Source organism: Sus scrofa, chromosome 5 (genome assembly GCF_000003025.6).
Source record: "Sus scrofa isolate TJ Tabasco breed Duroc chromosome 5, Sscrofa11.1, whole genome shotgun sequence".
Classification (NCBI taxonomy): domain Eukaryota; kingdom Metazoa; phylum Chordata; class Mammalia; order Artiodactyla; family Suidae; genus Sus; species Sus scrofa.
Window position 1 is genome coordinate 29,681,187 of NC_010447.5, and position 288,358 is coordinate 29,969,544.

At 39.3% G+C, this 288,358-nt stretch overlaps 1 protein-coding gene across 3 annotated transcripts; it reads left to right on the plus strand.

The window, feature by feature from the left end:
- On the plus strand, positions 14,638-182,415 carry MSRB3 (methionine sulfoxide reductase B3). 3 transcript variants are annotated; one of them, XM_021091957.1, is made up of 7 exons: positions 14,880-15,055; positions 50,837-50,963; positions 70,015-70,123; positions 71,758-71,835; positions 109,763-109,791; positions 170,150-170,247; positions 179,236-182,415. In XM_021091957.1, the coding sequence occupies exons 2-7, from the start codon at positions 50,888-50,890 to the stop codon at positions 179,395-179,397; spliced, it is 552 nt and encodes a 183-aa protein (XP_020947616.1). In that variant the 5' UTR covers positions 14,880-15,055; positions 50,837-50,887; the 3' UTR covers positions 179,398-182,415. The 3 variants fall into 3 exon arrangements, with proteins under 3 accessions (XP_020947614.1, XP_020947616.1, XP_020947615.1); XM_021091956.1 differs by lacking the exon at positions 14,880-15,055 and adding an exon at positions 15,600-15,697; XM_021091955.1 differs by lacking the exon at positions 50,837-50,963 and having other exon boundaries at positions 14,638-15,055.

The following is a 288,358-nucleotide window of genomic DNA, read 5'->3' on the forward strand; positions in this document are numbered from 1 at the left end:
TTTTACCTTTGTTCTACTGATAATGTATTAACTTTCAAATGCTAAACCAACTTTGCTTTCCTGGCACAAGCTGTTATCATAGTGTCTAATCCTTTTTATATGTTGAATTTGGTGTATTAGTATTGAAGATTTTTGTGTCTATATTCATAAGATATATTTGGTCTATAGTTTTTTTGTGAGGTCCGATTTTTTCCTTCACAGTAATACTGGTCTCAGAATGAGGTGGGACGTGATCCCTCCTATTTTATGGAAAAGTTAGTGAGTATTTGGTAGAATTCAACATTGAAGTCATCAGACTTAGGACTTAGAGGTAGTTTTTTGATTACTCTATCAGTCTTTTCACTTGTTATAGGACTATTCAAATTTCCTATTTCTTCTTGAGTCAGTTTCAGTAGTTTGTGTCTGAGGAATTTTTACTTTTCTTTTTTTTTTTTTTTAATGGCTACATCTGTGGCATATGTAAGTTCCTGGGCTAAATGTTGAATTGGAGCTGCAGCTGAGGCCTACATCATAGCTACACCACCACCAGATCTGAGCCACATCTGCTACCTACACTACAGCTCACAGCTATACCAGATCCTAACCCACTGAATGAGGCCAGTGATCAAATCCTCATCCTCAGAGAGTCTAAGTCATGTCCTTAATCCACTGAGCCACAATGGGAACTCCTACATTTCATCTGTTATATAATCTGTTAGTATATAGTTGTTCATAGTATTCCCTTATAATCCTCTTTATTTCTGTAATGTCAGTAGTAATGTCCCTTCTTTTGTCACAAATTTTAGTAATTTGAGTCTTCTTTTTTTTTTGATCAGTCAAGCTACAAGTTTATCAATTTTGTCGATATTTTCAAAGAATCAGCTGTTGGCTTTGATGATGTTGTCTATTGTTTTTCCTTTTCATTCATCTCTTTTTTGAGCCATTGGTTATTTAGAAGTTTGTTATTTCATTTCTACATATTTGTGAATTCCCCGTATTTCCTTCTTTTATTTCTCATTTCATTCCATGTGGTTAGATAACATACTTGGTTTAATTTCATTTTCTTTAAACTTCTGAAGCTTTTTTTATGGCCTAGTTTATCCTGAAGATTGTTCCATATAAACATAAGAAAAATAGGAGTTCCTGTCATGGCTCAGCGGTAACAAACCTGACTAGGATCCATGAGGATCCTGCCCTCACTCAATGGGTTAAGGATCCAGCGTTGCCATGAGCTGTGGTGTAGTTCACAGACGCAGCTCAGATCCCACGTTACTGTTGCTGTGGCTGTGGTATAGGCTGACAGCTACAGCTTCAGCTCTGATTCGACCCCCAGCCAGGTGCAACCCTAAAAAGCAAAACACACACACACGTACACCTTAAGAAGCATATATATATATATTGCTATTAAAAACTAAGTCACCAGGGATCAGCAGGTGCTTTTGGGTCATCACTGGCACCCACACCTGATTATATCTTTTCATTTTCTGCTTTTCGTTTCATTTTTGGCCTTAAGAATTTCTCTTCCTTGTATTGCCAGATAAGTAGTTCACTTCAGAAGATGTTTTTCATATTTAATCCAGTATAAAAGATTTATATTGGGAGGTTTATTCAGGATGTCATATTCCATCATATTGCTGGCAATAAATTCTGTTACACCACTCATTATTGCCCTCATCTTTGAAAATCATTCATGTATTTTACAAAAAACAATCCTTGTGTTGGATTGCTGCCTGAAAGTTCAATAGGGATATTCTGTTTTAGATGCTGATTTGATAGATAGATGTTATCACCTGTGAATATGCTCAAGACACTGGCTCAACAGACATTAACATAGATGATACTGTGAAGCAGTGAAGAATGTTGGAGGGATTGACTTTTTAAGAGCACTTTTTGTAAGAATATTTTATGATTCATAATATAGTGTCCTCATAACTCAAGTATCTATCAGCCATGCACCATGTTATGTCTTGCAGATTGTCATTCAAATATACAAGTTCAGTTGTCTTCTTGGAGTTCAGTCTCTTCTGTTTACCAAGCAAGCTCCAGGACAAAAGGGGAAGGAGGATGGTTTCCTGATGCTTACTTTGTTCAGTGCTCTCTTTTTATTTGACAGTCACAGTCTCTCTATCACTACCAGCCTCTGATTTATAGACCCTACTAACATATACTTGGAGAAGAGATCCTATTAAAGGAACATGATAACTGACACAACTATTCAGAATAGAGCTTCCCAACTGGTGTGTCACAAATGGTTACCCATATGTAGCCATTTAGATGTGGCCTTTAGAATAACAGCAGGACTTGGAGAGGTGGAGCTCAAGGCCTCGTTAACTTCCAGCAGATTGTTAAATAGCCTCTTCTATTTAACCAGGGCACTGTATAATGATTATCCTTTTCTTTCAGTGCCATGAAGTAAAAAAAAGTTTGGAGAGCACTGTTTTAAGCAATTAACTGGAAACAATGAGATAATGAATGATATTATGCAAACATAGAGTTGTTGGGTTTAGGGTGAGAATAGTAGATTTTAGCAGATAATGGCTAAGGCGGCAGATTATACTTTTTTCTGACTCTGAATTCATGTTTTCATGTTAGATTTTATATCATCAATATGATATCTACGTTAGATGAGCTTTCTGTGTTTTTCACTTGTCAATAGCCCTCTACACATACCCAGATAAATTCCAGGAGGAATAGCCTTGAGGAATAGTCACAAAATAACTAATAAAAAAATCAGAGGAGGAGTTCCCTTGTGGCATAGCAGGTTAAGGATCTGGTATTGTCACCGCAGTGGCTCAGATTACTGCTCTGGCATGGATTCAGTCCCTGGCCTGGGAACTTCGTCTGTCAAGGGCATGGGAAAAATTTTTTTGAGGAAAACATTTGATAGAGAGTTAAGCACAGAAACAAAGATAGAAACCATAAAGAAACATGTTTGTGGAGTTCCCGTCATGGTGCAATGGTAAGTGAACCTGACGAGGTAACATGAGGTTGTGGGTTCGATCCCTGGCCTTGCTCAGTGGGTTAAGGATCCGGCATTGCAGTGAGCTATGGTTTAGGTCGAAGACGCAGGTAGGATCCTGTGTTACTGTGGTCATTAGAGTGATATGGGCCTGACTGGAAAAGATCAGTTGTGATTCACCAATGGAAGGCATTAAATCTTGAAAATGACTATCTACAATCAGTCTCATGTTATTAAAATGCTCCTTAATATGACTCTAAATATATAGGCTGGTATAATCTTTTAACTGTAAGCGTCTTGGAACTTACTTTTATATGCTATATATCTGGTATCATTGAGGCTCTGTTATATGGTATACATTCCTGGAAGGTAGCAGGAGCAATAGGAATGAGTGAGAAGCAGACAGTGAGCAAGAGAGACTGGTTATTAGTAGTCATGTGGGTTGTTGAATCCTGTCTTTACATTCAAAGGGCCATGTTGATTGGTCACTCATTCTGCTATTCATCATTATGAATTATATACATAGTTTTACATTTAAATAAGACACATTTCAATGTATCTCATTTAAATAGACATTTTCAAAAATTACCATGTTTCATATCTAAATAAAATTCAGTCTAATTATATAAATTATTTTCATTTCCTACTATGCTTTAATAACATAGTAAATCACTTTTCTTGCTTTTCCCCAAGGACAGCTGAATATACTTAAAACACTACTTGGTTATAAAATGGAACCTGATATTTGGAGATTGGTGGAATAAATATTGCCATTATGTAATTTAAACATTTGGAAAAGTATGCTATTTTCATTATGGTTAGAAAAATATATATACTATAATAAAGTACACTTGACCCTTAATATGGATTTGAACTGCATGAGTCCACTTATGCTCGGATTTTTTTCAACAGTAAATACTACAGTACAATCTGTGATTGGTTGGATAAGTGGAGGCAAAAACGGTAGATTTTTGGTACTGAGGAACCAAGTATAGGAAGGGCTGACAATAAATTATACTCGGATTTTTGACTGTGCAGAGGATTGCGCCCTTAACCCCTGCATTATTCAAGGGTCAACTATATATCATAAAGTATATCACATTCTAGTATTAGGTTAGTACATAAAATTCATGTTCATGTGAAGTAATTTTTAAAGATATGTCTTGAAAAATACAATATTCCACTTTACCTAGGAGTTATAACCTGATTCAAAAAGAACCAATTTTCAAGGAATACAGTAAAATATTCATAGCACTAAAACTATGAGGAGATTAACCATTGATGATTCAAGAAGCAATTCAATCTTGTATTGCCTCATTTCAAAACTTATTATAAACCAAAAATTCTAGTTATTGGAGTTTCCTGTAAAGGTCACGAAAGCTGTGTTATGTATGTACGCATGTATTTCCCTGTAATGCTTTCCACCCCTCTTATGGGCATTATAGAGAGGAGAGGTCAAAACTTATCCTCAATTGGAAAGCAGACATGAAAATTACTCCGGTTACTCTAAACCAGAGTTTCTCAAAGAAAGATATGTGGAACAGCTGTCTTAGAATCATTTGGGGATACTTGTTAGAAATACAAGTTCCTAAATCCCTCACCAGACCTGCTGAATCACTGTCTGGGAGAAATCCCGTGATAGTAACAAGTTCTCCAGGTATTCTGATATTTAAGACCCATTGCGACATGACTTCTTGATCTGAGATATCAACCTAGGGAGAATTATCCGGACAGCATGAAAATAATTCCCCATGAACGTTGATACAGGAAAGAAGTGTCAAAGATGAAAATGGGTGTGCTGCTTCCCAGAGAGTACACAGGAAAGAATAATTCTGCCATCAGGCCAAAGGAATTTTCGAGGCAAAGTTGGAAATAGTTCAGATTTATTTCATTCATGTTTATAACATCATTGCTTACTTAATGTATAAATTTTCCAATGTATTTTTTCATACTGATGTGAAGTGATATGAAATTAGCTGAGCATCATTTGATTCCTTTGGAAAATGTTTTGTTTTAATGTTGTTGTGCTTTTATTTCAAACACTCTTCTAAATGTCTCTTTAGGGTTTCTTTCCACTAAGTATCTTGAATTTTCAGAGTTTTGGTTGTGATATAGTTACATTTTTTTTCATTAATGCTAGCCAATTTACTTGTAGTTTCTAGTTGTGTTGTCTTTTATTCCCAGGAACAGAATATAATGGTTTTCAGAAGGAACTAACTTTTTATTTCATTTTACACAGCTGTGGAAAGTTAAGTGGTTGATAGTTTTACTGGATCTATTTGTTTTCTCTATGAGAGTTGAACATATATAAACTCTTCCTTAACCATCTCCCACCTTCCTCTTCAAACCCCCCAACCCCAGTTCCGGTTTAAAAGAGTCAGTCAAGAGCATTTACTGAGCACTCATCACAATGTGGGGAGGCTCAAAAGAAGAATCTAGACTCCTTTTCGAAGTTCTCTATTACTGTTGAGAAGTCAGTCAGTATCCAAGTCCTCCCAAGTCTGCTCCATATCTTTACTATCCCCAAATTGGCAAAACTCGCTTTTTGTTCAGGGGCAACCTCCACTGAGTCACAGACCAATCATGAGACCTGGCCTTACTTTCTCCTCCACCTGTCTTCTCCAAAATGCTCTCCAAAAGTGTGGGCTGTGGGCTTTTTGTGGTCTCCAGCTTCACCGTGGGCTCATCTTGGGTACTGTTGACCATCAGTTGTGCATCCTATATCTACGAGAGAAGTAGTCTGAAACCAGACACCTTTCTCCTTACTGTCATGACCTTTCAGCCTCCACAAAGTGGGACACTAGGGCCTGGTGAAAGTAATTTCAGAACAGAATTACAAAGTAGAAGAGATAAGGGTTAAAGTTTTGCATCTCTGTTTTGGATTTTCACTTGCATTACCCAGGAGATAAGACCTAAAAGGTCTTAAGCTTTTAAATGGAGAAAGTCACTTTGAATGCTCCTGCCTATCCTGCCTTTGGGTTTGTCATACCATCTCAAATGGATTTCCTTCTTTGAATCTTTCAACTGTTCCTTCGTTGAAAGGGACCTTGTTGTCGGAACTTCCTTCCCACTCCTACATACACTGTCCAATCAAGTAAGGCCACAGTCTTGGGCTGCACAGGGAAAAAATTTCCCTGCCTGTTCTCACTTGTGCACTTGGGGTGGGGGTGTGTGTGGGTGTAGGTGGGGGATGACGGATGGTATATTGGTCCTCCAGTTCATGTTTCTTACTCACTTTTCTTTCCAGGGCAACCATAAGCTGGGGTACTTTTGCTGATTAGTCCATACATTAAACACACACATGTGTGCACACATGTTCACAGAGATTGAACTGGGTGGTACAAACTCATAAACTGAGAACAGGATATAGCCACATTATTAGTAACACTCATTCCTGGCTGGGAAATAAATAGGTCTGTAAAGAACTATTTGACATCTTTATTGATCTCTTCAGGATCCAAAAAAGAGCTGCACTAGCTCTTAATGACTCTCTCCATTTCATGGTGGTCATGTTGCACACATTGTTTCGTTTGCTGTTTCAGAATCTGCCTCAGAAACTTGGGGATGATGGTAGAAATAAACTCACCAGTTTCTCTCTAGGGTTGCCAGACTTAGCAAATACAAATACAGGCTGCCCAGTTAAACTGGAATTTCAGATAAACCATGAATGGTGTTTTAGTGTAAGTATGCCCCATGCAATATTTAGGACATACTAAAAATTATTTGATATTTATCTAGAATTCATCTGTGTGTCCTGCATTTTATCTGGCAACACTTTTCCTTCCATGACTGCTAATTCATCTCTAGTCTCACTGCTACCATCTTAGACTAAGGGCTCTCATTATCTCAACCTTGGGTTTCTGCATCTGCCTAGGCTGCCTTCCTAACACTGCTGTCCTTTTCTGAGCTACCCCGTAGCCTGCCTCACACTAAAGTTTGTTTGTTTTGTTTTGTTTTGTTTTGATGCGACTTTCATTAGGTTCTCTTCCACACAAGAAATTACAATGACTCCTATTACTTTCCATAGTGATTTTCAATTAGTATGTGATTGTGTTCCAAATTTTGCGGGTTTGTGTACATATGCATTTTCCTTAGGAAATTCTCTTTTTAAAGCAGGATATCAAAGGAGATATTTTCAAGATATGTAAAGAACTGTGGCTTATGCAAAGAAACAAGAATGCGTGAATCTAGAAAAATGTATCTCATCTCAAATCTCGTCTCAATCATGACTTTTGTTTTAGACAGTAGTACTTTGAAAGCCTCCTCATTATATCATTCGACTTCCACCAACATCTTGCAGAAAAGGCAGAGTAGGTATTGTTTCATTTTGAAGATAAGGTAACTAAATCCCAGAGATGTGAACTGTAAAATCATGCAAAACTGTCACGTGGCATAGCCAGAGTTTGAACAGATATCTGCCAACTGCAAGTTTCTCTCTCCACTTTTATGACCACCAGCTTTAAAAACTGCACAAGCAACATTTTTACAATACTTTACAAACAACAGTTTTAAAGCCACTTTGTTTGTATTTGAGACTTACAAAGATTCCTCTCCATCTCTGAAGAGATGTCCTTATTCCCATCTGTCTGGTAGACCTTGTCACTTCGCTATCCTTCACAAACCACAAATATTGAGTATTTGGCCATTTAACCTATAGGAATAGCTTTTCAGTGTGGTCACAATATTCAAATATACCTGTGTTCCAGTGCTGCTATTCCTCATTAATCCAGAGACTATCTTTTAGGGGAAGTCTCAGAGTCAATTTATAAGTCACAAGACAAAACATTTTTAACATTTTATGTTTACTCATTTAAAGCATAAAAAATATAACTTTGGTTATTCATCTATTTTGGTTCTAATTAATTTTTGTCTTTTTTCACAAATCAAATATATTCTAAGTAAATAAATTGAAGAGGATTCCCATCGTGGGTCAGTGGAAACAAATCTGACTAGTATCCATGAGGACGCAGGTTTGATCCCTGGCCTCACTCAGCAGGTTAAGGATCCAACATTGTTGTGGGCTGTGGTGTAGGTCACAGACCCAGCTCGGATCTGGTGTTGCTGTAGCTGCGGTGTAGGCTGGCGGCTACAGTTTTGATTCCACCCCTAACCTGGGAACTTCCATATGGTGCCCTAAAAAAAAGAGGGAAAAAAAACCCATAAATTGAAGAAAGGAAAAAAGTTTCATTTGCCTTCTAGGCCTCCATACTAGAGCTATTTTCCTACTATCTCTTTAGCCTCACCAGTTTAGTGGCCCTGCTGGCGCTCTCTCTCTCTCTCTTTTTTTTTTTTTTTCAGTCAATCCAGGGACTTTCTGTCATTTAAGTATCATCTCTATGCAATCTGCAGACATTCCCTCAACATGCAGTTTTCATATTTCATGGTCTACATGAACATTATCTTGTGTGTCTGTCTAAAAGCCATTTCAAACTTAACATGTCCCACACTGAGCTTCTAATATATGACCTCATCACCAACTTGTAAGTTTTCCATGGCTTAGGAAATGATAATTCTGTAGTGCTCAGCCAAAGGGGTGGTGGAGGGGGGAAAGAAAAAGGAAAAAAAAAAAAAGCATAGAGACATTAACTTTTCCTTTTTTCACACCTGTCATTTGGTCTGTCAGCAAATCTTGTAGGCCCCTCCTTCCAAATTTCTCTGCAATTTGATCACTTTTCACCACCTCCACTGATTCCTCTTTATTCCTTTTTTGGCAGGGGTGGGGTTGGGGGGGCGGGTCTTTTTAGGTCCGCACCCTCGGCATATGGAGGTTCCCAGGCTAAGGGTCTAATTGAAGCTACAGCTGCCGGTCTACACCACAGCCACAGCAAAGCAGGATCTGAACTGTGTCTGTGATCTACACAGCTCACAGCAAGGCCAGATCCTTAAGCCACTGAGCAAGGCCAGGGATCGAACCTCATGGTTCCTAGTCGGATTCGTTTCCTCTGCGCCACGATGGGAACTCCTTCCTCTTTATTCCAAAATGACTATTAGCTCTCTGGATTACTTCAAAAATCTCCTCACTGCTCTCCCCTTCTGACTCTGCACTTTTTAACAGAACATGATCCCTTTTCACCCTCTTCTCCCATCAGGCCTCCAGGAAGGCCCTCCTACAGGGGAGGCCTGATTCTGCCTTCACTTGCCCTTTTCACTTGCTGTTCCTCCTTTCCCAGATACCCGCATGGCTTCCTTCTTTCTCTTATGTCTTTAATGTTACTCCCCCAATACTTTCAGCAGCCTTCCCTGCTTTATTTCTCTTATTGACAGTTTATCATTCTAACATATTAAATATTTTACTGGTTTATTTTGCTTGTTGTCTATCCAGCATATAGAAAGCATTCAATAAATATTTGTTGAATGGATGAATGCATGCAAAGAAAAAATTTTCCTATGTTGAAGATATTTTTCAAATGCACCGTGTATGTTGATGGCAGTTCTAAAACTGGTTTTCACAAGATAGTTTAAATACTCATATAAGTGTGTAGCCTTCTAATCTGGTTACTTTGAGGGAGTTAAATCTTAAAAATATATTTGGAAACAGTTATTATTAGCAATCTTGGGTATAAGTATAAAAAGGAAATTTGAAGAAAACATGTGTTGAAAGGATTACTAAATCTGAACAGACTTCCTTAAGAGGTGATTATGAATACAAATGTAGGACTTTGAGCTGTGAAGAGAAACTATGAGTCATTTCAGACAGAGGAAATCACATCAGATAACGCTTAAAGGCAAAGAGTGGCATTGTGGTGATTGAAAGTAAGCAAAGATAAAAGTTAAGACTATGAGTACTATGTTGATTTTTATAGAAAATTTAGCATTTTCTAGCATGGGGCTAAATGGTAAGCATCATGAGCGGTAGGTACCTTTATTTTTCCAATAGTCAGAGAAAAAAGAATATCAAGGCTTTAGAGTGATTAAGTAACTTACCAATTGTCCCAGCAGCAAAGGTAAAACTACTTCGGGAAATCCTGTAATGCAGCATCATTTTGGAGGACAACATACAGTTTCCTAGGAAGCCAAACACAGCTAGGGTTTTCTCTGCCTCCCCACTGAAGCCTCTTTGGATGAACAACACCTGAAGGAGCTGGTTGGGGACTCCAAACAACACACCTTTAAACACTGGATACACACACACCATGGGGTCAGATGCCCTCGATATAAGCAGCACTCAGGAACAGAAACTGAGTCAGAGTAGAATCAAGCCTCTTATCAGGGAGTCCCCACTGTGGGTCAACAGGTTGAGAACCCATGTAGTGTCCGTGAGGATGAGGATGGGGGTTCAATCCTTGGCCTCAATCAGTGGGTTAAGGATCCGGTGCTGCTGCAAACTGTGGTATAGGCTGGCAGCTGCAGCTTTGATTCGATCCTTAGCCTGAGAACTTCCATATGCCACAGATGTGGCTATTTAAAAAAAAACAAACCAAAAAAACTCTCATCAGAATCTAACTACACCAACTGAAAAGTTCATTCCTGGAGTTCCCACTATGGTGCAGTGGGTTAAGAATCCAACTGCAGCAACTTGGGTCACTGCAGAGGTTCGGGTTCTGTCCCTGACCTGAGAATACACATAGGCTGTAAGTGTGGCCATTTAACAAAAAGTTCATTCTTATCTCTCTCCCCCAGCTCCCATATCCTCTGTGCAGTTGATTTTGCATATTCTACTTTATGTAATACAGTCTTGCCAAGAGCCAAGCAGTTTTGCTGGTCAAGAGGGGATTACCTCTCTACAATATTGAAAGTCTTGTTAAATATGTATTCCTTGTTGTAGCTTATCCATAGCCAAAGCTGGTAGAATAAGGCAGCACATAAATCATGGGAATACATCCTTAAAAGCTCTCCAGAATTGATCAACAAAAGGGATGGCCTCAACTGTGTAAAATTGAGGGGCAGGGAAATCATTTTACCATGAAAAGAAGGAAAATACTCATTTTAATTCAGTCGTCCATCTTTGAGAGTCCTTGTCATTTTAGTGGGTTTGGAGATGGCGGCTGGAAGGGTGTCATGGAGGTGGAACTCCTTTTTCAGAATCTGAGAGAAAATCCTTAAAAAAAAAAAAGGAAGAATCTGAGAGAAAATGTCCGGGGTCTCCTTCAGCCGATCAGCATTAACTCTGTGGCCCTGAGAAGAGTTCTCAACTCTCTCCCGACTCCAGCACCTTGAAGCATGGGGACAGGTGTCCAGCAGCATAAACCGTGTTCTCAGCAGGGGAGAGTGAGCGTGACAACCTTCTACCTCCCAGGATAGGAAAATGAATCTTGGGAGTTTGAATTGAGTGTCATTAGAAAAACTTTCTTCTGGAGGGCCTGTTACATCCTCTTAAGAAATAATTCCTGGAGTTCCCATCATGACTCAGTGGTTAACGAATCCAACTAGGAAACATGAGGTTGCAGGTTCGGTCCCTGGTCTCGCTCAGTGGGTTAAGGATCCAGTGTTGCCATGAGCTGTGGTGTAGGTCGCAGACGTGGCTTGGATTCAGCATTGCTGTGGCTCTGGCGTTAGCCTGGGAACCTCCATATGCTGCAGGTATGGCTCTAGAAAAGACCAAAAAAAAAAAAAAAAAAAAAAAAAAAAAGAAAGAATTCCCTTACCAACTGATTGTTATTGGTTTAGAACGATGGCATTTGGATAAATGTTCATTGAATTTAAGTATTAACTTAGACTTTCTCTCCCTGACTGAGGCCTTGTGAATAATATGTAGGTGGAATATGAACATTCTCCTGTTTGTAGTTGTTGGCATCCACCCAAGATGTTCTTTGGGTACGTGGAGTCGGGGTTCATCTCGAAGCTTTGTGTAATGGCTAAGGGATTTAATTAAAGAATTGAGACTATTAGAGAGATTGTAGCTTGAATGCCTGCCATGCTTACGGACTCCTTTTGAAAGAGACTGTTCTACCTGGAACCCCATACAAGGGGGCAACACAGTCAGGTTGTTTGGCATAGGCGATCATGTTGTGCAGCATGTGAGCATCCCATCTTAGCCACAGCTGTAGGAGTCAGAGAGGACACCTGGCTTAGAAGTAGACAACCCAAAGTCTGCTCAATGGCTTATGAGGCAGCTTCATATGAGAACTTTCCCCAGGACAGACAATGGCATTGGAATCAAATTCTCCTGTATGGGGCATTTCATCATGAGCTATAGAGGAGCCTTGGCACCTGGAAGCGGGAACAGGAGTGGAAAGACTGTGGTTGTGCAATTTATTTTACTGCTATGTTCTGAAGACACTGTATGAGGAGTTGGGGCAGCGGTGTCCTGGAGCTGGTTCATAATGGGCCCCAAGAGCTGGCTGGGTGCATCTCTTCCCAACTTTGCCTCCAGAGACTCAGGTTGGGTGGGAGTATTGGCACCCACATAAACTGTTTTTTGTTACCATTCAGGCCTCCCTCCTCTAGATCTGTTAGACACTGACTGGCACGCCCCTGAGTTGGGGGAGGAATGGTATAAAGGAAGCAGTTAACCTCTGAGCCCTTTGTCTTAAAAGCAAACATTGTTTAAGGTAATATGTTAACAAGATTGTTTTTAAGATGGTAGTAGACATTAGAGAAAACATTGTGAAATATATGATTTAAACTACAAAACTCCTAGGAATGTGGTCAGAGGGTAGTGGCTTTCTGGTTCCTGGTGCCCATCAAAGGCACAGGCCCCCACCCCAGGCCCACAAAAGATCCCCTGACAAGCTAGTTAAGTCTCTGGTCTAATTTCCACATGAATTCTTTACCCCTATCACTAGAGGTAACCTGAGTGCACACCAGTTACTTAAAACCACAAGAGCCCAAAGAATACAGTTTTTGAATACCTTTCCTTTTTTTTTTTTTAAGAGAAAGTGGGACAGATTAGATTAGTACCGTAAAAAGAGTAGGTGTGGGCTTTGGAATGAGGTTTTAATTCCTACTGCTTCATCCCTTCCTGGTGGCATAATTTACTTACCTATGCTTCAGTCCCCTTAGGCTGTAAAACAGGAATAAAAAATACTAAGGGCAAAGATATTTGGAAGAACTCAACGAAATACCATGTGTAAAACAACTAGCACAGCGTCTAACTTTGTACTCAGTAACTTGTTCTTTTCTCTCCTAACATATTTATTTAAGCCTTTAGAGCAGCTGCTGGTATTGCTCTCAAGCCAGCAGTTGATGCAATTAATTAACCCTCCACTCTTATTAACATGCAGTAGTGATAGTGCACTCTGTGTAATTTTATGTTTTTGTTCATAAGGTCAACTAAAATATTTTAAACAAGGCCCAAACTAGGGCAATCCTTTGCAATAATCCTTTTCTGTACACTTTATGGAGCTCCTATAAATCTGTTTACAAGTGACTGTGCTCATTTTACTTTTGTTAAACAAATATTTAAACTATGGGAAAGAATTATGCTATGTATTGTGGAGGAAGTAAGAAAAAATGATGCTTATGTACTACAAAATATACAAAAAAGAGGGAAGGGAGGGGATCCTTGAGTTTCCCGAGAATTCTCTTTCAGATACCCAGCATTGTTACTGAATATAATGTAACCTGTCTTTTAAATTCCTACTTTACTGTATTACAGGTTATTTACTGTTAGTTTGCTTAGGTCATCTGCCCTTTCTCCTATCATCACTGCTAGTACATTGAGGGTGAAATCTGCCCATGTGCCAGGAGTAATTCATGGTGTTTCCAGCACCAGATGATTTAAGGGGAACCCCTTGCAAATGGACTGGTTTTTGGCATTTGGGCTTTAATACTTTGCCAGAATTGAATTTGTTTTAAAATAAAGTCCCTGATTTTCAAGAATAGCATTTTCAAACAAATAGTGTGATGTACAAATTACCATACTTTAGTTCATGTTAGAATAATCCACACTCTAAATCTGTTTGACTTTTACCCCTTAAGTATTTTGCATCAATAAATCATTCCTGTAGCATCTTAAAATGGTCATAAATAATTACAGAACATCCTACATCTCCAGGGCCTGTCCCATTACTGTGAGGAAAAAAAAAAAAGTAATTAGACATAATTATGTCCTCTTGAAAAGCTAAGGGTCTTTTGGACTTGATTACTGGAGGAGTTATCAGTGCCAAAGAAAAGTCAAAGAACTATTGGCTGAGGCCTGTAATTAAACATCTGGTACAGACATTTTTGATCATCAGAGGTAGTGCTTTTTGAATACATTTTAACACTCCCCTTCAGGCAAGCCACAATAAATACAAAGTTAGCATAAGGGGGATGAAGAGAGGTTGGAGGTGAAAAGAACGACTGACCTAGATAAAACATCAGCGTTTAGCTAGTGTGAGAAACTGTCACTCAGCGTGCCTCAACTCCATATATGGTGTTCACTTCTAAGTTTGGGTAGAGCCTCTTTATAACTCTGGCTAAGAACTCACACACCCACACAAACACACGTGGTGTAGAGAGCCTACTTACCTGGAATGCAGGAGGGTGGTTTTCTGTATTATGCCTGTTCGTTTTGTACAGGTTAGCTCCCCTGAGTGTGTGCGTAAGTGCCAGTGCAGCTCCAACCTCACCCTCCCACACTCAGAGAAGCACTTGCCAGATCTTTTTATCCCCTTACTCCTAGAGCTCTCAACCTATTAGGGGCATCGCAAGAATCTCCTCAAACCCCTTAATTTGACTTCCCGCGGGTCCCTGGCTCGCTGTCGGATCTCCTCTCTTTTCTGCCCCTTCGGGGTCTTAGGTGGGACCTGTGGGTGGGATGCTCGGCTCTGCTTTTGGGCCCCAACACTGGAATGGGATGCCCTCAGGCAGAGGGATTCCGTCTCCTGGTCACCTTGGCGGCCGGCGCCCTTGGGGCGGCAGCGGAGGAGGAGGATTCGGAGGAGGAGGGAGTTGGCTGCCGCCGAGGCCCGGGCAGCGGGCCCCGTCCGCGGCGGGCGCTCTCCGCGGTCCTCCCTCGCTCGTCTCCTATGCTCATATTTGGACTCGGCTGCCCGTGCCCAGGAATTTCCCGTCATGCCTCCCGCCGCCCCGTCCGTCGCCCGGAGCCGGGGAGGAAGGGAGGGAGGTTCGGACAGCGGCGGCGGCGGCTCTCTGGCCCTTCCATGAGCCCGCCGCGAACCCTCCCGCGCTCTCTCTCGCTCTGCCTCTGCCTCTGCCTGGCCGCGGCCGCGGCCCGGGCAGCCGCTCAGTCGGGTGAGTTGGGGCTCCCTCCACGCCTCGCTTCAGCCCTCCTGCCCGACCCTGCCGAGTTGAGGTGTGACCCCGACCCTGTCTGCCTCCGAGCGCTCTCTGCGCCCCCTTCAGTCCCCCGCGAGGAGTCCCTCTTTCCTGAGCCGAGGAGGGGCGCGGGCGTGGAGGGGCGGATGGAAGGAGGTCAGCGCTGCCTTCGCCCCCGCCGACGGGAGGCGTCTGGCCGCCTCGCTGACACCTTATCCCGTCCCGCGAGCGAACCTGAGCCCGAGGGAGGCTCGCGCGCCCGACGCGGGCCCCGGAGGGAGGGGCCTGGCGGGACCGCTGGGGAGGAGAAGCCGCTCCCGGCTCTTAACGCGGAGGCGCGGGGCCCGAGGCGGGGGCCAGCTGGGGCCCCTGCCCCGCGAGGGTCGGCCCTGCCTCCGCGGCCGCTCAGATAACGGGCTTGGGCGCGTGGGAACAGCCAGCCAGGCCCGCGCCTCCTGCCGCGCTTCGGGGAGGGGCGTGGGGCGCTGGGCGGCGGGGGGCAGCGGCGGGCGTGCAGCGACGAGGGGCGCACCCAGAGGCGCACAGCCGCCCGCACCGCGGGGTCAGGCGGCCGCGGGCCCGATAGGCCAAAAACGAACAAAACCCCCAGGTTGCCAGGTATCAGTTTTGTGGTGTTTTTTTTTTTTTTTTTTTTTTTTTTTTTTTTTTTTAAGGGGGTTAAAAAAGCATTGGAGTCTGGTTTATAAGTTTCACCTTGGACTATTTCCAGCTATATGATCGAAAGGTGTAAGCCCTGCCTGATTTGGTTTAGGACTATAAGCTGTCAAGTGGGGTGATTTTACAGTCTTAACAGGATGATTTTAAAGATAGTTTGGAAAATATCAGTGAGGAAAATTTTTTAACATAAGATTATTATGAAAACTAATTATTTGAAAGTACAAAGTAGAGTTTAAGGTAAATGTGAAATTGCATGAACTTCCATATTTGTGATGAATGTCTAATCATCAGAGCTTCTCAGTTCTTAATTTTATCTGGGATGGAAGAAAATATAATTCCTCAGAGTTGAGATTTCTTAGCAAATTTGAGTTTGTTTTTGTTTTTTGCCAGCGATAGACTATATACTGTGAAGATATGGCTAATAACTAGAACTTACGAATTAGTTGAACGCTGACTATTAAGCATAGATTATATTCAGCACTCTCTGGTCTATGGCTTCATATTTCCATTTGCAGCGTTTGTGGCAAAATATATTTTAAGAGATAGTTTTGATTATAAAATAATCTTCAGGATTCATATAATTTATGAAATTGTCGATTCAGATTGATGAAAGATTTAAAAAATATTAAGTATGTGCAGTTTATCAATATTAGTTTAAGTAAGGATATCAATTTCATATTTGCTTCTGGTTAGTATTATTTTTCACAAAGACTTACTTTTTATGGATTCATATTTTAAGAGTAACTTTAATAGCATTTCTTGGGGAACACAACAGGCTCTAATTTCATATTTTAGAACAGTCTTCTAAAAAAATACTGTGCTTCACGATAAAGGGTAGATTGTACTGCCAGAGATTATATGTTTTTTTTTCCCCCCTCAGTGATGTATTGGCTTACCTAATATTTGTGGTAAAGCAGCCGTTGAAGACCAAAATCCACCGCACTATGACTCCTTGCCAGCAATTTTGAAAACCAAGTTTATATTTGGACCATTTAAACATTTATTCTTTTAATTTTGGTCCCAGCTGACATATAAGTCTAATTTCTGGTGACTTTTATTAGGGTCCTGTGTGAATGTCTGGAATTTTTTTACATTAAAATAAGCGGTTCTCTGCCATTTAGAATTTTGTCACAGTGCCTAAATTTCCTGTCTGCCAAGGCTGCGAGCATACAACATCATTTAGGTTTTGAACCAACACAGTTTTTTGGCTTTTAGAGGTGCTTGGTCTAATGTCTTAACTAAAATATTAATCCATTTGGTCAGAAATCTCTACTGTTTTGCTAAACTTAAGTAACAAGAATATCCAAAAAATATTCCAACAGTAGTTTTCATAAATTTTTCAAATACAGTTTTTCTCCTTTTTTAAAAAATTTTTTACTTTTTTTGCTTTTTAGGGCCGCACCCGCAGCATATGGAAGTTCCCAGGTTAGGGGTTGAACCACAGCTGCTAGCCTACACCACAGCCACGGCAATATGGGATCCAAGCCGCATCTGTGACCTACACCACACACAGCTTAGGGCAATGCCAGATCCTTAACCCACTGATCGAGGTCAGGGATCGAACCCTCAGCCTCATGGTTCCTAGTCGAATTCGTTTCCGCTGCACCACAATGGCAACTCCTAGTTTTTCTCTTATAATTAAAAATATATTGTCAAATATTAGAGCAACTTCAGGAAATAAATGCTTTTTGATCCTGTCATAATCCTATCACAGTCCCTTTGATTTGTATCTTACTTGTGTTACTATAGTTAAGGATTTGGTTGATGAATTTGGCTAGAATGTGTAGCTTTCTTCTCTGTTTGATAAAGTTGGACATAGTCTTCGAGTCCCTTCAAACTCCAGGATCCTATAATATTATTTTTGTTTATATAATCCTGCAGAGCCACCCACTACACTGGTTCAAACTTTGATTGTCAACTCTGACTTGCTATACATGTTAAACTGGTCTGCTTGTAGTCATATCTGATGGGTGCGGACCCAGCTTTGGAGAGCCTGGATCTACCTCAGGAAAGCCTTGATACCTGGCACTTCACACCAAAGCACACATCTGGATAGACTTCCATGGTTTTAAGCTTCTGTTACTTTCTTCCGCTTTTCCAAGAGCAGCAGAAAGTGCTGGTTGTGTCATAGGGTAAATGCCTGCCTGCTCTTCCAGGATAGTTAGGCCAGACCCTAAGATCATTTGGTATTCAGATTTGGAATTTGGGTCTGGGCTAAGGATACCACTGGAGAGCGCCCAAACCTTGGTGGAGTTGGGAGACCTGTGGTTAGTTACCGGGGACATTTCAGATGAAATCCTCTATATTGGGCTATGACCTTTTCATCAGGCCTTAGAGGAGACTAAATTGGAGCTACCCATCTGGTTTATTCAGAATTAATTTGGTTTGGGGAAGGAGGATAGTGAGAGAGCTATTTAATTTACTAGTTGTTAAACATCTCTGATTGCTGAATAGATATCCCAGGGCTTTTCCTTGAGTATTCCTATTTTCTCCTTCCTGGGGATGATGGGTTTTCTTTTTAAAATGCTTAGCACAATCCTGGATCCCTGTCCACATATTTGTCTCTATAGCATACCAAAGTCATTTTTATGGCTTTGAAGGAAATACAAACGAAAAGAAAGTATAGAAAAGTAGATAAATAATAAATCAGCCAATTGACCTTATGGAGGATTTTGTTTATTGACTTATTTAAGCTTCTGTTGCAAGTAATAGACAGGAACTTGAAATAGTTTTAGGAAAAAGAAAGAAAGACAGGAATTTGATGGAAGCCATATGCACAGACTTTATTAGGGACTGGGAACTGGAAAACCTGGAACTTTCTCTGTCTCTAGCCTTTGCCTTTCTTTGCTTTATTGTTCTCTATTTTCTGACCATTCCCCCACCCCGCCCCCGACCCCAACACCCCGTGTTCACAGTTGTATGTGGCTTCTAAGCAGCTCCTGAGTATTTAGGTGTCCCTCAGTTCCAAGCATGGGGAGATATTAATCAATGGGCCTTGATCCTGAATTCCCAAGAGAAGGATCCTGGTAGATATAGTTTGGGGTCACGTGGTTGATCTGGATTTTCCTTAAGGTCTCTTCTAATTCTAGACTTCTGTGTACTCTGTAATGCAGATATTTGTTTTTGTTTTTGTTTTGCTTTTTAGGGCTACACCCACAGCATATGGATGTTCCCAGGCTAGGGTCAAATTGGAACTACAGCTGCCAGCCAGAGCCACAGCCCCAGCAACGCAGGATCCAAGCTGCACCTGCGACTTAACACCACAGCTCACAGCAATGCTGGATCCCTGGCCCACTGAGTGAGGCCAAGTATCAAACCTGCATCCTCATGGATGCTAGTCGGATTCTTTTTTGCTACACCACAGTAGATACTCCCTTGTAGTACACATATTTAGATGATTTGATTTTGCATTTTTACATTTTATATTATGAGGTTGTTAGTCCTTGGGATGGATAATTTTCTCTTGATTGAAATGTGTGTGTAGAATAATGGTTCACCGATACTAGAGCTGTTCATTCACACTGCTGCAGGAGTGCTGAAGGGCAGGCCTCTGGGAGTAAACTGTGTAGCACCACATTCAGGAATTATAACACAGCTCAGGATCCAACAGAGTTGTGAAAATCCTGTTTAATAACAACTAATCCATCCTGCAGATTTTCTGGAATTCATTGAAGTAAAATGCTGCACTCAGGAAGTTCTTAAGGGTAAATTCACTAAAACTATGTAAGTGATCATTAGAGACATTAAAAATCATAATACTTTATGGGCTAAGAGTTTATCAGTTTTTGTTTGTTTGTTTGTTTTCCTGTTTCTCACACTTCTAGCATTTTCCATCCCTACCTTTCCTTTAGACTGTTTCTGCTGCCTGGAATACCTTTCTCTCATGACTTAGTGAAGTCCTTAAGCCCTCCACTGGTATTTTGTGATGCTTTCATCTCTTAGATTTTATGATTTCCTTATGCTTCTAAGACATTTTGAACCTTGACTGCAGCATGATTTTACCATCTTGCATTTGAAAGTCCATCTATATTTATCTTCATCACCAGACTAAGTTCTCTGAGACCAATGAATAATCTAGAAGAACTCTGATTGGCATCCACTGTTAGCATCCATTGTCCCGGGTATAATGCTTCCAACTTTTTCACATGTTCCGGAGCTTTTATGGCATCCTGCTGGTTACTACATTCTTTTTTTTTTTGACATTGGAGCTCAGTCACACTGCTCTTCTTTGTCAAGGGTCTTGTCTGTTTCCTAGGTTTTACAGGATTTTTCATGCTAATTTCCTGTGTGAGGATCAATTAGATAGGATGATAGGATGTTTTCCTGTAAACTGAGATGGTGAGGGGAAGGAGAATATGGCAAACTCATGTCAACAGAAACCAACTTTTGTTGAGCACCCAGTATTCACCAGATCAGATTGGGCAGGTGTAGAAAAAAATTGGAGCAAATATGAAGGGGAGTAGTGGGAAAATAAAGTATAAAGATGGAAAATTACACTTGGCCTAGAACTTGAATCTCTTCTTGTTTAAGTTTTATATCTTGTATCTCTTTGCTCAGTGTTTCCTGTAAATTATCCATCTTTGCCTCCAATTTATTTCCAATGTCTTGCATCATCTTCAGCATCAACAATCTAAATAAAGTCTTCTTTCTGGAGGCTGAGAATCTCCTCATTACTTAGCTGTTTTCTGGGGTTTTTTCTTTCTCCCTCATCTGAGTTATAGTTCTCTGCCTTTTCATTTTTATAGGTTTTTGGTGTGGTGACTTTTTTACAGACAATAGAGTTGTAGCCTCTCTTACTTCTGGTGCCTTTCTTCCCCCCCCCCCACCCCCATGTGGCTGAAGTTAGTATGGGGGCTTGCTGTAGGCTTCCTGATGGGAGGGACTGATGCCTGCCCACTGGTAGGTGGAGCTGATTCCTGTCCCTCTGGTGGGTGGGGCTTTGTCTCTGGATGGGATTAGAGGTGGCTGTGTGCCTGGGGGGGTCTTTAGGCAGCCTGTTTACTGAGGGGCAGGGGTTGCGATTCCACCTAGATTGTTGTTTGGCCTGGGACTTCTCAGAGCTGATGGGTGGGGCCAGATTTTCCCAAAATGGCCACCTCCAAAGAAAGGCACGCTGCTGAATATTCCCCAAGAGCTTTGCTTCCAATGTCCTTCCCCCACACCAAGTCACATTCACCCCTGTTTTCCCAGGAGGTCATCTAAGAACTGCAGTCAGATTTGATCCAGATTCCTATGGAGACTTTGCTTTGCCCTGGGACCCAGTGCATGTGAAAGTCTGTGTGTGCCTTTTAAGAATGGGGTCTCCATTTCCCCTAGTCCTGTGGAGCTCCTGTGCACAAGCCTCACTGGCCTTCAATGCCAGATGCTCCAGGAGCTCCTACTCCCAGTGCAAGATCCCCACACGTGGGAGTTTGATGTGGGGCTCAGAACTCTCACTCCAGTAGGTGAGTTTCTGTGAACCAGTTACTTTCCAGTCTGTGGGGCTTCCCACCCGGGAGGTATGGGGTTGTTTATATTGTGTAATTGCCCCTCCTACCCCTTGATGTGGCCTCCTCTTTGTCTTCTGTAGTAGGATATCTTTTTGACAGCTTCTGGTCCATTTAGTTGAAGATTGCTCAGTATTTGGTTGTAAATTTTGGTGTTTTTAGGAGAGAAGTTGAGCTCCAGTCCTTCTATTCCGCCATCTTAATCCCATCTGGCCTAGAACTTGGGAGCCTTTTTTTTTTTTTTTGTGGCCGCATCCATGGAATATGGAGGTTCCCAGGCCTGGGGTCAAATTGGAGCTGTGGCCTTTGGCTAATGCCACAGCAGCAGCAATGCCAGATCCCCGCCGCGTCTGCGACCTACACCACAGCTCATGGCAATGCTGGATCCTTAACCTAAAGAGCCAGGCCAGGGATCAAACCTGCATCCTGACTTGTGGATACTAATCAGATTCATTTCTGCTGGGCCACGATGGGAACTCCTGGAACTTTTTTAAAGAAACGCTGGACTAGGAAATTTGGACTGGGTTAGTAAACTCTGAGATTGAAGATTTTTTGGTTCTAGAAATGTCCTAATAAGAGTTGAATTATAGGATATACTATCTAATAATTTAGAGAATGAATTGAATCGAGAAAGAAACCATTAGCCCAATAAAGAAGGGTTGTAAAAGTTTTCATTAGAGAATGAAGACCTGAACTAGGGTAGTGGCAGTAGGGTTGGAACCTGTTGCTGAGGTAGATTGGACAGAAAGAAACAATTAATTGGATATGGAGAAAGAGAAGGATGAATAAAGGATGGTGCTGAGATGTTAGGCCTGGGCAATTAAGAGAATGTGAACTATTTTTATGGCTGAGTAATAGTCCATTGTGTATTTGTACCACATATTCTTAATCCATTCATCTGTTGATGGACATTGAGTTTGTTTCCATGTCTTGGCTATTGCAAGCAGTGCTACAGTGAACACTGAGGTGTATCTTTTTGAATTATATTTTTTTCTGGATAGATGCCCAGGAGTGGGATTGCTGGATCATAGGGTAGTTCTTAGTTTTTGATGGAATATTACTCAGCCATAAAAAAGAATGACATAATGCCATTTGCAGCAACGTGGATGGACCTAGAAACTATCATACTAAGTGAAGTTAGAAAGTGAAGGACAAACATCATGTGATATTACTGATATGTGGGATCTAAAAAAAAGGGGGAGGATACAATTGAACTTATTTGCAGAACAGAAACAGACTCCCAGACTTTGAAAAACTTACGGTTACCAAAGGTTGGGGGAGGTGGGAGGGATGGATTCAGGATTTGGATTGGATATACACACCGAGGTATATGGAACAATTGGCCATTGGAGACCTGCTGCATAGCACAGGGAACCCTACCCAGTGTTCTGTGACAATCTATGTGGGAAAAGAATCATAGAGAATGGATACGTGTGTATATATGTATGACTGGCTCACTTCATTGTACAGCAGAAATTATCACAGCCTTGTAAATTAATTATACTTCAATAAAAGTTAAAAAAAAAAGGAGAATGTGAACTCTGACTTGGTTTGTAGGTGGGGGTTAAAAATAAGTTGTGTTTTAGATCTGTTGCATTTGAGGTACTAAAGGAACATTCATGTGGAGATGCGTAGCAGATTTCAAAATATGAGACTATAACTTGGAGAGATTAGAGCTGGAGATAAAACATGTATTAGCAAGAGACAAAACATGTCTGAGTAAGGGAGGTTAAAAATAAAGGGGAGGAGAAACACTTGTGGAGTGGAGTAAGAGGAAGGGCACAGGAAAAGCACCGGAGGAGTTCCCGTCGAGGTGCAATGGTTAATGAATCCGACTAGGAACCATGAGGTTTCGGGTTCGATCCCTGGCCTTGCTCAGTGGGTTAAGGATCCGGAGTTGCCGTGAGCTGTGGTGTAGGTCGCAGATGTGGCTCGGATCCTGCGTTGCTGTGACTCTGGCATAGGCCTCCAATTAGACCCTTAGTCTGGGAACCTCCATATGCCACCAGAAGCGGCCCCAGAAAAGGCAAAAAGACAACAAAACAAAACAAAAAAACAGGAAAAGCACTGTAAAGAAGATATAGTTTGATCTTGCCTTGAAAGATCCCAGTGGGTATATGGCATTCTGTCCATGAGCTTTCCTTGCTTAGGGGGCACCACATTTCTGTGCTCCACAATTAGGACGTGGAAAACAGTGAACAAAGGATACTGCAGCCACAGTGACCTTCCCAATGTGCAAAATTGTTGCTACTCCCTCTTTGTTCAACCGCCTTCTGTGGCTTCTTACCTTTTGTAAGATAAAGGATTAACTCCTTAAAAGTCTTCATCTTTCCCAAGCCTTTTTCCTCCGTACTCTGGGCTTCCTACAAGTTGTTGAGTTACTTTGAACACAAGTTCTTGCCCAGTCTCCTCCCTGTTCCTCCTCTACCTTTCCCAAGAATGTGAAGCGGATGTGATTCCCAGCAGAAGGTGGATTCTCTGGCTTTTCTTTTTTTCGGTCCTTTATGGGCACTTTTTATTGCCAGGGTCAGGGTCTTAACCATAAAGTAATTATTGATGATTTCCTACTCTAAAATAAAATAATTTATAATAAATCACATCCCTCCACCTTTCTTACAGAATGCCTTGCATCTCCTGGCTGCAGTCCCCTGACTCTGATGCTTGGCTGTGGTAGCTTGGAGTGGCATTGTTGCTTAGCATTTGTATAATCGGGTTGCCAGCTGTGTGCTGATTGATAAACCCCAAGACAACGTCTTGCTACCTGACTTCCTAAAGGAAAGTGGAGGGAATTTAGTTCAATGAGAGGACTTTACACAGACTGTAGGAGTTTGTAAAGTATAGAGACAAATGCAGGTGAAAAAGAAAAAAAGTGCTGGTATAGGAAGTGTGTTCTCAGGGCTTAGCTTCCTGACCAACTGTCTATCCTTATTCTGAGTTTCTAAAAATAGCACATTGTTCTGAACATTTGTCTAAAGTCACATGCTTATGTTCAGTACACAGGATTGAGACTAATTTCTCAGTTAAAAAAAAAGAGACCCTCCTATATGCTTAGCTAGTAGTTGTGCTTTTAATAGCTGTTGACTGAGAAAAATATGTAATAACAAAAAACCACTATAAAAATTAGAGGGTTTTTTTTTTTTTGGTTTGGTTTGGTTTGGTTTTTAAATATGAAGCGTTCTCTTATGTTTGGAAAGTATTCATGTGTGGGATGACGACTCACAGGGTCTATAGACAACACTTGATCTCCTGCTTGTGTGGAAACCCTCAGGGAGGTTCCAGTCTCAACTTTCAACGACTCACTGTCATCTCACTTTAGAATGTGGGGAGGCTTTTGTTTGAAAATTTAAGCCATAGCTGAACTTTTGCAATGAAAGGAAAACTCCTTCTCAACATCTTTCAACAGCAATTGCCTGTTTTAAAGGCAATGTACTTTAGGCTAAGACTGGGCTGTTAGATAGTCTCAAGGATCAGTACATGAACACTTTTTAAAAATTATATTTTCAGGGAGATGAGCATCATTCTTAGGGCTGTTGTGCTATTTTAAAGGTCAGAATCAGTAGATGGTTTGCATGCAAGTAGATATCTATTGCAGTCTCTGTTATGGCCATGGCATAACTGTCTTCTATTACTATAACGTATACAATTAATTTTTATGGGTTTATTGGGTCAGTTATTTTATTTAAATGCCAAAAAAAAGAAAAAAAATCCAAACAAAACAAAGCCAACCAGTAAGCCCATGCCACATGTTAGAGTTCTTAAAAAAATATCAGAACAGCCCTTCTATAACTCTGAGAGCCCTGAATTTTATATTATTATTTCATTTCTCTTGCTTCTGTTGTGTTTACTTGGAATTGGGAGGGACCCATATGACTATTATAAGTGGATACTTCTTTTATCTTAGATTAGTAGTATGTAAGTAAGGAAAGGTGGGGCTATGTCTCCTTCTCCACAGTACAAGATAACAGATAGGACAATGGGTGAGGGACCACCAGTGGTCTATGAGCCCTGGTCTCAGAGTAATTGAGAGTGAAAAAGACAAAGTGCATGCACAGTTGTCCTTGTTCCTCATTTCTTGGTGTGTGAATATGCTTTCTGGGCAGACCAAGCTAAGGGGCAGGGAAGAGGATGGGTTGAAGGCAGAGGGTGTTACCTGTGTGCAGAGTTAGTTAAAAAAAATGCAGACTCTTTAGCATATCCGCATCTTTTGCATATGTTCATGTCACGAGGGAGTCAGCGTAGTCACTGGATAGTGACTTGGAAGACTAGATTTCCTAGACATTTTAGCTTCCTGTGCCTCAGTTTTCACATCTAATCAATAAACGAATTGGGACGAATAATACCTGATGTTGCTTTTGCATTAAGATTCTCTAATCAGATACTCATGTTGCAACAGAAGAAAGGGTGGGGGAAAAACTGTAATTGCAATGTATACATGTAAGGATAACCTGACCCCCTGGCTGTACAGTGGGAAAATAAAAAAAAAAAAAAAAAAAGATTCTCTAATCAGTTGGTTATCTAAAAGTCTTCAAGTAGCTTTCATAATTTTTAAAGGAAATGACATGATTAATAAATTATACAAAATTATGTATTCTCTTGTTATGTTAGGTTTAAGCTGTCCATTTTGTGGAACTAAATACAAGGGTTATTCTGAGACTAAGATCTTATGTTTGACCCTTATAGCCTAGGGTGCCCAGTAATTTGATGCATAAGCAAAGTTACATAACCCTTTTAAATATTTATTATTTGTTTAGAGGATAGGTTACATCCTCTCCTTTGTAGGATAGAAGCACCATATTTATCATCCCATCTAAAGTAATGGCATTATTAAGTAAGAGAAATAATGTTGGTTGTTCTAAATGTACAAGTAAGAATTGCTTATTTAGGCTTGGGATATATCAAATGGGAAAAGTCCTCCTTTATCAAGGTATACTGCCAGTGGAATTTGCCTTTGACCATCCTGGAAATATATTTCACTCTTAAAACTAGCTCATATGGTCTTATCATTAACGAAGAAAATCTCTTCCACTCTTATTTAAAGAAAAAAAAATTTACTAATCTGAGAGGTTAAAAGTATCTTCTCTTGCCTTTAAAATGTATTAGCAAATTTTCACCCTTTTTATTATATTTCACACAAAATAATATGTAACATCTATACAAGGCATAAAGAATTTTTCAATGTCTGTGTACCCCTCCCCCGCCCCCCAGGTTCAGAAACAGAATGTTGAAGCTGCCCGTGTGACCTTCACCAGTTACTTGGTGGTACTCACAGTCATGCATTTTGTGATTATCACTGAACACAAATGATAACTGATAAACTCTTGCTTTCTTAATAGGTTTACTCTAGGTATATTATTACGTATTTTATTGTTTAGTTTTGCATGTTTTAAATGCCATATAAATGGTATTTATTGCCTGTCTAACTTCCATAACTTACTTTTTTCCCCCATGACATTATATTAGTGTTATGCATATCGGTGTATATAATTCATTTTTTAGGGATCAGTATTTTTAAAAAATTATCTCTATGTTTTTCTGTTTGTTTTTTTTTCATTTATTTCTGCTACTTGCATATTTATCCATCAGGGTTCTTGTGTTTTTCTGTGGAGTCAGATCTTTGTATTTTCTCCTGTTGCTTTTATGCTTCATCATCCACATATCAAATGATAATGATAGTAATAATAGCAAATACATACAAACATTACTATGTGCCAGGCACTAGTTTAAGTATTTACTATTTAAATATATTAACTCATTTAATGCTCGTGGAAACTTTATCAAGGAGTACAATATTATGAGAAACTTTATTAAGATTAGGGCTTGAGGCATAGAGGCATTCAGTCATTTGAATCCTGGCAGTCTGGCTCCAGAGACCATGCTCTTCATATTACACTGTTCTGACTCCTTATGTAGTCTTTTCTTTTAGCTACATTTTTTTCCCATTTAACCTTTCAGGGTATTAAAATATTTCTGTGACATTAAAAAAAAAAAAAAGAATGACCATCATTTGATGTTAAGAGTGGTTCTCCTGTACATACCAGTTGCTTAAAGTCATGCCAGTTTAATTTTCTTCATGGTTAAACCATGACTTCTTTATGTAGATATGGGGTTTTTTCCCCCAATTTTTTGGGATTTATTATTGCTTTTTCTTTTGAATCAAAGAAAAAAGTAATGCCTTCTTCATTATCCTTCAGATTTTTACTTTCTTTTGGCTGTGCCCATGGCATCTGGAAGTTCCATGGCCAAGGATTAAACCCACGCCACAGCAGCAACCCAAGCCACTGCAGTGACAATGCCAGGTCTTAACCCACTGAGCCACAAGGGAACTCTTGAGTTTTTTACTTTTTGTGTATGGTTTGGAATTTATTCCATTGGTTCCATGTGCTAATTTGGACCAGTTTCTTCTTATTTAGACAGTGACATCCTCTTTTAAAAAACATGTGAGTGACCTAATATGAATCACTTAATCTTCCTGCACTTTGGATTTCCCAACTAAGCTGTTTTGTTAAGTGTAATTATCAGACATGTGTAATTGCTAATCAGAACTTCATGTGGGTGTGATATAACCAAGTGTGAAATAACCAAGAGATATATGAGGGAAAATAATTAAATAAAGGGAAGTTCTTGATAGTGGTTGGAAATCACTGACTTCCTCCAACCTCTCAAAGCAAAAAAAGTTTGGATTTGAGAGATAACATCACTTTGTATTCTTACTTTTTTTGTATAGCTGTAATTTTTCCTAAATTGATTAATTTGCTAATTAATTTTTCTCTTATATTCTGTGACTTTATGATGCCTTCAGGTTTTCCCAAGCTCTTAGATATCTCTTTTTTTTTCTCATCTTTTTTTTAGGGCCGCACCTGTGGGATATGGAGGTTCCCAGGCTAGGGGTCCAATCACAGCTGTAGCAGCTGGCCTACACCACAGCCAAAGCAACACAGGATCCGAGCTGTGGCTGCGACCTACACAGCTCTGAGCAAGGTCAGGAATCCAACCTGCATCCTCATGGATACTAGTCGGGTTCGTTAACCACTGAGCCATGACAGGAACTCCTTTTGGATAATCTCTTAATAATACCCCTTACTTAAACATGCTCAGTTTTCTCTCATCTTGAAAAACAAACAAAAAGCCTACTCAACCTGCCATCCTCTGTGACCAAGTGGATTTACAAGTTGTTTATGTCTTTGTTCTTTTTCTGCCATCCATCCAAAAACATGTATTGGAGCCCATGTTACATGTCAGGCACTAACTCATCTAATCTCTGGTGATGCAGTATGAATCAGAGAGACTAGGGAATTTCACTTTTAGTTTAGAACCAGCATGGCTTGGTGTTGGGAAAGAGGAAGAAGACTGCTTGGTGTGGGAGCAAAAGGGAGAATGGTTAGAGTTGAGGTTACAGCACTATGAGGAGTTTAGATATTTTTCTGGGTGATGGAAGTCATTAGGTGGTTTTAGGCTGGCAATGACAAGATCTGATATGTATTTAAAAATAATCATCCTGGCTGCTATATGGAGAATGGATTGTAGGGGACAAATGTGGAAGCAGGTGAACCGGTTAAGATTAGTTCAGTGGTTCAGGTAAGAGTTGATAATAGTTTGGACCAGGGTGCTGGTAGCAGAATTGATGGGTTGCTGATAGATGGATATGGGTCTAATAAAACAAGCAGAACCATCCAAGCTATTGCTCTGAAACTGTTTTGATTGAAGCCACTGCTGGTGTCCATATTGTTAAACCCAATGGATTGAGTTTGGTCCCTATCGCCCTGACTTCAGGGCATTTGATACACTGTCCACTCACTCCTAGAAGTAGTCTTTTCTCTTAGCCTTTAACACTGTTGTTGTAGATACACGATCCTGGATTAAGGTATCTCTGCCTCAGTTTCTTCCCTTGTAGAACGGGGATAGTAGTGTTCCTACCATGTGGGCTATTGGAATCAATAAATGAGGTAACATATGTGAGTTACTTAGCACAACGTCTTCCACAGAGTTAATTCACAGGAAACACAGTAAATGCTAGCCAGCAACATCATCATCACTGTCCTAGTCTCTCATCATTGTTGTTCTGGAACCACACTCTCCTTGACCTCTGCCTTCAGAGGCCACTGCTCCTTCATAATCTTCTTTGCTAGTTCCTTCTTCTCCAGCTCACCTTTAAATGTTGAGGTTCCTCAGGGATGTGACATTTTCTTTTCTCATTTTATGCATTTTCTTAGGCAATCTTATTTTACTCCATGGCCTCAGTCCCGCATGATAGATTAACTCCCCCCAGATTTATCCATAAACCTCGTTCTGTACCTAAACCACAGTCCTGTGTCCACTTGCTTCTTTGGCGTCTCCATGTGGTTGGCTGCATCTTAGGGACCTGAAGGTTAGGGTTAAACATGTTAAAAACTGTTGTTTGTTTTGTTTTGTTTTTTCGTGTGCGTGTGTTTTTTTGCCCAAGCTTAAGCCTCCCACCTTATTTTGTAGCTTAGTGAATGATCTGTCCAGTTGCTTGAGCCAGAATTGGAGTCCTCCTAAATTACTTTCCCTCTCTCATGCCCTCTATTCATCTTTGGCCCAGATTTCTGCAGTAGCTTCCTAATTAGTCTCACTATCTCTGTCCTGGTGCCACATGTATATAGCCATTTTCCACCGTTCAGATATGGTAGTCTTTTAAATTCCAAGATCTGATCATGTTACCCTTTCTCTTTAAGATAAAGTTGCACATTCTAAAATAGCTTCAAGATTTGCTTCTGCCTACCTTGTCAGCCTCGTCATCTCCCCCGTCTGTTCCTCATTTACACCTTCCAGCCGCATTGCTCTTCTTTCACAGTATTCAGTGGACTGCACTCACTCTTAGGGCTCCTGCTCATCTTTTTCATTGTGTGGAATACTTCTTTCCTCATTCTCAATCTGAGCAACACAGTCTTATCCTTTATTCTTAGTGTAAATATTACTACCTGCTGGAAGGCTTTCTATGCCTCCCAAACTAGACTGCTTTCCTCTGTTACATAAGATCTTTCTTCTCTCTTTGCCTCTCTGTGATCCTTGTTGCACTTGCTAATAATACCTTTCTTATTAATATGTAAGACTCATGGTGGCAGGGACCATGGCATCTTATTTCTCACTTTGTCCCCAGCATCTGTTTGTTAAATAGAGTCAGGAATGACTGGGGTTGCCCACTTTGGAAAGTGAGAGGCCTTCTGGCCGAGTTTTGTGTGTGTCTTTCTTTTTAAATTTTTTTGGTCTCTTTGTCTTCTTAGGGCTGTACCTGCAGCATATGGAGGTTCCCAGGCTAGGGGTCCAATTGGAGCTGTAGCTGCTGGCCTATGCCAGAGCCACAGTGGTGCTGGATCCGAGCCACGTCTATGACCTACACCACAGCTCACGGAAATGCCTGATTATTAGCTCACTGAGCAAGGTCAGCGATCGAACCCGCGTCCTCATGGATGCTAGTCAGGTTCTCTAACTGATGAGCCACGACAGGAACTTCTGTGTGTGTGTTTTTCTCAATCTTTCAGTGTCATAAAAGGGAGAAGAGAAGTTTAGGTTTACTTTAACGTTCAGGCTCCGGGGCCTCAGGTGGAGAGGAGGGAAGCAGCATCAGAATTTGAGGTGGCTCTAGCAAGAAGTTGCCATAGTGCTGAAGTTCCTTTTTCCTGATTGAAGTGACCTCAGAATTTCCGGGCGGTGCCCCAAGTATTTCCCAAGTTTGACCGTCTTTTCCAAAAGTCAGCCTTGGCAGCGTTTCCCAAATCCTTGGTACATTAGGCTTGAGCACAGCCACAACACCCCTGCTAAATGTGGCTTCCAATGTCAGAAGTGCTTGTTGCAATTACCTGTTGGATCTAGATATACCCTGTGCTGGTTATCAGGCTCTCCATACCTTCAAATACCTTTGACCTACCTGTTCTCTGGCCTCGGCTCCTCCTATTTAGAATCCCAGATTATTTTTCATTAACTTGCAAGAATGATGTTTGTGCATGAGATGAATTGGGAGTTGGCCTTTTCTTCAACACATCCTCTCTCTACTTTATCTTGCACAAGTTTCTCAAAGTGGCCTTATTTTAGTTTCCAGTGCTGTTGTGGCTTTTCCTTTTTTTAAATATTGTATTTACCATTTCAGTGGAACTGGTGGGAATCTGATTGAGGGAGAACATGAGTGAGTTCTCTTTTAAAAAGATATTTGTGTTACCACTTTTGTCTTTGTGTGCATGTGTGTAATGGGGTGTGCAATTTCTCTTTTTCTTTCTGCTTCTTTTTTTATTTCACTATACCATTTCTTTGTTTTGTAACTTATGAAACTCATTTTTTAGTAGGTGCATTTAAATCATTTTTATTTTATGTTATTGTAGACATATTTGATGACATTCCTTGTCCTGTGGTTTTATCCTCTTTTTATGATCTCGCCCCCCCTTTTCAATCTTTGGTCATATGGTTTTTATGTTTTATTTGCCTTTATATTTCATAGGGATTTGAAAGGGTGACATCATGTTTTAGGTTCTAGGACCTTGAACAAGTGTTTAAAAACATCATTGAGCCTGAACTAATCTAATCATTAAATTTTTTAAAAAAAGTAAGATGCAATAGCATTTGGTGCTTCTCTGTAGGAAGAATTTTGGATTCTTTTATTTTTTCCCTCTCTGCCTGTGTGAACTAAACTGGGACCTGTAGATCTACATGATTATTGCCATATTATTACTTTTGTTTCACTCTTTTAAGGGTTATTTTCGTCTTTTTCATTTAGTTGTGTAATAACGTCTGCATTTAGTGATTATGACTATACCTCCTATACCTTAACATCACGTTCTTAAAGATACTTTGATTTATGTGTCATTTGGCTAGAGTTTATCCACTAGTTGATGTGTTTTTTTTTTTTTTTCCTTTTTTCCTTTTTGGTAGGGGAAAAATATATGCATGCACATTTCCTGAGCCCTCCAGTTATCTGAGGGGATTACAGAGTGTTGTATGACATGGTAACCCTTTCTTGCAAAACAACATTTAAATGAGAAGAGGAATCCAAAAAAATCATACTTGGGAGGCTGTAAAATGCTTGTAGAATAATCTGAATGCAAGTAGTAATGTAATGTGGAATATAAAAAGTTGCTAGCATTCCCTATGGAAGAAGAACCTAGGAACGATGGAATTTACTGGCATTTGGATAACAAATCACTATCAGTCACAAGGTTACCACTGAGAATTCAGTACCTCTAATGTAGATAATTCTCAGGGCCATGATGCAAAATTAGTTTTATGTCTTAGAAGAGTTTTATCTTTGAATAAGAGTGAGTGATATTGGCAATTTTAATTGAATTGCAACAGTATTTTATAACTGCTATTGATGTGTTCAAATTAGAGTGGACCAAAGTTTACCATGTTGAATTCCTGTCATAGTAATACATTTGTCTCATGTATGCATAAAGTTGTATCATTTTATATACCTGAAACAGTTGATCACAAAACTTGAAATTTTTCTTTTTTATCAAAGATAATGATTTTTGACAATCACTAAAATGTAATTGCTGAAATGCATACTGGGGAACTAGGACATTATGCACAGAGATGGGGGAAAACAGAGGGAAGTGACATTTGCGTTCAATTCCATGAAAACATTTATTGAGCCTATATTTCACAGAGGTGAATACTGCTGACTACTCTCAAGGAGTTTATGGGAGATATATATACCTAAAATTCTAACATGCAATAATATATTAATAGAGGTACTGAAGCAGGAAGTAGTATAGAGGGAGAATTTATTTTTGTTTTGTTTTGTTTTGTTTTGTCTTTTAGGTGGTCTTTGTGTGGTCTTTTAGGGCCACACCTGTGGCACAAGGAGGTTCCCAGGCCAGGGGTTGAATTGGAGCTGCAGCCTCCGGCCTAGCCACAGCTACAGCAAGGTGGGATCTGAGCCATGTCTGCGACCTGCATCACAGCTCAAGGCAACGCCGGGTCCTTAACCTACTGAGTGAGGCCAGGGATCGAACCCACATCCTCATGGACACCAGTCGGGTTCGTTAACGACTGAGCCACAATTGGAACTCCTGATTCATTTTTTAAAAGGAAGGGCTGGGGAGAAGGGTGAGAGGAGCAACTGAAAAAAAAAAGTTTCTCAGAGGAAATGATCTCTAAACTGGATCTTGAAGCTTAAAAAGAAAGACTTCATTATATACTGTGGAATATGTGGATGGTATGGTGAGGGTAGAAAAGTGTATGGGAAATAGTAAATAGCTATCATCAAAAGGGAATCCTTTCTTTCTTCCTCCTTCCCTCCCCCTTCCTTCCTCTCTCCCTCCTTTCCTCCCTCCCTTCCTTCCTTGCTTTCTTCCTTCCGTAAATACTTATTGAATGCTTATCAGAGGTCAGGCACTGGTGAGGTACTAGAGATTTAAGTAAAGGACAGGAAGTTAATGGATTGTGTACTTTACCCGGGTGTGTTGGGGACTGAAGTCAAATTAGGAAAAAAACAAATCTGATAGGTCTTGAATTCTAGAACAGATTGGTTGAATTTTGCCCTGTAGATGTTAATAAGCCATGGAAGCCCACAAAGCAGGGTTCCTACATGGTCAGAGCTAGTATACAGCACTTTTGCAGCAGTATGGAGTCTGGAGGCGAGGGGAGTCAGGGTAGAAGCGGGAAAACCAGTAAGAGGCCATTACTTATTCTAGATGAGAGATGAAAAGAAAAGGATGTATTGGAGCAAGATCTTGGACATACAGTTGACAGCATTTGGTGTTGATTTAGTAAGCAAGGTTAAAATAGAAAATGATTGAGGGTAACTCCCAGGTTTGAAGTTTAGTAGTTGTATGGATGAGAGTACTTTTTAACAGGATTAGGAATAAATACAGAATAATAAATTGATGAAGAGTGAAATTAAATTTTGGATATTATAGTTTGTAGTGCACAAGGAATATCTAAAATCTTTTTTTTTTTTAATGGTCCAAACGGTGGCATTTGAAAGTTCCTGGGACAGGGATCGAATCCGAGCTGCCGCTGTTACCTACACCACAGCCGTGGCAGTGCTGGATCCTTAACCCACTGTGCCATAGCAGGAACTCCACTCAACAACTTTCGATAGGCTACATGCCAAACTATTGTGACAAAGAGATTCCAAGTAGAGGGACTGACATAAGTAGAAGTTTTTCTCCCTCATAATAGCCAAAGGTGGGTGATAGCCCAAGTTTGGGTTCGTAAGTAGCTTGCTTCATGACCTTTTAAGTCTGCCTTTCTCATTAAGTAGCTTCCATGCCAGAGTCCAAGTGTGTTGCTGCAGTTTTTGCCATTTCCCAGGAGGAAGAGGAAGTGTAAAGCAAGGGACTTTGTCTTTAAAGGAGATGACATCAAAGATCATACATCATTCCTTTGGCTAGAACTTAGTTTCACATTTTCACAGCTAGCTGCAAAGGAGGCAGAGAAATGTAGCTTTATGTTCAGCTAAAATTTCAGAGGGTTTTATTACTAACAAGAAGGAAGAATGGATTCTAAGGGTCCAGTTAGCATTTTGTAGTCTAATTAGTATCTCTTCACTCTCTACTTTATAAGATGAGGGTCCTGACATTCTTTTTTTTTTTTTTTTTTTTTTTTTTTTTTTTTTTTTGTCTTTTTGACATTTCTTGGGCTGCTCCTGCAGCATATGGAGGTTCCCAGGCTAGGGGTCTAATAGGAGCTGTAGCCACCAGCCTACACCAGAGCCACAGCAACGAGGGATCTGAGCCACATCTGCGACCTATACCACAGCTCGCGGCAACGCCAGATTGTTAACCCACTGAGCAAGGCCAGGGATCAAACCCACAACCTCATGGTTCCTAGTTGGATTCGTTAACCACTGCGCCACAACAGGAACTCCAGGTCCTGACATTCTTAACCTTTATTCTGCCTTTCTTTCTTGGTGTTCTTTATATTTTGTTAGATATATACGTTTTCTTTTTGTTTTAAAATATGAAGTTACTAACGTCTACATTTTGTTCTGAAACTACAGCCAAATCTTTGTATACAGGTTATTTCTTAAAGCTGGGGAAAAAAAAGAGAGAGAGTAAAGCTGATATTGGAAGTTCCCATTGTGGCTCAGTGGGTTAGGAGCCCAACTAGTGTCCATGAGGATGTGGGTTCAACCCGTGACTTCTCTCAGTGGTTTGAGGATCCGGCATTGCCACAGGCTATGGTGTGAGCCAAGCATGCGGTTCAGATCTGGCTTTGCTGTGGCTGTGATGTGGGCCAGCAACTGTGGCTCTGATTTGACCCCTAGACTGGGAACTTCCATGTGTTGCAGCTATGGCCCTTAAAAAAAAAAAAATGCTTATATTGTTATACATATTGTTTACTTCCAGGTCAAAAAAGTGAGCCATTACAGTTGGTCCAGGGTCATGATCTCTGGGCCACTGGAGAGGACAAATTTTTTTTTTAGCATCATAGCCAATGAGTTGTTTTTTCTTACATTTATAGATTGACTAAAAGCAGGACACTATAATATGTTAAAAATAATTACAATCTGAACTATAAATCCTAGATGATTCTAATATGAATGCTGGCAGAGTTGGTATGGGTAGGGTAGAAAGGACGTGAAGTGAAGCTAAGATTTTTTTTTTTTTTGTCTTGATGGGGGTGAAAAAAGATCTTAATGTAATTTATTTTTAATTTTCTTGATTAAAAGGAAAAAATTAGGAGTTCCTGCTGTGGCACAGTGGGTTTAGCAGTGTCTCTGAAGTGCTGGGCCACAGGTTTGATCCCCAGCCCAGCACAGGAGGATAAGGTTACAGTGTTGCTGCAGCTGTGGTGTAGGTTGCAACTGCCACTCAGATCTGATCCCTACCCTGGGAATTCCATATGCTGTTGGGTGGCCAAAAGAGAAAAAAAATTAAATTAAAAATAATTGGATTGATAATATTCTGTGTTAGTACACTTTTTAGAATTATTCAATGACTTTATTACATTTGTAGTTTTACAGTGATCATCACAATCCAATTTTATAGGATTTCCATCCCACAACCTCAGCACATCCCCCCTACCCCCCAAACCGTCACCTCCAGAGACCATAAGTTTTTCAAAGTCTGTGAGTCAGTATCTGTTCTGCAAAGAAGTTCAGTCTGACCTTTTTTCAGATTCCACATGTCAGTGGAAGCATTTGATGTTTGCGTCTCATTGTATGGCTGACTTCACTCAGCATGGTAATTTCTAGGTCCATCCATGTTGCTAAAAATGCTGGTATTTTGTTCCTTTTAATGGCTGAGTAATATTCCATTGTGTATATGTACCACATCTTCTGGATCCACTGTCTGTCAATGGACATTTAGGTTGTTTCCATGTCTTGGCTATTGCAACTAGTGCTGCAATGAACATCGGAGTACATGTGTCTTTGTGAGTCATGGTTTTCTCTGGATAGATGCCCAGGAGTGGGATTGCTGGATCAAATGGTAGTTCTATTTTTAGTTTTCTGAGGAATCTCCACACAGTTTTCCACGGTGGTTGCACCAGTTTACAATCCCACCAACAGTGTAATAGGGTTCCTTTTTCTCCACACCCTCTCCAGCACTTATTGTTTGTAGACTTTTTGATGATGGCCCTTCTGGCTGGTGTAAGGTGGTATCTCATAGTGGTTTTGATTTGCATTTCTCTAATAATGAGTGATGTTGAACACCTTTTCATGTGTTTTTTGGTCATCTGTATGTCTTCATTGGAGAATTGTCTGTTCACATCTTCTGCCCATTTTTGGATGGGGTTGTTTGTTTTTTTGGTATTGAGCTGCAGAAGGTGTGTGTTTGTACACTTTGAAAGAGAGTCTCATGTGCTGTTGGAGGGTATGTATATTGTTTAGATCTTTTAGAGGACAATTTGGTAGTTTTTTTCATATCTTAAAGTAAATATATACTTGCCTTAAATATTTCACCTTTAAGACTTTTTTTTTCTTTTTTTTTTTTTTTTTGCTATTTAGGGCTGCACATGTGGCATGTGGAGGTTCCCAGGCTAGGGGTCCAATCAGACCTGTAGCCACTGGCCTACGCCAGAGCCACAGCAACGCGGGATCCGAGCCGCGTCTGCAACCTACACCACAGCTCTCGGCAACGCCGGATCGTTAACCCACTGAGCAAGGGCAGGGATCGAACCTGCAACCTCATGGTTCCTAGTCTGATTCATTTCCACTGCGTCACTACGGGAACTCCCTACATAACAGTTTAAAATTTCAAAGAAGAGGAGTTCCCGTCGTGGCGCAGTGGTTAACGAATCCGACTAGGAACCATGAGGTTGCGGGTTCGGTCCCTGCCCTTGCTTAGTGGGTTAACGATCCGGCGTTGCCGTGAGCTGTGGTGTAGGTTGCAGACGCGGCTCGGATCCCGCGTTGCTGTGGCTCTGGCGTAGGCCGGTGGCTACAGCTCCGATTCAACCCCTAGCCTGGGAACCTCCATATGCCGCGGGAGTGGCCCAAGAAATAGCAACAACAACAACAACAACAAAAAAAAGACAAAAAAAAAAAAAAATACTTTAAAATTTCAAAGAAGAAAATGGCAAAAATCTTTGAAATTCCACACTGAAGGACAATTACCGTGCATGTATCCAGATCACTTATTATACATACAAACATGCAGATATGTTTAATTTTCCATAAATGGAAGCATATACACATAATGTGGTTTTTTTTTTCACGGCCACACCTGCAGCATATGGAAGTTCCTGGGCTAGGGGTCAAACACCAGATCTGAGCCACATCTGGGACCTACACCACAGCTTGTGGCAACACCAGATCCTTAGCCCACTGAGCAAGGCCAGAGATAGAACCCACATCCTCACAGAAACAGTGTTGGGTCCTTAACCCACTGAGCCACAGCAGGAACTCCCATTTAGGTCAATTTTTAATTAAACTTTTTTTATTTGACATAATTGTAAGTTCATGTGCAGTTGTGAGAAATACTGCAGAGAGATCTCATGTTGATCAACACTATGTTGATTATCCCAATGGTAACATATTGTAAATCTGTACAATATCACATCCATGATACTGACATCGCCGATAGGAACATTCGCATCTCCTCAAGGATATTGCCCTTATGTAGTCACACACACCTTCCACACTCCATTTCCCGTCTAACCCCTAGCAACTGCTAATGTGTTCCTCATTTCTTAATTTTGTTACTTTAAGAATGTTCCATAAATGGAATCACATAGTATATAAAGTTTTGACATTGGCTTTTTCACTCAGAATAATTTTCTAATAAGAGATTTATTCAGATTGTTGCCTGTATCGATAGTTCATTCCTTTTTATTGCTAGGTAATACTTCACAGTATGGATATAACCATTTGTTTAATCAATCACTTATGGAAGGATGTCTGGATTGTTTCCAGTTTCTTACTATTACAAATAAAGCTGTCACAAACAACAACAAAAAAAATCAGGGCACTATATTTCTAAGATCTGCATCTGGGCAGTGACTTTTTAGATTAGTAGGTGAAGCTGAAGGTGACCTGGTTAGTGCCTGGGGAGCTTTCAGTCACTTTAGAAAATGAAATCTTCATATTTAGTAATTTTATGGTGACCAGCAGCTACTCAGTCAGCTTTGCAGCTGACTGAAACCTTTAGTTCTTGAAGAGTTGGGGCTAATTCTTTAGCTCTAGGTGATCCAGGATGAAATAGCTCTCTCCTAGACTTAATGTCCGAATGTGAGAGAACAGCCATATCTTCTGACCATGGTAAGAATCTCTTTGGAATATTTAGGAATAGAAGGGATGGCTAATGAAAGACCCTGGGCTTTTTAAGGTGGTCTCATTGTCTTTGGCATTGGACTTCTCATCTTTCCAGACCCTGTTGCTTTCCCAAACAAGGACACCAATCTGGGGCATAAGAGTCCCTGCCCTTGAGAATTTTTTTAATGTAGTAGAAGAGAATAAAGTAGGCTCCAGTTCAAATTCTGGCTCCAGTACTGGCCATATGACCTCAAGCAAGTTATTCTCTGAACCTTAGTTTCTGTTGGAACACATAATCCCTAAATCCCAATGGCTTAAACTACTGAAGGTTTATTTCTTGCTTGCATTGCATGTTCATTGTCTGTCAGATGGGAACTCTGCTCCATGTCCCCTACTCTAGGATCGTGGAGCAGCCATCATCTAATTATAGAACATTGCTCATCTCTGTTGGAGAGAGAAAGTTTTGGAGAACCTCATACTAACAGTTAAGTGCTTTGTCTTAGACATGGCACACATTATCATTTCTCTTTACAACTTATTGCCCACAACTAATGACACAGTCTCACCCAAGCCTAGGGGGCCAGGAAGCGCATTTTTACCAAGTCCCTGAAAAATGGAGAGCCAAGAATGGATAGCACTAAAGACTACCACATATGGGAATGCCTATCTCAGGGTTGCTGTGAGGAGTAAGTGATATTAGATACGTATGTATTTAGTCACCTGGTGCAGGAGCTCAAAAATGATTATTAGTAATAATATCATCATAATAAAATGCATACTTGCAAAATATTTGAATAACCATATGACATGGGACTAAAGATTCTTATAAGCTATATAAGGCCATTTCACAATGTATATAAAAGTGACTTGTAAATTAGAACATACCATGCAAATGGAAGTTGATATTATTATTATCTAATAGATATTAGAAGATAGAGCATTAGAGATTGTTTCAGCGTTGGAGATATATTTTCAGTTGTTTCAGTGTTGGAGATATCTTTACAGTTATCTATCAAGAAAAGACGGTTGAAGTTGGAATAGGCAAGATCTGTAAGAGATTAAGCAGTGAGAAATACAGAGAGTACCGAAGGGGTATCTCTGAAGCATAACAACACTTCGGAAATCAGAAGGAAATATCCCAAGATAGAGTGAAGCAATTTCTGGAAAGGGAGGAAGAAAATAATACTGTGTAAGTGTCATAGAAAAGTCAAGTGAAGAAAGTTTTCAGTGGGAAAAATCTGCTGTATAATATGTCACTCAGAGGCATTGAGCTTCAGTTCTGTGAGTTTCGCTGGGAACAAATCGTCAACAGGAAATGTTACTTAAGGAAGGAATCATAGTATTAAGTTAGAAGTGTTCTTCTAGTAACAGTCTTGCCAGAAAGCTGTTATAAACCCCAGACTTACAGACAGGACTTCCAAAGCTCAGGTAAAACTTGTCAAATGAAACTTAACTAGCCAGTGAGGAGGTTAAATTTCTACTCAAATACCAGGAAAGCAAGACTGTATTGTTTAAACACACCCAAATGAAACAGTTGAAAAGACTGAAACATTCTGAAGGCATTTTTTAATTGTACTAAAAACTGATTTGTTTATGTGGGTTTTGCTTTCTTGTTGGCACTTTTTAAATATTAAGGAAAACTTTTTAGATGAAACACACGTGTAATGTAGATGCTATGGACTGTGAAAGCAATGTGTATTTTATTATTTTATTTTATTTTATTTATTTTTTGTCTTTTTAGGGCTGCCCCTGTGGCATATGGAAGTTCCTAGGCTAGGGCTCAAATTGGACCTGTAGCTGCCAGCCTACACCACAGCCACAGCAATGCGGGATCTGAGCTGTGTCTGCGACCTACATCACAGCTCGACCTACGTCACAGCTCGTGGCAACACTGGATACTTAACACTGAGCTAGACCAGGGTTTGAATCCATGTCCTCATGGATCCTCTTTGGGTTCGTTACCACTGAGCCACAACAGGAACTCTCTCAATGTGTATTTTAGAAGAAAAAGAGATTTATGTTCTATATTAGTGGTAGAAGTTTTAATATATTAATGTGAGAATGAATTAATTTCTGTATGTATTTGACTAGATGCTTTGCAAAACAGGAATCCTAAAAAAAGATAGCATTTAATAGAGTTATAATTAACATCAGAAGAATATGCACTTATGTCTATATTCTATTTTAATTATACTGTTGGTGTACCTTCTTAATGGATACAGTGTTAAGCTTGTGTTGTCAATATTAGGTACGATTCTTTATGTCCTTATCTTACTTTTTATGTGAACTGAATAATAAAGAAAATGTAGATGCTGTTACAATGTAGACAAAAGGAATTTTAGCCTAATGTTTTCTCCAAATAGCTGTCTGACTTTCCATAGGTTTCTTTATCTTTGTTTGGCTATTGACAGAATAAGAGATTTGGATCAGTTCATTGTTCCTCCAATTTTTTTTCCACTGAGATACACATGATGGGTGGTATTTCATGAGCACCATCCTCGCATAGTCATACACAGATGATGATTATTGACTGAGGAACAGATGGTCCAAGCTGCACATTCCTGGTGCTAGTTCTACCTCTACCATTTTCTCTCCCACTCAAGAAAACATTTCAGAAAACAAGTGAAGAAAGGTGACATTATTAAAGAGATAGCTCTAAATATAATCCTAGTTGTTTTCTTAAAATCCTTATCCTCAAACTTTAGCACCTAAAGACCGTTTTAAACAAATTACTTATGACACACCTTTCAACTAATATTTTACCTGTTGTTGGGTGATCACTTTATGTTCAAAACCCCAGGTCTTCGCCAATATTTTTTTTAGTTCTAAACTTATTTAATGATACAATTCTCTTATCCTCAAACATTTCCAAAAGTTCTGATTCCTTGGCTATTCTACTAGCAGTATGTGAATATACAGGGTATGGGCTCAGTGAATGTTGTGGGCATTTATCAATAAATTAAGTTTCCTTTTCTGGAGATAACTAATTCACAGTTTGTTTTCTTATCCCTTAGCAGGACGTATAGTTTTGTGGTTTTCTTTTTTTTTTTTTAATGATTTTTATTTTTTCCATCATAGTGTTCTGACAATTTTCTACTGTACAGCAAGGTGATCCAGTCACATAGTTTTGTGATTTTCAAAGAGTGGTGCTGAGAAAATTGTGTTGTAGCATTCTCATTGTTAACTTTCAGAAATCTGCCATAACTATCCTTCTCACTTTGATAAAATAATTCAAAATTTGACATTTGTGCAGTCTAAATGAAGTAGGAAATATACTAATTACCTCTAGAAAGAGTAAGAAATGTAAAGACTAGTGATATTATTTTCTAACCACTTGTTGTTTGCTAAACAACATGGATACATTATAAATGTATTCCTCTGTTCATTGTTCACCTATTCAGGAAATAGTTATTAAACATTTATTGTGCCAACCATGGTGCCAGACCAGCAGTTCTCAAAGTGTTGGACTAAATACCCCTGGAGTCTGAGAGTCTTTCACGGGATTCACAAAGGCAAATCTATTTTCATACTAATGCTTAAGACATTGTTTTCCTTTTTTCACTGTGTTGACATTTGCGTTGATGTTGCAGAGCAAAAGCAAGTGAAGCTGCTGCTATCTTATTATGAAGCAAGGCAGTGGCAATAAACTGTATTAGTAGTCGTTCTATTCTTCACTAATATCCACACGGGGGGAAAGGCCATTTCACTTAAGAATGTCCTTGATGAAGTAGTAAAATTTATATTAATTTTACTAAATCCAGATCTTAGTTAAATGGATATCTTTTTAATATTCTGTGTGAAGAAACAAGAAATACACTTTTATAAAGTGCTTCCACCTATCAAAGTGCAGTGGTTGTTTCTAGGAAGAGCACTCGTGTGATTGTTTGAAACACCATTTCACATGACAGAACGACCAACAGACAACTATGGTTATTTTTAATTTTTTTGTGTGTGTATCTTTTTGCTATTTCTTGGGCCGCTCCCACGGCATATGGAGGTTCCCAGGCTAGGGGTTGAATCGGAGCTGTAGCCACTGGCCTACACCAGAGCCATAGCAACTCAGGATCCTAGCCACGTCTGCGACCTACACCACAGCTCACGACAACGCCAGATCATTAACCCACTGAGCAAGGCCAGGGATCGAACCTGCAACCTCATCGTTCTTAGTCAGATTCATTAACCACTGTGCCACGACGGGAACTCCAACTATGGTTATTTAAACTTGGATACTTGGCAAACATTTTCTCAAAAATGAGCAAAGTGATGCTGTCACTTGAAGGGAGACAATGGACTGTATTTGTTGTGAAAGATGAAATTCAAGCTTTCAAGTTAAAAAATCAAATTTCCGAAAACTTGTACTACTGCTATGAACTTGACAGCTTCTCAACATTAAATACTTATCTGGTGAAATCAGTGGTAATATAAATGAATATGATTTTTGATATTGATAGTAAAACATGTCAGCATATGAAAGATCTGCACAACTGAATGAACCAGTATTTTCTAAACAAACAGTGCATAGTGTTACAAAATCATGCAAGGTTAAAAAGCCATTCAAAATGCAAGATAGACCAATGAATTTTAATGTAATAGTATGAAAAGTTAATTGACAATATGTAGTTTCAGGCTTCCATTGTTGAGTTTTGGGGTAATAACAAAGAAGAATATTTACAATTATCTGAAAAAGTTTATTCCTCCCTTTTCCATCTACTTATCTGAGTGAGGTGAGATTTCATTCATATATATACTTAAACAAAACAACATATCACAACAGATTGAATCCAGAAATGAGAATCCAGCTGCTTTTTGTTAAGCCAGATATTGAGATTCTTCCATTTTATATATATATATATTCATAACTTATATAATATATATACAAGTATATATATAATTTATATATACATATAATATATATATTTATATATATATGGCTAGAATTTCCTGTTGTGGCTCAGCAGGTTAAGAACCCGAAATAGCGTGAGGATGGGGGTTCAACCCCTGGCTTTGCTCAGTGCATTAAGGATCCAGCATTGCTACAAGCTATGGTGTAGGTTGCAGATGCAGCTCAGATCCTGTGTTGCCCTGGCTGTGATATAGGCCAATAGCTGCAGCTCAGATTCAACCCCTAGCCTGGAAACTTCCATATGCTCTAGGTGCAGCTGTAAAAAGATAAGTATATTTGTTTGAGATAATATAGTTATTTTTAAAATAACTATGAAAGAAAGAAAGGACGGAAGGAAGGAAAAAGAGAATTATGGAAAGAAAAGAAACAATAGAATCCTGGATATTCAGAATCCTCAATCTTCCAAACCATTTAGAGGTAACACTTTTTTTTTCCCTTTTTAAGGTCATACCTGCAGCATATGGAAGTTCTTGGGCTAGGGGTCAAGTTGGAGCTGCAGCTGCAGGCCTACACCACTGCCATGGCAATATCAAATCTGAGCCACATCTGTGATGTAAGCCTCAACTTGCAGCCAACACTGGATCCTGAACCCACTGAGCGAGGCCAGGGATTGAATCCACATCAACATGGACACTGTGTCAGGTTCTTAACCCACTGAGCCACAAAGGTAACTCTTATTGTTTCTTACAACAAGTGCAATAAGATCTCTGCTTAACAAAAGGGATGCCTATTCTAGATAATTAAAATATTAGCCTATTGATATTAAGAAGTAAATAATTAAATGATCAGTTCATTCAGCAAACATTAGTTGAGCATAATCTGGGTGCCAGGCAGTGTGCTCATAAGAACAATATTTTCATAGAATTTTTTCATAGGCATTTAGATTAGTGGTTTCCAAATGCTGGTCCATAACGAAGTTTCTTCTTTTCATAATGAAATGAGAACAATAGCAACAATGAAATTTTTTCCACAAAACTTAGATATATTCTGTTCAAAAAAATGTTCTCTTTCTTGAGATTGCTTTCCTAGTTCTTAGTGTTAACATAATCTTTCTTTTCTGATATTATGATGGGATTAGGGTTTGTGGCTTTTTATTTTTATTTTGTCTTTATTTAACAAAATTCAAATTTGTCAACTCTCTGTTGGCCCTTGCAGTTTTCAGGGGACATTTTACTAGCTTGTGAAGATCCACTGATGCAGACATTCTTTTGGCATTTATAGGAAAAGGATTTGACCTTTAGGTTTGATGCTTTAAATCCACTAGCGCAATCAGCTCATTTATTCTGGAGCTAATTATCAACTTTGTGAGTTCCCTGCTTCCCTGTTTATATCATCTCTCTCTGGCAGTTTACTGTTTAACTGCAAGGGGGGAAAAAAGTAAAGGGAAATAAAAATAAACCCAAACCAAAAAACTAACAAACTAACTTTAGTCAAAATTTTGGATGTCAGAATTCTAGGGGTAAAAAAAGATGGGGAAGTGAAAATTTTTGACCAAAACAGGGCGTTTGAATTGTTTTTGCATCTCAAGTCGGGCTGCACTTTCAACTTCCTACCTCTTCACAGAAACTGCTAAGTTCTATGAAGGAACCAACTGGTTTTAATTTAGATTCTTACTTTCAACAGTTGAGATGGCAGAGATAGCAGGGTGGGAAATGGTGATGCAGAACAATCAATTCTGTAGAATCAGTTCTTTACATAGTCATTCTTTCACTCAATAACTGAATGGTTGTTAGGTGCCAGGTACTGGGATACAATGATGAAAAAGACACTTATCTCAGTGCTTAAATGATCAAGAAGAGGGAGACAGAGATGTAAGCAAATCAGTATCCTGAAAATTGTTATGGGGGTGTGAGAGGGGCTGCTTAGTGCCTCACTGGGGACCCAAGTAGGAGAAGTTAGGAATGTTGGGAGTTGAGAGTGGTGAAAGGAGAGTAAGGTACGGAAAAGAAGAAAGATGTGGAGGTGCAAGTGGGAAACAGCAGACCTATTTGGGGGAAATTATGAGTACATCAGGATGGCAGGAGCGTTGGGTGGGGTGGGATGTGGAGATATGGCAAGAGAAAAGGCTGAAGAATTAGGTAGCAGCTTGGTGTAGAATTTTAAATGCCTTATTTAGGAATTTGGACATTATCCAGAGTATTTACCAGAATGTGTTCTGTGGGATGGTGATTGGAAAGAAAGGGGTTTTGTAAGATCAAAACCATCTGAGAGGCAACGCTTGAGACAAAGTTAAACAGGTACATTAAAGCCTTTCAAACTCTTTATATTGGGTAGCATTTCCACTGCTAGATTTGTTTGAAGGGTTATTGCCTATTTCTCAGAACATTGTTTGGGAACCCCAGCAGTATGCAATGGGGAAATCATTAAAAGTTTTAAGCAGAATGTTATAGACAATTGCGTAGTTTTGTTTTGTTTTTGTTTTTGTTTTAGAGCCGCACCAGCGGCATATGGAGATTCCCAGACTAAGCGTCTAATCAGAGCTGCAACTGCCGGCCTGCACCACAGCCACAGCAATGCCAGATCCGAGCCACATCTGTGACCTACACCACAGCTCACGGTAACGCCGGATCCTTAACCCACCGTGTGAGGCCAGGGATCAAACCTGCAACCTCATGGTTCCTAGTCAGATTCGCTTCCACTGAGTCACGACAGGAACTCTGGACAATTATGTAATTTAATTCTATGCTCAACACATAGTGTGATACTGCTCATTAAGTATTGTTCAATGTGTGCTTTTTAACACCAATTAATTTCAAAGTGATGTACTAGATATTCTGGGAGATTAGAAAGCTGTGTAAATTGTGTCTGGCATTTTAAAAAGTATCACATGGGTTATCTATAACTGTTATTTGTGCAGTTATTTGAGTCAAAAGCAATACAAAAGTGAGGAAGCTGAGGATAAACTTGGGGAACTATAGATTTTCTAGGTGGTCTTTGCTCAGTGCTGATTTCTACAGGGTGTTTAATGCTAATTCTTTTCTCGAAGATTTTTACCACTCAGAAGCATAGGCTTACTTTGCCTCTTTTTGGACTAGGGATTGTTTCTGGCTTGGGTCCTCATCCTGGCAGCTCAGGCGGCTCAATGGGAAAAAACCTGCCTGATTGAAACTTAAATTTTTTTGAGGGGGCCTTGCAGGGAGTAGCTATTCATTTCTTTGACCTTCAAAATTAGTATCATATTGAAGCTTTCGTAGATTCAAGTAGACTCAATCCTAGGGATCTTTAGGATATATATCCTAAAAATGTATCCAAGGAGTTTACAGAAAAAAATTGAAGGTGAAAGGGAAAGTGAAGTTGCATGTGATGGAACAGAAAGATTAAATCTAAACTCAGACTTTTTACTTTCTTAAAACCCTCTCTTTTTTTATTTTGTCTGCACCCATGCTATATGGAAGTTCCTGGGCCAAGGGTTGAATCCCAGCCACAGTTGTGGCAACACTGGATCCTTGACCTGCTGCCCCACAGCAGGAACTCCATCTTAATGCTCTACTTTTTTCAGTCAGTGTCAAGAGAGAGAATCATCAAATCATCTTCTTGAGTTAAGTAAATCCTTATTAAATATTTATTATCAGCCACATTGTCTATTAGGAGAGCATAGAATCAGATTATCTCTAGTGGATTGGTAATAACCTCAGGCTTTTCATTTGCCAGTTACGTAGTGGTCAAGAGCATGGGCCCTGGAACTTGGCTTGGATTGAAATCTGTTAAGTCATTCAGTCCAATTAGTTAAGGGCTCTGCTTCTTACCAGCCATAAAATCTTAGACAAATTACCATAAAATCTTAGGTCAGTCACTTAATGTCCCTATGCCTCAGTCTCTACATCTAAAAATGGAAAAAATGATAACATGTACCTCTGAGGATTAAAAGGCCTAATGAATGGGAAGTGCCCAGAATAGTGCCTGCCACATGGCAAGGGTTTCATCACCTGTTATCCTTAGGATATCTTTTTCCTACCATGGAAATCAATCCAAGAGTTGTAAGTTTTCTGGCCTAAATAGGATTCTATGTTTGGAGAATGACCTGCTGACTCTAAATAGGTATAAGTAGATTGGGTGTAAGTAGACTGTTAGAAATTTCTAATATAATTTTAAAATAAAGCAAATGTTTGCACATTTAAGAAGAGCTAATGTTTAGGAGCATATATTATGTGCCAGGAGTTGTTCCAAGTGCCTTTGACTAGTTGAACTTAGTTAATTAATTTCTTTCTTTCTTTTTTTTTGATTTTTAGGGCCATACCTGCAGCATATGGTGGTTCCCAGGCTAGGTAGGAGTCTAATCAGAGGTACAACTGCTGGCCTACGCCACAGCCACAGCAATGCCAGATCCAAGCCATGTCTGTGACCTACACCGCAGCTCACAGCAATGCCGGATCCTTAACCCACTGAGTGAGGCCAGGGATCAAACCCGCAACCTCATGGTTCCTAGTCAGATTCATTTCCGCTGTGCCATGACAGGAGCTTCTAACTGTTACTTTAGAGTTGAGGAAACTGAGGCCATGAGAGGGCAAGCAACTTTGCCAAAGTAACACAACTCCTTAGGGGCAGGGGCAAGTTTCAAACCCAGGCAGTCTGATCTCATAGATTACACACATCCATTGGATGTCCTATCTTTCATCCACATGCATTTTGCATTTTAGATTAGTTTGTCAAAGTATTTTATTTCATTTACTGCAACCATAAACCAAGCGGAAAATGTTAAGTTAAAAATTAAATTCGTTAAATCATTTCAACATAAAACTATTCCTTTTTCTGTTCTAGAGAAGAGTTGCTCCTAGTGTCACATGTTAGAATCATATTAACTATGATCCTTTTGTAAGAGTATAATATTATGAGTTTGATTTCACCAAGGCATTCAGATGCATGTGTTCCATTCTTTAGAACGGTTTTTCACTTTCCATCTCAGCTGCGTATTTTCAGGGTAGCATGTAAGTAATGTTATAAAATGTTACATTATGCATGTAACAATTTTGCAAAATTAGCTGCTTTTTCTGCAAGCATTAAAATAATTAGGAGTATGTCAAATCCTAACCTATGAAATGCATGCTTTGTGAGATTTGGCAATGGAGAACACTGTGACAAATCATACTTTTTGCATTCTTCAGTGTAAAAAGGCTAAATGCTCTAAAGTAGTCACTTTATTACTCTACTTTGTTGGTGCTAATGTAGCTGAGTGCATTTAAAGAAAACTGGGCAAAACTAATTTGCCACTAGATGGAGCCCTGGCTATTTGGGTAGAAATAAATGCACTACAGTTGGAACATTAAATCATGCCGTCTTATCATGCTGGAGGGCCCCTGGTATTTGAGGCCCTCAGCTTTTAATTGTAGAATGCAGCTTTGTTCTTTGCCTGACCTGCAGAGTGACATCACTCCCTTTCTTCCTGTGCGCTGGCTTTGACACAAGCCAGATGGCCTTGGCCATTGGTAGGCGCACAGGCCGCCTGGTACAGCAGTTGATGAAACAGAATAGGAAGACATTTTATGGTCAGCTGCGGGAGCACAATGAGGCTGCAGCTTTGCTAAGTAATTACATTTACCGTGCACACTTTATTCCTCATAGAGAAGGTCACAAGGAAAAAAATACATTTTTATTTATAGTGTTGTGAGGTATAGACCTTTGATCTTTTATTAGTCAGTAGTCTGCTCCAAAGGAATGCTCTCTTTTCTCTGCTCTGCAGTCACTCGTGAAAATGACATGTTTATTTATGTTTAATGGTTCTTTCAGGCTGTGCATTATGATACTTACCTTCCCTCTTCCTCCCTTTTGTCTCCAGTTGGTAACAGAAAAATGTTTTAGTTTTGTAGTGAGTTTAGTTTGGAGAAGTCAGTGTTTAGGCATGTTAGTACAAGCAGATTTCTGTCAGATACACTGCAGAGTGATTTGGTAAAATATATTACTGTTGATTATGTGTTTGTTCTTTGTGGAGGTCAGAAGAGACTAGGAACAGACTTTTATTTGGGGGGAGGCAAGTGGGATGAGGGTCAGGAAATGAATGAGACATTAATTTTATATCCATTTTTGGACATTTAGTGGTTAAGGTCACTTATAAGGCTAATTTTAAATAAAGTATTGGAGGTGAATAATAACCTAGTATTTTCCACCTTCATTTGAAGTTAATCTTTACCAACTGAAAGATTGTCCAAAACTTAAAAAAAAAAAATTCTAACTGAACTTTTCTTTAAAGTTTAACATTTACACAATTTTGAAATTCTTCCACATGATTCATTTCCAAAAGCTTTAAAAAATACTTTTACCATTTTTTAAGGCTGGGATGTGTGGGTTGTTTTCAGATTGATGTAGAAATTATAAGGAATAAGATCAAATGAAAATGCATAGTCGATATGCCTTCTTTAAACTTATCACTGTTTCTAAAGCGAAGCCTCCTAGTTGTCCTTAGGTTATTTGGCTCTTTATTTTTTTAAAACGTGAAACTCTAATAAAAGAAATCTCTTCATCTTACAATATGTTGCAGTCTTCTCCAGGGAGGGAGATGTGCAAATAATTGCTGGAAGAAGGCCGCGTGTTGGGAGGAGAGAGCGTAGCTTCATAGTGAGATAGAAGAAGGTTGTCTAACCCTTCTTTCACTAGCTATTCGCTCTGTGTCCTTGGACCTTTGAGATTTGGCTTCTTCACACATGGATAGGGAGATAAAACCTATCTCCTCAGTTTATTGTAAGAATTAAATGACATAATATCTGTATATTTGGCCCCAGACAGTTCTTGTCACTTTGTACAAACCCAGTAAATGCTAATTCCTTTCAACTGTTTTAAACTTTGTCTCTTTTCTCAACCTCTTGCAAACTGTGTTCACAGATTACACTGCTATTGTATAGTGTGTATTTTATTTTTATTCATAAGATATAAATAAGTTTGGGTTGAAAGGAAACTTACCATCTGAAAAATAGGCATTTGAAATTTATTAGCACTGTGTGCGTGTGTTCAGTTCCAGATAAAACCGTAACCATCAATTGTGCAATGAATGTGTTTAACATTTGTGATGTTTTAATTTGTTTTTGTTTTCTTTTTTTTTTCCTACTCAGCTCTTGCCCCTGTTCTTTGCCTCTCGTTTTGTTGGTGAAGATATCACAGTGATGTCTGCATTCAACCTGCTGCATTTGGTGACAAAGAGCCAGCCAGTAGCCCTGCGAGCCTGTGGGCTTCCCTCAGGTTGCTGCTTCTTGTACTGTACTTAGTGAGGGCACTGGTCTGGGGTGGGGGGTGTTTCTGCTGCAGGAAATGATACACCATAATGCTTTGCTAAATTTCGTTTTCTTTTACTTGGGCCCTAATTTGAAGACGGAAATTGGTTATAAATCACCACTCTACTTTGAATAACATTCATTTCCACAGTCCTTACAACCCCTGGAAACATTGTCCAGTTTCTTTGCTCAGTATATAATTGTCACTAATATTTCATGATATCTTCTTGTTCTTTAATGCACAGTACACATATGAAAATCAAAATGTTCATAAGAGGCTGGCAGTCTTGATAAGAAACTGCCCCAAATCACATAAAAAAGGACATTCATCTTGTTATAGGATAATGAAAATGCTTTTCATTCCACATGTGGTCCTATCTTTAGGAAAGAAAAAATGAAAATGAGCAACTTTAGTATGATAAAGTTAGTAATTGTGCTTACGAAGAAAAGATATTCTGTTTAACAATGACCAAATAAAGAGAACTAATATAGCATGTGTTAACTGGTTCCTAAACTAGAACCACCATTCTTTTAAAGATGTGATTTTAAGCATTTAAACAAGTGAGACATGAAAGTCTAAAATTTTTTTATGTGCTGATATCATGTTTAATATTTTAATCTTATTATAAAAATCACAGTGGCCAGATATTTTCTGTGAACATTGCTGTCAATATTATTTATATTTTATTTTAGTACACATATCTCTATTACTATATTGTATAGAGAATTTAATTCTAACTTGTTAAATATTCATTAAATATTAATTCTGAGTGCCAGGTATTGTGTGAAGCAGTGAGGATACGATGATAAACAAGATCAAGCCAATTTCTTTAACAAGCACAAGGTGGAGATGAGGTATGTGAGGACATATGATGATAAGAATAGATTAAAAATGCCCTTGATGTTGGGGGAATCAGAGGATGGTCCTAGCTCTTTGCTTCAAAGAAGAGATTTTGGAAAGGAGGGAGGGTCTCTGAAGCTTAAGGAGGACCTCATGGAGAATATAGTACTTGAGCTGAATCTCAAACTATGAGCAAGAGTGAGCAGATGTCCAAGCAGGGGAAGGACATTTCTACTATATGAAGTTGTGTGGGTAAAACTTGAAGGCCTAAGAGCAAGATGTGTTCAGAGAAGTGTGGGTTATTTAATATGGCTAGCTTGGGTGAGGAAGGCAAGTGGAAGAGGGGGGGAAGGAAGGTAGCCAAATCATAGAGTGCCTTCTATGATGTTTAAAAAATGTTAAATCTTGAGGAAAGGGATAAAGGGGGTGTAACATGACTTGTTTTGTATTTCTTAAGGATTATTGACTTAGTATGATGGAAGGTCAATGCTGGTTCCAGATATTTCTATGAGAGGGTTGCTTTGGCAGCTTAATTAGAAGGGAGGATAAGGCTTTTGTCTTGAAGCTGGACTTGAGCAGTAAACATGCAGTTTTTAGAATCAATTTTAGTAGTTCCTGCTGTGGCACAGTGGGTTGAAATCCAACTGCAGTGGCTCAGGTTGCTGCGGAGGTGAGGGGTCGATCCCTGGCCCAGCTCACTGGGTCAAAGGATCCGGCATTGCGCAGCTATGGTGTAGGTTACTGCTGTGGCTAGGATTCAGTCCCTGGCTGGGAAACTTCCATATACCATGGGTGTGGCCCTTAAAAAAATCGATTTTATGTCTATTTGTGGTGACTTGAGAGACCAGTGAAGCTTAATGTATGGAGTCCTCAACCACTTTTCCCAACACCTTCCTTTCCCCTACCCTACCATGCCCCTGCACTGCCACCACTGAATGTGCTGGAGGAGCTTCAGGCTGGAGGGACTCACAAAGTGCTGAGAGCTTTAACAATGATACTTATAGTAGGTTTGGAAAGAAGAGGAATGGATAAAAGAGAAATTCAGATTGTAGAACAGACAGTTCGTCGAATTGTATGTAAGCTTGAGGGAGAACATCAACCAATGTAGTTCCTTATGCCATGTGGAACTTTTCCATAACTATGTATTGCATATAACAATTGGAGTCTGAAAATTATTTAATTGATATATAACCACGTTTTCCACTGGGTGGGAGGAAACCCAAGGTATGAGAGCACTACCATCGTTCTTGTAATATGAGTTTGTCATACACCAAGGGGGCTAAGTATTTACGGAAGCTTATTAACATAGCATTCCTCGAAATATGACAGTTGTGGGATTAAGGAGTTTCATAATAAAATTGTTTAATCAAAATATAAGTGACTAAATTTTGATATCAAAATGATTCAAAGATAATTCAACAAAACTGATAGTTTTTAAGAAGGAACCATTATAGTACAATGCATATGTATATAAATTCCAAAATTTGACTGGATCTGAATTCTGGCTTTGCCACTTAACTAGCTGTGTACCTTGGCTTCCTTGTTTGTAAAATGGGACTCATAATAGTGCTCACCTGAAAGGGTTGCTGTGAGAATGAAATAGCTTATGATGTGAAAAGTACTTAGAACAAGTGGCTGGCATGTAGTAAACACTATGTACAAATGTTTGCTATAGACATCTGTATCACTGTAGATAGACATTTTTTGTACTTTTTTAGTACAATAGACTTTTAAAAACATCTAAACATGTCTCATCTTCCATTTAACTATTTTTACTTTATTTTATTTATTTATTTATTTATTTATTTTTACTTTTTTTTTTGCTATTTCTTTGGGCCGCTCCCGTGGCATATGGAGGTTCCCAGGCTAGGGGTCGAATCGGAGCTGTAGCCACCGGCCTACGCCAGAGCCTCAGCAACGTGGGATCCGAGCCGCGTCTGCGACCTACGCCACAGCTCACAGCAATGCCAGATCCTTAACCCACTGAGCAAGGGCAGGGACTGAACCCGCAACCTCATGGTTCCTAGTCGGATTGGTTAACCACTGGTCCACAATGGGAACTCCTATTTTTACTTTAATAGGAACCACAAATGCAGCTTATGCTTGAGAAATAACCATCTCAATCTGTGGTTTTGCTCTCTCTGCTTTACGTATACATTTTGTTGAACCAGAATTCAAGTCCTGTAAAACATAAACACATTCTTTTATTCTTACCATCCAGTACTGATGGACGCTCAGAGAGACTTGGTTTTTCTTACTTAGAGCTTGTAAACCCATTTTATTTTGATAAATGATTTGGCTAGAATACTATTCCATTATTCCTTAGCCATTCAAGCACCACTTACTTTTTAGAGTGTTATGCATCTCAGTCTTCCCATGTCCACATATTTTTTATAACTTCAATATTAGCAGAACCTTTGTTACCATCCATTTCTCTAACAGAATTTAACCTTAGAAATAATATGTTGAAGAAATTAAGGTCAACAATAATGTGAAGCTATTGAAATTTTGAAAAACAAAAATGAAATTGAAATGGGAATTCTAGTCTGTCTTACTTTGTCCAAGTAGAGAGGGAAGAGGCCAAAATTGGAGATATAGGAAATTAAGGTAAAGTTTGACGTATGCTTTAATTTACTGTTCCCTGGTCAAAACCCATTACAACAAAAATCTCTGTAAATCAAAAAGATTTCTGCTCCCTAGCCAGTACCCTACTAATTTTAGGTATTATTTAATAGGAAATAATTCCAGAACTGAAAAATAATTGGAACAGGCTCTTAAAGTTGATTATAACTGGATTGACCTGTATGAAGGCCATATCCCAGAAGGCTGATCTATCATTCTTCAGCTTTGGCTTCCTTTTCTTCTTATTTTTAAATAAGGCATAATTTCAATTTAGAGCTTATTAAGTGCATCTGAGTTATAGTTTGCTCATGTTTGTAATTAAAGGTAATTTTTTTTCCTCTCAGAGCTCTTCTTAATTTCCCGTAACAGTTTCTTTTATGTATTTAGAAGAGCACTGGAATAGGAGTCAGAAAAACTAACCACAGCTCTGTCATTTACTTGTTTGACCTTGAATGTATCAGTAAACCTCTTCAGATCTCAGTCGCTTTATTTAACTTGAATTCCTCATTTTAAAAATAATCTATTCACTTCTGAAATTCTGTGATTTTATTAACTGTCATTGTTTTTACTTTGGCTTTGGGTTAATCAAATTTTAAAACTCAGTACTAAAGAATGGCTGGGAATTTACAGAAAAATCTGCTCGGTTGTGATGGGAGGATAGAAATATTTTCCATGTTTTAACATTAGAATTCCTTGCTTCAGAATCAAGACCTCAGCATTATCTGAGGAGGGATTAGGAAGCACAATTTTATACATAGTTTCAATGCTTGATAAAAAATTAAGTCTAATTGTAGCTTAGTCTAGATATCATGGTAGCATTCAACCAAGTGAGAGTATTTGTCTGAATAGTACTAATTATAGTGATAAATTGTGCTTTTCTCTAACATCATACACATAACATGCAGCTGTTACTCTTACTTGACTTTTCCATGAAGTGAAGAGCCATATGGCTATCTATGCAGCTTATAAAGATATTATGTCATAGTATTCTAACGTAAAAATTAGAAGTCTTAAAGATGAATATTTTGCAAATGGTATTTGTAAGTCATAGACTATCATCTCTGTGAGTAGAGCTCTCTAAGAATCAGGGGCTTGAGGCTCCAGAGCTTAGCACAGTGCCTGGCACTTAATAAATATTTGTTAAATGAATGAATAAACATTTGGAAAGTTTACATGTAGGTGAAATGATAGCTATAACAGAGAGTACAAATTTATTTGAGACTCCTTTTGGTCTCAAATAAATCTAATGGGAAGGTTAAATTAAAGTTCATAGTTTGGTTGCCTTTTGAATACACTGTGAAACACAATTTCTCTTTTCTTGCTTTATTGTATTAATACAATATGGTAGATTTCTCAGGTATAAATCACAATGTAATTAAACAAATGAAAAAATGGTAACACAGATTCAATGTTATTTTATCGAAACTCCTTTTTACTTTTTCTCTCAAGCAGTTTGAGTTTTGATGGTAAACTATCTGAGGAAGGGAATAAGTGCATATTATACTTACTGTGAGAACTAAGAACTCGGGTTCCTTTAATCACTTTTCTCTGGAGCAAAGTAATATTGTTTGTTGTGCTTTAAGTTCTGCATTTGTAAGGAGTTCTTGCTGTGGTGCAGTGTGTTAAGAATACAAGACTGCAGCAGCTCTGGTCGCTGCAGAGGTGTGGTTCCATCCCTGGCTCCGTGTAGTGAGTTAAGGGAGCTGGTATTGCTGCAGTTGCAGCATAGATTCAGTCCCTGGCCCAGGAATTTCCATATGCCCTAGTGCAGCCATTAAAAAAAAAAGGGAGGAAATACTACAGATATGCACCAAAATAAACAACATCCATAAGAACTACTACTATTTAAGTTTGAGTTGGTGATATTTCATTAATAGCATCTGATGTCCTGTTTACCTTAAAAAAAAAAATTGAAGTGGTCCATGCGCTGCTCACCTACTGAATAGATTGGCTTTCTATATTAGTTTTATTTTTAAACCATTTTGGGTCATGAAAACATGAACCTTCTCTGTAGTTTTTTGATGAAAGCAATGGCTTTGATCCTCCAGAAAATACATATATGCACCTATACAATTTTTCATATAGTTTCAAGATATTTTGTTAGATATTCTGATACTCAGAACAGAGGACTCATTGACCACATGTTCAGACCTGCCTTCTAAAAGATAAACATGAAACCCATATGAAAACTCTAATAAGAATGTGTTATTTTAGATTTCTGTATTGATATCACAAATGGAATTTTCTTCCACGTGTTCTCCAACTTTACTATTTTTACACGTTCATCTTACCTAACTTCTTTGAAAGTTATTCAAACTTCACCAACTTCATTCTTCTTACATATTCATCTTACCTAACTTGTTTGACTATATCAAAAATGCTTTAGGGGAAGTTTCACTTTTTTAAAAAAGAAACAAACAGTTAAAATTTATAAACGGTTATAAATTTTCACTGCCCTAATTCACAAAACAATTTGCAATTAATTGATTGAATGATATCCATTTTTTCCCAGTAGATGGCACTAGATTTACATTCTTTCACAGCATGGAAGCGTATTGATATCATTAGCACATAGGTGCATGGTGAAAATTTAAACAAAAGTAAGTAAAAAATATCCAGTTCAGAACACATGGATTTACAAACCACAAATTTTTCTGCTTATATTATGTTCAAACAATATTTGTAGAGTGCCAAACCTTTTTCCATTTTCGATAGGATTCCAGCTCCCTTAGGCTTGGACAACTCATCGAAGTTGTCTTTCATGTGTAGACTTTCTATAAACTAAAACATGTTTTCATAAATTAACTTATCTTGTATCCAAATAGCTGATTTAACAGTAATTTATAGTTTTATATGTAGCTAAATTTTCTTCAGCAGACCACCCAAGAGTTAAAGAAAATGTCGCATTTTGTTTTGCTATGATTTGAATTTTTATAGAATCTTGAAAATGTTATTAGTTTAAAATGTTGATTGTTAAGCATGAGTCCTTTTTTGCATGAATGAAAATATTTTTAGAAGCTAAGAAAAATTATGTTTAAAATGTTGATTAATGAGTACTCTGATACAGCTATATTCTTTTCTAAAACAAAATGTGTTAGTAGCTCTGTGATATAATAAAGTTTTAGTTAATGTTGAAAAGTTGCTGTACAGCATCTAATTATTAAATGAGTTTTAAAAATCATTTGTGTGCAAGACTAAACTGCTCTGGAACAGTATATCTGTATGAATAAGGTGTTGGGCATATGGTTTGTTAAATGTGGATTTTGTTAATTTTTTGTTAAAAATGGAAGAAACTTCATATTATATATTAATAATAAAATACATAGTAAAATCTAGTAGCAGCAGATAAAAAGGGCATGAACAAAAAATAAATTTTAACTTTGTTTGAAATTTATTAGAGAATTTCTTATTTCTTCAAGGACTAAGAAATATAAGACATTATCAGTTTTTAAAACTAGTGATAATTCAACAGAATTAATTTGTCTAGACAGTATGGGCTTTCTGGGAATCATGTAGCTAGAGTTATTAGATATTTACTTATCTGAACATGTTTGCAATAATTTACCTAACAGATCATTTGGTCTCAACAAACATGTGTTTAATGAAGGAATGAGCTGTGAATGACGGTTTACAAATAGTCACTAAGACTGAATCTATTTACTTGATAAATTTTCATTGTCATTCTATTTTCTAGTTTATAGCTTCATTCTAAACATTTTATTTATAGATTGAATTTCTCATAATTGCTTTTACTGGATACATTTTAATTTAAAAATGCTTTAAATGTATTTCATTGAGATGCAGTGGCAAATTATCTCTATTTTTCATGCCTTTGCATTTGAAATCAACCATTTATTTGAAAATTTAAAACCCCCGTTTTATTTTAATTCCCTAGTTTTTTTCCCCTCTTGCTTTACGTTTAGTATATTGGCACTTGTATTAGTCACTTAAAAATGCATGTTACAAGAAATGTGCCATGAAATGACACGGATATCAGTTATTTAGGTGATTTTTAAGAGATACACATTTATAGAATTTAAATTTACTCAATTACTACTATGGTAAGCATTTCCTCCAACACTAGATATGTTTATTGTATTCAATCATGTAATCGTAAATGAAAAAGGCACTGCTAATCTAACTCACTAGATTATTTAAATTTTAAGCAAGCAAAGAAAACCCCAAATTCTCTAACTCTAGTTTTTAAGATTTTGTTTTGTTGCAAAAATGCATGTTGGCTCACAGAACGGTGCAGCTGTTCATCGTATATTCTACTTTGATTAATAGTTTAATATTTCTTGTGCAAATTTTAGATAACATCACAGAAAATTGCTGTCCTCTTATTGGTATTGATGAAGAAAGAGATTGGACACAAATTAGTAAATACACAGTCTGTATTTACTAGTTTGTTTTTACCACCAACTTGCTTTCTGACCCCAGAATCTGTTTTGTACCTTTTATTCCTATCCTCATCTATAAACTTAGAATGAAATATATTCTTGTCAAATTGTTCACAGTTAGATACTACTTTCAAGTGTTAGCATGATCTGACATTTCCCAGAAATTTATTCTGTGCAACTTTAATCCCTGGCCATGAGGACAAATAAACTAGAAAAATAAAAAAAGACAGTGTGGGATATCACATAAGTTTGGTAAAGTTGATAGGTTTGGTTATCAAAATCTATTTCTATTGCAGGGAAACCTTTAGTTCCTGCAAAGTAAGCTCCAGAAAAGTAGAGATATTTTTGTCTGTTTAGTTCACTACGCCATCTTAGCAACTAGAATTGTGTCTATCACCTTTGAATAGGTATTCAATAAATATTTACTGAATGAATGGTGATGAATGAGTAGCATCAGGTTATGTTTCAGAATAATGACACACAGTAAGTCATATGATATCCATTTTTAAGGAATGTACATTCTGAGAAATGTCCACGTTTGGTTATCTATAGAATGGAGTACATACTTTGTGTTTTTTATGATTCTGTAAAAGCAGTTCTTCCTTTGCTTTACTGCTGAAGGAAAGAATAGAAGTGAGAAGCATTGTGCTTTTCTCCACCCAGAATGGCTGACTAGCTTCTTGGATTAGGATTTAAAGCAGTGACAGTTCTTCTGGAGGCTATTGAAGGAATGAGTAGATGTAATTCTAATTAGCAGGAGGTAGTAGGAGGGGAGGATGGTGGCCTGGGGCTGGGAACAGACTGTGGGCACATGGGTTAGTGAAAGATGCGCATGTCAAAGTGCAACAAAGGATGGGTTCAAGAGGGAGATGTAATGAATGAATAAATAAGGAAAGCTGCAAACTCCATGAGCTGGCTCTCATTAACCAGGTGTGTGATCATGTCAAGTAACTTCTTTGGGCCTTGGTTTCCTCATGAGGGCTCTGGACTAGAAGTTTATCATTTCCCAAATTTTGTAGGGTATTTCTACTAATACCCTACAAAATGGATCCCATCATCAAATTGAGAAACTGCATACTACCATATTCTATAAATCCTAAAATGCACTGTTTTTACATTTTATCATCTTGGTAATCAGGATGCAGCTTAAAAATCATTGCAATAAGAAAGTATTGTGTCATGATTTGAGTGACAGGTCTTTTTTACTTTTCTAGTGGAGCATAAAATAATGGTGCTTCAAAATACCACATTTTTAGTAATGCACATCAGCATAAGAAGATCTGTGAGAAGTCTCCGTTAAGAAATCCATGTAACCTCGATTTTCCTGATCTGGTTTGACTAGGGAAACTTCTCTGCCTCACCCCCCCAAGAGGAAAAACCTGTAAGCATTTTTTCACAGCCAGAGTTTTATAGGATATGTTTTGGGGCATGCTGGATTAGGAAATCACCTAATCTTAAATCCAGAGAATTAGTGGACTATTAGAATAAAAGATTTGAAAGTGGAACTCTAGAGATGTAATAACAGATTCAGAGTAGTATTAAAGGAAGAATATTCAATCCATCATTTATTTTTTAAAATTTCACTGGTTTATTAAGCAACTTTTGTTGAAGTTTCTTAAATCATAAATTAACAACTTTAATTTTATACAGCAAATATTTTAAAGTTTTATTGAATTGTTGATTTACAGTGTTGTGATTATTGTTGCAGTTTTTAAACTAAGTTCTAAGAAACATAGCATAGGCATCATTTAGAAATCTTTTAGGAAGAAATTTTAAATAGCAGTAATTAAAATGGAGAGTTGAATAAATATTTAAATACAGCATATACTTATTTAGTGCTTCCTCTTGCCTGGGCACACTGCTGGGTGGTGAGGATGCAGAGATGACCAAAATCAATATGTGTACTGTCCCTCAAGGAGATAGGGAAAAATTCAGAAGTCTAGTAACGCCTGTTCTTTAGTTATCTGGATGATAAATAAAACTAATTTATTTTTTTCTCCAGAAGCTCTTAGATTTTTCTATAAGGCACGGATTTAGATTTGCTGTCCATTGAGTGGCAATTGCAGATTTATTTTCTGCCCACTGAGCTTCAAAAATTTAAATTTTAAATTTGATTTGGGCGATAGCATAATTTTAGAAATTTACAAAGCTGAGCTCTTAGACATTATAAATTTTATTTTCTTTCTAACACAGTATACTTAATGTTACGTGGAAATAAAACTCTGCATGGTAATCTAAGAAAGGGCTCCTTCCCTTCCTTTTTGTGGGTGGTTATGTCTCATCTTCCCCCTTTTCAGTCTGTGCTCCTAAGACAGTGAGGGAGGATGGGAGAGAGAACTATTTTTTGCAAGTCTTTTTGATTGCATGTGAAATGTAGAATGGAAATGAGCCTGTCTGTTTTTAATTTTTTTTTTTCTATACGGGCTATGATGTTCTAGTGAAGACCCATACTGGAAAAAATATTAAAAACAGGGAACTCCAACTTTTCAGACATTTCACATGCAATCAGATAGAATTGAAGTTAAGTAACTTTCTCCTTCACTATTGTCACTTGATGATGGCAGTGCCTTTAAAAATTCTCTTTTTACTTATATGCTTTGCAAGTAAGAAAATGCTTTTTGGATCACGACATGTTTTAAATATTTCCCTATTAATACAAAAATCATTGCTCTCAGTATTTGCATTACATTTTGAAGAATTGATAATGTACTCTTTAGTTCTTTTTTGATACACTTAGAGAATGCTGATAAAATGACTACCACACATGAATTCAAAAACTAAAAACTTGTTAACCCACAAGTAAAAGGTAGAAATGTCAAATGTGGTTTCTGTATTACAGAGTCATTCAGGTGAATGTATCATCAGGATGAATGTAGTGGTAAAGCTCTCCATTGTCTCTTCTCAAGAGAACCACACAGCCTTGCAGGGTACTTAGGATTAAAGCCAGAATTTAGATTCATAGTAATGGAACTTAGATTCATCTTATTACTTTAGATGTGGGAAATACATTTAACTCCCATTGACTTACAGTGAGAAAATGTTGGCGTATTTTCTCCCTTCATTTAAAAACTACCTTATTTCTCAACTGCTCAATTTTTCTTCTTCCAAATCAGAATCAGTGTTGTATCCTGGCTGTTTTTGCTTTGTTAAATTAGCTAATCTCACTGACATGAAAGACTGTTTGGTTACCTCCTTGACATTGTACACATTTGATCACACTACATCTATTAGCTTGTCTAGATGGAGTTCTCTTTCCTGTTTTAATCTTCTCTGGCTCTCTGACCCTGTAGATGCTGCTTCTGCAAATTACGTGAGGTTTCCATATCCTAATTATAACTGGACCTGGTCAGTGTAGGTGGGCAAAGTTTAAGAGTGTTAAGGTCATCTTTGCTAACTCTCTTTACGTAAAACTTTGCATATATTTTTACCATAAAACTGTACATTGTATTGCTTGTTTTTCTTACCTTTTCTGCTCCCCTAAAGCAGGAACCTTGACTTATTCATTTTTAATTTTCCAGTCCTCATCCCAATATTAATTCCCTGTTGATGTTTAATAAATAATTGTAGAAAGTATGAATAATATTAGGCCCAATCTTGGAAAATAAAACAGAGACAAGTGAAGACACTTGAGAATAATTGCAAAATATTATACTAGCTCATGTAATTAGTACCCTGCAGAATAATTACACTGGTGCTAAGGCTATTCAGATGAAAGATCAGCATAGGGGTGAGTTTATCAGGATATGTAGACTTGGGAGGAAAACTTCCTTGAAAACATTTTCTCAGTTTATCTATTCAAATCTTCATTATGGAAACCAGAAGACCAATTTTATCATTCAGCTATGCACCATCAAAACATACGGGCTTGTTTAATTTAAGACGTTTAAAATGGTGTGTTGCCTGAGCAGACTTGTAATGTCCATTGATGTTAATTAGAACTCTGTGCATACGTCAGTAGAGTATAACTGAAACTGATCCCTAAAACTGTCTTATGTGAAGTAACAGAAAAACAGCAAGAAAGCATGGAATGTGATTATTACTACTGACAAATAAAGATATAATTTTCTCTTACATATGCAAAAGAAAGCTACCTTAGAAAGAAACAGTGGTCTTGTTTCTGATTTCTAAGAGGTAGGGTCATTTTCTTTTTTTTTTTTTTCTTAGTGTCATATGTAGGACTTGGAGGGCAGATGAAATCAAACTGAACCTAAGCATAAAAATTAAGAATGTTTTTAAAAAATGGAAACTAAGTTAAGGTACTGACTTTATACTCTCTTTAGTTATGGATGTTCCCTGCCACCACCTATAAGATTACTCTGAAGGAGGGAGTTATTGAACTATTTCCAAAGGGTAAAAACATGGTTTGGCCAAAGGATTTTTCTCTCTCGGCCTTTCAAAAAAATTCATCACCAGGAGTCCCCACGGTGGTACAGTGGATTAAGAGTTTGACCACAGTGGTTGCTGAGGAGATGCAGGTTCAATCCCTGGCCCAGAGCAGTGGGTTAAAGGATGTGTTGCCATAGGTGCCGTGTAGGTTGCAGCTGCAGCTCAGATTCAGTTCCTGGCCAGAAAACTTCCATATGTTGTGGGTGCAGCCATAAAATTAAAAAAAAAAAAAAAAAAAAGAAAATCCTCACCAAAGAATGTCTATTAAGTATCCTCTAACATATGACTCCAGGTTGGGAATGATGACCTATAGTCTGAAAGGGGTGACATTAGACATACAGAGCAAATTAGCAGAGAGTGCACTCTGATTAAGTATTGAAGGTTCAGCCAGATAAAAACTCTCTGAGAACTATTTTGAGTATATAGCACTTGGCCAAAAGGATTTCCCTTGGATGAAGGAAAGGTAATGTCAGACCATGTCTATACTAAGATAGATAGTTGTAAATTTTCAGATATAGAAGCATATTCTTTTTTTGTCATTTACCTATTCCATTCATATTCAGGTTTTAGTTATTGTGTTGCAGTTACTTCACTCTTTCTCTACCACTGGAGAATGAAATTTTGAGTGTATTTGTCTCTTGCACTGGCAATTTCCACTGACTGTTCAGAAAGCTCTTCCTTCTGATATCTGCACAGCCAACTTCCTCTCCTCCTTCAGGAGGTGTGCTCCAAGGTCACCTCTGGGAACCCTGCTGACTATTTAAGATTCCAGCCCTACTTCTAGCACTCCCAGTCCTCTTTGCCCTGCTCAGTTTTGCTTTCTTTCCATCCTGTATACTTATCACCATCTCAGAGGCTATATAATTTCCTTACTTTCATTGCGTTTTATCTGTCTTTCCCTACCCCTGCTGGAATGGGAGCTCCATGAAAGCAGGATCTTTATTTTGTTCACAGATATATGTCTTAAGTACTTAGAATAATGCCAGCATATAGTAGGCGCTCAGTAAGTAATTATTAATGACTAAGTATTTTACTTAGCACAGTGCCTGGCACTCTGTAACAACATTTCAATGACTTAAAAGAATAGTACGAAACATATCAGATCAGTGGTCCTCAAAGTAAACCCTGCAGCACTGGTTTCATGGAACCTAGAGGACTGAAGCCACACGGTCATGAAGTCTTAGATTGTATGTTAATCTCAGGACTGTTTTTCCTGTATAGGTCTATGTTGAGAGGAAAAAAATCAGAAAAATTGGGTATGCTTCTACAAGCATGGAGCTTTTCTTCCCTGTGCTTTGCATTTTTTTCTTAAAGCCTTTATTAAATTACTAGAATGCAAAACAAACAAAACACAAGAAAAATGGTTCATGGTATGATTTTATATTCTACTGTAAAAATGGACTAGATTCGGCTTTTATAAATGCCACTTATTTAGAAATTCCTAACACTACTACATCTGGGATGAAAGTTCGTTTAACTTCCCCATGTGACAGACCAGTAACCAACTGAAAATTATAATTTATAGTGAAAATTAAAGTATACCATTTTAAAATATAGTAGCAAGATATTTCAATGTGAACTTTACTGTTTTAACCTAGTAAACTCGAAGCAAGACAAGATAGTCTTATCATCTCTTATTCATTTATTGTCTTGGGAAGATATTTAATGGCTTCATTTTTTCTGACCCTAGAACCAAAATTAAAGTTATGGGATCTTTAGATTTTGTTTTGTTTTGATTTTTTTTTCACATTGAAATGTAAGATTTATGACTTAAAAGTGTCTAAGATTTAAGTAACAGATTTGATTTACTTCTTAACAGGAATTTAAAAAGCCTTTCAACGTTTTATAGACTTTGTGAGAATCCAGTTTGAACCTTGTCACTGACCCTATGCTGAAGGAATGAACACAGGGAAAACAGACATTGGCCAATAGACAAATGTATTAACTTTTTTGGATGTACTGTAGTGATTACTACTTTTCTCTTTATTAAGTTGTTAGTGGTAGTTTTCAAGCTGAACGTTATTGCTTAATTTAAGAAGAAAAAGAAATTTGTAGCATAATTTTCCTCACAGAAAACATAATGACCATGGGCTTTGCAGTCAGACAGCCCATGGTTTGAGTCAGCCCACTATTTGCTGTTTGACCCCAGTAAGTTTTATGTTATACCCTCTCCGAGCCTCAGTTTCTGTGTCTGTAAAATGGACATGATAGCTACCTCCTAGGATTATTGAGAAGATTAAGTGTAGCTATGTGAAAGTGCCTAGAACTATGCCTGACATATAGTCGGCACTCAAATTTTGGTTTTCTTTAAATTCTTGTTTTAATCAGTTTTAAAGATAACGTGTGAGGAAAATACTGTTCTAAGGGAATTATTAGAAAAATGATTACAAATGAAATATTGCAGCACACTGAAATACCTGATCTAGTTACCTTTTAAAATACAGTTTTGAGTTCACTGTAATCAAAATGATAATATAATACTGCATTTATTTAAATAGTGTTCGCTAAATGCTAATTGCTATGGTCCTTACGGCAGACTTCTGAAGGTGGTGGTACTTAGAGAGACCCATCTGTCTACGGTCACATGACTAGGAAGCAGGCAGAGGAAGAAAATGAAATCTAATTCAAGACAATACTGGCTTTGGGCAACAATATGAAACAAACTATGATATAAAAAGAGACTTTGGCATATTTTAGTAAATAAATACCCTTGGATTGGGGATTTGATCTATGTCAAAGTTACTCTGTAGGGAATGGTATTTTGATTAGATACCAAAGTGGCAGTATTACCCCCTCAAATATGCTTTGTGTTGCGTGTGGATATACACACACACACTTGTGGCTTCAGAATTCTCTATTAAGCATTTAAATAAAGGGAAAAATCTTTCCGACATACTTCTAAGTCAATTTAGAGGTCATTGAACAGATGTCATATAATACTAATGTTAAATTACCTTGTGTAATAAGAAAATTACAGCCCCTAAGTGAAGATAGAAAAGGGAAGCCATCCAATGAATTATTCTAGAACTTCAAAATGAGATGATTTCTTTGAAATTAACAGCGGCACCATATGACTTTAGGAAAGTGAGTCTGATAGGGAGAAGGGAAATCAGAGACAAGAGGGAAGCCTCTTTATGTTTATATGTGCCAATTTTTGGTTGGCACATATAATGCTAGGGGAGTTAAAGTAATAGTATAGCTTTCAATTGTCCAGGAAATGTGTTCTTACTAAACTATATGGCAAGAAATTCATTAGAATCTGACTAACATCTCATTGCATTGTTTAATATTAAATCACAATAGTTGTTTCTAGTCCACATACACTTCCTTTTGCTATTAAGTATACTTTAAAAGCCTAATTATTTTGAGAACATAGTATGGCCAAAGAATAAAAATGTACAAAGTTTGACAACTTTAAATAAACACTAGCATTTCTTAAAGAACAAACCTCACTTACAGTTAGGAAACAATATTTATATTTAAGGTTGAAAAGCCAGGATGTAGGAAAATTTTGCTAATTTGGAAGATGACCTTTAAGTGCACCAAAACCAAATAATTTGTAGGCTATGACATAGGGCACATTCCTACAAAATTTGTGTGAATACTGCTTTAGTGGTTCTTGAAAGACAAACAAAGAAAGCTGGAATGAAATCTTTATCCCCCTCCCAAATAAGTCGGAGACCAACAAAAGAGTACAGCAGCACTCTTTCAAAGCTTGCCATTAAAATGAGGTCTCTGTAGCACAGCTAATGAGATGGTTCATAGTGGAAAACAATCTGTTTTTAAGAATGTTTAGATCAAAAGTAATTTCTAATCTATGAAATAAAGTCTTTTCAATACCCTTCATTCACCAGTAAAGCTTTTATGTTTGTATTATTTACTTCAATCAAATGTTTTCAATTTTACCTTTTCTCCTTGTACAAATACTTGACATGGTTCGTCAATACTGACCAACAGTTTTATTCTTTTTCTTCAGAAAAAAAAGAGGTTTTTGAGAGGGAGAATGAAAAAGAGAGAAACATCTTTACCTAAATGATTTGCAAGCATCTGTGCTTTAAGCTACTTTTTATGAACACTCCTTAGTAAATGACTCAAGGTAAAAAAGCAGAAAAGCATCCAATGTTAGGAAATTGCAATCCAATACCATGTAATTTAAACCTGCAGTTGCTTCTCTTGTACTAAATGACATACAGATGGGTAGCTTAGTTCTCTCAATTTTGGGAACACAATTGGTCTTTTTGTATGAATGAACATATATTAACAAAAATATTTTGGGCAGAATTGTTTAATTGTACAGATTTTAACTCTCTATGCCATTGGAGAGAATAATTTTAACCAAGGTATTTTATTCTATTGGATTTGTGATTAATGATTTTTTTGGAAAAATCAACAAAGATACAACCCTTTTAACATGTAAAGAAATAAAAAGATACATTTTACGATGTCTATAGTGAATTGAGCAGAGACTCGCCTATCATAGCCAGTTCTGCATTCAGGCTATGGAGAAGTTTGTTCTGACAGGACAGATATTTCTCAGGGAAACATTTCTATCTACTCCTTAAAAAAGTTTTAAAGTGTAAGTAGTAGGTATTTGGATAAACCTTAGTGTAATATGGGGTCCAGTGAGATGAGAAACCAACCTGCCATTAGTGGTATGCCAAATGTTTCTGCAGATCTTTCCAGGCCGGAGCAGGGCCAATGTGCTTTGTGGAAGGTCAGGAGAGGCGCTGTTTGACAACCCATAGGCTTTCTCAAAGGTGTGCTTTTCTGTTTGGCTCTGGTTTGCTCTTTTCCTGCCTCCATATATTCTCATAGAGAATCAACCCCTCTATCCTGGTGGCACCGATTCTGGAAGCTGATCCTTCTTCAACCCCACAGTCAGGATCACAAGTTAGTTAAGTTTCTCCTATTTTAATTTTGGTGATTCCATAAACTATAACATTAGGAGACTTAAAAGAAATAGAAAGCATGTCTATTTCTAAATCATACTTCTTTTATGTTTCAGAAGAAATTGAGTTTAATATTCAGGAGACTAAACAAGCTTTCTTTTAGTAATCTCAAAACATGGTAAGATATTTTTGCATGTCAGGCGATCAGTAAGCTTCTTTTGCACTGTGATAGAAAAGCAAAGAATGGCAATTTTACTGCAGTGAGTAAGGGCTGCCATGTTTGGAATTACAGGTCATCCCTCAGTGTCCAAGGGGGATTGATTCCCCTACAGATACCAAAATCCAAGGATGCTCAGGTCCCTTGTATAAACTGTTGTAGTATTTGCATGTAACCTATGCACATCCTCCTGTATATGTTAAATCATCTCTAGATTTCTTACAATACCAAATATAATGTAAATGCTCTTCAGATAGTTGTAAATACAATATAAATGCTATGTAAATAGTTACCTTAGCATGGCAAATTCAAGTTCTGCTTTTTGGAACTTTCTGGAATTTTTTTCTGGGGGGGATATTTTCTGTTGTGTTTGGTTGGATCTGCAGAAGCAGAACCTGCGGGTATAGAGAGTCCAGTGTATTTCTCCATGTCATTTGCCTAGTTAAAACAAAATACTATATACAAGCAGGCACTGTCAACATTTTACCTCAGTCTGTATGAGTTGAAATAAAAGCTAATGTTGTTATTAGAATCACATTAAAATTATTTTACCATTCAAATACATTTAATCAGTGAAGAGTCTCCATAGGTATATCTTTGCAAAAAAAAGTAGGTCTCCAAATAAAATCACCGTCAAGTTTTCTTTTCTCTTTGTCTTTCCCATTCCCTATTTTTCTCACTCTTTCTTTGGAACTTCTTTTTTTTTTTTGTCTTTTGTCCTTTTTTTAGGGCAGCACCTGTGGCTCATGGAGGTTCCCAGGCTAGGGGTCGAATCGGAGCTGTAGCTGCCGGCCTATGCCAGAACCACAGCAACAGGGAGATCTGAGCCGCGCCTGCGACCTATACCACAGCTCACGGCAACACCGGATCCTTAACCCACTGAGCAAGGCTAGGGATCGAACCCACAACCTCATGGTTCATAGATGGATTTGTTTCCACTGCACCACAATGGGAACTCCTTCTTTGGAACTTCTTGAATCTGCATTAGTGTAAATGCCTCTGGCATCTATTAAAAGTTTCTTGCTGCCTGTTCAACATGGTAAGATAGTCTTTCAAAAGATACTTGTTTTTTAGGACTCTGTAGAACCAGTGAAGCCTCTGACAAAATCACTGAGAATAGCAGTTCCTAGTTGTAGAAAAAAAATTACATGTTTAGGATTCAATAAGTATTAAAAAAAAATAAAAAGGATGATATTTAAAATCACTCAGGATGGAAATTGAATGAGGAAGGCTATTCTACTAAGTTGCAAAATTACTGAATGGAGAGTTGTTTAATGTAATATGCCCATCATCTTATATATACAAGAGAAATAAAGTTATGCTTTTTGAATTCATTTGAAAAAGAGGAAACTCAAAGTACTGGGAGACATAAAGGATGTACTCCCATCTTGTAAATATTCATTGAGTTTTTACGGTTCCATGCTGGCAGCTTTGACTCTAGCATGTTATCAGTACGCCAGTGGAACCACCTGAACCCTGAGTAAGGTTGTTTTTAAATGAAGAGAAATAATCAACTGCAGTTAAGGTAAGTTTGTCTAGTGTGTTAGGGACTGGTCTGGTCATTGACGAGTGACTGCAGAAGCCGTGCTGTGGCGGCCAGCCAAAGCAATTATTTAGGATTCAAGCTAAAAAGCTGCCTTCTCCCATATCCTCTCTCTTTCCAGGGTCATGTAGGGATAAAAAGAACTGTAAGGTGGTCTTTTCCCAGCAGGAACTGAGGAAGCGGCTCACACCCCTGCAGTACCATGTCACTCAGGAGAAAGGGACCGAAAGGTAAGGCGAGCTTCACAAAAAAGTCGTGGAGCAAGAGCTAGTTTTCTTCATCCTCCGTCTGCCCCCACCCCCCAACCGCTGAATCCGCTTCCTTGCCATTTAATTTGAAGGATTCTACACTTATTTGCTAAAGTCTGCAAATTGGTATCTTTGAAAAGGTTGAAAATGGTATTGTTTAGGTTAAGACTAAATTTTATTTATTCTTTTCCTCATTTAATGAACACTCTATCTTTTGTAAAGTCACAAGGCTTTTGTTAAGGGCCTGTTTTTAGTTTACTACAAAATGTGTGGAAGTAATAGCGATTTAGGTACATTTTTTGGGAAGACATCACAGTAAGCAAAACCATGAGGGACATGGCACTTTGCCAGGATGCTGAAAATTTGAAGGTGGCCATTGTAAGTATAGACGTTTTGGCTGCAAAAAGAAGGTAGCATAATTTAGTTCCTTTCTACCCCACTCCAATTTCTTTTTGAAGCACATGTGGAGAAAGTATTTATTGGCTCATTTGTGGTTGGAATGTCAAAAATTTTCAATAACTGCCCTCACATGGCTTTGGTCCTTGGAAGTTCGCCCTAAGTCCTGAAAAAAGAGTTTGTTCACTTCCAAGACTGTTTTTAGTGAATAAAGTCTCTCTCAGCTGATTCCAGCTCAAAGGTAACTTGCCAAGGTCCAGCCATTTTGTTGTCTAATTTATACCATGGAGCTTGGCATAAGGCTGTAACTTACCTCTGATCCAAATTTATTAATGATGTAACTTCTTGTTTTCATTCATGAACTGAAAGAGCTCTTTACCACACATGGGGTCCTTGTTAATAGGCAACACTCTCTTCCTGTCACAGTATATACTGTTTACCGAATTTACCAAATGTTGAATCTCTGACAAAGTCCACCCTCACTGTGCAGTGAGCTAGCGATGGACGTCAGTGTCAGCCCGAGACGTCTACTCGTCCTGTTGTGTACATGACTAGCAAAATGATTTAATGCACACAAACAACTAGAGATTAGGTCATTCTTAAAAATTCTGTTTATAAAAAAATTGGACCTCATAAAGAGGGTGAAAGGATAATAAAAACAAGCTGCAGAGCACATAGACTTTTTGTTGGGCTAGCACAGCTGATTTGTATTAGCTGAATGACCTCCTAGCCTTTAAGATTGTTAACTTAGAAAAATATTCCCTTAAAGCTGCAATATTCCTTTTCAAACCAAAAAATAAGACTCCTTCCACTTGATGTGTTGCACCCTTCTGCATTTTCTGGTATATATACTCTTGGACACCATAGAGTAGCAGAAATCTTATGTAATAATGTGGTTTTTTTTCTGTGAATCTGAACTATAGGCTTTATTTTTTTTTTTAATAGGAACTTTTTTTTCTAAGCATTACATAACTAGAGGGCCTGATTTTTTTTTTTTTTTATTTAACCTGCACTAGTTTGGAGTAGTTATATGCACATTTTATTATATAGATTTGAAATATATTAGTAATGTTCAGATTTCCATATGTTTGGTCTGTTCTCATTTTAGGACAAAAAGCCCTTGAAAGATTTATTGGAGAAATATATTTTAAGCAAATATGTTATATAAGAAATAATGCTAACTCTGTTTAATTTTTTATGCTCCATTTATTATGTTTCAGTGCCTTCGAAGGAGAATATACACATCACAAAGATCCTGGAATATATAAATGTGTTGTTTGTGGAACTCCGTTGTTCAAGTAAGTATGTTAAAAACCTGTGGATATGGACAAATCATAGATGGCAGCAAACTTGGTATTGCTCATTCACATTAGACTCTTCCATTATTAAATTTTCTTATTTCTAATTTTTCTGTTCCTCCCCGGCCCAAACAAAAGTAGCTATTGACTTTCCTGATTTAATTCCAGTTTGGCAAATGGGCTGACCTCACATTATTTGGATCTTTAAAATATCCAACATTATCTTGTTCATTGCAGTAACCATGGTGCTTAAGCAGAGCTATGAAAGAGATTTTGGTGAACATGGAAACATGGAAATGTCTGTTTTTATTGATTTTTCTATCATCAAGTGATGGCCCTAAATTTATTCATTGGACCATAATGAAAGTTCTCTATGTGCATCCTTTAGATTGGATAATATCCACTCTGTTGATTATGTGTACTTCTGCAATGGATAATGCTTGTACTGAAAGTGAAGTGAGAATTATAACAGCTATTTATACATACCATGAGTTTAACAATTTTTGCATTAATCCAAAATCTTAATTTTAAAGACCTTGATAGTTTACAATAAAACAGGCAGTACATAGATTTTTTTCAACAAAATAGTTAATTTAGACAATGTATTCTGAATTGATTATGGATCTTATTCAAGAAAGAAAAAATGTTACTAAAAATTTATTTATTTAGGTAGAGAAAATCCTAGAAGCCCTGTATTTCCCATGGGGATGCTGATTTGGGGGAATAAAAAGACAGAAACTTTAACTGATTTGGGGGAATAAAAAGACAGAAACTTTAATGCCATTTACTTAAAACAGAATTACAAATTTCTTGGGGAAATGAACGAATAAGAATCTGATGTGTGTAGCATGTAAAACATATTTAATATCTCTCCACAAATGTTTCCTTTTGAAAACACTAGCATTTACAGATTTTCCAGAAATAACAGGAAACAGTAGTTTCCTTAAAAAATTTTTTAAAAACTTTAAAGCCTTTCTTAACTTCCATAAACCTTATTGCACATTAATGTTGGTTGAGAATCTGTTCCGAATTCTTATGTATTTATTCTTTCTGTTAAAAAAACCAGCCCTTCAAATTGTCACCCATTTCCGCTTAGAAAACACACATCTTTATATTTCAACACCTTTAGTTTTTGTCATAATAGTTGATATAACACTTAAGATAGTTGCTGAGCCATGTTAAACTTGTTAATATCCCAAATGGTAAAAATTCGCCACATCTCCTTTGCTTTTTGTTGAAGATTCTTCATTTCTTTCCCTATTATGTGATTCAGTAAAGTAGTGGATCTAAGGAAAACTTACTGTTTTAAATAAGAAACAGAACCACTGTAAATGAAGGATTTAACCCATGTGACGTCTTGAGTCACAAATAGTAAAAGCAAGACCCTTATTCAAACACAGGTACTGGTGGGATTCAGGGAGTTTCATATTTGATGTGATATGGACTGTAAAGGAAACTTTAGCATTCTTGTAAGGAAAGCTCTTATTTTATACTTTTTTAGGGAGTATAGTGTAATATTTTTATTCTACATTTTAAAAAAGTTGTGTGCTTCTCTATACTTGGTTTCTTGTCAGGTTTAGGGGGAGCAGTATCCCTGCTTTGACCTTGATTGTAGAATATGGGTCATTCTTCCATCTGGCGCTCCTGTCTTCTTTTTTTCTTTTTTTCTGTCTTTTTGAGGGCCGTACCTGCGGCATATGGAGGTTCCCAGGCTAGGAGTCTAATCGGAGCTGTAGCTGCCTGCCTATGCCAGAGCCACAGCAACACCAAATCCAAGCCGCATCTGCAACCTACACCACAGCTCACGGCAATGCCAGATCCTTATCCCATGGAGTGAGGCCAGGGATCACACCTGAAACCTCATGGTTCCTAGTTGGATTTGTTTCCGCTGTGCCATGATGGGAACTCTGCTCCTGTCTTCTTAATGGAGAACTTGTACCCTGATGTCCACAAGGTGTGGGGCCACAGGGCATGGACGGTTTTGAGGGAAGTGATTTTCTTGTCTTCAGCCTCTATGTGTACACTCTTCTGAAACTGCTGTCTGTGTCCGAGAGAGTCTGTAGGCGGCCACCTCTTCATTCCTACCTCCTCTGCCATAGCTGCCCTCCTCCCACTTCACAAAAGGTATCATACCTTCCACTCATCCCAAATCTTACTATGATTTACTGTCAGAGTAAAATCTCTAGGGCACCAAGCAAAACTACAGTTCAGGAATGTGTTACTTCTGAAGGAGAGAACCACGAAAGCAAGGCCAAAAAGTGTTAAGAAATATTGAACTGGTAAAAGAGTACTGAAATAGTATTTCACTTTGGAAAGGCTCAGTCTGCCCACCGGCCGTCTGCTTATCTGTTTCACCATTGTTGTCCCTTTGTCCCTCTATCCATTTCCTAATAATCTGATTAAGTGAGATGTTTGTCATGAAAACAAGTGTCAATATATCTACTCAAAAATTTTAAATGAAAATGTGTGTGTGTGTGCGCACGCGTGTACAGAAGAAAAGACTGAGCTACTTGATAGACAGGACAGTGAGGACTGCCTTTGCAAATAAGGTTACATGGTGGACTTCAAGTGCCAGGGGAGGCCGCTGGCCACCAGGTTCTGCTCGCTTCTGATCTATATATGTCACGCTAAGGCTTTGACAAAAATATATTTTAAGCAAGTAATGTATATACAGAATACCAGATAATTTATCTTTTCAATTATTTCAATTTTCAATAAGAAATTTTAGCTGTCGCTTAAAAAAAATGTAAAGATGTGCATATTAGTCAGCATCCAATCTGGATATAGAAGCCACACAGTAATTTGAATAGGAAAATTTAATATAGAGAATTACTACATGTAACAGAAGATTGTGGTGACAAGGGATTGGCTATTAAGAAGTAAATAGAAATTGTAAAGAATACAGAGATAGAAAATATAGGAAGCTATCATGACCCCTAAGGCTGAGATAGAGCCCAAGGAAAAGCTTCTCCTGAATCCCGCCCCCAACCCTTTGGCTGATGGCACAGTAGTCATTGTGGAGCCGTGATGGTATAACTTTCCAGAAATGCGCTTTCTGGAATTTGTTGGCGATTTCCCCTCTTGGGGAAAGCTGTTTGCAGGAAAGCGTCTCCCTGGGGGTGCTTCACTGCAAAAATACCTGAGCGAAGTACCAGGGGAGGCTGCCGGCCACCAGGTTCTGCTCACTCCTGTGCCCACCTCGCTTAGGAGAAGCTGCCAATGCTACAGGAGCCTGTCACCAGAGAGGCAGTCTGCCTACACTCCAAGGCCCGGGCGCTGGAGAGGCTGTGCACACTGAGGGGTTAGGTGCTGGGGAAGCCCCACAATTTGTAAGGGCGGGCAGCAGAGGATCCACAGACACTGTGTGCGAGAGCAGGTGCTAAAGAAGCTGCAAGCTCTTCTTGGAGCCTGTGTGGAGTCAGGTACTGAAAACAGGTGGAAAAACTGTTTTTCTCCTGCAGTCCTTCTCCTGTGAACTCTACTGACAAAGTTTGATATCAGATTAGCTGACAAAGAAAAAAATGTTTAAAGGTTTCAGATCCATTTTAGCAGAGCAGGCAAGGAAGATGGATTTAGAAGTGAGAAGCAAGGAGTTCCTGTTGTGGTTCAGTGGTAATGAACCCAACTAGTATATGTGAGGATGCAGGATTGATCCCTGGCCCACTCAGTGGGTCAAGGAGCCAGCATTGCCACAAGCTGCTTTGTAGATGCAGCTCAAAAGTGAGAGGCAATAACTTGATAACTGGCACAAAATCTGTTTTTTCAAAATTCTTTTAGGAGTGAGCAAAAGTTTGAAAATCACTCACTAGTTTAGTAAAATAATGGCATCACTATTAGACACCCTCTTGAGATAGCTGGCTTTGTACTTTGTACACAAGTGTAGGAAACAATTGAGGTGTGTTGTGTGTGTGAATGAGAAAGTGTGTTGAGTTTTTATTTTTTAGAGTGGAGAGAGTGAAGGGAGAAAATTCAGCAGAAAAGATTAAATAGAGGAACAGTATGAGAACTAGCAGTGGAAGGGAAGCAGATAAGAAATAAAAAGAAGTAAGAAAGAAATGCTGAGGTTCAAAATGCCTTACCATTAGTAGTATGCAAAGGTTGTAAAGGTTGTTTTCCCAGCTGCCACTTCTGTTTCTTATTCACACTCATTGTGTGTGTGTGTGCGCGCGCACATGCGTGCATGTGCACAAACATTCACAAATATGTATAATCCTCTTCATTTACCTAACTGATATATATATATGTATAATACTTCCTTATAAAAAAGGCCATTCAAACTTGTACTCTACCCTAAATACATTCCCTCTCAACAATACGCTGCTTTTTTACTGCTTACCAAGTACAAGAACCTTATTCACGGGCTGCTTATAAACCAAATGTGTAATTTATTCCATGGTTCACGTTTTCTTCACATTCACAAATTCTCCCAGCCTAGTTTATTTCTCATAGGGTACTACTGACTTTCAGTTAGTAAATTAACTGACAAGAGTAAGAATGTTCTCTCCTCTGGTTATTTGAACTTCTAAACTTTCATAAAATAAATTTATTGCACATCAGATAAACCAGAGAGGGCATTGCTGAAATAATTTAATTCAGACAGTATTTTTGAAATCTTGTATTTTGTTTTGGCTAACACTCTGCCAGGTGTTGTGAAACAAAATAAATTTATGAACTATTTTTTTCCTTAAAGTATTTAAAGTTTTGTTGGAATGATAAGAAAAACACAATAAACAATTACAGAGTATGAAAAAATAATATTAACATCCATCTGAATGTGCGAGTTTGAAATGCTTTCATGTGTCATCGGAGGGTGTATGAATGCACAAAGTAGGGTCCATTTTCCTGTGTCATCGGAGGGTGTATGAATGCACAAAGTAGGGTCCATTTTCCTGGAGGAGATGAGAACACACTTTACCAGGCAGAGAACACCTGATAGAGAATGCCATGTGAGAAGAGGAATTAGACACGGGATCAAAAATGGATTTTTCAAGGAAATAGTTATGAGGCTGGTCCAATAGGAGTGGGGAGGTGAATTACGTTGGGAGTAAAGGAAAAATGGCTAGAGGATTAAAAATGACCAATTAAGGGAGTTCCTGTCATGGTTCAGTGGTTAACGAATCTGACTAGGAACCTTGAGGTTGAGGGTTCGATCCCTGGCCCCGCTCAGCGGGTTAAGGATCCAGCATAGCTGAGCTGTGGTGTAGGTCGCAGACGTGGCTTGGATCCCGCATTGCTGTGGCTCTGGTGAAGGCCAGCAGCTACAGCTCCGATTTGACCCCTAGCCTGGGAATCTCCACATGCTGCATGTGCAGCCTTAGGAAATACAAAAAGACCAAAAAAAAAAAAAAAAAAAGACCAATTCAGGGAGCCCTAGAATCCAGACAAGACATTTAAGTTTCTGCTTAAAATCCTTTAAGCCTTGGCATCCTTTCCTCCAGGAAGCCTTATCTGAGCCTTCCAGGGTGAACTCCGGGTGTCCTTCGCCTCTGCTCCCACAGCACCTTGTATGCACTTCCATCACTGCAAGCCCTACTCTGCTTTATAATTATCTGTTTATGTGCTGTCTGCCCACTAGGAAGTGAACTCCACAGCTGCAAGGCAATGCCTTAGTCATATTTATACCTTTAGTCCCTGGCATGTACTAATCCCTAAATATTTGTTTGTTGATCAGATGCTTGTCTGAACCTTGTGAGATAGATTGTGGAGAGACTTTGAATAAGACAATAGCATGATGAAAATGGGAATTAAGCCATACAGTGCACAAGATAGATTTCTGAGACTGAAAAGAGAAGAAAATAGGGGTTTAACAGCTGCAGAGGGAACTTTTTTTGCCTAGTTAGTTGATAAACCTCAATGTTATCCATGTGTAATCAGCTCCTGATGATTTTAAGACTTTGAAGTGCATCTACTAATCAGGCCTTGAATTAAGAGCTCATCTTACCCAGGTTCACTAATTATGACAACGATAATAATAATAGTAATACTAAATAAGGGCTACACTTACATAGCATTTACCATATGTGAGGCACGGTTTTAAGTGCTTTATATATATTAAGTCCTTTATTCTTCACAGCAACGTATTTTATAGATGCAGAAACTGAGAGAATAAGTATCTTGTGAAGCTCATACAGACAGTACAAATGGGTTTAAAATAGTAATACTCAGAGTTCCCATCGTGGCTCAGCGGAAACGAGCCCCACTAGGAACCATGAGAATGCGGGTTCGACCCCTGGCCTCGCTCAATGGGTTGAGGATCGAGCATTGCCATGCGTTTTGTGTGTAGGTCACAGATGTGGCTCAGATCTGGTGTTTTGCTGTGGCTCTGGTGTAGGCCAGCAGCTGCAGCTCTGATTTGACCCCTAGCCTGGGAACTTAACATATGCTTGAAACTGCAGCCCTAAAATAAATAAATAAATAAATAAATAAAAGAGTAATACTCCAACTCTTAGAAAAGAAGAAAGTTAAATAATTACAGGAAAATAAGGTTTTTAATGTTTTGTTTTGGTCACTCAAATCTGGTTATTTCTCAACTTAATTGGAAGAAATGGAACACATACACATGCACACACAGACACACAGACTTACAGTTCCTTGAAAAATCTGTCTTTGTCATAGTATGTAAGTTGAAAATTGAAGAAAATTCCCATCTAGAGAGGACAGAACCAAAAGTAAATAGATCCATCATGGCTAGTCATTAAGGAGAACTCGGCTTCAGGCTGGTTGTTACCCTTGGGGAAGCCCCTTGGAATCCTGACAGGAAGATGGAGCCAGTGTTCAGGAAGCCATCAGGCCATTTGACATCTGCGAAGTAGGGCAGCAGCTGGATTCATGGGCTGGATTCTAGTCATTAAAGCTAGGAAGTTATTTTATTTTCACTACTAACCCCCTATTAACATTTTCTCAAGCAGCTGTGTTCGAAATTTTCACTTTTTTTTTGAATTCTCTCCCTACATTTCTGGGGAGATTGAGGCCAATGAATATGAGCTGTCATTTAAATATCTTTCCTTTTATTTTGAAATTTCTTTGTATCTTCATTTTTATCAAACAGAACAAGCACAGGCTAAAAACAACTGGTGGAACCAATTGAATATTAGCCCAGATGTGTGACCTTAAATTCATCACCTATGAAGTGGAGAAAATAAAACCAAACAGGTGTAAGAACTAAATGCAGAAAAATGCCTGTATATGGCAGGTATTCAACAATGTTAAATTCAAGTGGCCTGACCAAGTTTGGGGAACGTATCATACTATCACTCCTTAAGAAACTCCTTAATGTGAGAAAGGGCAGCTTTATTAGTGAGTCTGTCTGTTAACAGTAGATGTTAGTGTGATGAGTCACTGCTCCAGCTGTGTTGCTGCATTTCAAATGGGACTCTGCTGCAAAACTGTTCACACATGCTGCATTTCACATGAGCCTCCTGTGCAGTTTTATTCCAGGCTACTAGAAAATTTAAGCCCTTTTTCAGCTCTTTAAGAACATAAGCCCTTTCACTGAAGAAATTCCAGTTCAATGCCACACACAATTTACTCAACTATACTATTCTATTTACCACTAAAGGAGAATTTCAACGTAAACTTTTCCCCTTCTGATACAGTGGTGTGTGTGTGTGTGTGTGTGTGTGTGTGTGTTGGGGGTGGGGAGATGTAAAAATGGGGTGGGGGGAGGAAAAGGAGAAGGGAGAGAAAGAGTTTTCCATTCATATTCTCATTCAAATTCCATTTTCCCAACCCCTTTAAACACTATCCATATAATATTTGCTCATAAACCATTTCAGTTACTGTGGAATTCTACTAGGGAGAGTAACTTGAACTTCAAGCTTTCCTTCTATGGAACTCTAGCTGGATATTACTCATAATTCTAGCAAATGTTTCTTATCTTTAACAGAGTGCATTTAACTTGAGTTGAAAAGATCTGAATTGCCCTTCACCTCATTCCAAATCTTTTAACAAAGTAAGCTTTCTAGTACAATGAAACCATTATGAAAGGAATTGGATTTTTGAGTAGTGACTTTTGTTATATCTAAATAACTCATATTGTTTTGAAGAGAATGCAAAATTGACTTCTCTTATTCTGTTGACCCTTCCTATCTTGTCCCCACATAAAGCGATTTACAGGAAAAGAATCTGTTAACTTAGGGGGTCACTTTTCTATCTTCATTTCGTCTGAAATCTTAGGGCAAGATCACAGCTAGATGGAAAGAAAAGTACCTCCTGGAGCTACTGGCAAAGATAGGGAGCAAAAAAACATTACTAGTGACTGACCCATTAAGCCATCAGAAAAAAAAAAAAAAAAAAAAGAAAAGCATAAATAGCATAAGAGTGTAGCATAAAATAAAGAACAGCTCTATTTTGAGAAATTGGAAAATTATAGTAAGGCAGGATTCAAAATTTAACAATATGCAAAGATAATTATAATCGCGTTTCTCTAATTAAAAACTCTCTCTATATAGAAAAATTGAAGCAATAACTACACATAAAATCCCTAGATAGTTGGAAGTGAGTATATGAGTGTGTGTGGTGTGTGTGTATTGGTGTGATTTGGGGGAAGAAAAGTGGAGGAAGAACAATCTTGCCTTGTATTTCCTAAACCACAATACTAGTTCTCTAGTTAATTTTCCAAATATAAGCAGAAATAGATTCTTCTTGGTGCATTAGAATGGATAGTTAGAATAAACTGGGAAACATAATAGGCAAAAATTTTAACTGTAATTCATGTACGTTTACCATGTTTATATAAACATGTATCAGAAAATTAGTGAACATTTGTTATTCTAGTTCACAGGCTTTGAATTTAAAGGCAGTGTATAAAAATAATGTACAACTTTCAGCCAGTACTTCTGAGGCAATCCACAAAGCTGCACTTGTAAATGAATAATACTTTTTTCACAATATGGTCATGAATTTAATGAAAATTGCATACATTTTCAGTCAGGTACATGTCTTCAATGTGTCTTACATATGGACAAGAGTCCCACCACATAACATTATCAAAGAAAAGTACAGAAACCATCCATCCATCCAAGCAGAAACACAGCTTTGAAAAATTCCCACATGGACTTGCTGCATAACCATAAGCAAGTTACTTAAATATTCCATTTCATTTTTCTCATCTGTAAAACAGTGAGAATAACATCGACCCTTTCTGACTCATAGCACTACTGTACCAAATGAAATAACTATGCAACATGCTATAAAATAAAGAACAAACAGCTAATACATCTTAATATTAAAAAGAGCCCAATCAAAAAATCGACAGAAGACCTAAATAGACATTTCTCCCAAGAAGGCATACAAATGGCCAACAGGCACAAGAAAAGATGCTCAATAGGGCTGATAATTAGAGAAATGCAAATCAAAACTACAATGAAGTATCACCTCACACCGGTCAGAATGGTCATTAAAAAGTCTACAAATAATGAATGCTGGAGGGAGGGTAGAGAAAAGGGAACCTTCCTAAACTGTTGGTGGGAATGTAAATTGGTGCAGCCACTATAGAGAACAGTATGGAGATTCCTTCAAAAACTGAAAACAGAGTTACCATATGATCCTGCAATCCCACTCCTGGGCATGTATCCAGACAAAGCTACAGTTCAAAAAGATACATGCATCCCAATGTTCGTAGCAGCAGTAATTAAAATAGTCAAGACAATAATCTGAATGACCATTGACAGGTGAATGGATAAAGAAGAGGTGGTGTGTGTGTATGTATGTATAATGAAATATTATTTGGCCATAAAAAGAATGAAATAATGCCATTTGCAGCAACATAGGTACACCTAGAGAGTATCGTATTAAGTGAAGTAAGTTAGACAAAGACAAAAATCATATGATGTCACATATATGGAATCTAAAAAAATGATACAAATGAATTTGTTTACAAAACAGAAATAGACTCATAGACAAATTTGTCATTACCAAAAGAGATACCGAGGGAGAGGGGGATAGATAAATTAGGAGATTGAGGTTAACATATACACACTCCTATATATAGAATAAACAACAAGGACCTATTTTATAGCACAGGGAACTATATTCAGTATCTTGTTATAACCTATAATGGAAAAGAATCTGAAAAGAATATATGTATATTCTTATATATTTACACATATGTGTATATAACTGAATCATTTTATATTCTTATATATACATATATATTCTTGTATATACATACATGTATATATATATATAACTAGATCATTTTTCTGTACACGTGAAACTAAGACCACATTGTAAATTAACAATACTTCAATTTTATTTTATTTATTTTTTTTTATTTTTTTATTTATTTTTTTGTCTTTTTGCCATTTCTTGGGCCGCTCTCGCGGCATATGGAGGTTCCCAGGCTAGGGGTCGAATCGGAGCTGTAGCCACTGGCCTAGGCCAGAACCACAGCAACGCGGGATCCGAGCCGTGTCTGCAACCTACACCACAGCTCATGGCAACGCCGGATCGTTAACCCACTGAGCAAGGGCAGGGACCGAACCTGCAACCTCAAGGTTCCTAGTCGGATTCGTTAACCATTGCGCCACGACGGGAACTCCACAATACTTCAATTTTAAAAAGTGGTTAAAAAAGATATAAAGATCTAAGTATAAAGTAAGGTTTGTAAAAATGGTGCTACTTTAAATAAGTAAATTTACATGGTATACTATAAACAGCATGCAAATCTAAAGTCAGCTTCTGTCAAATAATTTTTTTTTTTTTTTTTTTTTGGTCTTTTGTCTTTTTGCTATTTCTTGGGCCGCTCCCGCGGCATATGGAGGTTCCCAGGCTAGGGGTCCAATCGAGCTGCAGTCTCCGGCCTACGCCAGAGCCACAGCAACGAGGGATCCAAGCCGTGTCTGCAACCTACACCACAGCTCATGGCAATGCAGTATCGTTAACCCACTGAGCAAGGGTAGGGACCGAACCCGCAACCTCATGGTTCCTAGTCGGATTCGTTAACCACTGAGCCAAGACGGGAACTCCCTCAAATAATTTTTTAAAGGATTAGGTCTAGATTCTAAATTCCCCAACTAATGTAACATAGATGAGTAACTGAGAATTTTAATACATTAGTCATTTACAAATCTCTCCCTAACAAATCTAGAAACTTCTTGAAAGAATAGGTCGTGACTTAGGATTTTTGTAACCCACATCTGCACCCAGTGCAGGAGCATATGACTTTGCATATCCTTGCTACTTAATTATTTGTTAAATAAAGGGTTTAATTCCAGTAAATTAAGCATAACCACTGAGTTAAATGACTCAAACTGATACTGAAATGGTGGAAGTATAAATAAATACTTGGTTACAGATTCTCTAAATTATAATCCCCTATCACACTTTCCAAAGTGTTTTCTAAAGACCACTCACAGAATGTGCTTTCACTGGATGGTTATTTCAACAATAGCATTGCTTGCAACTGCAAATGCAAAGATACACCTAACTCCAACTAAGGGAGTTTATGTCTATGGCTGGGATCTTTTACAAAGAAACATTGAAAAGAGGAGTTTCTGTTGTGGGCCAGTGGTAAGGAACCTGACTAGTATCCATGAGGACTTGGGTTTGATCCCTGGCTTTGCTCAGTGGTTTAAGTATCCGGCATTCCCATGAGCTGTGGTCACAGATGAGGCTTGGATTTGGATGTGGTGTAGGCCGGCGGCAGCTACAGCTCCAATTCAACCCCTAGCCTGGGAACTTCCAGATGTAGCACTTGCAGCCCTAAAAAGCAAAAACAAGCAAACAAACAAACAAAAAGCTCAGGGTCAGCTACCCAAAGCTGTATCAAGAGTTCATGTTCAAATGACTTGATTAGAAATAACTGGGAGTTCCCATAAGGGCTCAGTGGAAACGAATCTGACTAGTATCCATGAGGATTTGGGTTCAATCCCTGGCCTCGCTTAGTGGGTTGGGGATCTGGTGTTGCCATGAGCTGTGGTATAGGTTGCAGACATGGCTCAGATTCTGTGTTGCTGTTGCTGTGGCTGTGGTGTAGGCCTGCAGCTGTAGCTCTGATTCCCCTAGCCTGGGAACCTCCATATGCTGTGGGTGCAGCCCTAAAAAGACAATAAATAAATAAACATAAAAATAACTGAACTAAAATTGGGTTGTGATGATTGTTGTACAACTCTAAATGTAATAAAATTCGTTGAGAAAAAAAATAACTGAACTAGATAGTGCTCAAAATGCCAGAAAATGACAGCAAACACACAAAAATAAACTGGGATAAAATGCCCGCTTTTTTCCTCAAAACATCTGCCAATTCTAGTCATGGGAAGAGAGGTGAAGATTCCAGATGTTCAGAAGCAGAAATGCCAGTAGACAGAATTTCTCAACTTCAGCACTGTTGACATTTGGGTTGGATAATACTTTGTCGTTTGGGGCTGCCCTACACACTGTAGGATGTCCAGTAGCATCCTAACCTCTATCTGCTAGATCCCTCTAGCACCCGTTCCCCCCACTCCCCACCCCCTGTTATGACAAACGAAAGTTTTTCCAGGCATTATCGAATACCCTGGGGTGGGGGTGGGAAGCAGAATCACCTTCAGTTGAGAACAACAGATCTAGACAATCAACAAAACAGTCAGTCCAACTCTGATTTGTAGTGTTAGCTGATTTCTTTGGAGCAGATATTTCCGCCATACACTATTTCAAGCTACAAATGTGATGTTTCTGAATGTGGAATTGGGAAGAGATATGTGGTAACACCATTATATAGTATTTCTGTAATACCGATACAACAGGTGTAAATAACATAGGTAACAGTTAAATTTAGTTAAAAAATTAGAAGTTGTGAATTCTGAGTATTTATTCAGGTTTTTTTTTTTTTTTTGGACCACACCCATAGCCTGTGTAAATTCATGGGCCAGGGATTGAATCTGAGTGGCAGCTGCGGCAACACCAGATACTTTAGCCCACTGGTCAGGGATTGAATCTGCACCTTCGCAGCAACCTGAGTGAGCTATTTCAGTCAGTTTATTGACCCACTGCTCCATAGCGGGAATTCCTATTATGTTTGTTTTCAATATAATTTATTTAATTATAAGTCTATATAATTTTTAAAATAACATCTATGTTTAGCAGCTGGCTCCCAAAATTCCCCAAATTTTAACAATAGGCTTTCTTGAGCTTTAGCACACATAATGGGGAAAAATCAAGGGTAGACTAAATTTATCAAAAACTGCAACCCAACCCCAAATGAGTTCAGTCTCTGATTAGATTAAGGTAATCTTTCCCCCTCTCCTGCGCACTCCACCTGGCTATCAGAGGATAGGATAAACCCTCTGTAGAAGATTACATCATCATCATTCAGAGTACAGTTTTTCATACACAATGTCTGGCATTCATCAAAAATTACCAGGATACCAAAGTAAAGGACCAAGGGAAATAAACTGACAAAAGGCAACAGGTGTATAGATGGCCCGGATATCCATGTATTTAGGTCATCAGGCACAGACTTTAAAATAACTGTGATTAACATATTCAAGAAAATAGATGACAAGTTGGAGAATTTCACCAGAGAACAGGAATCTGTTGTAAAGAATAAAATAGCTCTAGGACTGAAATGCAGTAACTGAAATATAAACACATGAGATGGATTTAATAGCATACTGGACATAGAAAAAGGCAGGATTATTGAACATGAAGCAGGTGAGTAGAATATATTCAGACTGAAGCTGAGAGATTAAAAAAAAAAAGGAAAGTTATTGAGAAAATAATATAAGATACAGTTTCAGATTTAACATATTAGAGCCACAGAAAGGGAAGAAAAAGATAACGGGAAAGAAGTAATATTTGAAGAGATAATAGTCAAGGGACAAGAATTTTCCCAAACAGGAAAGAACTCTAGTCACAGATTCAAAAAGTGCTACAAATCTGAAACAGGATGAATGCAAAGAAAACCACATCTAGGCATATCACAGGAAGTCTGATGAAAATCAAAGGCGGAGAGAAAATATTAAAAGCACTCAGATAAATTAACATGAAAAATAAAAAAATTAGAACTGTTAAGTAAATCCAAAAGGTCAATTTTCAAAAAGACTGATAAAGTGGACCATGTCTGTCAAGTCTAATCAAGAAAGAGAGGAAGAAAAGCACACAGGTTCAAAACACTAGGAATGAATGAAAATGGAATAACACCAAAGGTATGGAAAAATTATTTTAATGTAAGAGAATACTATGTATAACCCTATTCTAATAAATTTAAAATAGCAGCATAATTTTCTAAAAATAGAATAAAATATAAAATTTGACTAAAGGAGTTCCCGTCGTGGCGCAGTGGTTAACGAATCCGACTAGGAACCATGAGGTTGTGGGTTCGGTCCCTGCCCTTGCTCAGTGGGTTAACGATCCGACGTTGCCGTGAGCTGTGGTGTAGGTTGCAGACGTGGCTCGGATCCCGCGTTGCTGTGGCTCTGGCGTAGGCTGGTGGCTACAGCTCTGATTCAACCCCTAGCCTGGGAACCTCCATATGCCACGGGGAGCAGCCCAAGAAATAGCAACAGCAACAACAACAACAAAAAAGACAAAAGACCAAAAAAAAAAAAAAAAAAATTTGACTAAAGAAGAACACTTGACCAGTAACCCTAGAAAAAACTGTTATCACAAACCAGCCTAGACTTTTACAGAAAAAAAAGAAAAAGCATTATTCCTATGCTATTACAAACTGTGTCAATCACAGAAGATAGAAAGGAGCTTATTAACTTGACAAGTGTAACGTACCTCTAAAACAAAGAGATGACAAAGACATAAACAAGGAAGAATTATTGACCAATCTGATTTATGAAAGTAGATGTAAGGATCTTAATAAAATATTATTAAAAGGAATATAACAATATGTTGAATGAGTAATATGCCATGGCAAGGTAAGGTTTATTTCAGGAATGTACACTTAGTTCAATACTACAACATCTCAGGAAAAATATGATCATTTTAATATATTCCCAGAAGAGATATTATAAAAATTCAAAGTGTATTCTTTAATTAAAAAGAAAACTCTTAATGAAGTAGGATTAGATGTAAATACTGTGTTTCATCAAATGCAAAATGCCATTAATCAAAGGCTTTATTATTACTTCAAGTAACATTAAGAAAAGAAAAAAAAACTGCCAATAAATTGTGAAACATCATTTATTTATCACAGACACGTCTAGGTTTCAGAGATGTTAAATGTTTGAAATAAAAAGTGCTCAGTAGAATCAGTGAAATAGATACTATTGGGGCAACCAGCTAAATATTTAAAAATTAAATTTAGATCCCATTATCAATATCTTACAAGGCGCGGTCTCATACTCCAATAAAGAGCAGATTAAATAAAAATTTTAAATAGTAACAGTAAGACCATACAAGTCCTAAGGGAAAATATAAGTGGGAAATTTATGTAACATGGGGGTGAGGTAAGGCTTTTTAAATAAGATTCCTAAATCAAAAAGAAAAAAATATGTTAGATTGGACTAAACTAAATATTTTATATTTCTATAGATCAAAACATTTTAAAAACTGGCAAATAAACCAACAGAGAAAAATATGTATGCAATCCATGTGACAGAAAATTAATATTCAAATCAACTGAGAAAGACAAACATTGGAAAAATGACCAGAAGATATAAAGAAATACTTTTCAAAATAAGAAATGTAGATAATAAGCATGGGAGAAATTATCTGCCACTTGGTAATAAAAAAATGAAGTAAAAGGAATATTTTTTAAAATGTGAACATTTTGCAAATTTGCTTCGTATTTTTTGTTTTTTTTTAATTTTTTTCTTATTTAAGTCTAGTTGATTTACAATGTTCTGTCAATTTCTGCTGTACAGCAAAGTGACCCAGTCATACATTATATATGTTTACATTATATATATGCATATATACACATTCTTTTTCTCATACTATCTTCCATGATGTTTTATCAAGTGATTGGATATAGTTCCGTGTGCTATACAGCAGGACCTCATTGCTTATCCAATCTAAATGTAATAGTTTGCATCTACCAACCCAAACTCCATCCCACTCCCTTCCCCTCCTCCTTAGCAACCACCAGTCTGTTCTTCATATCTGTAAGTCTATTTCTCAGGAATAGTTTTTTACCTGTCAACTTAGTGATCATTTCCAATGTCATCAAATCCAGTGTTGATCAAGGTCTGGGAAACTAGCACTTTAAAGCACTGCTGGATAGAGTGAATTGGTAGTAACTTTCTGGATAGTTTAATGACTTGTATGTTAGAAGTCTTAGAATTCTGCATGCCATCAATCTTCCAAATACATGTCTAGGAATTTATGCTAAAAGTCATGTCTGTGCATAAAGAGATAAAACTACAAGGATGTTGTAAATCATTCTTTTTATGATATCAAAAATATAATTTAAATATTAAAAATTGGGATCTAATGAATGATCTAGTGAAATATATGGCATTTTTATAATGTATTTTATTTTTTTGTCTTTTTGCGTTTTTTTTTTTTTTTAGGGCCACACCCACAGCATGTGGACGTTCCCAGGCTAGGGATCTAATTGGAGCTGTTGCTGCTGGCCTATGCTGGAGCTACAGCAATGCCAGATCCAAGCCGCATCTGCAGCCTACACCACAGCTCACAGCAACCCTGGATCCTTAACCCACTGAGCGAGGCCAGGGATCGAGCCCACAACCTCATAGTTCCTAGTTGGATTTGTTTCCGCTGCTCCACGACGGGAACTCCTATGGCATTTTAAATACTCTTGCAGAAGAATATATAGTGATCTGGAAAGAAATTTAAAACAAATTTAAAAGTTTACAAAACAATAATTACGTATGACCCTACTTTTATAATACATATATACATATGTATATACATATGAGTAGAAAACAATTTAGAAGGTTATGTATCAAATGTTATCTCTGGGTGGTTGGATTGCAGATGATTTTTTTTTTTTTTTTTTTTTGCTTATCCTTTTAATTTTTTAAAAAAGATGAACATGTATTTTGGGGGATAATATGAAAAATATTAAACACTAATATTGCCTTTACTCAGTGTTATACTGAACAATTTATTTTTTATTTTTAAAACTTTAAAAACATCTCAGGAACTATAATGGAAGAAATAAAAATCATTAAAAAATAAAATAAATAAAATATAAATGAGAAAAAAAAATTTCAGGAGTTCCCATTGTGGCTTAGCGGGTTAAGGATCTGACATTGTCTCCATGAGGATGCAGGTTTGATCCCTGGCCTTGTTCAGTGGGTTAAGGACTCGGGATTGCTGCAAGCTGCAGAGTAGGCTGAAAATGTGGCTTGGATCCAGTGTTGCCGTGGCTGTGGCATAGGCCTCAACTGCAGCTCCAATTCCACCCCTAGCCCAGAATCTTCCACTAGTGTGGCCATAAAACGAAACAAAACAAAACAAAAAAAACCTCATACCTCCCCAAATTTATCTTTTCACAGTGATAATTTGAAAGAATGAAAATGGAATGTAATTTCATTCCATTTTATGTAATTCTGCCCATTTAATAATTTATTCACATATCAAACATATACTTTACCCACTGCCTTCTCTTCAAAGTTGTTGCTTTTGTTTCTCTCTGTCTCTTATCCCTAAGTGACTAGTAATGGTGATGATAGCCAGGAAAGGCAGCCACTGAGAGCTCAGACTTTGCTCTAATCTTCTGTTCCCCTACCTTCCACTTTAAGCAACATTTCAAATTTTCTCCCTCTTCATGACTATCTTCCATCTTCCTCGTGTCCTTACATAACTCTATTTCCAAGCATCTGGAGGTAATTGGTAAAGGATGGGACACCAAAGTCAGAAGATTTGTATTTATTGCCAAACAAACCTATTACAATAAACTGTTTATCATGTTTGAATTATGGGTTTAAAAAAACACACATTGGAGTTCCCATCATGGCTCAGTGGTTAAGGAATCTGACTAGGAACCATGAGGTTGCGGGATCGATCCCTGGCCTTGCTCAGTGGGTTAAGGATTTGGCATTGCCGTGAGCTGTGGTGTAGGTTGCAGACGCGGCTCGGATCCTGAGTTGCTGTGGCTCTGGCGTAGGCTGGTGGCTACAGCTCTGATTCAACCCCCAGCCTGGGAAACTCCCTATGTCGCGGGAGTGGCCCAAGAAATGGCAAACAACAACAACAACAACAACAAACAAACAAACAAAACCCCCACACATTGAATAAAGACTTACCGAGCACCAAGCTTTATGCTAAGCACTTTAAAGAAAATGTCTCCTTTATTCTTTGTAATTTAAATAGAAAATAAAAGCTCACAAAGGGTATGTAATTTACTGAAGGTAACCATGGCAGGCAGAGATGGAAGTAGGACCCAAATTTAGGGCCTCATGACCTCAATGGCAGCACTCCTTAGCTCCCATGTTATGTTAAAATGCCTCTACTTGATTGTTCTTTTTACTTAGTAATTTACCATCTGGTAGCTATCACACTTTGGTGTTAATTGGTGCTAATTTTCTGATGATGGCCAAGTGACTATGCTTGGATTTTAAAGTGGAGAAAGCTATGATTAAGGTGCCAGACATGTGAGGTTAGAGTCACAACTTTCCCCACTTACTATGTGTGACTTTGAATAAGCTACTTAACCTCTAGGAGCCTTAATTTCCTCATTTGTAAGATGAGGATAATACCCACATCATGAGAACTTTTGAGGGGTTTAAGTAAATAACGCTGAAATGTTTTGCAAGTGGAAAAAACACTATAAATGTGGAGCATTGATTCTGAAACATTGATTCTGGCATAAATTTTAGCTTTCACAACTAAAGTTCAGTAGAGAAAGGGAGGCACGACACTTACTTAGAATAGTAAGGTCCTTTAGGGAAGTAATGCTTTATAATTCTGTTTGTTGGGTGATTCACATTCTAGTGGTTATTGCACATTGGTATTGATCATAATAAGTAGTAATTTGCTGCAGGGTCTGGAAGAGGAAGGAGATGATTTTCTTGTCCAGCACAAAGGCGGGTGTAGAAAAACCCAGGAGACAATAGATAAATTCATAGTCCTACTGTTTTAGAAATTGGCCAGCCTATATCCAGAGAGCTCTGTGGTTTATAGACAAAATGGACCCCATTCAGAGAAGAGCAGCTGCTGGTTAGGAGACTCACAATCACGTCACTTGAAGAGAGGCGGGAAGAGAACTGAAAATGCTTAGTTTAGGCAGAGGAGAAGAGTCATGGAGACCTCATGGTCTACTTTAGCAGTTTGTAAATCTGACTGTTCATTAGAATCACAGATTCCAAGCTTTACCCTCCCCCCACTTCCTCCTTCCCTAATTCTGATTTAGTAAAGTTGTAGTGGAGCCTAGAAATTTTTTTTTTTTTTTTTTTTTTTTTAAAGCTCTCCTCTAATTCTTTTGCTTGGTTACCATGAGTCTAGATGAAGTTTAAGGAAGATTTACCTTAGGGGTGATGTCAATAGGATGATGTAAGAGAGGAAAAAACACTACAAATAACAGACAGTAAGAGCTGAAAAGATTTATCAACCGTCTGAATATGGGATTGGCAAAAAAGCTGATACTAAAGATTACTTTGATGTTTAATACCTAGCTTGGGAGGAAGGATGATGAATTCTGTTTTGGAAGCCTAATAGATTCCAGATTTTAACCTAAAATTTCAGGTTTATCAGTATTCCCAGAGGTATATTCTACCAAGTATTTGTTTCGTCAGAATACTACTCCTACATTTTATTAGTTCCGTGACATGTTAATATATGTTCATGAAAAAATTTAAAGAGTTCTGTGTACGAGTGAAAGAGGATTAGAGGATTGCTTATCAGGAAACACGAGTAAAAATAAATGGTTGCTTTATCATGAAAACCAAGCTGTGCACACAGTTCACTAGTGGTCATTGTAGAGCTCCAAGAGTAGAATGTTATTATGTAGCATTTTCAAAATTTTTGACCATAAAGTCTTTTCTTAATTGAGGAGCATACTGTGAGGTGAACATTACTGATAACATACATTGGGAAACACCTGAGTACACAAGGAAGATATTTAAGTTTAAGTATGAAGGCTACGTTGGGTGTGTAGACATCATGGAAGGGATGAACTAGGCTATGAAATGATTTTGAGATTTGGAAGACTAAGAACCAGTCATTGAGTTTGGCAGTGTTAGAGAGTGAGTTTGGTAGAAGAAGTAGTGAGAACAAGATTGTGAAGATTTTAGGATTCAGTCTCGTGTTTTCAAACCACACGCTGAAGTGGAGATAATGTGGTAAAATATTGGAAATTGGAATAATCTCAGAAAACCAGTCATCGTAGTTATTTCAATAGTTAAAGCATGAGTACTGAGGCTAACCTCTTACGACTAGAGGGAAAGCAAACTCAAGGGAACTTTTTATTTTTTTTGATAAGTTGAAGAAAGCTTTAAAGTGGGATATAGTTAATGCATTAGAAATGAGATTTAAGGAACAGGTAGAATAAATTTTAGAAAAGATGAACTTTTCTCCCTATCTTTCTGGTAGATAGATAAAAATAAAATTTCTTAGATTAGTAATTGTCCATCTATAAGACGAGTTTTTAATATTCAGGATTTTGGATTCGCCAGGCTCTTTTGCTTATGTGCATTAAGTATTCTTGCCATGGAATACAAGTTCTACACATGGCAGCTCTTATGAGTGTTGCTGTTGTTGCCACCCTTTGAACGTTTACTGCATTGTGCCTCCACCAAGTGAGTAGACAAAGGAAAGGAGAGTCAAAATCAAAACAGATAATCCTATTTGATTTATCATTCCTGTGTTTCATGAACGTGGATTAGCTAGCTATAACCCATGATTCTTTCTGCTCTTTATAGTTTGTCTGTACTTACTTGCATTGTACTTGGAACAAGCTATGCTTTTTGTTCGTTTGTGGCTTGATTTGTTTTTCAGTGGTCGTTATAGTTGCAGTTTTTTTGCCCTAAGAAAAATTGGCCTTATGCTGCTGGAGATTTGCACATTTTACTTCTATGTACTCACTTAAGTATATAGTGTTAATGGCTATTGCATGACTCATAGTCTACATAAGCATAAATTAACTCCAGTACCTCTGTGGTGTGCCCCTCTTTGAGATTGCTCTGGAAGACCACCCAGAAGGTGGAATTTACACACACTGCAAAGGCCTATTCAACTTCAGCTGAGCAGCACTGACCAAATTACACCTGACTCCTTCAGTATGAACCAGCTACCCATTTGCTCCTGATTGAGGTTCAAACTGTTGATCTTTAACTATAAAGGGCTTTATGGGCTGAATTATGGCTACTTTAAACAAGACCTCTTCCTTCAAATAGAGTGCTTTGCACATAGTGAGCACTCCATAAATGCTCTTGACTATGACTTAATGAAAGTTCACATCTTCTTTTGAACTTCTGCTCATGGTTTTCAGATTTAAGGAAAGGCTTCTTGATATTGAATCTCTGCCTTTCATATTATTTTTGCTTGGTGATTTGACAGAGTATAAATTTGCTGACCACATGAGACACATCTTTTAGGTGAAGAATCCTTTTAGGTGATTTAGCCTAGTCTGAGCAAACCATGAATTCTAAGGTTTTGTCATTTGATTCATGTGGCCAGAAACAATAGCTGTAAAATCAAATGTTTTTAATAAGTTTACCAAGAAAGTGACAAATGTATCATTTTTTGCTCTGGAACTGGATCTTCTCTAACAGATTTTTCACTTGTTTTGTGCTTAGCTCAGTGTTTCCCACAAAAATGACTTTACAGTAGTGATCCACAACAATCTGTGAATGTGGAAGTTACACAGTATGATGGGAATTACTTTACTTCCTTATTGGGAACAGAGTTGTTTTGGAAATAACTAGTATAAAGACATTTAAATAATTAGAAAGGAGGGTACTTTGTTATTTTAAATAGAAGAAATTTTCTTTGTTTTAAAGGAATGGCATCCAGGATAGTGGTTCTCATGGTCATCTGGAGAACCTAAGAGGACAGATTTCCAAATTAATCTGTGCTTTTTAAAAGCTTGGTGTAACCATACATCTTCCAGACTCATTAATTTGGGCCTAGGAAACCAGCAATTGAATACGAATTTTTGTCCCCATATTAGGTCAGGAAACATTTTGTATCATCTCTTTTTAAGGCAATTGTGTGCTTTTTTGTTGTAAAGTATGTTTTCACTATCTTTAAGAATAAAAAAATACAGCCAAATTATACTAGTATGAGATCCTATGTGGGACTATACATATTAATTTTTTTTATTGATCCTACCAGCTCCCAAGAGTAAATCAGGAATTAGCAAAAATGGAGGCAGCAAAATGACTCAGAAGCAGCAAAATCTACTCCTCTCTCATCCCCTCCCCCCATATATTAAGTAAAGGTGCTCTTAATTATCCAGTTACTTGAGCAAAAACCCAGGAGTCCTTCCAGATTATTCTTTTTCCCTCACCCTCCATTTCTAATCTACCAACATATTTTGTGCTACGCACTTTCAAAATATGTTCTGAATCCGATTCCTCACCATAGCCACTGCTTCATCATCATCTTTATCATCTTTCACCAGAACTAACGTGATGGCCTCTCTGTTCTGGCTCTTTTTTGCCTCTTTTTTTTGGGGGGGGGTGGGGGGAGGGGGAAGCAAAGCTGTGGCATATGGAAGTTCCTAGGCTAGGAGTCTAATTGGGACTGCAGCTGCTGGCCTATGCCACAGCCACAGCAACGTGGGATCCAAGCTGCATCTGCAGCACCAGAGCTCACAGCAATGCCAGATCCTTAAACCACTGAGCAGGGCAGGGATTGAAGCTGCATCCTCATGGATACTAGTCAGGTTTGATTCTGCTGAGCCACAGCGGGAATTCCTGGCTTTTTTTTCTTAATAAACTTTATTTTTTAACAGCTTTAGATTTGCAGAAAAATTGAGATTGTACCGAGTTCCCCTACTACTCTTTTACATTTGTATAGTATATTCATTATAATTTATAAACTAATATTGATACATTTTTATTAACTAGAGTCCACACTTCATTCAGATTTCCTTAGTTTTCCCTTAAAGTCCTTTATCTGTTTCAAGATCCTATCGAGGTACATTACGTTTAGTCATCATGTCTCCTTAGGCTTCCCTTGACTGATAGTTTCTCAGACTTTCCTTATTTTTGATGACCTTTACAGTTTTAACGACTATCGATCAGGTTTCCGTAGATGCCTCTCTTTCAAGATTTGTCTGATGTTTTTCTCATGATTATACTGAGTTTAGATCACCGAGTAAAGAGATAGTTTCATCACATCATTTCAAAGGTACATACTGTCAGTATGTATATCACTTTTGATATTGACCTTGGTCACATGGCTGAGGCAGTATTTATTTGGGTCCCCCACTCCCCATGCAGTTATTCTTTTTTCCAGTCTTCTTACTGTACTCTTTGGAAGGAAGGCATTATGTACAGCCCACATGTAGGAGTACAGAGTTATGCTTCCCATCTTTTTTTTTTTTGCTTTGCGTGAGGCCAGGGATTGAACCCGTGTCCTCATGGGTACTAGCGGAGTTTGTTACCATTGAGCCAGAAATGAGAACTCCTAAGCTTCCCATCTTGAGGGCAGAGTAGCTACATAAATTATTTGGAATTCTTCTGCAAGGGAGATTTGTGTGTTTTTTCTCTTTTATTTATTTACTTATTTATTGATATTAGTATGGACTCATTGATGTTTATTTGATACTTTGGCTTATAATCCTATACTGCTTTATTTTGTTGCACTTACTTTATTTATTTTGTTGTTTCAGCTTTGGCTCTTGAGAGCCTCTCAGCTGGCTCCTATGTCCCTTTAACATATCTCCATCAATATAGGGTTGTTTGCTTGTTTTTGAGCCTTTTCTTACTTTCTGGCACTACTTGAAGGTCCAAGCTTATATATTTCCTGCCCCAGTCCTAGATCAGTCATTTCTCCAAGGGGCTCTGTTCCTTTTGTTAGAGAATGGTGTTAAAAACCAAGTTCTGGCTGCTAGGTGGGTTCTCCACTTTGGCTGCTGTTTCATTGTAGCAGGGTGAAGGTTTAAATAATTTAAATTATAGTTTGTTTTTTTAAACCAATGAGGATATATCTTTGTATCTTTGAAAATCACAACTATTTATAATGGCCTTGCTGGACCAGTAATCAAACCCATAGCACAGCAGCAACCCAAGCCACTGCAGTGACAATGCCAGATCCTTAAGCCACTGTGCCACAAATGAACTCCACAATGACTTTTAAAATTATAATCTGGCCCTTGTCTACTTCTCTGACTTCCTCTTTACTGTTCTGTCTTTCATTCACTTCTTTCTAGATCCCTTCTTCTTCTCCTCTTCCCCTTTCTCTTCCCCTGCTTTTCCTTCTTCTTCGTCTTTGTGCCAAGCTTGGGTTCTTGCATTGGCCCCTTTGGAATCTTTACCAAAGATTCCCTTTGCATCCACCCTGCATGTGAGCTCCTTGTCATTCTTTAGGTGTCAGCTAAAACGTTGTCACCTATCTCTGGCCACTTTATTTAAAATAGCTTCCCAATCTGCACCCTTGAACTCTATCCCTCTGCTCCCTAGATTTTGTTGTAGAAGGCACTCTATTTCAGCCTCTATGGGAAATAATCTAACTTGTGTAGTTCTTTGCTATTTGACTCTTCTTACCAGAATATGAGTTCCATGATAACAAGAACTTTGTCTTGCTCTCTGCTGTGTCCCAGAGCCTAGAATAGTACCTGTACCTGTCAATGCTGAATAAATATGTTTAGTGGATGAATGGAAAAAAGCATCAATGACTTTCTTATTCATTTTGTGCTTTAAAGTTTTCCTTAGGGTGGGTTTTAATTGCTTCTACTAGAAATAGTGAGATAGTGAATGAATTTAAGATTCTTATGAAAATTAGTTCCTATATTCAGTTTAGTTACTGAGTTGTGTAATCCTAAAATTTTCAAGGAAAACTCATTCCTATAATATTTTCCTGTGCTTCAAATCTTATTCATTTTGTTTTTTAAAAAAACTGTATGGAATAGTAGATATTATTATTATTATGATTTTATTTTATTTTATTTTATTTTTTGCTCTTTAGGGCCTTATGTATGGCATATGGAAATTCCCAGGCTAGGGGTTGAATTGGAGCTGCAGCTGCTGGCCTACATTACAGCCACAGCAACGTGGGATCCAAGTGGCATCTGTGACCTACACCACAGCTCATGGCAATGCCAGATCCTTAACCCACTGACCAAGGCCAGGGATCGAACCCACATCCTCATGGATACTAGTTGGGCTTGTTACTGCTGAGCCATGATGGAAACTTCCTAGATATTATTACTTTAAAAAATTTTATACAATTGTTTAAGGTTACACTCCATTTATAGTTATTACAAAATACTGGCTATATTCCCTGTATTGTACAGTATATCCTTGAAGCCTATTTTGCACCCAGTAATTGAGTAGTAGATGTTATTATCTTTACAAATGAAAACATAACTGACTTTTTAAGATCTAAATGACTTTTATTTCAGAGCTCTGTAGAAATAGGGAGTAAACCTGAGATTGGAAATTAGGTCTTTTCTCCATGGTCTCTTTATTCTTAACTTGTATTTTTCTCTTCCTAATTTTGTGTTTCTTCTTCTTTTTGTGTAAAGTGATATCTGGGACATAAAGGACTTTGGATAAAATATATTCTCCAGACAACCAAAACAACCTATTTTAAACCTATAATTTTTAAGTAGTGATTTTTAAAATATAATCCTGTCAAATAATATACTTCCATGTCTTACTGAACAGCATAATTAAATGATTATTTTTATGATTAAAAATAATCATTTAATTAGCTATCATTTAATATTATTTGAATTAAAAACATGAGTTAAGGAGTTCCCATTGTGGTGCAGCGGAAATGCATCCGACTAGGAACAATGAGGTTGTGGGTTCGATCCCTGGCCTCGCTCAATGGATTAAGGATCCGGTGTTGTCGTGAGCTGTGGTATAGGTTGCAGATGTGGCTCGGATCTGGTGTTGCTGTGGCTCTGGCGTAGGCTGGTGGTTATAGCTCTGATTCGCCCCCTAGTGTTGGAACCTCCAAATGCCATGGGTGTGGCCCTAAAAAGCAAAATAATAATAATAATGATAAATATATATATATGAGTTAATAACTATAATGCTGTTATAAATCAGTGGTGCAGTTGGGTTCTGACGAAATACATGTGGAGTTTTATAAAGTGTAGAGGATGATCCTGTTTTATCTTTTTACCCACCATTGACATTATCAGAGGCTGTTGATGTGTCTAGTCTTTGCCTCTATACTAGTCAACCCTGGATTTCCCTTATTTGAATTCATTTTGCTGTTTCTGTAAAATTTTAGGATCTGCCAATTTTTACGTTTAGTACTAATCTGCTAGCCACAACTTCTGTTGTTCTTTTTCTGCTTACAACCTAGCGTAGAAAAGAAAATTTCCAGGGAAAATAAAAAAAACAAATACTATGTATCAAATTGATGTAGGGCAGGATATTTTACTACCTCCCTGGTCTGTCTCATCCCCCAGAGAGCACATGACAAGTATGTATACAGCTTCGGTGTTAAAGGACCAGGCAAAACCATTGCAAACATTCTCTCACAGCGATATGAAGAGACAAAGAGCCCGTTGATCAGAATCTTATGGTGTGCCTACTTGTGGTCTCTGCTCATTTGCAGAAACAGCTGCCCCATGGTCAAAATGAAGGTAAAGCACTTTGTTAGAATATGTTTGAAAATACTGAGAGAGGATAGCACACTCAAATATTATTTGTACCTAAAATGGGTTAAAGTGTATAAAAGTTGTAGACATTTTTAGTTTCAGCTAATTTCTAGGTTTTTGGCTTTCATTGGAGGTCTGAGGCTAAATATCTGATTGAAGAAGAAATGAAGTATAGTAGTTTGCTTGGGGCTGCCATAACAGTACCACAGACTGTAGTTTAAACAACAGAAATTTGGCATCTCACAGTTCTGAGACTAGGAGTCTGAGATCAAGGGTTAGGGCTAGGGGTTAGGGGTTAGGGTTAGGGTTCTGAGACCTAACCTTGATCACCTTCTGAGATCAAGGTGTCAGAAGGGTTGGTTTCCTCTGAGACTTCTCTCCCTGACTTGTGGATGGCTGTCTTCTTTCTGTGTCTTCACATGTTCTTCCTCTGTGCGTCTGTGTCCTAAATTCCTTTTCTCATAAGAACACCAGACATATTGGATTAGGGCCCACTTGAATGACGTCATTTTAACTTAATTACCACTTTAAAAACCCTGTTTCCAGATATAGTCACATTCTGAGTTCCTAGGGGTTAAAACTTCAGCATATGAAGTTTGGGAGAACACACTTCAGCTCTTGGCATGAAGGTATACTCTGTTCTTCTTTTTATTTTTTTTTTTTTTTTTTTTTTTTTTTTTTTTTTTGTCTTTTTGCTATTTCTTTGGGCCGCTCCCGCGGCATATGGAGGTTCCCAGACTAGGGGTCTAATCGGAGCTGTAGCCACTGGCCTACGCCAGAGCCACAGCAACGCAGTATCCGAGCCGCGTCTGCAACCTACACCACAGCTCACGGCAACGCCGGATCGTTAACCCACTGAGCAAGGGCAGGGACCGAACCCGCAACCTCATGGTTCCTAGTCGGATTCGTTAACCACTGCGCCACGACGGGAACTCCCTCTGTTCTTCTTACCCCTGCTTCCTTTAGTGTCTTGAAATTATTCTCATTAGCTAAAGGATCTTTACTTTAAAAGCTTCATTTTCTGTAGAGATATAAATACAGACAAGAAACAATTAAATCATTTTAAAGGAAACATATTACTAAGTACTATAAAGTACTGTAAGTCATACGGACAGGAAATGATACTGGAATTCAAAGAAGGCAGTTATCAGTATGGCCTCGAAAAAGTTGTACAACCTGGGGAGTTGGATCTTAAGGATCACCTTTTTTTTCAGTCTTATTCATCTGTAGGTTCAAGTTCTACAGATGCAAATTTTTACCACCTCACACTCACTTTTCCTCTGCTCTCTCTTCTCCCTGTATCCTTTTCTTCATTCTTGGGAACTGCAGAAAAATTTAGAGAGCTTACCTCTCCACAGGGTAATTTGTGTGGAGAAGCATTGATTTATTTCAGATGCCTTATTTTACTAATGAGAAAAATGAGGCTCAGAAGTTAAATGACATGTCCTGGTTTCTGAACTAGAATCCATATCTCCTAATTCATGTTCCAGTCTGGTCTCTAGTGCACTGTGCAACTACTACAGTTAGAGAATATTTTATTTGTGTCTTAAGGACAAATGAGATGACTCTTCTATATTGTGTAATCTGGTATTTTCCATTAGCCTTCCTGCTGAAATATTTCCAGTTTCTTCAGTTATTTTTACTGCTGTCTCTCATTTTTTCTGTCATTTTGACATTCATATTAAAATTACACCCCAAGTAAGATATTAACCAGAGTAATGCAGTCTTTCTTTTTATAATATACTATTATTTTTTTCACTTGCTAACATATTGCTAGTTGTACTTATAGCCACAAAATCAATTTAATATCACTGCTTAGATAAAACCTACCTTTTATTCAGCTTCTAATGTTAATTAGAAGTTACATTAGGTCCTGGCTAATTACCTTCTGTTAGCCCAGACCTAACTTAAGCACTTTGTAGTATCATTTCATTTAGCCTATACAAAAAATTTAAAAGGTCAGTATATTACTTCCATTCTATAGATAGTGAGATGAAGATGTAGAGTGTGATGAACTTCTCTAAAGTCATATATGGTAGAAAGTTGAAGGCCTGGGACTGGGCTCTGGTCTTTCTGTCTCCATCACCTGCCTTTTCCTCAAGTGTTACCTCACTATTAAGTGCTTCATAGACTACATTGCTGATGCAGAAAGTCTCCAGCTTATCAGGGTGAACATGATCCCAGTGACAGTGCTAGGATCTGGTTAAAAGGAAAATAAAAAACAGTACCAGTGGGAGTTCCCTTCGTGGCTCAGCGGAAACAAATCTTCCTAGTTTCCGTGAGGATGCGGCCTCAATCAGTGGGTTAAGGAATCCAGTGTTGCCGTGAGTTGTGGTGTAGGTTGCAGACGCAGCTTGAATCTGGCATTGCTGTGGCTGTGGTGTAGGCTGGCAGCTACAGCTCCGATTCGACCTAGCCTGAGAACCTCCATATGCTGTGGGTGCAGCCCTTAAAGAGACCAAAACAAAACAAAACCCAGTACCGATGGAAGCTGAACTGTGCAACAGGGAACAGACATTTACACAGGCATGTTATCTGGAATACATTACAGTGGTCAGCGAAAGGTGTCGATAAATGAAGATGAAGAATTGAAGCTGTGTCCTGGTAACTGAACCTGAAAGTTCTCATTAACAGGCTCATGTAAGATGTCTTCAAGCAACAGAGGAGAGACTCTGCTGTGCTTCCGCTTATAATTATCATTTTGATTTCTAAATTTCTGTTTTTTTTTTTCATTTATATTTTTCAGTTACAAAATTAGGCATGTGCTTAATGGGCATCTTTTCTTTGTATCTTTGTTTTTGGCTGTGGTAGCTAACACGTCTTTAAACATCTAAATTCATTTTGCTTTCTTTCTGCATATTTTTCTGTCTTCTGTATTCATAGCATCATTATTATCTTATAAATATAACCTAGAAGCCTAAGTTTTAAAGACCATAAGTAGATAGTTCATACCCTAGTTCTGCTATGGTGACAATATCAGTTAGAATATGTTGGGTTAAAAGTAATAGAGATACCCAAGTAAAAGTGGCCTAAAATGTCAGACTTGATTTTCTAACTCAACGAGAACTCTTGAGAAAGACTGTTCTGGAAATGGAATGGTTATCAGAGTCGCAGGTTGGCATTTCTGCAGTTTTCTTGGTCCTTTTCCTCACAATTATAAGATTGCTACAGCAGTTCTAGGTGTCATATCCTACATAAAGGCAGGAAACAGGGAGACTACAGGAAAAAACCCTCCTCCCTAAATCACCCCTGTCCTTTTCATGAGGAAAACCCTTCTAAGAAGTATCCCCAGCAGACTTCCCTGTATCTCTCTCTGCTCAGAACTGGGTTCCATGCCTATCCTTGAACCAGTCACTGACAAAGGAGCATAGGATCGACACAGTTGGCTTGGTTAATAATGATTCATTCCTGGAGTGGACACATTTTTAGCACCCTTCAAAAACTGCCATTCTGTTATCAGATCAAAGGGAGGCTGGCCATTATATACACAACAGATAGTGTCTGCCATGATTATTGAACTCTTTTCAAGATGATCAAATAACCACAGGACAAAGAGAGAAAGAATTACAACTCTGATGAGTGCCAAGGAGTGACTGGCGCTATAAAAGTATAAACTAAGGGGATTTAATCTAGTCCGGCCACTTTTTTTCAAAGAATTGATAATTAAGCTAATATATGGAGAAGGTTTTGGAAGGTGAGCAGGCAAAGGGGTAAAGGGATACCTGTGTGGTGAGGGGAGGAGGAGGGAGCACTCCAAGGAGAGGAAGCATGTTATGTTTATGTAACTGAAAGAAGGTGCATAAATATTCACTGCTATTATTACTAACCTCTGGTCTGATGAAAGCTTTTGAATTACTTGTGGGGATAAGAAGAAATTCTTAGACTTATAAGTAGGATCCTGAAATATTAGAATTTCTGAAAGTTTTCCATGCTTTAGGAGGGACAACAGGAAAGGTTATTTGACTTGGATTGTCCTAGAAAATCCTTAGTATGGTGTTGCCATATGTAATAGACTAGCAGGCAGAAATCAGTCTGCCACTCCTACTCCTTCCCTCTAATAATTTTTTGCAGCTACAATCTTTCATTGTCATAAATTTAAAATAATAAGAACAGTATCCTCACCCTTCTTCACGTTGTCTGAAACTTTTTGGAACATTGACTTCATTAACCTACATGGTTCCCATTTAAAATTTTTTAATACAGTTAAAAATAAGCAAAAAAGTGTTCTTTGAGACTTTGCCTCATAAGAGACAATAAAAATTTAAAAATAATAAAATAAAATAAATGTAAAAACTTGATTTAATACACTTAGAACATCCATGGACACTGGATTATTTCTTGTGAATAGAAAACAGTAATTTTATAAATTTGTTCAGAACTAGAGAACTCTAACCAGTGGTTGAAACTGCCCTCTCTTGAAAATCTGCAACTTTATTACCAAAATAATGTATATGTTATATATTTTAATTATTTTAAAAGTAATAATGATACTTAAAATTTCCTAGCATTTACCCTTTATGGTTTTTAAAGTCATAAAACCTTTTTAAGTTTAAAAATTTGGAAGTTTTTTAAGCCTTTTTCAGTGTGGTGCTATTGTTGCAACTTCTCTGACAAGACTCCAGAATAATACTGGTTTAAACATGGTAGCAGTTTGGGAATGATATGGTGCTACTGGTGTGTGTGTACCATCAGCCCAAAGGGTGACCAAAGGCTCTGTTATCAGCTTCTCTCTCATGATCTAAACATGGCTGCTTCAGATCCTGGAATCACATCTGCATTCCAGCCAGTGGGAAGAAGGGGAAGGATGTAGTCATTTCCTTCAAGGACATAACTGATAGCACTTCTGCTTGCATCCTTTTGGCAAGAACTTAATCACATGGTCAAAACTAGCTACCAGAGAGGAGGGAAATATTGTGGAAAAATTGTGTTAGCTAGGCGGCTTTGTGCCCATCTAAAGCTTGCAGATTGTATTTCCAAAATGAAAAGAGGAGAATGGATATTCGAGGATAGTAACAGTCTGGGCTATATTTACCATCTTTTTGCAGTTGCCAAAAGAACTAGTTGAATAGCTTTAAGCTTAGGTGTAAGTATGTCATCAAGGGATCAAATGGGTGTCTATGGAGACACAGTTATATGTTTGCATTTTATTACCCCATACAACCTTACTTTATGCCTCTTTGTATCCCAGCTATCCAGTGTAGTATATAAATGAAAATAAGCACATAAGAAATGTGTTTGGAATGAAGGAATGAATATCCCTCTTTGTCTTTCTTGTATAAAATGTAATGTGTGAATTCTCTTCTCACACTTGCCATTTCTTTGTTCCTTTCTATAATTTACATACTTTCTTAAAGAGAATTTATGAGTAGAGATGATCAGAGTCCACAGTATGATAGAGGATTACTTTGTGTCTTTGTGTATGTATGCATGTGTGTAAATTTCAATAGAAATAAAAATTAACTTATATCATAGGACCAATTTTCCCTACCCCCCAAAACTGACAGTATTAACTTCTCTTGTTTTGAATTATTATTAATGTAGTTGTGGTTTTTTGAAGGTTCAGTACTGTGCTTGATAATTCTGAAAATATTCTTTTTCTTTTTTGACTGATTCCTGAGGTATTAGTTTGTGAATGTTTTCTCTGCACATTCTTTGTATATATTACATATTGACCAGCTATCTCTGGTCTTTTTTTTGGTCTTCTTTTTTGGCCACATCCATGGCATGTGGAAGTTCCTGGGCCAGAGATCAAACCCAAGCCGCAATAATGACAATGCCCAATCCTTAACCAAAAGGCCACCAGGGAACTCCTTGTCATTATATCTCGTTTTGGGCCTCTGTTAATTTACAGATCAATTTGTTTTTGTGTTAATTCCTGCTACACATTCTAATAACTCTTAAATGTTAAATACCATGCTCAGTGCTGGGAATAGAAGATGGACAAGACCTCGTATGCACCCCACTGGGTCTAATGTCCGTGTTACATGGTGTGGGAATTGCTGTGCCAGAATCCTCACTGTGGAGTGATGAAGGCAAGCAGGGAGCTCTGGGAGAAAGGCATGCAGGCAGGGTGAGTCTATGAAGTTCAAGTCTAGCAGTGATGAGTTGGGGAAAGGGTGTTCTAAGATAGGGCTATTGGATGCAGGCTCTGCAGTAACATGGCAGTGGTTTGGTTTAGTAAGAGTAAAGGCTGCAGTGTAGAAGTGGATTAGAGGCAGGATTAGAGGTGGGGATGGAGAGCCAGATCATGGCTGGTCACGCAGAGGAGTGTGAACTTGGTGTAGCTAGGTCAGTAGCTTTCAAATGTTTTTGTTTGTGACTCACAGTAAGACATGACTTTTTACATGATGGCCTATTACCAGGCCTGGCCTCAGTCCAGGGCCTGGGCAAGAGGACAAATGGGGATAATTGTTTAAAAGTCAAGGCAAGACATACTACCCAAAGCAATCTACAGATTCAATGCAATCCCTATCAAATTACCCATGACATTTTTCAAAGAACTAGAACAAACAATCCAAACATTTATATGGAACCACAAAAGACCCAGAATTGCCAAAGCAATCCTGAGAAACAAAAACCAAGCAGGAGGCATAACTCTCCCAGACTTCAAGAAATATTACAAAGCCACAGTCATCAAAACAGTGTGGTACTGGTATCAAAACAGACAGACCGACCAATGGAACAGAATAGAGAACCCGGGAATAAACCTTGACACCTATGGTCAATTAATTTTTCACAAGGGAGGCAAGAACATAAAATGGGAAAAAGAAAGTCTATTCAGCAAGCATTGCTGGGAAACCTGGACAGCTGCATGCAAAGCAATGAAACTAGAACACACCCTCACACCATGCACAAAAATAAACTCAAAATGGATTAAAGACTTAAATATAAGGCAGGACACCATCAAACTCCTAGGTGAGAACATAGGCAAAACACTCTCTGACATCAACATCATGAATATTTTCTCAAGTCAGTCTCCCAAAGCAATAGAAATAAGAGCAAAAATAAACACATGGGACCTCATCAAACTGAAAAGCTTTTGCACAGCAAAGGAAACCAAAAAGAAAACAAAAAGACAACTTAAAGAATGGGAGAAAATAGTTTCAAATGATGCAACTGACAAGGGCTTAATCTCCAGAATATATAAGCAACTTATACAACTCAACAGCAAAAAAGCTAATCACCCAATGGAAAAATGGGCAAAAGACCTGAATAGACATTTCTCCAAGGAAGATATACAGATGGCCAGCAAACACATGAAAAAAATGCTCAACATCGCTGATTATAAGAGAAATGCAAATCAAAACTACCATGAGATACCACCTCACACCAGTCAGAATGGCCATCATTAATAAATCCACAAATAACAAGTGCTGGAGGGGCTGTGGAGAAAAGGGAACCCTCCTGCACTGCTGGTGGGAATGTAAACAGGTACAGCCACTATGGAGAACAGTTCAGAGATCCCTTAGAAATCTATACATAGAACTTCCATATGACTCCGCAGTCCCACTCTTGGGCTTCTATCCAGACAAAACTCTACTTAAAAGAGACACGTGCACCCGCATGTTCATTGCAGCACTATTCACAATAGCCAGGACATGGAAACAACCCAAATGTCCATCGACAGATGATTGGATTCGGAAGATGTGGTGTATGAACATAATGGAATACTACTCAGCCATAAAAAGAAGGATATAATGCCATTTGCAGCAACATGGATGGAACTAGAGACTCTCATACTGAGTGAAATGAGTCAGAAAGACAAAGACAAATACCATATGATATCACTTATAACTGGAATCTAATATCCAGCACAAATGAACATCTCCACAGAAAAGAAAATCATGGACTTGAAGAATAGACTTGTGGCTGCCCGAGGGGAGAGGGAGAGAGTGGGAGGGATCGGGAGCTTGGGGTTATCAGATACAACTTAGAACAGATTTACAAGGAGATCCTGCTAAGTAGCATTGAGAACTATGTCTAGATACCCATATTGCAACAGAACAAAGGTTGGGGGAAAAAATGTATATATGTAAGAATAGCTTGATCCCCATGCTGTACAGCGGGGGAAAAAAAAAGTCAAGGCAAGAAACTGTTAAGAAAAGTATAATAACCTACCTTGACAAATATACCTTATAACAAAGACAATGAAAAGTGTGTGTAAAAGCGTTGATACCAGGTAAGAGAATAATGCAAATTTTAAATTAATTTTGTCTTCCACAGAAAGACTGTTCTTCACCCTGGGGAAGTTCAGGGGCAGTGGCAGCTAGGCTGCGTTGCAGGGAGAGGAGGAGTGGGCCTCCTCAGCCTTCTCTTCAGCGGCTATGGGATCCATAAGAGACACACCTCCTTTCTTTTCTTCTTTATAGGGAGCAGGGCTCTTTTGTTTCTCTCAGAGGCTCTGATTCAATTTCCTACCCATCCCAAGTTCCACTCCCTCTAGACTATGACACTCTGGTCCAAGGGGTCGCCTCTGGCTTCCGGGTGCTCCCTACGCTCACAGGAGGGTTTGAATTAAGAATTCCCTGAACAGGATGTGGAAGAGTAGGAAAAGCATCTTGCCCTGTCCTCTTTGCTTTCCCTTCCTTCTGCCCTCCAGTCTAAGTTCCCTCCTTCAGATAATAGCCTTTGGCCACCCCTTGGACTGGAGTTAAGTAGAGCCTGACCTGAAGAAAGGTCCACATGGGCTGAGGAAGCCAGCTCAAGGCCATTTGGGTAGAAAATGCTGAGGATCATCCTTAGAGGGGACTCCTTGCCTGGTGGAAGAGGAGGGTGTAGCCAGAGAAAGGCCAGAGCAGAGGTTTTTTGCTCACTTGTAAGGATAGTACTGCCCAGGATGCAGATGTGTGAACACACACACAAACACACACACACACACACCTATACCTAAAAGTGGTACAAAAGTGAACATACTCTCATTATTGGACGCATCTGTCTTCTTTTCTGTTTCATTTCATTTAAAGAAAAAAAAATACTTGCAATCTCCTAAATTAATTTTATAATCCACTAATGGGTGAACTTGTGACCCAGGTTTGAAAAAATTCCGCTCTAGTTATTGTGGTGGTAATCTGATCAGATTGGTGTTTTGGAAACCTCTGGCAGCTGACTAGATGATGGGTTGGAAGGGGGGGGGAATGCTAGTTATGAAATTATTGAGTCAAAAATATGCCTAAAGACGGTGAGAGTGAGCATAGAGAGGAGGGAAGGGTGGTAGGATCAGCAGGTCCGGGTGACTAATTAGATATTGGGGGTGCATAAGAACACCAGAATAACATCATAATTTCCAACTTAAATGATAGGGAGTATAGCAAGAGAATTAAATTTGTGGGAAAACAAAATGAATTCAGTTTAGTGCATGTGGCAGTTGAGGTTACAGTGCAGCATTCAGGTAGGATTTTAGTGGGAGAGAGTCTTAGTGAAGTAGGGACTGTAAAAGGGCTTTTGGATTTAGCATAAGGAAACCATTGATAAAACTTAGCAAGGACAGATCTTAGTGGTTCAAAGAGTGGATATGTTGGGAGGTCAGCAAAGAAAGACATGCAATATAGAATATAGTCTATCCTTTCAGTAAACTTGATGGTAAAGCCAGGGAGAAAGAGGGATGACAAGAGTAGGGCACAGGTTTGAAGGCGGGCATTTATCTCGTCCTGGAGCACTTCTGTGCAGAAGGGAGGAAGAACCTGGAGTGACCCGGATCTTGAAGATATAATCGGGAGAAGGATTAATTCCTCCAGCTTGGTTTCAGGGGAGATGAGAGAACGCACTTTAGGACATAAATGGAGGGAACCTTAGAAGGAAGAGCATGTCTTACACACAGAGAGAGAGAGAGAGAGAAGGCTGTGTGTGGAGGCAGGGTTTCTTTTTAGAGACATGTGCTGACTCTAAGCACCAAGCCCTATGTAGGTGCTGTGACTACAGAGGTTAATAAGGCATAGTCTAGTGGGCAAGATAGGCAAGGAAACCAGCAGGACAGCAAGTGGTAAGTGTCATTCAGAGTTACGCTGTGCTCAAGGATGCTGGAAACAAAAGGGCATGAGGCCAGCCTTTCCAGAACAGGAGAGGACAAAAAGTGAAAATGGGATTGTACCTGAAATTGGAGTCAGGGACGCCTGTGAGGACTACCATGGGGTCAGGGCTTGAGACAAATGTAAATCTGAACTACAGTGCTGGTTATTGATAACCAGTGTTGTAATAATAATTTCTTTGTTTTATGATTCAATTACTGACTTTGTTTAAGCATCCCTGAAACTTTATTTGGGAATACTTGAGAAAATGAATTTTTGTGATAAAGGAAGCAGTTTCTTGCTTATCCTTTCTCCTTCCCTCCTTTGATGACTTCTCTTCAAGCTAATTTAGGTAAAGAAAGCCACTGCTTCCAAAAGTGCTTTGGTACCCTGGCATAATTTCAAAGAAATCTCCTTTCCCACTTAGTTAACTACGTTTCCCCAGGAAAAAAAAAAAAAAAAAAAAAAAACTTCTCTGTCAATGTAACATCCTTTAACAGGACTCCTGCTGGTCGGTTCTTATATCTTGCTGTGGCAGCTGTGAACATATATACTATTGATTGTTAATGTGTGATATAAATCCGACTGGAGCATGCCCACTAATTGGTTTGAGAGCCAGATATAGACAATGCTGTCTTATAGTAGCTTGTGTAGATAGGCCTAGTCATAGGGTTAATTCTGCTTGACAGCACATCAGCAGCATCTTGAGAGTAATTACTCGACAGAAGTTTTCCCACAGCCAGATTGAGAGCTTCAAAGGCTTCTGAATTTACAACCAGTATTAACCTATATCTGAAACATGATGTTCCCACAAGGACTCAGATTTTTTTTCTCCTTCTTATTAAATGTATGGGGTTACTAGGTTCATTTACTCTGTGAAGGACTTAGTGAAAAATTACTTGGCGTTGAATAATTGAAAATCTTTAATAATAAGTAAAGAGGATAATTTTAAATTTGAATTTTTTATTGCTTTATTGTATTACTGAAACAAGTTAATCTATAAAGATGGGATGCTTTTTTTTTATAAACATAATTTATCCTTCTTCTCTCAAAAACAAGCTAAAAAGTTAATATCTTTTCCATACTGTACTATCTCTATGGATATGTACCTGTTTAAAGGATGTAGAGTTATGCATGCATTTAAAATGGTAAAAGTAAATATGTATTTACATTTTTAAAAGCTATCTTACTTGTTGACCAATGTACTAAAATCTATAACGATTGCATCTTTTTCCCCCCATAAAATAAGTTATTGTTTAATAAGCAATTTTTATGTTATAAAAAAATTTCTTTCCCTTTGCAGGTCAGAAACAAAATTTGACTCTGGTTCAGGTATGTTTACATTAATAATGTTATTCTGAGTATATTTTATTTACATTATTCTCTGAGGAGTAATTCATCAGATCAAGAACCATTTTGATTTTAAACAGACGAGGCAGTCTCTTTTCAAAACATGAACCCCATCTCAAAGCAGGGCTATGGACTGCTTGGAATCATAACTTGCGATGTTCACTTTGGAATCCTTGATAGTCCTGAAATAAGTGTAAATGCTCTCTATCTGCAGAGTTTCATTTTAAAGGCAAAGGTGGGGGTTGCAGATGCTCATTGCTAAAAATAGAATATTATTCTCAATGGATCAAGCATCCTGAATAATTTGAAGATTCTCTGCAAAGTGGCTTGTCAAATATAGGAAATAGATACATTTAATCCAGCAAGCGGTAAAGGGTTTTAGTCAATAGGAAGAGAAATTTGTCTGAGTTACTAATTTTTTAAAATTTATTTTGTTGGAGAGGGAGGAAATGGAAAATGAAAGTCACCTTCAGCCTTTATTTTGTATCTATCAGGACAAAATTTACACTCTCACAAGCAGGGGCATATCAGCCTCATTAGATGTTTTCTTCTCATTAAGCATGAATGTAGCCATATAATCCTTATGTTTGACTGTGTCTTTATGTGATTTGCTGAGATTTCCATGCTTCAGAGTTTCTGATGGTGTTTACAATTAAAGCACAAAAATTGCTTCATGTTCACTAGAAAGGCGTTATGCCCCTAAGTGAACTGTTAATAGATAAAGAAACATTAAATTTTCAATATTGGAAGAAAATAATTTGCAGAAAAATATATAACTTACTCAAAAGTAATATTCTTACTCTGGTTTGAGTTCCCATTATGTTTTAACTTTAAAAAAAAAATTCTTTGTTTCTCATGTTCACCAAGGAACCATGGACTGTGTATTGTTTTTGAGAGTAGTGACATAAGGAGCCAACCTCCTTTTCTTCTTCAAAAGCTTTTATTGTGTAGGTTTATGAATCCCCAACTTCTCTTTAAATATGAAATCTGTACATTTGAGTTAACAAGCTCACCTAATTTGAGAACTGTGATTCTAGAAATCTTTGTGTGTTCTTGGGCTTCTGAATCATGTATGATGGTGATGGTTACAAGACTAATATTTCTGGTTTACTCTGTTGACTATATGGGAACCAAAGGCATGACGGCATTGTATCCACTATTTGAATTTTTTTTTTGTTGATTCTTAGGAGGTGACTTAAAATAGGTAAAAAAATCTTTGTCATTTTTTAAGCTAAAATCATAGGGTATAGTAAAAGATAAATGAATAAAATTGATTGAGGATGAATTTTTACATAAAATTACATGTATTTTTTATCACTGCCAGCCACCAAATATTTATTAAAAATCCACTTTGTTACAATCAGATTCCTTAAATATCAAGTCAAAAACTGGTTTTAGCCTACTGGATCTGGAATATAGCTTTTAAAAATGAAAAAGTCCACTACATTCATTTTGAAGGTAAAACCTGGAAATAGTGTATAAAACTGAAATATTAGGTAGCTATTGTCAAAGTTAGGAAATTTATGTTAAATTTTCAAATCCAAATTGAAGCGTGCCGCTAAATTTCCGTAGTACAAGTTAGTATTTATCATGCAAATAGTTATAACATCTGTCCAGGCATACATCTTTCACTCTTGTAACCCAAGATTTTGTTCATGATTCTTATTTTTTCCAAGTCCTAATTTTTAAAAATGTCTTTCACGGGCAACATCTGCATGTCTTTGAAAACTACAAAGTTTTGTGCTCTGAAAAATCTTATGGAGAATACTGATTAAAAGTTTATTTCTTCTTTTAATTTCGAATCAAAATATGTTGTGGAAAGCATTCAGATGGTTTCAAATTAAAAATCAGGTAATTCTTTTTTCTTATAAATTCTTTTACTATCAAATGAGGGAATCATAACAAAGGAAACTGGAAATGTGTTCTTTGGCATTCTGTATCATGCAAATTTTGGTTAGAAATGAGGTAGCATATTGGAACAATTAAATGTATGACTTTAATAGGTTCAGATTCTCTATTGTTCATCAAATACAGAATGTAAACTAGCTCTGTTTAATGTTGTATACAACTCTAACAGTGTTCTTGACAAAGTAAGATTTTCAAATGAAGGAAGATGCTGATTTTACTAAGGGAAAAAACCCTTAAAAAATAAATACTGTGGTCAATGACTAGCTATAAAGGAAAGAATTTAAAAATAAATAAATATATATATGTGTGTGTGCATGTCTGTGTGTATGTATTACATATGCATGTACCTATATATTTTTTTCAAATAAAGGACCCAACTTATGCAGAGCAAACTGCACAAGGAAAGTTTCTATTGTCAGCACATGGTAAAAAATGTCAGCTGTTGAATATATACCAAAATGATCCACCTGGAAATTTCTTATCAAAATGGTGTTTTCTACAAAAGCAAACCCACAACTTCTTTACATTTTTTAAGTTTCAAAAAATTTATCATAAAAAATTTCAGCTATATATAAAAGTAGAGAGCATAATATAATGAGCACCCACACATCCATCATGTAGATTTTATGTTGTCAATAATTTGCCATTTGTTTCACTTTTCTTTTTTGCATAAATTATCTTAAAGTGATATACATACATTTCATGTGATTTTTAACACCTGAAAATTATAGATTATCTTGACTTATTGAAAGAGGTCAATTATTTTTTTGAGGTTTTCATTTATCTCAGAAATTAGAGTCACATACAAATTCTTATGGAAAAGGTCTTGACATCACTACATCCACACATTCAGTTAGAGATGTTGAAAGTTCTGTTCATGTGGTGAAGGTTAAGAAAAACTTTAACCAGAAGGCAGAAGTGCTGAATTAATTCTAATCTGAGAACCCTAGAATTATTCTGTCCTCAAGATTAATTTAATGAAAACTTTAATTGCCATCTAGATGTGTCCTCTATGTACTGAGTTATAGACTAATCAAGTTAAGTTTCTGTTGGTTTATAACTTAGTCACCTAGTTTTCAGCTTTGACTATTGAGAACAATCATCCTACCTTCTTTCTAAAGGTGTTTTAAGGGTGTGATTTTAATACTGTTTCCTAGATTGATGTATTAATGTTGCCTGCCTATGATTCTGTGAAGTCGATTTACTAATAGAGTAAAACAGACTTCCTTTTATGTTCAGAAGTAGCAAGAAGCTGTGCTCTTCTCCCCACCTCCCAAGAAGGGAAGTTAGTTGATGCTGGAGGAAGTAGAGCATTGAGTTTAATGTAGTGATTAAACATGAAAGTCATATATCAAATCTCAGGAGAAACATACTTTTGAAAGAGGCAGAGAACTGTGGAGCATATTGCATGATAGGCTATGTAAACAGAGCCCTGGAGGTCAGTGTGTGGATGCAAACCAATTAAATAAAGAACTTACTGGCTTTGCTTTCTATCATCTGGATGGGGAGGATCACAAGTTAACATGCACAGGATTGAAGTGTAAACTTTGCTTGAATAAGCTAGGCACCTTTGGAAACTTCATTAACTCTTTCAGTTCACTACTGAGGTTGGTTGGGTTTTGTTTTGTAGTTGTTGTTTTTAAAAATTTAATCGAAATCCTTAAAAATCAAAAATAGTTCTTTCTTGGCCCTTCTATGCATGCCCATCAGCATGTGTAGAATGGAAGACAAAGCAAAGAATGAATTGCTCAAAAGACCAGAGTTGGCTGTGTAGTCAGATTTCAAGGACGTGCACATGTCTTTTAAAAACAATCCATTTGGAAAAACAGAGCTCTTGCAGAATAACTGAAAAAAGATGTTTTTCCCGTCTTCTGAATCCTGGGAATAAGGAAAAGATATAGTGGGAATTTACTAGTCACTATATAACATCAGGATATTGTTATTTCTGTTCTGTTAAAATAAAATCGTTTTCTGACTAGGAAGAACATGAAGCTTGTAAGTTAAAAACTGTATGTTAAAGACTGCCCAGAGTCTAATTCTGTGGTCTCAACCTTCTCAGGCAATGTTTGGGTGAGAAAATGAAATACCAAGTTCAATGGTATAGTTTCATGGTCCATAAACATTCAAAACAAAGATTTTTTTTTTTTTTTTTTTTTTTTTTTTTTTTTTTTTTTTTTTTTTTTCTGTAGAGTCATGTTGGCTGAGAAAGTGAATGAGCTTATGTTTAGTGCTTGTTGATTCTGGGCTGCTTGGAATAGCAATACTAAGGAAATGGGCTCATAGAACACAGCAACTCAAAGGTATAAGATTTCATGAAAGCAAATTATGGAGGATTAAGAAACCTAATGAGCATGGTTTAGTGTAGAGAGTGGAGGAGAGAGCTCTCTATTAAATAAAGCCCAAGAGTGTACAAGGTTAGGAGATCCTAAAAGACACGATAATAAAAGGCACAACAGAATATAATTATCCTGAAGAAAAAAAAAACAAAAAAAACAAAAACCCTCAGAAACTCCAAGGAACAAAAAGCAGCTAGTGTCGCTTTTAAGATCTGCACTTTAAAAGGAATCTACACCAGGGTAAGGAAATCAAAGAATATAATCAGTTAAAGCTTGAGGCAAAAACATATGGGTGGTGAAAAACAGAGTGGACTGTTAATGGTGGTCACTGAGTTAAAGGGAAATAGGGAATTTGAATATAGTAGAACCACAGTTTTAAAAGCTTATTAGCAAATGAGACAATCTGTCTAACACAGTAAGTCTTTCCCAAGAAATATTAATAAGGAAAACATTTTCAGATCTTATGGACGTGAGGGTATGTTGCTAATACTTTTTAGCTGCTACAAGTCAATTTTGTTACTGTAAATTTCTTGTTTTTGAAGGTCTCATAACAATGCAGAACCAGGAAATAAAATGTAAATCTCTATAAGAATGTTGAAATCTGTCTTTGGGCATCATTCATTAATAAGAAAAATATTGACCATTCATCCGTTCATTCACTCAACATATTTACTAGGCATACTCTATGCCAGATGCTGAGGCTGTAGCTGTGAACAGGGGGATACAATTCCTTCTCTCATGGAATTGTACTGCTGGTTGGTGTATTAGAGAAATTCACATGGATTTCTTTGAGAAACGCTAACCAGGTTAAATTTAGATGCAGGTCATGAGTTAAAGAACTCTTGAAATTTAAATATAAGCTAATCTATTTTAAGTTTTGACAAATTCACCTTTCTTTATTCAAACCATGTAACTCTGTTTTCCACTTTTAAGAGACCACTTGTAAGAGAGAACGGCCTAATAACGCTAATGGCTGGTGTGTAGTTTTTCTATAGCTTTTAATAAGGAGTGACATTTCACATTTGATTATCATTAAGAGAGATTAACTTAGAAGAGAACAATGACAAATGTTTGTGGATACTGTTCTCTTTACTTTTATTTATTTTTTTAATTCATTCTTTTACTGGATCCTATTCAAGGTTGGCCTGGAAAATCAGGCAGCCTTCTCTATAACAATCTTAAGGGATTGTGTAGAAGGAAGCAGAGGGGACATAGCCCTTCATCCCCTTTTGTAAACAGAATTAAAGACCAGGAAGCAGCAAGGCATGGTGGCATAGTGCTGAGGTGCTAGATCAGATACATCTGAATGAAGTCTCTCCTTACTTCTAATACTTTTCAGTTGACTTTCTTGGAGTTCATGTATGCCATTATGTCATATACTTAAAGTTTGTATTTTCTTTCCTTCTTATTTATAGTTAAAGCATTCAAAACTATAAATTTCCTTCACTAATGGGCTGAATCCCAGAGATTTTTTTAATACTGAATTTTAAGTAGTTGTAGTTTTGATTTTCTCTTGGACTCATTGATGATTTAGGAAAGTGCTTCTAAATTTCTAAAGTTTCTACTTGGTACTTTTGTTGATAATTTTCAGTTTCATAGCTTGGTGGACAAAGAATGTGGCCTTACTACTTTTTAGTAAGTCTGTTGTTCAGTACTTGTTAAAGTTTTATTTGGGGGCATAGTTTGTATTTAATTTTGTAACTCTTATGGGGGTGACTTGAAAACTATATTCTCTGCAGCGTAAAAGGGTTTGATGCATACTTGCTAGATCAGTCTGGTTCATTATTTTTATCATTGTTTGTTTGGTCTCTATTTTATCTGACAAGGATCTTGAGAGGAGCGATAGTTTTGTCATTCATTTTTTTGACCTGAATTCCACCTCTTTAGATATCACCATCCCTGTGTTGTCGGCCCCACATACTCTATATATTCTGGCATTAGCTACCTTCTTGGGTCATGGGTTGCACTTGTCTTCTTGTAGAGAACATTATTCCAGAGCGGTGCACGTGGAAACAAAGGCTTCTCTAATGAGGAAACTTATGTTATTCCAAATTTACCTGTGAAGCAAGAGGTTGTTTTACCACTTGTGAATACTAGCGCTTTCCCCCTTCCCTCTTGCCCACAGTACCACCCCACAGCTTCATAAGGAAAGAGGCCCTGAGCCATTATATGATGCAAACCTTTGTTTTCTTCACTTATCCTCCCTGCTCCTCCATCTGTCTGATAAGATTCTGTTTATCTTTTTTTTTTGGGGGGGGGTCCTTTTAGGGCCATACCCGCGGCATATGGAAGTTCCCAGGCTAGCAGTTGAATAGGAACTGCAGCTGCTGGCCTGTGCCACAGCCACAGCAACATAGATCTGAGCTGCGTCTGTGACCTACACCACAGCTCACAGCAATGCTGGATCCTTAACCCACCGAGGTTAAGCAATTGAACCCTCATCTTCGTGAATTCTAGTTGGGTTTGTTACCACTGAACCACTATGGGAACTTCAAGATTCTGTTTATCTTTTAAGGCTCGGCTCAAGTGTTGCCTGCTCATTACGTATATTCTTCCTTAACATCTTCCCAGAAGATAATCATTCCTTTTTCTGTGCAAACAATGAATCTTGTACTTACATTTACTGTAGCATTTATTATCTACCGTAATTGTGTAGATTTCTTCTTTCTCTCCAAGTCTGTGAGCTTATCAAAGGCAAAATTCATGACTTATTCACCTTTATGATTTTGGTATCTAATATGAAATAATTAGTCAATAAAAATTCAGTGAGATTGAAGTCTTTGCTCTCCAATTGTGGTTGAAAAGTTTAACGACCAAAGATTTGTTCTCTCCTTTCACAGTGCAGAGTTATTGTTGGGAAGTGGCTACTCAGCCAGAGATTACAATTTTAGCCCCTTTGCATCTGTGTAGTGACATAAGACTAATTCTCCCGGTGGAGTAAGTGTCATTTCTGGTCTAAGCAGATTAAGTATCCAATATACTTTCCCACATCTCACTTCCCCCTCTCAGGTTACATCAGAGGTACATGTTGAACATGATGACATCACAATACAGAAGGAGTCTCAGGTCCTGAGGCATACCTGAAAGAGATCCACTCAGAAGAGTTCTTCATCCAAGAACAACCTCATTGGCTTTTATATGTAGAGAAATAAACTTTTGTTGTACTAGGCTGCTGAGGTTTTGCCATTGTTTATCATGACAGCTAGTATTATATACCCTGAATAGCCCAGTGCCTAGAATACTCCCTGGCAAAAGTTGGTACTCATTGATTACTGTTGGATAAATAACAAAATTAATGGCTAGGGATCACATTGTCTAACCTACAGATGCCCCTTCAAACAAATGATCATATAAAATATAGTATACTATGTTCTATACGATCGCTGAGCCTATCTGTTAGTGATTGGCACAATGACAAAGTATAAAAGGACATCTTAAAATGCAGTTACTTAAAACAACAGTAATTTATTTGTGCTCGCATGTCCATGGGTTGGGTGGGAGTTGGTTGGCATAAGGTAGTCACAGGTTGGGTTCAGGTCAGCTCCACAAATCACTGATGATAAAAGAGAAGCAGGCAAGTCCAACCATACAAGCATATTTTAAGCCTCTGTGTGCATCGATCTGCTAGCATTGAGTTGGCCAAGCAAGTTACACGTTCGGGCCGAAAATAAAGGAGTGGAAAGAGCTCTGTCCTTCCCACTTGTCGTACAGGTGTAAGTATTCTCTCTTAGCTCAAGTGGGCAGAACTGCTGAATCACATGGTAAAGGATGTGGAGATAGAAAGGGGAAGATAGGGGCCAAAAATGGAATCTATCACATTAGAACATTGTGTACTCAGATCAATTATTTAGTAAAAATAGAGTTAGGGTGATTATATTTTTAAGTGGATCCAGTTCCTTCTTTATAATTGAATTATTTTGTAACCTAACTTATGTTGTGACATTAATAGATATGTGATCATGAAAATATTTGTGTAATGCTTTACCATATAAAAAGTGTTTTAATTAATCTTATCAAGTTTGAAACTCACAAAAATCTCCGTAAGATACACAGGGATATTTTTACCAGTGTAGGAACTGAGATAGGGAAAGATTAAGTGACTTGCTTAAGGCAGTAAATGGCCAGCCTAGGATGGGACTTCAGATCTCCAGGTTGCAAAGACTTTTCTTTTTATTACATCATGAGATAGTTATTTTAATGAGCAACTTTTATTTTTAGTTTTTTATTATTAGCTTTTTATTTTTATTATTTATTTATTTATTTACTTTTGTCTTTTTTTAGGCCTGCACCTGTGGCATATGGAGTTCCCAGGCTAGGGGTCGAATCGGAGCTGTAGCTGCCAGCCTACGCCAGAGCTATAGCAATGCAGGATCTGAGCCACATCTGTGACCTACACCACAGCTCACAGCAACACCAGATCCTTAACCCACTGAGCAAGGCCAGAGAACGAACCTGCAACCTCATCATTCCTAGTCGGATTCGTTAACCACTGAGCCACGACAGGAACTCCTAGCTTTTTATTTTTGTATGATTACTCTATTTCGTAACTATGATACACTATAAATTATAAAATTTAAAATTTTCTCAAATTAAAAATAATAATGTTATAAACACCTTAAAAATACAAAGTGTAATACCGATTTATATATGATTACAATGTGGCCATTAGTGGGCCATTGAAAATACTGCTGGCAGTTTCCCAAGAGGCCTGAAAAGATAGTATCAATTGCCTTGGTGAATTTTCTGTGTTCTAGTATCTGGTCTTGAACTTTCAGGCTCAGAAACCTCCATGTTTCAGTATCTCTCAAGGATGGACTCATGTTGACAAATCCAAAAGACTGATGGATGAAGCTAGAATGCCAGTGTGTTTGTTCACAATGAGAAGTGTAATTTCCACAGGTTTCAGAATACTTACATGTGTATGATCAGCATCTTCTTTCTCTATAAGTGGTCAAGCTTTTGACTCTCGAAATCACCATGCACCATGAGAATGCACTTTATCAATTTGCCAAGATAAATCATCTGTGCTGGGACTGAAATTTTATCACCCTAAAGGCATGGGGAGTCAGATCATATCCAGAAAGTTGCTCTGTTGAGCACAGAATAAGAGCAAAGAGAAGCAGACAAATTGAATGTTTAGCTTCATGAGTTAAAGTTATCATCAATTGTCTATGACAAAATAGGGATGGTCCTGGCCATTGAGACCTTATATAACTTAACATTCATTGACTTCAGCTTCCTCCATCCATCTGCCCATCCATCCGTATAAAAAATAGTTTTGCCATTGGACCTGGAAGACATACTACAAATCTGTTATTTAAGATTTTGTTTCCAAGTTCTTGGAGCAGGAGACCATGTATAGCAACTTTAGATCTTAAATTTTATAATTTAAGTGTTTCTTAGGTATAGGAGCATATATTAACACTTGAATGACTTAATATATCTCTTTTACCATGCTAAAATTAACATATAGACCAAGGCCAATATCTAGATCAAGACAGAGAATATTTCCATCACCCTAGAAGGTCCCCTTGTATGTATTTTCCTTCCATCAATCCCACCCCCTAGAGACAACTGCCATTCTGACTTGTCATCATTGATTATACCAATCTGTTCTTGAAGTTTATATCATATCAAATAGAAGCATACATTTTGTACTCTCTTGTGAGTGATATCTTTGGCTCCCTATAGTGTTTTTGAGATTTATTCATGTTATTTGTAAGTACCAGGAGTCACTGCTGAATAGTATAAGCATATTTTGGTCCAGTTCTGGCTACCGTTCATGCAGTTGTGTTTGCTCGGTCGTCTCTGTGTCCAACATTCCCAGGCCCAGAATACTGTTATTAATGCATTGAGCCAGTAGGTAGACATTTTTATTCTGATTCTGTCAAATCACATGTGCATGTAGAGCACTTTATTTGAGACATGGTGGAGGATATATGAGTATGACACACTTCCTGCCCTTATGGAGCTTATAATGTAATTGGAGAGATGAGATGTATACACACGCATACTAAGATATCTCTGGGTGCAGGACAGTATGACTGGTTCCAGTAATAGAGTCCTAGGAGAGTTTAGAATAGGGGGGATTATTTTAGGCTCTGGTGGTTGATAAGGAAGGTTCCTTGTTTGAGGTAGAATTTGGATCTTTAAGGGTAGAAAGAGGGAGATCATGTTAAATAGAGAGTCAGTTGAAGTTGGGCACAGAGGCAAAGGTGCAAAATATATTTGAGGAACAGTAAGTAAATCAACTTGCCAGAACTGGGGGATTGATGTTAAAATAATCTACAGTGACAATGACTTTCTATTTCCTTTTTTGGCCTCAAAATTTTTGGTCTTATTTTTCTGGATATATAGATTTTATTATTTTTTTAGGATTCTAGAAGAATAGTGCCTGTTACTTAAAATTGCCATTAGTTTCAAGTGTATGTGTTAATATATACCAGAACTAAAAATTCTCCCCAAACCTAGTTTTATGATCATGTTAAATTCATTCATGATGAAAGATAGTTTTGTTCCCCAAAGTTTTCTTTATTAAACTGGTATGTATTCTACGTAACCCGAGCATTTTATAAACTGGCAAATATGGAAGGCAGTCATGTCAGATATGGAAGCAGCTTAATAGAACTACACATTATGTCAGATATGGAAGTAGCTTCATAGAACTACACATTATTATGTTTTGTTAAAATGATAAAAAAATAAAAATAAAAGCAGACCCAGAGAGGAAAAAAAATGATATAAGTTTTTAAACTTATGAAACAGAAACCCACTCACAAACTTTGAAAACATACTTGAGGTTACCAAACGGGACAAATGGGTGGGAGGGATGGACTGGGGCTTTAGGATCGGCATATGCACATTGTTGTATATGGAATGGATGGTCAGCAGGGACCTGCTGTATAGCACAGGGAAACCTACTCTATTCTGTGATAACCTATATGGGAAAGGCCATGTGTATATGTATAACTGAAAAAGCGATATAAATTTTTATGAATGAATGAATGCAAAGGGAAATTTTAATGTTAAATGAATACCGTTTCATCAACATTCCACAATTGTTTGTTGATTACACACACTCAGGTAAAGAAAGCTTTGTACATTGCCTTAATCAATCTATTTGTTAATTATTTTAAAATAATTTAGTATCCAACAGAAATAACTTTGGGTGTAGAAATATACTGCTATTAGAGTATTCTTACATGATTGTGATAAGCAGGGAAGATAGTCCCCTCTCTCTGTTACCTGTTCTATTTATTTTGTAGTTAAGAAGGCTGAGGGAAGAAGGAAGAAGGCTGTTGATTATTTTGTGCTTGTGTGCCTACATATACCTAAGGAAAAAATAATTGCAGATCCTGTGTCAGTTTAATTATGTAGTTGACTTAACTGTTGATTCAACAGCTAGTTACTGTTCACAGTATTTAAAATTTGTAAACTTCTTGGTGGTATGGGTGATAGTAAAGTAATGATAAATGAATGTTTTCCTAAAGTAGGAAATTATATAAATGAACAAAGATGCTTTGTTAGTAGGATTATTTTAAATTTAAAGATATGCAGCTGACTAATAACCAACTTTATTACTTAATAACCATGACTATATATAGATTTGGGGGAAATGTTTAAAGACAGCTTAATTATAGTTTTATACATGGTTAATTCTAATCTCTATTTTGTAACTGTTTTTAAGAAAATATTTTTATGGTTTTTCAAAATAATTTGTTTTATAGAAATCCAAAGTATGTCATGTCTTAGCAATTATTTTTTAATTGCCTTTTAGAAATTCCCCAGTTTGGAAAGTAATTAGACTAATTCTCATGTCTATCTTGTAACCTGTTTATTAAAAAGGTAATCTTTTGTATTCTTTCAGAACACCTCAAATTTGTCCATTAATAATCTAAAAGACATCATATCTTACGTTTGTAAAATCATTGGTAGGAACTTACTTTTCTACTTTATTCTTCTTACTGCTAGATTTCATGATCTTTCTCTTTTGATATGATTTTTAAGAAGATATTTTTTCAGTTCCTATGAATTTTGATATATATGATGTGTCACCACACAAGTCATGAATCTACGTAACAAAAAGATGAAAGCTTCTATTTTCATCTGTTATCTGCATTCCTCACCAAGAGTCAATGGCTTGGTTGTATAGGGAATGATCAGAAACAGGAAAGCTATGGTTTAGAAAATGTTTTAATCTGTTTCAAATAACATAGCAGGGCAATCTGGTAAAAATGACATGACTAATGACTAAAGAAGATTAAAATATTTTCACATTCTGTTTTTAATGACCACTATCTTAAGAATTCTACTCTAAAATTTATAACTAGTAAAATATTACAGGAAAAATATATCATTCATAATCTACTGGAAGTTGTGTTTTACCTTATCAAATTGTGCCTGCTTTTTAGCCCAAACAGTATAAATTAAAAACAAATTTTAACTGAAATATAGCTTTTGTGCTATTCTTGAATACATTAATTAAAGTGTTAATATTTGTTAGGTTAGGTTGAGCATAGAAAAGCTAAGATTATTATTTTTGGTTAGACAGGGTAGCGCTTCAGTCAGTATGCAATTTTTAAATTTACCTTTACAAATAGGCAGTTCCTCATTATTTAGAAATTAGTTTTTTAGAGAGTTTAACTATAAATGCTTTCTATGAGTATAAATATGTGGCAACTGTTAATTTTGGAGGTTTGCCCATTGATTCTAGTTGTTCTGTCTTTTTTTACCCAGAGATAATGATGTGTATTCAGCCTCTGTCATATTTACCTAGAGGAAGTCTTTTTAATCCCTCATTTTTCTTCTTCACTGAGGTTATGTGTAAATACTACATAAAATGGCAAATGGAAAAAAGTCTGTTTTGTCTAAAGATACCATTCATCTTAAACAAACACATCAGTCTGTCTTTTGAAAGTATAATGATAGAAGTTTTCTTTGGTAGGAGAAGGAGAAGGAGGATAAGACCAAAGTAAAAATATTTTGCAAATTATATGATATGGTATTAAATCCCTTTAAAAATTGGATAAATTTTCCTGATTGTGTCTCCTTAAGGGAATCATCCCACCCTTACACTGTTTCTGTGCTTCTTAATTTCTAACACTATTGGCACACCATTTTTATGAAAACATGCATTGATTTCTGACAGAAAGCTGAAATTAGTTTTTAATCATATGTAGTAGCACAGTTCTCTGAAAAACCATGTATATGAATTTATAATTCCATATAGGAAAAGGAATATGTTAATTTTTAAATTATTTCTAATTTGGAACTCTACAAAAATAGAATAAAATAACTTTAACTTCCTGTCCTATGAACTCTTTGGAAGTTAAAGAGTTTAACTGTTTAATTCCTCTATTATATTTATCTTCAGCCCTAAACATAATTACAAGAGGAGTGATGACTAAATAAATATTTACTAAGATAATGCCAAATGAATCAATTGTTACTTGCCTACATTCAGTTAATTAAATTTATTATGAAAACTGATATATTTGGTATTGTGCCTGACACATCTTGTTTTCTTTTTATTATGCTTATTGTCCTTGTCCTTTTCTTTCCTTTGATTGGATTGATTAAATTTTTACTCTTTTAAAAAAAACTTGTAGTTATAAGTTAAACACATTGTTTCTATTTATCTGCCTACCAGTTAATTTTGAGACATATTTGACCTTGGAATTTTTTGTGAATGTTGGGAATTAATTAAATTCTATAATCTCATTCCGCTTCTCCCAATGTAAGATCTCTAGTACTTTTAATTTGTCTCTGACCCCTGTGCCCTTAGGCTGCCTCCAATCTGGAATATTTATAATACTTTTCGTTATGCTTCTGCTTTCTTAAAAATCATTTCTGAAGAATTCTATTAAGTGTTACAACTATATTATCAATTGCTATTTAGAATTAACTATTTAATTTTACCTGCTTACTCATCACTGCTACTTGTGTCCTGTTCTTTCTTAGCTCTATTTTTCATTTTGCTATAGTGCTTTTTTTGGCATTTTTGTCAGAAAAGGTTCTAGACAGCAAATTATGTGAGTTAATTTATATAGAGATTATTTATTCTCACTTCTCCTGTTATCAAAAAGGATTCAAGGCAGAGGACGCGTTGTGTGTTTTTTCAAGTGTGGATGTTGGTGAAGAGAACTTATGGAATTCTAAGATCTTTGCATATGTGTTCCTTACGGGTGGGCTTTTAATTTTTCTTTTATATGCCCAACATTTTTACAGGTGTGATTTGAATTTAGTTTATTACTCATTTGCTAAGAATTTCTTCTTGCAGAAAAAAAGCACTTTTTTAGTTGTCATAGAGTTAAAAATATGCACTTCAACAAATACTATTAAGCATCCTTTTTATGCAAAAATACTCCCCAGTATTGGGCAGGAATATATTAAATACCATACATGGTAAACATGTATTAATATATGCATTTTTAATATTACAGCTTAAATTTGGCCTTTATAATTCTTGAGTTTTGCTTTAAAATATTTTTAAATTAAACATATGAAAAGTAAATTTTAAAGATATATTATTTTCATCTTTGATCAAATTGGAGTGCAAAAGTGGAGTGCACCACTTTTTAAATGTCATTATCCATTTTTGGATACTTAGCTAAATTAGAGTAATTCAAGGGATGAGAGGATTTCACTTGGTTTTTTTTTTTTAGTTCACAAAGATTAATGTGGCAAAGACCTTTCATGTCAGTTTTGTTGTAAGTAAAGGAAACTGACTTATCTGTTATGCAGATATATGTGCCTTTAATATAGACTATATTTTCTGATATTTTTCAGTCTTATCTCATTATTTCAACTTTTGGGTTTATTTATATAAGTCTATTGTAGAGTTAATGGATGACAGGATTATAGTACAACATCAGTATCTCATTTTAAAAGCATTCAGGGAGTTAGTTTGACCCAACAAAGAATATAGCTTGAAAATGAAGGGCAATGAACAAAGGGAAATAAGGGGAAAATTGGGCCATGTGAATAAGCCAAAATAAAATGAATGAAAATAAAGGGCAAACAGTCTGCCCATTTTAAAGACTTCTGAGTTTTACTGCGAAATAGGCTTCCAGAAAAAAATGTACCAATTTGTACTCACCAGTTGTGTTAAAAGCATTACTTTTTCTGAATACAGTGATCAACTCTGAGTATTACTGTCCTCCCATTTACCAATCTGTTAGGTAAAAAGTAGGATCTAATTGTTTTAATTTGCATTTTTAATGACTAGAGAGAGTGAATTTTATTTCTTATGTATTATTTTTTATTTATAATTATACATAATTATACATATTTTTTACTTATTCTCTTGTAAATTGTGTGTGTGTGTGTGTGTGTGTGTGTGTGTGTGTATGTGTCTCAAAGACTGGAAGTAAGAGCCAGACTTGAGGCAGACAGACCATCATTTGGGCCCTGGCTCTGTCTTGTAAGCATTGTATATTTTGGGGCAAGTAATGTAATCTTTCTGAGCCTAGTTTCTTCATTTGTAGAACAAGAATACTTGAAATTATAATACCTACCTCAATGTTATGAGTACTAAATAAAATATACAGTTAAAGCACTTATCAAGTGTTTGGTACATATTAGTGATGCTGCTGATTTAAAAAAGGATAATGGGACTTCCCATGTGGCTCACAACATAACTACTCGGTGTTGCTTCTACAGTGGCTGTGGCCTGGCCTGGGAACTTCCATATGCCGCAGGTGCAGCATAAAATAAATAAATAAAATAAAATAAAAAAGGATAATGCATTAAATATTTTCCCAATTGATTGCTTAATGTTTAAGATTTTTTTTCTCTACAGAAATTTAAAATTTTTCATTAGTAGCATATGTCAGTCTTTTCTTTTATAATATTTACTTCATGATTATGTTAAGAAAATTGTTGTCCACACCCAATATTATAAAAATATGATGGAAGTATTTTTTTATGTGACTGAGTTGTAAATGGAATCATTAATTTTAGTAACTCAGACTAAGGAAGTAGACCGATAATAGGATTTATTTTATGTTTTTAAGAAAACCTTATCTTTCACTCTTGTTGAAAAAATTCAGAAAACATTAGTTCACATATTTAATGTTATACTAATTTTTATTTTTTAAGACTTTGATAATACATTCCCCTGGAGTATTTGTACGATTAGGAGGGGCCTGAGCTATTTTGTACAATACCTTCATGTCCATTGGAAAATGGTGCTGTCCTTAGGTCGATGAATTAGAAAAAGCCACCACCACCCCCACCTCCCGCCACACACACACACGCACACACACACAGCTGAATGACTTCTCCGGCTGAAGGTGAGTACACAGCCTCCGATGTGAGGGAGCATGAGGTAGAGTTTAGCTTCCATGTGACTCTTCCACCATTTATACTGCCCAGATCATACCATGCGATGAGATGGTCCTATGTTTCAGTGTTATAACAGCTCTTGAAATCAGATTAATTTATTTACAGCCACCTGCATAATTCAACTGAATTGAGTAACCTTTTATACAGGTACTTTTCTTTTAAAAAAGAAAAATGCGTTTTTGTTTGAATATTGTGGGCAGAAAATAAGAGAGCACTGGCGCAAGTTTTACGGCCCTCTATTCTTCTACCCTGGGTGTTAATTCATGTTCTCTTAAGGGTTGATTTCTTCCTCCCAGTAAATAGTGATGTTAATGACCCATCTAATGCCATGTCTGTTTGAATGTTTTTCTTGTTATGGGAAAATTGATAGGTGTTATGTTGCATCTCCAGCACAATGTGCTTTGCAGAAGTCTCACTCTCAAACTGTGCTTAACCATCCCATGGTGCTCCTCTTTCTCACCTCCGTATTCTTCTGTTGCCTCTTATTCATGCTTTTTTCTTGCTAGCCTTGCAGCCATTTTTACTTTGCTCTTTGGAACTCTCATCTCTTTGTCAATACATTCTTTTTTACCCTCAAATCTTTTCACAAAATATTTTCTTCATTTTCTTGCTTTGAGATGCATCTCTGTCACAAGGTCCTTCCTGCAACTGCAATTTTCTCTCCACACCTAGAGGCAGTGTCAGTAACAATTTTTGATTACCTCCTTCAAAACCCCAGTTTTCCTTTCTCATGTTAAGAACTCTTCTTTTGAAGTTTGCCATCTCACACAACCATATATTGCCTATCATTATTGCTGTGATCTGTCAGTCCCTTGGTAGTGCCCTTCATTTAGTGAGGATTTTAGTCTCCCACTCTAATTCTTGCCATCCTCATAGGCCATTTCGGGGACCATGTGGACAGTCCAGCCAACATCTGGACTTCTTCAACCTCAGTGTTCTGGTACCTTCCTTTTCTTCCCAGTCTATTATGCCCCTCATTGGTTTACTTTCTTCTCTGTCCATCCTAGATCCTCTGTTGACCATTTTGTCATTTTTGCCACTACCCTCTGGGTTCTGGATTTGGTTTCCTTATGTTGAATAGCTCCTTCGCCCAGAATGCATGGCCCTCTTAAAGGAAAGAGTATAATTATTGGGCAGTTTCTGCCAGAGAGTTATGGCCTTTCATTTCATATCAGCTCTTGGCACTGTTCTGCAGTCCTTCTACGTCTTTATCACTTTCTTCAAATTCCCTTTTCTACTACCCATTTTTCATAGAGAAATTTGAGGCTACGAAGCTTGAGTTCTTTCAAATTTTCCCTCCTTTAACTACAAATATCTCTACCTACACTCACCTCCTTTCCTATATAATTGAAAGAAGAGATGTTCTTTCTCCTAGTAATCCCAACAACTCTGCTTCCCTAGAATGTTATTCCATCACTTATTTACTCTAATTCTTGAATTCTGAAGTTCTTTGATTCTGTTTACTTCTTTACAGCCTGAAGATGAGCTCAAATCATCCCACTTAAAAAAAAAAAAATCAAAACTCAATCTGGAGGCAGAGATATTGAATGATATCTTCTGAACTGAGAAGGAACTTTTAGACTGAAAAATGAAGCAGGCAACTCCATAAAGTTCAATTTTGAAGTTTATTGTGGGTAAATTTTATATAGGCAGGATCAGGCGGACAACCATCCAGAGGCATTCACAGCTGCACTCTGCACTGTTGAAAGGGATACAGGGGAGATTAAAGGAGCCAAAGTGGAATCTGACTACTAGGAAGAAGCACATCCAAACCAATGGGAACAGGAGTATTTTTCCTCCCCTTGGGTGTCTCATAACCATTAACCATCTGCTTCAGGAAAAGGTACTCTTCCAGGTTTCCTATCAGATGAAGGCAAGAGTAAACCTTGGGAGGGAACTTAGCAGGCCTGGGTGTGTTCCCTGTGAGTAAGGCTAAAGCTCAGTCATGCAGAAAGGGGAGGGGTAGGACTGTAAGCCTAAGATGGAGCTGACAAAATGGAGTCAGTGTGGTTCAGCCACACATTTGTTCTCTTCTAACACTCTGTATCTGTTCTTTCTATTGGAATCAAGGTTTTCAGTACACTACACTAACTGTTTCTAATCTCTCCTATTCAAAGGAGAAATAAAAAAGGACAAAGGAGAAGGGAATACTTATTAAAGACCAATCAGCATTTGCAAAATTTCAACCTTACTGTTAATTATTTGATAAAATGCAAATCATATCAACTACAAAAATGCTTACCAAAAAATTAGAGCTTCAACTGTATGGGGAGATGTTTACTCTCAAATATTACTAAGGGGAATGTAAATTGATAGACTCTTTCTGTATAGGCAATTTGGTAATTTATTAATCTTATAATTCCACTTTAGGAGACTTTATAAAGAAAGTATTTAGGAACTAATATAAAAGAATGTTCATGAAGCATTATTTATAGTAGCAAAAAGAAAAACAGCCTAAATATGCAATAATAGAGGCAGGTTACCACATTCTATCTACATGAAAAGCAGTTCAAAAATAAGTTCACCAAAATGGTAATGGTAGTTACTTCAGAGTGATAAGATTACAGGTGATTTTATTATCTTCCTATACTTTATTATAAAATTCTAGTTTAATTTACAGGAACATGTATTGCATGATAATCAGAGAAATGGAAAGGTTAATATTAATATATATTCTGCCTCTGACCAAAGAATAGAGATTTTTGTAAAAGTGTTTATACATCCATAAGCTTTCAGTGTGTCCCAGTTATTGCTGAGTCATTGGAGTACATTGTGAAAAGTAGGAGGAACATACTTTTTTCATCAAATGTTTGGACATCCAATGTGGTGACCTATATAGAATGTTAGAGGAGAGAAGAGAGGAACTCACCAATGAAAGATGTGTGGGAACATTAAAGGAGAAGAAAGAGAGACAGCTAGAAACAAAGGAACCAACTCATCTCAAGCTCATAGGTGGCAGGTGCACCATCAGTGCTGGATAAGTTGTCCCCTTGTAATTTTCCTGAATGTTAATATTGATAGCCAAAATATTGTTTAGTTGGAAATAAGGATGAGTTGGCTCCTTCCCCAGAAAATGTGATTAGTGATGGTAGAATATTCCTATTTAGGGGTTAGAAGCAGCTGTTAGTTAAATAAAGTAATTTTTATTAAACTGGCCTTATAATTCATATTCACATAAGTGATACTGTCATATCAAACACTGGTCAGAATATGATATATAGAATGTTTTCAAAGAGATGAATAGTTTGTCAATAGTTTGTAGCTTGGTTGTTTTGAGTGTAAAATGCATTTTATATAGCGTGAGCATAATAGAAAATTTAGATTTAAAGGCCAGGTCACCAAACATGTTTAAACTATCATGTACTTGGGAATTCATAAGTTTCAGTGAAAATTTTATTCAGAATTTCAGGTTGGGATGCAAAGAATCAATTTCCCATTCCTCTATTTTATGGTGTTTTGTTTTTCAAAAAGGATTCCCTCAGCAGTAAGCTCCTACAGGAGTTTCGAGCAGTTTTTATAGATGATTAGATGACAAGATGATTAGATGATTACATACAAAGTTTGTCCAAGCCAGTGGGTAACAACAGAGAAATGAAAATGAATGCCTCTGGAGTGGTGGAGCTGGAGGAAGCATGAAGCCAGGGTACTGGAAGAGTTATCAGCATGATCATAGAAGTTATATAGGACCATGAAAAGTTGGATTAGAGGGAGAAAATTTGAGCCAAGTGCTAAAAGGATTTGGGAGAATATCCCAGGAATCTACAGACAGAGGAAAGAAGAGGATAATTGAAGACTTCAAAAGTAGTCTTTCTTAGGCTTAAAACCATAAAGCCCCTAGATGAAAACATAGGCAGTAAGCTCCTTGACTTTGGTCTTGGCATTGAGTTTTTGGATCTGACTCCAAAAGCAAAGGCAACAAAAGCAAAAATAAGCCTGTGGGACTACATTACAGAAAAGCTTCTGCACAGCAAAGGAAATCATCAACAAAATGAAAATACAACCCACTGAACAGAAGAAAACATTTGCAAATCATTATATCAAGTAAAGGGTTAATATCCAAACTATATAAATAACTCAATTAACTCAGTAGCGAAAAAAATAAGCAATCTGATTAAAAAATGGGCAGAGGATCTAAACAGACATTTTTTTCAAGGAAATTATACAGATGGTCAACAGAGACATGAAAAGATGTTTAACATCACTACTTATCAGAGAAATGCAAATCAAAACCACACTGTAATATCACCTCATACTGTTAGAATGGCTATTATCAAAAAGACAAGAACTAACAAGTGTTGGAGAGGATGTGAAAAAAAGGGATCCTTCCTACACGGTGGGTGGGAACATAAAGTGGTACAGCCACTATGGAAAACACCATGGAGGTTCCTCAAAAGTTAAAAATAGAACTACTACATGATCCAGCTATTCCACTTCTGGGTATTTATCTAAAGAATATGAAAATAATAATTCAAAAGATTTATGCATCATCATGTTTGTTGCAGCATTATTTACAACAGCTAATTACATGGAGAAAATCTAAATGTCCATCTGTGGATGAATGGATAAAGAAGATGTGCTGTATATACACATGGAATATTCCACACAATGGAACATTATCCAGCCATAAAAAAGTAAGAAATCTTGCCATTTGCAACAACATGGATGGATCTGGAGAGTATTATGTAAAGTGAGATAAGTCAGACAAAAGCAAATACTGTATGATTTCACTTATGTGTGGAATCTGAAAAACAAAACAAAGCTCATATATACAAAGAATTGTTTGGTGGTTACTAGAGGGGAGGGGTTGGGGGGAATGGGCAAATGGGTGGATGGTAAGTAATCTGGTTACTTATACCTAAAGTTATTTACATCCACTTTAAGTTTTGGTTATCAGGTTCAATTTCCATTAGAGCAGTTTTTCTCAATCCTAGCCACACATGAATTTTCTGAAGAACTTTTAAAGAACATGTGTGTCTGGGCCCATCCTAGACTAATTAACTCTAAAATTTGTATGGAACCACAGAAGACTCCAAATTGCAAAAGCAATCCTGTGAAAGAAGAATATACAGGAGGCATCACACTTTCTGCTCTCAAATTATATTACAAAGCTGTAGTAATCAACATGGTGTTGGGAAAACTGGATATTCACATGAAAAATGATGAAATTGGACTCTCATCTTAATACCACTCACAAAAATTAACTTGAAATGAATTAAAGATTTAAAGGTAAGACCTGAAACTATAAAACTACTAGAAGAAAACATAGGGAAAAAGCTCCTTGGCATGGTTCTTGGCAGCAATTTTTGGACATGACACTGAAGCACAAGCAACAACAGCAAAAAATAAACAAGTGGGGATACACCAAACTAAAAAAGCTTCTGTTCAGCAAAAGAAACAATCAGGAAAATTAAAAGGCAACCTACAGAACTGGAGAAAATATTTGCAAACCGTATGTCTGATGAGGGGTTAACATCCAAAATATGTAAGGAATTCAGACAACTTGGCCAAAAACCAAACAATCTGATTAAAAGTGGGCAAAGAACTTAAATAGACATTTTTCTACAGAATACATGCAAATGGACAAAAAAATACATGAAAAGACACTCATCATCACTAATCATCAAGGAAATGTAAATCAAAACCACACTGAGATACTGACTTACATCTGTTAGAATGGCTTTTATCAAAAAGACAAGAGACAGCAAGTGTTAATGAGGATGTGGAAAAAAGGGAATGCTGGTGTACTGTTGATAGGAATGTAAATAGTATAGCTGCTATGGAAAACAGTATGGAGATTTTTTAAAAAATTAAATATAGAACTGCTATATGATCCAGCAATCACACTTTTGGCTGTGTATCTGAAGGAAATGTGATATTTGCACTCTCATGTTCATTGCAGCATTATTCACAATAGCCAGGATATGGAAACAACCTAAGTGCTGATGGATGCATAGATAAGGAAGATGTGGTATTTATGTGTGTGTGTGTGTGTTTGTGTATAATGGAATATTATTAATCCATAAGAAAGAAGGAAATCATGAAACTTGCAATAACATGGGTGAACATTATCCTAAGTGAAATTAGCCAGACAGAAAAACAAATGCTGTATGATCTCATTTATGTATATAATCTGAAGTCTAACTCCTAGAAACAGAAAGTAGAATGCTGATTACCAAGGGCTAGGAAGTGTGGAAGATGGGGAGGTGCTGGTCGAAGAGTTCAAGCCTTCACTTATAAGGTGAATAAGCTCTGGGGATCTCATGTATGATGTGGTGTAGCCATGGTTAATAATACTGTTTGTGCTTGAAATGTGCTAAGAGAGTAGACCTTAAGTATTCTCACCACAAAGAAGACAAGGTTAACTCTAAGAGGTGATGGATGTGTTAATTAACCTGATTATGGTAATCGCGTCACAAAGTATATGTGTGATAAATCATTAGAATGTACTCTTTAAGTAAATACAATTTTATTTGTCAAAAAAATAGATTTGTTGAGTTCCCATTGTGGCTCAGTGGTAATGAACCCAACTAGTATCCATGAGAACACAGGTTTGATCCCTGGTCTCTTTCAGTGGGTTGAGGATCTGGCATTCTGTGGCTGTGGTGTAGGCTAGCATCTACAGCTCCAATTTGACCCCTAGCCTTGGACTTCATATGCCACAAGTACAGCCCTAAAAAGACAAAAAAAAAAAAAAAAAAAAAAGATTTGTCTGTTGCTATAAATAGAGATTGCTGAGGAATTGCTTACTATTAATCATTTAAGGTGTTATTGAATTTATTGGTCTATTAAATCATTTTTTTAAAGGATGATATAGAAAATATATTTCAAAAAGAATTTCTTTTAGCTCTTTGCATACATTTATTCCTTACAAAATAATTTAGATTTAAACGAAACTTCAAGAACTTAGTTTGATTTTCATGAGTTGGGAAAAATAAACCTTATTCATAGACCAGAGTTAAAAATAAGGGCAAAGGATATGAATAGACATTATTCCAAGAAAGATACACAAATAGCCAATATGCGCTTTTGAAAAAATTCAAAACATTAGCCATTTGGAAAATGCAAGTGGAAACCCCGGTGAGACACCACTTCTCACCCAATAGGATGGTTATATTAAAAAAGACAGACAATAACAAATGTTGGCAAGGATGCATAAAAATTGAAACCCTCGTGCATTACTGGAGGAAGTATAAATGATACAGCCAAACAGTTTGGCAGTTCTTCAAATGTTAAATAGAGTTAACATATGATCCTTCTGGCATATTCCACGCCTAGGATATAACCAAGAGAATTGAAAACATAGGTCCACATGAAAACTTGTACACAAATGTTCAGAGCAGCATTGTTCATAATAGCCAAAAGATGGAAACAATTCAGGAGTTACCGATGTGGCTTAGCAGTAACTAACCCGACTAGTATCCAGGAGGACACGGATTTGATCCCTGGCCTTTCTCAGTGGGTTAAGGATATGGCATTGCCATGAGCTGTTGTGTAGGGTGCAGGCTCAGCTCTGGCATTGCTGTGGCTGCGTAGGCTGGCAGCTGCAGCTCCAATTCTACCCCTAGCCTGGGAATTTCCATATGCCCTGGGTGTGGCCATAAAAAAAAAAAAAAAGATGTGACAATTCAAATGTCTATCAATTAATGAATGGATAAATAAAATGTGGTAAATCCATTTAGTGGAATATTACTCAGCCGTAAAAACAAATGCAGTACTGATGCATGTTGTAGAACATGATGAGCCTTGGAAAAAAAGTCTTTTGTGAAAAAAGTCAGTAATGAAGGAGGACATATTACATGATTATGTTAATATGAAATGTCCAGAATAGTTAAATTTGTAGAGGCAGAAAATGGATTAGTGGTTGCCTAGGGGACTTTGGGGGAAATAGAGCATGACTGCTAATGGATACAGCTCTTCCACCTTTATATGTTCTTTGAAATAATTAGGGATTTAGGTTTTAGACTATTAGCAATTTTTTTCTTATAAAGTTCCTCGTCCATTTATAAAATCTTTTTGTATGTTACATTGTTTTTCAAACCATATATATTAATGAATATGTTGATTTTTGTATTAAAATAACTTTTAAGTTTTATCACTGCTATTTCTTACATAGTAAGTTTTCCCCTGTCTTGAGCTTTATTTCTAATTTTTAAATAACATTGTTTAGAACCCGCCGCAGGAGTGGTATACTTTATGAGTGTTTCCTTGTCTTGTTACCAGCACTTTAAAGGATTTTGATAGTTACTGCCAAACAAATTGCTTTCCAGAAAATTTGTACTAATTTAACTTCCATGTGGATTTTGTGGGTATTTCCATTTCTCCATGTTCTCTTTCTTCAATACTGAATATTTTTATACTATTTAATACCTGAAAATGTATGTCATATTTGAAAGCTAGTATTTCATTAATGTTTTAATTTGCATTCTTTAATTGAGTTTAAATTTTTAAATATAATTATTGAACATTCATTTTTTTCTTTTATGTATTGCTGGTTTAGGTCATATGCCGTGTTTTATTGAAGTATTTATGTATCTTATTGCTATGTAATTTCTCTTTATACTAAGGATATCATATATGTATGTTAAATACTTCATGCAGTTGATATTTTATTTAGTTTATTTGTGCTGTTTTATGGTGGACACTGGATCAAAAGTTGTTGAGATTTCATTAGGGAGATGGTTAAGAGCATCAAATCCCAGCTGAGGTACATGTTCATTGTGTAATATTGGGAAATTCTTAATCTCACTTAAATCCTGCTAAAACTGATATAAAACAATAGTATCAACTTCATGGGTTGTTGAGAGGATTGAATGACTTGAAGAGCTTAGCATAATACTTGTCATAATTTAGTAAACAATTGGTCATTTCTGGTTGTTACTATATGTGTTCTTTTATCTTTCATCTTTCTTTTTTTCTTCCTTCCTTCCTTCCTTCCTTCCTTCCTTCCTTTCTTTCTTTCTTTCTTTCTTTCTTTCTTTCTTTCTTTCTTTCTTTCTTTCTTTCAGGCCTCACCCACAGCATATGGAAGTTCTCAGAGTAGGGGTCAAATTGGAGCTGCAGCTGCCAGCCTGTGCCACAGCCACAGCAACACCAGATACGATACGCATCTGCAGCTCAAGGCAGTGCTGGATCCTTAATCCACCAAGCTGGGCCAGGGATCAAACCTGTATCTTCATGGATACTAGTTGGTTTTTCTAGCTCTGAGCCACAACTGGAACTCCTGTTTGTGTTCTTTCTAACAGGTGAGCTAAGCAAAGATGGAAGAGACTGATGTGGAATGAATGAGTATATTAGTTACATTTGCTGCCTGTCTGGTTTTTCCTCATTAACCTTTCCCACAGGTGAACTTGCAGGAGACCCTTCTACACTGTGGCATTTGGGTCTGTTTATTAGAATTACTACTGGTGGACCTCCTCTTCCTTTTGTGGAGTAGCATATTTGGTATTCAATCTCGTTCTTATTTTGTTTCAACAACTTGGGAATTTGTTGGGTACTCATTGTGTAGGTTTTCAGTTGTGTACTTTTCAAAGAAATAAAGCTCAGCAAAATAGAGTACTTTTTTCAGATATAGTGTATATGTCATTAAATGTTTTTCCTACTTACATAATAATGGCATTTGTATAAGTAAAAAAGGGTGTTCCTAGCTCTGAATATGCCCTGGAGACTTTATTATTTTTTTTGATTAGTGACATTTTTTTCTCTTCCAAACCCTTGGAGGAATGGGAACTTGAGCTTTCCATGGGGAAGTCTTACTTGTGTTGTTTCTTTTTATATATTTTATGTATCTGTCTATTCTGTGGTTGAATAAAAATATGTCCTTTTTATGGTCACAAGTGTAACCTTTGTGCATATGCTACCCATCATATTCAGATCTCCTTCTTAAAATCCCATGTTTACAAATGAATGCAAATTTTGTACCCTTTTACCTTTTAAAAATTTGTAATGATCACCATATCTTTTTGGTCATTAGATTGGCAAATGAGTAAATTCTCACAAAATTCCCTTTATAAATGTTTAGCTATATTTAGTCTTCAAATGTTCAATCACACATGCTTTTAGAAAGACTATATATATATATATATGTGGTTCTTGTGAAAGAGAAGAATTATTGTTGTATTGTTACACCATAATCTGTTGTGTCATAAACTAGATTATTTATAATATCTACTTTGTATTTACATTTATAGATTATATTTAGTATATATTAAATATATGATATATAATATATAGTTCATCTGTATACATATATGTAAAACAGAGGGAATAATTTGTCATGATTTGATTTTATAGGAACAGAATGTTAGCATTTGAAAAAAGAACATTAAAGATGATGTAATCCAGTGCTCTCATTCAAAAATGATATGAGCTAGAAAGGCAGCACATGGATTCCCCAAAGTCTTATGTGGGAGAACCTAGTCAAGAATTCAGGGCTGTGTGAATGCTACCATTACTATAGTCATATTATCACTCAATTCCAAACTTTTTCATTTTTAATGTCAGAATTATTATTATTACTATTATATGTGTGTGTGTGCATGTGTGTGTGGTTAAGCTTTTTCCAGTTATTCCTATCCAGTAATTTCGTAGATTTCCTTTAAAAAATTTAGGCAGTAGGCTTATGAGGTACCACTAAAGCTACTAAAAAAAAAAAAAAAATTAGCAAGGTTTCTCTCACTGAAAATGTTCAATAGCCACCCAATACTTGTAGTATGTTATGTATATTCCCATTTTGCAGCCTCAGTAAAAGAATAAGTGGTTATTTTGCCTTCACCTGTGCCCTTCGTTCTGCTTATTGTGGGCTTTGAAATTGTATGCTGTGTTCAAAGGTTTCTAAGTAGCCCAAAACCATTATAATTAATTGGTTAGGCTTAATAGGACTGAAAATGATGTTTCGATGGCCGATGGCCATGCCTTTTCATTAAACAACGTTATTAAAAGTACAACTAACTTTGTTTAATTATATTGATCATGATATCCACTCCTTGTGAGGTATGTAGTACTCTGTTTTACCAAGTAGTGCTTGACAATTTCCCATATATTAATAATGTCTCTTTAAATTGCTAAAAGGCCCTCTTTCCTACCTTCCAATCAAGGCACATTTGTTCAAATATCAGATCAGGCTTTATCCATTCATTCTTTCTTTTAAACACCAGTACCGTATGTGTTCTAAGAGGCTGGGCACTGAGTATGTATGGTATAGCATAGACTCAGCCCCTGCCTTAATTGAATGAATTTTAAAAATAAGATTACAGGAGTTCCCATTGTGGCCAGTAGAAACGAACCGAACTAGTATCTGTGAGGGCGCGGGTTTGATCTCTGACCTCACTCAGTGAGTCAGGGATCCGGCACTGCTGTGAGCTGTGGTACTAGGTTGCAGATGTGGCTCAGATCTGGTGTTGCTGTCGGGTAGCCTGGCAGCTGTAGCTCTGATTCAGCCCCTAACCTGAGAACTTCCTTATGCCATGGGTGCGGCCCTGGAAAAAAAAAAAAAAGGAAAAAAATACGATTACAAAGAGGTGGTATAAGATTTTTGGAACTAGCAAATCTGATCGTGTCAGCCTTTTGCCCAGAAGTTTTCAGTGGCTTCTTTTTGGCTGTAGGGTGACATCACTTTCCCTTTGCGTGACATGGAAGGGCTTTCATGACGGACCCTTTTCTGTCCAAGTTCTAGGCATACTCTGTGAAAGAGGTCAAGGAAGGACTCTAGCTTTAAGCTGGAACCTGGAGGATGAGTAGGAGACAGCTGGCAAAGGGAGTGGGGGTGGGGGATGTTGAGTGAGAAAAGTCCTAAGCAATGTAGTGAGACTAAGCAAAAGTCTTAACATAAGAGAGAACATAGCAACCCCCTGTTGCCTTCCTTACCTTGGATTTCTCGTCTGAACCATAGGCTATGGAAAAGGATTTAGTGACTATTTTTCAGTTTCCCCAAGGATGATACATATGAGGACCACTCTAGATGCTTAGGAGAAAAGTTAATTACATGCAGTGGATGCCTTGGGTTATGCCGCATATCAGGGTTTTCAAACTTACTTCTCCCTGGGAACTCTGGTTGAGAGAGGCTATGAGTGTGGAAGGTCACCGCTAATAGGTCACAAATCCTCTTTTCTGAGTTGGAGATTACATCATCAGCTCATTTTACTTCCAGTCTGCCTGGCAGTCTTAGGAATTTAGTGATAGGTGCCTAGTGCTTTTAACCCATTATATTGTTGAAAGCTCAAGTGCATGAAGCTACTGTCCTACCCTGTACTTCACTGGTTTTCCTGTGCTTGACTTCGTACTACTTCCAACCTTCTTGCCTCTACATTTTGGTCCTGCATACGTGATGTCTTGCGGTTTACCTGAGTACATTGGGTAGGTTACACTATTCCCACTAGTACTGGAGCTAGAGACTATGGGTCCAAAGGATGAAAAGTGACCACATACCCATGAAAACAAGTCCTTGTATGATAAAGCCGCATTCTACCTCTAAATCCTGCATGTATTAAGACAGAGAAGTCTGGGACTGTTAAATACCTAAAAGTGAAAGAAAAGCTTCCTAGTGACCAGCTCAGTCGCTATAGATAACCCTTCTTAAAATAGATCCTAGTCTCTAGAACCTCTGGTTAGGGCTATTCTATGGTGAATGTCACAATACATGGCCTAATAAAACCATCTGAAGATGGGAAATAGCAAAATTTGTCTGAGCTTTTTCTACCGTTGAATCCCTCTTCCTCTCTATGATACCTATTTATTGTGAAACTCTATTGGCTGTCTCTCTGCTCTCTGTCCATAATTGGCTTCACTCAGTGGGTTAAGGATCCAGCATTGCTGTGAGCTGTGGTGTAGATTGCAGATGTGGCTCAGATCCCGAGTTGCTGTGGCTGTGGTGTAGACGAGTGCCCACAGCTCCTATTGCACCCCTAGCCTGGTACTTTTTATATGCCATGGGTGTGGGCCTAAAAAGACAAAAAAAAAAAAAAAAAAAAAAAAAAAAAGACAGAAGATGAGTGTATTTAGGCTCTTTCTACTAGATGTATGTACCCCTGTAAAACAATTGTCTTACTGCATTGTGATTACTTGCCAGTCTCCATTTTCTTCATAAGGTTTTTGAGGATGAATCTGTATCTTTTCATGTTGTTTTACCCTCAGCCTCTAGTAGAGTGGTAAACACATCCATTCACTAAATATTTACTGCTTTAGGAACAGTAGAAAGAGTGGTAAACAGACAGGCAGGGCTTCTGCTCTTAAGGAGTTTACATTTTAGTGTGTATATGTGTCTGGCACCAAACCAGTAAACCAATAAACATGATGACATCCGATAAGAGGTGTAGAGGAAATAGAAAGGATCAGATGATAGGGAATGGTGATGGTGGTGGTGGCTGGGGTGGGGTGGGGTGGGGTGCGTCCTACTAATTCAGATGGGATTTCTGGGAAACCTCACCGAGGAGGAGATATTTGAGCTAAGGTCTGAAGTATGAGAATCCAAACAAAGGGGAATGTTTTAAGCAGAAGAGAAAACAAATCTGACAAACCCTGGGAAGCAATGACTTTGATATGTGAGGGGAAGTGAACGAAGACTAGTGTGGTTGGAGCACAGTGAGGAGAGTGGTTCGAGGTGTGTTTGGAGAGGTAGGTAGGAGCTGGATCATGTAGGCTTTTGTCTGCCTTCAAATATTTCTTGAACGGTTTGTGTCAGATCTGGTTGAATTATGCATGCGTTGGTCATCTTTACCCTCCAGCACAGCCTTAGGATCCATTTCTCAGTACTGTTCCCACTGGGCCTAAAATTGCTGCAGTAAGAGTAAGAGTGTTAAACATTTCTTTCTTTGGCTTTATTTGTGGAATTTCACCAAACCTGGAAACATGAAGGGAGTCAACTTGGTTTCAGTGTTTGGTCTTCTGAGCAGGCCCTTGACAGGAGCCAAATCACAATGAATTCAGGATGGTTCGAACGATGACTGCAGAGGAACAACGAAGCACAGTTCAGTGTCTTCTAAGTAATACCCAGGATGGGAATCCTTTCGTTTGCTCCTAGTTTTTGTCTTCATCTGAACCAGCAACCTAAAAAATGAAAGAAAAACTCCATGACCAGTTCACTCCAGCAGAAAGTTAGTGTAGAACCCAGTGCAAAGACTGCAAGTGACCTCTAGAAATTTTACTGTGTTTTTTGGAGATGGCGATTAATTTGTTTTTGTTTTTAGTACGTGCAATGAAGGAAATAACTGCTGATCTGAAGACTCTAAAAGGCTCAGGGTAGCTGTGAAGCGGGCTACACATTCTTCCAGCTGCCGCTGTTCACAACACTCCTGACAGTTAAAATACATCACACATTCTCTTGTCCTTTTAATGTAAACATTTACTGTTTAAAGTGGACTATAGAATCAAACCAAAATAGAAGGATGCAGACTGATATTTCAGAGGTGAAGCTAAACACTAGACTAAATTTAATAAAAGTAATTTGCAATCTAACTCATGGTTACATATTGTACATCACACTGTGTTCGTCCCTGGGAAAGATTAAACAGAGGGCCTTCTTTGCGTGCGTTATTTTTACAACCTGTTCCTAGAGGGGAATTTCATCTAGAACAGGCAAAATTTTGAATTCAGTTAGAAAAAAATGGAAACTGTTTTAAGGTAAGGATAAGCTCCTTGGTGTTGATTTTCTCCTTTGCTTAAGCATTGTCTCAGGTCAAGAAAATAATGCCATGTCTGGTTGTTGTTGTTGTCCGTCTCCCCAGGAAAACCTTGACCTCCTTCTTTCTCTTTCCATTGGCACCTGGCCCAAGTCTTTACCTTCAACTCTTATAACTTCTTTCAAATTGTATTAAAATTGAAGACTAAGAACCTTCAAAATGACCCATGTTTGAATCCTGGACCTACTCTTGGGCTGACTCGAATACGATATTGGATTTAAAAAAAATATATATGGATATGAAATTTTGCTCAAAATCCTAGTAGTTAAAAATGTGGCGTTCTATAAAATGTTAGACCCTGTAAGAAATTCTGATGTCCTTGAAGTTAGTTTTACCCTGAAGGGAAAATTATAAATGAGTAAAGGTTCAGATTTGTTCAGTTTTCTGTTTTGTTTAAGATATTCCTGCACAACACATAAATTTGTCCAACTCCTTTCCTGGTGACAATACTTCATTAGATTACTTCAGTTAGTATTCAGAAGATTTTAATCTTATGAGTCATAAAATTCTTTTATTCCCCAAAGAATTTCCTGTGTCTGCCTGGAATTTCACGTCTTTGTAGTTTTAACCAGACTCCTTGAAGCAGTTACTTTCTAAATGACTGTATTCTTGAGGTCTGTATGTAATACCTGGGAGGCTGGGTCACAGATTGAGTCCTGTTTTTCAAGAAAATTGAAAAATGAATCCCTTTCACTGCTTTAGTCCTAGTGATTTTATTCAGAAATTTTCTTAAACTTTTTAACCTATTCCTTTCATGATGGAGATATTTTCACTTGCTGGTTATGCAGTTCTCAGCATTAACCTTTGTGCGCATTTAGGCCTGTTTTTGTCCATTTCTGTGAGTAAGTATACTCCAGTGACTGGATGTTAGTGTGTTGCTCGCCTGTCCCATCAGGTTTTCATCACTTACTTGGTGTAAAGGAAAAGGAGATAGAGTTATAAATATATTGGACTATTTAGCAATTGATGAGAAATGCCTTTGGATATCCCTTTTCCTCCTCTCTCTCTCTCTCTTTTTTTTTTTTTTTTTCCCTCTTTTTGAAGAAGGTGAAAGTCGGGTTATAGTGGAAAGCCAGAACCCTTGTGTGTTCCTGTTGGCAAGGTCCAGGGAAGTAAAGATGATACTTTTTGACATGTGAGTTTCAGAAATTCTTAGTGATTATTGTTAATATACACTTTGCTTAAGTGAAGAGCTTCATCTGCATGTGGATGTCTTTGTGTGTTTTAAAAGATAATGCCTAACGGTGTTCTGATAATAAATGGCAGCTGAATAAGCACAGAGGAGACTGAAGTCTGTCTGGATATGCTATTTGGCAAGATTCATCCAACATGGGACAAATGAAAAATGGAAGGCTAGTAGAACACTGTCACTAACAAATTATTCAGAAGTTGATTACCAGAAAATCTTTTACTACACTTCAGTATATTTGGTGTCTTTAAGGACAAATCTAAAATCTTATCCAAAAAGTGAGGAACTTATATAATATATTTGTTTTATGGCTATTCTGAAAAATGAGAATTTTTCAGAACAGAACTTTAAAAATATTTTTAATTAATAAAAGAATATATGTAGTAGATTAATGTTTTACTTAGTTGATTCGTATATTGTTTATTTCTAGTGTAGAGAAAAATCAATGCAGTAATTACTTGCTGTTCACATATATACAGAAAATATAAGTCCTTGGAATGTAGCACACATTATCATTGCATAATCTATATCCATATGCTGTTTATAACAAGCTGAAATGTTAGACCCATGAGAAAAGAACCAGATTCTGGCACAGGACAGTTTTGTGGTAAGGAAAGATGAATGGATTCCAAAAAAACAAAATTGTTAAAAGCTTGATGGTTCCGCAATAAAATAAGAGACCTGGTGTGGGGGTTTAGAGATATATATTAGCACAGGCTGACATTAAAACAGTTAATTCCCTTCTTCATCTGTGTTCTCCAGCCCTTCTGATCCTGACTTAGGTGAATGAACTGACTCACCTTCTTAGGAAGGAAAGAGAGGAACAAAGATGTCTGGCAATGTAACTTCTCCCCAGCCTTTTGTACATCTCCTTCTGTGGTCTTTCTTTACCAGTTGTTTTTCCTAATAGTTAGAGGCAGATCTGTACCAGTCAGTGATGCAATGGTTGGAGTTTGTTGGCTTAATTGCTGTATTTTGCTAATGATGCTAGAGCTACATGTGTGATTGCCAATGTGAGTATTTTCATACAGTGAAAAAGGCCTCTGTCCAGGCATATTGCTCCTCTTACCACTTCTTATATAAATATGAGAAAAGTCTAAGAATGACTCAGATATTCTGAGTCCTTAAAATGGCCATTATTAACAAAAACCAAAAAAAACCCATTAAATAGCAAGTGTTGGAGAGGATACGGAGAAGTTAGAATCTTTGTACATTATTGGTGAGAATGTGAAATGCTGCAGCCAGTGTAGAAAACTGTATGGAAGTTCCTAAAAAAGTTAAACCTAGCAATTCAACTTCTAGGTATTTACTCAAAAGAATTGAAAGCAGGGATTTGAATAGATATTTGTACACCAGTGTGCATAGCAACATTATTCACCATCGCCAAAAAGTGGAGACAACGCAAATGTCCATCAAAGGATGAATGGATAAACAAAATGTGGCATATACCTAACATGGAATATTATTCCGCTTTAAAAAGGAATGGAATTCTGGTACATGCCACAATATGGAGGAATCTTGGAAATATTATACTGAGTGAAATAAGCAGACACAACAGGACCAATATTGTATGTTTCCACTTATATGAGGTGGAAATAATAATCAAATTCGTAAAGACCTAAAGTCATAGAGCCAGAAAGTAGAATGGTGGTTAAACAGGGACTGGCGGGAGGGAGGAGTAGGGAATTATTTAATGGGTACAGAGTTTCCGTTTGAGAAGAGAAAGAAGTTCTGGGAGATGGATGGTGGCGATGGTTGCCGAGCAATGTGAATTAGTGGCACTGAACTGTATGCCTAAAAATGACTAAAATGGTAAATTTTATATGTATGCATGTTTTACCACAATAATTTGTGTGGGTTGTCAATGTGAAGGAAAAACACTCCTGAGTGTGTATCTCTTCTTCTCTTGATACCCTGTTATAATACTACTTCCATTCTGATAGCAGACATGTGGGTTTTCCACACATCAGGAGATTCTCGGCAACACAAGCTGAGCTGGGTGCTCTACAGTTTCACTCAATTCTAACATTTACCTGGTGGTAGCACCAGATCTCATAGGCTGGTTAAGAGCTCAACCGCACAAGGCACCCTATCCCTTACTTTAGATACCAGTTGCAAGGCTAGGTTCTTACTTGCCTTTCTGACTGACTTATGGCTATAAATAATACAACCTCCTTTTCAGGTATGATTAATTTGCAAGAGCAGCTCACAGAATTCAGCAAAACAATTTGCTTACTAGATTACCAGTTTGTTATAAAAGGATGTGACTCAGGTACAGCCAGATGGAAGGAATCCACAGGCAATTCTGTGGGAAGTTGGTGCAGAGCTTCTGCGCCCTCTCTAGGAGCACCACTCTCCAGCCCTTCCACAAGTCAATCAACTGGAAGCTCTCCAAACCCATCCTTTTGGGTTTTTATGGAACTCAATCTCCAGCCCCTCTTTTCACTTCTAATCACTTGGTTAATGCCCTTGGCTACCAGCCCACAGGCTTAAAAAGTCACCTTATTAACATAAACTCAGGTGTGGTTGGTCAGGCTTGTTACGAATAACAAAAGACACCTTTGTTACTCTGATCCTTTAGGAAATTCCAAGGGTTTTAGGAGCCAGCCTGAAAGGGGACAAAGACCAAATATATATTTCATATTATAAGTCACAATATCACAGTCTACCCCCTGGTTTTCAAACACTGATCCCTTGCAGCAAAAGGGTTATAAAATTCAAAAGGTACTAACACATGACTAGATCCCATAGTGCCCTTCGTGATTATCTAGTCCATCATTATATACCACGTAAATGTGTTCCAGGGTCAGGCCACATAGGTTTGCTTCCATTGGAAACCTTGTCATGAGCAGGGATTAAGACAAAACACATATTATTACATAATCACAATATCATAATATAGAAATATATATTATCAAATGCTATTTACCTCTTTTTTTAATAGTAGTTATTTTTCTTTTTTAGTAGTAGTTATTTTTAAAAGTGCTATACAAGAATTTTCTTCAGAACCATCATAACTAAAAATTAAAGAGGAGAAAGTTAGACTTTGAGGTACAATGGCAAGATGAAAAGACATGTTCCACCCATATGCTAGCAAATTCCAATCAAAATAACCAAAGCAATGTAAAATAATTTTTTTTTCCTTTGTCTTTTTGCATTTTTGCCTTTTCTAGGGCTGCTCTCACAGCATATGGAGGTTCCCAGGCTAGGTTTCCAATCGGAGCTGTAGCTGCCGGCCTGCGCCACAGCCACAGCAATGCAGGATCCCAGCCACGTCTGCAACCTACACCATAGCTCATGGCAAGGCCGGATCCTTAATCCGCAGAGCAAAAACAGGGATCGAACCCTCAACCTCATGGTTACTAGTTGGATTTGTTTCCGCTGCGCCACAGTGGGAACTCCCAGAACTTGCATTTTGGAAGTCATTTCACCACTCATCCTCGAACAAGACTGAGAAGCCTTGAATGGAGAGGTCTAAAGGCAATTATCATCCCACAACATAAGTAAGGATTTGGACTCCTTAAAGGGCCAGGCAGCAGCTAGCCACCAGACAGACACTGTGGAAAGTAACATTTCTATCAAAGGAAATCTTGGTCCAGTTTCAGCTGAAACGCCTTCCTGCGACCCCCCTCCTCTTTCCCTCTTCTCCCGGTAATAATTTGTTTCAAATTATCCAACTGAGAAGAGTATGTGCCCTGACCTGACCAATGGGAAGGGGACAGGTACATCGCTTGCACTAGGGATAAATAGGGAGGGTCTTTTCTTCTTTGCGCACACTTTTTGGAGTACTCGCGCCCTTCTGCAGAAGTAAAGAGCCTTGTCGAGATCTCCCCGGGTTCACCTGTCTCATTTTTCGATACTGATGATCCGAGCCACGTCCCCAACAACACCAGACATGGTCCCATAGTATACTGGGAAAGAAGGCCAGGCCAAAAAGTAAATTATGTGTGGAAAAAAATGTTCCTTGGCATAAAAGATTTGCCAAACACAGTGAAGGGTATACACAGACAAATGTCCCCAGTGAGGACAACCTGTAACATCTGCTTCCTCCTATTTCCCTCAGTGTACCTGGATTATTGGACTGGTAATAGAATTGTTCTCCAAGCCCCAGTCACCCACACCAGAAATTTTTAAGGTCAAATTTCAGTAATTCTGATGCCAGTCTTTTCTTTACCCATCACATACTGAGCGAGACCCTGGGTGCACGCTTCTATCCCCTCACACACAGCCTCAGAGGACATTTCTGAATGTCCTCACACCTCTCTGCTTTACTAATGCTTCTCAAAGGTTGGTGTGTGATGTCGATAGCTTTCCTGACTGAAAAAAATATTACTTACTTTTTCAAAAACTTATTTAATTTCATTTGATTTCTGCTGAAAGAAATCTTGGTGTGCATCTTTGCTGCTTCTTTGACCAGAGTTTGCTTTTTGGCCTTTGCTTTTCTTTCTCTACAAGGTATTTTCCTGGATCCATACCCCACAGCCCCAAAACATAGGTCCACTCTATTTGTATTGCCCTGGTGCCTAGCTAGATGTGGCATCTCAGGCTAATCTGCAGAGAGAAACTCCATCATTTCCCTGGATTCTTTCCAAAGGCTGGCATAAGATCTTTAGAAAATCTTTAGTAGTGGAGAATCTTTGCTCTTTGAGGTGCTTAATTTTCTAAAAATGCTTAAATTACCCTTGCAGTGGTCTTTGTGGAATCTTCTTTGGTTTAAAGCCTATGTTTTACAGTGTTTGGGTTCTGCTCTTTCTCCTTTTTTGAAAATTGGGCAAATGGATTCTTATTGTTTACTTTGTGTCTATACCTGTGAGCTGGTATCCATGTCAACATCTGACTCTACAAGCGCTTGACTCTATCCTCTGACTTGCACCCTGCTTCTTTGGAGTTGACATTCCTGCTGTGATCTTTCTATCTTAATTCTGATACCTCCTTTAGAATTTGGCTTGGATCTACTCTTCTCACTCTGTTCTAGTATATTCTTTAGAACAGTCTCTGTGCTGTATGCAGATAGCTTAAAATCTAACCGACAAATAGCTTAGTATCTGCCTAACATAGCAAAACAACAGACAGTAATTTAAAATGGCCATTGTATAGGTTTCAGGTTGTATAATAGAGTTGTTAGGTGTTATAGACATTCGGAAATAGTGGGGAATAGTTATGGAGCACTTCAGGGGAACATATAGAACTTCAACAAGGTATTTGTGCATGGCTGGGATTTGGAGATGGCAAAATTCCAGTCAAGTGAATGATTGTGAATGAGGGAAGAATGTGGTAATGAGCTTAGGCATATTGATGCAACCATAAAAATATACTCCTCAGCATACTCCATCTTTCCATAAATGAGATAGCAAATAGGGGCTACGGGACAACAAATAGTAGAGCTGTGAAAGTGATTTGGGCAGAGAGAGCCTTGTGTCTGGGAGGCTAATTAAATATTATCTAGTTGGAAAATAGTGAGGCTTCAAATTTTGATAGTGGCTGAGGAATGGAGAAGGAGGGATGGAAATTAGAGATAGTGGTCGATACAGGAGTTAATGACTAAGTAGATGTGGGAGTATAACAGATGAGTTTTGACTATTGGTAAATAAAACAATGGCGATACCATCATTAGAGGCAGGAAAATATACGTAAGTCAAATTGCTGAATTTGTTATTTCAATCGAGTTACTTTTGTTTTATAAGTTAAGGTAAAGACCTCTTTCTGACTCCTTGCACTTTTCCCATTTAAAATTTTGATTGTTGTTTCTTTTTCATCTTTCGGCCAAACCCAAATCTATATTTAAAAATCTTTTTATGTATTTCAAGACTATTTTTTTTTTTTTTTTTGTCTTTTTGCCATTTCTTGGGCCGCTCCTGCGGCATGTGGAGGTTCCCAGGCTAGGGGTCCAATCGGAGCTGTAGCCACCGGCCTACACCAGAGCCACAGCAACGCGGGATCCGAGCCACGTCTGCAACCTACACCACAGCTCACGGCAACGCCAGATCCTTAACCCACTGAGCAAGGCCAGGGATCGAACCCGCAACCTCATGGTTCCCAGTCGGATTCATTAACCACTGTGCCACGACGGGAACTCCTTCAAGACTATTTTGAGTTTAGCTTTCCATTTGTCAGGCTGCACAATCCTAGGTACTCACTTCTTTATCCATTTGTATGGGCCATTAAAAAAAAAACAAAAACAAACAAAAAAACACTTTCCTTATATTTGTGATTATCTTGTGAATCTTTTTCTTTATCCACATAACTCTGGATGCTAAATTCAGATTTGGTCATAATACTTCTTTATAGTTACAGCCTGAACAATATTGATTTTGAATAAAGAATAGTACGTCAAATTTCTGAAAATCTGTACACCTGTTTATTCATAGCAGTAAAGTGCTATACTACGCTGATAAGCCAGGTTCAAGTTGTCATGTTTTCTGCAAAGCACTTTGAAAGATTTTGGTAACATTTTGTGAAAGTTTCTGGGAAAGTGTTGATGGACTTCTAGGCAACATTCTTCCTCCTCTGAAAAATAAAGGGCTTTGATAAGAAAGCAGTTTATCAAGGTGGAAGTAAAAGATAAGACAGGGCTAGTAACCCAAGGTCTATGGACTTCTGAAATTTTGGTATATGCATTTGGATTAATAGTTTTTTGGAGAGGGTCCAGATATTTCAGCCATTTTTCAATAATCCTCAATGATCTCGAGAAGTAGATTTTTTATTTCGAATTACAGAAGGAGATGAGGCTAAGTGAGGTTATAGTATTTGTCAGAGATCTCACAGATAACAAATTGCACAGCTAGGATTTGAACCTAGTTGTATGTGTGCATGTATGTATAAATTAAAATTCAAATTCCATGCTTTTCCCTCTTAGTCAAACTGATTCTATTCTATCACTTTGCTATACACCTGGAACTAACACAATATTTTAAATCAACTATACTTCAGTATAAAAAAATTTCTATTCTAGGAAAAGTCATGATAATCAGCATAGGGCGGATTGAGAAGTTTCAAAACAGTGTCCATGGAATACCGAGGAATAGGCCTTAGATAAGGAGTTCTTAGCTTGGGCCCTTTGGATTGATTTTAAAGGGTCTGTGTATCTGGAAGGGAGGAAAAAAAAAAAAACCAACATATTCACTTTCACTAACCCCAATTTCTATTAATTATAAATGTAGATAATAACCTACCATAGTAGTTGTGACTATATCACCAGTAGAAATCCTATATTTTCTTATCATATTACAATTGTCACAGATATCTCACAGTAACATTTATACTCATAAATGCTTCAAAGTTATGGCAATTACTAGAGCCACCATTAGAGCTTGTTTTGTAATGTGTTGATAAAAAAACAGATGTACTACTATACTGTAAATTTGGTGGTTTTTTTTTTTTTTTTTGGTATTTTGAAAACACTATTTAAAGTTGTTTCTTCTCTGTAATCCCATGTATTTCCTCTCATTCATTTAAAAACATTATCCTGAGTGGTCTGTAGTCTTCACCAGACTTCCAAAAACCTCATGGAACAAAAAAAGTTTAAGAACCCCTGCTTTGAGTGTTATATTGTCATTTTATCATTCCCAAGGGGTTTTTCTTGTTTGTTTTTTTTGTTGTTGTTGTTGTTTGTTTTTAAAGTACATTGAACATGGGATATGCAGCTCAGGATTTCATACATATAACTTATTGAAAAAATATTTATCAAAATCACTAATCATCAGGTAGAATGTAGACTTTTTGGCTTTCAGGAAATGTTTGTAGCTTCTTATTATTTTATTTCTTTTCATCACTAGTTGTATTCTGTCATAGACTATTTCAGCTTGACAACTCTCTGGGCTGCCTCAAAGACAGGTTCATGTAGTGTTTAAAAATAAGGACTTGGAAACAAACACAGGTTCACAGGCCAGCTTCACCACTTAAGAGTGCATGGTAAAATGACCTTGTGGAAGATATATATATAATTTTTCAACTTCAGTCTCTCCACCTGTAAATGGGAATAAGTAGGGTTGCTGTAGGGTATATATAAGAAATGTAAACCACTTAGCAAAGCATCTGACAAGTAATAGCAATAATATTCATTGAAGTTGGTCTTAAATAAGACTTGCTACCCTTATATTCTCAATCCCAGCTTCTCTGAATCTCCTGAGCTAAATAGTGAGGGAAATCTTGGGTATATGGAGAATTTCTCTTATTCTTATCCTTTCATTCCTTCAGCAAGATCTGGCAGGCATCTGCCTCTCTGCTTCCATCATTGGCAGGACTACCAGCTTCTGGATTACTTAAATAACAAGTCCTAAGCCCAAGTGAGCCAATAAAGAATAACCATAACACATGTAGAGGAGTCCAACATGCAGATAGGATCAATAAAGATAAATAGACACACATCTTATGAAGTAGAACCTCTGGAGGAGACCAATAACAACTAAACCAAAACAACAACAATAGAAAACTGTGATGACGTTGGCTGTCTAATACAATTATATTCATCTTTTTTTTTAATTAGGGCAGGGTGACTTCCCTCCCCAGGTGAATAATAACTAATCATGATTGGATTCCTAATCATAACTTATACTAATCGTAAAATTGAATTCCTCTTGTCAGCAGCTGATTTCAGCCATGCAGGTACTCCATTCCTGGTCAGTTGCATCTCAGGGGAAATCTGATTGGAGGTTCCTGGTAAAAGTTTCCCTCGTTGCTAAAAAGAGACATACTAGTTGAAGTGCCTCCATTTTCACTCATGCTCTCAGATCTGCCTGTGGTGTCTGGAATTGCTGCAGCCATTGTGTGACCATGAGAGGAGATCACTGACATTGTGAGGGGGTAGAAAGGAAAACACATTGGCCTTTATGAGTAGCTGTGCCACTTACTTCACCAACATGGGACCACCTAAATATATTTTCAAAGCCACTTTTATTTTGTGTCATTTCTTTCAGCTGAAATATCCTATTTGATACAATTAAAGGACTTTATGTCCAGTCCCCTCAGAAGTGGAGATTTGAAAATATGATTTCCCAGCTAAACAATTCAGTAAAAAGTGAAATGAAGGAAGCCACTGCTGAGACCCAAATTGGAGGAGATATCTGAAAGGACGTAGTGAAAAATAAAGAAGTCTGTATCATGAAGGAAAAATTATGAGACTTGGAAGATAGCTCCAGGAGGCTTAACATGTAAATAACAGATATTTGAAAAAATTTCTTTTTCTGACCAAAAGATTCAAGTCTGCGTAGAAGAAAAATATCTTTTTTCTCTAGTATTCTAAGTTCTAACCTTACGCTCCCATCACAAAGATTAACAAGAGCAAAACAGGGAATTCCCACGGAAACAATCTCAACTAGTATCCATGAGGATGCAGGTTCAATCCCTGCCCTTGCTTGGTGAGTTAAGGATCTTGTGTTGCCACAAGCTCTGGTGGCACACGCAGCTCAGATCTGGCATTGCTGTGGCTGTGGTGTAGGCCGGCAGCTGTAGGTCCGATTCCCTAGCCTGGGAACTTTCATATGCCACACCTGTGGCCCTAAGGGAAAAAAAGGGGGTGTGGGGAGAGGAACAAATTTATTTAAAAATATTTTTAAAATACTTTACATGACACAAAAGCCTTTATAAGGAGACCCAGAAAAGCAGTTAAGCTTGAATGTTTTCATGCTAGGTTTGAGGAAAAGCGGAGAGTCTTGGGAAGATGTGAGAAGACAAAGATTATGAGCCAGCAAGGCCTGTTCATTCCAATTCCTTTGATTCCTTTCTGAGCCTTGGAGATGAAGATATTCTTTTTTCTCTAGGTTTAGGGAAAGCACCTCTCATACGAAGGTTTTGTGACCTGCTTCAGAGGACATTTATTTCTCAGATTCCATTTCCCAGGTTCCTTCAGCTTATGTTCAGTGTGCCAATGTGCCATAGTTGGGGATAGCACATCCCATGCTCCATCACCTGCAGATTGAACAGGCTCACCAAATTGCGCATAGGATTAATGAGAAACCCTGGGCACCCAAAGCCTTACTTGATGCTTCAAGGATAAAGAGGAAATTTTATAGGCTTCCAAATTTATAAGTGTCAGATTAGCCTTAGATTTCTCAACCCTGGACTGGAAGATGGCAGGATAACCTGTATAGAAGGGGAGGGAAGGCAGAGAGGAGGAAAATGAGTTTTCTAAAGGTTTAATCTCACATGGGAAGAAAGGGAAGCTATAGCATCTTGATCTGCAAAACAATGGGTCTTTGGTGAGGAAATTGTACCTTGTATATAGTATATTGTTTATAGTAGCTAATTCTGTTTGTGAGTGCAGAGGAAGGGAGAATGACTTAAGGGGGGGAAATGGAATAATAGCAAATGGCAGAAACAAGGGGGAAAACACAACAAAAAAAGAATGGTAAATGTGAAGAAAGATGAAACAAGAGGAGTTCCCGTTGTGGCACAGTGGTTAACGAATCCGACTAGGAACTATGAGGTTGTGGGTTCAATCCCTGGCCTTGCTCAGTGGGTTAAGGATCTGGCCTTGCCATGAGCTGTGGTGTAGGTTGCAGATGAAGCTCAGATCCCGCATTGCTGTGGCTTTGGCGGCTGGCGGCTGCAGCTCTGATTCGACCCCTAGCCTGGGAACCTCTATATACTGTGGGAGCAGCCCAAGAAAAGGCAAAAAGACAAAAAAAAAAAAAAAAAAAAAAAATTAAATTGTCAAATCAAATATGAATGAGCTGAATTTCCCCATTAAAAAAAACAGAGATTATCAGAGATTGAATTAAAAATTTAGCTATTTGCTACTTAGAAAAATAAACAAAATATCAAAAAAGCTTAACAATAAAAAGATTGTCAAAGGGTATTAGGTCAAAGAAAACAAAAGGGAAAGTAGAAATGACCATATTACTATCAAAGTATAATTTAAACTAAAAAGCACAAAAGGATAAAAATGTAAATTATGTGATATTAAAAGGGCATTATTTATAAAGAGCATAGAGCAGTTAGAAACCTGTAGGCATAAAATAACGTAATGACTAAATATATGAACAAGAATCTTAGAAATGAAAGAAAACAATTAAAAAATACAAATTATAATGGATAACTTCACTCTCCTTCCGACTGAGATATGTGAGTAGTCATAACCAAGTAAAGACTAACCGAATAATATAGTCAATAAACTTTATTTAGTAGAGATATAAAGTATCTTTTAAATTTAAAAAATCCCTCAAATAAAAAATGAAATTTTTTATTTTCATGGGACATTAAAAAATAGATCATTTACTTGATTGTAAAGAAAATATTAATAAATTTTTAAAAGCAGAGATTTCTAGAGGCCATATTTTTAAGATAATCCAATGAAATTAGAAATAAATGTGGGAATACAGTGAACATTATACTTAGGGGTAAAATTACAACCTTGAATACCTTCATTATTAAAAGAAAAAAAGATGAAAAAGAAAGGAATTTTATCAAAAGAACAATAAAAATAATAGGAAAATGGAATAAAGATAAAAGCTGCAATTAAAATGAAATATAAGACATTAAACAATTGTAGGAAGAATAAATGAATTCAAAGTTGATTCTTTGAAAGAAAGAAAAAATAGATTAACTTATACTGGGCACATTAAGAGAAAAAAAGCCCAACCCATAATATTTATGAAAGAGAAAACTATAAGTAGATAGTTGCCTTTCTTGGCATGAGAACATGCTATGAAGTCACCACAATAAAATTATATTTTCATAGAAATAGATATGAAGATCAGTGGAGCATCTACTTGAGAATCTATAAAGATCAGTTAAACATGGTATTTTAACTCAGTCAGGAATAGATAATGTAAAAATTGTTGACGGCCCAATTGCTCTTCCTTTTGGAAGAAAATAAAATCGAAATATTACCTCACATACTGAAAGAAATTACAGATGGATTAAGATCTAAGTGCAACCCCCCCCCCAAAAAAAAACAACTCCTGCATGAAATGTAGGATGCCATGTGTATAATCCAAAGGCAGGAAACTCTTCTTAATCAAGGCCAGGAGCCCAGGAAGTGCACAGAAAAGATTAGACATATTTGACTGACAAAATCATAAGCCAAGTCCACACAGAAGCAACATATATAGGAGAATAATTGTAATGCAAAGGCCAGTAATTAATGTCTGCAGTATACACTGCAGTATGCAGTGTTACCAATTGTGAAGAAAAACAATAGTAACAAATAACTCTATAGAAAAAAAGGGTGAAAATATGGAGTTACAAATTCCAAAAAAGGAAATGCCAACAAACATTAAGAACTGTGTATCTTGTATCTTGGGAGTTCCCGTTGTGGCTCAGCAGTAATGAACCTGACTAGTGTCCATGAGGATGTAGATTCGCTCTCTGGCCTCACTCAGTGGGTTGGGGATCTGGCATTGCCTTGAGCTGTGGTGTAGGTCACAGATGAGGCTTGGATCTGGTGTTGCTGTAGCTGTGGTGTAGGCTGGCAGCTGTAGCTCTGCTTCGACCCCTAGCCTGGGAACTTTCATATGCCACAGGTGCGTCCCTAAAAGAAAAAAAAAAAAAAAAAAGAATTGTCTATCTTATAGTCAATGAAACACAAATTTTTCTTATATGAACTACTGGCAATAATTTAATGGAAATTTTTAAAAGCTGCAACACCAATTGTTGATGGAGGGTATGGAAAAGAAGTATTTGACTATATTTGTTATGGAAAGCCATCTAGTAATATCTTCTAAACACAAAAACACATTTATACTTTGACCTAGTAGTCCTATTCTTAAGAATCAATCCCATAGGAAGAAAAATTCTACCAGATGTAATAGCATATGTATAAGGTTGTTATTGCAGTATATTTCATGGAGGAAAAACAATCAGAAACAAAGTCATTCTTGTCATTTGTGGGATGGTTGCAAAGTGGAATATTATGCGTCTACTAGAACATTTATGTTTATGTGTGTGTAGCTACTTATGATTTTGTAAGGCTATAAGAACATGGGACAAAAATGTGGTAGAACCCTTATTAGGTTGTTAGCATAGTTTCCTTGCAGGATGAGGAAAGGGGCCAAGAAAACTGGGGGAAAAAATTTTCATTTGAAATACGTAGGGTATATTCACATTTGCGCATTTGTGTATGGTTAATAGATGTGTATATGATATATTTAAAAAGTAACAGGAGCTAAGCAACAAGGCATTAGGAGAAAAATAACATTAAGATATCTTGGAGGCCAGAAACCCAGGGAAATATCTGGAACTGAGCAAAAGGTTGAGATTGAGGGGTATAAATTATTTTATTATAAATAAAAATGCATGAAAACAAAAACTGTTAATTATCAAAGAGCTACTATACTGGCTCTGGATTTATACCTGAAGTCAAAGTAGATAATTTTAAAAAATCTATTATATAGCACCAGACCTTGGTGATATTCCCCAGGGGAGTTTCCTAATATGGGAAATATAGTTAAAATTTATTTTTGCCTAGCCTTTAAGACCATGATTTTGGCCATAATATTACATGGCTGAGACTTAAATAGGATGTGGTCGAATGCTTTATGTCTATGGATGCTGACCACACCTTCTAAAATATTATGCTCCCCAAATGGGAAAATATCAAAGAAATTATGTAGGTGCCCATGATGTACTATCGAGAGAGTAATCCATGGAATGCTATACTCTGGTATAGTGACATAAGAAATAATAAATACTTGAGAGGTGATCATTGTCAAAAAATGCTTGATATATATATATACGTCGCTTAATTGTGGTATCATTTTCACAATTTTTGTTAATACTTTCTTCAGCTTCAATTTGGTTCACTTATTCAACAAATATGTATTTAAAGCCTACTCAGTACTAAGTAGCCAACTCTTACATCTTCACCTTGCATCATTTACAACTGGTTCAGTGAGGTAGTACTTAAATATTACTGCGCAGTGACAGAAGGATATATCACCCTATAGGCCAGGGATGATATACTATGGATGTACTTGGACCTTTTATGGACTTATACTCAATTTTTTTTTTTTGTCATGATGTTCTAGTGCCAAATTAAAATATGTATGCAATACTGTATCTTCTTTAGCCAAATTCATTTATTCGAAGTTCAACTTTATTCATGTGTGATGGCATCTAATTTTTAATGCATTAAACCTGTTAGTGCTTAGAATCAAAGCCACTGAAGCTTTTGAGCTGCAAAGGCCACTTGGCTCTTGCTTGGTACAGGACCTTGGCTCCATAGACTAGATTAGTTTTAGCTCTGTGAGGTACTCAAGGCGCTGTTGATCTGAGGGCTGTTAAGTGGGTCACATTCATAGAGGTCCTAGACTGTAGATAGGAGGGAAAATGGAGGGAAAACTCTCAGGTGCCAAAATCTTCAACAAACATCAGTAAGTGACCCAGAGAGTGTATAACTAACTCTATAACAGAGACTTTTGTGACTGTGTATTTTAAAGCCAAAGCAGGAATTCCTTTTAAATCTGAGATTTCCAGAGTAACAAGAATGTGTATAAAAAATTTATTCAACCAAAATTTATTAAATGCCAGGCATCGTTCTAGGAACTTTGAATGCCTTTGTAACAAAACAATTATCTCTACCCACATACAGCTTACATTCTATTTAGGGGAATACAGATAAGAAACAAACAAAAAACATTATAAACAGTAACTTATGGCATACTGGAACATGATTAATTAAATATATGAGAAGGAAGAGCTAAGTAATGAGACTTGGGTGTTGGCAAAAGGTTTCCTTAGAGGATTTTAAAAAGAATGAATAGTTATCAGAGTATGCCTTGATTTGATGTAATTTGCTTCATGTCTTTTTGGTGTAATTTATTTAAAAATTTTAGTATATTAAGGAATGTTCAGTGTTTTATAAATTGCTTCAGATTTGCCATGTGTCTGCTACCAAGGAAAAAAACATTTTTGTCATATCAACAACTCTAAGGAATCATTTTGTTTTAGATTATTTGTGTTTAATAGCTTTCCTGAGCAATCTGTTCTGTTTCAAAATATTTTTTCAGGATGGGCTGTCAGAAATTTAAATTGTAGTAGGTGAACTAAGTTTTGACGTGTCATAAAAGTTGATGTAGAGCAGTAAAGGATCATAGATTTATGAAAACAAGGAAATATTTTACTTTGGATTGTGGTACCTAAAAGTATATAATAGAATAAAGTTCTAAAGTGTGTTTAGAAGTTTAGAGAGAGTTTAGTTAGAGAAAAATATCAGGAGAAAATTTAGAAAAGTGAAAGAATTTCAGTACTTAACTCCCTCTTAGAAATCATCTTACATTTTTATCAGGCACATATATTTGAGAGGAATTATTCTAAAATTTTTGATAGGTACCCTACTAAGGAATGTAAGTGATAGTTTGACAGTCCCCAAAGATGCTATGCAGTGAATAGACCTAATTCAAGACTGCAGCTGAATGGAATATTATTTCAGTTTTAGTCTGGGTTGCATGTCGCTGAAAATAGAACCTGTATTTCTTTGAATTTCCCCATTCTATATCCCTCCTGGAATTCTTAAGGTCAGTTAAGCACAGTAAATAATCTTCGCTCAGCAAGCAACCCAAATCACTATCTTCCTGTTCGACGTAGCTAATAAATTCTAAGCAAACTCTAAACTCTTTGTGAAGCTTCCTAATGGATGCCTCACTGAACTGAAGAGCTTTTGGAAGCAAAATAAAATAATCATCTAAAGTTGAATGTTTGGGGATCAAGGTTACTAGGTCAACACTAAATTTAAAACCAGTTTGAGAGACATTTTTTAATGGCACTTAGAAATTATGGCTAAAGGTCAGGCCGCTACATGCGATGTTGCTCAGATCCTTTGATGCTAAAGGTCTACAACTGACTTATGTGTAAGATATATTTTTTAAAACCTTAACTGTGATTTAAAGTAGCAAGAGACAGTGTTCAGGCCAGGGAAAATAAAGTCCCTCTCCCCAGTTTTTTCATTGGAATGGTTTGAGTTCAGTAATCTTATTGAACCTGAAAAAAATTATTAATAGCTGCTTCCACAAAGGCAAATAGGGAAGCTTTCCCCTGTCAATTCCTGGTTAGGAGTTTCTGAGATATTTTGAGACTGTAAGAAAACTGTGGATGAAATCCATACCAATTAGAGATCTCGTGTATTTGGAACCATTTAAAAACGCTGTGCAGGGCTCAAAGGAATTAGTAAAGCCTGCTGCAGTACAGCTACATTACTAATCTCCAAAGAGAATAGATACCAGATGTTCACACTGCCCAAAGGACACCTCCGTGTTCCTGACGGTTTTAGTCAGACTGTCCTTTCATAGATGCAAATGCCTAAAGTCCCGCTGGGTGATAGGACTGTGCGGCTTCTACATATGAAATTACGAAGAATCAGTTTGAAGAAATGAACTGTTTTTGATAGGCAGGATAATAATCAGGTTAAATGTTTATCTTTGTAAAAAAAATCGCCTAAAGCAAAATAGTAGAAATTCTTCTTCGTCTATTTTTTTTTTTGATCAGCCTAATAAAAGGCATGTTCCAACTAAGTGATAATCTTTTAAATCAGTCCAATGTTGTTGTTAAATGATGAATTATGGTATTTTCTTTATTAATTCATTCATTCAACAAATGTTTCCCTGAGACAGGCATTGAGGATATAATAGTAAAGAAAGCAATCATGGTCTCATGGAGCTTCGTGAAAGAAGCAGCCGTTAATCAAAAACTACCCCCATAAATAAGTGATCACGAACCACCATTGCTTTGAAGAAAAAGTACTGGGTGCTGTGAACATGTTTGACTGTGGGACCCGACCGAGACTTAAAGCTCTAGATTCCTTTTTTTCATCCATATTGAGTGACTTAACTTTGCCAAAAAGCGGGACAGATTACCTTGGTCATTTAAAACTTAGACTCATGACTCTCAGTTTGGTAGACCAAAAGATACCATGAACAAAACAACAAGAAACTTAAAGATAAAATGATTCTAGGGATGGAATTTTACTTTAGTCTACTAGTCTTTATTTTTTTTCTCTATTTCACCACCCTCTTCTATTTATTTTGAAAAAATTTATTATAGTTGACTTACAATGTTCTGTCAATTTCTGCTGTACACTAAGGTGACCCAATTATATACACACACACACACACACACACATATATATATATATATATATATATAAGTTATCTCACATTATCCTCCATCATGTTCTGATATAGTTTCTGGATATAGTTTCCCGTGCTATGCAGCAGGATCTCATTGCTTATCCACTCCAAATGCAATAGTTTGCATCTATGAACCCCAAACTCTCAGTCCCTCCCACTCCCTCAAGCTCCCAGTCCATCCCACTCCCTCATCTTTCTATAAATATAGCTCCTATTCAGTATCTTAAGGAGTTTTTGAGGGACATTTAAGATTTTTTAGCACGTCCAAGTGTTTTTCACATTACTCATTTTATTGCAAAGACTCCAATTGGAAAATAATTTTGTAATATTTTAAACACATTAGAAAACAGGGAAAAGTGGGATCAGCAGGAGGGACCCCCCTGCTCCCAGAACCCAAATCTTTTAACGCAAACATCATGATGCTCTTGGCTAGCCATCAACCTGGCTTCTCTTCCTTCCCTGCCAGGCTTTGTAAAGAGCAGTCTTTGTTCACTCTCTCCACTTCACATATGCTTTTCAATGCAACAGAGTTCAGCTTCCGTCATCATCATCACATTGAAATGGCTCTTCTGAAGTTCCTGAGACCTCCTAACCATTGAATTCAGCAAACTCCTCTCAGATTTTACTTGACTTGTCCTTTCTGAAGATGATGTCACTGCTGTTGGCCCTCTGATCTTAAGCAGTTTTCTATTATCTGACTCTGTCCTGATTCCCTTGGCCTCCTCCAGTTTCTTGGAATGCCCTCTTCTATTCTCCTCTGCTGACTCATTCTTCAGCTCACCTGTTAAATACCTATCTGGTTCTCCGCTGCCACGATATTAACCTTCTTCTATAGCTCCTCATCCATAACCTATATTTTCTATGCTCTGCTGACTTTCACATCTGTATCTGCAGCCAGGGTCTGACTTCTGACCCACATAAACCTCTGCCTCCTAAGTGGTTCCACACTACACTGATTTTATTATTTCCCCTGAAAACATGTATGACGAGCATGGTCCCAGTCATTGTACAGCTGGAAACTTAGTCATAATCCGACCCTGCCCTTCTCCTTCACTCCCTACCAGGTACTACGGTCACTGCAATCAGTGAATTGTACTCTCTCAATCTCTCTACAGTTTCTCCCCTGCTCCCCAGTCCCATTGCAGTTGTCTTCATGTAAAACTTCGTCACATCTGTTCCTGTGCAGCTGTCATCTGATAGATCTGCTTTCGTCCTTCCTCTCATCCCTCACCCTTCAGCCTGCTTCCAGAGCATCTTCCCAAAACATGAGTCTGATCATGTTACTAGTCTGCTTAACAGCCTTTAGGTGGTCCCCATCATCATGCCTTTCAAAATGTTCCTGGCCGTGGTGCCACTGCTGTTTAGAACTACTGCATTACTTGACAACAAGAAGAAAAGCAGGGTAAACTAGTAGCCAAAGGAAAAAAAAATTAATACTTGAATGGTACATTGCACTTAAACTTTCTTAGCACTTATTATCTTGGAGTTTTTAGAGTCTATAGAGCCATGCTAATTTTTATATATATTCTAAACTCCCTGCCTTTCAAGATAAGTATTTTAAGTACCATTTTTACTTGAGGTACTGCTTGTTAAAGCTGAATGCAGCATGGGGAAAATGTTTGCCAAAACCAGTGATTTTCTTTTTGTCATAATTACTGTTAAACTGGAGTTCCTGTAGTGGCGCAGCGGAAACGAATGCGACTAGGAACCATGAGGTGGCGATTTCCATCCCTGTTCTTGCTCAGTGGGTTAAGGATCCGGCGTTGCCATGAGCTGTGGTGTAGGTTGCAGACGTGGCTGGGATCCCATGTTGCTGTGGCTGTGGTTGTAGGCTGGTGGCAACAGCTCTGATTAGACCCTCGCCTGGGAACCTCCATATGCCGCGGGTGCAGCCGTAAAAAGCAAAAAGACCAAAAATAATAATAATAATAATAATCACTGTTAAACAATTTCCTTGACTGGAATAGTTTACCTCGAGACTACTGCTTGTTTGCAATATTGAAATCGTGTCATCAGCATGTGGGGGCACTTGTTCCTATATTTGCAATGGCATGGGGTAGAAATACAATAAATTCGCAAACCGTATCAAGCAAATTTAAAGTTGCAAAGTGGTCTAAGAAATTTCTTTCTACCAAACCGGTCAGGGAGGAGACTGTCCTGACTTGCCTTGATTCTAACTCAGATGGCATTACAGATGTCATGAATAAGTGCTCATCTCCTACAGCTAGCCCATAATCACATTTTAGCCAGAGTCAAATCTGAGTCAGTTAAAGCTACTAAACCTTACATTGATTTTGGTATTTTTATCAGTAAGGTAAAAAATAATCTAATTGTGGTTAGTAGAAAAATTATGATGCCTGAAATCTGTTGCTTCTTCCCATAAAATATTAGATCAAGACACTAAAATCTGCAGTTTATTAAAGAGAAATCTTGGCCTCTTGTTCAAGATGATAGACTCAGCATAGGTATTTGTTTTCCTCTCTCCCAAGAGGCACATTTAAGGTGAGAATAGGGAAAATAAGCAGAAAGAAGAGGAAGAGGAAGAGTTAAAATGGAGAAGAAATCATTGCAAAGAGAATAGACTGGGGGAGGGGGTCTTGAGCAGACAAGAAACTTTAAACGGTTTTTTCCAAGGGAAAAAAAAAATGGGTGGAACTGCGTTAATGGGTACGACTGACTAAAGAAAGATGCAGTGCCAAATTTGTACCAGAGAAGTTGTGGAGATGCCCAGCAGTATTGTCAAGAGCCAAATGGGGGCCTGACAACAAGGTGTTCAAGTTGAAGTCTTAAGGACAGCTAGACCAGTTTTACTTCTTTCTCACTTTCATATTTAGAATGATAGATCATCAATTACTCACATGGAAAAACAAACAAACAAACAAACAAGGAAGACTGCTCTCCTAAGACGTTAAACAGCCTGTTCAGGGGAATTGCGGCTGCTGTTGAGGTGTGCTCTAGAGTAAACCATTCCCCAGTCAAGTATTCAGGGAACCCTAGGACCAACCCTTTTCCATCAGCAAATGATGCCTGTTTCCAGAGCTCCCAGCCAGCTTTTCTGCCCAGAGTTAAGACTAGTAAAGAAACAAACTCATCCTGAAAGCAAAGGAAGCTGTGTAGCTGCATAGGATAACAGACCCACACCTCCGTTCTTACATAGAAATGGCCAAAGACCACCACAGATATACACAGAAAACCAAAAGCATGAAAAACAAAAGCCAAGATAAAGAGAACAGTTGCCCCAGAGGAAGCAGAGATGTTTGAGAGGATAATAGAAAAACTAAAATAAAACAACTCTCTAACTCATATTCCCAGAGATATTTGAAATACTTCAATTATAAAATAAGAAAATGATGCTCTTAAAAAAAATCACAAAACACCAAAATAAACAAAATAACTAGAAACCAGGAGTAACGTGAAAAAATAAGTTGACAAAAGATAACTATGATTTGATATCATTTATGTAAATTATTGAAGATTTAAAACATGGTATGTTATTTATGGATATATACATGTAGAAAATGAATCAACACAAGTGTAGGAGTGGTACATAGACACTTAACAACACCAGGATATGAAGGAGTAGGAGAGAAAGTAGGGGGCAGTTCTGGCTGCAACTATATTATTTTATTTTGTTAGAAAAAGAGAAAAGCTGAAGAAAATATTTTTTAAAAGTTATTATCTATCAAATCTGGGTAGTTAGTGTCTATTGAATCACAGATGCCTATTCTGTATACTTTTGCATTTGTTTGAAATATTTGTAATTAAAAATTCAAAAATTGAAATACTGAATTAAAGAAAAATTTGGAATAATTATATAATAAAATCATGGTCTAAACAAAAAAAAAATGAAAGAAAAACATGACATGCCTCTTAACATGTGATACAATGTAAAAAAGGAAAATCTGGTTTTAGGCAGCCTGAGATTATGATAACGGGACTGTTGGAGAAGGAAATACAATCCCAGCACTCCTTAGCCCTGCAGTAATAAATGCATATATAGCTGTTAAAATATAAAGGCTATCTATGCATTTTTAGCTCTTAAAAAATCAATCTGTAGAAAAGCATGCAAAGGAGTGCCCATTGTGATTATGTCACTCAAGGATCTGCCATTATCTCTGTGAGGATGCTGTTTCGATCCCTGGCCTCATTCAGTGGGTTAAAGATCCAGCATTGCTGCAATCTGTGGCATAGGTCACAGATGCAGCTCAGATCCAGTGTTGCCATGGCTGTAGGCCGCAGCTGCAGCTCCAATTTGACCCCTGGCCCAGGAACTTCTATATGCTGTGGGTGCAGCCTTAAAAAGGAAAAAAAAAAAAAAAAAAAAAAAAAAAAGAAGTAAAAAGTAAAAGAAAAGCAGGCTTAATTAAGACTGGACATTGGAATGGGGGAAAGAGGAATCAGAGGGAGGATCAGGTCACTAAAGCCATGTTACAGAGGGAGAGTCAAATGGTATAAGCTATCCGAAAGTCTCACAGTCCTTCAATCATCAGATCGGTTTTTGCAACATCTCTATGTCAAAGGCACTGTTTTATGAGATTCGCAATACAGTGGTAAACAAAACAAACTCCCCACTCATGTTAAATTTACACTCTAGATTTAGAAGCAGACATTACCAAACAAGGTTGTAAAAGAATTAGAAATAATACAGCTATTGAAAATTGGAAGAGGAAAGGGAGGGCAGATTAATATAACTTTGAATACTACATCTTCATTATTCACAAGGAAGAATCTATTTATAGTTTCTAAACAGCACTGTTTAATGGTAAAAATGTTTTGTATCTGTGGAAATGATGGTGGAAATATTCATTACCTGTATCTGTATTGTCTAATACCATAACCATTAACTGTATGTAACTGTGGAAAACTCGAAATGTGGCTAGTGAGACTAAGGAACTGAAATTTTAATACTTTAGTTTAATCCATTTAAATTGTGACGTGTGACTGGTAGCTACTGTACTGAACAATACAGATTAAAATGAAGCCCCAGATAAAAATTAGAAACCTCAATAAATTAGCTACATGAACCACCAGTAGAGAACATAGATGAAACTAATCATGATCGAGAATTCATTGAATTAAAATGTAATTAGAAATATTTTGTTATCTTCAGATTCAAAATAAGTTTGTGCACAATAAAGACCATTTAGGCTTGGGTGATGTTTTATGTATGTATTTATTTATTTATTTAGTCTTTTTTAGGCCCGTACCCAGTGGCAGATGGAAGTTCCCAGGCTAGGGGTCCAATTGGAGCTACAGCTGCCAGCCTGCACCACAGCCACAGCACCACCAGATCTGAGCCGTATCTAAGACCTACACCACAGCTCACTACAATGCCAGATCCTTAACCCATTGAGCGAGGCCAGGGATCGAACCCTCATCCTCATAGATACTAGTTGGGTTCATTAACAACTGAGCCAAGATGGGAACTCCTTGGGTGATGGATTTTTTTTTTTTTTTTTTTTTTCCTTTTTGCCATTTCTTGGGCTGCTCCCACGGCATATGGTGTTTCCCAGGCTAGGGGTCGAATCGGAGCTGTAGCCACCAGCCTACACCAGAGCCACAGCAACACAGGATCTGAGCCGTGTCTGCAACCTACACCACAGCTCACGGCAACTCCGGATCCTTAACCCACTGAGCATGATCAGGGATTGAACCCACGACCTCACGGTTCCTAGTCAGATTTGTTAACCACTGCGCCACGACGGGAACTCCAGGTGATATTTTAATAATGATATATGATGTATATATATGAGCCTGGTTTTGGTGAGACAAGCTGGAGGTTTGCAGATCTACAGTTTTTTGTGGATAGTAATTCTCACAGCTCTACAATTCTAGGACCATATTTCAAAATTTGTAGCTTTTAGTTTCTCTGAAACCAGCATCTGTTAACCTCACTGACTGATATTTACCTTATCTCAAGCCAAATAATAAAACTCTTTATGAAGAGCCCCTGCTAACAAGAATTGTTTGAAGCTTAGAGCTCTGATTCTTGTCCAATTATTCTCTTTAGGTGACACTTCAAGTATAACTTTTATCTCATTTTTAAAAGGATGAATGTCTATTTCCTCTGAAAGACCCAAAAGTTTCAGTAGTAATCAACCAAATACATGCATGTAGTAGAAAATCAAACAGTGCAAGATAACTGAATTAAATGTTCCCTTTCAATTCTCCCCACCTCCGCAGATGATCTTGTTTAACAGGTTTTCCATTTAATTCTAAAAAACATGCATGTGCTAGGGAGGGATATGGAGGAAAGGAAGCAGTATAGTAGTCCTTGTTAAATTAAGAGTAAGAAAGGAGGGTCACTTTTTCTAGGGGTGGTGCAGATGGAATTGGCTTTAACTTGTTTATAATACTTTGCTAGTTTTGAACCTGCAACTTGTTTTTGATGATTTTTGAAAGGAAGGAGAAAAAGTTTGGGATAGCTGAGAAAGTTTTTCACAGAAGGCAGTTGATCTGAAACATTTAAATTTGTGAACAGAACACTACTTTTGGAGAGCTGTGTCATATAGACTCAGAGCAGCTTTATTACACTACATTATGAGTGAGGAGGAATAATTCTTTCTATTGCAATCTAAAAAAATCCTCTGGTGTACATGGTAGCATGTCCCAAGGATCTACTAATAAAAAGCTAATAATAAAACTCTTATATTTGAGATGTAAATGAACATACCCTGGATTTGCTTCACATGATAGTAGCATATACCACGTATACCAAGTTATGTCTGCAGATTAATTTGGTCTGATGGTTGGATAAGCAGAACTTCCATATTCCAACTTGCCAGCATTAGTTACAGTACCTGTAGTTATTTTGCTATTTAGAGATGAAACTTCTTTGAGAGGAGAACCTATTTATTTATATTTTTATTTATTTAATTTTTTTTTTTTTTTTGCCTTTTCTAGGACTGCTCCCGAGGCATATGGAGGTTCTCAGGCTAGGGGTTGAATCGGAGCTGTAGCTGCCGGCCTACGCCAGAGCCACAGCATCGCGGATCCGAGCCGTGTCTGCGACCTACACCACAGCTCACAGCAACGCCAAATCCTTGACACACTGAACAAGGCCAGGGATCAAACCCGCAACTTCATGGTTCCAAGTCAGATTCGTTAACCACTGAGCCACAAGGGGAACTCTGAACCTATTTATTGAATGTAGGATATTCTTGATGATAGTAATAGGCTAATATCGAAAAGGTATAATTTATGTTATTGGAAATAAAATGATAATTATCCCATATCCCACCTCATCAAATAGAAACAAATGGATGTTTTGGGCATGGGGTGAGTCAACTCTGTTTATGCAGGTTTTCGCATGACTTTTCTTTTAAAAAAGTGTATGGAATGCATCCAAAACAAGTAATATTTTGTTAGATGAGAAGACCAAAAGGGAAATCCTAGAGAAAGGAGGATGGATGATCTTGCTTTAATGTCAAAACTGACAAAGACACCCCCCCCTTTGCTCAAGATAATTTTCTCAACAAGACCCAGATTGCTTCAGTCTTTGCCTATCACCCTTTGAAGCACTTTCTTTATTATTAGGAGTGGGGGCAGGGTTTCCTTTGAGGATTTTTACAGCAGTGAAGAGTTCCTCCTTTAAATACTTTCACATGATGAGGGAATTCCGCTTTCAAAGTGCTGTCATCACTGTGGCTTCTCTGCCATAAGACGATTTATTCTTAGGTGAAGGTGCTTCTTAATTTGATTGTCAATAGGACTTACCTTTCTGATGGATTCTCTTTCTGTGGAGCTTGGCTTTTCTGAGAGACCTAGCAAAAGAGCTCAACATTCGTTTTTGTTAACCGTATTGGTGAGGTTGACTATGATTCTCTTTTGAAAAGTGTTTCATCACTTACAGTTATAGACGTCAGCATGGCTCCTCCTTATCAGCCTTCGCCAGTTGAGATGTGGGTGGCATGTCCAGTATTCCATCTTGAAAACTGCAATTCTTCTACCGTGCAGAGGGACACCATGCATTTGGGGATGTTTGGTGTCTCTTCCAATGTTTAAATAACACCATGGTAAACAACAAATACAATATTCAAGCATCAAGAGTTTTCCCAGAAACATTGAAAGGTTTGGAGAACCTTTACTCGTGTCATTCCACTTCATCCTGCTCAACTTTTGAATATAGTCTTCTGGAAAATTCTATAAGTATTTAATTCATGGAGGCAAAATGTATAGCTGTATGCTTTCATAGCTCATTTGAAAGTAGTTCCTTCCCCTCCCCCAAATTTTTAGTAAAATGATTAGTAAGCAATGATTCGCAGTTATTAGGATAGAATTAGAATTCGGAAACCCCAAAGAGAATTGACCATTTTCTCAATATTATTGCCGAGGGGTAAGCTCCTAAGTCTTTGTGGTTGTTTTAGATAAAAAAATAAAAAAATAACTCCTCTATGTGCCAAACTAGATTACATCATTTACATCATTGCCGTTGGACTTTCCCTTTGAACAGTTTTCTTTAGAAAGTGAGAGAATCTGTGTTGTTTAGGGTACATTCATTATCTGCTTCCACCTAGAGGCCCTTAAGTGCAACAGTATACTTATCAACTAATCCAGACTGGCAGGAAACATATTTCTTAAAACCTACGACTTCCTTCCTGCTAGAGTGTTCAAATGATTGACATCTCCGCCTTTCATTGAGGAAGAAGGACGTGGAACATAAGACCAGGGGCCTTAAACTAAATCAGAATATTCAGATTCTAGTTTTTACTCTCCTATTTCCTGCCTGAGTAACTTTTGGCAAGTAACTTATCTTTCTGCTCCCCCATTCCTCTCCACTACCTCCCAAAACCTCTGTAAAGTGAGCAACCTAAGATGATCATCATGCGTTTTTACCACTTTAAATAAAAAGTTTACTTCACCTACATAGATGGGCTTAATTATAGTAATTGAGCCAAATCAGGTGGTCCAGTGAAAAATTAGCATTGATATTCCTTAATCTGGTCTCCAAAGAGGAATATAATTGTACTCTTTCTCCTGTGCAACTCTGTGATGTACTGTCATTATTCACCCCACTTTCTTATTTAAAGCTTGTTGAAAATCAGATTAATAAACATTTGAGCTCTGCCTCTGTGCTGTATACCATGGTAGAAATTCTCATTACCTAAGCAAGGAAGAAAGCATGCAAACAAATCACAAATCTAGCGTGATAAGTAGAACAAGGTAAATATACATAAGATGTAGAGGCAGCGTAGGGAGTATATACATATTCCTCTGTACCTATTTTAAATTCTAGAAGTGGGAAAATGTGTATATGGTAGAGGGAGGTAGCTTTATGGTAAATTTTTAAAAAACCAAAACCTCCTAACTATTTACCTGTTTACTACTGAATCAAATATGTTCCCTTGTAATATTAGTTGCTATAAACTGTAGTCAAATGAATTATGACATGAAAGATTAATAAGGCAAGATCTTATATTTTCTTTTCATAGATAAATTATTTTTCAATGTCTTACAACATCACCACCAAACTTCTCTTTAGCAATTGAAATATTTGTCATTGAACAAGGAAGAACACCTAAATGTCGCAACTAATCATTAAAAACCAAATACTATAGCCTGGAATATATTCAAAATCTCTTTGAAATGTAGACATGGGAGAAATGAGTTTTCTTAAGGATACTGATATTTCTTAGCATAATTAAGTTTTGTGGAATATTATCTAGTATCAACAAAGTTAAGGTTTTCCTGGTGATTTGTAGCAATCTTGAATTCAAATCAAGGAATTGAAAAGTGCGTAAACAATGGGGTGTGAAATCTCGCACTATGAAAGCTATACTTTTGCATGGTGGAGGATGCTTGGGGAAGTTTAGCATAAAAACTTGACCTGAGCTAATTTGTTTTGTTTGAAACTGGAAATCATATTGTTGAAATTTGCATTCTGTTTTCTTTCAAGAGGTGTATTTTCATAAAGCTCTCTGTCTTTAAAGAGCTTCCTCCTTTCTGCAGGAAAGATTTGGCTTCTGAAAAAGAAAAAAAAATGTAAAAGCAGTTCGGCAACATTGCACCTCTTTCATCAATTTGGGGATGCAGGTTTCAGCACAGTAACTCCAGACATTTTTCTGGAAACATGTAAAAGCATGCCCAAAAGTACTGAATATTATAAAACCCATAAACATTGTACACCCATAAATATGTGTACAACCAGAGTTTCTCAAAACTGTGTACCTATTTTAAAAATCACTAGAATAAATGAAAATTGGAACAAGATGCTATTTGAGAGAAGGTGCTACCTAGAGATGCTATATGACTCTCCTATGAAGTGAGCAAGATGCCCATCAATAGAAGCTATGCTTTCCAGATAACGGCTCTCAAGAAAGTAGATAAAGATGGAAACAACAGCATTTAAAAAAAATATATTTTAACCATCCAAACTACTGAAAAGGCCTGCTTCCTAAAGAGACATGGAATAGTTGAAAAGTTAATAGCCAGATCAGTTGGACTGTGTTTTGGGAAACATCACATTGTAAGATTCATAGTGCTCAGGACTGTGCCCAGTGACTCTGAAGATAAGAGAAAGATGAGAAAGTGGTGAGAAAGAGCTTTATAAGTTCAAGGACGCTCTAAAAAACTCCTGGTCTCATGAAACTTAAAATCCCAATGTAACTGTAATCTCAGTATGAGTAAAAGTTTATTCTTAAAGATAGTTGCACTCTCGCAAAATATATTGCCTTTTGGTCTTTGACTTTTTTTTTTTTCAGATTGAAAAAGTTAAGCATGATTCATACTCTAAAGATTTCCATTCTATGCTTAGTATTTCTTTTAAAATTGCATTCTAACCCAAGGCTGTGTATCTCCTCTGTTTTGGTTCTTTTGCCTGCTGTAACCCAGGTTGGCCTTCATTCCATGATGTGATCAGTTCTGAGGCAGTCACATTCACAGACGACTTTTCCTACGGGATGCACAGGGTGGAAACCAGCTGCTCTCAGGTCAGTTAACCCACCTGAAAACCCCAAATACTGCTCACTCTGCATTGCAAACACTTTTAAGGCTCCTGGTTGTGCTAAATATAGCAACTAAGGCCAAGTGACCCATCACAAAAGGGACAGACAAGCACAATGAAGTCTCTACCAAGTCCTAATGATATTGCAGTCTTGAGGAGTTTAGCAAGCCCAATTACATGTCAGTCATTGGCTTCAACACTATTAAACAAAGTCATTGGTAAGAAAAATCATCTTCAATTGACTCAATACAGTGGAGAACAGGCCATTCTTAGGGGATGTGAAGATATCATTATGTGGCCTTACATAATCTGACGGTTAGGTAATCCCCCTCTCCCTGCACTTCTGTGCACTCATTGTTCAGCCATAATACCTCTAATGGTAATGATCCAAACACGGTCAACAAAGACCCCAGAAACAGCTCTCCATGGGTGGATGTAAGGAGGGTGTTTGGAGAACGGCAGGAGAGGAAGTTCAGTGGCGTCTGTGTGAGGCAGAGAGGGAATGCGTGATGAGGTGATTCCTTCTCTGCTCCTAGAACTAGGCCCATCCTCCTTTCCAAGGATGTTCTCATTCGTTCCTTCCGCTCTACTCTAACCAAAATAGTGCTGGATCTAAGGGGGAGAATGAACACGTGTTGAGGAGGGGTCAAAAATACAGTTGCCTGTCATCCCAGTCAAGAGACTTGAATTTTGTGTTTAAACGCAGAGACATACCAGAACTTTCTTGCACACAGACTTAGGGCAAGTGCTCATTCTATTCTAGAGTAGGTAGTCCTGTTCTAAATTGTTTGGAATAAGTGAAACATAAAGTCTTAGTATTGCGATGCTGAAACTCATTGATACTACGGAGTATTTTGTCAGGGGATGTCTGTTGTGCAGGTCAGAGGTAAAGGAGGCACAATCAGGCAGCAGTGAGAGCAAAGGGATTGCCACATGGGCCTCCCTCGGCATTCCTCCACCTGCCCTTTCACCTCCTTCATCAGGCACAAGAGTTTTAGGGAGTAAGTGGCATATTTACTACCAAGTAGGGAGGGAGATTGGTTTGAACCTAACCATCTGATGAATTTCTGTTTTCTTTTATTTTTTAAAAATAAGACTGGAATTTAACTGTCTTCCACGTATGAGAACCACTCTCTCCCTTGAAAACTGGACTTTATATTTTACCTAAGTCACATTTTTGGTTCACTCTGGTTTCTCAGATATGAATTTTAGCAAGAGAGTGGTACCTTTTATTTATTTATTTTTCTTTTTTGCATGTGGAACTTTCCAGCCAGGGATCAAACCTGTGCCACAGCAGTGACAATGCTGGAACCTTTAACTGCTCCCAAAACGGTGGTACTTTTTGATGCTGGGTCTTACTCTCAGAGATTTTAATTAATTGGTCTGGGTGAGGCCTGAACATCAACATTCTAAAAAGCCGCCCTGGTGAATGTTCACAATAACCTTGTGAGTAGATATTGTCATTATCTCTCACTTTACAGTTGAGGGAACTGAGGCACAGGGAGTGCAATTACACTCGCGTAAATATTCACAGATTTAAGTGGCAGAACTGAGACTTGAATTTGGACTTTAACTCCAGAGCTCTTTGCGGTGCTCAGATAGATAGGTAGATAGGTAGGCAGGTAGGTGAGTAAGTAGATAGACAGATAGATACATGCCCCATAAAGAGTCATATCGAAATAAGAGAAAAAAAAAAAAAAAAACAAATCTTATGATCCCGCAGCAGTTAGTTGAATTCAATTCAGTTTGGGACTCAATTGAATTTTTATTGATTCAAAAAAATAATAACTACCGCAAAAACAAATTGATACTATGTTCTCAGGAGTTCCCGTCATGGCTCAGCAGAGTTCCCACAGTGGCTCAGCCAAAATGAATCTGACTAGCATCCATGAGGACACAGGTTTGACCCTCGGCCTCGCTCAGTGGGTTAAGGATCCACTGTTGCTGTGGCTGTGGCGTAGGCCCATGGCTACAAGCTCCAATTCCACCCCTAGCCAAAAAAAAAAAAAAAGAAAGAAAAAGAAAGAAATGATCTACTCAGGAATCTAAGATACTTGACAAAAAGGTAACTGGATAGGATGGTACATAGTAATTTGTAACTTAGGTACATAGTACTTAGTAAACTTCTAGGACTACTGGTTGTTTTTTTTCTTTCTTTTTTTTAAGCTGCCTTAAAGGCTATTTGTCACATGACTCCTACATTCCTTTTCACCGAAAACCCACTTTCAAACAGTGAGTTCTATGAAAACCAAATAAAAAAGGGACATTAAAAAGTGAGGTATAAGATACCTGCTTTCCTTCAGGCCCTGCTCTCTGATGCCTTTGGGACAAATTCTTGAAATTCACACTTTGAATACACTTGCTCCTTTCTCTATGCCCGCCACTGAGGTAACATCAGTAGGAGTTCAGACAAGATCATTTCAAAGGCGTCCTACGGTGACCAAAGAGGAACACAACCCACAAACCGTGCCACAACTAGGCAACCCTCCATAGATATCATGCTAACCTAGGCATAACTCTGGGCCCTTTGGTGAAAGCCCTAGGTGACTGTTGTTTATTCTTTGGGCTTTTTCTAACAATTGGATAAAGAACTAACACTGACTGACCTATTCCTTTTCAGCTTCTTTTCCCCTCAACTTTATTTTTCACATTTAGAAAGCATTTGACCCATTCTTCAAAGACTTAAATTTAAAGAGAAGAGGGAGGAAACTTTGTTCCTTTAACGTCATGTGTAAAAATACATGCTTTGAGAAATTGAGTACCATGTAGAAAATAATTGGGTTCTGGCCCCAAAGACTGTGTTTGCTGGAACCTCCCCAAGTGGACAGAGTGAGCGCGTCTGCCACACAGTATACGAAAAAGCCCACTAAACCGAAGTCTGCTGGGTGTCTTTCCTTTCAGTTTCTTTTCTTTTAATTTATGTGTTTGGCACATTTGCTATCCTTTCGTTTTACATTTTTCTTTAGTTTTCTCTTTTCCATGTTCTCATTCATCCTTTGTATCTTGACTTGGGAAAAAAACTTAGTGGTTCCCATAACTAGAGTAACCATTTGTATTTCACTTCCTAGTTTCTCATCCTTAACACTATTTTTCATTATCAGTTTATCTTCTTTTACCTCTGTCTTTTCATTCATGTATTCTCTTCACCTACTGGCCACTTCTTTCTCTCTCTTTTTTTTTTTTTTTTTTTTTTTTTAACTTTTGGATGGCGACATGGTGTGGGAAACTTCTCTGATTTGTTTTTTCTCTTTCTAAAATTCTTGTTATATTTTGAATTCACATGGCTTGTCCTTTCTCTGGACTGAATTGCATCAGAGGGGTTTGTGTTATGAAGACTCTCTTAGATGCTTTTAGTATCTTAGAGACATTCTCAGTTGGACGTGTTATGTGGGGTGCTTCTTTCCTTGTTTACCACAAGGAGCATCTAAGCGTGAAAACCCTTTTATTGCCAGTTTACACAAATAAACCAAGCTTGCATGGCAGAAACCAGTAGATTCCATCTGCCTGCCTGCCTGGCAATATGGCAATATTTTTTTTTTGTCTCCGGGTCTCTAACTCTTGCTTTAGTCCTTAAGATTCTTCTTCTCCTTCCCCTTCCCCTCCCCTCTCCCCTTCTCCCTCCCGCCTCTTCTTCTTTCCTTCTCCTTCTCTCCTTCTCTGCCCCCCACCCCCATCCCCTTCTTCTCCTCCCCTGCTCCTTCTCCTTCACCGTGATCTGGATCATACCATGCAGTGAAATAGGCCTCCTATTTGGGTAGGAGTTGTAAACATTAGGAGCAATACCTAGCACCCCTCTACACTACACTGTAATTTTTCCATATGTCTAATGACTTCTTAGGTAGTAATATTTTAGTAAAAATTTTAATTGAGAAAGTTAAGATTTATTCAGTACTATAATCACTTTTCAGAGAAATATTGCATCAGGTCCTTCCAAAAAGATCTCAGTGTGAGAAACCCAGCTCACTGCCTGATCTTTAAGAGAACAGCACAGAAAACAAGCAAGGGTGGCAGAGATTCTTCCCTGCCTTCATCAGGATTCCTGCTTGTGGTGGAAACTGGCTACCCTGTTACATTCTGATGCTTCTTGCAAGTATATTTGTTTTCTTTTACTATTCTAGTTACTGAGTTGAGAAATTATATTACAGCTATCTCTTCCAAAGAGGATCTTTTTATCTTAAATTTGCCCATTTTCCTGAGCAATTGTATCTTCCCCTGGCTATAGCGATTTCCTAACAATTTTCAGCTATAGAGAATTTTCCTGGCATTCCCATTGTGGCTCAGCAGGTTAAGAACCCGACATAGTCTCCGGGAAGATGTGGATTCAATCCCTGGCATTGCTCAGTGGGTTAAGGATCTGGTGTTGCCGCAAGCTGTGGCATAGGTCACAGATGAGGCTTGGATCTGGTGTTGCTGTGGCCGTGGTGTAGACCAGCATCTGTAGCTCTGATTTGACCGCTAGCCTGGAACTTCCATATGCTGCAGGTGTAGCCCTAAAAAGAAAAAAAAAATTTTTTTCCTTAATTGTATTTAATTTACATTTTTTGTTAGTTGTAAAATATACTGCTTCTATTCCAGTTTCACTGACTACTATGAATAATTGCTTGACAGCTTCTCCCTAATCCTTCAACCCCGCCTGTTAAGCAACACGTTGTCAGGAATAAATTCAGTGCAAAGAGGTAAGATTTGCCTGGTTAATGCTGTAGTTAAGCAAAGTAAGTCCTTCCTGGAAATACTTGGGGAATTCTTCTTTCTTTAGATCAAACCCCTACATCTGCCGCAAATGGGAGACCAATAAATCACTTAACTTTTGTAATAATCTTTAAGGAAACCATCAGAACCCTGAGTTTACCCAAGTTGGACTCTGTTTATGACTTGTAGCTATTACTGTTTGAATCTATGGTCGAGTCCCTTAAGTTTGTTTTAGATCATTATTGATTTGTTCTAAGTCAGACATATCAACAGAAAGGTAAATACCCACCCATACAAAGTATTTTCTCAAGAGTTACGCAGTTTTGGGTAAAACCCCAAACCTTATTAATCTTTTGCAGATGACAACTCATATATTGCTGATGATTAAAGATACCCATGTGTTACAATATGGTTCCAGACTCACAGCCCATCTCTCTTTTTCTTGATCTTTCAGTAAAATCATAATGCTAAACTGGTGACTTCACAATCATTTCCTTGGCAAAAGATTAATATCACAAGCACAGAGGAAAAGAGCCCTACTTACACACAAGTGTCTTCAATAACGGTGGGAGAAAACAGGATACTACTGGCAAAGTAAATTGCTTTTCTTCTTAAAGCTCTTTTCTCCTTCCCATCCTGCCCCATGTGCCCAAGTGTAAAAGCCCTGCTTTGAAACTGCTTCATCTTGTAGATCAAACACTTAAGAGAAAATGACAATAATAAAGCCCCAAACATCCTAGGAATAGCTGGGAGAAAACCCTCTAGGACAATTGGAAATACCTCAGTGCAGAAATATGTAACTGTGTTTAATACACTGTGTTTCTTATGCACATAATTGAGAATTGCAGTCAGATTTTAAGGAATTACATTAAATGTGACGCTCAATCACTTTTTTTTTTTTTTTTTTTTTTTTTTTTTTTTTTTTTTTGAGAGGGTCCTTTCCCTTGGTTTCCCGCAGGTTCTTTATTTGTCAGCTTTTCTGAGTGGCCAGCTTAGATGATAAAGGATTCCTATGGGAATTTACAATTTTTCTTTTGAACAATGCTCATCTCATGCTTCTTGAGAATGAGAGCTAGAATGTTTGGTCATGGTTTGTATTTTACCTGTAAAAGAAGGAAATACATAACCACTTTAAAACAACTTTCAAAATGCACACCAAAGATTCTACCCTGCAATAAATCATTAACAGCCGGTTTCAGAGATTTCTTCATCGGGCAACCAGTTTGTTTCAGTTACAACCAGGTGTGCCGAGAGATCCCAACACATTGCCAGTTGGCTGGGGCCGGGGAGGCAGAGCTCGAAGGCGGCTAAAGAAACAATGCATCACTGACAACTTTCATTCATCATCCCAGCCTTCCGCCAGGGCTAGAAGCTGGAAAGAATGGGCTCCATGTGCGTTCCCCTCAGGGAGGAGCCTTGACGGCCTGCGCACTTTTAAAAGAAACCGGGTACTGATCTTTTATGGGGGACTGGGTGTACCTGGGAGGAGGCAGACATGCTGCTGTGGGGTTAGGTTTCCTTCAGACAAATGGCCTTGCCACTTTTCGGGCAACGGTGGGCATCTATGTCGTGGCTCAGATACATGAACACCTTACCACGTCTTGAAATATTGCTCCTCCCTCAGTTCTCTGAGCCTGGTGTGAATCTTCCAGAACACCTTCTGCAAGCAATACGAAACGTAGCACTGTTGTTCTTAGGGGACCCACACCTTTTCTGAGGGTTTCCCTACCCCGTCACTAACCCATAGAGTTGTTTGCAAATGAGGTTTGTTGCCTTTTCCCAACTATAATTTATCTTCCTCATCCCCCTCTCGTTTTCTTTTGCCTGGATTAAGGACATCTAGAGTCTGTGTTTTTCTTTCTGTTTTAACCGAAAGACTGTTTTCAGATTTAGCAAATGAAACCGAAGATTAATAACCAATTCAGTCCAACAGATTAAATTACTTTAATTTGGATTTTTAAAAAACGATTTGGGAAATAAACACCACTAAATGGCTTCAAGTATGCTGTTACTATGCTTTATTTTTGGAGTAAGATAAACAGAACTGCTTTCTAAGTATGCTTGAGATGATTGATAAGGGCAATATCATTTATTTTTGCCCAGATAGCTGTATTCTCTCATTAAGAACAAAACAAAACAAAAAAACACCACCAAAAAACCTATCTGAGGCTTTTATGTGCAAACTCCATCTCTCAGATGCCAAGTGATCAAAGTGCCGGAACTGCACGTGAGATCAATAATTGTGCACACATACTGGTCACTGAGAGCACCAGTTCCTGTTGGCTTGCACGCTGACTGTTTTGGCAGGCAGAAATAGGTGCTTTCCTGTGTCCATTGGGTAAGCATATGTATTTTTGCTGGTGCATCTTAGCTGCTGATGCCTGAAAATTTGGCCTCAATTGTTTATAGAAAGGAAAAGCAATCTGAGCTGTCACCCTTGATATTACCTAAACCGGCATAAAATGTGGTAAAATAATGCAAGATTTGTTTTTTAGGCCTGTTTCATATTTTCCAGGCAATAGATCAAATCGGTTCAGGGTTCATTTTTAGTTCTTTAATAAGCTGACACAGTATGTTGGCAGTAAAATAAGAATGCACTTTTAACATGGAAGTGCCATATAGTCAAAGTTGCTATTTGTGCTATTTATTAATAACGAGAGAACCCTCGAGAACTGCGTTTAGCACTTTCAGTGGGGAAACTGAGATTCTAGTCTTTCCATTGTAATGAGCACCATCCCTCACTTCTTTCTCCTCATCTCCATTTGGTGTGGAGGGACAGAAAAACCCCATTCCCTTGTCAATTCCTGCTTTTTCTGCAATTTATGTGTTTTATACATCAAACAAGCACAGTGAGAATTAATAAATCATCTGTATGCCTCTTCTCTCATGTTCTTCCGTAAGTCTTAACTCCTCCATCTGTTTGAAATGGTAGATACCTACTCCTTCACTTCCTCCAGGCTCTTATCCCAAAGTCATGCAGGGAACACCACCTGACTACCAGCTTTCCTCAAATGTGAGCCCCCAAGCTGACCATTGATCTCCCTCTCTTTCTTTTTGCTTCTTAGCATTTGTTTCCCCCTATTATACGTTACAGTTCCTTCCTTCCTTTGCATTGTCTGTCTCCCCCATGAAGATGTGAGCGCCATTAGCCATTGCCTGTACCTCCCAAGTCTGGGACAGTGCCTGGCATGTAGCAAAAACACCATAAATATTTGTGAAATGAGTGAAGGGGGTCATTTGCCCCAGGCTGTGGTTTCTCTGCCACATGATGAACGATGCGTTTTCACAGCCTGTTTGAATGTGGTGCTCTACTGTCTCCATAGCCTTCACCCCCGTTCCCGCTGAGAAAGGGTGGGAAATAGGTAAGTGTTGACCTGCACTGTGTCTCCTGGAGCCGTAGCAGCAGACTGGTTCGTGCGGGGCTCTGTTCGGTGAGCCAGGTTTTTTTGGAGACACATTCTCTAGGCTGGATTTCTCTTAAATACCATCATAATCAACCATCTCTCCTTTTTTCTCTGTCAGGACTCTCTGCCTATCCCCAGCTTTTTGGATAGTCAGTGGGTACAGATTGAGCTTGAAAGCTTATTCCTTCTCCACAAGATCCAGTTTGAGCGGGTAAAGGAGCCCGCGTGGCACTCCACCTACGGGAAGCCAGAAAAAAAAACGATTGTGTGGACTAGGGATGTTTCCATTTGCCACACTGCAAGACTATAGTCCCGGTGACCGTGACATAAATCTCTTGAGCCTTGCCATTGCTTTGCTGGGTTCCAAGAACATCCAGTGCCTGTCTGATGTTAAGTTTTACTGCCCATGAAAGCAAACATCACCTCCGTCATGGCCAGTTAAACAGTATCTTTTACAGGGGACCTCTGCATATCTGAAAGCCACCCATCCAAAGCCAAAAGCAATGGGGGTGGGGGGCGGGTAGAAATTTTAGTCTGCCATGTTTCTTACAACGGGAGATGAAGGGTCAACTCAATTCATAAAATTACTGCAGTCATTTTTTTTCAGCTGGCCGAGAGGCTTCACAGATCAAAAAATACAGTGGCTCCTAAATGATTTTTGATATGCACAATTCTGGTATTTTTTTTTCTTCTCAGCATGTGGTGCCAAGCTTGCCAGAAACCATCCTTGCAGCTATTGACAGGCAGATTAGAAACCATCCACCGTGGTTTCCATCGTTCCTCTACAGGCCGCTCATCCATTTGAACCGCTGAGTGTGAGCTCCCCACCAAGTCTGTTTTGTACACGCTTTGTTCGCTTACTTTGTGCTCTTCTCTTGCAGTGCGGTGCTCACCTCGGGCACATTTTTGACGACGGACCTCGTCCAACCGGCAAGAGATACTGCATCAACTCAGCGTCCCTGTCTTTCACGCCTGCGGAGAGCAGCAGCGCAGGTGGCAGCGAGGGGGACGGCCAGGCCCAGACCAATAGGGCCGAGCTGTAGAGGCCGGAGAGCCGGCGGACAAGTGCGCTTAAGGCGCACCTACCATGACAAACCCAGTATCCTCTATCTCAGCTCTATTTTTTCAAAAGTAGGAGGGCAGTTTTATGCTATTGATATTTTTCTTCTTCTGCTAAACAGATGCCCTAGCCATCAGTGCATTTTGCTATTGACTAGATCGGGAACTGTTCATACCTTTAGTGACCCTTGGAGAGAGCTCTGTGAGGCTTCTTCACCAGCCACTCAACTACTGCTTGGCATTATTTTCTTTGCCCACATAGCTTCTTTTTTGTTGTTGTTGTTGTTGTTGTTCTCCTTGCTTCAGAGGCAGAAGGTGCTTGGCCTTCAAACATAAACATCAAGATCTCCTCTGCAGTGCGGGACCCAGGGCTGGGAAGGCAGGGCTTTGAGACCTGGGAGACATATGGCCGCGAGGCATTTGTGCAGATCCACCTAAGATAAGGATGGAGAGATGTCTTATGAGACTTCTTAGCTTTGTGGAAAGTTTGAGCTAAGGTCGTTTATTCTCACTAAAAGGGTGTGAAGGTCTAAAGTCTTTCCTTATGTTAAATTGTTGCCAGATCTGAGAGGGCGCACTGAGTGTTGTGGCAGAGAAGTAAACATTACCTCATGGTTAGGCCCTTATTTTATTTTATTTTTCATTGAAAACATTGGAATGTAAGGCAACTGTAAAAGGTTGAGCCCCGTTTTGTCCAAAGTTCACACAGAACACCTGCCATGGCCTTTTATAAGTCTGTCCCTCCACACCTAATACCAGATGCAGCTAGCAGGGCATTTTGGTGAATTCCTTGTGTAAAATAAAATATTTGGGACAGCACACTTCATCAAGGTAGCAGACGTAAGAGAGAGCAGAGAAGGCCAAGGAGGAAGCCTGGGTAACTAGATGTCCAGTGCTCTGCAGAAGGGCTGACAAGATACCACAGGTAAAGAACGGAGCCCGGAGAGAAGGGGCCAGGGACCTGGTGCACAGGGCTGGCCAGATGACCTCTGGAAGGACACTGGGGGTTAAAATAGACATAGCAGGAGCTCATGTCCCACCCTTCCCGCTCATCTGCTCTGTAACAAGGGACAAACTATTTAGCTTACTCTTTATGTATATAACACAGACTTAACAATATCTGTAAAATAATTGACACTCTCAGGGGAATATTACTATATTGCTATACAATTATGATCAGTTTTGTAAAAATTAACTGATCTGGTTCTAATTGCCTCAAAGGCCGAAGCCCAGACATTTGAAATGGAAAGAAACAGAGAGGAGGTTAACTTAGCTGATTGGTATGGAAACAGTTGGGCCAAGAGCCAGAAAATTTTCTTTGTAGCAACATGGCTGGTTTTACTCTAAGAAGCTCTGCTGGTGGAAGTATAACATTTAGTCTGGTGGGCTGGATGCCATTGTGCACAGTAAGGTTTTTATAGCTCCAAGCAGGGGTAACATTCCTTGGTATTGCTGCAGCCAGGTGTGAAGGTTATGACTGATATATATTGTGTTTGTAACCTTGAATGCTAATCCTGAAATGTAGTTTTTTAAACATATTTTTGTAAATCTTTGAAAGCTTATGAAAACCGATGTCTTTCCTTGTAAGCACCAAGACCAAAATAAGGAAGAGGGACACTTGACAATCTTAAAGAAGTAATGAGAAACTAAAATGAAAAGTTGCGATCAGTCAGAATGTTGGTATGGTCACGTCCATATCCTTCTGTGTCTCTCCAGATACTTCCTGGTGAGGCGCTGACATCTTGGTGACTCGTCATTGTCACATGGGCCACACGGAACTTTGCACTTCCAAATACATTGTGCTCTTCCTCTTTCAGCTCCCAGATGTTTCACCTCAGGCTCTGGGGTCACTCTGGAATTCGCAGGTTTCACTTCCTTCTAGAAGTGAGATGTAGAATTTAAGATCCTTGAAGCCTCAGCATCCAGACTATCCCAGAAGTCTTTCTCAACCTTGCAGAGGGTGTCCTGACATTGCCTAGTAACCTGAGGATCCCTAAGAGGTGGGTCCCCCAGGACACGCCTGTCCGAGCATGCAGTGCATCCTTCAGGGGCTCACACAGTACTTCTCGTGGCTCCAGCTCTAGGTGGTGGCCTGCCCCAGGGTTTGCTGGACTCGAGCACAGTTTTGGGGTGGACAAGGAAGATAAACGGTGGCCTTCTCCCTCTCCCCAGAGACTCTAGATTCTCATTGTTCCTCCAGTTTTATTGTAGGGCTTAACATTCCCCTCAAAAAGCTCCTCTTCTAATGCTTACTCTTTGTTTCAAGGAAAGCCTGTTTTTCTTCTACCACATTTTCCAGCATCAACTTTAAGAAAAATGCAACATCCATTGAAAAAAAGAAAGTGGGGTGTATGCACATGGTTTAATTTCAGATTGCTTTTGAGTTTAAGTGGTATCAAATTTCAGTATATTTCTGTCTTATGTTAAAGAAATATATTACTAAAACGTAAGTGAGCAATAATGTCAGCTGTCAAGCACTAGATTTATTTTTGCAGGATATGGAGTGCAATGAACTGAGTCAATATGGCGAGGTGTATGTGATCTGCAGGAGTTATGCCATTTAACGTAGGAAATGTGTGGGACTTTCCCCTCTGCACTCCAGCCCTCACTGTACCATTAGGAGACGCAGGTTTCTTTGCTGGAGTGTAAAAAGTTATGTCCATACACTCATGTAGAATGGATCTGAAGAAAGCAACATTATATATTGTGTTAGAGAACATTTCTATGTGTTTAAACTTTTCACTTTATAGATGAATTATAACTCTTAATGCAATGATATAGCAATTTGAAAGCCTCTCCATGTTAACTGAATTGAAAATGCCTTGCTTTAAATATGGAATATGATGAAAGGGATTATCTATTTTTGCCTTAGATAGCTTTGTAATAATTTTTCTCCAAGCGATTCAAATCTTTTGAAAAATGACATGAAATTTTCATTAAAAACCCTTTTCCTATGTTTGTTGTATACAGAAATTATGCAATAAAATTTCTTTATAAAAAGGTTTTCGTTTCTGACTTCTGAAAACTGCTCTCATTTCTCATGCAGATGCATTGGAGTTTGCCATAGGCTGCTCCGTTTACCTCCCTACCCAGCTGACATGTCTGTAGTTTGGATAGAGGGCATTTTATCTGATGGGGCATTTCTAAGCTGGGGCTCTGACAGTAGGGTCTAGTCCTACTCTCCATACCCCAGACCCCAGGAGAGGCCTCATGGACTTTGGCAAGTTGTGTCTTGCTAACTCTGTAGGTGAAAAAGCAGGAACGATACCATTCTGATACTTAAGCTTCTGTTAAAGGAATTTGACAGTAGACTTAGACTGTTGTCAAGGATTGGTCTCTAGGGAAATATGTTAGGAGTTCCCCTTTGCTCACACGACCTCACCTTGAAATATCTCTAACAGAAGAGTTTCTGTATAGTATTATCTGTTATGGAAATTTTAGTTTAATTTTTGGTTAGTTCCGTGGACTTGTTTATTTGGGGAGGAAAAGTGAGGTGATGAGGAGGAGTTTTGTTTTTCAGCTAATTCTGTGAGTCATATTCCTGGGATCCTAAAATTCACAGGCCAGCAATGTCATGGAGTGTACCTTAGAACAGTGCTTCTCTTTAAGTGTGGTCCCCAGACGGCAGCATCAGCCTCACCTGGGAACTTGCTACAAACACAAGTTCTGGGGCCCTGTCCCAGATTTACTGCATCAGAAGTTCCAGGGTACAGCCTTAGCAATATATGTTTTAGCAGTCCTCCTTGTGATTGCCGTGTTTGCTCAAGTTACAGAACCACTGCCTTGGAACTGTCAGTGAGAAAATTAGCATTAATTCTAAAAGCCTTTCTAGCTGATGCTCCAAAATGGCTTGTTTTGTCATCACTGGTTGTCTTTCTATGGAGATGGGTCCAACAGTCTGCTCTTTAATCATGTGGATCTGTGGGTCAGCAATGTGTTTTTTCAAGCCAATTGTCTTTGAAGTGGATGCCTTGGCAATGGAAGCTTAAATCAGGCATTTGCATTGCAAAAAGAAAAGCCAACTGTCAAGGCTTGTATTACAATCCACCCTGTGATGCTGAAACATCATAGTCACGAGAAGACGACGACATGAATGGCCTAGGGCCTAGGGAGCAAAGACACTAAAAGTCAGGTGTAGGGCATGTTGTAACCCAGAAATTGCACATATAAATAGGATTACGGTAGCAAGACTATAATAATTATACTGGCCATAGTCCGAAATCCTGTCTGTACCCATTGTCCCAAACTTGAAAAGCCAAGCCATGCAATAGGTTAGTGATCTCAGGGGTCCGGGAATCTGTTCAAAGATATGGTAAGATTGTGGAATATTTTAACATCTTGGGCCATCTGGTATAAGTAGGTTTGAACCTCTCCTGAATTGGCAGATTGCTCCATATCTCCCTGAACCAGTCTCTTAGTCCTGAGAACAGATCAACTCAGTTAAAGTGTTGTGTCTTATTTCAGGAGGCTGTGACACGGGTGGGTTCTCCAAGTTAGGTCCATGTGGTAAAAGTATTTGCATCAGGTATTTATTTATTTATTCATTATGTTTTTCTTTTTGGCTGCGCATGTGGAAGTTCCCGAGCCAGGGCTCGAACGCGCCACGGCAGCCACACAGGCTGCTGCAGTGACAATGCTGGATCCTTAAACCCTGCCACAAGGGAACTCCTGCATCAGGTATTTAATAAGAGGCAACTTCCACAGAAACAAAGAAACAAAACACACACATCAAGGTTAATGATTGGAGAGATTACAACTCCACTTACTGAGTTCTGATGGTAGCTGATCGAGATTTCCTGACGGTGGGTTCAAAGCATCTTTCGAGGGAGTAAGGCAGACAGTGGCAATCTGATAGATTTTCCTGGTTTGCAGTTTGAATGTCTCTGGTGGCTTTTTGAGTGTTCTACATAGAAGTAGGCATGAAGATTGTCCACATAGGAGTGAGGTGACTTCTTAAAGTTGTCCACATAGGAGTGAGGTGACTTCTTAAAGTTTATATCAAGTTGTCCCACTTTAGCTTGCATGGCTCTGGAAAAAAAGGGCAGTTTTAGTTCTCAATGATTCCAAGTCAGTTAGGTGGAGAAAAATTGAAAATGTTAGTTTGAAGAGTTGAAGCCAGATAGTGGAGGAAACAAGAATTCATTATCTGGTCCAGTGTGTTTCCGGTAGGAAACAAAACCTGAAAGGCAATGAACAGAACTGCATCCAATATCCACAAGTGTGCATTGTGGTTTCTATTGCAACATGATTTTTCTCTCCACAATCATCCCTATTTCTATCAACGATAACTGTAGTAAGACTAACTTGTTTGCAAATTAAGTCTAGTTGCAATAAACTTGGCCTGATTATTTACATATAAGTCCAGTAAGAACAGTGATAGACCATAAAAGCTCTTTTAAGCTTGCTTTGTTAGAATCATGTATAAGAAATCTGAGACCGAACTTTTAAAAGCCTCTCTAGGCTAGGAACCAAGCCCCAAACTTGCCATTAATTGTGCCTGCAGTATCTAGGGACTTGGATGAATTCCTCTCGAGTTTCCCCCAAATATTCTGAAGTCGCTGTGCCTGCTGGGAAATGACCTTCCTTACTCACCTGGTAACCTCTGCTCGGAACCCTGTAAATATGGTTTGAGGCCAATTTTTCCAAGGGGCTTTATTGGCTCTATAAAGTCAACCTTAGTTCCTTAAAGCTGTCTGGTCATATGTGAATCTCTGCATTTTCTCTCTCAAATATGACATCCTAGTCAAAGCCGTGGTAATATAACCAGTGTTTCCATTTGTGTCCTTGTAAAAGGAGAACGGATTCTCATTGACATGCCCTTTGTTAAAAAGATCCGATGAGAGTTCATTACAGTGCAGTTGTCAAGGAAATTTGCTTCTTTTTGTGACAAACAACATTTTAAGATGATAACTGAAATTTTTGCTGATAATATTACCTATTGAAATTTTAGAGATTTCGATAAATTTAAAAAGCAGAGTAAAAAAGTCACAAAATTTAATACTTATGTTAACAACATATATCATATAGAAGGAGATCCATAAAGACAATTTAGGATTGTTCCTTATTTGACAATCTTTCCATGTAATTTAACCTGTCAAATAAGCCCAATTTAATGTTTCTCTTTTTATAAGGAGAGAGAACAGATTTTCTGAGATGTTCCAGGGGCTCTTTGTAAAATCCCAAAGTTAATTCCAGGTCAAAAAAAAAAAAAAAAAAACCAACTTCACTTAAAATTTGATTTTGGGAATTTTGTCAAAAATATCAAAAGGTTTTGGAAACTTGACTAAATAGGATCACAAGTCATTATGAAACAATACTTGGCTCTCAAATATGATAAAAAATGTTAAAGGCAAATGCAGAAGGTTATATAGTTGTGAACAAAACTAAGTTCTTTTAAAACCAAGAAGACAGTTTTCTTAAGTAATCAAAGACCTGATTAAGATAACATGACGCACAGGAAATTATTTTCATAAAACACAACATAACTACTTTTTAGCCAGATTACTTAAAAGGTAAAGGAAAACCTTTCACAATATCTTATTAAGAGAAATAGTTCCAGAAAGCTTTCTACTTGTGGCAGATGAAAGAAAATAAGTTTTGGTTTTACATAAGTACACTATCGATATCAAAGTTATTTTTTTATTTTTATTTTTTGTCTTTTTTTGCCTTTTCTAGGGCTGCTCCCGAGGCATATGGAGGTTCCCAGGCTAGGGATTGAATCGGAGCTGTAGCTGCAGGCCTACACCAGAGCCACAGCAACACAGGATCTGAGCTGCGTCTGTGACCTACACCACAGCTCATGGCAATGCAGGATCCTTAACCCACTGAGCAAGGCCAGGGATTGAACCTGCAACCTCATGGTTCCTAGTCGGATTCGTTAACCACTGAGCCACGACAGGAACTCCTTTATTTTTTTAAAAACACTGAAATTCGTTCCATTTTATCCATCTTGACTACACAAAGTAAAATTCTCTCTCTCTTTTTCCCCAACTTCCTATATCATTTTGTCCTTTCTCATTCTAAAACAGTTTTACTTTATGACAAATTTACTTTCTTTTCCTTTAAAAAGTATATCTCCATACTTCATACATTTTCTTAGCCAAAAAGCACATCCAACTTTCCTTACAGAGTTGCATCTCTCATTATTTCTAGCAGCTTTTAGTAGCTTTAATTACATATATTAATTAGAATTATTAGCCCTTAGAAACTTTAATTTCTAGCTAAAACTAAGAAGGAAGCAATTGTGAACTGTCCATTATACCAGCATTCTTTAGACTGGTAAATATATGAATGCATTTCATTATTTCTAGAAACGTACATTACCTCACAGCACAGTTTTTAAATGTGGCAGAAGCTTTAGTTCCTCTGTAATAAGAGGTCAAAAGTAGGTAAACTTAAATTTGTTTAACAATTAATGTTTCAGTAATTTCTCTTATGTGGACAGGATCTAGACATTCAATAAATTCCCATCGTTTAATTTAACCTAGCAAAACTGAAGTTTCAGGTTACTGAAGAGATTTGGGAAACTCTTTTTAAGTAGAGATCCCATAACAGATAATTATTGCTAAAAAGTTCACCTAAACACTTATTCTAATTACATCTATCTAAATTATTTTCTCCTAACAATGATGTTTGGACAGACTACCAAGAAAACTTGATTAGACAGTAGCCAAAGTCAGCCATCATGCTGAGCTACTTTTCTTGCTGACAAATTTTGTAGTCCTTAACATGAATTTATTTGACTAGTAAGCCCAGGTAGAAGAAAAGTTGTTTATCTGAATTATATTTAATACTGATAACTCTGAAGACATTCCTATTTTAATTAAACCAAACTTAAACCAGACTTATTTATCAAAGAATATTCCAGACCATGTTTTATCTTTTTCTTTCTTTTTTTTTTTTTTTTGGCTACACCCATGTCATGTGGAAGTTCCCAGGCCAGAGACTGAATTCAAGATGCAGCTGAGACCTGTGCCACAGCTGTAGCAATACCAGAATCTTAACCTGCTGCACTGCAGTGGGAACTCCTGGATCATGTGAATTTGAAAAACATTTGGGTTAGCTTCTATATTTCTGAGTTTTAGGAATACTCAACTCATAAGAGCTTATTTTAAAGCCAATTAAGTAGGGCTCTTACAAATTAATTTTGGCAATGTCGTCTGGAGGTAGAAAGAAAAAAAATCGCATAAGCATAACACGCATCCATAGACATACACAAAAATACAGACAGATGCAGAGATCTTCTGTTCCAAGATTTTAGCGGTGAATCAGGTATAATATAAAACTCAGTAGTTTACAGATAACAGTTGCGTCCAAATTGGCAAATGGAACAATTTAAAGTTACCTGCTCCAATGGCTAAAGCTTTTCACTAATATTTGTGGAGACTTTTTTTTTTTAAGATTTATATTTGTCCCTGACAAGTAATGTCAGGAAGGCTGTGGACTAGAGCTGAGGCAGGAGAGATTTGATAACATTCTGTATTTTAAAAGGCCCCTTTCTCCTTGCCCCAAATCTAGGCCACTCTGCTTCCATTTCAGGCGCTTGTGGGCAGAATTTTAGTTACTTCCTGAGGTGTTTACATTTCAAAGACAGGGGTAAGATATCTATCTTGAAGAGACAGTAAAAGCATGTAAATTTTACCCTAAGAGTTTTAGTGTCTTTTGATTGGTTACGGCAGTGCCAATAAAATGTAGTAGTGCTACCCTGTAATTAGGGAGAGTACTCTGTAAATATAACTCTCGAGGCTCAAGGTCAAGTGGAGCCTCTTCAGGGTTGTAAGTGAAGAGGTGATCATTTCGGTCACCATGGCCATGACAATGAAAAACCCACTGGACTATGCCAATTTTGCACAGCATCTTCATGTTTTCATTAACCGTGAGACTTAGCAGTGGTCACTGATGACAGGATGGACCCAGCACCAAGCAATATCCAAGCGAGGAGCGGAAAGACCCTGATACAAATGTTGCTGGCTCTAGCGCCTCTGCCTTCTCATTTCCCGCTTCCTCCTCACTAGACGCCTCGCTAACCAGCTGCAGGGCCACCTTGGTCAGGCATGCTTCTAGTTCTACCTGGTTCCCCAGACTCACAGCCTGGCCACAGGGAGGAAGGAGCAGGTGCCGCTGCCAGAGTGCTGTGCCACCTTGCGGTCCTTTGCGAGTGCCCCTCAACTGAGTGCCCCTGACGGCTCCTTCAGGTAGCTTTATCTGCAAAGTTGTGGTGAGCGGATGCCACTAGCCAGTGCCTGGCTTGGTCCAGGCGTCTTGGAACAGCCGTGCGTGGTGAACCGGCAGTGCGCATGTCAGGAGTTGCGTCACGACGAGGTGTGCTGACCCCAGTGTCGGATGAGGCAGAATGAATGGCTTTCTGGCTCCACCCGGACACCCCAGCCTGCCCTCCAACCCCGCCTCTGCCCCGGGCCAGCAGCTTCTCGGCGCCTCTGTCTGATGAATGGTTCCCTGTCCGTCTTCTCCGCCTGTTCCCGGAAGTGCCCGTTGAAGAGAGTCTGCGCTTGTCTGGGTGGCGGGAATGTGAGGTGAGGTGAGGACAAGCCCCTGGGCTACTTTTCAGGCTAACGTCCAAGCGCGGACACCTCCAGAAGGAGACCACAGAGGGTTGTACCAGGCGGGAATCCATTTCTGTGGGTGAGAATCTGGGGCACGTGTCCCGTCCAGGAGCAGGTGGCGGGTCGGGGCCCTGAGGCGCAGGTCCGGCAGAAACGCCAGGTGTGGGTTCTCGTCAGGGTAACCCGGCTGCCCTGGACCCAGGGGACCTGGGCAGACAAAGGGCCCACGGTGAGCGCACCCTCGGTCCCATTCGAGAACATTCCAGCACTGAGGCTCTCGGTCTGTACTAGCAGAGGGCGGACTCTGCTTTTGGGTGACACAGCTTTTGGCCGTGTCTGGAGGACACTTTTTAACCCAGCACTGAATTCCGGAGGCTTCACTTGAGTAAAGAAATCGTTGCCTGGAAAGACATCTTGCCGAGACAAGCCCTCTCCGGGTGGAAGTCGGGGTCCCAGGAGCTCTGGGAGGTAAACGGAGCTTTACTTTGTGTTTATGCCCCGGGGTCTGCGTGTTTCCCTCATGGCAACTCACAGGCTCTGGATGCCACAGTCAGGGTCCATCCTCCCACCTACTAGGGTTCAGAGGTTGCGGCCATGACAGGCCGTGTTCCCCACACCCTCTGGCTTTGCTTGAGCATCGCTGTCACTGTGGAGCTGGTGCAGGACTGTGTCTGGGCGGGGAAGCTGACCTGTCGGCTGTAACGTGCCAGGAGCACCTCACGTGGGGCCAGGCAGGCCTTGCTCAGTTTCCCTAAGAGATTCTGCAGATAAAAGAGCCTGTTGATGGTGCAGATGTCGGCGAAGAAGGGTGGGATGCACAGGTGGGAAGACAAGCTGACCTTGAAGATTAGGAAAGGGTGGAAGAGCTGGAGGATGCTAAGAGGTCATGTGCAAGTGGATGGAGGTTCCAGCCCAGGGGGCTCAGGGTATGTGGTATCTTGGAGGAAACAAGCCTATCACCTGGACTGATCTTTTAAGTTATGAATTTTGGGCTCTTTAGTGATGCTGGCCAGCTGATGCATTTTGGTAGCCATGAGTAGCTGTTCAGAGCCCATTCCAAACAAATAAGAAAACTCGCAATAGCCAATTTGTTTCCCTCCTTCCTGCTGCATAAAGGTTTGAACTCAGTTAAGGTCAAGTTTCTGATCCCGATTCCACTTCTTGATTTTCTCCCATTACTTTAATCGTATGTGTTGTTACTGCAAATGGTGCCAGATAACATTCCTTTGAGCCCTCTTTGTAGGTGACTGCTCTTCTCCAAGTTGTCCCAGTCGACCTTTCCAGGTTTGGGATCTTTATCCAGTAGTGCAGCAAGCACAGGGTCTGTGGGGAAAAGCTCTAGGCCTCTGGAGTATGACATCAGAGCCTTGGCTTGTTGGTTTGTGCCAGCACTGAGTAATGCTCAGCAGGCTTCCATGGGGGTTTTGCATTTATCAGGGAGCTGGTGTACCTCCTCAGGGTCCTTAGAAGGCACTGGCACCGGATGTTTAGAACACTTGCATTTGTCTATTTATTTTTTTTAGCAACGCTTTGCCAAGGATTAGACCCACGATATCCTGTTGGGTTGGGGGAACAAGAATTACAGCATCGAGTAAAGACCGTGGGCCTCTGTTGTATTTTCCCTCTGGTGACGCCATTGGTTTCCAGTTGCAAGACTGTTTGACTCTTCTGGTTCAGGACACATAGTCTGGGAACAGCCCAGTGACTCAGTGGTTGCAGGTAGAGGTCTTCTGTCCTCCTGATGCAATGAAATCTTGTCTTCATGCCTTTGGCCCAGAGCTTCTCCTTGGACAGTGACAATAGCCTTGTGATCTAGGTCACCCTCCTTAGCTCCCCTTGGCCCTGAAGCGTGGAAGACTCTTATGCATATTAATGGTCAATTAAGGCCTTTATAATTACTGGCCTAATATATATATATATATATATTTTTTTTGTCTTTTTGCCATTTCTTGGGCCACTCCCACGGCATATGGAGGTTCCCAGGCTAGGGGTCGAATCAGAGCTGTAACTGTCAGCCTATGCCAAAGCCACAACAACGCGGGATCTGAGCTGCGTCTGCAACCTACACCACAGCTCACGGCACCGCTGGATCCTAACCCACTGAGCAAGGGCAGGGATCGAACCCGCAACCTCATGGTTCCTAGTCGGATTCGTTAACCACTGAGACATGCTGGGAAGTCCACTGGTCTAATCATCTTGCTGGACCGTATGGCCTCGATCTCAGTGCTCTGGGGAGATTGTGGGATTTTTAGGGCAGCTGTGATCCTTCAGGTTGGATACCACAGGCACACTTGACAGAGGCGATATGTGAAAGCACATAGCAGCCTGACAGATCCCCCAGCAAGTGGTGCTCCTTTTCCAGATGGTGTTGCCCACCACCTGAGTTAGGTGGTTAGCAAGCAAGTTGCAGGTGAAGGGCATTCGGCTCTTTTAGTTGCAAGGACAATCACGCAGTCCTACAAGACTGTGCCAGTCTTGGCCTACTGAGAGTAAGATAGTAGTACTATTGGCTGGAAATGCCCTGAGGCCCTCACCTGGGCTCCAGTGAGCTTCCTATAGACATCTCCCTTCTCCAAACCAATGTTTCCACTGGCTGGACCCTTGTGGTTCTTATTATGGTTGTAAGACACCCTCGGCAATAACCACCTGGGAACTCTAAAGAAAAAAGTGTATTGCTTACAGGCCCTGGAGCGTACAAGGCACATCTGGGACACACAGTGGGGCCACAGGTAGAGAGTGAGCCTGGGCGTGGGGTTCTGCTTTTATTGGGGTTGAGGATGGGAGCCTAGGTTTTCATGGGCTCACTCTTTATTGACGAATTTAAAACATAAGAGTGGGAATTTAAAGCGTGAGAAAAGAGAAAAAGAAAGGAAAAAACAAGTGGCCAGTTATCTAAATCAACCAAGATCTCTAAAACAAAGGAGCTTCATGTTGGGGGTGGAGGAGGTGCATATGTCCTGGCTCCTTATCTAGACATTTGGCTGCAATGTGTTTATTTGAGATAGCTTTCCTTCAAGTGCACTGGATGCCTTGGCAATTGAAGCTTATCAGGCACTTCTTGCACTAGAAAAAGAAAAGCCACTGTCAGGGTTTGCACTACAGAGAAGTTGTACTTGTTAGTACAGGAGAGAGTTGAGATGAGGTTGTCTGAAGCTTTCTTCCCAATTCCTTTGATCTCACCATAGAGCTTCTTTTTACCTTAAAGATATTATGTATTAAGTAACCTCTGTAAGCCAGGCACTTGATCTATTGTTTCTAGTATGAGGTAGGTAGTAGTCTTATCCCCATTTATAGATGCTGGAGCCGATGCTCAGAGAAGTTAAGTTACAGAGCTAGTACATGGCCAAGCTCAAACTGAAATCCAGGTTTGTTGAAAGGCTTCCCAGGCTCTGCTCCCTAATCAGCCATGAACTGCCTCCACTGTAGACGATGGCCACGTGACTGGTGTTCAGTTCAGTAAGGCAGGTATTATTTGGGGGTAGGGGGAATGTGGTTATATTATTTGCTATTTATTTCAAATTAATTGTGATTTGCTCTTCCAAAATACACTGTATTCTGCTGCATGACTATCTTATCTCAGAGACGGCTAATTAGCATCATACACCTAGATTTTTTTTACACTTCAGTGATTGATGGAGGGTTTCTTTTCTCCCCCAATACTCCAAATAATTTCTAACCACCACCAGATAAGAAAATAAGCCACTCTCTGGATCCATATGGCAAAAAGGAAGAATAGAGGTGATACTGAAGATGCATTTGATCAAAATATTTCCTTTCTGGCATTGCTGATCCAGTTAATCTCTCCTTATCTAGAGCCTGGGGGTGAGGGTGGGGGTGCGGGCGTGGAGATGGGGTATCCTTGCAATGTCACTAGGTTAGCGAGACTCTGCAGTTGGAAAGTGAAGAAGGGGAACAGATTCCCAAGGGCTCTAACCATACCCAGAGCAGGCCTGCAGGGCATATGATGGGCCAACCCCAGGAACCGATGGAACCAGGAGGTTTGTTTCTGTTTGATTATGATCTATGACAGATTGATAACTGCAAAGGCATTTAGACTCGGTGTTTTGTGTGTCTCCCCCTACCCCCCCACCGCCTTCTCTTTAGCACTACAGCTCGGAGGGCGAGTCAGGCATCTGGTGTCTGTTAGGTGGCTGCGTTGCATCATCTGCCTGATTGCTGGGGAACATCTCCCAGCATTCGCCCGACTGGAGAGAAGACTGTGGGCACAAAATGGCCTCATCCGGTTTACATCTTCATTACTGCGCTTCTCACATACCTGCTTACATCTGGAAAAAATCTCCAGGTAAACCTCTTGGGTGCTTTTTCTAAAGAGTAACTGTAATTATTAGGGCTATACCCAAATTCAGCTTAGAATAGGTATGTGGCTGAACTTCAGCCAAAATCCTGTGCCTGTTGAAAAGAAATTTTCTTTTTTTACATCCAATTACATAGGAGGGGCCTTTTCCCCACACATGGCCAGTGGGGTTCCTGGTTCTCTACACCCAAGGCTTCTATTTATGCCCTTAGGGAAAAGGAGAGATTTTTAGGGAAAAAACATAAAGATCTCCTCAACCACCCCCCCCCCACACACACACACACACTGACTTTTTTTCTTAGTACTGAATCTCAGAATTCTAGTATGTGCTGCAGGTCATGTCAAAATTTGACAGATGCGAAGACTTCCCCACTAGGTACTATCACAAATTTTATCTTACCAAGTAATAGCCTTAAAAAAAACTTTTCTGTTTTATTATTTCCTGCTCGTCCGCCTTGTACAGAACTCATCCACTCAACACACACTGACGGAGCACTTGCTTAGGTGCCAAGCCCTGTGCCAGGCACAGGAAGCTTAAAACCCAGGTTTGCTGCTTGCAGTTAGTTGGAAAAACAGACATGCGGCAAAGTACACATCACACTGGAATGTTGCATAAGGTTACACGAAAGCGTGAACAAAACATTGTGCGCACGCAGTTGTGAGAAGAATGATTTGTGCCACAGGAAGGGGATGTAGAAGAGAGGGTGGCATTTAAGGACAGCTTCATTTAGAGATGAAACATAAGCTGCGTTTTGAAAAGTGTGTGGCCTTTCACATCGGTATGAAAAAAACAAGGTCATCCAGAGAAACAAGAGGGAACAAGGCAGTTGGCGAGGGACTTTAGGGGGCTCTGACTTTTTCATATATGCTTCTGCTGTTTTTGATAAGTAGTGGTTTTCCAAGATCGTCTTGTGAAACGATGCTTTTTCATTTGCCTCCCCTTTCTTTTTAAAAATATTTATCTTCAGTAAAAATTCACATGTACAAATGCTTCTGTGTGATATATAATGTATATAATACATGCTATGTGATGTATATGATATATATATTTACTAAATATGTAATATATATATATATATAGAGAGAGAGAGAGAGGGAGGGAGACAGAGACAGAGAGAACACCATAAGGAAGTAGCAGAGAGGAAGAGAAGGGGGCGGGGAGGCTCTTAGAATGAGGTCTCAGTAGTCACGTCTGCCTTCTTTACTCCCAGCGCATCTAAGGAGAAAGCAGTCTCTGCAGAGACTTTCATATCTGTTTCCACCTCTGTTTTACCCTCTCTGCTCAAGGGCAGGTCATCATGAGCTCATCTGGACCACTGTGGCAGTTGCCAGACTGGCTTCCTGTCTCCAGGCTCCCTCCCTTCCTTCCAGCTGCCACAGCTCAGCCAGGGATCTTTTGAAAGTCTCAATCTGGTCATCTGGCTGCATCCACTGTAACGCAAATACTATAGCAGGGTCTACAAAAGCCCTTCACAATCTGGCTACAACCTGTGTCTTCTAACCCTGCCTCTCATGTCCCCTCCCTCCCCACCACCCCCAACCCCAAAAGCCACTGTAGACCTCTTGCCATGTCTGCGAGGCTTGTACTTTCTGCCTAAAATCTCTTTCCTGCCTTTTCTGACTGGTAGACTTGGGTCATCCTTCAAACCTAGGCATAGCCTCTCTTTATGAAGTACATATCCCAATTTCCTTTCCTCTCCTAGCACAAATGGATTCCCATTATCATTTGTCTGTGCCTTGATTCTTGAGTTCATCACACTGAATAATTAGTCTCCCTCACCAGATTTGCAGCTCCATTTGGGAACAGACACTTTGAATAAATCATCTTAGTAGTTCCAATGCCTGGAACAAAAGGTAGTTAAAAATCACTCTAAGTGAAACAGATGGTGAAGTTCATTTCCATTCCTCTTCCCTCTCAGTTTCTTTGCCTTCCTGCATCTTTTCTTCCACCCCACTTAGATCTGTCCTCTGGGCAAGGCCCATGTCCCCCAGCCTCTTCCATCATATCCTTCTAGGAGCATTGTCTGGTAACAACCACTGCCTGCCCCCCCCCCCCACCAATTTATTAGTGGTGGGCTCAGTGTTAAAATTCAGTCTCATTTGATCTTCTGGGTAAGGGAGAAGTCACAGACTAGAGGCTAATGGTACGTTTTCTTTGCCGACACATTTTAAAAAACATATTTTCACCAATACTTAAAAATCAGGAAGTCTCACAGAAAAAAATCCAGATTTTAACCATTCTTTTGAATAGAGGGAAAACCTGACAATTCTGGGCAGCTGTCAGTTAGTGCTGAGTAGCAGCCGAGTCCTTGAGGTGAGGGTAACATTTCCAGTTTGCCACAAGCCTCACTACTTCCTATGGGTGTGGGCTCCCATTTGTTTTCCCATAGAAGCTGTTTTATTGTTTCTTGTAGTAGACAAATATTTTTTGTGTTCCTGTCTCAACCAAAATGGGAAAAGAAAATATAGACTGTGGAGACCACACATGACTTTTTATGTTAACTTACCTATCTCTCATAGGTGTTTGATTTATGATCCTTGAGGTAGGTAATATTTTTATCTTTATTTTACAAATGAGGTAATTGAGGCAATGGAGGTTAAATAACTTCACCTTGATTATACATCTAGGAAGTGTCAGGGCAAAGACAAACCCATCTGACTGCAAACCCATCTGACTTTTAAATGGAAACATTTTGCTCCTGCTACTCTATAAATAAAATTCTTGAGCTTGCAGACTTAGTATAGATGTTTATTTTTAAATCATGTATATCCGTCACTATAGGAATGTAGTAGGCACATTCTAAAATATATACAAAGATGGAAAAATTAAAAAAAATTTTAAAGATGAGTTTACAATTTTAAACTTTATTATTTAGTTTTTTTCCAAACTAAATAATATGTAAATATGTAACTTACATATTATTTTAAGGATACCAAAAATATTTTTGCCTTTACTAATATTAAGCTTTTAGGTAAAAATTTTAGTGAAAGCAGTGTGATTTGAATATATCATTACTTTTTCAATTTTTGAAACAATTGACGGTCTGGCTCTAAATTCATATTAATACTTCCTTAAGTGGTCAATAGAACTGAAAACTATATTCCATGACATCCCAACATAAAGTTACATCATGGGCTCACTTGTGGATCATGACATTGATTTTTATAACCCCAACCACTGATGTACAAAGGTATCTGTGGACTTTTGGTTAGTTGATCTTCATTTTCCCAAATGCCAATACTGTATTATTGCAAATTATTCGTACTTAAAAAAATTTAGCAAATGTGAAAATCCATTGTACAGGATCGAAAGCAGATTTTAAACTCAAGCTCAAGAATTTTATTTACAGAGTTGCAGGATCAAAAAGTCTCCATTTAAGAGGATAAGCTTTGCAGTCATATGGGTTTGTCTTTGCCTTGACACTTCCTAGATGTGTAATCATGGTGAAGTTATCTAACCTCCATTGCCTCAATTTCCTCATTTGTAAAATAAAAGATAAAAATATTACCTACCTCAAGGGTCATAAATCAAACACCTACAGGAGATAGGTAAGTTAAAACAAGAAAAAAAAAGGTAAGACACATACGTCTTTTTGGCAATAAAAATCACTCAAAAATGAAAACAGTTCCAAATATCCATTTTCATAATGCTCTCTCCAGAACCTGAATTTCTTTCTTTCTTTGGGCCACATCTTTGGCATATGGAAATTCCCAGGCTAGGGGTTGAATCAGAGCTGCAGCTGCAGGCCTACACCGCAGCCACAGCAACACCAGATCCGAACCACATCTGCGCCCTACACCACTGCTCACAGCAACACTGAATACTTAACTCACTGAGCGAGGCCAGGAATCGAACTTGCATCCTCATGGCTACTAGTCGGGTTCATTACTGCTGAGCCACAGTAGGAACTCCCCTGAATTTCTTTTAAAAAGCAGTTATTCATTGTTGTGATGTTGCTTTTACTTGAAAGGAATGGATTAAGTGTATTTTTAAAAGATTATTGCTAGATATCATACTTCTGCTCATAAACGCTTGTCATCACAGAAAATGCTGGAGAATTTATAACTTAAAAAAAAAAAAATAGGCTCATAGTTTCTACTGTGGCTCAGCGGTTAACAAACCTGACTAGTATCCATGAAGACGTGGGTTCAATCCCTGGCATCACTCAGTGGGTGAAGGATCTGGTGTTCCTCTGAGCTGTGGCGTAGGTCACAGAGCTGGCTCGAATCCCGCATTGCTGTGGCTGTGGTGTAGGCCAGTGGCTGCAGCTCCAATCCCACCCCTAGCATGGGAATTTCCATATGCCACAGGGGTGGCCCTAAAGGACAAAAAAGAAAAAAAAAAAAAGAAAAGATTGATAATGCTTCCATGAAATGGCCAGCAAGTATAAAATATTTTCATAGCTGTTATCTATCTCACTGCAAGGTATCTTAAAACTTGGCTGTAGTTCCATGCCTTATTGTTATAGAATTAACTACCCCAGTGATACACTGTAGCACTTTTTTGGCTTCGATCTCATAGTGAGAGGGCTTGTCCATACATGGTGAAAAGGAAGAGGGTCAGGTGTGGTGCTCTGTCTCTGGAACCTTATCCCGGAATCCATTCTTTTCCCCGATACTCTTGCCAAAGCAGGCATGGCATTGCTGGTCACATTTACAGAGTTTGCCAAAACACGTTTTGTCGATTAACTCAGTTATTTCCATCTTCCTTTACGGGCTTACACAAAAGGTGGTTTTATATCACTGAAAAAAAAATCTAGCAAATACGGTAAGCTGAGATGTGACCTCTGTACTTGAATACACTGCAAAGCACACTGCTCCAAGAACTAGGTGGTTTGTTCTATGACTTGTTTCTTCACATTTTCAGCATGTTTTCTCTGCATCTTCCAAGGGCATTTTCCTTTTTGTAAATACATTTTAGTTTGTTACCATCTTCTTTTCATATAAATTTAGATCCTTTCATCAGGGCAAGAGAAACAATTGGTGTGTGGCCTTTTGTAGTTTACTAAACAGGAATATTTACATCTCTGGAAAGCTGATAAAGTAGTATATTGTAGTGTTTGTTTTCCTGTTCTGAGCATTTTGTAACTAAATGTTGAGCTCACTGTAATGGTCTCCTATTATCAACTGCTGATAACTCAAGGCACTATATCCACGTAGAGCAAGTTCAGTGTTACACTTTTTACAGTGGGTGTAAATTGATATTTCATATACTCAGCCTCATCACTTCACATGTTTTGCTGACTTCTTGATGTCTCTGATTGTCGCTTATACCTCAGAATGTGGCTGACACAGAGCTCTAATCGGAAGTGGCATCTCTGTCATTTACTTGTGGCTCATTTGGGTTTACATTTTTATTATCTTCAGTCTTTCCTTTATTTGTGGAAAGGCACTTGTTAGTACTCTGAGGGTTCATTTCTCTAATGGTTATCCATAGATCTTCTTGAGGAGATGTGCTTGCAGGTGCCTTTAGCCAGCTGTGTAGTTTGTAAAGACTTCCCACTTTCTTCTGGGTCGTATGTGATATGAACCATTGATCCTGTGAATGCAGGGGAAGGGGGCACCAGCGTCAGTCCCTACATCAGACACTGGTGATTTTTGTGGTAATGTAAAATCACAAAAATTGCCATTTGAGCTGAAACCATGCAAATTGATCTTAATAATCAATTGGAAAAATTAAATTGTGTTCCAGGACTCAAAAACATTCGTTAAAACACTAGAAGCTCTCTGACAGTTGTAAGTGTAGGGGGAAATAAAAAAAATTTTTTTAAAGGAAAGCAAATACTTAGTAGGCTGCAATTTAAAACATTACGAATATTGGGAATGAAAGTGTTTTAGTTCTTTGTAAAAAACTAAAGCATTATTTAATTTAAGATTCAGCGAGAGCATCTTTTCTGTGCCATGGTGACACTCTTATGCAATGTGTCCTGGTCAGCTAGAGGGCTGCCTGGGGGCTGGCTGTTCTGACATGGCCACTCCTGGGACAGTTTGGCTCTCCTGCCTGCATCTTTCACATCCCTGATGGCCTGAGCAAGTTCTCATGGTGGTGATAGGGGTTTAAGAGAGAAAGTGGACATGTGCAAGTCCTTTTTCAAACTGATGCTTGTGTCACTTGTTATTGTCATTGGTGTGGGCAGGCCTTACCGAAAGGGACAGGTATAAGAAGATGTGAAAATTGGAGCCATTAATGGACTCAGTCATTTCCAATAGAAGATAAGTCCTGGCCATCTTGTTTCCCAGCCACCATTTTAAAAAAGTTCCTTAATATGGCTGAACCTCGGTTACAGACATACCTCGTTTTATTGGGCTTTGCTTTATTTATTGTGCTTTGCAGAGAGCGTGTTTTTTACAAACTGAAGGTCGTGGCACTATTTTTCCCACAGCATCGGCTCACTTTGTGTCTCTGTGTCACATTTTGGTAATTCTCACAGTGTTTCAAATGCTCCACCAGCAGAAAGAGTATGACTTTCGGAAGGTTTAGATGCTGGTTAGTATTTTCTAACAATAAAGTATTTTTTGGTTAATGTATATACATTTTTTAAGACATAATGCTATTGGACACTTAATGGACCATAGGATAGTATCAATATAACTTCTGTATGCACTGGGAAACAAAAAGTTTGTATGATTTGCTTTATTGTGATACTCATTTGATTGTAGTAATCTGAAAGCAAACCCACAATATCTCTGAGGTATGTCTGTACTATATTGTGATCTACTCTATATTTTAAAAATATTTTTTAAATTAAAGAAATATATACACAAATTTAAAAAGAAAAGCAGTGCTAAAACACATAACAAAAAAGAGCCTTTGGCTCTTCCTCCCTTTTGATTCTTCAGACATTGTATCCGTGTTTTGAAATAGTACTCCTTGTTGCCATCTATTAATGAATTAATTCTAGACATCCTCCATTAACTTACTGTTTTAACTCTCTTACCTCTGTCTTTCCCCTCCCTTTATCCGTCCAAATAGTTCTATTATGATTTTTGGTTATAGCCACATTTAGGATCGTCATTGTAATAATAATCAAAAGAATTGTTTACTGTCAAGCCAAGTAGTATAGTACTATCCCATTTCTTTTTCTGTACAACTTCTGATTTTCTTTGGAGTTAATCGTTGTCTCATGTGTTCATCTGTCCACTTATTTACTTTTTTCATTGAGTCTCTAGTTAAGCCTTCCTACACCTTCCAACAGCTTCGTAAAATAACTTTCAAGACAATGTTCCTCCTCAAATATGTCAGATAATGTATGTTACATTTTATCTCTGGAAATACCTGTACTGGAGTCTATCACACACACTCACGCCTCTAAAATTCCCTCTTCCAGTTTGGACTGCTTCCTCTCTAGATCTGCACTGCTGATGCTCTGAATCCTTACTTTGTCATCATCCTGAGGACTCCCTGTCACCCTCTTCTGGTGCTGCTTCCTTTGTCACTGGATCCCTTCATTTATGTCCTCATTTTGGTACAGCAGGTCTTCTGGGTACCTATGAAAAGGTTCACTCAAGGTTAAACTTTTGAGACATGGTGTGTTTTGAAAATAACACTCTTCTGCTTTCATACTATTAGTATTTTGGCAGAATCTAGAATTCCAGGGTGAAAATCACTTTCCCTTCGAATGTGGAGGCATTGCTTTATTGACCTCTATTTTCCAGAATTGCTGTTGAAATAGCCCATGGAGATTCTTATCCTTTGGATGTGAGCTGTTCTTTTGCCACTGGAGTTTGTAAAAGATGATAGGCCCCCAAGGAGGGTCTTATCTCACTCATTTTGCTGGGCACTTGGTGGGTCTCTTCAGTCTAGAGACATGTGTCCTTCCACTCTGAGAGATTTTCTCATCGTTTCTTTCCTTGTACCCTTTGTTTTGTCTGTTGGTTCTATTTTTTTAAATTTCAGTTAGTTCTTGCACTTCTTGGATTGATTTAATTAAATTTTCTTCTACTTTCCATCACTTCATTCTTTTGTTCTCTTTTCTAGGAAATTTTATTACATTTCTTTTTTTTTTTTTGTCTTTTTGCTATTTCTTTGGGCCGCTTCTGCGGCATATGGAGGTTCCCAGGCTAGGGGTCTAATCGGAGCTGTAGCCACTGGCCCACGCCAGAGCCACAGCAACGCAGGAACCGAGCCGCGTCTGCAACCTACACCACAGCTCACGGCAATGCCGGATCGTTAACCCACTGAGCAAGGGCAGGGACCGAACCCGTGACCTCATGGTTCCTAGTCGGATTCGTTAACCACTGCGCCACGACGGGAACTCCTACATTTCTTTACAATTGATTTTTTTTTTTTTTTTTTTTTTTTTTTTTACCTTTCATACACACGCACAGACACATACATATGAAATAAACAATGTATAAATAAATAAATGTATTTCATTCCCAAGATCTCTTATTCTCTGGTCACTCTGTCTTTACAGCATCCTTTTCTTGCTAAGAAAGCAATATCTTCTCATTTCTCTAAGGAAATCAGAGATAATTTTTAAATATTTTACTTCTCCACTCTGTGTGTGTTTCTTTGAGTTCCTTTTCTGTTTGTCTTGGCCCCTGTCTTCCATGAGGACATTTTCCACAAGATCCTGCTCATCCTTGGCTGTCCAGATCCAGCAAGAGTGAAACACTAAACAGCTGCCTGTGCCCAGGGAAGCTTGTGGCCTTATGGATTTTATGGTAGAAGGACCGGGTTGTCCTTTTTTCCCCTACAGAATCCCCCAAATGCCTGCTTGTTTTTACTTTGACAGATACAGAAATTGGTACAACCACCTCAGAATTTTTTTTTTTTTTCCGTCTGTGGTGATGAAATTTTTCTAGATTGAATCTCTTCCTCTCTCTCACTCTAGAGCTGAGGGCAGTTGCTCTAGAATGTATCTCCTGTTATCTACACTGATGGAGCTGGGGACAGGGAAGCACCTGGCTACAGCAGGTGGAGAGGAGATTTAGGAGCCTGACTTTCCTTATTTAAACATCTCTTTGTTACAATTTACAAGGCACTATTTAATACAAGTGAACAATAAAATACATTTGTAAGTTTTGGTGTCTAATATTAAGATGAACACCCATTAACCCACCATCCTATCGGAGTTAGAGCAATTCTGATTCCTCAGAATTTAATCGATGTGCACTTTGCCCATCTCTCTCTGTTCCTGATCTAAGTGGGAACTCCAAGTCTGAATTTTATGTTTTTTTCATATTTTATTTTAAAAAGTTGTATCACATATATAAGTAATCATAAGCACTATATTGTCTAGAGATGCCTAATTTTATGCTTTATAAAAAATGGCTTTATGCTATATGTTGTCTTCTGTGAATTTTTATTTTTCACTCAATACTTTTCTCACTCATTCATCTTCTTGTTTGCAATGATATTTCATTCATTTTACTGCTGTGTGCTATTTCTTTGTTTGCTACAGCACCGTCTTTTAAGCAGTTTTTCTGTAAATGGATATTTGGATTGTTTCCAGTTTTTTGGCACGATGTACAGTGCTGTATAAAACTTTCTTTTATATATTTCCAGTTATGCATGTGTATGAGTTTTCCATTGCTGTCATAACAAATTACCACAAATTTAGTGGCTTAAAACAACAGAATCTTATTATTTTATAATACTATAGTCCGGAGGTCCAACTTGGGGTTCGCTGGGCTAAAATTAAGATGTCAGCAGGGCTGCATTTCTTTCTGGAGGCTTTAGGGGAGAATCCATTTTCTTGCCTTTCCAGTTCTTAATGGCCTCTCTTCAGCCCCTGTACAATCCTTATTTCAGAAGCAAAAACCTGGCATCACATACTTCTTACGCTGCCATTTCTCTGACCACAGCTTTTGGGAAATGTTCTCAATTCCTAAGGGCTTGTGTGATTACACTGGGCTCATCCAGATAATCCAGGATAATCTCTCCATCTCAAGGTCCTTAACCCTAATCCTATCTGGAAAGTCTCTTTTACCATGTAAAGTAGTATATTTGCAGGTCCCAGGAATTAGAATGTGGACATCTTTGGGGAGGGACCATTATTTTGTCTACCACAATGTGCAAGAATTTCTCTAGGGCATATCCCTAGGAATGAAACTGCTGAGTCATAGTGTTAGGTGCATTTCAATTTTACAAGAAAATGACAAGATAGTTTTCTAAAAGCTTGCACTGATTTATACTTCCACCAGTAATATCTAGAAGCTCTTGTATCCTTGTCAATACTTTGTGTGATTGGACTTCTTCCTTTTTGCCAATCTAGTGTGTGTAAATCATCACAGGATACTTGACGTTTCCTCATTGCTGATGATGCAGAGCATCGTTTCCTATGTGATGGCCATGGGTTCCTTCTGATGGGAAAAAATGCTTATGCATGGGATTTGGCCATTTTTCCCTTGGCTCTCTTTTTTTAAAAAAATTTGCCTGTATGGAGTTCCCGTTGTGGCTTAGTGGAAATGAATCTGACTAGCATCCATGAGAATCCAGGTTCGATCCCTGGCCTCACTCAGTGGGTTAAGGATCTGGCGTTGCTGTGAACTTCGATGTAGGTCTCAGATGTGGCTTGGATCTGACGTTGCTGTGGCTGTTGTGTAGACCAGTGGCTACAGCTCTGATTCAACTCCTAGCCTGGGAACCTCCATATGCCATGGCTGCAGCCCTAACCGCCCCCCCCCCCCCAAAAAAAAGAAAAAGAAAGAAAAATTTGCCTGTCATTATTTTTCTGCATTTTGAATATTAATCTTCTTTCTCTTATACGTGTGGCAGTCTTTCTCCCAGTTTGTTTCTGGTTCTTTTCACTTCCTTCATGGTGATTTTTATGATCTGTCTCTGGTGAACAATTATTTATTCTAAATTTTAATGTAGTCAAATTTGTCAGTCTTTTCTTCTGTTATCAACCCGGGTTCTTGGATTCTTTAATCAATAGAAATTGATAAGAAGCCAGGGGAGAGAAATTCAGGCAAGGCTTTATTGGAACTTAGGCTGTAGCACGAGTGAGTGAAAACAAGTTAACAGGTTCCCTTGCTGAGGTGGGGGAGAGCTGGTCCCTTAAATGGGGTAAAGTTGGGGGTGGGTTGCTGGGTTGGGGTAGAGGGGTGACTTAGGTGGTCTGCCCACCCCCTTGCTGGTGCTGTGTGTAGGGATCATGTGTGCTACCCTGCTTTTGCTCCCAGCAACTCAGAAGTGGCAGTTGGATTTTTGGTCTTTTTGTATCTTGTTCATAATTTGCCCCACCTGCACATGCATGCAGTTGTTTTTAGTCTCTTGAAGTTTCTTTGTATTCTGTTGCTGAGAGGAGACTTTTGTCCAGGTTCAAGCACTGTGATAAGGAGTCCTAGGTCCCAGCCTATCTCATTTCCATGGTCACCACTTCTTTTTTTCTTACTTTCCTGTATTGGTCAGAATGCCTGGTCTATAGCTGAACTTCATAGTGTTAGAGAAATCTTTGTCTTGATCCTGATTTAAAAGAAAATGATTCTTAGTTTCACTTCTCTGAATGCTGTTGTTGTAGATTTTGCTGATTACCTTTATCAAGTTAAGCATATTCTCTTCTATTCTGTTTGGTACCCGTTTTTATCATGAATTGGTCTTGAAATTTATTCAGTGTTTTTTTTCCATCTATTAAAATTATGGTGTCATTTTTTAGTTTTAAATATTCTATTTTGACAATTTACATATCTAGGTTTCCCAGTGTTAAACAGTTCTTTTGTTTCTAAGATAAACTCAACTTGACAGAATTGGTTCCTCAATATTTTGGGTAAGATTTTGGCCTCTGGGTTCACAAGTGAGAGTACTCTGTAATTTTTTCCTTTTCATTCTGTCCTTAGCTGGTTTGGGCATTAAAGTATACAGATGTTATACAGTTAGTTAGGCATTTCCCCTTCTTTTCAATTTCCCGGAAGAGTTTGTATTAAATTGGAATGATTTGTTCTTTGAAAATTTGGTAGAGTTCACCTGTAATAACATTTGGGCCTATGTTTTCTTTGTGGAATTATTTTAACTACTGATTTTATTTCTCCAGTGGTTATAACATTCTTCAGGCTTTCTACTTCTTAATTAATTTTTATTAAGCTTAATTTTTCTAAGAATTTGATCATTGGGACATTTTAAAATTTATAGACATCAAGTTCATTGTATTCAATGACTCTTTTTACTTTTTTTTTTTTTTTTTTAGGGCCACACCCACAGAGTGGAGGTTCCCAGGCTAGGGGTCTAATCGGAGCTACAGCTGCTGGCCTATGCCACAGTCACAGTCTGCAACCTACACCACAGCTCATGGCAACGCCGGATCCTTAACCCACTGAGTGAGGCCAGGGATCGAACCCACAACCTCGTGGTTCATAGTCAAATTCGTTTCTGCTGAGCCACGATGGGAACTCTGAGTGACTCTTTTTAATGTCTGCCATGTCTGTATTTAAGTACTTCTTTTCATTCCTATTACATTTTAATTGTGCCTTTTATCTTTCTTGACAAAGATAAGCAAAAGTTTGTCTATTTTATTTTTGAAGCAACCAAGTTTTGGTTTTGGCTGTCTTATGTATTGTATCATTGTTTTCTGTTTATTATATTCCTGCTCTTAATTTGTATTATTTCTTTCATTTTACTTTATATGGTTGCTTTTTCCTAACTTCTTAAATTGGATGCTTAACTTACTAATTTTCTTTCTTATTTTTGACTATAAGAATCTAATACTATAGGAGTTCCCGTCGTGGCACAGTGGTTAACGAATCCGACTAAGAACCATGAGGTGTGGGTTCGATCCCTGGCCTTGCTCAGTGGGTTAACAATCTGGTGTGGCTGTGAGCTGTGGTGTAGGTTGCAGACGCGGTTTGGATCCCACATTGCTGTGGCTCTGGTGTAGGCTGGTGGCTACAGCTCTGATTCAACCCCTAGCCTGGGAACCTCCATATGCCGTGGGAGCGGCCCAAGAAATGGCAAAAAGACAAAAAAAAAAAAAAAAAAAAAAGAATCTAATACTATAACTTTTCCTCAAGATAGTATCTTATTTGAGTCCTCCAAATTTTTGTTTTTTATATGTAAAAAGTTCATTATCATTCACTACTTTTTAAAATTTCCATTATTCTTGCCCCTTTGATTTATGGAATATTTAGGAGTGCAATTTCTCATTTATGTTTTTATTATTGATTTTATCTTAATTTCATTGTAGTCAGAAAACAGAGCATATATGATAGCTATTCTTTAAAATTTACTGAGGTGTGTCTTATAGCCTAGAATGTGCCCAGTTTTTATAAATGTTACCTGTGTGCTTGAGAAAAACATGTGCACTCTAATTGGTAGTTCTGTTGTGTGATAATTATTAATTGCATCATTCAATTCTTCTTCATTTTCACTAATATTTTTGTCTGCTTGACCTACTTTAATTGACAAAGATAGTTTGAAATCTCCCAGTATAATTGCAAATTTGACAGTATTCTCCGTATTTCTATCTTTTTGAATTTTATATATTTTGGTATTTTTGGTGATACAGGTTCAGAATAATTATTTCTGCCAGGTGAATTAAATGTTATCAATATATAGTGATCTTCTTTAACCAAAATAATGGTTTTGATTAGTATTTGTCTTGTTTGGTAAAAAAAATATATATATATATCATCTCCAGCTTTTATGTTTGGTATATATATTTTTGAATGTGCCTTTTTACATTCAACCTTGTCATTACCTTATATTTCAGAGTTTCTCTTTTAAACAATATATAGTGGAATTGTTCTTTTTTTAAAATCCAACCTTATAATTTCTTTTAATGGGTAATTATATATATATATCTATATACCCACAGAGACTAGAATTATTGCTGTATTTGGATTTGTTTATGCCATCTTTCTTCATGCTTTCTATTTTTACTGCTTATTCTGTGCTCTTATTTTTCTCTTTAAATTGATTTTTTTTTACTTCTTGTTTTTACTTCTTTAATTTGGAAGTCATAGCCTCTCTTTTTAAAATGTTATCTTTGAAATTTACCAGGCCTGTTTAACTTAGCAGCATCTGTTTTTCAATATCTGAATAATTCAACAACTTCGGTCTTCTTTGATATTGATCATTCACCTCCCACCTTAGATGTTCTTGATACATAATTTTAATTCTGTCACTGTTCATCTCACAAAGTAAATATGATTTACACTGACTGTACATAGAGATAATGATGGCTTACCTATATGTTTACTAATTTCTTTGTTCACAGCTCTCTCTTGATTCCTCAACCTTTCTCTTGAGGCTGTTTTTCTTATTCCTGAAGCTCATCCTTTAGAAGTTTTTGGTCAATGTCTTTTGAAGGTAAATCTTGTTTCTTTTTGTATCTGAAAACAAACAAACAAACTTATATTGCTCTCATTCTCAAAAGTTGTTTCTCTTGGTACACAGTTTTAATTTGATAGGCATTTTCTCTCAGCACTTTGAACATATTCCTTTTCTAGTTGTCCTAATTCTTTTTTTTTTTTTTTTTTTTCTTTCTTTTTAGGGCTGCACCCACAGCACATGGAGGTTCCCAGGCTAGGGGTCCAATCAGAGGTACAGCTGCAGGCCTACACCACAGGCACAGCAACACCAGATCTGAACTGCGTCTGTGACCTACACCACAGCTCATGGCAACACTGGATCCTTAAGCCACTGAGTGAGGCCAGGGATTGAACCTGCATTCTCATGGATACTAGTCAGATTCGTTTCCTCTGAGCCACGACGGGAATGCCCCATCTTTATGATTCTACTCTCCATCTTTCTTTCTTCCTTCCTCCCTCCCTCCCTTCCTTTCTTCCTTTATTTCTTCTTCTTTTTACAGCCACACCTGTGGCATAGAGAAGTTCCCAGGCCAGGGGTCTGATCAGAACTGCAGCTGCAACCTACACCACAGCTATGGCAACACTGGATCCGAGCCATGTCTGTGACCTATGCTGCTGTTTGCAGCAGTGCCGGATCCTTAACCCAATGAGTGAGGCCAAGGATCAAACCCATATTCTCACAGAGACAGCATTGGGTCCTTAACCTGCTGAGCCACAACAGAAACTCCTCCATGTTTCTTAGTTATCTTTTTATATTTTCTAATTCCTTGCTTCTTTATGCTGCCCTTATGGATAATATCTTAAGCTTTATCTTTCCATTCACCAGTTCTTTCCTTAGGTGTTGGTAAACTCATTCACCTAGTTTATGTCAATTTTATTATATATTTTAATTCTAGGTATTCTTTTGCCTTCTCTTTAACATGATTAGCAATGTTTGATAGCCTCTTATTCTTGGTTTCTTTAAAAAATTCAGTCTTTTAATTTTGTACTTGGTTATTTCATATTCTATATCTGTTAATTACAAAATCTGAGATTTTTAGGGTCTAAATCTAAGTTAGTTGCTTCAGCCATCTCTTACAAGTGGCTTCTTTTCATTTTTGTTAGGTTAATTTTGGACTATGTACTCCTACTTTGTAGAACTTAACCTTTGGAAGTTCTAGGATACTTTTCCTCCAGAGAGAATTTACATGTACTGGATTGGAGCCACGTGTGTGCTTCCCCAGTCCTGGATCAATTGAAAGCTTCACATTCATCTCTCCCATCTTCACGTGGGGCTATGATGAGTCTCCCAACCCCCACTCAGGCGTAGACACTTTTGTTCCCCTGATATCAGGTAGACAACTTAAGAACTTAGTTACTGGAGTTACTATTATGGTTCTGTACTCAGATTTCAGCTAGCTTATATATTTTCCCCTCAGAGGAAAGTACAGGGAAGGAAGCTGGAGACTTGTCTAGCTTGTTAGTAACCCCTAAATGCATTCAAATGATCTTTGTTATAGTTTATCCAAGCTCTAATTGCATTTTGGCAGAAGGAAACTTTATTGTGTCGAATCTGCCATACTGCTAGAAGTAGAAGTCTCCTCCTATTAGCCTTTTAAGCAATTTCTGTCACCCTGTTCTCCTTTCTGAGTAAAAACAGTCCCATCTGGAGTACCTGGAGCTTCTAATTCCTGTGTATTTTCTTTTAGTACAACTTTAATCAATATTTCCTTCGGAGGATCCTTAGTTTTGACATTTCCTCTACTCGGCTGCGTCATTTAGCTTTTCTCTGTCTACTCTAAGTCTTTACATATTGCGGTTTGTGGTTGCACATGCCTTCTAGTTCAATCAAAGATGGAGTCTCTTCTTCTGTTTCATGTTCTTCTTTCCTTTCAGGGTAATTTTTAAGATGAATAAGAGATTGAAAGTGCATCACTCTACCATCTTCAAAATTCTGCTTTCACTCAAAAGCCCCTCAAAATTGATTGCTTACATAGCTTGAAAGAATAATTGTAGCTTCTACATAGTTCATATTTCCAAAGGGTAGCCTCTTCAACTTTGGGATCCTTTCCAGTGAGAGGAGGATAGCTGGTCAAATAAGAGGCAATGCTTTGGGTTTCTTGGATGAGATTTTACATGTGGATTGGCATTCAACCCTGGACACCTCTAAATGACCCATAGAGACAGAGCTTCAGAAGAGAAACCAGAACAAACATCTGGCCTTCATGGAATCATTCTAAAATTACTGTCTTCTCGACCTTCGGAGGCTTTTTTTTTTTTTTTTTCCTCCTAATCTCTAAAGTAACCTGTGGGTAAAGACTTTCACATTTGCTTTGAATGAATATTGATGCCTTCTCTACATTCCTGTCTCTCTAGAATTTTGTGCCATTTATCCTTGAATTTGACTTTGCTTCTTCATGTTAATGCTTTTCCCCATACACAAGATTGGATCCATGGTGTTATTTTATTTGCCTATTCCTAAGTGCTATAATTCTCACAAATTATTGAAGAAGCCTTTTGGGGACTTGAAAGAAAAAAAGTCTTAATTTCCTTTAAACATGAAGTCCAAAATTAAAAAATAAAATTTTAGAGGGGTAGTCCTGGTTTTAGCTCCTTGGATCACCCGTCTAAGACATGAGAAAATCTGCAAGCATTATTATATTTGTATGAATATAGGGAACTTGGGTTTCCCACTAATAAAAATATTTTCATAAATGTGACTTAATTTGAGTTAAGGAAAATTGCCAGCTTTATTTAAAGTAGGATAGGAAGAGTTTTATAGTGAAATAGTTCAAAGTGGCGGTGAAAAAAAAATCCACCTAATTCAAAACAACAAAAATGTCAACCATAAAGATGTACAGCATTTTCAGGAAGCCTAGTCCATCCTGAGCAAATGTTTTTATACCAAATAACAATCCTTCCATAATCACTTTTATTGAGAGACATCCCAAGGTTGCCAGATGGAAATATGTTAAATATGTTCTGAAATCCATTCTAACAGAATCCTAACATTCGAGCTCCTTCATAAGAAGGCATTCAAAGGCAATGTAATTTTCATAAAATATGTCCGTCTAGGTAATCATAAATGCTGAATATTGTCAGGGTTTCTCAGGAATTCTCAGGTTTGTGGAAAACCTTTCCAACTGGACTTTTAACCACCAAAAAGAAATAAGAATAATAACTTGAAATTTAAAATAAACAGTGCTGGAAAAATACTCTAACTCCTACCCCAAAAGGCAGCAATAGGAATTTAGTGCTACTTGTAATATGACACAGGGATGTGAAAGGAAACATAAATACTAGGCTAGGGCCTGACTCCTGGGGTATAGCAGACAAGCATGATATAGAAAAGAAAGCCAACTCTCCACATACAATCCACCCAGGTGATCCTCGTGTTCTCCCAGTAGTTATCTGTAGATGTGTAAATGGCAGGGAGGTCTAAGTGGCTCAGTAATGAACTCATTACTGCCTATGCTGCTGGTTTTTAGAAGGACTTAGTGCTAGTTTGGGTGTCTACCTCCTTGAGAATGAAAGAAGAAAGAAATGGACTGGAAGAAGATCATACCTCTGGGCACAACTCCATCTGCAAAATGCCTCTGACTTGGAGATCCCTGAAAGAATGGACAGAGGAAGAGAATCAGATCTGGGGTCTAATGGTTTCATGCAACAGTCCCCCTTTTTACATTTACTTCCAAAATCTCCTATAACAAAGCAGGGACTATATCCCAACATAATTTTTTAGCCAAGTTGAATCTGTCGAAAAATGACTCAGTGTTGAGGAGAGTGGGGTTTTCTGGCTTTTCCTCATGCATCTGAGTCTTTTTATTCTGATATGTTAATCCTTCAAGTCATTTGATCTGCCCCAGGCAATATAAACAACATTTACAGCAAGTCTTGCACTCTATCCGTCATGTGCAAACGGCCTGCTTTTCCCATTGCCACATGAAAGTGAGAGATTCGAATGGGGCCATTCAGACTTTCCTGCTCAGAGACAATTAGACAGTGTCAGCTTCGTGCTCTGGCGTCACCATTTCTCCAGGAGCTAGAATCTGATGGGGGAGGGATGGATGTTTGTTTCAGCATTTCTCACACAGCAGCAAGGAGCAGGTTTGGAGTCATGCTTGAGTCCGGCGGGGACTGCAGCAATGGTCAAGTCCTTGGTTATATATAAACAGAGAAATTGTGGCTGAGGGAAGGGGACTTTGAGCCAAAATTACACTCTCCATTGGTAAGATACATTTTCCTTGGTGTAAAATTATCCTTTAACTGCCTTCATTCCACAAATATTTCTTCAATATTTCCTTTGTGCGAGGTCTTTTCCACTCGGTGTGGGTATACCATGTTTTAGTCCTAATTGTCACTGTGGACCATCAAGCTCGTATGAGTCACTGAAAACGGCTTTCAGTTTTAGGTAAGTGAAGAGGGACTCACCAAATATACCCAAAGACCAACAGTACAGGAGAGGCTTTGCAGAGATCTGTACTGAAGGTCTTTGTGTGTCATCACATTGCGGAGCCAGCTAAAGTGGAGAATGAGAAGAGAAGTTGTTTGTAATTCCTTACCAAAACCCAGCACCACAGAAAGCCATGGTATCAGGTCCTTTCTCAGCTGGTATCTTAAAATTGGATGCCAGAACTTTCCTGTGCCACGGATGCAAGCGCGAGTTGGTGTAGCCACCTTGGAAAACTGTTTGGTAGTATCTTTAAGAGCTGAACACATGCATACTCTTAGCCCACCTCTTGTACTCTTAGTATGCCCTCAGCAGAAGTGTTCACCTAAAGACTAGAATAGCTCTAGCAGCAAGAGTGGAGTAAGTAGAGACTGAAGCATATTCATACACTGAAATATTAGACAGTACCGAGAATGAACAAACCACAGCTGCACACAGCACCATGGATGAACGTTATAGGTAAAATATGCAAAGAAACAAGCCATGCATACAAGATAATCATGATTTCACTTATATAAAGTTCAAAAACAGGCCAAATACTCTTTGAGATAGAAGTCACACAAGAGGTTCCCTTTGGGGGCTGGTGTGTGGTGATGGTTAGTGATGAGATGGGAAGGATCATGAAGGAACTTGTATGGGTGCTAATAAGGTTCCATTTCTTGGTTACTCACTGAATGCATGCTTGTGGCCTACTCTGTGAAAATTCTTCGAACCAGGCACTTTTGAATTGTTAACTTTTCCATATGTCTGTTACACTTCAATAAATAGTTTACTTTCAGGTATAGATGTTCCCCCCTCATTTTTTTTTTTTAATCTAGAGTAATTAATTTTCTCCAATTACCAAATGCAATTCAGAAACTGGCAGTTTCTTTGCCAGCTCCATGAATTTCAACCCACTCCTTGTCATTCCCACCCCATATCCCATGCTATAGATCCTAGATTTTTCAGTAAATGTGTGTGCAGGCACATACAGTTCCAGTCATGTGTGTGGACTCATGTTCCATTTTGCTTTCTTTTCTAAATGTGAGTTTAGCTTTATGTAATATACATTTCTGGTACATTAGGCACTCTGCTGGCAACATAATATGCATTATTTCATTTAATCCTGAACACTGTCCTATAAGGCCATCATAATTGTCTACGTTACAGATGAAGAGACAGATCCAAAGAGATTAAATAACTTGCCCCAAGTCACAGAGCTAAGCAGGTCTCAGGGACCCCAGAGCCCTTGCTCTTTGTCCTATACTGAAGCCTCCTTCTCCTTCAGCAAGAAGATAGCAACCTGAGAACTACATCATATTAAAGGAGAAATTATATAGTCCACCTGCTTCCATTCACAGATGAGAAAACAGGGAAAATGACTGGCTCAAGGTCCCATGTGCTGGCCTTCATTTCATGTACTAAGTATTCACTGTAGGAAGCATGTAGGAAAGACAATACACGAGTAGGAACAAAGTTTAAAGAACTGCAGAAGAATAGACACAGCATGTGGCTTTGGTAGTATTCATTATAATTTTACAATCTAAACTGAATATTTTCTGTTTTGTCTTGGGGATGAACCACAGCTGAACCTTTCTTATACCCAGATGAGATGGTCCTGCTTTGGGCTTTAGAAAATCCCCCACATGTCACAAATAACTATGCACTTTGATCTCTTGGAAGTTCTTTGCGTGCTTGTACAACACAACCCATCATTCCTAAGCTCCCATTCTCATGACTTAACAATGTTTAGGATCCCGGAAACTGATTCTTCATATTTTCTTGTCCTTGACTATGGACAAGGATGACAGTCTAAAATGCTGTGAAGGGCTCGTGGTTCCTTCCACTGCTGGGACTGAGGCGGGCACTATGTCTGAGTGTGGGAAGGACTGCGGCAGCAGAAGCACTCAGATAAGAGAAAACAAAACTTTTACTACATGTTAAATTCTTCTTTCTCTGCGTGAATGCAATAGATTTTGCTTAAAGAATGATCCTCGCAGTCCTGAGGGTCTGTTTATTGTGTATCCTAAAAAGTGGTTCCAGAGGTACACATGAGAATTCACAACAATAGTTGCACATGGCGGCTGAGGAATATTTTATGACATTAAACAACTTCATATTACTGTTGAATTTAGTATTGCTATATATATGCTATAATTATTATAACGCACACACCTAGATTTGAAATTTAGGAAGCAAAATGACAAATCTTCACACTAACAATCGGTGGAGACTGGATTGGCTAAAACTGGAAATAGTTTTGTTTTTTAGAAAATTGTTGAATAAGATTTAATTAAGATTTTCAAAAAGTTAAACAAAAATTCAGTTTTATTTAAATAATATTTTAAATGTTAATATTTAGTAATTATATGTATTTTTGCTTTTAAATTTTGAGATAATTTTCAATATTTTAGATGGAAAATAATTTCTGAATTCATAAATACAAATAGTTCTAATTATTTTCATTTTTGAAGTTAGCTTAATTTACCTTTCAAGGCAAATACACATTTTGTATACATTGAATGTAATTTTATTTGTATTTTAATCCTTCATATCATTACTGTCAGTTAAGCATAAATTTTATACTTAAATGCAGGTAAGGACTATTTATTTTATGAAATGAGAGCATAAATTATGAATTGTGTATGTTTTTATTTTATTACTCATCTAAACATCATTGGCCATCAATAGAACACCCAAATCTGAGCAATAATAATGAAATCTAGTCGTTTGCAGTTTTATTGATTTTCAGATGTATAAAGCTCAAACGAGTTGTTGTGAAAGAATATTGGTTAAATAGAAGTAAATTTGTTAGATAGAAAAAATATTTTATTTAGAAGGCTGTAAGCTCGACTTAAAACTATAAATAGTGAGACATAACGTCTAAATACCTCTATTTGTATGCTTGGTTCAGGCCCTGCAGAAGTTAGAGACTGTCTGACCACAGTGTTCCTTCGAGTAGGGTCCACGCGGTCAGCAGAGAGCTTGGGTCTTACCAGAGGGCTCTTCTCATCCCCTACAGTGTTGATTGGCTGTCTGGCAGCATTAAATCAATGTTGGTTCAATTTTTCTCACACTGTAAGTCGTTGCTCATCTTTATCCCTCTAAATCATAGGTCTGCTATTAGCAAGAAATTGCTCTAGTGGCAACTTCACAATGCCTTTCATCACATCCTTTCCTCTTGTATATCAGCGATGTGAAAAAATGGATTAAAATAAGGTGCTTTGTGACTTTATTACCGGTTTCCTTGAAGCCAAGTTTTCTTCCTCCTCATCTCTCCCTTCTGTGTTCTTCCTCCAGTACCTTATATCCCTCCCCACACCTCCTCCTCCACCTCTCCCTCCTTCATTTTAGTGAGGAAAGACTTCTCTTGGTAGCCATATCACCAAGTCATTCACTTTTTTCAACTCTCTCTTCTCTTTTTGTCAGTGCCAATTTTGCTCAAACCTGAAGTGTCACAAATTTTTTGAACCCGACTTTCTGCCAGAAGTCTTTAAACAGATCAACCCCTTTTATTCTCTGATGTTTTAAAACTCATTTGCACAAAAGAGAATTGGAAGGTCTCAGAGGATAGTGTTCTGACGGTTCTTCAGATCAACAGCTGTTATTCCAGTTGACAGCATTTTAAGTCCAGTAATGATGGACGTTCTCCTTTTCATGTAAATATCATAAGGATAAATGAAAAATCTAGACGTACCATTATTGCCATTTCTACTCAATTTTTAGATGAGTCTTACCTCAATATTTTATCCTTCATTAATTTTCTATCTACTTAGTTTGTTCAGCAGGTGGGAAAGAAATAGGTTTCCTACATGAAAAGACAAGCTGGTGCTCATTTGTTGCCATTTTATTGACCCCACATTTCTACCAATTTCTCTGTGTCGGGTGAGGTGATTGCCAAGAAAGTCAGTCTAGACTATAATTAAAACTAAGATTTTTTTTCACCCTATAAATTTAACAGCTTCTTTCTTTTTCTTTTTCTTTTTTTTTTTTTTTGGCCTTTCTAGAGCTGCACCTGCAGCATATGGAGGTGCTCAGACTAGGGGTCAAATTGGAGCTATAGCCTCTGGTTTACACCACAGCCATAGCAATGCTGGATCCAAGCCACGTCTTTGACCTATACCACAGCTCATAACCTACACCACAGCTCATGACAATACTGGGTCTTTAACCCACTGAGTGAGGCCAGGGATCGAACCTGCGTTCTCATAGGTACTAGTCAGATTCGTTTCCGCTGAACTACGACAGGAACACCAACAGTTTATTTCTTGAAACCATCCTGTTTCTCCTTAATATGGCTCTAGGAAAATAAACCACAAGTGACACATTTTTCATTGTTGTTTCCTTAGGAATTGTGGCCATCCTCAGTTGGGGTCTTAGGGTTTATAGTGGTTCCAGAGCCAGGTTGGGCGATGGCGGTTGTATCAGAACGTTTTCATGGCTGTAACCCCAGTTGAGAATAATACAAATTTATTTGACAAGAAGTGAAATATCTTAGAAATTTCCCAGGACCCAACTGCCAAAGTCCCCAAGGCAGCCACATGAGATCCATCATGCCCATTCTTATTTACAATTCATTGGAATAACCTAGAATCTCAAAAGCACTGGGTGCTTTCTCAACAACAATTTAACTCCTCTATGAGTTAAAAGTAACCTAAGATGAGTTTCACAAAGAAGACTTCACAGGATCCATTCGAAGTGTGGAGTCAAGCAAGGAAGGAACAATTGCAAAATCCTCCAGAGTGTTGTAGTTGTATTTTTGAGCACTTAGCCACAGACATAAAGTTAGACATATAGTTAGACATATAGATAATGTATATCTTTGTCTTTCCCATTGGTTTGCAAACCCCTGTTGTTCCCTGTTGTATTATGAAGCCAGAGTCCTTAGAAGATATTTAGAGAATGAAGGGTCTGGGGCTGGCCTGTGACATGATCTCACTCCCAGTCCTGGCAGTAAAATTGCTCAGTAATTGTATTCTGTAATTCACTTTCCTTTTGGAAAATAGTCACATTTTGTTGTCTTGGAGGGTGTGACAAAGATTTTGTCACATGCTTATTTAACAGAAGCTGAAGGCCCAGAGACTCAGGCTGTGTGATTTTTAATTATGCAGCGCATGTCTTGTAACTTGACACTTGATTTTCAGCAAGCCTGGGTACTGCCTTCTTTCATCCTCCGGAATAATAAAAATAGTAACAGTGATAGCCACGAAGAAAGTTAATGATCCTTGTAATATGCTAGACACTGGGTTAAGCTCAGCATGTGCATTATCTTGTTTAGTCCTTCCAGCCACACCATGAGATCCCTGTAATTCTTATGTCCATTTTACAGATGAGGAAGCTGAGATAGAAAAGCTAAATAGCTAATTCAAGGTCTTCCAGCTAGAGAGAGGTGAAAGAGAGATTTAACCCAAAGGGCCTGCTTCCAGAATCCATGTTCTTGGTCTTTATAATCTCCTGGAGCAAATATATTAGATCATCTATTATGAAGCAGTTAAGGAGTTCAAGAAAGACTCCAAGGCAGATTTTTCTGCCTTTCAAGTCCTTAATCATTCTTTCAAACTTTCCAGTTGGCATGGCTCTCCGCTCATAAAAAGATGTTTCACTTACTGCAATGTGACTGCAGAAGTCTATGACCGCAGCCAGCACACAGTGGGTAAGAAGGAGTTAAGCGCTGACAGCCCTTCCTGCGCGGGTCTAGCCAGCAGCAGTTCATCACAAATATGGGGCTTTGATCCTGACAGCTCTCCTTTCACTCAAGGGGAGCAGGGAGGGTTTGACATGGGGAAGCAGGAAAGACTATAGAGAAAAGGGTCTTGTTTGTTTCCTGGGTGGATTGCCTCCTTCTTGGCATGCCTCCAGGAAGTGAGTCTTTTCCTGCCCTGAAACTTCAGGGAAATAAATCTCTCTCCTGTAGAACGGACCTGAGAGAGGCCCCGGGGCAGCCACATGAGATCTGTCAGGTCCAATGACTTGGCTGGCAGGGTGGCCGGTGTGTAGCCTGGCAGGTTGCAGCCCCTGGCTGGGGTGGGGAGGGCAAGGGGTGTCAACATGACCCAGGGAAGAGAAGGGTGAATCCAGTGAGGTCTTTGATCCTGGGGGCCAGCAGCCAGAGCGGGCACCCATAGAGACTGAACCTCTGGGGGAGGAAGCCTAGGGGAAAGGGCAATTTTGAACACATTTATAGATGGAAGCCTGAGAGGTAAGCTTGAGGAATCCTGAGCCCAGGACTCCAGAGGCCAAAGCAAACCTGAGAGAGGAACAGGAAGTGTCATGGATACAAGCTCATGAGAAACAGCTGCAGCATAAGATTAAGAGCAGGAGAAGAGGGAACCGCGGGGTGAGGTGAGAGGAGTAGGGTCCCCACAGTGGTTTTTTTGCAGCCCAGGATCCTTGACACTCATTCTTGTACTAGTGTGCTGGTTTCTTTCTGTAGAGTTTTCCCCATGCAGTTTGAACAAGGTGATTCACTTTCCACCTCTGGTTAAAGCAGGTGATCCTGTTTGTTACAGTCACGGGTGCAGGGATGGGGGAGGATGCACCAGGGCCGGTGAGAAACAGAGACTTTTGTAGGAAGGTATTCTTCTCCTTGGACTTGAAGTTAAGAAGAAACAAATGCTGAAGAGATTGTATTTACATTGGGACTGTGATGGGAGCAGGACTCTGTTTTAAGTTTGATTATTATTCCCACATTCACCCCCTTCCCCCCACCCCACTTCCATGAGAGGAGTCAACTCCTTCAGAGCAGTGATGTCAGGCTTGGCCATACAACTGCCTTATGGTGGGCAGCCTTGAATTTGGGCTCAGCATGCGACTTGCTTTGGCCAATGAGATATTAACAGGTGTAACACAAGCAGAGGCTTGAAATGTGCTTGTGCATTTGTGCTGGCTCTTTGTACTTCTACTGTGGCCATAGGAAGAATTTCTCAGGGTGGCCGTTGCCCCCTCAGCCCAGCCTCAAGATGATATCCCCAGCCTGCCTTGAGGAGCCAAGCTTAGCTGGACCCCATCGAAGCAGGGCCACCAGAATCTAACCTAACAGATATGCAAAGGGATGACTAGGCCCAGTTGACCTCAGCTGACCCGCAGTTGTGTGAGAAGGAAGCGCTCATTGTTGAATGTCTCTGTATGTTGTGGTTGCTGGTTCAGCAGCAGTGTCGTGATAATAGCTAGTCAATACAGCCTTTTTTCAGAGCAAGGCCAACATGGTAGTGACAGGGCTAAGAGATGGAGTGAGAGAACTAGAATGGGTCCTGGTGACATCACCCTGATCAAGTTGTTCTTAGATCCAGACAAGTCCTTGAACTTTCCATTCTTTTTTTTTTTTTTAATTTTTATTTTTTTGGTGGTGCCTCACAGTGTATAGGACCCTCCTACATCAGTAGCTCTTTTTATTTTTAAACAGCACTGTGGAGGCATAGAATGGGACAGAGCAGACTCAGAGATGGCAGGTGGTTTTTTGTTTGTTTGTTTGTTTGTTGGTTTGTTGGTTTGTCTTTTTGCTATTTCTTGGGCCGCTCCCATGGCATATGGAGGTTCCCAGGCTAGGGGTCGAATTGGAGCTGTAGCCTTTGGCCTACGCCAGAGCCACAGCAACGCGGGATCCGAGCTGTATCTGCAACCTGCACCACAGCTCACGGCAACGCTGGATCGTTAACCCACTGAGCAAGGGCAGGGACCGAACCCGCAGCCTCATGGTTCCTAGTCGGATTCGTTAACCACTGCGCCACAAGGGAAACTCCTGAACTTTCCCATTCTGTGAGTCAGTAGACCCCCTTTCGCTTAAGCCATTTTAGATCATATTTTTGTCATTTTTGTCATTTTGACTGGACTGGATATGGACTAAATGTCAAAAGGGCCTATATGCCTTTATAATACATATACACGCAATATATTGGTGTGTTAGAGATACCTGTTTATATAACCAAGCAAAAGGCAATTTAATTAGAATTTAGAAACCAAACAACAGGGAGAGAAGGGGGCTTATGTTTCGTCCCCTGGGACACAGATTCTGAAATGGAGATTTATGTACAGGTAAACAGTGGGGAGTGTTTGTAGGACCAATACCTGTGAGGAAGTAAGAGAAGCATAATAGGACAAAGGGAGAATTGAATTGCAGTGCATCTTGCAGCAGAGACCTCAGGAGTCCCATGGGGACCCCTGGAGATGGGCTGGCTCCTCAGACTTGTCCCTGTGGAGGTGAGGGAGCCAGACCATTGTGCCCACCCCATTGACTAGGCATTGGATGTGGGCTGGCCTCAGAGAGGCATTGTAAGCTAGGGTGAGGTAGCTCTCATGAACTGAATGCAAGTCCCAGAGAGAGACTCAGCTGTGAGTTCTCAGTAGCCAGTACTCCTGGCAGCTGCGGGGTTGAGAGGTTTGGTCCTGAAGGGGATGGATGGTAGTCTGGGCTGTGCATCATAGTATCCACTACAAAGGCCACAGTCTGATGCAGGGATTGGGATGGCTTCTGGCTGCAGTAATCTAACAGGTGAGAGCAGAGTATTACCCAGCAATCATTATTTCACCCACTTTTGTTTTGCATTATCAACAAGGGAGTCAATCAGTCAACAAGCATTTATTTAATATGGAGAGGGCACAAAGAGCCGTGTGTGTGTGTGTGTGTGTGTGTGTGTGTGTGTGTGTGTGCAGAGAGAGAGAGAAATATGTAAATATTCAGAGAGAAATAAGAGTTACAGTAGCAATTCTATTCCAGTAGAGTTAGGTGAAATTTTTCATTAAACGCCATGTCATAATGTCAATGTTTTACTTCTTACAAAAGCAAAAGGAGACTCAAAAGATTGGCTGGTTCTCCAGTATACAAGTTCTCACAGTGATGATGTATGTGAATAAAACTTTCATGCTACCAAGTACCCCACAGGCCTAGAGGTATGGGCATTCAGTTCTTGCTAAGAGAATCAAGTGTGCCCTGCGAAGTTGGCAGAGCTCACTTACTCCCAGAGCTGGCCTAGGTGCTTGCTGTGTTGGGAAATAAGGGCCAATCTCCTCCCTTAAGCATCCTTATCTTCCCTTGGGATATCCCTGTTCCTCCTGTTCCTTCTTTCTCAATAGTGCATGGAGCCTCCTGCATGCCAGCTTAGAAGGTGAGGGGAGAGCCCTTTACCCACAGCTCCTCTTGTGGAGAAATTCTGCTTCTTGACTTTTCAGCGCCCTTATGTGGAAATGTGTTACTTACAATGCCTAAAATATTTGGGGTGGAAGGGGTGGAAGCAGGGAAAGTAATAATATTGGCAACACATCATAAATCCACAGAGACAGGGATGCTGAAAGTGGCAGAATTAAGGACTTTGGAAAAGCACACGGGGTCCACTGTGAAGAGGGCACTATTGTGAAACACTCAAGGACTGTTTTCTTAATCCTGGTGTGCAATATGGTACAGAGAACATTCAGGAGTTACACCATTAGAGCCCTGATTTGGCATGAGTTTAGTGTTTCATGTTAATCGTTCTGACATTTCCAGACATCGGCTAATATTGGTCCCCATTTTGTAACAGCCTACTTCCCTCTTCTCCACATGAAAGGCAAAGCTGTTGAGTGTTCCATCCCTGTTGGGTCTGGATTGTTACCAGTTGTTTGTTTTAAGTGAAGTATGATTCCTAGGTGTGAAGGAGAACTACAGTTTTCTTTCTAGCGTGTCCGTTTTGGGGGACTGTGGATTTAGGAGTTTGAGGGAGACAAGATATATTGTGAAAGGAGGAAGTATTTTAAGACTTAGAGTGAAGAAACTGATTAAATTTACAAAGGTAGGAATTAAGATGGTGTCCTCTTCATCAGAGTGTGAAATGGCCCCTATAATTTGGGTTTTGGTACTCAAAATTTAAACTATTTTAAAAATATTATTCTGTTATCATGGACTTCATAGAGAACAATGATTTACATTAGACATCATGCCCTGTGAACAGCTCTAAAAATAGGATCCCACCAAGATTAAAAAAAGGCTCACTTTCCCCAAGAAGGACTTTTATTTATAGGTATTTTGGAAAGGTGGTAAAAGCATAAAAGCTGTGATAAGAAAGGCTTTATTCTGAGCTATCAATAATTGTTATGAAAATCCTGTGCTTAATGAGATTTTGCATTTAATAAAGCTCAAATCTTTCCTGGTCAGAAGTGAAAAATCATTAGAACTAAAAAAAAAAAAAATAGTCCAGCAAGGTAGTCAGGTATAAGAGATATGGTATATAGTGATGCTTAATTAGAAAATTTAAAGAGGAGTTCCCATCGTAGCTCAACAGTGACGAACTCGACTAGTATCCATGAGGACGGGAGTTCGATCCCTGGCCTCGCTCAATGGGTGAAGGATCCGGTGTTGCCATGACCTGTGGTATCACCATGACCTGTGGTATTGCCATCAGCCATGGTGTAGGTTACAGATGCAGCTCAGATCCCGTGTTGCTGTGGCTGTGGCGTAGGCTGGCGGCTTCAGCTCTGATTTGACCCCTAGCCTGGGAACCTCCAGGCCCTAAAAAGACAAAAAAAGAAGGAAGGAAGGAAACGAAGAAAGAAAGAAAATGTAAAGAAAGGCCCTATTCACAAAAACAACAATTATAGCACAAAGTTCATAAGAACAAATTTAACAATAAATGGGTAAGTCCGACGTGAAGAAAATTATACTTTACTAAAGGACATACTAGAAACCCTGAATAAATTGAGTCATATCACATTCTTCAGTGGGAAGATTCAGTATTGCCAAGATGTTAACTCTCCCCCAAATAACTTGTTGATTCATTCCATGAAATTCCAGTCAAAACAAGGAGCAGTTCTGACTTTCCCTGGCAAAAGAAAAAATGTCATAGCTTATAAAAGCAGCACTTGAGCCCCCAAAGCTTTTGTGGGTAGTAGAGGAACTGCCACTTCAAAGGATCTCACCTCAGCCCTGGTTCCACAGAGATGACAGTGCATGGGTTGGTCACTCACTGCAGCCAACCCTGCTGGCAGCCGGTTATGCCATGAGGCAGTAAGATGCCTTTAGCAGCTCTAGAGCCAAAATCTCTTCTGCTGATTAAACTGAATGTCACTGGAGCAATAAGAATCAGAACTGACCCTCAGTTCTTATGTTTATGACAAGAGGGAAAAGGATCCCAAGGAGGAAAAAAAAAGTGTGCTCTAGATAGCAAGACATGACATTTCATTTGAAAAAGAATTTTTAAATGTATGACTTTATTTTGTCTCCCAAGCTGATAAAAGTGGACAAGTGGACAAAATCAGTTTCACATTTAATAAACCTAAGGATAATTAATTAATTTACTTTCTTCTTTCCTTCAGACTTTGCTTCTATATTCGGAAACAGATGAATCTATACCTGTTCCTTGTCTTTAATTAGATCATGAGATCTTTGAGAGCTTGCACTGTGTGTCTTTCTTTTGGAAATATTGATGGATGCTACATGAATTTTTTAAATCTAAAATGTCCAAAACCAGAAAATCCAAAAGATGGTTCAAGAGTATTGATGGAATCAGTTATTATATTTCTTTTTCTTCTTACAATTGTTTTTGAAAAGCACGGGAGAATAGAGTAGATGCCAGGAAATTAGAAAAATGCAGCTATGGTGCAAATCTTCAAAAGACTTCAGTTGAGCAATCCTTTCAAATTACTCTCCCTCACTGTCAGTTTGGAAGATTTGGGAATAATTGTATAAAGCTGAAATATAGAAAGAGACACACACACACATACACACACACACAAGTTTGACAAAGCAATTTGAACTTGAGTATGTGCCTAAAATAAAGGGATAAGGAGACTGGTCCACAGATGGTCATTGTAGTTTGCTTAAGCATACTGCCTGCCAGGACCCCACACAACTTCATTTATCAAATTCCTTAAGCTTGAAAGAGCAATTGTGATGACTTCACTTTACCCTAGCTCTGAACACAGTGAAAAAGATCAAGGGGAGACAAGCTGGGCTATATATATCCAGAAGCAACAGTGCCAGACAATTTGATATCATTTGAGCGATCAGGAGGGAGAAAGGCCAGAAGAGTCTGTAGTCCAGAAAAAGCTCCTGTACATTTGGGAGTTTGGGAGACACCAAAAAACACCAGCAAAGATCTAAGAAGTGAGGCCGACGGGAAGTAAGAAAACGAAACCAGTGCCAAGAAGAAATTCAGACCAACTCATCAGGGAAAATAGATTCGGGTATTCAGAGTTGAGAGTAATCCGGAAAACCACAGTGACATGTGATGTCACGAGGATGGTGACAGCAAATTAGATATGTAATCAGTGTGTCTCTTCCTCGAGCTGCCTGTCTAATGTCTAATGCCTTGAAGTTCCGTCACCCAGAGGGCAGTCTGGGGTCATGTTATTTTGGGGTCACCCCTGCAATTCTTCCACTGTCTTCTGGCAACCAGCTCCAGACTCTTGGGTTCATTTTTGGCTACGACTGTAGCCCTCTCCTCCTCTTGAGAAACCTTAGAAGATATGACGCCCCCTTGTCCTGCAGTGAGGGCATAGTGGTTTCTGGAACAGGATGGGGATGTTTGCAAAAGTTGTCCTGGAACTTTTCTCCCGACTTCCCTGCTCCTGACCACCAGAAGAGAAATTTGAAAAAGTAGAACCATCTTTTCAGTAATCTCCTTTCAGAAATCACATTCGCGGCTGGGTTTGCCATTCATTTTTGTATCAAGAACTTTATGAAGTGGAAATGGCTGAACTCATTTGGCAGGGCTCTCCCTTGCAGGCGGCCAGTTCCCAAATCCCCGAGGTGTGAGGGCTGGTTCTCCCCAGCACGTTCTTTTCAATAAACATTCCCACACTTGGCCCTTTACTCTAGCCGCCCTGTCCCTGCCCTCCCAGCGCCTGGAGCTTTCCACCTTGGCTCTGGCTCCGCCGAGCCTGGGCTCAGCCTTCCAATTCCAGGTTGACCTTGGCTGAGAGCCCCGCGTGGTCATTCTTCTCGTAAAAGTAGAAAATCTCAGGCACAGATTTCTGCACTTGGCCTCTCTGCAGAGCATTTTAGTACTCGAGGCATATGCAACCTCCGGCTGACACTGAATGAAAAAGCAAGAGCACTTGCTTACCAGAAGTCTGTGTTTACTGAATCGGACTTGGCCTTTGGCGACTCTGCTGCTGAGTCCAGGGTGAGAAGAGCCTGGAGCTGGGCCAGGTCTCAAGTCTATCCTGGGCTTGTTTAGCACCTGCGAGCCCGTAGGGCCTTCACCCTCTGACATTCGCAGTACACACTTCCCCTCCTTCCCTGGAGGACACACCCTCCCAGGGCATTCTTTATCGTCACCGCACCCCCCCACATTTTGCAAAAGACTGTCGTATACCTCATTTTCTTCATCCACAAAATGGACACGATGACAGTACTTCCTACTTAGGATCTTTGTGAAGATTAAGTGAGTGTTTTTAGCTTAATGTGTGGTTATTAGAAAATCATTATTAATTGATTCAGCTAAATTAGATAGCATGGATAGAGAAATACAGTGTGAGAGCAAATAGAGAAGCAGTCAGGCTGGAAATCCGTGGCTCGCTGGTTTCTTCCTTGGTTTTTATCCCATGGCAGAGTCTTCCCACCATTCATGGGGCAGCAGATTTTGCCCTACCATCAGAGAGAGCTGGGTCATGGGCTTGGATAAACCTCCAGTCTTTGGCGTCTGACAGACCTTTGACGAAAGAGAGTGGTGCAATTTCTAGCTGGGTGACCTTAAAAATCTTTTAAGCCTCAGTTTCCTCATTGGTAAAATAGGAACCACAGTTCCTCGCACAGAAGGTGAGTTAGGAGGATTAAATGCTCCTAGTACTGGAGAAAATGCTTGATAACCCTTGTTTTGACTCCTGGTACCAGCATTCTTCTTAGTCCCCACCAAGATCAGCCCAGGCTCTGGCTGTTCACAACCTCCCAGCAAACAGTGAATTACATGGTCTAGTCCTCCACTTTCTATCTCCAGTCTAACTGACTTGGCTGTCCAGTTTTTCTCCCTTATCCGATCAGTCCATTGCTGGTTGCTGCCCATGTTTTTGTTTTTAAATTTTTTTATTACTCAATGAATTTTATTACATTTATGATTTATAACAATCATCACAACCAAATTTTATAGCATTTCCCTCCCAAACCCTCAGTGCTGCCCATGTTTTGATGTGACATGTTATATATTTACAAGTTAAAGGTCCTAGGCCAATTTCATTTAGAATCTGGAAACCTCCTTGACATTTTTCTTGGATAAAATCACCAGTCTTTGATTCCTTGGCCACCCTATCACTGGTATCAGGAATGGTAAATATACATATCATACATGCTTCCAGCCCACCTTCCTGAGTCCATGGCAGACATCACTAGTTGATCACTAGCATGTTTTCCATTGAGCTGGGCCAGAGTCACTTTCAGCACATCATACTATCTCTCTACACCTTTTACTTGTTGCCTAAGGGCATGAACTTAGCTAAGGACTCATGAGGGTGTCAGTATGATTCCTGTAGTCATCTGCAGTTCTATCTACTCTGTTAGACTGAATGTACATAATGTCATTTTCAAGAATTCTCCACTGACCACTAGCCCTTTCCTGGCAGCTATAACCAGGGTCTGTCATCATAGGGTATGTAATAAAACAAAACTATGTTTTATTATGCTTTTTCCTTTTTCTCATTAATCATCATTTCCCATGGCATTAAATAAGTATTCTTTGAAAAAATGTATTTAGTAACTATGCAAATAGTCTATCAAATTGATATACTTCTCTCTGTCTAATAAGTTCCTTCATGTTAGACCTGGTATTCAGCAGCGCCTGGTCTCTGTCCAGGAGAAGTCAACACTATGATATATGTCATTGTATCCGTGTGCCTGCCTGCATCTCCAATTATTTTCTTAGGGTGGATTTCTAGAAATTGGACTCATTGTATCAAATGGTAAGAAGAGCTTTAAGGTTCTTGATTCACATTGCCACACTGCTTTCTGGGAATATTTGTGCTATTACATTCCTTTCAGTATAGTGTAAAATAGCAGAATGAATTGTCACCAAGCCAGGCACTGTTCTAAGAACTTTACATACATGAACTCGTTTCATCCTCCCTAGAGCCTTATTTTACAGCTGAGGAAACTGAAGCACAGAGTAGGTAACTAAATTGCCTAGGGCCACAGAGCTGGTACATGACAAAGCTTGGACTTGAACATCTTTCCCTACCCCCCATCTAAAACACTTTATTGTGGCTTCAACAATCTTGAGTACAGTTGGAGGTTTCTATTTAAGGCAAGATTTTTTTTTTTTTCTTTTTAGGGCTGCAACTGCGTCATATGGAGGTTTCCAAGCCACATCTGTGACCTCCACTGCAGCTCTCTTGGCAACACCAGATTGTTAACCCACTGAGTGGGGCCAGGGATTGAACCCACATCCTCATGGATACTAGTTGGTTTCATTTCTGCTGAGCCACAATGGGAACTCTCTATTTAATGCAAGATTTAAAGAAAATCTGCTGTCATGACTCGAATGAAGTCTTATCCAGAAGCAGGCAGGTGGTCCAGGTGACATTGTTCAGTCCATTTAGCACTACAGAGTTTTACAAAGAAATCAGGGTATTTGGAGCAGAGTAGGTGAAGAATTTCTTATAACCTTACATATTTGAGGAGATAAAAGTGTCATCATGCACAGCAGTCACATCTTTCCAAGAAAACGCATCAGTAGCCTGAGGTGATTGCTATTGGGGATACATGTGTCCAGTAATGGGTGCTTAGAATTCTTTCTAGATTCTAAACTGGGCAGTAGCCTAAGGAACTAATTCAAAGAAGCCCCAAATGTGTCAACTGGACCACAACACTACGAAGATTATTGTGAACAATAGTTCTAGATCTTTTTCCTTAAGTAAAAATAGTATTAAGGCTAATTTAAACATAATCAGCTGTTAGAAAGAAACCATATTAGAAATTCCCCTCTTCCAAAGTCTGAAGTGTAAAATCCCAACTCACAGGCGTTCCTGACAGCAAGGGATATATTTTTTTTCTTTCCCTCCTTGTGTCTCAGGCAAATGGTTGATTTATTTGAGTCATTTATTCCTGTGATTTCACAAAATTAGGGTACAGCAAGAGAAAGACAAATATATGATACCACTTACATGTGGAATCTAAAAAAAATGATACAAACAAACTTATTTACAAAACAGAAATAGACTCACAAACATAGAAAACAAACTTATGGTCAGTTAGGGGAAGGGGGGCGTCAAGGATAAATTAGGAGTTTGGGATTAACATGTACACACTACTGTATACAAACAACACCGATCTGCTGTGTAGCACTGGGAACTATATTCAATATCTTATAATAACCTCTCATGGAAAAGAATCTGAAGAAGTATATATGTGGCTGAATCACTTTTCTGTATACCTGAAGCTAACACAACTTTGTAATTTAAAAAAATTAAAGGGCAGGGTTGCCAGGTTTAGCAGATAAAAACACAGGACACCCAGTTAAACTTAAATTTCAAACAAAAAAATGAACAATTTTTTTTTAGCATGTGTATGTCCCATGCAATACCAGGGTTATACTTACCACAGAAAAGTGTCTGAAACTTAAGTTTAACTAAAGGTTCTATATTTTGCTGGCACCACATTAAGGGAAGTAGGTGAGGAAGGCTGAGAAAGCCCAGGGTAGAGAGAGGAGAGAGATTTTTAAAAAATAATTTTGTAGGAGTTCCTGTCGTGGGGCAGTGGTTAACGAATTTGACTAGGAACCATGAGGTTGCGGGTTCGATCCCTGGCCTTGCTCAATGGGTTAAGGATCCGGCCTTGCTGTGAGCTGTGCTGTAGGTTGCAGACGTGGCTCAGATCCCACGTTGTTGTGGCTTTGGCGTAGGCTGACAGCTACAGCTCTGATTTGACCCCTAGCCTCAGAACCTCCATATGCCGCGGGAGCATCCCAAGAAATGGCAAAAAGACAAAAAAATAAAATAATAATAATAATAATAATAATAATTTTGTATCTTATAGATTAAAAAAAGAAACATGAAGGGTGTCTGTAATCACTGTTCATTGCTACAATCCTTTAGGGTTCTGGAATTGTCTGCTTCCTGAAGAGCATGCTGCTTACTGACTCAGACTGTCCTGATGCCCAAGGCGGGTTTCCAAAGGTTGCAGACAATACTCTTAGCACCTTCCCTGGAAATCACTTTACCTGGAAATAACTTCAGGTAAACATTAACATTCATGTCATCTCGGTTTTCCAAGTACAGTTTTGATGTTGAGGGTCCCTTTGGCAGAGAAATGTTCCTAAGGCTAGAATTTCCCAGTCACAACAGAAAGACTTTTAGGTAATTTATGAAAAAGCAGTGGAAACTGTGGCTACTTTGGCTGGGGGTGGAGTGGTGGCGGTGCTGGGATTGTTCGATGGGGAAGGGGGAAGAGGAGGAAGGTCAGGGTAGAAGCAGGGATAATTAGAGGTCATTTGAAAACAGTTACAACCTTCCAAGCCCTCTCCACCCCCTCTGCCCCACCTCTGCCCGTCTCCATCTTCACCAGCTCTCTGTAGATCTGGATCCATTTTCAGAGTTCCGAACTACACAAGGCTGAAATCCAGACACTGAACCTTGGCTAGTCATCAAGATCAGGCAACCCAGGAAACCCCCATGTAGACATCTTCTGGGACCCCTCCCATCTCCTTTGCCGAGGGCCTGCTTTTCTTCCATCTTTCCTAAGGGCAGCTCACGGAGGAGAGGAGCAGAGATGCCACAGTGATCAGCTCGGTGGCATGGCGCTGGGGTTTTCCACTGAGGAATGGAGGGGATGAAGGGGGTTTAGAAATGACCTGAGTGCTTACCCTCCCTCTGTGGAGGAAATCATGGGTTTTCTTCATAGCAGCAGAATTCAAATACAGACCTTAGCAATAATTACAATACCAAAAAAAAAAAAAAAAAAAAAGTAAACCTACTTATTTAAAAGACTTCCCTCTATTTTCTTGACAGGTTAGTGGTTGAGGGAAGAAAGCAATCAAGCCCTGTTTGGTCATCAGTAAAGGGGCCTTTTCTTTCTTTTTTGAAAAATCTTTATCTTGAATCATTTATTTAATTAAAGATTAAAGTGCATTTATAATTGGACAAAATGAATGTGCTAATCGTAGGAAATTTTTAAAATACAAAAGAATGTAAGGGTGGAAAAAAGAACCCAATTTCATACTCTAGAGATAATCACTGTTAGCATTTTCCTGTATTTCTTTCCAATATTTTCTTTGCGTGTATATTTACATAATAGGGATCATACTGGCTACATAGCTTTGTATACTTTATCACTACATTCTGAGCATGATTTTGTGGTATTAAACATTTTTCCATGTACTGACTGAATAATATCTCACTGGTGGATAGAGCAGGACTTGCTTGATCATGTCCTTACCGATAAATTTTTATATTGCATCCAGGTTTTCTCTTCTACAAATTTTGCTCTGCTGGTCTTTTTTCATATTAACCTCTCTGCATTTCTGATTGTTTACTTAGGACAGATTCCTAGAACTATAATTGTGGCTGTGCCAGGTTCTTTTATAAAAGGCATTCCTTCCTCCAGTCTTTGTTTTCCCCACGCTTGGTAGATTGGTCCTCTTCCTGTGATTGTTACTATAATCAACAGATAGAAAATATGATATCTCACAGATTTCTGGGCTTTCTTTGTTTTTAATAGTATTGCTATTTCAAGCATGCTTGAGTTTCTAGGCTCTTGGGATTCTGGCCATGTAGCCTACTTACCACTGACTCCTACTATCTCCTTAGCAAATATGTTCCTGAATTCAGCCTGAGCAATAGGAACGTATTATTATTATTTTTTGTCCTTATGACCTCCCTGGCCTTGGCCCAGGCAGTGAGACTGGCAGCCTCTCCTCTCTCTTTTCTTGATGCAAGTAGCTGGATGGAGAGAGACTGGGGACTCTTGGCTCAGAGGCTACGAACAGTGAACCTAAGGGCTTCGACTGATGGGGCAAAGATGGGGTCGGTGGGGAGGGAGAAGGCGCATTCTGCCCAGGTGAATGCCCTGCTCAGTCCTTGTGTTCAACTTTCCTTTCTCCCAAGATCTCAAGGATTCAACCTCCTGCACCTCTTCACCGCACCCTTACCTGCTGCTCCAGACAGGTGTCCTTGCCATGGCTCACCTCACTCTGCCGTGAGGGGAAACAGAAACTGCGTCACACTTATTCTTGCACTCTCCTCCTCATGCTCTCCTCACTTTTGGGGTTTTGTAAGGGTCTGTACCTCTAATAAAAATAGGAAACAGACAAAGCAGGTGTGAGAAGCCGCCCTCCTCAACCCCATTCACTTCTCTTTTTCACTTCAAGTTCCTCGGGAAGGAGGAAAGCTATCTGGAGCATACTAGTGGGTTCTGGAGGCATGAAGGCTTGTGAGGGGACAGCCCAGACCTGCCAGTCTTCTGGGCCTTTCCTCAAGGGAGTGGATGGGCGTGTGGGAGTGAGGGGTAGAGCGAGGCTAGCCCATAGCAGTGGGAGGTGGGGAAGACGGACTTGGGCTGGGGTTAGGGGCCACCCTTCCAAGCACTTTTCTTTTCTTCCTTCCCCTTTGTGGCCAGTCCTGCCCCACAGTGGGTGTGGGCTGAAGGAACCAGACTCCAGGCAGCTGCCCAGTCCACAGTGGTGAGAGACAGCAAGGCAAGAGCAGGGAGAAGGCATGGAAATTTCAGCCATTAGCAATCTGGGAGAAGAGGAAATCCTTTCTAGGACTCAGCAGGGGAGATGGGGTGTGTGGGCTTGATGATTATTGCTGTTGTTACATAAGGTGTGGGCGGAGAGAAGGAAGGATCTGTCACTGCCTGCAAAGCCACCCATGACAGACTTGAGTGAGAACCAGGAGAGGAGGACAATGATGAAAATAAAGATGATGAAGGTTACCTTTTGCTGAGTTTTCTTGTGCCAGGCAATGTACCAGCAATATAAGGAAAGTCTGTATCATCCTCCTCACAGTTCTGTGTAATGGAGATTGTTGTCACTTTGAAGATGAGCAAGTTGAGGCCCAGAGATACAAACAAGCATGCCTAAGCCACAAGCTAGTAAGTGCAAAGATAGACTCCAATCTTGGAGGGACTATCTCTGAGACTCATGCACAGTATCCTACTACTGCTTTCAATGCAGTAGCTCTCCACAGAGCATAAACTGTAAGCCAAGCACAGCAGGGGCATTAAATATGAGAATGACATCACCCTTATTTTTTCAAAAACTTGCAGCCCAGTGTTGTTTCCAGAAGCCCTCATTTGTATTGCTTCCTTGCACTGAGTCCACCCCGTTTGACTGCAAGCCCCTTCTTAGGATTTGAGAGCTTCAGCCTCTGTTTTTCTCAGGTGGGTCACTGTCTTCTCCAAGCAGGCACTGACTGCCTGGTCACTTGGCCAGTGGGCTCATTGCCTTTCCTGAAAGCGGAGTGAAGATAAAGGCAAGAATCCAGAGAACAGCCATGTTCCCTTCCTTACAGAGTGGGACTTGGTCTGGTTGCCTGTGAATTTAGAGCCTTAAATTCAGTTTGTGGGTGTCCATGCTTCTGTAGGAGATTACGGTCCCTCTGGGCACCTCGGAAGTTGTGCCTCCTACTTCAGGCTGGCACTGAGGACAGGACTGACCTCCCACTGCAGCTGGGCTTTTGATTCGCATTCTTTGAATATCAGCCCAAAGAATTTCAAAGCCACATTTCACTGCCAAACTATCTCCCCAACACAGTGCATCTCTTTGAGATGGTAGTTGTGGCGCTTCACCTTTTAAGCTTCTCCACGTGGCTCATCTTGCAGAGGGAGGGAAATCAACGTGATTTACCATCTCTTTGTCTTCACTGCTGTGCTGGTCAGCCCCTAGTGACCCCCATGAAGGGAAGCTCATTGTGTTTTTGGTTGCCTTCTGTGGCATTTCCAGCTGGCTTTCACGGTTTATCCCTTATATTTTTGAATTAGCCTGTCCTTTGGTCTGTCCAATTCTTGATGTTGTCATCTGGACTCTGATTTCACCTTACTCTGGAACCAAGTTGCCCAAGCCTCTTTTTTTTTTTTTTTTTTTCTATTTTGACATGAGACAGCTTTTTGCTTATTGTTCAAGTCACTGTGTACCTCAGATGATGTGGCTTTAACTTTCAAACTCGGTTAAATGTAGCTGGGCATTTTTCCAGTGGTTCTCCCAAGCCATTGGATGGGGAAGACATTAAGAGGGGGGCATGCTCTGGAAGAAATGCTGGGGGAGCCCCAGGACAGAGATGACCTTGTCATTGGTTATGAATGAGTTCAAGTCTGCCTCAGAGCGGGGGAAGAGGTGTTTCCGAAGACCTGAGAGGAGGGGAGATTCCTCAAGGCAGTGTGGCTTCTACCCAGATGGAAGGGGAGGTCTCCGGGAATTCCCTGGGATCTGTGCTCTGCCTGAGAGGTTTCCAAGAGACATTATCTCAGTACATTCCATTTTAATAAAGAACATTGAAGGAGACGGCATCTGGGGAGCATGTGCAGCCTACAGAGCGGCTATAGGTAAAAAGAATTCTTTCTGCTCATGGTAAATCCACAACTGCTTGGCCCATATGGATTTATTGCCACTAAATCTTCCCTGCTCATGGTAAGAGGCTCAAGTTGAGTTAACAATCCCACCTCTGTAATGGTTCACACGAGCAGAACTGGTGTGCAGTTGCAGGCATGTCCCCACAGGGGATTTCTTATCCACGCTGATTACCATCCCCAGGTGGCAGTGCCATGAGTATTATCAAGGTTTTTCCAGTGACAGGTTTCCTCCAGACATGGGAAATGCCAATGCCATGTCAGCAGCACCAACACTTCCCACAGTACTCTTTACAGCTTTTATCAGATGAGGACTTGGTTACCGCTAACCATCGCTTTAGAACTTTGGAACAAGCTTTCCCCCCTAAATACCAGAGCTCTGTCACTAAACCTCTATCACTAAGCCTGTCTGCTTTTCTTTCTGTTTGGATGCAGTGTATTGTTATGCTCTTCCCACTTCCCCCATGCTACTTGCCATAAGAAGGTGATGACCGTGGTCTTTGTTTGATGAAGGTCATGCTATCCCACTGTATCTGTGGAGAACATTCATTTCTTACTGGGCGTTGGTGGAGGTCATCAGAAGACATGACCACCGGTTGATAAGCTGGACCTGGGCAATTGGAGGCCACCCACCCCCTCCTCTGTTCTTGAAATGTACGTGCTCCTTACTTTCCTGGTTCCCAGAAGCTACCCCAAGGATACAGCCTTGACATAGAAATGTGGTGTTGAGACCATCTGGACGGTGTATGTGACTGAAGTCAGTTAAGGTTTCTATATAAAATTTTTAAGATTTTGTTTGGTGGGTGGGTGCAGAAATCTACTCATTTTGCAGCTACCTGAGAAAAGCCTCATAAGATCCTTTTCTTATTAAACCTGCCACATACCAATCTGGAGTGGGCTGCCTCTTGCTCTGGTCTCTACCTGCCCTGGTGAGCCTGGGGACTGGTTTTAGATTACACCTGGGGAGCTCTCTAAGAGATTTTGAGCTGACCCTGGAAAGCATGCATCCTAGATTGGAAAGTCAGAGACTCAAATTTTTGTCTTTTTTCTTTTTTTAAACAAGAAGATATGTATCCTCTTGCTTCATCTGGTTTTTTTGCTTTTCTTCTTTAGTAATCAAGAGATTAGATCCAATGACCACTTTACAAATTTTTTTTCCATTCTAATGCCAAGGGTGCTTCTCAGAATAATGTCTGCAAAGGTGACACCTGGCTTGTTGAGTTCCTTTGCCTTTTTGGAGGTACGTAATACGCTTCTAATAGTGGTAAGGCTTTAGAGTGTGTATTGTCCCTTCTTTGTGATGCCCCATCCAGTTGACAACCAGCTACCACCAGGCAGTTGAACCTCTTAAACAATGCAATATATGTCCAGGGTTTTGTTTTTTTAAATGAGCTCCAACATCCTAATAACTAACTTGATTGAGCATGTACCATATATTATGTATTTTTTAAATTTTTGCATGTAAAGTGACTTTTGGTTTTATCCTTACAAATGTCCTGTGAGATTCTATTGTTTATTCTGATTTTACAGATAAGCAAACCAAACACAGGGCTGATAAATGACTTTCCCAAGATCGTGTAACAACATGGTAGAACTGGGATTCCACAGCAGGCTGTCTAACACCTGAGTTTGTGCTCTTTTAACCTCCAGGTTAAATCTGCATTTGTGCAAATGTCTTTTTCTTGAGCCCCTGGCCAGAGCCTCCTGCTTCAGGCTTTAAAAAGTCACTGAGTATTGCTTGTCTTCATGAAGGAGAAATACTGCCTGGTCACTCAGAGGGAGACCACCTGGTGGACGTCCTTTGGCAGTGACAGGATATAGCTCCAGTTACAATCTCTTCTCCTCCTTCCGTACTCAGCTCATCCTGGTTTAACCATAACCAACAACCATCCTCTCAAAGGCTTTTCAAAAGCTCAGGGACCCATCCTCTCTCCCAATTTTAAGAAATGTTCATGGCACCTTGCACTAGGCCTGGCACATGATAAGCACTCAGTAAATATTTGTTCCTTCATGGCAAAATCGATCCATTCAACAGCGATTCTTCACTTTTCCCAAAGACTCACTGCAGGGTTCCTTTAAACGGCCAGCTCCCCTAGTGCCTTTAAAATGTGACTTGATTTATAGGAATTCCATGTACATGGTTCTGCAGGGCCACATCAATCGTGTAAACTGAGATGCATGTGCTGCTGGGTTCCCACTGACCTAGCGTGTTGGCAGCTCTCCTCGACCAGCTTGGAATGCATACAAACCCCGGGTCTGCTCTCCCTCCTTTTATCACAAAGGAGCTCATTTTGTGAATGAACAGCCCCTGCCAACAGCACGATGGTATTCCCAGTGACCTTTGCCCGGGGATTGGATTCCTGCCCAGCAGGGAGACAAGGCCTTAGGAAAAGGTTAGTTCATTGATTGCCACAGCCTGCTGGGCTGAGGTCTGGAGAGGAAAAGGCTCAGAGAACTTTCCTTTTTTCGTGAATCAACTCAGAGAAGCCATCCTTCCCGCCTGGCCTACGTAGCTTTCTCTCTTCTTTGTATGAGCATATTGGATTCTGTTCAGCAGGAAAGTTTTATTGCTTCTGCTGCTCATGCTCCTGCTTTTTTTTTTTTTTTTTTTTTTTGTAGCTGTGAATAATAATCATTCTAGTTTGTCTTTGCTGTTTCCCAACAGCAATTCTAGGATCCTCACGAGCTTCACCCTGTCCTCCCCCCACCCCCTTTCCTCCTCCTCCTCCTCTTCACCATGGCTTTTTCAGTTTGATGTTTTTAGGTATCAAAGGAAGGTCTCCAGGAACCCTGCAACTAAAGACTTTAATGAGGACCATGCCCAAGAAATCCTGGCTGCCAAAGACATGATGATGATTTATGTCGCTCACTCACTCCCTAACAGCAAGAGGACTATTTGTAAAAATAAAAAAGCTGCTCATATGGAATTAAACAAGAGCATAGCTGCTTCCTTCCAGACCCCAGGAGCTTAACAAAGAGCATCCACACTCCGCATGGCTCGGGGCCGATATTAGTCTTCCTGTCACATAAAGCTAAATCCTGTTAGCACAGGCAGCAGCTCACACTCTATCGGTGGATCTCAAAAGGCACGTTCCTGAGGAAAACACAAGTGCATCAGACACAAAAGGTTATATGTGCCCACCTTCAGGCCTAGGCTGAGCCCCTGAAGGACTCTGCGTGTGGAGAGCCGGGCAGAGCCGCAGGGCTGTGGCTGTGGGGGGGACACTGAAACTGGCTGTAGGGTATTTAGGGTCCCGCATTTGTTCCTGGCATCAAAACTGAGAGACTCCTGGATGCCAACTGGATTCTGGCCAGTGGTGGAGAAGCACTAGAGAGAAGATATAAACTCTGATGCCTCTAGAGCTTCACCCGTTGGCTGAGGCTACCTCACAGTATTGTTGTGAGCAGTAATGGAATCAAGCGCAGAAAACAGAACACAATGCTGATACCTGATAATTATTATTATTATTCTGTATTGTGGCTGCCAGGAACCGGTACCCCTCAGACCTCCTACGGCAACCAGAGTGGTTGATGAATGGACTGTCCTGTGTTCTTTCAGGTGATGCTCAGTCAGGTGTGCCCCCAGGCCAAACACAGAAGAGGCGCAAGAAAACAAGGTTCATTATATACAGGTCCTAAAGAGGGGGTCATTGTACACCATGAAGAATCCCAGGGGAGAGCCAAGTTCCGGTCAAGTGGCAGAAGACAGGGTGGAGGGGAGCATCTGGTCCAGGGCCTTTATGGGGGTTTCTGTGGGAAAGGCAAGACAGAGTAGTGGAAACAGTTTAGGATTGGCTAGTTGGAATAATTTTGGTGGACTCTGGGCTACAGAATGGTCTCTATTTGCCCAGTACCTGGTCCTGGGACGATTAAGGCAGAGGAATATTGCCTCCTGGGCTGTTCAGGCCAGATACAGGAAGATGGCTCTGACCAGGCTAGTATAGATATCAAAGGCATGCTTCTGACCCAGTTCTATACTATGTCTTAGAACTGGCTAGCCCCTGGAGGAGCAGCTTTTCTCCAGCCAGAAAAGGCTTTTTAAGAAGTCAAAATATCATATACAGAAAATAAAAAATGTAGACAACAGAAGGATTTAGATGCTGTGCTCTAAATGCTTGTGCTCACCATATTTGCCCAAGGCCACCCTTCCCACAAGCTTTTGATGGAGCATAGCAAGGATGCTGGTACAAGCTCATTCTTGAGAGACCTGGGACTCTTCTGGCAGAAACTTTAGCTCGGGAACACCCCGGGAGTTCAGCCTGACTCAACCTTTCTGGGAACCGGGCTGTTCCCTGAGACTTTCCCATCCTATCTCCTTCACAGGAGTTAGACCCACATCAGATCTGAAGGCTCTCCCTGCCTTTTCTGCTCACCTCTGAACCTGTTTTTTTTTTTTTTTTTTTTTTTTTTTTTCCCCACAGATGCTTCCTCCAATAACAACAGTAATCTGTTATGTGTCTAAATCCCTGTTTTGGTGTCTGCTTCTCAGGGGACCTCAACTAACACATACTAGTCAGGCTCTCTATCATTTCAGTCCCATCATCACTAGTACCATACAGTAATAGTACAGAAGTTGCTAGTAAAGCAGCCTCTCTGATGCATGGATGTTTGCTTAATCTTTTACTTAGTTATTTAACCTTGAATAAAAGCATTGAATAAATATGTATACCATGAGTGCTGTAGACAGAATGTGTGTATACTCCCAAAATTCCTATATTGAAACGTAATCCCCAATGTGATGGTATTTGGAGGTGGGGCCTTTAGGAGTTGACTAGGTCATGAAGGTGGAGCCCTCATGGCTGGGATTAGTGCCCTTGCTTCTTCTGCCATAGCCACAGAGACAAGGTGGCTATGAACCATGAAATAGGTCCTCACCAGACACTGAATCTTCTGACACCTTGATCTTGGACTTGTCAACCTCCAAAACTATGAGAAATAAATCTCTGTGGCCATCCAGTCTATGGAACTTTTGTTACAACAGCCTGAATGGACTAAGAGACTCTCACTGATGGACTGAGAAGGTGTTGTGCCCTGTGGACATGTATACAGATAATCCTAGTAATAGGGTTAATATCAAACAAAGAAATGCAAGAATCTACAGGAGGAAATGCTTTATTCTGCCAGGGCTCTGAGAGTGAGTAGAGGTCAACAAGGAAGGCTTCATTACAAGATATTTGAACTCAGGCAAAAGACACGCACTCCATACTCACCCCTATCTGCAGTGTAGCCCAAGGAGTAAAAAGAAACCCGTAAGAGATGTGACATCATGTCCTTTGATGGGCTTTCCCCATCCTTTTTCAGTGCCTCTTACAGTGGCTGTAAAGTAGCAGTGATTATCCATGGATTTGAGACATAGTCCACCTTGCCAAGTTGAAAGAGGCGCAGATGTTGTGCGTTTGTCATTGGACAAGTTCACGTTAGAAGGTAACTGTCAGACAGGTGAGCCAGTCTGAGAGGCCACAGGGAGCAGCAGCCCAGCACGAGGTGCACACCCTGGAGGTGGGTCTGGTGCTTACTCAACCCCAGATCCAGCCTCTGTTGTCAAATGGGGATGTGTTACAGCCTGAAGTGTGTTCTTCCACTCTCCAGTTTTATACATTGAAGTCATAACTCCTAGTACCTCAGAATGTGACTGTCTTTGGAGTTCGAGTCTTTTCAGGGGTGATGGAGTTACAGGGAGGTCACCTGGGTGGGCCCTCATCCAATATGACTGGTGTCCTGATAAGAAGAGGAAACTGGATCTAGAAACATACAGAGAGAAAGACGACGTGAAGAGTTGCAGGGAGAAGACCATCCATATACCAGGGAGAGAGCCTGGAACAGATCCTGCCCTTGGGACCCTCGGAAGGAACCAACCCTGCCCACACCTGGATCTTTGACGTCTAGCCTCCAGAGCTGTGAGCCAGTACATGTCTGTGGTACTTTGTGGGGCAGCCCAAGTGGAACAATACAGGTCCTTCTTCTCTCCTTCCTTGGGAGAAGGATCTAGCTTCATTTTGCTCCCAACCTTCATGCAGAGTGGTGACCAAGGAAGCTGGTTATTTCCTTTTTAAGAGAAGTGGGAATCAACCTCAGACCATGGGAGAGAGCAGAGGAGGGGAGGCCAGAGGAAAAGCACAAAGCCTGGCTTGATGCAACAGGAGATAGGGGAGAACTGTCTAAACAACACAATGGGAGCCTCAATGGCAAAAAATTGGGAAGAATACACTTTTGCTCCTTTGATCTTAATGCACCGATGCTGTTGGCGAGCAAGACAAGTTATTTTGCAGGACTGAAAATAGAGATAGACCATCTGATGAGGATCGGGGTAGATCAGTCGTACTGCAGTCCAAAAAGGAAGAAAAATGAGGCGAGAAGAGTGACATGCTGAGGGACTGCAACCTAAACAGCAATTCATATGCAGCCTTCATTTTTCCCCCTGAGAAGCCTGGAATGGGAATTTGCGAGAAAAGGCTGAGTGATACCTCAAACTCACATCTTGACGTTGCTGGAAAGGAAGACTTCATTGGCCCTGGGTCAGAACCAAGAAACATGAGTAATTTTAACTTGCAGGGTGTGATGTGACAACCCAGTCACTTTCCTGGGGGCAAATCAAGTCAGACCGTGACAGATACTACATTATAGCAAACTGTGTCTGCTGGGAACTAACCAATGCCCAGGGCAGGGACTGCGATATCTTACTGCCCTAATCATCTCCCCAAAGTAAAACATTTCTTGGAATTGCTTGATTCACCCTGGTGTTTTTTGACATACTGAGGGGACGTTTCTTGCTAGAGCATTTTCTTTTTCATATTTATGTAAACAGCAGAAGTATGCGGGGTTACTCAGCATAGATATCCCCACCCAACCCGCACACTTAACGCATGTGCTTTTAGTGTCCCTGAGGGGAGGCCAAGGGGCCCAGTGCACCTACCATGACTTGAGGCCTCTCTCTCTTCCAACATAAGTTATTGGGGGTGGGAGAAGCTGACAAGAGTGAAATAAATAGCAAACAGTGAAAGACAGGAGAGAATTGGGGTCTAAATTATACATTAGGTATCCCCACCCTTCCCAGGCTGAGGGAAGGCGCTCAGAGAGAATTCACCCTGCTGTGAGAAGCTGCGAGGTTAGAAGGGCAGAGGGCAACCCTGGAGTCTAGAGGAGGGAGACAGCAGAAGCCACAGCTGAGGAGATAGGACTCTGGGTGACAGGAGCAGCTGCAGAAGAGATAGTCACCTTTCAGAGGAATTCATTCATTTATTGAGCACCTAACACGTAATAGGAGAACGAGGCCCAAGGATTGGAGAATCCCAGGGATCCACCTTGAGATGCACATTGTGATCTGTGGATTTGAATCTGCCCCTGCCCTCCAGCCCTAGCCTGGGGAAGTCCTATTCTTTTTCTTCTCTCCCTTCTCTTAACCATGTCTTTTCCTCTTACTATTAGGGATATCCTTAGGTAGCAAAAGCCCTCATCTATATTTCCAATCCTCTTTCTAGAGCAGCAGAAATGGCCATTTCTCTTTGGGTATCTTGCTGGCATTTTATATTCCTTGTCTTCCCACATCTCTTCTGCCCTTCCCTCTATGAACAGGCAAAAGCCCAAAGCAACTCCTTAACATAGAATTATTCCTCTTCACTTGTGGGGTCAAAGCTTCAATTTCCTTTGCCTTCCTCTTCCTCCCAGTCCAGTCAACCACCATATTATTCTCGACCACCTAAATGAAGCATATGGAAGATGCTCTTTCCTTCCCAGTCCAGCTGTCAGCATCACCGTCTGTTCCATTATCATTGCCCAAATGCCTCACTGCAGCAGTCTCCTAAGTGATGTGAAGTCTCCTTGTTGCCTTCCTTCAAACTATACCTCTGTCCTTTAAACTTTCCTCCATTACCCCACTTGTGGAATTCCCTTTGAAAGGGAAGCACAAATGCCACACTTTCCTTCATGAATCCGCTGTAGTGTGCCCAGTGAGAGATGGGCTCTTTCTCTTCTGGAATCACACAGCCAAAATTTATCTTAACTTGTGTTCATGAAGATGCCTCCCCGGTTTCTTCTTTCATAGCACATTCTATGTTATACCTTCTATGCTCCCTATAAACCTATCCAATGCTTGACTTCTCCACTTGGATAATCATAGGAACCTTAAATTAATATGTCCTTTATTTCCTTTATTACCTATAAATATTTCTTTTCATTGATCAGTTGCTTATGTTTTCATATCTGTGGAAATTGTTTGGTATCTTAGAAGCAGACGACATCATAACTTTCCCCTTTAATATTAGTAGAATTATTTTGGTACTTAAAGTTTTTCATTTAGTGGAAGGATTTTCAGGAACAAATTAAAGTTCCTTAGTGAGGGGAGGAACAAGTATACCCGATTTATAGAAGGTAATCAACAAGTGGTTGAATAGACAAACAAAAGGTCCTCCTGTTCCTTAGACTCTGAGCTGGGCCTGCAACCCAAATTTCATAAGCCAGTATGCTTTCTCTATACCATATTCCATCCTGCCTAGGCTGGTAATTATTTGCATACAAATCTTATCTTCTCATTCTTGAGCACAACCTCCTTAAAGTCGGATCTCTTTTTATTATGGTTATAATAAAACTGACCTTAATAAACTTAATGAAGTTTAAGGTGCTTTTCAGTGTACCTCCTTGGCAAATTGACTGACTGCAGAACCACTCATGACATTTATTTTTTTTAAGCAACCCTTGACCAAATGTCCTCTGAGATGTCAGGCACTGCACTAGGTACCTAATATCCAAAGATGAATGCAGCATAGCCCCTGATATCAAGATCCTCCAGACTTAGAGAGAAAGAAGAAAAGCAAAGAGTTAAATGTAGGCGGAAGAAAGAATCAAAGGCTCTAATAGAGAGGAAAGGGAGCATGGCGGCGGGGATGATTTGACTCTACCACGGGGGAAGAAGGATTAGAGGAAGCTTTCAGTGGAGAGGATGCTTGAGTTTGATCCTGAAGGACAAGTGTTAGCAATCAATGGACTTTAGTTGACAGTGCCTCCAAGGCACTGTTGGCTTGGGCTCTGGGACCGTTCTTGAGGTTGGATTACTGTTTTCCCTGGTGAATGTAGAAATTAATGCGAGTAAAGAATGAATGAAGGCTTGAGCACTGACCTCAAAGATGGGAAGAATTCATTCCTCCTGCATCTTAGATTAATTCAAAGAAAATAAATAAGAGAGGATTATCAATAGTACTTCCTTGTTGAGTTTTCTCCATTTCATTTTAAACTTTGCTACAGCAGTGTTCTCTTAAAGCCTCTCAGAGACTGTCAGTTGGTTATTATGACTGAAATGGAAGGGCTGGAAGCATTTTTAGAGGTATCCAAGTGCACAAGGTGCAACTATTAGGTAATGAGTTGGAATTTTAACAGTCCTGGATGCATACATCTTAATGAGCATGGTCCCCCAGGGAGGAGGTCAACTGCTTATTCCAGTGATTTTGCCATTACTGAAAACATTCGGAGAATTCATGTCTCTCTGGAAATTGTCTTCAAACCTACAGCATATTCTTTTGAATTGCCCTGATGGTGGGTAAACTATAGTCCTTCGAGTCTGAATTTTTACTTATATGTAGCTGGTAATTTTCCAGGCCATACCAGCCTGGGGGAATAGTTTAACGATAAGACAGTGACATAAGCCCATTATTCCATGGCTCAGCCGCAACAGCTGGTTTGCTAAAATTCTGAACCACCTCATTCTGCCTCCAGATGTGCATGTGGCAAGTGGAGAGTAGCTCTGGGGAGGTGAGAAGGGAGTGGAGAGGACTTTTTGCAAATAGGCTTATTTCAATTTATTCATCTCTCTTTTTCCCCACAACTCTTCAATTGATTGGCAGCAAATTCATTCAGTGGGAGTCCAGTAGGTCCCACTGAATCTAAATGGTACTTTCTGGAAATACTCCATATGGTCACTTGTCTTCAGAAATCAATGCCATCAATTCCTTTTCTCCCATGCTCTTTCTACTCCCCATTAAGAAGTGAAGTCTATCCTCCATCTGCTGAAATCTGGGCTGACTTGTAATTGCTTTGACCAATGTATATAGCAGAAGTGACATTGCGCTAATTCTGTGCCTAGCCTTTGAGAGGACTGGCAGCTTCTACTTTCTGCATTTTGGATCACTCGGTCCTGGGATGTTTCTCCTAGAAACCCACTCACCATGCTGTGAAAAGTGTAAGCCATGTGGAGGTCAAATGTAGGCACTCCAGTGGACAGTTCCCAGCTGAGCTTCCAGACAACAGCCTGCATGGATTGTAGCCACCTAAGTGAGTTTTCTTGGATGTCCTGTCCCTTGAGCCTTCAGATAACTCCAGCATAGATACTCTAAGGGTGAACTGCCCAAATGAGATGAACAGGCACACAAAACCATGAGAAATAATATATTGTTGCTTGAAGCCAGTGCATTTTGGGACAGTTTGTTACACAGCAATAGAGAAGTAGAATATCCCATGCCCTGTTATACCAGCCCTGCTCTAGTGTTGTTGACTCATTGACATTGCTGCCATTGGCATTCCTCCAAGAATCCCACCCACATTTATTCCCTTTGGTAAGCAACCTCTATTGGCATTGAAGCTGAGCCCCTGGAATAGCTTGTCTATCTCAACTGCCAGTCAGAAATGACAGTTTTCCTATTCTTCCTTTATTCTTGTTCTATAGCTAAAACCCAACCAGCGGAGGGAAGTAAAAGAATTTGTAGTATGAAGTGGGCCTATATTTTGCCAGAACGTTGGCCATTTAGATTGTGATTCCCTTGCTTTAGACCCCAGGCCTAAGAGGACAGAGAATTCAAATCTTCTACTTTTGTACCCCATTTCCCACTATGTTCTCTCCTCACCTAGCTAGCCACTTACCCCAGAATTTGTTCAGATGATTCAACTTAATTTTTAAAAACTAACACAGTGCTATACACATACGAAATGGTAAAAAAAAAAAAAATAAGATCCATTTGCTGTTTCATTTATTCATTGACCAAGTATTCATTTAGATGCCAGTATTGGTGAGACAGCTCAATTTTTCAAAACTTTTTAAAACTTAAGTAGGTCCTCATTGATTATCCAGTTTATATATGGTAGTGTCTATATGTTAGTCCCTAATGCCTAATTTATCCCTGCCCACCCCCATACACTTTCCCCTTTGGTAACTGTAAATTTATTTTCTAAATCTGTGAGTCTGTTTCTGTTTTGTGAATAAGTTCATTTGTATCATTTTTTTTAGATTCCACATAAAAGTAACATCATATGATATTTGCCTTTCTCTCTCTGACTTACTTCACTTCGTATGATAATCTCTGTGTTCATCCATGTTGCTGCAAATGGCATTACTTCATTTTTTTCTTATGGCTGAGTAATAGTCCATTATATATGTATATATACACCACATCTTCTTTATCCAGTCATCTGTTGTTGGACATTTAGGTTGCTTCCGTGTCTTGGTTATTGTAAATAGTGCTGCTATGAACATTGGGTTGCGTGTATCTTTTTGAATTATGGTTTTCTCTGAATACATGCCCAGGAGCGGGATTGCTGGATCATATGGTAGTGCTGTATTTAGTTTTTGAAGGAAGCTCCATACTGTTTTCCATAGTGGCTGCTGAAATTTACATTCCCACCAACAGTGTAGGAAGATTCCCTTTTTTCCACACCTTCTCCAGCATTTATTGTTTGTAGACTTTTCATCTGACCGTTTCTTAAGCCTTCACACATGTTGTTCCCTCTGCCTGGTACCCTCTCCCCTCAAGTAGCCACATGACTTACACCCAAACTGCCTTTAGTCTCTGCTTAAATGTCACCTTATATCTGTGAGGTTTTCACTTTCCATCCTTTTGACAAGAGTGACTCTTGACTCCTCTTAGCACTTCTCATCTGCCTCATCTTGCCGGGTTTTTCTTCATAGCACTCAGAAGCACACACACAACTTGCTAGTTCACCATCTCCCCCAACTAAAATGTTAGCCCCAAGATATAGATAATTTTTGTTTGCTCACTACTGTATTTCCAGCATCTACAACAGCACCTGGCTCAAAGTAAGCACTCATGTATTCTTTAAATGAATAGCTTAGTTACTCCTAGTGACAGAGAAGAGGGAATTTGTAACCATAGGAAAGGCTTCAGAACCTGAATGGCCAACCGAAAGTTTAATTTGGGATTGGGGGGGAGTCTTGTATATTGTCTTAAAAAATTTAAAGACTTCTGTATTCTGTTCCATAATAAAATCTGTTCGAAAAAATAATCTTGGAGTAAAGTAGATGTTCTAAAAAGGCATATGACGTTTGTCATTCATTCATGAAGGAAGTATTGATTGAGCACCTGTGAAATGCCAAGCAGTTGCAGGGCACTTTGGACTGTGTTTGGGGTGCATCCTTTCTTCTGTTGCTTTATAATCGCTCTGGCACCATATGCCCTCAAGAAGCATGTGTCCTGCAAAATTTAGTCCGATGGAGCAATTTGGGGGATGTTCTTCCCTCAAATGCTGATAATAATGTTTTAGTTAAGTAATAATCATCATTTCTTGGGAGTTTATTATGTGTTTTGATTTTCTATTGTTGCATAATCAATCACCCCAAAACTTGGTGGTGTGGAACACCACAATTTTTCAGGTCAGAAATTTGAGCTGGTCTCTGTAGGGGCAGCTCCATAGCTCTTATTTCTGCTCCAGGTTGACTGGGGCCTCAGCTGGGAGGCTTGAATGACTAGAGAATGGTTGGCTTGCTTAGGGCCGTGTGTCTGGGAATTTGTCCTGGAAGTTACCTGGGTTCCTTGGTTCTTGTCCAAGTTCTATCTTTCAGACCTAAAATATATTTCACTCACATGACAGGTGCTTGGCAGGACTAGCTGGAAGAGCTGGGACTGGACAGGCATCTTTCTTTCTCCATAGCCTCTTCATGTGGCTAGCTTGGATTTCCTCATAGCACGGTAGTCTCAGGGTAGTTGGATCTCTTATGTGGCAACTGGCTTATATGGCTTCCCTCAGAATGAGTTTTCCAAGAGGCTAGACAGAAACTGGAAGGTTTCTTAAGACCTAACCTTAGAAAATCAATTCTACCACATTCTATTCATCAGGCAAGTTCCTATAACCAGCCCATATCCAAAAAAAGAGGGGAATCAGACTTCGCCTCTCAATGGAAGCCTTATATGAAGCTTCTTTTTAAAATCCCGTGACAGCCCTATGAAGTACATACAGTTATTATTTCCATTTCACAGGTAAAGAAATTGAGGCTTTGAGGGGAAATAACTTCCCCTTGAGCCCATAGCGAGTCATGGAGCCAGGAACAAATAAAAATTCAATTTCCTTGAATTTATAAAACAAACAGATAGCATTCTGCTTACATAGAAATCGCTTCAAGGTCCACAGGAAAAAGTGAGTGGAGGTGGGAGCTTGGTTTATAGGGTAAGTCCTTGTAACTGCAAATAAGAAAGGACCTCGTCAGAGCATAGGACGTAGTAAGCCCGTCTTCAAGCTTGAACCAGAGAGGCTTGTGAGAAGAGGGGCTCCTGAGAAGAATGTCAGCAGCTATAACATAAAGCAGCTATGCCTCTGGGTATATGTGAACCACAGCTGGTAACCCCAGACTGGGATATTGATTTCTTCAGGGCAAATGAAAGAGAACATGTATGCCAAATTGTGTGTGTGTGTGTGTGTGTGTGTGTTTAACCTAAGAAAAATAGTGGCGAGGCTCTGGACCGACCCTAACAATCCCACATTCATGAAGTGGCTGAAACCAGCAGGACTGTGTTTGGAATGGAAAGACCAGGGCCAAGGAAAAGGAAAGTGGAATTTCTCTTTGGAGTTTTGAGCTCCCTCCTTAGCTCATGGTTTCGAGCTGCTTGAAAAGCTTGAAGGGAATTTCCACACTTAGCACACTTCCCGTGGCTGCCCGCCTCCTGGCTCCAAAGCACATTTTGTGGGGTTTAGTGTGTTCCATTCCTCAGCATTATAATAGATGCTGTCAGTAGGGCTGGATCCTGGCAGTGTAAGGCGGGTCACCCTGAAAAGTTTACCAGGGTCCTGTTTCCTGAGTGAATGCTTGGTTGATGGTATCTTGTCTGATTCATATCCTATTGGAAACGGTGTGAAACAGGGCCCTGGAGTACATCTGGTTTTAGTCAATCTGGCTTATGCAGCCATGTTTGACAGGCAGCAGGGGCTCGGCTGCTGGTTTTAAAAGAGAAATTCTAGTTTCAGAGCAAGACTTTTTTTTTTTTTTTCCCTCAGTGAGCTGAGAAACTTACCAATTGCTTATGGCTAACACAATGTCGGACACACATGAAATGCTTAAAAAAGTAATAATCCCTGTTTGCTTGTTTCATTTATGTGTTCACCAAACATTTATTTCAATGTCTGCTTTATACCAGGTATTGTACTAGGTGTTAGGGAGATAATCATTCATAAAATAGATATATAGTTCCTACCCTCATGAAGATTATAGTCTAGTGGGAAAGACAGAAATTGAGTAAACTCAAAAACTGATATAAATAAGTATTGCATAATGAAAGATATAGGTGCTAAGAGGGGACATAACAGCGGGCTTGACTTAGATTGAGGGGCTCAGGTAAGTGCCATGGAAGAGACACTAAAACAGAGACCTGGAAGATAGAAATATCTAGGCAAAGAGGTGGGAGAATAGTGTTCCAGACAGAGGGAACTTGGCTTAGATGGGGCTTGAGAGGTAGGTATAGCCTAGATCATGCCGGACCTGAAGGCCAAGAGCAAGAATTTGTGTTTTGAATTCACCTCCCAATCAGTTTTGTTTAAACCACTTTCTTCCACTGTCAGCTTGATTGGAAGTAAGGACCTCTCAGGCAATCAGCTAATTAGATCCTGAAATAGCCCATTAGGAGTCAGGCCTGTCACTGCCAAGGCTGCTGGCATTCTCCACTGTTAAGAGTGGGATGGTCAATATCAAAGCACTAGCTTGGCAAAAAGATGAAATGCAAATGTGAAATTGTTATCCTGTTTATTGCTTTCTCCATCATTGTCCATTTATACTTCCATTCAATCAAAAATTTCTGAGTACATACTATATGCACAAAGTTTTGAAAGTTTCAAAGAGGTCTGAGACACATCCCTTCTCTCCAGGAGTTTATGACTCCATAAAGGGGCTGTCTCTGTGATTCACCCCACAAAACCACAGACTCATGCAGAGAAATGGACCGCTTCTTTAAAGTCCTCTGTTCCAGGTTCACAGATGTATTCTCGAGGGTCAGAGAGCTCTATAGTACTTATCTTTTAATTTTTTGGTTTTCATTTTTATTATAATCTAAAATGTATTGTAATGGTGAAAAAGAAAAAAAGTCCTTTTTTTTTTTTTTTTCGTTCACAAGGATTTCTAATTCAGGGAAATTTCATGGAGTAAAACTTTAGTTCCTCAAGTCAATGTTTGTAAAAGTGGGGTCCATAGAGACTTGAGGGCCCACAGATATATTTTCAGGAGTCTGTAAAAATTTTTTCGTCTTAAAATTTGTCCTTAGGTTACCAAGTTGGAGAAACTAATCTCTTCTAGCACCTCTCTATTTCAGGTGCTAGAAGCCAGAGGAAGGGTAAAAATAAAAATTCTAAGGTCCTTTTGCATTCTTTATCTTATTACTTCCTTTAAATATCTATGAACCATAAAGGTAGGTGGTATCATCATCTTTTTCATAGAGATGAAGAAATTGATTTGTGACTATTAATTAACTTGCCCAAATTCAACTAATAGCCAATGTAAATAGTGGAGTTGGAAAGAAAATATTCTGATTTCCAGTCCAGTGCTTGTCCCATTGTCCCAACCTGCTAGAATTTATGGCAACAGATTTAACCCATTAAAATATGCAATCCTTGTTTCAGCCATGTTTTGTTTTTGTTTTACCAATTACACAATACGTCATTTGGTCATGGTCACCCGATGATAGCTTGACAGTTTCCTCTGCTGGGCTGTGGTGGTTTCAGAATGTCTACAGAATTCTTTGACCGTTCCCACCAAGGAGGACTGTGCCTTCCTTTTGTTGATCATGGTGTGCAGCGGAAGTGACTCCATGTGACTTCTGAGGTTAGATCATAAAAGGTGATACAGCCTCCACCTGATTCTCATGGGATGCTCTCCTTCTTAGAGCCCAGCCACCAGGATGTGCACAAGCCCAGACAGTGACTAGAAGACTCTTACCTGCTGCCTCATCCCCAACTCCAAATGACTTTGTTCCCTTCCACTTCACACTTCTTGTGTGGAGCGGGAGAATTTTTTTTTTTCACAAAAGGATATGTGCATTGATGACTCATTCAGAGGTCAGTGAGTTCAGTCAGATCAGGTTGCTACATGAAGTTCATTCATTCATTTGGAAAACCCAAATCCATCTGGGCAGGCCCTGTACTGAGGGCTGGGGCCAGAGATGCAGACCTCTTCCTGCCTTGAAGATGCTTCCAAGGGAACAGAAGAGATTTAATTTGGCTGAGTTAATTTCCAGCCTATTGTCACTAAAATATAATGTCGCTTGAAAGTGAGAGTCGTAATGTCAGAATGTCATATATTCTGCATGTTGTCTGCAGAGAACATCTCTCTTACAGAAAGCAGAGACACCTCCTGTGTGATCCATTTGGAGGTGTCAAGAAATTCCCCACAGCCAGGAGCTTCTCCACATCATCACACAGGCTGAGTACCACACAGCTCCAGTGGGCACTGCTTATAGAGACCAGGAGCTTCTCAAGAATTGCAGAGCTAATTGAAAGGAATTAAACTGGGACTCCAAAGAAGGAGCTGAAATACAGAAATAACTAACAAAACCACATTTAATTGAGGTATTTAGAAAATGTCATATACACTCAGGGAAGGAAGCAGCTGGTGCTACTGAGGGAAGATCAGAGAAGGTTTCTTATAGATGACATTTCACTGGGGCTTTGAAGACTGAATAGGAGCTGGCCCAGTAGAGACAAGAGATAAAAGAATTATATTTATAGTCAGTAAGAACAAACCAATCCAAAGAGGGGGAAGACTCCTGAGTAGTCCAGATAGCATAAGCTTAGGATGACCCATGGGGAACCACGGGAGGGAGGATAGAAAAACAGGGTGAAGCTCTAAAAACCAAACTACAGAGTTCGGATTTGAATCTGTAGACAATGTGGGGCTGTTGATGGTTTTTATACACAGAGGTAACACAACTGGGTGGTGAGAATGGACTGGAAGCTGGGAGATTGGTTAGAAGCCATAATAATCCTGACAATAAATGAGGATCTGAATCCTGAATTCCAAGCAATTGTTTTAAAACAAAATGAAACAAAAAGGATTAACCCCTGGGAAGTATCTACTATGTCCTTCGTAGATATTTTAGAAGACAAGCCAGTATGCTCTTGTAAGAATAATAGTAATCTTAATATTTAAAATAATAATAATAAAATAAGTAACATTAATAATAGTAATAGTAACAATAATTAACATTTATGGAGTGCTTATTATGGGCAAGTCAGTGTTCCAAGTACTGGTCACTGTTCATCAGTGCTTTATATTGATTAATTCATTTAATCTTTAAAGTGACTTGATTAGATAGGTTCCATTATCTCCATTTTACATGCAGGGAAACCAAGGCCTAACAACTTGCCCAAAACAATGCAGCTGATGTATGGGGTGGTGGGTGGGGAGATATTTCAAACCCAGCAGAGGGTTTTCCTTAATTGACTCTGAACCACCTCTTTAATTTCTGATCATCGAGATATTCACTGGAAAAGTTGCATGCTGCATGGAGCCCCACCCTGAGCAGGACCCAGGGCATGGCCAATGCACTGCTGGATGACTTAAGTCAGTGTTGAGAGGCTCCTTCCCTGTGTGTCCCCCAGCTGGGTGATTTGTTCATTCTGTCGGAGGGGTTGGAAGCTGTGATGCCCAGACCTGCCACAGATAATGCTAGAGTCCCACAGCTGTCCCTGCATCTGTTTTCCCATAAAGGGCAAGCATTATTTAGACACTCCATCCTGCCCGAACAATGAGGAGATGGGAATTGAGAGACATAAGGAAACTTCAAGGAACCACAGAAATAATTTCTTTCTTATCATTTTGGACCCATTTGCCAATTACCCAGTTGAGAAAACCTTGCAGTAAAGCAATTTCCTAATATGGCACTTTGGCTATACAATATAAACATTTGTATTCATGGGACAAAAAGGCTTGAGATGTGGTTAAACTCTCTAGAGACACATTATTCTTTCTATTTTCTTCTCTATGATGTGATGTGACATTATACAGCGTTGGGGATGTGGAGAGTCATGTGTACTTTATGCATTTTCCCATTGATTCTCTCATGTTATTTCGATTATACGTTATTTTCCCAGAAAAATCATCGTAAACCATTTGGAATGGTCAGGCTTTTAATGGATGCTAAAGATTTTTCTCTCTAGCTGTGCCGTCAGAAACAGAGACTCCGAGAGGTTCACTATCCCACAAAAAGTTGGTGGCAGATCTAAGAATTGCAGCCCAGGCTCCCGCTCCTTCATCACACGATCCCCACCCAGCAACTAGTCTTTCTTTCTGGCCCTGGCTCAAACCCATGCTTCAAAATGGAAAGACCTGGCAAAAGTCTGACACTAAATAGCTTTGTCCCTTCACTTTGTATTAAGTATTCTTCTGCCTGATGAAGCGCAGGTCGACTTAAAGCCAGAAGCTTATCATGTGCTCCAAAGGTCGCTGAACTCGGCTCTGGCCCAGACCTCGGTGAGAATTTCGAAGACAGAGTCCTTCCAGGGGGCTCTCTGTGTCTGGGTGAGGAGCATACCTTGGGCAGGGGTCCTCAGGGTCAGTTCTACACAGCAGTTGTGCAGATGTTTTCTAAGATCCCCAGTCCCTAAACAGGCTCGGCTCTCTCAAGGTCCCTTTGGCTCCACACATCTTCTAAGCCTCGTCTGCAAGTTTCTGTTGCTTTTCTTCTATTATTTCCACCTCTTTTTCTTCCTAACCCTTGGTGGAGAACTTTCACAAATGTGCTCTCCTCTGCCTACTCTGTGTTTTTGTTACACTCTGTAAAGTGTGTGCCATCAGTCATCTAGAAACTTAAAAGGCTCCTGGAGGAGGTGCCTGACAGAAATTCAGGCAGATCTCCTCAATAACTTTTAAGGGAAAGAATGGTCTCTTTAAAAAAAAAAAAAAAATCATAATTCCAGCATTTACCCACCAATGTGTTATCTTCAGAGGAAAAGGGGCATAGTAATGTGTGAATTAATATTAATTCTAGTAGCTGCCATGTATTGAGTGTTTATTTGTGTTAAACTTGTGTTTACTTGTGTGTGTGTATGTGTGTGTGTGTTTTGTCTTTTTAGAGCTATACCTGCGGTATATGGAAGTTTCCAGGCTGGGGTCGAATCAGAGCTGCAGTTGCCAGCCTACACCACAGCACAACAACATGGGATCTGAGCCGCATCTGCGACCCACACCACAGCTCACAGCAATGCCAGATCCTTAACCCACGGAGCAAGGGCAGGGATTGAACCCACATTCTCATTGAGAATGGTTGGGTTTGTTACCCCTAAACCATGATGGGAACTCCTACTTGTGTTTTATGTACATTATTCCATTTAATATCCTCAGTTTAACTCTCAATAACCCAGCAAGGGTTTTTAGCACCCTCATGATGTAAGTTAGCACCATTTACAAATAGAGAGGGAAGTTAAGGACATTTCCAAGGTCATAGAGCTAGGCAGCTTTAATGAAGAAAGGACACTGAGCATCCAAAGATGTTAGGCCTTTTCAATTGAATGATGCAGGAAATGAGACAAAGAATGTGAAGCTAAGAGGGCTTAAATGGCAGAAGAGTTTGAGGATAATGCCAGCCAAGAAGGAGAGAAGGAATAATGGTGGGGACTTAGGATGGGGCAGTTGGGAGCATGCAGAGCCCATACTGTCCAACTTTCCCCACCCCATCCACCACCCTATCAAGTTCTGGCTGGAGGTCAGTGACAACTGTGACATGGGCTATAACGAGCCAATCAGCCACAGTGTCACGTGAGCATTCCTGAATGTTATGGAGGGAAAAACCACCACATAGATATAATTCTCTTGTTATGGATAGCTCCTAGTTCCTGCTGGGCCTCTGGTTTCTCTTTCCTCTGAGCTGCTGGCCCTCACCCTGGGCCCAGGCTTTCAGAGGCATTGATAAATGGGCGCATTGGGGAGACAAAGGCTTCCATAAACAACACTCTGCTGCACCTTCTGGTGGGTTATGCTGACTTGGCCCTCAGCTCAATCTGGAAGCCTGTCTTCCAGCCTCCAACAGCCTCCTAGTTGGCTCTAACCTCTTTCAAATCATCGAGAAGAACTTCAGGTGGGCTTGGTGAGGTTATGAAGGAGTGGTAAGAGCTTCCTATTGAAATTTAGTATAGAAGGAAGCCCAGAACAAGAGACCTCTGACCTAGGTATACAAGATAGTGAGAGAGCTGAGTCAGGCAGCTTCTTGGTTCTCCAGTCAGACAGTCACAAGAGCTGGCAGGAGGGCTCAGGTCTCCCAGTTCCTAGCCAGGAATATTTCCCCATCAGCCTTATCTTGAGAAACAATCCTACTCTCATTTTGCATGAATACCAAAATATAGGAGCAAAAACATTTGTATTCAAAAGAGCAGTGTAAGGCAGTTCTTAAAGTAAAGAAATGAATTGCTATCAATCAAATTAACTTTCCGTCTGCTGGCCTATTATTGCATCATGAGAAAATAGCTGGATGGCTTGTCACTATGTTCAGAGGCTATGTTTAGGATGTTCTGACTTACAGCTAGACCATGAAGCATGCACCAAATTCTTTAGGAAGAGGTGGGAAGTCATCCTCCAGAGAATTGTCAGGACTTGATTTGCAGTCAAGTTGCTTTTCACAGCAATGATTCCATGTAGCTGAGTTCCATGGTCAATAGTCGGAGATTCATTTATCAAGCCCTGCCAATCCTTAGTAGCAATCCCAAGCCAGCCACTTGCAGATGGTAGGATGTCAGCCTTGGCTTGAGGAGGCTGGTTCTGAGGCTTCCTAGTAGCCCCCAAACCACAGAAAAGGAGCAACTTCCTAGCCCAACCCACTGCTCCAGACTTTTTATTTATCCTATGGCCACTGGGCTTCAGCAGGAAGACAAAGCAGAATTATGGTGCTTGCTGGACACCTCAGCAACGTGCCACTAGGAGGCATGGGGTAGGAGGAAGGGAGGAGGGGAGAGGAATGCAGGAAGTACAGGTCAGATCAAATTGTGATGGTGCCAGCGTGGGTTGGTGGGGAGCACACAGTGCTCGGGGCCCCCAGGAAGTCCTGAGCATTCTTATCCTGGACTTTTTCCTCAGGGCCTCACGCACTCTGAACATTCTGGACAGGTAGCCTGGAGGCTCACAGATTGGCAGGAAGTTGAATAGCCAGTGAGAGCCCTCCCCCCACCCACCCCCGCTCCAGGTAAATGTGTGCATTTAAGAAAAACCACAACCACAAAGACCTCAGCCCTTGAAATGTTCCTGGAAGCCAATTAAAGCAAGGAGAGCCACAGTAGTAGATAAAATTAAGCTATGTACCAATTCTCTCCGGCTTACAAGTTCCTAAATTGTTTGTTTATGCATTAAGAGCAAAAAAAGGACTGTACTCTTTCCTCTTAATTGCTGTAATTATACTCATGCCACCCACAAGAGAGGCTGTTGGTCTCATTTCTAAAGGGCAATTGCTGTCACCTCACTCTTCTTAGTGTGTTACAAGGGTTTCCTCATTTTCTGATTACTACTGGCCTATTGAGCTGCCAGTAGAAATTTATTTTCTACTGGTGCACAGTGCCCTCCCCGCCTTCATCCTCCCCCCATTCAATTTTTCTTTTTCTTCTTCTCTTTTTTTTTTCCTAGTTCGTTCCTTCCCTTCCTTCCTTCCTTCCTTCCTTCTTCCCCCCTTTCTTTCTCTGTCTCTCTCTTTCCTTTCTTTTCTTTTCTTTCTTTTCTTTTTTTTTTTTTCCCTGCTGCTGCGTAGTTACCAGGAAGAGCTGACTTCCTCGGGATCAAAAGGGATTGCAGTTTCTGTGATCAATTGTATGTGGTTAGGCATTCTCAGAATATCCTGAATGTGGAAGTACTCAAAAGCTCATAATCTGGATAATAGTGGTCTGTGCTGGCCACATCCCTTAGGAAAGGCTTGGGAAACCTAGGTCAAAAAACTTGCAAACTCTTGTCTGGCTCATGTGCATTCAACGCTGAATTGGGTCGAGAGCGTTTCCTTTGGGTTACCTGATACGGAGCAATTTAAGGTATCGTTGTAGCCGTCTACACTTATCCCTGAAAGTCCTGCCTGAATCCTTTCCCTGTTTAATCGTGAAGGAATGCTGTTCCAAAGACGTGGGGTCAGAAGGGTGCAATAAATCAATCCAGATACACCCCTAATGAATAGCAAATTAAACAGCATTTGTTTTAAGTTCATAGGTCCTCTTGGAAGATGCCTTTTTTAGTGCAAGCAAAATTCCTGGGTTGCAGGTATGGAGGATGGTGGGGGTGGTGTGTGCAGGGTTGACAGTCTCTGGTCTTTTTTTAAAAAAAAACTCTGGATATGGCTTTTAAAAGTACCAAGAATATCCCCAAAGTGAGTTTGCCCAACTGGCTTTGAACGTGCAGTGCTTTCTGCAGCAACTTTCTGATTACTGGGGCAGAACTTTCTGATTACTTTAGACTCTGGGGTGACCTAGACTCTTGGACCAGTTTCCCTGTTAGCTCATCCAGGTGGTCCTGGGTAGCTGGATCACTGTTTCTGAGAACCTGCCATTTTCAGGACTGCAAAGATTGAGCTAAAATAAATCTTCCAGTCACCTACAATTTTAGCATAACTGTGGAGATACAGCCTGTGACGCTGAGAAGATTAGATCATCAGGTCTAGCTGTGTCACCCTTACCCCCACCAGTGACTGGAGCAAACTTAGCGCAGCATCAGAAGGAATAGAACAGCTTTCAGTCTTCCATGACCCCTAAGCATTTTGGTAATAAATAATAAAAAGTATTTATTACATGTTATAGTGACACTGTGGAATTCAAATGCTGTTAACCACAACACTTTCTTCCTCAAATGTTAAAAAGAAAGAAAAAAGTATTAGGACTGGGGAGGGACGACAGCAGGAGCAGTGACTTTAAAACCCAAGGAATGTGGTAAAGAGAGCCTTGTGTGTTTTTGATAGTCAGAGAATGGGGGAAGAAAGTGGGGAACTGACATGGACAGGAAGTCAGAGATTAGGGGCTCAGGCCTGGTGTTACCACTGTCTGGCTGTGTTACCTTGAACAAGAGCCCTCCCCTTCTTGATCTTGGCTTCTCATTTATCACCTAAAGGGTTTGGGAGCCTTCCTGTTTTATCAGCTATTCTCAGCTCTCTCATAAAACCACTGGGTCAGTCTTCCCTGAAACTCGGGGACGCATGCTTCTGAATCATGCTTTCATCCCCCCAGAAGGGGCCGGGCTAAGGATGGGTGACAGGCAAGGGACACAATAGCCCTGTGTGTCTCTGGCCTCAAATTATTGTGCCACAAACTTGACAGCAAAGTCCCCAAGTTTGCCTCCTCCAACACTGCAGACAGCTTCTGGCATGATAGGATAGTGGTTAAAAGCATCAAACTTTTGCCTTGGGTTCAAGCTTCAAGTCACCTGTAACCAATGGTGGAACTCTGAGCCTCAGAGTCTTCATTTGGAAAAGGGTGGTAATGAGAGCTCATGGGGATAATTTGAGTATTAAATCTGCAAATGAAGAAAAGGGTGTACCATGGTGCTTGGCACCTAAACTCTCAATTAATGGTAGACAAAGAAATCAACAGTGACATAAATATCTTTCCTAGTCCCGAGTCTCTTTATGTCAGTAACTAAAGATAAATGATGACCCAGACTGGGAAAGAAGAGTGCACGAGTCTGTATGCATGAGCCTCTGTCAGGCATTTGTTAGCTGCTCTGGGCAGGAGTGGTACCATAGCAGGTCTCAGAACCCAAGCTGGATTCAAGGAAGGGCTGGAGAGGCTGCAGGAAACAGCACTGAGAGACCCATGTGGAAAAGAATGTCGATTTTTACATTGTCAGTCAGTCAGTCAATCAGTCAGCACTAAGTACCTATTCCAGTTATGATTTTTGCTCATTTGCCACATGCCAGGTGTGGGCTAGGTACACAGCAGGATTGCAGAGATGATTGGCCCTACCCCTGGTTTCAGGATACTGATAGTGTCCAGTGCTATAAGCAAGCAGGCGGTTGCACTAGAAGATCCCAAGTCTGGGGATGGTAAGCATAGGGAGCAAGGGATTCAGGGTGACTATCTGATTTCAGAGCTAAAAGTCCCATATCCAGGAAGCCCCTCAGTCCCAGGGAAACCAGAATGGTTGGTCACTGTAGTGGGACAAGTCAGAGGAGCAGCACCAACCTAATCTTGCCAAGTCAGGGCCTGCAAGGATGAGTAGGAGTTAGCCAGACAAGGTTGATGGGGTGGGGTGGGGGAGTGGAGAGGACCCCAAGCAGAAGGAACCACATGTGCAAAGACCTAGAGGCAAGAGAGATCACAAGGAAACAAGGCGGGGGTAGGGGGTGGGGCAGGAGAGATGATAGAAAGTGTCTCGTGGCCTCGGGCAGATGTTGCCCTGCAAATGTGTCCCACATGTCCTTGATCTCCTCTCTGACTCATGTTGTTTGTGACTATGGATCTGAAAAATTATTGGAGATGCTGTCTGGGCACCTCTCATATCAAGCAGGAGGGCAGAGAAGACTAGTTTTTTCCGAGGTCCCTTCCAACTCTTCCATCCTAAACCAAGAATTCATACCATCCAGGCCACCAGCCAGAGAGGATTCAGTGTACAAGATAAATGGCCTGCACCTTTCCTATCTATTTCAGCAGCCATTGATTTACCAGCAAGGATGTGTCCACCTTAAAGTTGGCCAGAATGGATGCAGTGGCTGGAGCACTAACTGTTCGAGTCACCATGGAGATGCAGTTTTGTTAATTTTATTTTTCTTATGGAAAAGCCCTTTTCCTGGTGAGGCATCACACCCTTCACTGTACTTGTGAGGGCCTAGAGAACCATCTGGTCCTTTTTCTTTCTTTCTTTCTTTTCATAGTTTCCTAAATGGGAAAATAGGGATTTGCTCCATAGGAATGTTCTTCGTTTTTACTTGTTTCTTCTGCAGCGTATTCTGTTAAGTATGAACAGTATTAAGTCAGTGATTCCTGGATTGCTAATCCTCTAGTTATGTGTTTCATCTTCTCATATTGGGCTGGTAGGGATACTTTGGGAAGAACAACAACTTAGTGTCTTTTCTAAAGCCTCTCCCAGAACAGAAAAGAACATTTAAAAAAAAAAGTCTTGATATCACTTAATAAAGCTTTATCAGTAACTCCTTTGCTACTATAGATAACATGGCTAATGCATATTGCTCAATGGGAGAAAATGTCCCAGGCTACACTTCACAACAGGCAGAAAACTGAGCTGTCTTGCCGGTGCTTGATACTAAGTGCCAAATCCTCATGACTTTCTTAGGCATTTATTGTAAGAACATGAATCATGATGTATCACTCTGGTATTCGTGTGGCTGCTCAGTGTTAAGTCCCCAGGACCTCCATGGAGTTGACTTTATTTGGTTTTCCACTTCCGCTTCTAAGCGGGAGCCTCATGAACCCAGACGTGAAGGCTCACAGGAGCCTGAGTGGGCGGCTCTTTTTGTTGCTGTTTTGGTTGCCTGTGCTTGACGGCTGTGGTATGTGCGGATCTGAACCACTTCAGGGGAGACTCGGCTGGAGCTGCCCCCACTTCCTCAAGTTTCCACTGGACCAAGAGTTCTTAGATGATGCTCAGGATGGCCTGGGCATTTGTAAATTTCTGTATCACTTGGGAGAAATGTGGCTAGAATTTAGGAGCATTGACCTGTGTGTATTCTACCTTCTCATGTGTAATCCTGAAAGTTGGGCTGGATGTTAAACCCTGGAGGTAGGGAGTTTCCTAGAGCAGAGTTACTCTGAAGAACAAAACTCATTCATTGTCAAGATTTTGTCTTGATGAAGAGTTTGGATGAGTGACTCCTCTATAGGCAGCTTAACAGTATCTGCCTCAAATCCTAGATGAAATTCTGTGTTCTTCTCCTGCTTGTGGATCTTCAGTTGGCACGGTCAATGTATTCACCTTGATAGTCTTGATTATGCTGGCAAATCACCAGGGGTGATGTTGAAAATATTAAGCCTAGAGAACAACAAAGCAGAATGGACATCTTTGATGATCCAAGGGATGATGGCTACGAACAGATATGGCCACATCTCTGCTTCTTAGCTGAATATCAGTCCAACAGAGCACTGACCACTTGCAGTGGGGGAGACGCTGAAACTGATGATTCATTCATTGATTAGTTCAAAGAACACTGCAGGCTTTCTCTGGGACATGTTGCTAGGCACTAGGGGTATAATGCTGAATAAATCCAAACTTGTTCTTGCCCTCTTGGAGCTGACAGTTTGTTATGAGAGATAAGTATTAATTAAATAATTGTAAAAGTATCTAAAATGACAACCTTTATAAGAAATTGCACAAGGTACCATGAAAGGCCTTGACCTAGCCGGGACTGTTAGAGCTAGAAGATGAGAGGTAATTAACTAGGCTACCACGTGAGGGAAGACTACTTCAGGCAAGGCGAATGGCCTGCACATGTGAGTGTGAATGACTTGCCCAGTGACACATCTAACTGGTTACATCTGAGAAGGGTATAGAGCTCCAGGGTCCCAGCTCTATGAATTCTGCTCAGTAGAACTTCCTCCAGAGATGAAGAGCACTAGAGCTGCGCTGTCCAAGACAGTAGCCATTAGCCATATGAAGCTATTGAGCACTTAATCAGTGGCTAGTGAAACTGAGGAACTGACATTTAATTTAATTTAAATCAATTTAAACATAAATGGCCACATGTGGCTACCATATTAGAAAGTACAAACCCATGCGAACCAAGTCCTAAACTAGCTCCAGGTTACGTGGGCCAGAGGAGAAATAGTTCTCTGAGCTGGTGACCTCAGGGACTTCATTTATTCACTCAGTCCATCAAAAACAAAAAATATACTGGGTGTCCATTTAGTGCCAAACACAAAGCTAGACCTGGAGATTGCCTGATTAATGAGATCCTACCTTTGAGGCCTTCACAGGCTAACAGAGGAGACAGGCTCAGAAGAGTAATAACAATCCACTGAGGTGACAGAATCCTGCTTTTTTAGGACTGTTGTCAATGGGAAAAACTGAGGGATAATTCTCCTTTGACTAAACCTTGGGCACACTCAACTCTATAGGTGACGGTCATGATTTCTCAATTCCAGCTGTTTCCATACCCTAAGGACATCAAACAAAGGGAGAGGGCTTCGATATAACATATAACACACCTTTCTTTTAATCCCCCAAATTCAGTAGAGCAAGTGTTAGAAAAAGAGGTAAATTTACATTTCCATAGCCTTTAGCTTTTTATATGTAAAGCATCTATTGCTGAGTTTGGGGACTTGGGCCCCCACTCATAAATACTCTTCAGAATTAGATCATGGGACAATGACTCAAGGCTTCTGCTCAGTCATACTGTATTGTAGTCACAGCCAGAAGTCACCAGGCTAAAGATGGTGCTAAAACTTTTACATATTTTTAAAAAGCACTTCGTCACAAGTAGCACTGTTCAACAATTTCAAACATTTAAAACTCCCTGCTATCAAAAACAGAATGCCTATAATTATCACATCATTGTAAAAAATACTTCCTGACACCTAAACTCGTTATGTCTAAATTGTCAATTCCTGCTAAGATACAATGTATATTATTACTTTAAAATAATTTGTCTCCAATTATCAGGGTCTATCTAATCATCTCCTTAAACCTATCACCTGGAAAATACATGGCATGCTGGGGAAAAAAGAAATATTCCCATTATAATCCCAGGGCACTTATCCAGTAGCTTCTTCTTTGGTATATTGATTTTTCCACTGGGTTACAGCTCATAGCTTGTCTCTCCATTTTGGAGATCCAAGGAGCAAGAACCTAAATCATGTGTCCTGAGATAGTACTATGATCTCCTAATAAAATTAGCTGGGGAGCTTTGAAAAAAATACGGACGCAGCCGTCCCTCCAGATACACTTGCTGTCCTAGGATCATCGAGGGGGCTTGAGAATCTGTATTTTTAAAAAAACATCTCAAGGGATTCAGTAGTGACTGGTTAACAGACTAGAGAATACCAGCTTATTCCATTAGCATACCTTATGCTATTATGTTTATGACATAAGTTTCAAAGTTTATCAATGTCTGTTTTTCTCCTTTATTAGACCTCAGAACTCCCTAATTCTAGACTGACTCTCTGTATTATTGCTGACCAGAGCAGTGTATTCGCACTGACAACACTTATTTAAACTTCCTAATATATTTTGCTTATTTCTTTGTTCCCCAGTGCTTCTTGAATCTTACTCTTAAATTTTGTTTCTACTGAATTATGTCCTTTGATAATTCTTTCAGTGAAAGTCTTAGTAGTAAACTTTTTAAGTTTTTGGAAATCTGAAAAGATATTTATTTTGCTATAATTTTAAGAGTGATACCTTAACATGCTATCAAAAGCTAAACTGTTGTGTCCCATCAGTGTTTAGAAGATATAAATCATTATCTTCTGGAATCCATTATTGATGATGATAAGTCAGCTGATAGACTGATTATCATTTCTTTTAAGGTAATATGTCTTTTCTCTTTGTGACTTTCATACTTTTATGTAAAGTAGTTTCAGTAATATGTGTTTAAGTATGGATTTTTATTTAATTATCATATTTGGATTCCACGTTCTTTTTCAGTGTGAGAATTCATAATTTTCTTTATGTATAAAAACATTTTTACCATCATCTCCTCAAATAATACCTTTCTTCCACATGTGGAGCTTTTTATTCTCTCTCTGTATCTTTTATCTTCTCTTTTATGAGCTCCATCTCTTTATCTCTTTGAACTGTGTTCTGAGTGAGTTCCTCATATCTATCTGTAATTTATTAATTTTCTCCTCAGCTCTACTTTTCTGTTTTATTCAGACATTAAGGCTTTTAAAGAACTATGTTTTTCATAAGTAGAATCTAAATTTTCCTCTTTTCAGAAATTTTCATTATTTATCTAAAATTTTTTTCTGTTTTTTTTTTTTTTTCTTTTCACTTTTTCGGGCCACACATGCAGCATATGGAAGTTCCCCAGGCTAGGGGTGGAATCAGAGCTACAGCTGCTGGTCTATGCCACAACCACAACAGCACCAGATCCGAGCTGTGTCTTGACCTACACCACAGCTCACAGTAATGCTGGATCCTTAACCCACTAATCGAGGCCAGGGTTCAAACCTGTGTCCTCATGGATACTAGTTGGGTTCGTTACTGCTGAGCTGCTATGGGAACTCCATTTTTGTGTTTTTTTTTAATGGCCACACGCATGGCACAGGGAAGTTCCCAGGCTAGGCCCTGAATCTGAGAGTCACAGGTGCAACCAATGCCATAGCTATGGCAACACCGGATCCTTTTAACCACTGTGTCAGGCTGGGGATTGAACCCTCACCTCCACAGCTACCAGAGCCATTTAACCCACTGCACATGGCAAGAAATCCTTGAATATTTTTTTTTTAATGCAAAAAAAACCCCCCACTTTCAGATTGCTCAGTTGTCTCTGTTCTTGTAGATATGTTCACTGTCTTTCATGGGAGTTTATTTCCTTATGCTTCTGAGCTCATGCTCAGGGAGAGTTGTTTCTCATGGGAGGCATCTCTTTGGAGAGGCCTGAAGTTTGCTTGTAGGACCAGTTTTTATGTTAATTTTTCAATCTTATTTCATGTAGGTGGTGTGAATTCAGAACCCACTCCTGGACAGAATGGTCCTGGGACCTCTGTTTCTTTCAAATGACTTTCCTCCTCTTCAGTGCCATATCCCTAACCAGTAGGCAGAGTTTTCCTAGAGCTACATCAAGATGGAATGTCCCACTCGCTGGCTTTAGGCAGGATTTGGGGTTCAGCTTTATATACAGAGAGGTTTGTGATTTCAACACTGTCCTACAGAGATAACAATATCCTGAGCCCTGATGTATTTCGGCTGAAACATTCCCACAAGAAAATTCTATCTTCAACTTCTACATTGAGATCTCTTTTTAGAGTAGTCAGATTCTGACAACTTAAGAGTTCAAATAGCTCTGCTGCTTATCAGCTCTATGATTTAGGGCAAGTTACTTAACTTCTTTGCAGCTCAGTTTTCTCATCTGTAAAATGGGGAATGTAATTGCATCTTGGTGGAGTTGTTGTGAAGATCAAATAAGTTAATATATATGAAATCCTGGCATATGGTAAGTGTTAAATGTGCATTTATGCCATCATTTCTTGCTTTCAAGCTTGCCTAGATATTAAGACACTCTATTCATAGGTATACGTTCATACATATTTTTATTATGAATTATCTTGTTAAATATATTTTGTTTTTTACACTGCATATTTGTTTTATATATTTTCTTTCACAACTTAAAAAAAATGTTATATATCGATAACATATGATTTTCATTCTGTTGGAGAAATTTGGCCTTTCTAAAGTGAGGGCACAGTGGTAGCAAGCAGGATATGGAAAGCTTACATTATACGCAGTTGCTATATACAGGATTTGGGGCCCCTGAATTCTCAGTGGTTGGAGTCTTTTTTCCTCATTAAAAGCTCGGCTGGACTCTGCTATCCTTCTCTACTTCCCATGGCTGTCACTGCTAATCTTCACAGATTCATCTTTATTTTGAAGGTCATGGAACTCTAGAGATGTTTAGATGTATTTGAGCTGGCAGAGGAATTATTTTACTTCATTCATTTCTCCCTACAAAAGTTTTTTTTTTTTTTTTTTATTCTGCATTTTGCCATTTTATTTGACCACACCAGCAAGTCTGTTTAACTGAATGTGGTATTTTCACAAGGAATAATGATCTGAGGGAAGGGGGCCTGTTCCCGAAAGTGGGATTGTGGATGCTAGTCTTGGCTCTGTTTCTGGGGTTTATTAGAAGAGTGTTTATAAAATCTCTCTATTTGTATTTACCAAGAATATCAGTGGGGGAAGGGTCAAAAAAAGTCCTAGGACTCAGAATTCTCTGAGGATAAATCAATCATTAAGTACATCGTTTTTATATGAATGGCCAAGACTTGATGCATGGTGTCAGACCACTCAGCTCTCAGCCATGGGTCAGCAAGGATTCAGATGTACAATCAACCTTCTTTCATCCCTCAGAAATACATGAAACGCTAGTCAACTAACCAGCAGACTGCTCTGAGATTTCTTGGGTAGAAGGATCTGAAAGATTTTACCAGCCTTTGCTCTCCTTTAAGCATTCTAAGCCAATTAGAAATCCCAGTGAGCTACTTGCTGTGCCCCTGCAGAGGCAATAAAGAGCACCACTCTTTGTAACCTCTGTCTCTCCTTCCCTCTTTCTTGGAAGCCCAGCAGTAGCTATGCACACTATGGGAGCTTATAGCTTATCAGAGGTAGAGGTACTTACTGTACATTAAACATCCATTTTTGGCGGAAAAAAAAAAGCTTCCCCCCCCCGCAGATGGTCTTAAACTTGAGTAGGGAGTTTCATGCATTCCATAAAATGTGAATGTGTACATTTGGGGGCTAGGGTGGGGAGGGGCATGTAATACCTCAAAGGGTCATAGAGTCAAAGCTCAGTGAGAAACCCTGATCTGAGGACTCCTTGCTGCGTGGCCTCATTCATTCCACGATAAGCCAAATGGGTACACTCACTCATATGGGGCTTGACTTCGATGTGTTTTACATAAAAATGTTTCTAAGCTACAAGTTTAAGTCCTTTCATCTGTTCAGATTTCTGTAGATGAACCCACTTTTTTATCAGAGGGAGTCAATACACAGTGGATACAAAGTTTAGAATTTGGAATTTTAATCTCAAATTTGTCAGGGTGTAACTAATTTACTTATTAATTAATTCAACAAATACTTATTGAAAATCTACTCAGTGTCAGTCACTATGCTAGTCTCTGGAGATATAATGGAGAACAATGTAGACACACACTCTACTTTCTTAGACCTTATAAGTTGGGTGTCCATTACCGAATAACTTTACCTCTCTGAGACTCATTTTTTTTTTTTTTTCACCAGTAGAAAGAGGTTATGGTAAGTACTAAAGGAGAAATATATGGGAAAGTGCTTTATAAATTCTACTGTTTTAAATATATTGAAGATTACACACACACACACAAGTAGACACACACACAGAGTCACAATCATCTTCTAGTCACTGAAAAGCATACTGAAGGCCTGATGAAGTTTGCTAAAAGAGACTATGACACAAATCTTCATATTTCTAAGAAGGGGAGGTTGTGTGGAGACTTTCTTAAACCTGACTTAGGATCCTGAGTATGACTGAGGCTTTTCTCAAGAATTTTTGTAAGGAGGCAGGCTATAAATTACAGATCAGCCTGAGAATTTTTGATCCTCTCCTGTGTACATGCACTCTTGGAGCAGCAGTATGTGGATAATCTGACAGACCTCAAAGTCAAGGATGGAGATAAGACAATGTGACACAGGTCAGAAATGTGCCAAGGGTGCCACCTGTGGAAATAATTGCAGCAGGCTGGTCCTGTGAGCATCTTCTCCCCAGAACCCCGGAAGTAAGAAAACACTGTGGGGAAAACAAGTTTTAATGAGCACTTTGTGTTTGGGAGGAGGGAGAGTGGCTTCATCTTCTCCTTTCCATGCCCAGTTCTCAAAATAAGCCTGAGGTGGGCACTTTGGATGGAGTTGAACAGAGAAGATGGACAGAGAATGCCAGGGTCTGTTGGGATGAGAGCCCATTGGGCTAGAGTCTTCTTTCTTTTCTAGAGCAAGGACATGTCTCAAGTTCTTGTTACAGTGGAAAGATAAAGGTAAATGGTATATATACTATTCTCAGAGGTGCTTAAACTATGACATCCAAGAAAGAGAAAGTATTGTGAAACAGGAAAGAGAAAATCTATCCATTTCTTCCATATCCACTGCTACCACCATTGATGGAGCCACCATCATACTGGGCCATGGCAAAGGCTTCTTTATTGACGTCCTAATTTTTACTCTTGACTTTGCTTTTTCTTCAAGCTAAATTCAGATTATGTCTCTCTCCTGTTTGCACCTATTCTGTGTCTTCTTCTTGCACTTGGAAGAAGCTCCAAATGCTTTGCTTTAAAAAGACCCTGCATGATCTGGTTTCTCAGATCTCATCAAAGTTACCTCCTTCCCTTCACTTCTATTCTTACCTTCCATTCACACTGGCCTTATTGATTTCCCAAATTTCCAAGCTTCTTCCTGCCACAGGACATTTGCAAAGGCTGTGTCCTCTGCCTGGAGGGCTCTTCTCTAGGTGATTCTTCCCCACAATCCAAGAGGCCCCCCTAACATTCCACTTAAAACAAACCTACCTCCGCTTTCTTTTTCTTTAATGTAAAGTTCTGGTAACTTCCTTCAAATCAGCTGCCCTCGTTTATAATTTATGTACTTGCTTATTTGCTTTTCTATCTCCATGACCAAACCATAGGCTTCAGGAAGGCCAAATCCATTATGTTTACTCACCACGCCCTAGTGCTTGAACCATAATATGACATCCAACAAATATCCATCAAAAGGATAAATAAGTGTTTGAATTTCTTTCCCTTCAGTTCTTACCGAGAACACAGGCAATGATATGGGCCAGTTTCTCTCTGTGCCTTTGCACATGCAGCTCCTTCTGTCTGGACTGCATTTTCCCCCTCACCCGCTCTCCAAACTGCCACTCACTCTGCTTCAAGGCCCAGAACCACCCTCTCTTCTTCTGTGATGCTGCCTCTTGTCTCTCGTTCATGTCTTCTCACTACCCATGTAGATGTCTAGTAGCATTTATGACACCATATTGTGACCGCATGTTTATATTTCTGGACCCCTCTCCCCCCATCGTGAACTCTCTGAGGATAGGAAGCTTGTCTTACTCCTCTTTGCTGCTCCAGCAGCAGTGCCTGGAATGCCACAGTCACATGACACACATTGGTGAGGAGCCTGCAGATCTGTATACATTCCATTGGAAGAGGCAGGGTGTGGGGACAGCCGGCCAGTCCCTGTGGCTCCTGCCAAGTGGCAGGATTGGTGGTGGTGGTGCCTGAAATCTGTTTCTCCTGTTGAACAAAGAGCCGTCTATGAACAGGGAGGATGGGACGCCCCCTCCCCTCCCTGCCGGCCCCCTTCAGAGGTGAAAGCAGCCTGTGTCATGCCTCGCTAGGGTTTTCCTTTCCTTTGAGAGGAGAACATTCTCAAGGCGGATTTTCAAGCTGAAGTCATCCAGAACAAAAGCTGCTTGCCAGCTGTGGCCCAGCAGCCCGGCGCCCCTCCCCCTGCAGCCCGGGTGCCATTACAGCCTAATGGAAGAGGGGTGGGAAGGCTTCCGGTGCAACATCTGGCCGGGGCCACTGTCAGCCAGGGAGACCGAGACCAGAGACTTGCGCACCTGACTTCTTGAGGTGGTTGGAGGTGCCTCCAAAAGCACAGAGAAAGTGGGGAGGAGAAGCCAGCCTGGGGTGAGGCAAATGGCATACTATTCTCAGAGGTGCTTAAGGAGGCACTGACAGCCTCCTTCCCTTGTGTGCTTTCCCTGCCGGCCACCAGACCTCTCCTTGGCCCAGAGCTGTGAACTTGGGCTGTTGAGAATGAGGAGCCGCCCTTGTTTAGTACCCAGGGGGCTGAAGGGCAGGCTGGAGTCCACCTGAGAAGGTTGTTCTTATTAATTTCGGTTCTCGGTCCCATCAGGATTTCCCACCTCCTCCAGACAGTGTCTCTCCACTCCTTTCCCACAGACCCTTGTGTCCTCCCATCTGGCCAGGCCTCTGATCTTCAACAGCAGGACTGGAACACTTAGACTGTGTTTCTCACCTTTCTATAGTCCTGTCTTTGCTCTCTGCTAAAGGCAGTTGTTCTGACAAAGATTTCTGATGGTAACACACAGCTGTGTTCAGGGAAGTTTTTTGTTTGTTTGTTTATTTTAATTTCAGCAGTGGCTTCTGAAGACCAAGCAAAGACTCAAAGGAGCAAGTGGAAATATCAGGTTCTGTGGTAGGCTTTTGGGGGCAGCCTTGCATTGTAATAATTCCCCAAATCAATTCCACCTAGACCCTGACTCCAGGTCTGATTTTTTTCTTTTTCCTTCTTGGGGCCCCAGAGTATATACCCAGCAAAAACGTGAGTTGGGATTTTTGGAGGGTCCACACTGGTTAGTGAAGTGTCTGTAAACTAGCTGCAGACCAGCAGAGCAGACGTTATCTTAATGGTACCGATAGATCAGGAGTGTCACACATCATTAAAATAGCTGATTGATTAGAAGAAAATAATTAGCTTGCCCTGCCTTGCTGGAAAGCTTTTTGACATGCCAAGAAGGAGATATGGAAGGGACGAGGGGTCATCCATCTTTTGATCATTTGTTTTCCCTCCAAGGTGATGAAAAAGGCCCTGATAACCCTTAGGGAAGGGAAGGAATATAAACAAGTCCTAGTTCTTCTTTGCCATTTACTCAGAGGGAAGCTATCTGCAGACTTTCTGGAGTGTGGTGTGTTTATTACAGTTACATAGATACACTCCTTTAAATCAAACACTCTGTTAGTGCCTTGGAGTTGTAAATCAGTGGTTCTTTTCAAGTGACTTGATAGAATGTGATATTCTGCTTTCCCTTGACAGGATATAAACACAGAAACCTAAATATTATAATCAAGGCCAGCCATTGGCAGGAAGGGCTACAAAGAAGGGCGTGGGGATTCTGGTGGCTTTTCAGTGCCCTCCTTGCCTCCTCTGTATCTGCCTTTCTCTGGGTGTTCCTAACCATCCCCTTGTTCACTTCGGAGAAAGTTGGTAAACTTATTTATACTCAGGAGGGATATGATTTAAGGCAATCCTATGCTTAGAGACATTTGCATTTCTGCTAAAAGCACACAGAATCTTAAGCCAAAGAATGTCTCCGATGTGATGATGGGTCTTCTCACTATCTTGGAAGTCATACTGATAACTCAGTGCCCCCCCCCCCCGGTAATACTGCACCCCTAGGGGACAGAGGAAAGAGCAAGAGCAGATCCAGCTCCTGGCTTCAGCAGACTGAGTTGTATTCCCCCCCACCTCCTGCCTCCCTTCCCATTCTTACTCTCCATTATTGCTTCAAGGAGCTACAGATAAAAGTACGTTATTAATCTTGTGTTAGAAAATAAAAGGGGGAGTTCCCTTGCGGCACAGTGGGAAAGAATCTGACCAGGAACCATGAGGTTGTGGGTTCAATCCTTGGCCTCACTCAGTACGTTAAGGATCTGGCATTGCCATGAGCTGCTGTGTAGGTCACAGACGCGGCTCAGATCCCTCGTTGCTGTGGCTGTGGTGTAGGCCGGCAGCTGTAGCTCCAATTAGACCCCTAACCTGGGAACCTCCATATGCTGCAGGTATGGCCCTAAAAAGCAAAAAAAAAAAAAAAAAAAAAAAAAAAAAGAAAGAAAGAAAGAAAGAAAATGGAAGAATACCATTGGCCTGGGAAATAATCTGAATTTGAGAGTCAGCTGGAATTGGACATTCTGCCCTTTAATGGTCCAGTGACCTTGGTCGAATTATTTAATGTCCTGAAACAATAGACTGCTGACCTGAAGAAGCCTTATGAAGCTTGTATAAGGTAGTATAGGACAAAATGCTCTGTAAATAACTATTAGTTTTCTTCCCTTTTAAAAAATAATTAGGAACTCTGAATTTCACCTGAATATTGTGTGTATTTCAACTGCTAATCAACTTGTACAGCTTAAAAAAATATTCTATTGACTTTTTTTCTGAGCATATAATTAATACATATTCTTTATAGAAATTTGAGGAACTAAAAGAAAAGAAAACCCTCTATAACTTTTCTTTAGGCAGGATTACTAAGTTGTTTGTTTTTCAAAAAAAATTTCCAGTGCTTTTTCAATGCATTTGGTCCCCCCCTCCTTTTTTGAACAATGTTTGCCATCATACCACACACACACACACACACACACATACACACACACATTCTGTTTTGTGGCTTTCTTTTCTCCTCTAATACATCATGAGCACTTTCCCATGTCATTAAATGTGCATGGTGTATGTGTTTTTTATAGTTGTTGCCATCACTAATGAGAGCCCATTAGTAAGATGACACTTGTTCCTTTAGGACATATGTCAGTCATTGAAATGACTGCTTCCAAGCAGAAGTAGTGGCCACTTTTTGGTTGTTATTTTTAATATCCTCACTTCCAAAGCTGGCTCTTGGCAAGCTTTGAGTTCTTATTTGGATTTTTGTCTCTGGTCTGGCCAGATCTGGGAATAGGGCTGTAGGATATGGTGGATTTCAGCCTGAGGGAAAGAGTTTCATTAGCCAGAAGTTCCCTCTGCATTCCATGACAAAAGGCCACACCTCAAAAGCAGTTTTCAGAAAAGGCCCTTCCATCCACAGCTGGCCCCAGGGCAGATGTGGAAAAATGGTTTTTGGAAGAATAAATGCATGCATGAGGTAAGTGGCCTTTCATTCATTCATAAATAAGGATTCCGTGTTGGTGATACATAGTTATTCTCAGCATGATATTGTTATTGTTATTGTTGACTTTTATGTTATTTAATTTCTCTGTACCTCAGTTTTCTTACCTGCAAAGTGGAGATGATAATAGTACCTATTTTATGGGTTTTGTGGGGTGTTGAATAAATATATATGGAGTGCTTTCAACATTGTCTGGCAAAGAGCAAGCACTCAATGAACCTTAGCTACCATCCTCCTCCTCATCATGCTTTTCTACATCTTACAAAATATCTGCAGTAAGTCCAGCTACCTACGCACAATATTTTAAAAAAGAAATATCACATAGCTAGGGGAACATAACCTTTTAGGTCAATAAAGTGAAACAAAATTGGGAAGATGTGTGGTGAGATACCATGAAAAGGAGGTTGCTGATATAGACACAGGAGGGATGGGAAAGAAAACAAGGGAAGGAGAAAGAAAAAGAGTTGAAAAGGAGGGGACAGATGATGGACTGGCAAGAATTAGGGATGGGGAGAGCCAGGCATATGTATTCAAAGTTGCTCCATGGAACTCGACCTCACTGCTCTAACACCTTGAGGAGGGCACTCACAGAATTGCAACTGCTCCCCACTCCCTTACCCAGTCTGTAAAGGGGCAGTGGGTGGGCAGGGGGAAGTGAGTAGGAGTAAAAGCAGGAATCGAAAGGTGAGAAAATGGAAGCTGAGAAAGGTAAATTGGCCTGTGAAGGTCCCAGCTGTTGCTGGCAACCCCGGGTCTAGAACTCAGCTTTCAGGATATCCAGACCCTTTCCAAAACCCCTCCACCCAACTGACCAATTTCTGTACCTTGCAGCATAAATGTAAAACCTCACCCAATAATTTAGAATCTGCACCTTGGCCATTAGGATGGAACAAAGATGCTGGCCAAAGTTTCCATCAGTGACCCATGGATGTCTGGCAAAAACCCATATGTTACCATCTGCCCTCTACTGCCCTCTTGCCATCTCCCAAACCTTCTGGTGCTGTTTTCTAGACCTGTCTAGAGAACAGTCAGGGCAGGCACCAAGCCATTTGCTTCATCAGTTAATAAGACATTGTGTTTGCTGTGCAAAATGTAAGGGGAAGAATCCATTGGGTATTCAAGTTTTACACCAGCCAGTGGACACGTGCAGTCAGAGTGCCCTGGCTGAGCAAGACTCAGAAACGTCCTCCTCTTCTAAGCTGATGGGCTTACCATCTAGAACCATAGGCTCAATGAAAATGCTATTTTTGCTTTTTGGGGAGGACATCTATAGAATATTTGGTACTATAATTTGCAAACAGTGGTCAGACTTAAGTATATATTTAATATGTGGGGATAGCTGTGTTATTTTTTCTGCCACTCATTTGACTGGATTGCTGGCTCAAACATGTGCCCTGTAAGGGAAACTTTCATTTGTTTGCATGTGTTTTGGTTTGTAAAAGGTGGGAGTAAGCCCTGCAAGTCAACCTCTGTCATCATACAAGGGGCATTCCAGGGGCCTCCTTACCAGGCTACCTTGGAGATGTCCAGACCCAAGATGCTCAGTCTAACTTTGATCAGAGTCAGTTTAATACAAGGAACAGGGAGAATGTAGAATTGACATCCATTAATTAAGACTATTTAATGATATTTTCTAAGGAAAAAGGTGTGAGTTGTGTCATCTGCTATCTGGCAGCCACCAAAACCAAACCCCCACCCCAGCAGTGAACAAAGATTGGCACCCAGGGAAGATCATGGGATGGTATCTCTTGCCATACTTGGGCTGGTATGGAGTCTGAGACACTGTTTCTTAAAATACCACATTCTTTGAGAGGAGGGTTAGTGTAAAAATCATGGCCCCCTGAATCGGTCTAATTTATGCTTCTAGGAGTATTATTCTCTTCTAATGCCAAAGCTTCACGACACCTGAGAAAATAAATAGGAATGTCTTTGTGGTTGTGAACTTGAAGTGAATGACAATTTTGAGAGACATACGAAAATTTTATTTCCTTATTTTCCTCATTCCTCTTAAGATTGTGGTCTGAACTTGCTCACGTCTAAGACCTTTCTCAGAGGGCTTCTGGGAGCCTCCTCTCCCTTTGTTCCCTCTCGTCGGTGGGGAGTCACTGTGGAGCGATACAGCTCAACACCAGCAGATGGCATGTGGCGTCAGGTTCCCGGCACTTGAACCTGGGAAAGCCATCTTTTCTCAATGGAGAAATTCTAACTTTTAGTTAGGAATTAAAAGTGAAATTGTTTTAGCCATTAGATGCTGCGTTTGATCATCTAGCTGTGTCTTTCTATGCCATCTAGTTCATCTGGGGTGGAAACAAGACCAATAACTAAGACACTGTTTCATTCATTTCTTAAACTAGAAATGGATACGGCTCACCCTGTTCCGTGATTGTCCAGGACATTCTGGGAACCTCATAGGATGCTGAGGAATGAAATAACACGACCAGCAAAAAATATATTCTGGGAAGAAGAAAAGAGAATTTGAACACCTTCCCGGTGTGTTCTGAGCATAGAAGCAGGTGCCCTTACCACCCTTGCCATTCTCCTTTCCCAGCCCAGCAAAGATGCCTGGGGTCAAAGCGGAATGTCATAGAAAGGCTGCTCCTGGAGTATCGTTAGAGATGGCCAAAAACATCACTTGGGGTTTTTTGAAGATAGGTTATTTTCACAGTTAGCAATAAGAATTTAACTTGATCTCTTGTTTTCTGGCCAGCATTTTGGCACCCCCTCCTCTAGGCCTGGTATCCCCAGCCTGGAACCTCTGTAGAGAAGAAGCTTCTAGTCTTGTAAGGGAAGAAGAGGGAAGAAGGGACAGGTGTAAATGCTTGGCTTCATGGGTGTGGATGAAGGAACACAGAGGGCTACCTTCCAAAGATCTTCAACTAAACCATGTTTCAGCCTCCTGCTCCACCCTCACTTTCTAGAGTACACAGTATCCCTAAGGCCTGACTCTTTCAGGAGCTCTTAGGAGAAAATCACTCATTAGAAAAAAGTCTTCTTTAGCAGGTACCTACCATTCTCCGTGTTCATAGCTTCCCACGTGGTTACTTCCCCAAGGAAGCGTTTCCTAGCATCTCTCACAGGTAGGGAGCAGACATGTGACCTAAGATTTCACCAGTCAACCACAGCCCCTGAAATGAGGAAACAGATGAGGTTTTGAGCACTGTGCATCTGAGTGGCAGATGAAAGTGGCAGCAAAGAGTGGTGGTAGCAACAGCATCCTCATTAGGACACCTCTGTGGGACCTTCTGAGCTGTACTCCTAGGAGCCTAGCCTTGAGCCTCTTTTTCTCTAGACCTCCCACTGAGTCACCGAGCTGCTAATATCTCTTAATGAATGCTGCTTAAACCAGCATGAGTGGATTCTATGGTTTGCAACTAACAGAAGATATGGAAAGAAAAAAGGAAAAAGACAAGGAAGAAAAAAAGAAACTAATAAAAAAGTTAGTCCATGAAAGTGGGGCAAATCTAGGATCTATTAGACTCTAAAATGTGGAATTGGGTTTGGGGTTTGGAGGGTGCAGCTGGGCAGAGGCAAGGTGGCTTTTGTTATGCATTAAGCACTAAGGCTATCTGATACTGTGTTTCTAAAGGAGGAGCTCTCTGACTGGGGCCACCACCTAAGACAGAGAAGTCCCATGATGTGGAGCCTTGAAAGGCTGACAAAGCAACTGTTCTTTATCCTCCAAAGAAGCAGCTAGAAACAATGACTTCAAAGTAGTTCACTTTAGTAAGCCCCTGTGCCTTTCTCCCATTAGTTAACAACTTGTTCAGACCCACTGGAAAATCTTGAGTTCAGGGGGTGTCTCATTATGCAAAGTTTATGATTTCAAATTGTCTTGAAGTGGACATTGAAGAAAGACTAGGAAAGGACAGATGCCTAGTGTCAAAAGGAAAGGGAAGAAATCTTCAGGTTTAAAGACTGTTCATACTTGGTATTTGGCCATTGTCTGTATGGACTTGCCATTGACAGGAAGCAAGGAGAAGAGAAGCTGGTTGAGAGTTTTAGGAAACCACATTGTCAAAGGCATCTCAAGTCTGCCTGCAAACACCTATGATTTTATCCTGAAAACAAATCCAGGGGCCTCTAGATCCACACTAGTCTGTGAAATTGGTGTACCCCTAAGAAAGCTATGTTCTTCATTGTCTACCCAGGATGCATTTGTATGAGATAATTTACAAGGAGATCACTCCAGAGGGAAGCTTCTAGAATCACCAAACAAATCATTGTCTGAGCTGAGTCATTGCTGTCGCTGTTCAGCAAGATTTGTTATTGTTTAATGACTACTGAGTATTACTTCTGTTTTTTTTAAATGGAAGTTTTATAAATCTTGGTTATCCTGTTTCTTCTCCACCACTGTGTAACGAATGTGTTGGGAGATGACATCTTTGAGATTTGAGCTTTCAGCAAATAACATTTTTTAAAAAAATGTCATCAGGAGTTCTATTTAAAGTAGAAGATTCTTTGGAAGATCGAAGACTCTAGAATGAGAAGGAATGTGTTCTGGACTCAAAATAATTGGACTGCGATCTTGAAGGGGCTCCAGATACTAGTAAGAATCATTATGTTATCCTCTTTCTCATCTGTTAGATTTTTTTTTAAAACATGTGGTTGATGAACTGGGAGAATGGAAGAGGTTTAGAGAGAATCAAGGTGGGTGTAGCGATGGGATATAGGTGGCCCTTCAAGATGGGGAATGGTCACCCAGGAACAGAAATCACGTTGATCTCTCTTTTCTCTTTGGCCCCTCTCCACTGCTCCTTATCATGTCTTCCTCCTTGGACTCTATCAAAGTGGCCCCATCCTTCTCCTTCCCGACCCAAGGCTTATGGCAGAGTTAATCTAGAGGACAACTGAGATACAAATGAAAGTGGCTTGAGCCCCTTTGCAGGTGTGGGGAAGAAGCTTGGAATAGGCAGAGGATGGGTTAGAGGTGGAGGTGGTAGGACCTTGTGGCTATCCTAATGAGCTCTGATTCAGAGCTCACACTTCTGCTGATCATCTCCAACCCAGAAGGGCTGTCTCATTCCTTTGGTTCTATTAATATCTATTTGACCAACCAACCAACCAAATCAGTCAACCAATCAATCAAATAAATAAAAACCAAGACTTTTGTGAGTGTAGCAGAAGGTAGAGGAATGCCAAAGAAGTCTTGGAATCACTGTAATGCAAATAACTTTAAAACCTCAGACTTCTCAAAGCTAGAAAGCCTTGACCATTTCTGCTAACTTAGGTTCTACTGCTATACCCCTCATTCTTCCTTGGGTTCCCTGCTCCTTCTCTTTCTGCTTACCTCCTCTTTCTGCTTACCTCTCAGTTGTAATCATCTCAGCCAAACCCTACTAATTATGTCCATATTTGGAAGCAGAACAATTTGGACTTCACTCTCTTCTCTCCTCTTCTTCCAGACTCTGGGTCTGATTTATCTTTTTCCACCCAAGAACCTATTAAGATATTGTAATAAAGACTGTTCCTCCCTAAGAAGAGTTCTGGGGTAGCTGTTAATTATCCTTTGACCCTTCTACCTATAGTTAATAACACCCAGTCGCTTTATCTTTTTGTTAGGTTTTTAGCTTTTACTTATTGTTAGAATGGCTATTGTTTTAGCAAAATGTGCTCATAAATTTTTTTCCAAAAACTCAGATAAGTACAAAGCAGTGAAAATTTTGTAGCCCCAGTGTCTCATAAGGACAGTCCCCATTTCTCCCATGTCTCATTCATACCTTTCTTTTTTTGAATTTTATTTGTTTATTATTATTATTATTATTATTTTGTCTTTTGTCTTTTTGTTGTTGTTGTTGTTGTTATTGTTGCTATTTCTTGGGCCACTCCCGCGGCATATGGAAGTTCCCAGGCTAGGGGTTGAATCGGAGCTGTAGCCACCGGCCTACGCCAGAGCCACAGCAATGCGGGATCCGAGCCGCGTCTGCAACCTACACCACAGCTCACGGCAACGCCGAATTGTTAACCCACTGAGCAAGGGCAGGCATCGAACCCGCAACCTCATGGTTCCTAGTCGGATTCGTTAACCACTGCGCCACGACGGGAACTCCTCATTCATACCTTTCAACCTCCCCTCTCTAAGCAAAGGATCATTGGCCTTTTTAGGGCTGCCTCACTTAATTTTAGAAAAATATAGATCCTCTTTGAGATCCAAGGAGGCGTTTGTCAGCATTAAGAGCCTCCCTCATCTCCATCCATGCCCACAATATTTGGCAGGAGTTCTTCAGTGTTTGTGGTTTGGGATTATAGCTGTTTCCTTGCTTCATTCATGATAGGGAGATTTTTCCTTCTATTTTTGTTCCATTTACTGTTTTCATTGGATTTTTAGGAAGAGGAATGGCATAACTATTTTTACTCCACTGTCTTTAACAAGAAGACCTATGTTTTAACGTAATTATGGGTCTGCTTTTAATTTTTTACTTCAAAAAAAAAGTTAAGGGAAGAATGTATTCAGAACTCTAGTGATTTTTCATTTGTTTAGGTGCCTGATAAAGAGGAGCTTCCCTAGACGGCAGTCAGTTCCTCTCTGAAGATGGCCTTCCCATGGCACTGGTACCCTGGTTAGCATTTTCCCAGGGAGAGATGGCCGAGCTTCCTGAGAGCTATCACCAAAGATTGCCCATGTGGAGAGAGTAGACCGCAAATTAGACCAGCTGCAAACACTTACATAGCACATGTAGGGAGGATAGAGGCTGATGCCCAAAGACTGAGAGAAGTCATACCTCAGCTGTAGAGCAGCAGGAGCCTGCAGAGAAAGACAGCCTGTGAGTTACACCTCCCTCCTCCTGCTCCATGAGGATCCATAAACTTCTCCATCATCCAGACGCCACCTTGGGAAGAGGGAGGAGGGAGAGCCTTAGAAGTCAGAGAATTGGCTCCGATAGGGAATGTCTATGTTGAACTCAGTAGCTCAACTCCTCTCCTTTTTTTAAATTTATTTTTTAAATTTTAAATCCTGGAAGAAGCTGTTTAGCATGTTTATTTCTGCTATCTGCAGGAACAAGGGCTTCGGAGCGAGATTAAATCAGTGAGAGAAAACAAATAAGCTACTGTTTTTGTACATCTGATTTGTAAGGTGTGAATCTTGACCCTGCAACATCTGCAGTATCAGCTCCATCTTTCTGCAAAAGGCAGCCCACTAGAATGAAAACTGCTCAAGACTGAGAGCTGACCTCGGTATACTCCTGAGGTCACAACCTAGCCGGGTGAAGTTGGTTAAGACAATCTTCCAGTTCTAAATTTCATCAACTCTAAAATGCAGGGGTTAGACCAGATCCGTAATTTTCAGAGGGTCTTTTATTTGTTCTGTAGCTGTGGTCTTTTGTTAAAATCTTACTTAGATGGACAATATATAAAACAGATACTGTTGGAGTTTCCTCTGACAAGTAGGGAGGAGGTGTCTGGGACCACATGTACTTGGGAGCCCCTTGGGTGCCCCCAGGAGTTTCTATGTCATTTTGGAAGACTAGCATCTCTGGTCTTTTTTGATTCTAATCCTCAAAGATCTGTCCAAGACCAGAAGTGGCTGGTGGCAGAATGAAGTAGTCTGTTCTATGGCCCATGGGCATCTGAGGAGAGAGAGGTGCTAACTTCTATTTTGGGGAGAAGTTATTTATCTTAATGTTCAAGCAAAAAAGTTCCCAGAACTTCATGGTGGGTGGAAGTCCTCTCATTTACAAAAAGAAAAAAAAAAAAAAAAAAAAAAAGCTTGAGGAAACCCATGAACCAGAAGCTGGGTCACCACTGTGTGACTAATATGGCAGTCAAGTCCAGGTCCCAGAAACCTTTTAGCATTTCATATGTGCTGGATACTGTCTTTGTCATCTTACTGAGTCCTGACAGCATCCCAAGAGGTGGGTATGTTTCTCATTTTACAGATAAGGATAGCAGGTTAAGTAACTTGCTCAAATATCACATGCTATTTCAGAGAATCACAACCTTTTTTTTTTTTTTTAGCATTTACTCTTATAAATAAGATGTTCAAATATACAGTCAGTGAACCAAAACCATGAAACTTCTTATCCCACAGGACCTACCATTCAGTGACTCTCAAAGCATTTTTACACATGAAATGGATAAGGAAAACGTTTGAGACAAACAATCTGAATTTTTAATGCAGATCAAAGGTCCTTGCAGCAGTGAAGAAAGCCTGTGGGTATTTCAGGGAGGTTTACCAAGAAAGCAGGCATCTTTCCCTCCACTTTACGGACTTGTATTTTAAGAAGCTCAGCCATTCCAGTCCATGCAGAAAAATACTCTCAAAGGAATATTTACAGTGTGGGTCTTATATTAAACATTTGGTTTTATAAACTTAAATATTTATAAAAGCATATGTGGAATAAATTTGAGTCCACAAACTGAAGTGTGCAAAACGTATCAATTTCTTTATTTCTTTAAATCAGCTTAGCTTTCTGACTCATAGCCTCCATCCTCCCTCCAAGATGGCAAGAATGTCTATCACATCCTTTATGGGAACCCCTCTCCTTCCCAGGGTCACACCAGAAAAAACAAAAGGTTTATTTGGAATGAAGGCAGTTGAGGTAGGCCCTCTAGTCTCCAGTCTTTTAAGGTACTGCTGCCAACTGTCCTGTGTGGCCCATGGTGGGGCCCTGGATTTTGGTGGAACCATTTGGGGTTAGGGGACTTTGCAAAGGGTGAATTTGTTTTAGTGCTCTGCTGTTGCCATCTTGAAATTTGAACAAGAAGCGCCAGAGTTTCATTTTGCACTGGATCCCCAAATTGCACAGGTAATCCTGTTGTGGGTTTAAGTCACAACCTCCCCTGCTCACTTTCTCAGCAGGGCCTGCAGTCCTGCTCCTCTGCCTCCTTAAGCAGAGGAGCCTCTCTCTCTGACTCTCTGACTCTCTGCCTGCCAACACACGTCATCCCTCCTCCCTCCTCCTGAGAGTCTGGGGCACTTCTTATTTCTTTAGTAGCCATAGGCATTTACAAAACAACAGGAAGAGCCACGGACTTTTCAGGGGCTTGTGCCTTCCATCCTGCAATAATTCCTGAGGCAAGGAAGTACACAAGGGACTGGGTCCTACCTAAAATGGGAAAGAAGAGAAAAAAATACATGGGGAGAAAAATGGTACCTTAATTTGTCAATAAATTATTATGCCACTTGTATAGTTCTGTTTTAATTAATCATATGTTATTTTCTTCATCAGTTTTGATGATTTTGGCTTATAAAATGGATCTTTAGGACCAGAACCCCAACACATATTTGCTGCACTCATGAAAAGCAGGGACACAGAGACCTAAAATGGGTATTGCTATTAGTAGTGCAATCATATATATTCCAGCTCAAACTGGAACATTTTTGAAAAAAAACTATTAATAGTTACACCAGAGAAGTAAGAGTGAACTGGAACCACTATGGACAGAGTTATGTGGTCTATAGGATTGAACCTAGCTTCAAGAGGCTCCCACTGTCTTGATATTAATTAGGATAATCTGTGGCCAGCTCAACCAACTGCCATGAATCCTTTATCTCACATCCATCCTGTTGTGGTCCTGTTGACATGGCCTGAGAAAGACTAGGTTGACAGCCAGAGAATTTTATTCATGAAAAAGCCCAAGCACTGCATTCCTCAGTTGCAACTGGCCAGTGCTCCAGGCATGAATGGGGAAAGTTTCATCTTCAATATTTACTGAAAACAGACGCTGAAGTTTGAGAAGCAAATGTAAAGTGCTCATTCCAAAAGCCTCTTTATATACATGTTAAATCAGTTTGTGGGAAAGAGACCACAGAGATTGTTTAAACATTCATACTGATGACACTACTGTTCGAAAATATGCAGTTCCTTGTAGTGATATGTGGAATTAATTGCATATGGAGGAAGTCATCTTTTTGAAACTGGATTAAAAGGAAATAGTTCATAACTCAGTGATATCAACATGCACACCATTGTGCCTGGGACTCAGCTTCGCCTCGTCTTTCTTATCTCAGCCACTGTCTGAAGACGTTGCTTTCTTGCCTAAGGCGTCATGACTGAAGTATGTAGCTCTGTGGAGGAAAAAAAAAATATCTGGGGTCAGAATGGAAGCAATGTTGCTTCAGCACAAGGGGTACTGTTGGGAGTCTCTTTCTGACCTTGGATTCTGGAGTTCAGCTCACTTCTCTGTGCCCACCCCTCAGTGGAGGACATCAAGAGCTGGGCCCTCTCTGCCTTTAAATTCCATCCAAGCAATGCAGCCAGTGTTCGGGAGCACAATTTCCACACTCACCACACAACCCATTTCAGTGTTCATCCTTGGAGTTCCTGCTGTGGCTCAGTGGTTAACAAACCCAATTAGCATCCATGAGGATGCGGGTTCGATCCCTGGCCATGTTCAGTGAGTTAAAGATCTGGCGTTGCTGTGAGTTGTGGTGTAGGCTGGCAGCTGTATCTCTGATTGGACCCCTAGCCTGGGAACTTCCATATGCTATGGGTGCGGCCCTAAAAAAAGACAAAAAAAAAAAAAAAAGAGTCAATATTCATCCTTAAATGAATTACCCATGATCCTTCGCAGGGCGCCTTGTTAACCACAAAGCAATCAGAGAGCTTTATTTAGGAAGAAACAGCTCCTTATCTCTTGTCCTCCAAGGGAAATCAGCGGTCATTGCCTAGAGATGGTCTCAGCATGACTCTGGGGCTCCAGTTTCTCTATGATACAATCAGCCCTCAGTCATAGCTACATAAAGTGGCGGCACTCCCCCGTATGTCTCACTCATGGCAGTAATCACACTTCTAGTACATCTGTTGTTTTTAAATTTCCAGTCCCATTAATTCTTCCTTTTTTTCTTCATTAAGATATGAGGAGTTGAGAATACCCATATTCACTTTGAAGTACCCTCACTTAAATGAGAGACTTGAAAAAAAATCGAGACATGAGGCAATCCTGAAAATATGAATAAAAGAATATAAATATTTCTCCAGCCTCTCTAGTCTTCATTAAAATACGCAAGAGGAAGAAACCGGTTTGCCCTTCTATATTTAATTTGGACTCTGACCTCTTTGAAAACTTCAGCAATATGATTAATTTTAGCTTATCTTATGGAATGTCTCTCCACCTATAAATAAGTCTATTCATCTTAAGAAGAGCATAAATATCCCTCCTGTTTTACAGTTATTTTTAAATATCTCTTACATATAATTGTAGTGGGATCTATTTCCAGGACAATAGCTAAGTATCGGTTACATTTCTATTATGCTCTATTAGTTTCATGGTTGAAAAACTAAAGCAAAAATAAGCTTTTTTTGGATGAATATGAACCCAGCATTAATCGGAGTAACATGAATAATTCAAAGAGCAAAGGGACCCTGATATTCGCTCTAATAAGACCAAAAAGGATAAGAAAAGAGAAGAGAAAGAGACAGAGAAGGGGAGAGAAAGAAGAAGAGGAGGAAGAGGAGAGCTTGAGAGTTTTCAATATCAGATGTAGGTATTAAAAAAATTCCATTATTACATTTTTTGATGTTTTCCCACATAGTGTTGGAAAAGCGGAAGAGCCCTCTCTCTGGTTTATTAGCTAAGCATCTAATTTTCCACTTTTCTGTCTCCAGAGTCTGCAGGTCCATGCAAGGCCCTTGTTGCCACACAGGAAAGCACTGGATTATGTGAATGCATTAAACCCTTGAGGCTGAGAGGCAAAAAATTATTTCCAGTGTGAAGTTATCTTCAAATAGTTAATAGTACTTATAGCAATAATATATGCTTCAAAGTGGTGATAAAATAAACTGCTCAAGGAGAGATGGCATTAAAATCTATTAAAAATCCTATTGCTACAGGGAAACCTTAAGTATCTGGAATTTCTAGGGCCACAATTCATTTCTTATATTTGAACTCGAACCTTTAAAATGAAAACTTACACATGGGGAATTACACGTGGGACTCACACATGGGAAATGAATTATCAGGTTTTACTTTCTAGGTCATTCCCCATTGGAAGAACAGACTTTCCGTCAGAAGACAAAGGGCATGCTTTTCTCCAGAGAACTATCTCCCCATTGATAAATAATGAGCAAACGCAGAACACTTAAGTAGTGTTCCCGCCAGTAGTGCGAGCCGTGTCAGCACTAACCAGCTGGTCCTTGTCTGTTTTGCAGTCAAAGAAAATGGGAACTCAGCATGTATCCGGGTTCCCAAGGACAGGAGGATTCCATCTGCCAGGTGTGCGCATGGGCAGAATGCCCAGCCCAGGTCATCTTACAGAGAACCTTGCTCAGGCATGGCCAGCAAAGGAAAGGCAAGCAAAAGGCCACAGTTGCTGTTTCTGCAACACGGTTACGCTCTGCCAGACATCCTTGTATTTTTTCCCAATTAGGTAAACAAGTGTTCAGGGATCAAATTAGAGTCATGAGAGAAGGTTGGAATGGAGAATAGTTTGAGTGTCGTGATTTCTGCCATTCATGAAGTCAACACAGTTCTTTCGGTAATCAAAAGTGTGTCCAGAGGAACAGAGAATGCGGCAGGCAGGGTGGTGAGTGAGGAATTACCACATAACTGTCACCTTTGGCATATTTGCTTCTATCTATACTATCTAGGAACTGGGATCGTATTTATTAACATACTTTGCAGCAGGGCTTTCAAGTATCTGCATGTAATTATTGTGGAGCAAGTCTTGGGCAATCCATTTTGGTTTTGTCTAACCCAGAAAGGTGAACTGGAATGAGAGTGTTTTCTGGATAATTTGATCCAATGGAAGAATACCCTGGAGACACATGGCGGTGTCAAGGTTCTTGCAGCTCATGCCTTAGAACCCAGTTACATGGGAGACCATGTTTGAACAATGTCCTTTAAAGAGTTCAGTAACTAAACGCCACTGGACACGAGCCAAGACAAGCCTCTTGAATGCCAAATTCCACTCTAGTGGGTCATGTTATTGGATGGCTCAAATGAATTTGGGCCAGGAAAAAGGAGGGCTTCCTTTCTCTCAATAGTTGGTTTTTTGTCGGAATTATCCAGATAATTGCTTTACTTTTTAACTTTCCTTTGCCTGCATGGAGTAGAGAGGCAGCTCTACTTATTTGTCTTTCATTAAAATAGAATCAATACCAGTAATTCTCAGAAATCATGCTCATGAAAATGGGTAACTTTTGTATATATCAAAACCCACCTGATTCATAATAGCGACTTATCCTTTTATAAATGTTTTCATTTGTTCATTGTGATTCATTCAGCAAATATTTACCAGACAAACAAAAAACATATTATCCTTATGTATCATGCCCATTTATTCAGGAATCTCTAATTAGCTGAAAAACCTTTTAAATATTAGGAAGCACTAGGAAAAAGTGAAAAAAATTTGGAAGTTTTCCTGCAGTGGCTATGTTTCTTTAAAAAAAAAAAAAGTTGAACTTGCAAAGCAAGTGTCTTATTTGAAAGCGACACAGCACTTTTTGATTGAAAAGGTTTCAGGCATTAACATTTAATCCCGAAAACATTAGGCTCCCCCTTCCCCAAATAGATTTCATCTCCCTTTGAAGCCTGGAAAAGTGGAAATCTTCATTGAGACTTTTCCTTCATCAGATGATCATTTAGATTCAAGGTCACTTGTCTCTTACCTACTCAACTCGCCAGGTCATCCTATAAAGTCAGAAAATATGAAGGGGAGGGTGGAGTTTTCTTTCTCTCTCACACTTCATTTCTACTCTCCCAACCCCTCTTCCCAAACTTCACGACCCATTTGAAGAAGAAAAACCCATATGTTAAGTATCTCTTTTTCTGTTATGGTATTGATCATTGCTGACTTGGCTCTTGTAAATAATAACAACAAATGACAAATAGATGTCCTTCCTACTGTCTGAAAGAAGCTATGTTATCCGAGGGTCAGAGGGAGGTAAGTTATATCCTGAGGATGTTTAGTTTCCATGTTAGATTTGCTGAACCTTTTGAAGTCTTTAAATATGGTCTTCAGTGACCTGACAGGAATTGAGGGCAGCGGGTGGACAATCACAGGTACATGACTGTAAGACTAGGAGGCTCACCTATTATTTGCCTGGTGTGTCACTGTTCTCATGAGTGACAACTATGCGACTCCAGCTCTTCAGAAGGGGGTCAGGCAGAGGACAGAAAAGGTTGTAGAAGAGATTCAAGCATCAGATGAGTAGATGGACTCGATGATCATAAATTGTATGAATCCCAAATTAAATTTTTTGTGTATTGTTCCAATTTTTCATTCTTTGTGTGTGTGAGAGAGAATGTAAAATGTAATGCACATACAGAAAATTACCTGAAGCAAACACCTGTGAAATCGCCATTGAAGTAAAAAATAGATAATAGCCAGCACCTCAGAAGTCTCTCCATGACCTTTACCAATCACGTGCCCACCGTTTTGACTTTTATGGTAAATAAGTCTTTAAAAAAATAGATCTATTCCTTAAATATGGATCTCGAAGCAATATGGTTTAATTCGCCCATTTTCTAAACTTTATATGAACAGAACTATGTACTTGTGTGTTTTGCTAATTTTATTCAATTTTATATTTCTGATGGACCCATGCTGTTAGATACAGTCATTCTTCATTCTTTTTTGTGGCCGAACCCAGATTAGGTTTGACGAGAGAAGACTTAGGCAGGTTCTGAGCACCCATGTCTTAGTACTTGGCTCGTATTTCAGAAAGACTGATTACTGTGTGTCCAGAGTTCTGCTGCTGAGAATAGAATCCTCTCTAGGTAGAGATTTACTGCAGGTTTTTAAGTGGCATGTAGATCACTGGAAGGGCAGACAAAGCAGCCTCAAGGGGGACCTTTTGGCAACCTTCCTCCCCTCTCCTCAGCCACACCACAGTCCTGGGTATCCAAGCAGCTCCTACCACTCAGAACTTCTCAGCCTCCAGCATCATGTTGTCACAGCCTTGACTTCAGCATCATGAAGCCACTGCAATCAGAGGCTATCCTGATTAAGTAGATACTATGCTTACAAAGCCACAAATGTTACAGATTCTAGAAACTTTCCATGGGTGATACAAACTTAACCATCAAAAATGGATGTCCCTTGCTTTTCTTCTTGATACCTATGAAAAGCACCTATACTAGTGACTAAACCCTGCTGGCATTGTCAAGGAAGACCAAGTACTTCCATGACCTGCTTGCCAGCAAAATAGCAAAAGCTATGCGAGAGCATTAAGTTTGCAGAGTCGAGAACTGTGTCTAGTCACTTATGATGGAACATGATAATGGGAGAAAAAAGAATGTATACATGTATGTGTAACTGGGTCACCATGCTGTACAGTAGAAAAAAAAATTGTATTGGGGAAATAACAATAAAAAAATCAAAAATTAAATTAAAAAAATAAACTTCACCTCACTATTAAACCTGTTGGTGGATGCTGTTATTATCCTGTATAATTGGTGACAAATCTGAAATTTGTAGAGAGTAATTAATGTCCCCCGTCACAAAAGTATAAAATAAAGACAGAACCGAAGTTAAAAAAAAAAAAGTTTGCAGAGCCGAAAGCATTGGCAACTTGAGCTAAAGTGGGTGGGAAAATGCTGCCTTTAGCTTTTCAGCCTCTGTTATACAGGAAAGCACATTATAGCAATGGCTTTCACTCTGGGGATCAGGATTCATCATAAGTAAAAAATGGCACTGAAAGAAATAAAATAGAACAGAGTAAAAATTTCAGAGGGCATCACCTTAAGGTAAATTCTCTTTTGTGCCCATGTGGGTGTACTGGATTACAACGTAATGTGTTTTTCTTTAAAAAAAAGTTTGAAGGCCACTACAAAGGAGAGTAGTGGAAGGGGAGCGGAATGGATGTTAGGTGCCAAACAGCTGTATGCACCACAACTCCTTCCACTGAACATGGAGTAATAGATGTGTTTAATAATGAGATCCTCGGCAAGTCATGCTGGTCAGCGTAATCTAATAGTCCACTTCAGAGCATCTTCATATCTGGATTGCCGTTTTAGCCTGACCATTTCAGAGCATGGGACAATGCTGGCAGCTCAGATCAAGTCCCCTCCACAGACTCCTCAAGTTCAGCTAAGAACATCTCCAAAAAGATTGGATTTGGCAATCTGTATGTTGGAAAGAACTGGGAGAGTGCTCCAACTACTGCCATGGGTGTTCGTGTCTACCTGTTCCCCTTTATGAAACATCCTCCATGAGTCCCAAAGTGATCTTTCTAAAGCACCAATCTGATGATTTTACTCTGTTTGAAAGCACCCAGTAGCACCCTCCAACTTATAGCAGTGATCCCCACACTGGAGGTGCTTATTAAGATACAGATGCCCAGATTTCCCTCAGAGATTCTAATTTAAATCACTTTGGGATGGAGTACAGGAATCTGCACTTTTAGGGGGAAGACTCGTTAGCATGACCAAAACAATCTGGCCCCACACTGAACTGGCTCCACCTCAATTTTCCCTGCTCCACCCCACCCCACTTCCCTCTTACACCCTCTCCTCCTCTGGACAGTGAAGTACTTCTGTGTCCTTTACACTTCATGCTTTTACACCCTAAATCATTACAAACTTTTTTTTTTTCCCCTAACTGGAGTATTCTACTTAATTCCCACTCTCATCAAATATCTCCCAAGCTCCTATTCACCTTAAAGGACCCTGCTCCAATATTATCTCTCTAGGAAACCTCCTATATGCAGATAACATTTAGGTTCGTTTGGTACTCCACATCTTTTAAACCTACCTGCAATATATTACATTGTTGTATTACAATCACATTGAATTTTAATTATTTGTTGACATTATTTTCCCTACTAAAACCAGGAGCTTATTGGATAAAAGCACTGTCTTATGTTCTTGTTTTTGCTTTTTGTTTTTTTTTACTCTACACAGCTTGGCATCCTGTAAAAGTACCATCAATGCTTATTCAATGAACAGATGATATATGGATTGATAGTTGGATGGATGGATTGTTAAGTGACTAGAACTGCTTCCCTAAGGTATGGTTTTTCTTTCACTTTTGGTCTTCAACAGCGATTAGAGATGTTACTTCTGGAGCAGCTGGTCTTCTGTCAGGATAACTGATGTCTTTGGAAAACAAAATGAATTGTGTGTTAAGACCAGGTTTTGTGGGATTCAGTCGTTAAGTCATCCGTAGATGTCAAGGCCAGAGGGTAGAGGTTTGATGAGGAACTAAATATTGGTGCACAATATTTATCTTCCCACAAAATGCTTATGAGTTACAAGAAGGTAATGGTGAATTTATGGTAGAGAAACTTGGTAGATATCAATTTGACCCAGTGAACAATAACCTCACTTGTTGTGGGACAGACTGACCTTTTGTGTCTCTTGATGTGATAGCCCAAGAAAAGTATAATATCATAGCATTCCTACAAAGAAAACATGACCTGATTCTGGACATGAGACAAACTCAGGTAGAGGAATATCTACAGATGAAATGATGGGCCATCTAAGAATCTCTTCCTAATTGTGTGATATTGGAAATCTCCTGTAATTAAATGCAATATGATCTTGGGCTGGCTATCGGACCAATAAAAAGAGACATTTTGGGGACAGTTGGAAAAATCTTGAGAGCGTTC

What these genes read in the sequence shown, in the direction of transcription:
- MSRB3 (XM_021091955.1), top strand. Translation starts at nt 14,653, where the DNA reads ATGGGATGCCCTCAGGCAGAGGGATTCCGTCTCCTGGTCACCTTGGCG. An exon ending in CCGGGCAGCCGCTCAGTCGG is followed by an intron (nt 15,056 to 70,014) that starts GTGAGTTGGGGC and finishes CTCTCTTTCCAG; the next exon opens with GGTCATGTAGGGATAAAAAG. An exon ending in TGTGGAACTCCGTTGTTCAA is followed by an intron (nt 71,836 to 109,762) that starts GTAAGTATGTTA and finishes TTCCCTTTGCAG; the next exon opens with GTCAGAAACAAAATTTGACT.